Source organism: Sturnira hondurensis, unplaced genomic scaffold, assembly GCF_014824575.4.
Source record: "Sturnira hondurensis isolate 20B ecotype Veracruz unplaced genomic scaffold, ASM1482457v3 Scaffold0008480, whole genome shotgun sequence".
NCBI lineage: Eukaryota > Metazoa > Chordata > Mammalia > Chiroptera > Phyllostomidae > Sturnira > Sturnira hondurensis.
The window spans coordinates 1,986,469-2,210,011 of NW_028081111.1; the positions used below are offsets into that span (position 1 = coordinate 1,986,469).

Sequence of the window (223,543 nt, forward strand, 5' to 3'; positions counted from 1 at the left end):
GTTTATCATTTTAGGGTGATTAGTGGATTGGCTCATTTTGGTCACCCAACTAGGGCAGGAGTAAAACTCATGACTTGCTAGGGTGAAGAAACTAGCCCAAAGGAAGAGACACAGTGACCCAGACAGTCTGCGCAAAGCCATAGGGAGTCCTGAGTATCCAGAGGAAAGATTAGGGGTGAGAGTCCAGTTAGGCAGTGTAGAGAGAGGAGACAAATTGTTGCTTTATGACTCTAGACTATTTCCAACATGACAGAAAATCTTATATATAGTGGGGATGTTAAAACTGTAGTGCTTGTCCTGCGTTTTGTTTACCTGAGCCCATGGCAGACGTGATTAATAACAGCCCACTTTCCCTCTGAACCCACATGCAACTTCACAATCATTTACTCCATCCAAGATATCCGATAGATTGGAGTTGGCCATCTCTTCTCCACATCACCTCTCCTTACTCTGATATCCTGCAAGATACATTTGGCCTTCATTTATTCACAAATATTTATTTTTTGAGTATATTTTATTGTTATGCTATTACAGTTGTCCCTTTTTTTTCCTCTCCTTTATTCCCCTCTGCCCTGCATTCCCCCTCCCACTCACATTCTCCAACCTTAGTTCATGTCCATGGGCCATACATGTAAGTTCTTTGGCTTCTACATTTTCTATACTATTCTTAATCTCCTCCTGTCTATTTTGTACCTAAATTACGCTTCTTATTCCCTGTATCTTATCCCCCATTCTCCCCACTCCCTCTCCCCACCAATAAACTTTATTTCCATAATTCTGTTCCTGATCCAGTTGTTTGCTTAGTTTGTTCTTGTTTCAGGGTTGGTTTTTTTTTTAGGTTCTGTTGTTGATAGTTGTGACTTCCTTGTTGTTTTACTCTTCATAGTTTTGTTCATCTTCTTTTTCTTAGATAAGTTCCTTTAACATATCGTATAATAAGGGCTTGGTGATGATGAACTCCTTTAACTTGACCTTATCTGGGAAGTACTTTATCTGCCCTTCCATTCTAAATGAAAGCTTTGCTGGATTGAGCAATCTTGGATGTAGGTCCTTGCCTTTCGTGACTTAGAATACTTCTTTCCAGCCCCTTTTTGCCTGTAAGGTTTCTTCTGAGAAATTAGCTCATAGTCTAATGGGAACTCCTTTGTAGATAACCATCTCCTTTTCTCTTTTTGCTTTTAAGATTCTCTCCTTGTCTTTAATATTGAGTAATTTAACTATGATATGCCTTGGTGTGTTCCGCCTTGGGTCCAACTTCTTTGGGACTCTGAGCTTCCTGGACTTCCTGGAAGTCTATTTTCCTTGTCAGATTGGGGAAGTTCTTCATTATTCGTTCAACTAAGTTTTCCATTTCTTGCTCTTCCTCTTCTTCTGGCACCCCTATGATTCCAATGTTGGAATGTTTAAAGTTGTCCCAGAGGTTCCTAAGCCTCTCCTTATTTTTTTGAATTCTTGTTTTTTCATTCTGTCCCGGTTGAATGTCTATTTCTTCTTTTTGTTTCAAATTGTTGACTTGAGTCCCAGTTTCCTTCCCTTCACTCTTGGTTCCCTGTATATTTTTCTTTATTTCACTTTGCATAGCCTTCACTTCTTCCTCTATTTTGTGACCATACTCAACCATTTCTGTGAGCATCCTGATTACCAGTGTTTTGAACTCAGCATCTGCTAGATTGGCTATTTTCTCGTCACTTAATTGTTTTTTTGGATTTTTTATCTGTTCTTTCATTTGAGTCATATTTCTTTGTCTCGGTTAGTCTGTTACATTATAAGGGGGGAGCCTTAGGTGTTCACCAGAGCAGGGAAACCCATGTTGCTGCATAGTGGCACTGTATGTGGGGGAGGGGTCAGAGAGGGAACACCACCACTTGCTTGGCCCTCCCCAGCTTTCAGGCACTTTCCCACTATCCACAAGCAAAATGGGCCCTTCTGGTGCTGATTCCCAAGTGGGTGGATGTGTTGCTACCCTTCAAGGCCAGGCAGGTTCATGGTATTTGTGCAGATGGGAAAATATTCACAGAGCCATTGGGATGTCTGGCATGCCTTTATTCATGGGTGGGTGAGCCACGCACGCTGCAAGCTGTGTAGACGCGCAGCATTTCTGCATGCCTCATGTCGTGGCCCCTGTCCCCAGCGTGGCACCCATCATGGCACCTGTCCCCTTATGCGTCTTTCACCATCATTGCCCCCAGCAGGGAGTCCCTACCTGTTTAAGTACTAGGGGGGAACAAAGGCAGAAAACTGCCAGAAACATTATGTAATGTAACATAATTCTGCACATGCGAACTCACTTCATGTTATGGGAACAGTTTATCAGGCCCATGTCTCAAGGTTATGAGAACACTAGTTATCAGGCCCCTCCAAGGCTATGGGAACACTGCTCCCCTTAGTTACCCAGACACCTGGATTAGGAAGCCAGACTGCCTCCACTTACCCTACAATGGGTTTGTGTACATTTTAGGACCTATGAGTCTCTCCAATGAACTCTCCTGTGAGGCTGGGAGTTTCTCCCATTGCTGCAACCCCCACAGGTTTGTAACAGCCACAGGTTTAAGGCTTTATTTCCCCTGTGCTGGAACCCTGGGTTTTGTAGTCTGTTTCCCTCCCCAGTTGTTCCTCCCCGTTTTTCCTTGCATGCGTGTGGGACTGCCCATTCCTCCAGCCACCGCAGTCCTCTAGCCACTGCCTTGCTGCTCCCCCTGTCTGCCCTGGCTGCCCGTCTCACCCCTCCTACTGGTCTGGATACGTGTTTCTTCTTTAACTCCTTGGTTGTCAGACTTCCATACAGTTCGATTTTCTGGAAGTTCAACCAATGAATGCACAAATAAGTGGAACAACAAATCAGTGTTTCCTTCTCTCTCTCTCTCTCTCAAATCAATAATAATTAATTAAAAAAGGAGTTTTGATACTGACCATAGACTGTTTTGTGTTAACTTTTCTCTTTGTTTTGTAAAGAGAGCTTAAATCCTCAAAGTCAGGGATTCTTTGTATCCTTCACAGAACATAGCTCAGGACATAGTGGATGGTTTCTGTTTTCACTGATTGGTGATTGATTGATTGGTTGATACCAACATGATACATAGTTCAAGATGAAAAATAATTCCTTTTTAAATTTCTTAAATATATTTTATTGATTATGCTATTACAGTTGTCCCATTTCGCCCCTTTATTCCCCCCTGCCCTGCACATCCCCTCCCACCCTCAATTCCCCGTTTTATTTTATGTCCATCGGGTTGTACATATAAGTTCTTTGGCTTCTCCATTTCCTATACTGTTCTTAACCTCCCCATATCTATTTTCTGCCTACCATTTATGCTACTTATTCTCTGTACCTTTTCCCCCTCTTCCCCTCCCACTCCCCCATTGATAACCCTCCACGTGATCTCCATTTCTGTGATTCTGTTCCTGTTGTAATTGATTGCTTAGTTTGTGTTTGTTTTTTTTTGTTTTAGATTCAGTTGTTGATAGCCATGAGTTTGTTGTGATTTTACTATTTATATTTTTTATCTTCTCTTTCTTAGATAAATCCCTTTAGCATTTTGTATAATAAGGGCTTGGTGATGATAAACTCCTTTAACTTGATCTTATCTGGGAAGCGCTTTATCTGCCCTTCCATTCTAAATTACAGCTTTGCTGGATAGAGTAATCTTGGGTGTAGGTCCTTGCCTTTCATGACTTGGAATACTTCTTTTCAGCCCCTTCTTTCCTGCAAGGTTTCTTTTGAGAAATCAGCTCATAGTCTCATGGGCACTTCGTAGGTAACTGTCTCCTTTTCTCTTGTTGCTTTTAAGATTCTCTCCTTGTCTTTAATATTTGGTAATTTAATATGATGTGCCTTGGTGTGTTCCTCCTTGGGTCCAACTTCTTTGGAACTCTCTGAGCTTCCTGGATTTCCTGGAAATCTGTATCGTTTGCCAGATTGGGGAAGTTCTCCATTATTTTTTCAACTAAGTTTTCAATTTCTTGCTCTTCCTCTTTTCCTTCTGACACCCTTATGATTCAGATGTTGGAACATTTAAAGATGTCCTGGAGTTTCCTAAGCTTCTCCTCATTTTTTTTTTTTGAATTCTTGTTTCTTCAGTCTGTTCTGGTTGAATGTTTTCTTCCTTCTACGCCAAAACATTGATTTGAGTCCTGGTTTCCTTCCCATCAATGTCGGTTCCCTGTACATTTTCCTGTATTTCACTTAGTGTAGCCTTCATTTTTTCATCTAATTTGCACCCAAATTCAACCAATTCTGTGAGCATCGCAATTACCAGTGTTTTGAACTCTGCATCTGATAGGTTGGCCATATCTTCATCTCTAAGTTGCATATTTTCTGGGACTTTGATCTGTTCTTTCATTTGGGCCTTTTTTAATTTTTTTGTTTTTTTTGTCTCAGCGTGCCCATTACATAGTGAGGGGCAGAGCCTTAGATGTCCACTAGGGTAGGGCAACCTGAGTTGCTGAGTTGTGACGCTGTATGGTGGGGGAGAGGTCCAAAATGGAACAGTGCTGCTTGCTCCACTGTCTACTGGTTTTCAGTTACTTCCCCTGCTACCCACAATCAAATTGGGCCCTTCTGGTGCTGAATCTCATGTGGGTGGGTTTGTGTACATTCTAGGACCCTGTGGGTCTCTCCAAAGAACTCTCCTGTGAGGCTGGGAGTTTCTCCCATTGTAGACTGAACCCCCACAGGTGTTTTCAGTCAGAGGCTTTGAGGCTTTATCTCCAGGACTGGAGTCCTCTGTTGTGTGGTCTGTGTCGCTTCCCAGTTGTTCGTCCAGGATTATCAGCACTGGAATGTGGGACTGCCCAGTCCTGCAGCCATTGCCTTGCCCTGAGTTTTCTCCACCCAGCTTCCCATCTCCCCCCCACCTACCCTTCTAGATGAATATTTCTTCTTTAACTCCTTGGTTGTTGGACTTCCATTCAGTTTGATTTTCTGTCAGTCTGGTTGTTTTTTGTTTTTAAATTTGTTGTACTTCTTTTGATTATGCAAGGAGGCAAAGGGGGTCTACCTATGCCTCATCTTGGCTGGAAGTAAGGTGAAAAATAAATCTTCACAACTACACCCCCACTAAAATGGCAAAAAAAGTCAACAATAACAACAATAAATGATAGAAAATTGTTGACAAGTATGTGGAGAAATTAAAATCTTCCTGTTTTTGGTTGGATTATAAATCATGCAGCCACTGGAAAACAGTCTGGCAGTGCCTCAAAAGTTAAACATAGAGTTACCATATGTCCCAACAATTCCACTCTTAGGTATGTGTTCAAGATCATTGAAAACATATGTCCAAGTATATAAATATTCAGAGCAGCATTATTTATAACAACCAAAAAGTTAACCTAAATGCCCATCAGCTGACAAATGGATAGACAAAATGTGGTATATTTATACAATAGATTTATTAAGCTATAAAAAGGAATGAAGCTGGTATATGTTACAACATGGATGAAGCTTGAAAATATTACACTAAGTAAAGGAAGCCCATCAGAAAGACCATATATTGTATGATTCCATGTATATGAAATGTCCAGAATCAACGAATCTATAGAGTTAAAAAATGGATTCATGGTTTTTATGGGCTATGGGAAGGGAGAAATGAGGAGTAATTGCTAATGGATACGAAGTTCCTTTTAAGCATGATGAAATGTTCTGGAATTAGTGGTAATAGTTGGACAACCTTGTGAACATACTAAAAACATGAATTACATAGTTTAAAAGGCAGAATTTATGGTATGCGAATTATAGTTCAGTAATGCTGCTATTTTTTAAAGGCTTTATTATTTTGAGCCACTGAGATTTTGGGTTCATTTGTTAACACAGCATAAGGGAGTCCATCCTGACTGCTACATCAATCATATTATCCAGCCAGATTATCAATCAAGTGCAAGGGCAGAATGAAGATTTTATAAAGACCTTCAAAGGTTCAAATAGTTTCCTCAACTCATATGCATTTTTAAACATGCATTAATTTTCATAGTAATTACCGAATAAAATATACCATATAATGTTCCAACAAAAAAAGTCTTCATGTGACGACAGAGTAAATGGCTCAGCTTTGCCCTCAGGCCCACATGCCTGCAAAGCAGTCAAGATGCCACAGCAAAAAGTCTCAATGGTGTTGAGACTTTTTAAAGCTTTACAAACCCAGAGGGCATAAGACCTTACTAATTAAAAGGCTAATTTTTTTTCCTAAAGAGAAATTCATATCTGAACTTAGGTTTCCTTCAGAAAACAGAAGACCATACCTTATATGATTCCTAAATGTTTGCTTGCACATTAGGCAGGACTTCGGAAATATCACCAAAATCATCTTTTACTTTTCCTCTTCCTTTTCTCAGATTGCCTCACTTCTCTTGTTTTCTTATCTAAATTGTATGACTTTGGTAACAGTTAACTCCAGGTAACTTGTTTGTATAAAGGAAACATATCTGACTTTGACATCAGAAGGACAGCAAGAACAAAAGAGAAAGGAGAAAAGAAATAACAGTGGGGAATTGTAACCCACACCACCATTACTTTGACATTGTTTCTCTGTGTGCTGGCTCTGACTAATATGTAGCTTATACACAAGCGTGTTTGTGTAAGAATTCTAGAAAGATACAGACTAACTTGAAAAGATACAGACTCCAACCATCCATCGTCCCAGCTCTGAGAGATCTGCTGACCTTTGGTTGTAAAACCAGGATGATGCCGAGCAGACCAGTTTGCCTGACCAGCTTCAATGTTCTTGTTGGAATGGACTGTGCTGGTCTTCACAAAGAGAACTTTTCAACCCCCTACCCTTTTAAAATAATTTTATTTGTGTATTTTTATAGAGAGGTGAGGGAGAGAGGAATAGAAATATCAAAGTGCAAGAGAAGTACCAATTGGTTGTCTTGCATGCTCCCAACCAGGGACATGCAACCCAGGCATGTGCCCTGACCAGGAATGAAACTAGTGAGTGACCTTTGGTTTGTGAGAGGATGCCCAACGCACTGAGCAACACCAGTCATGGCTCAACCCCTTCCACTTGATCCCTTTGTTTTGCTTTCCCTCTCTTTCCTTATAAAAACCTCTGCCTGCACTGAGATAGATGTGAAGATGGGTTTTTGAGGACCTAAGTCCCCCATCTTCTCAGGTGGCCAGCACTTGAATGAATCTCTTTTCTTCTCACCAGCACCTGTCTCACAAGTTTGGCTTTCATTGTAGCAGGGAGCTGAACTTGGGTTTGGTTTTAGAAAGAGGAAATGAGAAGCAGCCATATTGTTTTGTTTCTAGGGACCTAGTTACCTCAAACCACAGGCTTCATACTCTGATTTATTATTCCTCTCATTCCCCTTGATTCCTCTTAAGAACCCGGAACCACCCACCTTTGTGACATCATTTCTATTGCTAAGCAACAGACTCAGAGCTCCATTAGCCTCATGAGCCCTAGAAGAAGACTTGGACCAAGGTGCTCTAAGAAGGAAGCTTCAGAGGGAAGAAGGTCGCTGACATGCTGTGCCTCGTCGTGGAGTCGGCAAAGATTAATCCACCCCTAACTCCCCCACCCAGACCCTGTGTGTCCGCCTACTTCAGAGGTAAGCACCAGGGTCCTGGATGAAAGAGAGGTGCCCCAAGAGACAGCATGTATTTGATGAAAAAAATAAGATTATCGATGCCCTATTATGTGAAAGATACTCTGACAGAAAGATGAGGCATATATCTTCAGGTCTTTCAAAAGTTATCTTTATTGCTATAATTTCTTTTATTATTTCTTTGCATTCTTTATAAAATGCATTCCTTATAAAATGACATTTCTGCCTCCATTTTTTCCAGGGCCTGGTTATGAGAAAAAGAGAAGATTAATACTTTTTAAAATTATTAATCTCAAGATTCCATGAACTAGGGCTGTGCCTCAAATTCATGTTAAAAGAAAAAAAAGTGTACCTGCTCCATAGAATGACTGTGGAAATTTTAAAAGATATATAAATATATGTACAACTCTTTCTACAACTTCTTGTAATTGCCCAAGAACATTAATTAATTTTATAATCAATAATTTATACTTTTGTAAATATAATGATTTTTGCTCTTCACAACAATTACATGAGGCAAATGAGGCCAGTTTTATTGTCTCCATTTTGTATAGATAAGGTAAAAAGTCCAAGAAAGGTTGTGAGGGGGTTAAAGTGTTTATGAGAGAGAAAGAAAGAGATTAAGTATGTCTTCATAACAAGAGCTGGGATCAAAGGGGAAGAAGAGAAGGAAAAATAAACTATCTGTTGTTGGAGAGTATAAGATGGTAGCTACAGGCAAGTGAAGTTTTCCAAGTACTTTTCATAAGAGACATGAGTTAAGTATGCAATTCCTGCCATTTTATTACTGGTCTCTCCTCTCTCACACACACACTCTCTTTCCTTGGGAAGAATCTCAAAGTAATGATTCTTTGCAGGGCTACAGGCTGTTCTTTTTTTTAAAGATATTTCTGGAAGAGGAGGATGTTAGCAGATAAAGAGCTTTTAATTCATTATAGATGTTTTGGGATGTCCCTTCGGGTACACTAATCTGTGCTCTGAGAATAAACACAGCCTTATATCTCAGTGCCAGAACACATTAGAAGTTTATCTTTTGTTTACACCAAGCCCTGAATGGGTGGTGCTGGTCAGGCAGCTCGCTCTCCTGAGTGGTTCAGACACAAGCTGCTTGCTTCTTGTGGCTACCCAGCCCCCCTGGCACCACGCTGTCAGTAGATCATGAGTGTGGATTTAGAGAGTGGGAAGAAGGAGAATGGAGAATCTCATGGGAGATTTTAGGAGCCAGGCCTGGCAGTGGTGAATATCCCTCCCATGCCCCTTTGGCCAGACCAAGTCGCATGGCACCAACTGGCTGCAAGATGGCTGGGAACTATACACTCAGGAAGAAAAGGAAACAAACACAAAAAATTGTTTGTCATGTGGGGTGATATTCTTATAAAAAGTGAGAAATTTTGAAATCCCCTGAAGAAGAAGGAATCAGTGCCGTAGAACACCTGCTTTTATAGCCTTGGAGCTTTCTCAGAGCTTCCCACCTTTCTTTACCAAACTTAAGCTAGACTTTTAAATATTTCCTGTCATCGGTGCCAGCCCCTGGGTGTCTTTGCAGATGTCAAGAAGAAAACTCGTGAGGTGGAGGGAAATAACCCCACATGGAATGAGGTAAAATGTACCAGGGTAAGCCTAGAAGAGGCAATGACACTCGATAGTGAGGATGGGTCAGAACATGCTCATAAGTCTAGGGAGAGGACATGGAGCCCCAAAAGCTTTTCCCAGTGCTGGGAATCTTTGTCTGGGAGTAGCCTCTGAGCTGACAAGGTTATGAAGACCTGAGGGCTGCAGCAGCCACATCTGCCCATCGCTGTCCTTGCCCTTCTCCTCCACTCTGGGTATGGACCATGGTATGGTTCACCTTAACCAACCTGACCGTCCTGATATCCCCAGAAACCTGAAGCAGAGACGGGGCTCCATTCTCACTTTCCTTTCAAAGCAGGATCCATTCTCACTTTCCTTTCATAGATGCCCCCCGCCCCAGCCTTCGGTCCCCAAAACTCGTAACTAACATGCCCACAGTACTGCTGTTCAAGCTGTGGGGACCCAGGTAGGTGCCCAGCACCTTGGTGAATGGTAGCAAATGCTATTCCATCCTCTAAGGAAATTAGACTTGAGGGAGGTTCCACAGTTTGAGAGCAACACAGTGCTTAGCCCATTGTCTGCGTCTTTCCTCATTTCCTAGAACGGTGGGAAGGGAAAGGTAGAGGAAGGATACTGATCTCTCTGTTTTTCCACAGACCCTAGTCTGGCACCTCTGGAAGCGCCCCTTACAGAATGACTCTTTCCTGCAAGTCATCCTTCGGGACTTGGGCTCAGTAAAGAAAGAAAGGTGAGACGGGGAGAGGTAGGGGGAGCCTGGCTCCCTGACTAAAGCTACAGCAAATGCTCCATCTCTTTGTCTCTAATCCATAACTCAGACACAAGGACCAGAATCCACTCCATCCAGCTACCGAAAAAAAGGGGGGATAGGTGGGAGGCACTTGTGGAAAGGTAGTGAGACTAGAAGTACAGGTCAATTAGAACTAGGAACCTAGAAGCCCAGGAGCAGTTCCATCTCTTCTGGAGCCACAGGACTCTCAAAGCTCTGCTTCTTTCTGCCTATCCCTGCTTCCCATCAAGGCCCCATTCAGCTGAGACTGACATCCACTGAGATGGAAGCTATGGTGTGCTAGATCAAAATTCCTAGGATAAGAGAATCTGACTGGCCCAGTTTTAGTCAGGTGTCCACCCCCTGGTTGAATCATTTGTAACTTGGCACAGTTCCTATTCAGGATGAGTGCGGGAGCAGAGCTTCTGGAAAGAGCAAGTAGAGCCAGTAATTGGGGCACCCACTACCCAGGCAGCCCCAAAGCCAATTACCAGAGACTCAAAAGCCCTGTGTCCTCTGATGGATGCTCCCCATCACCTTGTTCTTCCTTCAGCCCCTCTGTGGACAACACAGCCTCCAGGAGAGAAACTATCCCCACATAAAATTCTGATTAAAATGGAAAGATACCCCTTCTTCTGGCTCAGGCACCCATACCTGCTCCTCATCTCCTCAGGTTCATTGGCCTGGCCACAATACTGCTGAAGCCCTTGGTGAAAAAACCAAGAGAGGTCCTTTTTGTGAAGGACCTGGCCCTACTCAACCATTCCATGAAGCCCACAGACGTGAGTTGGGTCCCAGGAAGGGTGGCTGGAGGACTGGGGACAGCCAGAGAAACTGGGCTACTCTGCCCCAGCAGATCCCCTGCGACCTCACTCAGAAAGACAACTTTCTGTCCCTGGGGGTGGGCCCCATCACACTGTCAGCATCTCCCTGATTTCCCCACCCTTCCACCCACCCATCCCTTCACCCACACTTCCACCTACCTACCCATTTAGACTATTTAGTTGATCGTTCAGTGGGTGTCTAAAACGGTGCGAGGCCTGGGATACTATAGTAAATGAAGCCCACAGTCTATCGGAGTGGGCGCCATTCACGCTGACAAGTGCACACATGTACAAGGGTGAAGAGAGCTAGGTCACTGCGGTCAAGAGGGAATGAATGATTCTTCTTGGGAGTCAAGGGAGGCTTTACACAGGAGGTGAGTAAAAACAAGCAAGGTGTTTTTAAGGTGTGTAAAAACAAGCAAAGATCAACCAGATGAAAACCAGCAAATGCTATATATTCAGAATTGGCTATAGAAAAGGAGTCAGCCACCATCACTTGGTTTTGGCAGAGACTCAAATGTAGGCAGAGGAGAGGGAAAACTCTATAGCAAAAAAAGAGGGAAGGCTCAGCTGTACATGGATGTGAGGCTGCTGGCGTGGGGAAACTGTAAATGATCTCACTAGTAGCTAGGCATCCTATCTGATTGGGTAAGGTGCATATTTAGCTTTCTGTGATTGATCCTAAGCTGTAAGTGGGAACAAAAATGAGGGAAGTTGCAGTTATTAATCAAGTTCTGGCCATTTGGGGCTAATCATTATTGTTTGCTTCCTGGACTGTTGCTAGGGCTGGTCCGACTTCCCGTAAGTCTGATTTACGACGCACTGGTTTCCTGGGCTGGTCACTGTAGGTTGGTTTCCTGGGCTGAGTGCTGCAGACTGGGTCCAAGTTCTGTTGTCATACATGGTCTGGCCAGTGTCCATCTGTCTATACAGTTCCTCAGTTTATAACCACCAGTTTACAACCTCCCTGCATCCCAGACTGCACAGGCCCCCCTGCAATATGGCCAGCATCATTCCACCCAGGAGAACTGGGCATGAACCCACCAGTCTGGGCTGCGTTCTGATGCTATGACTTAGTTAAGGATTGCATGGTCTGGCTTATAGCTCCCCCTCCCCTCTCTTTGCCTTGTAGTGCACTATTACCCTACATGTGGCCCACAGGACCAACCAAGATATTGAGAAAACAGGTATATCTTTTCATGGAGCTTACCCCTGCTTTTCCCCAAGCATAACTGGATGGGCATTCTGGGACCATCAAGACCCAATCCTTGAGGGCTGTAGAAGGATTGTAATCAGGTTAAGGTCTAGAGGCCAGATCTCCAGACACTTAGTTGAGGCCATCTGTCTCCTTAAAATATCCATTTGTCATCTCTAGACATGCAGCCTCCAATGGGCAGCAGATAAGGATGGCCATTTCCAAGAGCCCACATGTGTGGAGAGTGGGACCTAGGGTTACTGAGGGTAGAGGGGGGACCATGGAATGTTCTGAGCACACATGTAGCCCTGTCAGGTCTTGGCCATGTTTTCAGTCAAGAGATAGAATGATAAAATGGGGGAAATGCCTCAAAATGTCCTGAGCCCCAGCCTCTAAGAGCTCACCTTGGACTATGTTTCTCCAGGGGATAAAGACCTTCTGGGCATAACTGCAGGAGAAGTAGCCAGGCAGAAACTGATGGTTCACAGCTATGTTGCACACAAGGAGATGTCTTCAAAGCCCCAGCACTTTCAGGTGAGGACCTTCCAGGTGGAAAGCTTATGTAATTTGCCTGACAGTGTTCCCAGGTCATCACCGCCTCTTCACAAGATCATGGCAGTGTCTTAGAGCTGCAGATGGGGCTACAGGTTCTCACTGCATCCCTGCTGGTCCAGGGGCCAGTCTAGGGGCACTTGTGCACATAGTTGAAGCTAGAGACTGTCTAGTGGGGCAACAGGAGGTGCTGCTGGCTATGCACAAGTAGGTCCTGGAAGGGGCCAGGGAGACAGAGCAGAAGGCCTGGGCTCCTGCAGGAGTCCACAGGATTATTGACAACACAAGGCTAGCCACATACAAGGTTCAATTAGCTGTATGGGAGATGCTGAGGGAAGTTTGAGGGGGATCCTGGGAAGGGTCACAGTTCCACTGTGAATTCTGGAACCCCTAACTTCCCTCTGATCCCTAGCCTGTGACCTAACATTTCTGCCATGGTTTTGTATGCCTCAGTATGCCAGTTGCTCAGGAAGTTCAAAGTCATCCTTGACTACTCCTCTTCCTCACTCTACTCCCTACATCCAGCCCACTGGCCAAGGCCAATTCTTAATGTCATCTGACCATTCCCACTTCTCCATCACCACTTCCATTCTTTGGCTTGATTACTTCCATGGGCCACCTTGATAGGTTCTTCCCAAACTCTAGGTTTCCAAGTTCTTTCCTGTCTATTCTTCAGTCAAAGTGGTCTTTCAGAGACGTCATTCTTGTCATGCCACACACCTGTTTGAAGATCTCCTTAAAAGTAAGAACACCCCAATGTCTGCAGACAAAAACCAAATTCCTTACAATGGCTTCCCAGACCCTAGATACCCCAAGCCTCACCCCTCCAAGTTACCCTCTCCATTCCCCCTGCCACTCTCCACCCTGTACTAACAACCTGGACTACTCACAGTCCCCATTTTCAAGCCTCTCTCTAGCCACCAGGCCTTTGTACATGGTGCCTTTGGAATACCTTCTCTCTCTGCCCTGTCCTTTTTCACCAGGTTAGTTTACCACAGGATAGAAGGTCAGTGTGCCCATGTCAGTCCCCTTTCTGTCTTAGTGGTTAGGACAAAACACTGACATGAGGGCTGTTAGGATGGTTTGGTCCATTCTTGTAGGGTGCTCATGTGTCAGTCTCTGAAGGGCCTCTGGACTTGAGGAGACACAGGAGGCCTCATGGAGAATGACTGGACCCACAGCCTGGCCTGGGAGTACTGTATGCTATTTACTACCCATACATAGCCAGATGGCAAGCTGCTGTGACTATGCTCTGCTCACCACTTCCATCACTATTTCCTTCTCCCCCAGGATAAGCCAGCTGGATCTTATGTGGCTCCAAGTTGCTCTTCTTCCTCTTACCTTCTAATTCTAGGCTCATGTTACAGACCCTTTATATACATAAAAGCAGCAAAAGAAATCACAAATCAGAGATTATACCACAGATTATAGATGCAACTGCATGGAACTTAAAAAATTTCAATTCCTTAAAAATGCCATAGATAAAAATCAACAAACAGAAACATTAGACTTTTTTTCTTATTCTGTAGCCAGCCCATACCAGTGGAGAAGAAAAATTAAGTCCACACTAGATGAAAAAGGCAAAGCAGCGCAGCTGACAGTTCACAGAAAGAAACAAGGCTGAGGCCATCCCCAGGCTTGTCTCCAGGCAGGCAGACCAGCTCCTGCCAGCCTCCTCCCTGTGGGCTCTCCTTCTATCTGTGTGCAGTAGATGTTTCTCTTCACCCTATTTGGTTCTTTCAGAGAGAGTCCCTGTGAAAGAAGGGGAGCCCAGGTCCCCAATATCGGGGTCTCATTTTGTTGCCGGTAGGTCCAAGTGAAGGTGTTTGAAGCCCGCCAGCTCATGGGCAACAACCTCAAGCCACTGGTGAAGGTGGTCATTGGAGGCAAGCAGTACTTCACACGGACCAAGATGGGAAACAACCCTTTCTTCAATGAGGTGGGCCACACGTGCCCTTCAGGGCTCAATGGGGCACTTTGGCCAAGTGGTCCAGTTGGGATGGGCATTTTCTGCAGGCAGGCAGCCAGCTTGCCTCTTGACTAGGGTGTTTTCATGTGTTCCACAAGCACTTACTGAGCACCTGCATAGAGTAGAGCACTGTGGCACCAGGAATACAGATGGATAATTTGCAGGAATTATTCATAGAACTGTAGACATGGGGAGGGGAGCCTGTGAAATGCACTGGGGCCTGTCATGAATGGCACTTGAGAGCCATGGGGGGATTGAAGCAGGAGAGTGACAGAGCTAGGTTTGCATTTGGGATGGGAAGTTCTGGCTGCAGCAAGTCGTAACTGGCAGTGGAATCTAGAAAGACACAGAGGCATCTCTGTGGATGGGTCTCCATCCCAGGGCGGTTAGCGGGGTCTTGAGCTGCTCTTGACAGGTTCTCTGGGAATCCCCCATCCCTGCCCTTTATCTAGACAGAAAACTCCTCAGGAGCCTGGCGGGCCTCTGCTTCCTGAGAAGGAGTGTGAGGGCAATATAAGCTGAGAGTTTTTGAAATGGACAAATGATGGAAAGAGAAGCCCACCACTCTGAGCCTTTGGGTTTATTAAGTTGCTGGGTCAAGTGGTGGAAGAAACATTGTCTACTCACACCCCTATCCTGTCCTTCAGATCTTCTTCCAGAATTTCTATGAGGTTCCTGCAAAGTTCTTCGATGATACCATCTTAATCCAGGTGAAAAACTAGACAAGATAGGTCCACTCTCTTGTCCCACCTCAATTCTGTGAAGCACTTTGGTTTTTTCCCCAGCCTCACCCATAGAGCCAGAGTCACTTCATATGGTCTTTCTGACCCCAAGGCAGCATCTCCACCACCTTCTTCACTCCCTGGCAGCCCAGACCCACATTCATACATTCATTCAACAAATGTGGAATGGTGCCCTGGCCAGGTAGCTGAGTTGGTTAGAGCGTTGTCACAAGGCACCAAGGTTGCTTGTTCAATTCCCGGTCAGGGCACATATAAGAATCAACCAATGAATGTATCAATAAGTGAAACAATAAATTGATGTTTCTCTCTCTCTCTCAATCTCTCTCTCTCCCTCTTCTTTCCTCTCTCTCTCTTTCTCTCTCTCTAAAATCAATAAATTAAAAAACGCTTTTTTAAACAAAAAAACAAATATAGAAGCCAACTGTCAGGCCCTGACCTGGACACCGAGGTGAACAAAGCAATCTCCTCCCATGTGCCAGAGGACCCATCTAATGTCCCCTTGACTTGGCACATTCCATTCCCCTACCAGAGGGAGCCTGGTAACAGTGGTGAAAATGTGTTTATTGTATGCCTCCTATATGCCCAGCACAGGCTGAGGAGAAGGAGGAGGCCTCTCCCTCGAAGAGTTCCCACATTTGTGAGAACACAGGCACGTAGGAAACAACCAGGATAGCAGACCATGAGAGAGTCAAATGCAACCCTTGGTTTGGGTTGACCAAGTGAACTGGCCTCTCTAATTAATTTTCTCATCGGGAGAATGGAACTAAAAACCTCAACCTCACAGGGTTTCTCTCAGAATTAAAGGATAAGACCTGTGTGGGTGTTCAGAATGGGCCATTAGGAAGCATGGAGTAAACCCTAGAGAATTCTGAATGTGCCTTTATAGTTCCTCCAGTGCGGGTGGGGGAAACTGGGCTCTGAATAACTGAGCTCTTTCCCGGAATTCCCTCCCCCCACCCCCCACCCCCGCAGGTGATGAATTCCTCAGTGATGAGATACAATGCAGAGATTGGAAGATTCCAAGTGAGTACTGGAGAAAGGAGAAGGTTTGGGGAACTGGTCATAGAAACCCACCCACCCTTGGCTCCATGCACAAGTCCTGGGGAAAGGACTTGAATTTTTATGCAGAAAGTTTCAGATTTGGATCCACCTACCACTGGGTGACTTAGACAAGTGTTCTGAGCCTCTACTTCCTCATCTGTAAAATGAGGACGATAACTTACTGAACTACAGGGTTGTTGTGAGGATTCAAGTTTGTAACATTCATGAAAGTGCTGGATGCCTTGTTGAAGTCCCTGCACTTGTGATAGACACAGTTCAAGCCTCTGTCTCCAAGAAATGGAAGCAGAGCACTCGAAAAGACCAACCTAATTGGTGGAGAAATCCAGACAAAGCTTGCTTCATGAAGGGCTACACGAAGATTCCCCAAATCCAAGAAGATCAGGAAAAGGTGGGGTTGCCAGGTTAAATACAGGATGTCCCATTAAATCTGAACCTTAAACAACAGGTACTTTGTAAATAGAAGCATGTCCCAAATATTGCATGGTTCCTCAAGAAATGCTGCAGGGAACAAATATATACTGAAAAGTAGTCATCGTTTATGTGCAAATTTGTTAAATTCAAATTTAAGCAGGCATTTGTATTTTTATTTCTCAAATCTGGCAACCCACAACAAAAGTCTCCACCATTGGAAAAGGCAAATTTAGGACAAATTAAAGTTAGGTTACTTTCTCACTACTTGTAATAAGCACATAAACAGTCATGAACTGTCCCTCCCGCATCTGACCAAACAGCAGTGCAGGCTTAGAAATTAAGATTCTAGAGAGGGTAGATGGCAGAAGGTCAGAAACGTTGAGCTTTTGACAAAGGCCACTGAGAAATTTTCAGACAATGACGAACCATATGAAATGTTGAGTAAAATACAGAGGGCAGAGAAAACCTGAGCTTTTAAAAAATGTATTATTTTCTTGGAAAATTTTAAACATACACAGAAGTAGAGAGAATAGTATAAATTCCCACTTCCTTATCACTCAGCTTTACCAATTCATTGTCAATCAGGTTTTTATCCACACTCAGCCCATTTCCACAACCCACTGGATTATTTTGGAGCAAATCTCAAACATGATATCATTTTATTTTAAAATGTTTCAGCATATTCTAAAATATTTTACTATGCATAACCAAATATGGCTATCACAGTTAATTAAAACCCTTTCTATTTTGATATTCAAATTCGCCTAATTGTCTTGTGAATTCCTTTTAAAGTTTGCCCAAGCCAGGATCCAAACCAGGTGCCTGCATCGTGGTTGGTTAAAGTGTATTTTCAGGTCTCTTCTATTCTGTTGGTCCCATTCCCTTTTTTTCCTTGCAATTTATTTGTTAAACAAATTTGCTTGTCCTATAGAGTTTCCCCTAGTCTGGATTTTGCTGACTGCATCTCCAGGGGCTCATTTCACAGGTCTCCCTGCTGAGGCATTTCCATCTAGAGGCTCCTTCAGACTTGGGCCAATTATTTGGTCAGATGACTTCAGCAGGAGGCACAGAATGTCTGTTTGTCTCTGTCATTAACAGCCAGGGGTGACCACTGCCTAGGTCTACTGCTTCATTAAGGGTGACTAAGGTTTTGGGGGTTTTTTAGGGGTGACTGAGTTTTGTTTTCTTCTAGCTTTATGGCAGTATAATTGGCAGACAATGAACTACACGTATTTAAAATATATAATTTGATACACTTAAAAATTTGTATAGACACCTGAAACCGTCATCATAGTCAAGATAATGAACATATCTATCACATCTATCACCTCCAAAAGTTTACTTGTGCTCCTTTGTACTTCTTCCCTCTAACTCTTATCCCGCCTCCTCCCATCCCCAGGCAACCAATGGCATGCTTTCTTATATAAATGAAATTTTACAGCTTGTGCTCTTTTTTGTTTGGCTACTTGCACTCAACATAATTATTTTGAGGTTTTATCCATGATGCATGTATCAATATTTCACTCCTTTTTATTGCTGAGTAGTACTCACCTGTATGGATATACCACAGTTTGCTTATCCATTCATCTGCTGATGAACATTTAGATTATTTCCAGTTTGGGGCTATCACAAGAAAGCTGCAATAAAATTGAGCATAAATCTTAATGTGGGATATGCTTTGATTTCTTTTGAGTAGATACATAGAAGTGGGATGACTAGCTCATATGGTACATGTATGTTTGACTTTTAAAGAAAATTCTTAATGGTTTTTCCCCAAAAGTTCTAAACAATTTTTATCATTTTATATTCCTATCAGAGGTATATTAGAGTTCTAGTTGCTCCATATTCTCATCAACACTTGATACAGTCCGTACTTTTTTGGGGGCGGGGGAGGGACCAAACTTTACTTGAAGGAGTGGTACAAACGAAGGACATAAGTGGATGATTGGTACAAGTCATAGAAAAAATAAAGGTAACTCCAACATGCACATACTGCTTTGGTGACCAGGGAAGTCACTCTCGTGGTGGTGGGAAGGCGGCCTAAGGCTTGGCTCTCTGTACTGCCTCCCAGAGTGTGCTTGTCAAAGAGATCCTCTGCCATGCCGGATCCAGGGGCCTGCAACCTGCACAGGTTGGTTACTTGGTCACCCTCTTCATTGGATTTCACCTGCTCATGCAGGTAATGAATCTCAATGAAGTCACACCAATGAGGGTCATTTTTTTCAGTGGCCAGTTCGTGCAAGTCCAGTAGTGACTGATACACACTTTTTTCCAAGTGTAATGCACACTCCATTGCATTTAGCCCATTCTCTCAGTCATTGCGTTCTGGTTTCTTGATATCTTGGAGGAAGATTCGGGCACCTCGTTTGTTCTGAAGCTTCATCAGTTTCTCAGCATGTTCCCTCTCCACATGAGATTGGTGAAGAAAATACTTGGCAAAGTTCTGCAAAGCCACATCATCGTGGTCAAAGTAGTGAAACATGGACAGGTAGACGTAGGAAGTGTAGAGCTCCAGTTTGATCTGGTGGTTGATGGCAGCCTCCGAGTCCTGGTGATAGGTGTGGCACACCTGCCAGTCAGAGGTGGTCATGATGGTGGCTGACAACAGGAGGCTTCACAGTGCTGGAGCCGTGGCGGGGACTTTGGGACTCTGAGGGCGCTGTGAGAAGACTGGATCTGGGCAGTTGGCTGGGGTGGGAAGGCAAGTGCCTGGTGCCATACAAACGCTGTTGAAGCAGAAAACCACAGCAACTCTCCATGAAGACTGTCTATAGTCAGTCTTTTTTTATTTTAGCCTTTCTAATTATGTAGTTGTATCTCATGGTTATTCACTTTCCTGATGACTAATGATGTTGAGCATCTTTTCATGTGCTTATTTGTCTTCTATATATCTGCTTTGTTCAAAATGCCTGTTCAAATTTTTTGCTTGTTTTCATTGGGTTGTTTGCTCACTATTGACTTTTGAGATCTTCTTATACATTCTGGATACAAGTCCTTTATCAGATATATGACTTGGAATTGTTTTCTCCCAGTATATAACTTGTCCTTTCATTTGCTTAATAGTGTCTTTCAAATAGAGGAAGTTTTTAATTTTAATGAAGCCCAAGTTCTTAGATTTTTCTTTTATGGATGTACTTTTGTTGGTGTATCTAAGAAATCTTTGCCTACCTAATGCAAGAGGGTAACTGGTTTCAAAGCAGCCCCAATGTGCAAGATCTGGGGACTGCTCTGTGGACCTTTCAGATGTGAGTTACAAGGTGACCTTGCCCCATAACCACTTCAGTCCTGTACCACATCTCCCTCGCCTCAGTCCGAGCCCTTCTCCCAGGGCAAAGGGGAAACTCATAGTATCTTTGCCAATCCCTCCCTTGGTCATCCTCTTCCCCCGGACAGAAGCCCATCCCACACCCAGGCAGAGAAAAGAGTCGGTGTTATGTTGGCCAGGCAGTGGTGGTGAAGTGTCCTTTCAGTCCAGGACTCCCTATTTTCTAAACGTAAGATGTTGAGCACTTCTCCCAAACTCAGTGTCTTCCTTTGTAGAGTGGTGGGGATACGGGCCACCTTCTATCTTGTTGCACAGATTTTAAACGTTAGGGCAGGCAAGTGGCTACTACTGTCATCAGCTTAGCTGGTATTACAAATCTTGGCTGGAAGTCCTAACTAATCTTTATTCCACTCTTGTCTTTTCAGACAGATATTGGTTTTATATACCATTCTCCAGGTAAGTAAACAGTTGTTGCAAATATGTGTATCTTCTGAGAAAATTTGGCACCAGGCCAGGTGTCAAAACATCACAAAACCCATGTGTGTTCCATACATTGGGGAGAATATTCAAGGGTATGAATTATTTTCTATACTTGGTACTATTTTACTGTACTTTATGGTAGTTTATCTTGCTTTATAAGAACATCTTTCTCTGCAAAACTGAAGGCATCCCTTAGGGTCAAGCACTAATCTTTTAATGCAGCCTTGGGCTGACTTTCTATTTTTGAGGCCAGTGTTGGGGAATTGAAGCTTTTGTGCAGGTTTCCTCTGAGACTTGGTTACCGCATACATACCAGGTTGAGGTTGGGACTTAAAATTGGGGGAAATTCCTGTCTTTCTCATACCAGGACTGTAACAACGATAGGTTCCCAGGATGGGAAAGAGGGGTTCCAATTTTCTAAAATCAATAGCTGGCAGCCTGGTGAGTGCACTCTCTTGCCCTAATGGTAAGAGTGACTCTCATTCTTCTACTACTGGATTGCAATCAGAATATATGAGACACATTTCCACATCCCTCTCCTACACAGACAAAGATTGGTTTCAGGGGAGGCTGGAAGCTGGACTCCCATGGGCCCTCTGCCTTTCCAGGTCACATACTACTAAGGAAATGGTTAGGCCTCTGCCAGCCAAATGAACCCAGCAGCGGTGTGAGAGGTTACCTGAAGGTCACCATCTGTGCCCTTGGTGTGGGAGATCAGGCACCGGTGAGGCTACCCCCCACTTCCCAGTAACATTTCCTACCTTGGCTGCTTCTGTAGGGTACCCCTGGGCCTTCCAAGTGGCCATCGATCTTCACGTGCTTTCACTTGTCCACTGTGTCAGTTCAGGGTTGTCCACTCACTCCCCCTCGGTGGCCTTGGCTGTGACCTCCCATGATTCTGACCCTGTCAGCTCTCTGGTCTTTCCAGGTAGATCAAAAGATGCCCTATGGAGCTGATGACAATATTCAGGTCTTGAAGTCAATGATGGTTCCCATCAACATGGCCAAATTACAGTTCTTCATCTACTGCGCAGAGGACCTTCACCTCAGTGAGTGGGTGACAGGGAAGATGTGACCCTCAGGTGCCCTACACAGTGGCACCCTAGGTCCTCTGGGGCTTCCTGGTTCGAAGTGAATACTAACCTAAGATTCAGGGGGGAGGGAAAAGGTGAAACTAAAAACCCACTAAAAGTAGTTTTATAGAGGCTCCACAGACACCCTTTAAAATGGGCATATGTCCCTGGCCTGTCTTTGATGCTCAGGTACAGAGGTTCCGTATGCCAGCCCCCTGCTGTCATTATGGGTCACACAGACAGAGTGAAAATGGGAGGGGTCTGACCAGGAAGCACCAAATCACTTTATGGAGGAGGGTTTTAAGTTGTTCTGTCCCCTCTCCTTTTCCTCCCCTCCTCAAAAAAAAAAAATGCTGTTGTCTCAGAAATCTTTTAACTTCTTGTTCACAGAGAAACACCACTTAGTGAGTCCTGTGTTGGAGGTTGAACTAATTGGGGAAAAGGTAAGTGCAGAAAGGATATGTGGCTTAGAGAAATGGTCACTGAGAAAAAAATAGTGTGGGGGTAAGAGTGGGTTGGTAGGGAGAACCCCAGGAATCATCTCCCAGTTCATCTACTCATGGGCCATGTCATCCTGCTGGACCAGGAACTCTGTGAAGCTGGAGGCCATGGCTTCACCACTGTCTCCTAGAGCTGTGTGCAGTGCCCAGTATGGAGAAGATGCCCCTGAAAACCAAAAGACATAGATGCTTGATGAGTGAATGACTGAATGAAGCAACATGCCTGCAAATGAGCACCACTGAAACTGTCACATCCCCTCTGCACTTCGGTTTCTTCTTCCATAAATTGAGGGTTCTGGCAAGAGAGTTGCTGACATTCCATGAACCTCTATGAACAGAGTAGCATTTTCCAGTGTGTTGATACATACTTTGTAAAAAAAAAAAAAAGAAGAAAAAAAAGAACCCTGTGTTCAAACTGGGGGAATGCTGGGCTAAAGTTAAGTAGGTTTGTCTTGGAATTTATAAACCATCAATTCTGCCATATTCTACCTATTAGAAGTTATTAAATGCGGCCTATACATAAGGGAGGAGGGGTTAGTGTACACTTTTTGAAGGAAAGAGCACCAGAGGTACTCTTGGTAGACATACCTTAGAATCACCANCCCAGGAATCATCTCCCAGTTCATCTACTCATGGGCCATGTCATCCTGCTGGACCAGGAACTCTGTGAAGCTGGAGGCCATGGCTTCACCACTGTCTCCTAGAGCTGTGTGCAGTGCCCAGTATGGAGAAGATGCCCCTGAAAACCAAAAGACATAGATGCTTGATGAGTGAATGACTGAATGAAGCAACATGCCTGCAAATGAGCACCACTGAAACTGTCACATCCCCTCTGCACTTCGGTTTCTTCTTCCATAAATTGAGGGTTCTGGCAAGAGAGTTGCTGACATTCCATGAACCTCTATGAACAGAGTAGCATTTTCCAGTGTGTTGATAGATACTTTGTAAAAAAAAAAAAAAGAAAAAAAAGAACCCTGTGTTCAAACTTGGGGAATGCTGGGCTAAAGTTAAGTAGGTTTGTCTTGGAATTTATAAACCATCAATTCTGCCATATTCTACCTATTAGAAGTAATTAAATGCGGCCTATACATAAGGGAGGAGGGGTTAGTGTACACTTTTTGAAGGAAGGAGCACCAGAGGTGCTCTTGGTAGACATACCTTAGAATCACCACACTGAGGGTGGTTTGTATTCCCAGTCTAGTGAGATGATCTTGAGTGGTAGATGACACCTCATTTCTCCAAATGTTTAATATTTCTGTGTTTTTCTGAGTGTCTATTAAAAAGTTTAACTGATCTAACAAATCTTTGATTTTACTGACATGATTAGTTAGATGAAGGCTGGGTTTAAAAATGATGCTTTGAAGGGGACGCCATGTGTGCTGCTGCCACCAGAGTGGTTTTGATCGCTTTTCTGTTAGGCTCTTTAGAGTTTCCCTAACACAATCTATGTATATGTACTCATATAATAAAGTTAGAGCCCTACATCTATTTTAAAGTGCAGTCCAATTAAAAGCTGACTTAAGCACAAATATTAAGGAATCTGGACCTGGGTAGGTGCACAAAAGCCTAAGTTGTAGCCGTTTAGAAGTTGTCCAAGTGTCTTCAGACCAGGGAGTCCCATGATCAGCCCTGGGTTGCAGACAGCGTCCTTCTGTGGGCCACACTGGAAGGGCTAGAAGGTGAGGCCTGTGGAAGGAAGAGGGGACAGGCTGGCACTGACACTGCTTTGGGATGTTCCCAGCTTAAGACACAGGTGAAGACCCAAACAGAGAATCCGATCTGGAACCAGATCCTGACCTTCCAGATTCAGGTATTGCCATCCTATTGCCTTCCCTGCCCCACAAACAGGAGGGATGTTTGGGTGTTGGTGCGTGTAGAGATCTGGATGGAAGGATGGACCAAGAAGCATGTGAGGGGAAGGGCTCTGCCTATAGGGAGCATGAGGAAGCCCAGGACTATTATGGAAAATCTTACTATATCCACTATTAATGAATGGGCCATACAGTTGAACTTCCCAAAAAACTTAAACGTGTCCTTTTGCCTACATTAAAAAACAAAACAATCACTTTAAAGACTCATTCTAAATTGAATTATGAATTATCTCTTAAGCCAAATGCCCTGAACAAATTGACAACTCTTTGTTGATGGCCTAGAGGTTCAAGGAGCCTATAGTTATTCTGAGCTGCATGTGGTCAGGCTATTTGTCCCTACCCTAATGCCCCAAGATGCTCTTCTTTTGGGGGTTCTGTGGTCTGATTTTTATAGCCTTCTCAGCTGCTTGTCAATGGTGTGGCTACAAGTTCTCTTCATGCTCTGGAAGCTAGGCTTCTGAGGTTTGTGTGCAAAATAAGAGGAGACAATTCTGAGAGAACATGAGCATTCTCATGAATGCAAGTGCACAGAACTTTGGGTGCCATCTATTTGGCTACCCAGAGAGTGTTTGGCTTCCTTATATTTACATTTGTGTGACGTGAAAGTAGCTAATGAGATCCCCTCTGCTTCCTAGTGAGTCATCATTTTTAACCATTCCTCATATTCCCTACCTTCTTGGATGATTTTATTGTCTCTTAAAGTAGAAAGACAGTTTAGAGGAGGTCAAGTTTATCCCCCACCCTTGCCCAGCTTACTCCTTCCTGGCCCTGGCAATGATGAGGCCCAGATCCTCAGTTGCTTAGCTTTCTTCAGGCTCAGAACCAGTGGCACAGGCCAGGCACTCCTTCATTTTTTTTAAAAGATTTTAATTTATATATCTTTAGAGGGGAAGGGAAAGAGAGAGGCAGAGAAATATCAATGTATGGTTGCCTTTCATACGTCCCCCACTGGGAACTGGCCTGCAACCCAGGCATGTGTCCTGACTGGGAATCAAACTGCGATCCTCTGGTTCACGGGCCCATGCNCGTTGAACGGTTAGATGTAGTCGGACTTCCGTATAATTCAATTTTCTGTCATTTGGTTGTGTCTTTGTTTCTCCAAACCTTTGTTGTATTCAAACTTGGTTGTGGGAGAAGGCACACTGTTTCCACCTATGCCTCCATCTTGGCGGAAGTCTCCCTCCTTCATTCTTGAAAGAGGCTTTCCAACATTTGAAGGTGTCCACATGTCCCCTGGGCACTCAACTCATTTCTGTCAAAACACAGTGTCCAGGACTAGGACCAGCTGGTTGCAAGCCTGATTATTACTAGTCCTCCAGAAACGCAGCAGGCAGATGTGAACCTCACTCTGATGTGGCAGGATGACCACACAAATGGTAGCATTTTGAGGCCAGCTGGTCAGGGCCCCAGCAAGGCAGGCTGCAGGGGAGAACTGCTGAAAATGGGGGTGTGCCAGTTTATAGTCCAAGGTCCCTAGGACAGGACAGGAGTCAAGACAAGGAATTAGGAAAGGGAAGGAGGATTCTCAATGTGGTAGATAAAAAGGTAGTTTAGCCATGAATTTGAATTTGTAGGGTTCATAATTTTGCAAGACCTAGATCCCTGACAGTGCTCATGTCTCCACTTCCAAAATCCTTCCTTAACCTGGGGAATTTCCTCATTTTTTTGAATGTCTTTTATTTTTTATTTTTATTTTGTTATCTTCACTAAGGACATGTTTACTGATTTTAGAGAGAAAGGGGAAGAGAGAAAGAGAGAGGAAAACATCAATGCAAGACAGGAACATTTATCAGCTGCCTCTCATATGCCCCCTGAGAGGAGAGACCAAATCTGCTCTATGACCTTCCAGTTTATGGGAGAACGCACCTACCAACTGAGCCATGGCTTCCTCGTTTCTTAACACCAAGCTGCTCAACTGGAAAGCCTTTCCCCTACCTCCCTTTGAGCCCCGGCCTGCACAACAAGGGGAGAATGGATGAGGAGAATGGAAAACTGAAAGGATCCTGGCTGGGCCCCAGGAACTGCTGTGAGGGAAGAGGTCCCAGCTGAGAAGATGGGAGTCTGACTCAGACCTCAACCTAGTAGCTCTATTTTAACATTCTGTTTATTCATTTTTAGAGAGGGGGCAGAGAGAAAGAGGGAGAGAAACATCAGTGCGTGAGAGATACATTGATCAGTTACCTCTTGCGTGATCCCAACTAGGGACCTGACTTGCAACCCAGGTATGCGCCCTGACTGGGAATTGAACTGGCAACCTTTCAGTTTGCAGGCCGGCACTCATTCCACTGAGCCACACCAGCCAGGGCTAGGAGCTCTGCTTTAAACCTGGATTTTTAATTTTGTTCTCATAATCACGGGAACCCTGTAGCAGAGTGGAAATCAGACTCAGAAGCATGGCTTCCAATCCCCACTCTACCCCTTATAATGTGACCTTGAGCAAGTATCTCCATTTCTCTGTGCCTCGTCCCCCATCTGCAAATAGGGACAGTCTCAGCCCTTACTGGGTTTTGCCAGTGCGGTTAGGAGTTCTGGGGCTGCCATCAGCCCCTGAGTGTAACAGGAGAACTCCAGGAACTCAACTTCTCTGTGCCTCAGTTTTCCTGTCAGAAAATGGAACTCAGAATAGCACCTAGCTAATGGGGTGGTTGGGAGGGATCGCTCAGTTGGTACAGGTAAGTCATTCAGCACAGGTCAGGGGACGCGGAACTCCTCACCAGATGGGTAGCCATTGCTGTCTACTCTTTGAGGAGATGGATGACTGACTGCTTGAAAGTTAACTGCTAATGTGAGGAAGACATTCAGGCTCATGACTTCCTCCACAGGAGGGTTTAATAGACATGCATTTAGACTATACAGGGCTGTATGAAAACTGTAGTCTTGAAATCCACAGTCAGGGAGCACCCAGCCCTCATGGGTCCTGAGCTTATGTGTTAGGGGCCATTTGAAGAACAAGAATACGAAATGGCCCTGGCCAGTGTGACTCAGTTGGTTGGAGCACCGTCCTGTAAACCAAAACCTTGCATATTTGATTCCCGGTCAGGGAACATGCTTAGCTTGCAGGTTTGGTCCCCGGTAAGGGCACATATGGGAGGCAGTCAATCAATGTTTCTCTCCTTCTCTCTCTCCCTCCCTTCCTCTCTTTCTAAAATCAATAAGCATGTACTCGGGTGAGGATTAAAAATAAAAAGCATAAAAAATGATCATGGGACACAGTCTTAGTCTCTTTTAAGACCTCGTGAGGGACCCATGCAAATGAGGGACCTCAAGTTTAAGGCCTAGAAGCTCCCATGGTAAATCCATCTTGGCTGTAGTTAAGTGGCTCATTGACAACTGAGCCAGGCCTTGGATTTGGACCCAGGACCTCCAAGTGCTTACAGTTTTCACGAGGACCAGATCCTCCAAGCACAAATGCAATGTACCCACTGTGCCTCTTGCCTCCCCCTGCAGCTGCCCTGCCTCTCCAGCTACATCAAGTTCAGAGTCTTGGACTGGTGAGCAACTGGGTGGGGGCTGAAAAACGTGGCGGGGAGGAGAAAATCAGAAATGGGTCAGGGGCTCAGATAGCAGTCTGTTTCTCTCCAGCACCAAAAGCAACTGCAGGGATGAAATTGGGACTGTCAGCCTGTCCCTCAACCAGATTTCGTCCACAGGAGCAGAAATGGAAGGCAAGCAATCCCCCTACTGCCCCTGTGCTTCTCCCACCTGGCTTCCATCCTGTGCTTCTCCCACCTGGCCACCCCCTTACCCTCTCTTCTTGTAGGAACATACTCTGGTTTTCTACCCTGCTTTGGCCCCAGCTTTCTGACTCTCCATGGCGGTAAAAAGGCTCCTTTCCAGATCCAAGAAGAAGGCTCTGTAAGCTTCTTATGTCAGCTCTAGGGAACAGAGGAGGTAAAACCCGACCATATGTAAGGCACTGGGGCCTGGGAGATATGCAGGGAGGACATGGCCCTGGTGTCTGTCCACCACATGCTGGTAGGGAACATGAAGCCTGCCTGTAAATGGCTGCAGATGTGTGGGATGTGTGGGATGGTACAAGAATTTAACAGGTGGAGGACATTCAGATGGAAACAGGTAAGATTTTCAACAGATGGAAAAGACCTATGAGGCAAAAGAAATAGCACAGGTAAATGTAGAAAAGCACTGGGTTATTTAGGCTTGGTTACAAATGCCAAAAAGCCAAGTCCAGGGAATGGGGCTGGGAAAGACTCTGAGTGAGGAAGAGGCAGGCACCAGAACCTCAGTGCCATCAGGAGACTTTACCCTCTCTCCTTCTCTCATTTCCACTGCTATCTAGCCCAGGCCTCATTTTTCCCCACTGCCATCAGGTTTCCATGCTGAAAACATGGTGCCTGGGGTTTCTAACAGGGAAGGCCACAGAAGCATTCTCACTGGTGTCCTAGAGGCAGGATGAGCTCTGATTGGCCAGGCAGGGAGACCACACTAGTTATCACAGTCCCCTCCCAATAGGAAGTATTTATGAGGATCTAAAGGCAAAGTGCAAGAAGGGGAGGAGTAGGCTGAAGGGTGCAGAAAAGGGGTCAGGGCCTAGAGGTTTCCAGCAACACTGTTTCTGGGGTCTGGAATTCCTCCCTGGGTTGAAGTTACTGGACAACTGTCTTTGCTGCACAAGTGTTGGGAGATTAGCCTGCTCTGTTTCTCTCATTCCTTTTCTCACCATTTTCCTCCCTTTTACCCCAGAGTATTCCCAGCTCTGTTAAGGATGGTTTGGAGTATCGAGGCCGGGTCTTCCTGGAATTAGTCACCCACATCAAATCTCTCCAAGATGCTAGGATGAAGGACCTCTCCCAGGACGTGACCAGTGCAGAGGTAATCCAGGATGGAAGTGCCACTCTGCCTGCCTCAATCCATTGTGCCTCCCACTTTTGGCCCTGACCACAAGTTGAGTGTGGTGATGGGTGCATGAGGATGGTGGTCAACCTGCCTGAGTCTCTACTGAGCCACTAGAGCTTCTTGCTGTGCCAAATCCCAGGTGGCCGGGGGACCCAGTAAGGTTTTGGTTTAAGAAATGTGCCATGTAGTTCAGGAAAAACACTCTAAGGAGCATTTTAAGAAATTTGTCTTTCTTTCTGAAGGCAGGGGAGGGCCATAAGGCACTAAAGTATTAATAATAGTCAGGAGGGAGTAAGGTAAGCTACTCACTTATTGTAGAGAAATGGAGTACAGTCACAGGGGAAGAGAGCTAGACAGGAGGTAGTAGTTCCAGAGTCCCCTTGGAAGCAGAAAGATCAGAACTACCAACTAAACAGAACATAAGAAGTGAGGCCAAATCCCCTAAGCTAACACCCATTTTCTGCTTGGGAGGCAAGGTGATTGGGTGGCTTACATCAACCTCAGCTCTGTGAAGGAGGAGCAGGTCCAGGGGAGATGATGAACCCCACTTTGACCTGTGTTTGTGAGACATCCATGAAGACCAGTCTCGAGGCTGCTGGACAGATGGGCATGCCATCAGCACACTAGGATCTGAACCATGGTTATGGAGGACCTGCCCAGGGGGAGTAGGCAAAGTGAAAGGAGAAGGGAGCTGAGGCTGGAGCCTATAAGGACGCCACAACCTGGGAGGCAGAGGTAAAGGGACTTGTGAAGGGGAGCACTGGAGCAGCCTGTGGAGGGAGAGCTGCAAAGAGCCATCAGCTCTCTGGAGGTGTTAGAGAGAAAGGGTGGGGACTCACAAGTGTCCACTGGGTATTGGAAAAGCACAGGTAGCTTTGGGTTAGGTGCCATAGGCAAGGAAGGAGAAGTTGCAGATGGTGCATGGAGACAGATGCATAGCAACTTGGCTGGGAAGTAGAGGGAGACAAAAGCAGGTGGTAGCTAAACAGGGTCACAGTGGAGAAAGAAGGCTATGTTTAAGACAGGGTAGACCTCAGCTAGGGAACAGACTGGGAACATGCAAGAGCAGCAGGGCAGAGGTTGGTAACAGAAATGAGAGAAAGTTTAACATGATGGAGAGCAGACCACAAGCAGATGTGAGGAATAGTGGAGAATAGGCTTGAAAAGGGTCAAGAGAGGATGTCTGAGCTTGTGCAGCCTCTATTCTGCACCTTTACCTACACTCAGTCTCATCTGAGGAGGATGTTTAGCCAAAAGGAGAAGGGTGGTATGGCCCAATGTGAGTGGAGGTGGGTAGTCAATCCCAGAGCCTAGCCTGAGCAGAGAGAAGACTTCCTGCCCAGTTTCAGGAAAGGAAGGAACCAGGGCTGCCTGGGTGGAGAGGACCAGGTGATAGAAGTATTAGAAGGTACCACTTCCTTGATCAGCCAGGTGAGTGGGAGTCAAGGCAAGGCTTTGAGTGAGGGTGGGGTTCAGTGATGATCTAGCTCACCCTGAAGAGAAGCAAAGATGGCTTTTGATAGAAACAGCACACCTCATCCTTGCCCCCTGCTGGTCATTATAGCCTTGTTCATCTTTGTCTTATGTGCTGGGGGTATGGGGGTTATTGTTTTAGAAGCGACAGAACCGCCAAAAGTATGGGCTGTGTGTCATCTTCCTTTCCTGTACCATGATGCCCAACTTTAAGGACCTGATCCAATTCGAGGTCAGCATCGGCCACTATGGAAACAAGATGGACTTGAATTACAAGCCTCTCGTCTCAACTACACAGTATAGCCCGGTGATATATGATGGTAATAGACCCAGCCAGGAGGTGGAGAGCGTCCACTGCATGTCAGGCTCTGTGCCCTTTTAAGGGTGTTATAGTTCATGGAACATTCATAGGCATTGTGAACCCACATTTCACACATTGGGAAAATGAGCTTCAGGGAAGTGAAGTCACCTGACAAACATTGCACAGCTAGTGGATGGTGAGCCCACAAGAGTTGAAACCAGGTCTTAACTTGAAGTCCACACCTCGACTTCCCCAGCCTCATCTTCTTCCCTACTACGTAGAACCTCCTTCATCCATTCGTGCAACTGCCATCCACTGCTCATCTGCCTGCTTGCTATTCACCCATTTGTGTCTTATCCAATATCTACCTATTGGAGACCCATACTGGGCCCTGGAGAGAAAGGGTCCTCATAGTGCAGTGTCTGGGCAGCAGCAATTGGGAACTGTGAGAAATGCAGATTCTTGACCCACCCCAGTCCTAGGGAATCAGAATCTCTGGGGATGGAACCTCACAATCCGTGATTTAACAAGACTTCCAGGATTCAGATGTGTGCTTAAGAATAACTACTCTGGAGGAATATGGTTTTCCTTTCATCCTCACCAACTTCACCATTTTATCACCCATTAAGAGGCTTTCCATGCATTCCCTTGCTCTTCCTGTTTTGTAAGTATATTTTATTGATTATGCTATTATAGTTGTCCCATTTTTTCTCCCCATATCCTCCTCTGCCTGGTACCTCCATTCCCTCCAGCATCTCCTCCTTAGTTCACGTCCATGGGTTGTACACATAAGTTCTTTGGCTTCTCCATTTCCCATACTATTCTTAATTTCCCCCTACTTCGTACGTACCAGTTATGCTTCTTATTCCCTGTACCTTTTCACACATTCTCCTCCTTCCCTCTCCCCACTGATAACCGTCCACATGCTCTTCATTTCTATGAGTCTTTTCTTACTCTAGTTGTTTGTATAGTTTGTTTTTGTTTTATGTTCAATTGTTGATAGGTGTAAGTTTGTTGTCATTTTACTGTTCATAGTTTTGATCTTCTTTTTCTTAGATAAGTCCCTTTAACATTTCATATAATAAGGACTTGGTAATGATGAACTCCTTTAATTTGACCTTATCTGGGAAGCACTTTATCTGCCCTTCCATTCTAAATGATAGCTTTGCTGAATAGAGTCATTTTGGTTGCAGGTCCTTGCTTTTCATGACTTCGAATAGTTCTTTCCAGCCCCTTCTTGCCCGAAAGGTTTCTTTTCAGAAATCAACTCATAGTCTAATGGGAACTCCTCTATAGGTAACTGTCTCCTTTTCTCTTGCTGCTTTTAAAACTCTCTCTTTATCTTTAATCTTTGGCGATTTAATTGTGAAGTGTCTTGGTGTGGTTCTTTTTGGGTCCAACTTGTTTGAGACTCTCTGAGCTTCCTGGATTATGTCTGCTTCCTTCTCCAGATCTGGGAAGTTTTCTTTCATTATTTTTTCAAATAAGTTTTTGATTTCTTGCTTTCCCTGTACTCCTGCTGGCAGCCCTGATTCAGATGTTGGAACATTTAAAGTTGTCCTGGAGGTTCCTAAGTCTTTTCTCATTTTTTTGAATTCTTGTTTCTTCATTCTGCTCTGGTTGCATGATTATTTCTTCCTTCTGGTCAAAACAGTTGATTTGAATCCTGGTTTCCTCCCCTTCACTGTTGGTTCCCTGTATATTTTTCTTTATTTTACTTTGCATAGCCTTCACTTCTTTCTCTGTTTTGAAACCATACTCAACCATCTCTGTGAGCATCCTGATTACCAGTATTTTGAACTCTGCATCTGATAGGTTGGCTATTTCCTCATTACTTAGTTATTTTTCTGGGTTTTTTATCTGTTCTTTCATTTGGGCCATGTTTCTTTGTCTTGGCACACCTGTTATGTTGTAAGGGACAGAGCCTTAGGACTGGCAGGGGCAGGGCAACCCACTTCAATGCATTGTGACAGTGTATGTGGGGAAGGGATCAGCAAGGGGAAAATGCCACTTGCTCAAATCTCGCCCACTTTCAGTCACTTTCCCCACTTCCCACAAGCAAATTGAGTCCTTCTGGTGCTGATTCCTGGGTGGGTATGTTTCTGTACATTCTAGGACCATGTGGATCTCTCCAATGGACTCTCCCCTATGAGACTGGGAGTTTCTCCTGCAGCTGCAAGCCCCACATGTTTTTATAGCCAGAGGTTTTGAGGCTTTATTTCCCCATGCTGGAACATATTTCTTTGTCTTGGTGCACCAGTCTAGATGAATATTTCTTTTGTAACTCTTGGTTGTCATACTTCAATACAGTTCAATTTTCTGGCAGTTCTGGTTGTTTTTGCTTTTTAAATTGGTTGTTATTCCTCTTTTGGTTGTGTGAAGAGGTGAAGATATCTACCCAAGCCTCCATCTTGGCCAGATGTTGGCCTCTTTTGAAGGCCACTCTACCTGTTTTTTTAAAAACAGCTTTATTGAACTATAATTCACAATACTATACAATTCATCCATGTGAAGTAGACATTCAGTGACTTTTAGTATATTCATGGACTGTACACTATCACCATGGTCAATTTTAGAACATTCATCACACCAAAAAGAAGTCCTGTACCCGCTAGCAGTCACTTTCTGTTCTCCCCCATCTCCCCAACCTTAGGCAACCACTAATCTACTTTCTGTCTCTATAGAGTTTTCTATCCTGGACCTTTCATATACACAAAATCATACAGTATGAAGAAAGACTGGCTTCTTTACTTTAACACAACATTCTACATGTTTTTATTTATTTTTTAATTTGCATCCACTTTTAGTAATGATACTCTGAAAAAAAAAATTGGCATACCATCATAGCCATTTGAAAGGGAAGACTGTACTTTTCCATAGTATAAGCTACTAATAAAAAGAACACACTCTTTATTTATTTTTAAAAATATTTTATTTATTTATTTTTGGAGAGAGGGGACGGGAAGGAGAAAGAGTGGGAGAGAAACATCAATGCGTGGCTGCCTCCCACGTGTCCCCCACTGGGGACCCGGCCCACAACCCAGGCATGCACCCCACCCGGGAATCGAACCAGCAACCCCTTGCTTCACAGGCCCGCACTCAATCCACTGAGTCACACCAGCCAGGACTATTTATTTATTTTTTAATATATTTTATTGATTATGCTATTACAGTTGTCCCAACCCACCCCCCCGCCATTCCCCTCTATGCTGTACACTGCCTTCCACCCTCATTCTCCCACTTCAGTTTATGCCCATGGGTTGTACATATAAGTTCTTTGGCTTCTACATTTCCTATACTATTTTTAACCTCCCCCTGTGTATTTTGTAGTTGCCATTTATGCTTCTTTTTTAACTATAGTTTATTGATTATGCTATTACAATTGTCCCATTTCCTCCTTTCACTCCCCTCCACCTACACACCCTTTCCCACCCACATTCCCCCGCTTTAGTTCATGTCCATGTGTCATACTTATAAGTTCTTTGGCTTCTACATTTTCCATACTATTCTTACTCTACCCCTGTCTATTTTCTACCTACCATCTATGCTACTTATTTTCTATACCTTTTCCCCCTCTCCCTCTCCCCTACTGATAACCCTCCATGTGATCTCCATTTCTGTGATTCAGTTCCTGTTCCAGTTGTTTGCTTAGTTTGTTTTTGTTTTGGGGTTGTTTTTTTTAGGTTCTGTTGTTGATAGTTGTGACTTCCTTGTTGTTTTACTCTTCATAGTTTTGATCATCTTCTTTTTCTTAGATAATTCCCTTTAATATTTCATATAATAAGGGCTTGGTGATGATGAACTCCTTTAACTTGACCTTATCTGGGAAGTACTTTATCTGCCCTTCCATTCTAAATGAAAGCTTTGCTGGATTGAGCAATCTTGGATGTAGGTCCTTGCCTTTCAAGACTTGGAATACTTCTTTCCAGCCCCTTCTTGCCTGTAAGGTCTCTTTTGAGAAATTAGCTCATAGTCTAATGGGAACTCCTTTGTAGATAACCATCTCCTTTTCTCTTGTTGCTTTTAAGATTCTCTCCTTGTCTTTAATATTGGGTAATTTAATTATGATGTGCCTTGGTGTGTTCCTCCTTGGGTCCAACTTCTTTGGAACTCTCTGAGCTTCCTGGACTTCCTAGAAATCTATTTCCTTTTCCAGACTGGGGAAGTTCTCCTTCATTATTTGTTCAACTAAGTTTTCAATTTCTTGCTCTTCCTCTTCTTCTGGCACCCCTATGATTTGGATGTTGGAATGTTTAAAGTTGTCCTGAAGGTTCCTAAGTCTCTCCTCGTATTTCTGAATTCTTGTTTCTTCATTCTGTTTTGGTTGCATGTTTATTTCTTCCTTCTGGTCCAAACAGTTGATTTGAGTCCTGGTTTTCTACCCTTTACTATTGGTTCCCTGTATATTTTCCTTTATTTCACTTTTCATAGCCTTCATTTTTTCCTCTGTTTTGTGACCATACTCAACCATTTCTGTGAGCATCCTGATTACTAGTCTTTTGAACTCTTTATCTGATAGGTTGGCTATCTTTGTCACTTAGTTGTATTTTTTCTGGAGTCTGATCTGCTCTTTTATTTGGGCCTGTCTCTTTTTTTTTTGTCTTGGCCACCATTTACATAGTAAGGGGTGGAGCCTTAGGTGTTTACCAGGGTGGAGCAACCCAGGTCGCTGTGTTGCAGGGCTGTACGTGGGGGCAGGGGTCCAAGAGGGAACTATACTGCTTGCTCCATTTTCTGCTGGGTTTCAGTCACTTCTGCCACTACACACAAGCAAATTGGGCCCTTTTGGTACTGATCCCCAGGTAGGTGGTTTTGTGTACATTTTCAGACCCCATGGGTCTCTCTGATGAACTCCCCTGTGAGGCTGGGAGTTTCTCCCACCACTGCTACCCTCACGGGTTTTTTTAGTGAGAGGTTTTGAAGCTTTATTTCCCTGCACTGGAATCCTGGATTGTGTGGTCTGTCTCACTCCCCAGTTGTTCCTCTTGGTTTATCTGCACTCAAATGTAGGACCACCTGCTCCACCAGCTGGCTTGCTGAGAGGCCTCTCTGTCCAGCTCCCATCTCCGCTCCTCCTACTGGTCTGGATAAATGTTTCTTCTTTAACTCCTTGGTTGTCAGATTTCCATACAATTCAATTTTCTGTCAGTTCTGGTTGTTTTTTGTTTTTAAATTTGTTGTTGTCCTTCTTTTGGTTGTGCAAGGAGGCATAGTGTGTCTATCTACTTTTCCATCTTGCCCAGAAGGTCCCATGAACATAGTATTTAAAGAAAGTATTCAGTCATGCCTTCTACTTGTTTTTAAATTATAAAATAAATATACAAAAATATTTAAATGCATGTATATTTTAAAGAAGAGGAATAAAAGTAGTACCCATGGCTCTGACTGACATGGCTCAGTTGGTTGAGCATTGTCCTGCAAAGCAAAAAGTTGTCATTTCAATTCCTGGTCAGGACACATGCCTGTGTTGCAGGCTGGTCCCCAGTTGGGGTAGGCACGTGCAAGAGGCAACTGATGGATGTTTCTCTTACCTCCCTATCCCTCATTCTACAAATAAATAAATAAAATCTTTTATAAAGAAAAAATAGGTAGTACCCATGAGCTTACCACTCAGCTTAAAAGAGAGAAAATTGTCAGTCTCTTAGACACCTACCCCTACATATTCTTTCCAGATCCATTTACCCAAGAAATAACCACAGTTCTGACTCTTGTGATATTCGCACCCTTGTTTTTAAAAAATTTTTACCACCTATGTGTGTAGCCCTAAATAGCATATTATTGTTGCATTTTCTTTCTTAACATAAACTGTTGTGGACATTTTTTTATTTTTAAATATTTGATCTATTTATATTTAGAGAGAGGGGAAGGGAGGGAGAAAGAGAGGGAGAGAAACATCAATGTGTGGTTGACCCTCCCCCACACTGTGGGACCTGGCCCACAACCTAGGCATGTGCCCTGATGGGTAATTGAACCAATGCCCCTTTGGTTTGCAGGCCAGCACTCAATCCAGTGAGTCACACCAGACAGAGCTATTGTTGCATTTTCAATCAGTGGAACTTTTTAGCCTGTACTCATATGTTTTTGCATATGTTTTTAAAATATTTGCTCAATATTAATTTTTTTATATTGGTGTTCATAGCTGAAGTTCTGTATATATCCCCCTGTAGCATTATAACCTCCTTTGAAAGTTTGGTACAACTCACCTCTAATGTGGTATACATACACATTTAGGTTGTATCTTTTTTTTTCTACTGTAATAATTTTTTGTGAACATTCTTGTACATGTCTCCTGGTCATAAGAGCGAGATTTCCTCTAAATTGAATACCCAGGAGTGGAAGAGAAATGTAAAGTAAAAGTAATTATGCCAAATTACACTTTCATCAGCATGGTATGAGAATTCCTACTTCTCTGCATTCTCACCATTACTTGCTGTTGCCCAGCCTTTTAATTTTCTTTTTGCCAGTCTGATGGATGTATTTATTTTTTAACTTTTTAATTGAATTTATTGAGGTGACATTGGTTAAAAAATTATATAGGTTTCAGATGTATAATTCCATAATACACCATCTGTATATTGTATTGTATGTTCCCCACCCCAAGTAATCTGGTGGATGTAAAATAGAATCTCGTAAGATCTTTATTTGCCATTTTCCTGATTAAAAATGAAATTCGAGCATCTTTTTATATGTTTACATATATATGTTTTTCCTTATCTCTAAAAGCCTATCAATATTTTTTCCCATTATTCTATTTGGCTGCATTCTTTTTATTGACTTGTACATTATTTTTTCTAGGAACAATCTTTTGTTGATGTGTGTGTATCACAAATATGTCCTCTAAGTTTGGGGCTTTTCATTCTCTTAATGATGACTATTTCTTTATTCACAAACACTAAGATTTTAAGTGTACAGTTAGATGAATTTTGACAAATACATACACCTGTGTAACCACCATGGGTAAAAAAATAAATCATCCCAGAAAGCTGCCATGTCCCCTTCTCAGTGGATCTCCCAGCCCTTGTGGGCAAATATTGTTGTGATAGCTATCACTATAAATTTGTTTTGCTTATTCTACAACTTACAAATGAAGCTATACATACAGTACTTTACTTTATTACTTCTTTGATTTAGCCAGTGTTTTAAATATTCTTCTGTGTATTTGCATATATCAGTATTTTGTTCCTTTTATTTCTGATAGTATTCCATTGTAGGAATATAATGCTTTAATTTTACCTCTTCACTGACATTTGGATTGTTTCAATTTTTGTTTATGAATAAAACTGCTATGAACATTCTTGTACAAGTGTTCATCAGGCTTCATTCTTGCCTGTCTGCACTCTGGTTCTCAGGGGTTAGACATCTGCAAACTCTGTGTTTCAGACTCTTTTGCCAGGCAGTAGACACACTGTTGTCCTCTCTTCCATTTCCCTTATGCATACTCAAATTATTTATTTTATGGCTCCAGCTCTTGAATTATAATTAGAAAGGTTTTTCTACTCCAGATTTATTAAGGAATTGTCTCGTGTTTTCTTCTAGATTTGTGGTTTCTCAAAGTTTCATAACTCACACCTTTTCTCTTTCTGATATTTTTTCCTGTGATCTCTTGATCTTTTCACCCAGGTGCCCATAGATTCTCTTTTTATCTTGTAAGTTCAATAACATCACTAGGATATATCCACATGTTGATCCTTCTAGGTCAATTTTCTCTGGTATGTAGTGCAGTCTCTCGATACATAGAGTCGTCTTCCTTTGTTGTTATTGTTGTTAGTAATTTGTTTAGTGGTATAATTTACATTACATAAAATTTACTTGTTTTGTACAATTCAAAAATTTTTAGTAAATTTAAAGAGCTGGGCAGCCATCACTGTGCCTGGTCTTAGAACATTTCTATCACCCCACAATCTCTCATGCTAGTCATTCTCCCCTTTGCACCCCCAGATCCACACAACTACAATTCTGCTCACATCTCTGTATGTTTATTTTTCTTGGACCTTTCATGTAAATGGAATCACACAATATGTGGTCTTCACATCTGTCTTCTTCCACTTGGCATAATGTCTTGAGGTTTATCCCTGGTGTACCATCGATCAGCACTCCATCCCTTTTTTAAAAAATATATTTTATTGATTATACCATTACAGTTGTTCTATTCCCCCCCATTCATTCCCCTCCACCCGCACACTCTCTCCCCTACCATTCTCCCCCCCTTAGTTTATAACCACGTGTCTCAAGTTCTTTAGATTCTATATTTCCCCCACTATTCTTGTCCTCCCCCCCTATCTATTTTCTACCTACTGTCTATGCTATTTTCTGTGCCTTCTCCCTCCTTCTCCTCCTCCCACTCCCCTGTTTCTAACCCTCCATGTGTTCTTCATTTCTATGGTTCCACTCCTGATCTAGCTGTCCTCTTGGTTTGCTTTTGTTTTAGGTGTGGTTGTTAATAACTGTGTGTTTGCTGTCCTTTCACTGTTCATATTTTTCATCTTCTTTTTCTTATATAAGTCCCTTTAGCATTTCATATAATAAGGGCTTGGTGATGATGAACTCCTTGAACTTGACCTTATCTGAGAAGCACTTTATCTGTCCTTCCATTCTAAATGAAAGTTTTGCTGGATAAAGCAATCTTGGCTGTAGGTCTTTGGATTTCATGACTTGGAATACTTCTTTCCAGCCCCTTCTTGCCTGTAAGGTCTCTTTTGAGAAATCCGCTGACAGTCTGATGGGTACTCCTTTGTAGGTGACTGTCCCCTTATCCCTTGCTGCTTCTAGGATTCTCTCCTTCATTTTGGTCTTGGCTAATGTAATGATGATGTGCCTTGGTGTGTTCCTTCTTGGGTCCAACTTGTTTGGCACTCTCTGAGCTTCCTGGATTTCCTGGAAGTCTATTTCCTTTGCCAGACTGGAGAAGTTCTCCTTTATTATTTGTTCAAATACATTTTCCACTAGTGGCTGTTTCTTTCCCCCTTCTGATACCCCTATAATCTGGATGTTGGAACGTTTAAAGATGTCCTGGAGGTTCCTAAGCCTCTCCTCATTTTTTTGAATTCTCATTTCTTCATTCCTTTCTGGTTGGATGTTTTGTTCTTCCTTCTGGTCCATTCCATTGATTTGAGTCCCAGTTTCCTTTCCATCACTATTTGTTTCCTGGACCTCTCCCTTCATTTCAATCAGTTTAGCCTTCATATGTTCCTCTAATTTGTGACTATAATCAACCAGTTCTGTGAGCATCCTGATCACCAGTGTCTTGAACTGTGCTTCTGAGAGGCCGGCAATCTCTTGGTCGCTTAGAGTTATTGGCTCTGGGACTTTGAGTTCTTCTTGCGCCATCTTTTGGGCTGTTTGTGCCTGTTCCGTAGCAGGATCAGAGTCCTAGGTGTTCACCAGAGCAGGGCAACTCAGTCTCTGGGTTGTGATGCTGTATGTGGGGGCGGGGTCAAAGAGGAACAATGGCGTCCCGTCTGCCGCCTCCCGCCACAGCCCCACAGGTGGCCGGTGCCGCAGCTGCCACCATCACCCGGGCCCACGCGTTTTGTCCCACTGCACGCGAGTGCGCCACCACTGTTAGCCTTCCACTGGGTTCGCCCCCTGGGGCCTGCGTGGTCTGTCTCACTGTGCGTGAATGTGCGACCGTGGGCAGTCTGCCCCACACCCTGACTGTGTCCAGGCTGCCTGCGTGCCTAGGTCTGGGGATCTTTCCTGCCCGACCCTGCTCGCTGCTGGCTCCGCCCCTCTTACTGTGCCGGTTGAACGGTTAATTGTTGTCGGACTTCTGTATAATTCAATTTTCTGTTCTTTGGCTGTGTCTTTGTTCTCCAAACCTTTGTTGTATTCAAACTTGGTTGTGGGAGAAGGCACGGTGTTTCCACCTATGCCTCCATCTTGGTGGAAGTCCCCCTCCATCCCTTTATACTGCCAAATAGTATTCCATTGTAAGGATGTGCCATTCATCATTTGTTAAGCCACTCATCAGTTGATGAGTATTGTTTCTACATCCACACTCCTGTCTATTGTGAATGAAGCTGCTATGAACACTTGTGCCAAGTCTTTGTGTGGATGCATGCTTTCATTTCTCTTGGGTGGATACTTAGAAGTAGAATGGCTTTAAAAAAAACTGATAACGTTTTCTGAAGTCCCTGCACTGTTTTCCATTTCCTTCCAAAGAGATATAATGGATCCAGTGTCCCTACATCCTCACCAGTTTGTTCTTATTTATTTTTATAATGTTTATTATAGTGGGCATGTATCTTGTGGTTTTAATTTGCATTTTCCTAACAACTAAAGATGCTAAGCATCTTTTTGTGCGCTCATTAAGCACTCACATAACTTCTTTTGTGGTACGTCTATACAAATCTTTTGCCCATTTTTAAGTTGGGTTGTTTGTCTTCTTACTATTAAGTTGTAAGAATTCTTTTATATTCTGGATATAAGTCTTTTATCATGTACATTACTTGCAAGTATTCTGTGGCTTTTCATTTTATTAATGGTGTCTTTTCATAAGCAAACATCTAATTTGGAAAAAGTTCATTTTTTTCTTTATTTTATTTTATTTTTTTTAACTTGGTGGGGCTTTTTTTTAAGATTTTATTTATTTATTTACCTTTAGAGGGGAAGGGCAAAGGGAGAGAAACATCAATGTATGGTTGCTTCTCATGCATCCCCTGCTGGGGACTGGCCCCTGCCAGGAACTGACCTGCAACCCAGGCATGTGCCCTGACTGGGAATCGAACTGCTATCGTCTGGTTCCCAGGCCTGCGCTCAATCCACTGAGCTACACCAGCCAGGTTCTTTTTTCTTTTTCTTATTGATTTTTTTCCATTACCATTTATCTCCACTACATTTTTTTTTTTTTGGTGTCATATCCAAGAACTCTTTGCCTCACCCAAGGTCATGAAGGTTTCTTCCTCTTTTTTTCTTCTACAAGTTTTACAGTTTTAGTTCTTACATTCAGTTATGATCCATTTCAAATTTATCTGCATGTTGCTATCTATATTTTTAAGAGCCATTTGTCAAAAAGACTATCCTTTTCCCATTGTTTCATTTTATTTAGATTTTCTGCTTAGGGACTAGGTTATGGGTTTCTCAGTTCTCCTTGGTTTACTTCTATATCTGTCATTTTCTCCCTGATCCTTTTTGACTCTTTATTTTCATTATATTTGGTCCCTTTTCTTATTTCTGTTTCTCACTGCATGGCTGCAAGGTCTAATCTTCCAGGGACTTATTTTTCTGCTGTCTTTCTTTTCTTTGATACTTTTGTTTTTATTTTACTGTTTCCTGAGTTTTGCCAGCTCACATTTCCTCATCTGATTCCTGAGTTCCTTTCTGGGAGTGCATTTTTTGCTGGCTCTTTTCTGCTCTCTGCTCCTGTCAAGCTGGGCTCCCTGCTGTCCGACTTGGTCTTCATGTCTCCACAGGTGACTTCTGCTGCACTTCACCCCTCAGGGTTCCTAAAGCAAATCACAGTTGCTTTTGGCAGTTCTTAGGTGTATTTTGAGTCTGGAGATATCTGTCTCCTTGTTTTGCTGAAAATGGAGTTATTTTCCTTCTCCTGTTGCTTTTGTATGCCATCCAAGAATAAAAGAAAATTACTATCTTCTATCCTCATGCTCCTATTTGACAACCCCAGTGGCAGATCTCTGATTATTTATCATTCTAACTATTCCCTCAGTGCCAGGGTCTAAAGCTCGTGTCTTGCAACAGTTCTGGAAAATTATAAGATATTTTTCATTGAAAATTACTTTTCCCCTTTTCTCTTGTATCTCCTTAAATTCACTCTATCATCTGCAGAACTACTTATTTTATTCTTCATATCTTTAAATCTCTCTTCTGTATTTGTCATCTCTCTAGGCTGCATTCTGCATAATTTCTTCTAGGTCTTCTAGGAAAGGCTTTAGGTAGCCATTTTATTTAAAGCTTTTTAGCATCTCCTTGTCCTCCTTCTTCACTATTGTTCCGCATAGCATTTTCCACCATCGGACACCCTGTATTTTATTCTTTGCTCACACTATTTTTTAAATTCTTAAGGAAATTTTGTATTTGAGTATAGCATATCTACGGAAAAGTGCACGAACCACAGTGTCCAGCTCAAAAAGCAAACATACCCACGTAAAGATGTCAGACTGTGAAACAGAGTCCCAACCTCACAGAGGCCTCTTGAGACGCCGGATCCCCACCCACCAAGGGCAATCACTCTCTTAGTCTCCCATTTGTTTGCCTGGTTTTTATCTTCACATAAAGGAGCGCATATAGTGTGTATTCTCATGCGCCTGGCATCTTTTGCTCATTGCTTTATTTGTGAATAAAATATTCACAGACCTAGATGTTGTTAGGCGTAGTTAGAGCTCACTTATTCTCGTTGTTGTGTAGTATTCCGTTGTGCAGATATACTATCATCTATCCCTTCTACTTCTGAGGGAGACTTTAGTGATTTTCAATTTGGGTTTTTCAAGAATGGTGCTAATATGAACATTCTTCTACACATCTTTTGATAATGCTGCTTATGCCCTTCCATTGGGTGTACACCTAGGAGTGGAATTGTTGGGTTAGAGATTGTGTATTGGTTCTAAGCTGCTCCTTTTTCTTGGAACTTTGTTTGTGGAATCCTTTGGGACTTGACTCTGTCTAATGTCCCAAAGAGGGTTTCTTTTTTTCCTCCAGTTACCTGGGGCACTGCCAAACAGAGACCACTTTAAACTTTCTGCAGACCTTATAGGTGACACGAATGCAGAATGCAACTTGCATGTGGTTACAAATTTTTTAAAAGATTTTTTATTTTATTTATCTTTAGAGGGGAAGGGAAGGAGAGAAGGAGAAAAACATCAATGTATGGTTGCTTCTCGTGAATCCCCTGCTGGGAACTGGCCTGCAACCCAGGCATGTGCCCTGACTGGGAATCGAACTGCGATTGTGTGGTTCACAGGCCCTCGTTTAATCCACTGAGCCACACCAGCCAGGGCTATGGTTACAAATTTTTGAGAAAATTTCCCGTCCCCTCCCTACAGAGCCATGCTGGAGACAGGTATGTTTCCTCCCTGTGTTCTTCTGTATGGTAGATTATTTTTCACTGACTGACGGTTTAGTTTTTAAAATGCCAGCTCTGCATGACATATTAATTTGATAGGGATGCTATAACCAAGCACCACAAACTGAGTGGCTTATAACAACAAAAATGCACTCTCTCACAGTTCTGGAAGCCAGAAGTCTGAGACTAAGGTGTTGGCAGGAGTGGTTTCTTCTGATGGATCTGAGGGAGACTCTATTCCAGGCCTCTCTTCCAGCTTCTGGTGGTTGCCTGCAATCTTTGATGTTGCTTGGCTTGCAGACACAACACTTCATCACTGCCTCTGTCTCCCTCTGTCTCTGTGTCCTCACATGGCCAACATCTCTCTGTGTGACTCTCCTCTGGCTATGTAGACACCAGTCTTACTGGGTTAAGGATGCAGCCTACTCCAGCATAACCTCATTTTAACTAATTACAGCTGCAATGACCCTAATTTCCAAATAAGGTTGCATTCTGAGGTCCTGGAGGTTAAGACTTCAACATATCTCTATATAAAACACAAGTCAACTCATAACACATGGGGTCTCCTGTTAGACTGCCCTCCTTGGGCAGTGGTAGGCTTTCTCTCCTGACCACTGGGCCCTGGCAGTTGCCAAAAAGAAGTGCAATTTCTCCAAGACTGGCCAGAAACTCAGTGGATAGAAGCCAGCTTTGCTTCTACTTGCCTCAGATTTTCCTTTTGGCTTTTACTTTATTTTTGGCTTCTGTGGATTTCTTCCTTTTCTGTCAGCTCAACAATACACTTCACTAAAGATCCCTTATGTTTCTTCTTCTAAGTTTCCCCCCTCATTTCAATAACAAACATTGCCAGGGAACCCAGCCTGCCACACCATCATGGGTTTTATCTACACTTGCCCTGGACCTCACTCATCCATACTGCCAGGACCTTCGTGTTAGATGTCTGCCCACCCCAGCCAAACCCCTTGTTCCCCCTGAACCCAGGGCCCACTCCTCTCCTGCCTTGCAGACCACCCAGATGTGGACCCACCTTAAGCCATGCATCTTGCCTGAGGTTAAGGGCACGGGACTGTGGAGCTAGGTACCAGCGTTATGACCACTTGGCTGTGCTACCTCAGGCAAACTACTTGCTGATAGCCTGCAGTTTTCCCACCTGCACACTGGAAGCTTTGCAAGGCTGTGTGACACACAGCGTGATGAATGCTCAGCAAGGCCAGCACACCCATTGGTAGAAACTTGTCTGATTAGAATTATTAGCAGATGGCATTTTTGAGGAATGAAGTAGCTCAGGGAAGGTCCTCTGAGGGACACAGTGAGGGGAGACCTCCAGAGACCCTCAGATAGCCCCCCTTGTGTCTTTGTGTCTCAGGGAACATCTACCATTATGTGCCCTGGTACAACACCAAGCCAGTTGTGGCTGTGACCTCTTACTGGGAGGATGTCAGCTTCCGCATGAACTGCCTCAACCTTCTCCACTTCACTCGGGACCGCCTGGTAAGTGGTACAGGAGTGGGTGTGGGGAGGACCCAGATCAATGATGGGAAACTTGGGATAATGAGTCAAGTTAGAGGAAATCGGGCACTTGGCTCACTCATGCCTTCCACACCAATTGAGATGGAAGTGACTGACACAGAGCTAGGCTCTGAAGACACAGAGATGAGTAAACATAGCCCCTGTCTTCACCCCTAGGGAAGTCAGAGATGCACATAGTTACTAGCAGTGCAACTAGAGCTGCAGTGGACATACAGGGACTAGGAGCCATCAGCACAGAGACTAGGGTCGGGGAGGGGAGATGAGAGGATACTTGAGGAGGTGTTCAAAAAGGAGGTGGCATTGAAGCACAGTCCTAAGGAATAAGGAGTTTGTTGGGAGGTGTTGGGGTATGGAGACGGGGACAATGTGCAAAGCCATCATGATATAAAAGGGGTGGTGGATGCATGGAAGTGAGTGAAAATAAGGCCAGAGAAACTGGGAGGGGTCAGATCACAAAAGGTCTTAGGTGTCTGTCAAGGAAGGAAGCCACTGCACAGTTTCAGGCAGGAGAGCCACCTGGTGCCTCCACCTCAGATAGGACTTTCTTGAACACACACAGGGAAGCCCAGCATCAGGATCTGTGTTCCTCCATGGTCCCGTCTATCCTGGCTCCTTCCTACTATCCATTTCTTCTGTTGGGTAGTGGGGAGGGCGTGTGGGATCCTAACCCTGCAAGGGCCTGTGACAGCTTTGGACTGACATCTCCAGGGTGTCCATCAAAGTTTCCCAAGTCCTAACTGAAAACGTCTTGGGCAAATCAGCCAAGTAGCCCACCTGGGTGACCCACGCTCACCTGCTCTTTTTTTCTTGCCGGGCAGAAAGCCAACCTGGACACCCTGAAATCTATAAGGAACCCGAGGGACCCTGCCCTGCTCCTCCAGTGGAAGAAACTGCTGAGGGAGCTGGTGGAGGACTGCAAGTAGGAGCAGGGTGCCACATCTGAGCTGGGGCTTCGGACCAGTGCCCTTGCCCACCCCCACCTCCTCAAATCTCTCCCTGGTTTAAGACCAAAACAGCAAACCAGCTTCTTTTTTCCCATCAGGCCTTGCAGAAAAGGACCCCGACCTTCCCCACCTCCCCCACTCTACTCCAAGCATTTTATCCCTTGTCTCCATAACCAACTTGGCACTCCCACCAAAACAAGCCTCTCTGTGTTTCCAAGCAAGCTCTGCCCATCCCAGCCCCACACTTTTCCCTTGCTGTTTCTTCTCTCCATAATGCCTCTTTTCAGGGCTTTAATTGTTCTGGGATATTCTTTGTAAGGCCTTTGCCAACCCCCCTTGGATCCCCACTCCTACACCTCAGGATTTGGTTGCCTCACACCCCTTTCTTACAAGTGGCTCTTGAGCACAGGCCTGGCTCACTGCAGGGACTGGGAGGACAGGAGGCGGGGGTGGGTGAGAAACTGGGGGCAGGCCCGCAGTGAGCAGGCTTCTTCAGGGGGGGGTGGGGGGGTGGGAAGGGTTCCTTGGGTCAGTCCAGCAGGGCGTGTGCAGGATCTTGAGTCTAGGAAGGGCACATTGGCCTAACCCAGGGCTGGAGTTTGTGAAATGGTCCATTTCCCTTCTTCCTGGTCCTGGCCACAGGCGTCCTCTGCTTTGCATGACCACTCATCCCAAAGCCACCGACCTGGACAAGAAGAGGTGGCAGCTCCGTAGCCAACTCCTGCAGGAACTGGCTAAAAAAACCAAGGAAGTCCAGCCTAGGGACATGGTGGCCACTGTGGAGAGCTGGCTTTACCGCCTCAACACTGTGCTCCCGGAGGTGGGCGCTGGACACCCTGGCTGGGGAGCAGGACTTGGAGCCTGTGCACAGGCCTGACTCTCCTGCCCTGGCAGCCCCAGGTGAGCCTCCCGGACGTGATGATCTGGCTGATGGCCAAGGAGCAGAGAGTGGCCTATGCACAGGTGCCCGCCCACAGCGTCCTGTTCTCCCCAATGGGGGCCCTGTACTGCGGCAAGTTCTGTGGAAAGACACAGACCCTCCTCCTACAGGTTCGGAAGTGGGAGTTCTTGGGCAGCCCCAGTCCTTGGGAAGTGAGAGGCCCAGAAACACCCTTGAGAGAATCCCTGAGCTCTGGGGGCAGCCCCCATGAGCATCCCTGAGGGTGTGCCACTGCCTCCCAGATCCTGTACCAGGTGAATGGGATTTAAACAGTCTCCAGGAGAAGGCTCCATCGGCATGGGGCGACACCAAGTCCGTACCCCTACTAAATGTTCCTCAGATTTGCCTCCTCTGTCATCCTCATACCGCACTTGGTTCAGTCCCTTGTTATCTCTCCCATGCCCACAGTTGGGTGCAATCTGAAATATTTAATGTCTATAAGGTTTGGGCACCAGCTTCTCATATCAGATATAAGCCACAAATAAGGCTGACAACCATCACCACTGCCCTTATAACAGCCCCCACTCCCAACTCTCCCCCAGGAGGCAATTGGGGGACACACACCTGGCTCCCCATTGCAGACTGGAGAAAGTTCAACCTCCCTGGCATGGGCCCAGCCACCTCTCCTTCTCAGCCCTCTCAGGCCCCATATACTCAACGGTCAGGCCATGCTGGGGTCCCCCCAACACACCTGCCTGCCCTCTGCCCCTCTGCCCTCCTGCCATCTTGAGGTCTCCTCTTGTGCCCTCTGAGTCCTTCTCATCCTGTAAGAAGCACTGAGACTTGAGCCCTGGCTGCACCACTCACTGAATTGCATGCCCCCGGCCCACTTTGTCTGCTCTTCTGTAGAATGGGCTGGGTGACGATGGTGTCCAGCTCATGGTGGTGGGTGAGGGTCAGAGCACATGCTGTACATTTAGCACTCAGCACCATGCCTGGCACACTGTGAGAATGCAGTCAATGACTGCAGGTATCATTGTCAATGTCACCATCATCACCGCTCCTTTTGGGAGCCTGCCAGTCTCCTTAGGCAGTACTGCCCCTCTCTGCCCAGGCCCCACCAGCATGGGGTCATGTGTACAATCATTTGCTAGCCTAGTTCAGTGTGAGGCCCATGCTCCTGGGGCTCAGGGTGAAGGGGCAGGATGTGTGCCCCTCTCTCACTTGTACCCCTGCCCTGGGGGACCCACACCCTTGTGGGGCTGACCTGCCTCTGGCTCAGTACCCAGAGGGCGAAGGACAGAAGGACACGCTCCCGGCCCATCTCCGGGTCTGCATGTGGCTGGGCAACATCACTGACAGCATAAACCTGCAGCTGTGTCGAGAGGGCAAGGTGGTTGTGTATGCAGAGACGGTGAGTGTGGGGCAGGGAGGGGGATGGGGGGTGGAGTGTGAGGAGGGGACCTGCAGCAGCGATTCCCCATGAGGAAAATGTTACTGGAGAAGCTGGGATTGTGACGGGGTTGACAGAGAAAGGCAGCAGACACTAGAGCTACCTCAAATACTGCCAGCTTGGGGTCCCTAGTTGACAAGCCATAGGCATGTGGTGACAGAAGAGCCAGCTGAGTAGTCCTCTGGGGCCAGTCACTCTCTCCCTGGTGGAGGTTTATGGGGAGTTTCTGCCTGTTAGTTCAGAGCATGTGAGGGGAGCAAGTCTCCAACTTACGGGGGCCTTATCCATCACCAAGAGGACAGCCTGGGGCCCCTGAAGCCCCCAGCTGGGTCCTTCAGGCAAGTCTGGTAGTGCCAGGGAGGGGAAGGCCTGGAACAGTCAGAGGAGCAGGAAACAAGGTACCTTCCCACAGAGCCATGAACCCAGCGGGTGGGTGAGCAGCCAACCAGAAACGGCTCTAGAATCCAGGAACAGGAGGGCAGGCAGGCAGGGCTTGGGAGAAGGCTGTGAGAGCAGAAGAAAAATCGGTTTTGAATTTCAGGCTTTGTAATTTAATGAATTAAAACCCATTTTCTTGGTTTCTAAGTTGCAGGTGAATAATAATCTGTGTAACTAGCTTGTATGTAGGACTTAGAGAAAAGTGCTGAGGGGTGGGGATGCAGGAACAGGTGCAGAGACAGCACACCCAGCAGGAGAATGGGGAAGAAGGGCCCAGAGGTGGCAAAGGGGGGGTGAGTGGTGGGGCAGGACTGGGGCTCCCTGGGTCAACAGTAACAGTGGAGAGACCACACGCAGGCACAGCCAGGCTGTAAGCTGTCCTACTGTGTGTTGGGAAGGCAGCAGGCACCGACAACCCTCCCTCCCTCCACCACCCCAGTATGAGAACCAGGCCAAGTATAAAGACCAGTGGGGGCAGCACAGGCTGCACAACTGCCCCAACTTCTCTGACGTCCTGGGGCAGAAGGCTCTCCCCAAGGAGGATTTCAAGGAGCCCCCGGGGTGGCACTGGCAGGGGAAGTGGACAGTGGAGCCTCAGAGAAGGTAAGTCTGGGGTGCAGGGTGTGGAGCCTGTGTGCCCTGGACACACAGCCACTGGAGCCCAGTCCTGGGGATGGGTTGCCCAGACAGAAGGCCTGCCCATCACCTGTCTCTGCATGCCAGCCTATTACCCAGCCCTTCCCAGAGCAGGTGGGGCTGCCTGTTGAGGGAGTATGTAGCCAGCAGAGAAGGACCCGAGGGGTGGGGAAGTTTGAAGAGATATGTTGGGAATTTGGGGTCTTGCTGTCCCCAGACTTCTCCTGGACACAGACATCAACAAGAGCCAGGTGCTAGAGGAGGTGTATGAGAACCAGCAGCGGGACATCACGGGGGCCTGGGTGCCAGCAGCCATCCCCAACACGGACGTGGTAAGCAGGGGCGAAGCCATCTCAGGATGTGGGAACAGTAACCGGATGGGCACCTTGGAAGCTAGGTTGTCCAAACGAAAAGAGCACTCAACCTGAGCCTGCCACCCGAGCCCTGCTCCCACCACTGTGTGGACCCTGGACTAGCACTGATGGTGGCCAGTAGAGAGGCCTTCAATCAGGTGGCAAAGAACAACACAGGGGCAGTGTTTTCTTCCCAGGCCTCTTCAAAGGGCAGACTTCCCCCAAAGGAGAGAATTCAGTTTGGGGCTGGTCTAAGCAACGCTGTCCAGTAGTTTCCTGCGATGATGGAAAGATGCTTTATCTGTGCTGTCCAGGTGTGGCTACCGAGTACTTGAATTGTGGCATTGTGAGAGGGACAAACTGAACCCTGAGTTTGGTTTCATTTTAGTTAATCCAATGTAAGTGGCCCCAGGAGGCTGCTGACTGCTGCATGGGACAGGGCTGGTCCAGCCCCTCTTGTGCAAGCTGGGCTCTGCTCCCCAAGGACTGCAGCCTGGGCTGGGGCAGGCAGCAACATCCAGGGAACAGACAGTCGCAAAATTTTGCTTTCACAGTCATTATGATGGTTATTTCCTATTTATGAGGAGTGATACTGATTTTCCACTGATAGCGAACATATAAAGTTTCCTTTTAAAAAGACATTTATTTATAGTTTGGAAGAGTGAGTCAGTACAAGCATATAGACTCTGAGAGTGGCATCAGACATAGCAAGTGCTCTCTGCTTTCAAGGGAAGGTGGCCACTGTGGCTGTGGGAGGCAAACAAATGTTTGGAAGGTGAGTGAAGGCGGCCTCCTAGCTCAGCCTGCTCTCTCTCCACCCACAGAATGGACAGCCTGTAGAGGCCCGGGAGAATGTGAAGTGCCCCACAGGCTGGCACGTGAAGAAGAACTGGACTGTGGAGCTGAACCATGCGGTGGACAATGAGGGTCAGTCCTCCTGTGGGCAGAAGGGCCTAGAGCAGCCAGGTTCCAACACTTACCACAGCCTGAAAGCAGCCAAGCTCTCGGGTGGGATGGGCCTGAGTTCCAGGAGATCTCCCAGCCTCCAGAGAACAGCCTTCACCTTTTCCACAGACATGGGCCCCAGTTCTGAGACAGGGCAGGCAGTTAGTACCTCCTAAGCATCTGAGCAAGGATCGAGTTATGGAGCCTGAGTTCACAGGGGAGGTGCCATGAGCAGGAAGTTTGAAAACCTGGGCTCAAAATGCAAACCTTGGTACTTAAAAACAGTGAGACCTTATATAGGTTACATGACATCTCCGAGCCTCACCTTCCTCAACTGTAAGGTGGGCAGTTGGGCCCAGGCCAAGGTGACACAGTATGACCACACCTCCCATGGCCAGAGAGGCCTGGACATGAGGGAAAGAGCTGCCCCCATAGCTTTCCCTCTCTGGCCCATCTCTCAGGCCTGTCTATGCCTCCAAGCCTGTGGGCACACGGGCACCCACAGGCCATGGTCCTGCTTCTGCAGGCTGGGAGTACGGCGTGGGGATCCAGCCCTCGGGCCTGCCCCTGGTCTGGAACTCAGTGGAGAAGACCTACTACTCATGCCGCCGCCGGCGCTGGGCACGTGTGCGCTGGCGGAACCATGGGAAGCTAAACCTGGAGCAGGAGACCCTGTCCTTCCTGCAGCTGGTGAGGGGCCATCTGGCAGGAGCACTGGCTGGGTCTACACCAGGCCACAGCAGGAGAGTGACTCTGCTGTCCTCTCTACAGCACCACCCTGGTTCAACTCAGGAGGAGGAGGGCTGGGAATACGACACCATGGGCTCCAAGTTCAACCTGAGCCCTCGGCCGCAGAGCAGGTTTCGCCGCCGCTGCTGGCACCGTAGGCTGGCCCCCAATAAGGACAAGGGAGTTGCACCTATATTCCTCCTGGAAGGATCCTTGGTAAAGCCTCAGTAGGCTAGACACCTCCTCCCCTGCACCCCACTTCCTGGTGCCGGGGCCAATGTGGAAGTGGCGGGCAGCAGCAGATGTCCTAGGCTGGGGTGCTTATAGCAGGAGGGTGGGGTCTGGGCCCTGGATCCACATCATCTGGCTTTGGAAGGTGGAGCTCAGAAAGGGAGAAGGGCAACCTGGGCCCAGACACCCTAAGGCTCAGGGAGACTGTCGTGGGGGCAGGGAATTGATCTGAAACAGCAGGCTGAGAAGGAAGAGAGCAGGACATCATCATGGGGTGTGAGCAAAACATTGAGGGACTCCTGGAGGCCTGCCCCGGAGAACACCAAGCCGCCTCACCTGCCCTTCATCTATTGCGTCTTCAACAGTGAGCACTGATTTGAGAATCAGTCTGGGTGTCCCTGAGGCCCCATGTCTGAGGGCAGGGAGTGAGGAGTGGTGGGGGAGGGTCTGGGGGCAGGAGATGGATTCGGCTCCTCCCTTACTCAGAGCCACACTACTACCAGCTTTTCTGCTACATCTACCAGGCCCGGAACCTGATGGCCACCCAGGTCCAGTCATTCCAGGGTAGGTGGCAGACGCCTCTTCTCCCACAGTCCCCCAGGGTCACTCGCAGTATGAAAAATATGGTGGAGGAAGAGGGTGACAAACATGCAGACCACCTCCCAATCCCAGCAGCTCATGGCCCTGGTTTGGGAAAAAGACACAAAAACAAGGAATACAAAGGGAGGCTGTTCTAGAGGTGTGTCCCCAGCGCTGTGGAATCAATGAGGAAGAGTTGGGGAGGCATCACTTTGTGGGGACCACTCAGCTGGGCCTTGAAGAGGGAAGACTTTAGTGGAAGAGTACTGATGAGACATGAAGGCAAAAGAGAGGTTGACACCTCTGAAAATTACATGCCCCTTGTGTTGGACAGAAAATGAGGGGTAAGGAGGAGGGGTGGCGATGTCTGGCCCTGTTTAGGAGCCTGTCCTTTGTCCTGTGAGGAGGACCCATGGAAGGTTCCAGGTGAGTGAATACTCCTGCCCTGTCCCGTCAGTACCACTGTGTAGGGAACCAGGTTGCTGGAGGAGGGGCTGAGCCAGGGTAGTGTCCACTGGGCCTCAGCGCCCACACCAAGAGGGCTATTTGATGTTCCCCAGGCCTAAGTCACTCACTGATACTGTGAAAAGGCAGCCCCATGTAGCCTGGTCCCCAGAACTCCTCCAGAGGAGTCATCTAGTCCTCCATCTCTCTGATGCCCAGGCCTCAACCATGGTAGTGTAAACAGATGTGGGTGAAACCAAATGACCCTTGGTGCCTGATCCATTTGTTCTGTGGCTTACACTGAGGTGGCCTTTTGCTCAGCGGGGAGTGTGGTTGGGCTGCCCAGCCCTGGCCTCCCTGGGTATCTGGTCCAGTGGTGGCAGCAGCCAGAGGAGAGAAAAGCCTAAGTTGACTCAGCGGTGAGACTCTCCCCTTTCCTTCCACCCTCCAGGGCCCTTCATTCGGTTGGTCTTTTTGAACCATAGCCAGTGCACCCAAGCCCTGAGGAGCTCTGCAGCCCCCACATGGGCCCAGACACTCATCTTCCAGCACCTCCTTCTGTACGAGAACCCTCAAGATACCAGAGAGAGCCCACCACTTGTGGTGTTGGAACTGTGGCAGCGGGACCCCAAGGTGTGGAGGGCTGGGTTGGGCAGAGTGGGACATGCTCCAGTGGGCCTGGTTCATAGCACATCATTTGCAAACAGATGTTAGCCCTTTTCCTAGACTTGTCAGGATCTCAGGGGAGGAGCCAGAACCTATGAGCTTAGCCACCATGCTCTGCAAAAGTTCCCCTCCTTCCAGGGCAAAGAGAGCTTCTGGGGACGGAGCATGTGGCCCCCAGTGGTCTGGCTGGATGTTCAACATCGGATCCTGCCCCCCATGAGGTGGCACCCCCTTGGAAAAGAGTTGGGGGAGGAAGTGGGTGAGATCTTGGCATCCTGTGAGCTGATCCTCGAGACTGAGGTACTAAAAGAGAAGGCCTCATGCCCCTACCACAAGTTCCACTGCCAGTGGCTCCCAACTCCACCCCTAAGGAAAGGCCTGGGACTTGGTGAACCAGCCAGCCCACCCAAGACCTCCCCAGCTTCCCTGCTAGCACCTGTTCCTGGGCCTGGGAGCCTCCTCAGTTGAGCTCTCAGGGACTTGCTTGAATTGGGGGTGGAGGATAGCAGGACCAGCCCAATGGGACTGCATGCTCCCTGCTGTCCCACCTTATCCCTTCAGAGTCTCAGAAGGAAGCTGCCGATCTTAAGTGTTCCCTGGAAGAATGGGGTCTACACACTCCCCAAGAGCATGCAGCCCACGCTAAGGAAAATGGCGGTTGAGGTGATGAGCACACAGGGTGAGGAGGGCGGGAGGGCAGGCAGGGAGCGAGCCTCTCCCAGGGCAGTGGAACACTGTGGAGGTCTCTGCTGATCCTCCCGGGGGTCATCCTGACCACCTGATCCAAAGCTTGCACCCAAATAATACATAAGCTGAGATGGAGGGCGACAGGAGAAAATGAGGAACACAAGCTCTGAGAGAATATATCAAATTATTTTATCATACATCTTGCAGTGAGGAGCAGGCAAGGGGCTTCAGTATTCATGATCACACCTGAGCCTCGCACTGGCCCCTGTGGCAGTGCTCCTTTTCAGAGAAGGAAATGAGGCTCCGAGAGATGGTGACATGGGGCTAAGTGGCAGAGCCAGAATTTGGGCCAGGCCCTGCCTGACTCCAGCACTAGGATGTTTCTCACCTCCCTCTGAGAGTAGCATGGAGGTCCTACTGTGGGAGCCTGTGTACCTGGCCACAAATCTGGCAAAGAGCAAGAGATGGTCAGGGCCTGCTGGCACAGGATTCTTCCCAAGGTGGGGCTTCCAGGCTGGTTCCTGCTCTGGTTCCTAAGAAGGGCTTGATGAGTAGGTGACGCGGACCCCGGCTCGTGAGGTCCACGGCATTATGGATGAGATAAGAGACAAATTCACAGCGACTACCAAATCCTGTGGAGGAAAAGGGACAGCACGGCCACTCTCTCAAGAGGAGAGTGCCTCGGAGCACCATGGCCACACACTCAAGGGGAGAGCACTCCGACCCTTGCCTTGACCAGCTTTTATTGCTTTTCTGGGCACATTACATTGAGGATGGTCCTCATTTACTATGCAGAGGTTCACTCTAGGTGGCTACCTTTTACAGAAAGGAAAGGATGCCGCTAATCACATCACAGAAGAAGGATATTTGCAAATGCAAAGGGAAAAGTGGTTGAACTGGTTACACCCATCCTTGGAAGGTTTAGCATAGATTTTAGGAAGTTACTTTAAAGATATGCAGTAAACGTTTACTGCCTCAATTGAGCGTGAGGGAGTTTTAGCAAAAGCAAGTCTCAAAGTGGTCTAGGTACAATGCAGGCCTGGTTCCCCATGGGAGAACCTATCTGTGGGCGTGGGTCCTGTCTGGGTCCATGCCATGCAGAACAGTCTCCTACAAGTAGGGACATGGACATTTCCTGGGGGGCCCAGTGTCTGCTGGTTGAAAGCACTATCATAAAGCATGGGCCACTGAATGGCCACAGCATTCTACTGAAGACAAGCCAGCAATGAGTTAGCTGACAGTCGGGATGCCTGAGAAATCTGGGCAACCCAACTCCTGGGGCCTTTGAGGTAGCCAGCCTCAGGGACTCACTCCTGAGAAAGCTAATGAGAAGACAGACAGAGCAGCAGGTGAGGAAGGGCCATACCTAAGGGGCAGTGGAGGTCAGTGATGGACAGTCACAGAGTGGCCAGAGGGCACTTCCCTCACAGAGGAACAAGGACAGTGTCCAGGCCTTGAGAAGAACCACTGATCCCCTGGCACTGTGTGCTCCCTGATGCACTGTCACTGCCAGCACAGCTCCCCTCTCTGCCAGGACCCCCTCACAGAGGTGTTGCTGCCCCCCTCTCTCTTCTGACAGATCCTGGTCTGGGGGCTCCGGAATATGAAGCAGGTGCGTTCCCCCTGGCTGCTGGTGGAATGCTGGGAAGAGACCATGCAGACAGAACCCATCACAGACTTCCAGACCAACCCTAACTTCTCCCAGTCGGTCCTCTTCCTCACACTGGTACGAGGGGCCCAGGCATGAGCTGGGCAGCCCACTCCTCAAGAGAGGCCTCACAGAGCCTTTCTTTGGGCTTGTAGTTCATGCCAACAGAGGAGACCTATGTGCTGCCCCTGGTGTTGAAGGTAATGGACAATCAGGACTTCGGCCAGCAGACCATGGTGGGTCAGGCCAACATCGACTCCCTGCAGCCCTACTTCTGTGACCCCTGGGCCTCGGACTATGTGCCCCCACAGCTTCCAAGTATGTCCTTTCTTCTGGCCCTTCCCCAGCCTTCACCAACAAGTTGGCATGGGGAGGGACAAGGTCTCCCTCCCCACCCTCTCCTGTCTCCTGAGATTCATGATTGCACTTTCTCCACAGAGTTGTCAGTGAACAAGCACCAGGTAAGTAATAGGCTTGAGATCCCACCTTCTCCCACACCATTTCCAAGGCACAGCTCTTGTCCTGTGCCCTCTGCATGAGGCCTAATTGTACATGAGGACCCTAAAGCAGCAAATTCTCAACCTGGACCGTGCATTTGAAATTGCCTGAGAGTTTTAAAAAATTCTGAGAGCCAGGCCACTAACTCCATCAGAATTGGTGAGGGCAGGACCCAGGTGTCAGCACTTTTTTCAACTCCCCCAGGTGGTAACAATGTTTTCAGGTTCAGAACTACTGCTCTGGAGCAGCTCTTGTTACAGTGGAATGTACAGAAACCCCTGGGACCTCTTGAGCAAAGGCAGACTCAGTAGGTCTGGAGTGGGACCTGAGGTCCTGCAGTTCTGAGGCCTTCAAATTCAGTTTGAAGCTGTGGGTGATGAGAACTAGGAACTGTGCTCACCCTCCTTCTGGCCCCAATCCCATGTCTGAAGACCCCTGAATGAAAAGGCCCATATGAGGTCTGCTCTGGCCTCCACCCACTACTCTCGGGAGCCAGTGGTGAGTGGGTTATGGGCTGCCCAGCTGTACCTGACTCGCCCGCTCTCCTTTCTCAGCTCCTAGATTCTCTCACTGAAAAGTTCTGGTTCAAGTCCAGCAAAGCCAAGGTGATATGGGCTCAGCCCTGGGGAACATGGAACAACTCCAGGGAGCTTAACGGGTGGAAGTAGCACAAGCTGGGCAGAGGAAGGCCAGCTGCCCCTCTTCCTGGCCAGGATGAATATGAGCATGAAGTGGACTGGTGGAGCAAGCTGTTCTGGGCCACAGGAGACCCCAAGTCGCTGAAGTACAAGGACAAAGACTACCACACCCTGAAGGTTTGGAAGTTCCCAGGAGGAAAACTACAGAGGTGAAATAAAACCTGATGGGAAGGCCAGCAGATCTAGCCTCTGTTCCTCTAGAAACCACCAAGGTGGTGGTGGGGTGGGTTTCCACTGTCACCCTACTCCAGGCCACACCTCTACCAGCTGCACCCATTCAGGGACCAGAGCTACCCTACCCAAAGCAGGCAGTGCTGCCCCTGGGGCTGCTGAGTGGGCAGGTGCTGGGAAGCAAGACCTGGGAGCTGGTGGTCCCTCAATCCCCTGATCCCAGGAAAGCCCTCCTGGTCCAGCCCAGGCCTACTCCCCAGCAGCCTGGGCCCCATGCACCCTCTTACAGGTGTATGACTGCGAGTTGGAGGCTGTGCCAGCCTTCCAAGGCCTGCAGGACTTCTGCCAGACCTTCAAACTCTACCAGGAACAGCCCAAGTCGGTCAGCCCTGTGGTAGGGGAGTTCAAGGTGCGTGTCTAGCCCAGCAGCTAAGCTGCCCCATCTCCTTACGCCCCTTCTGTGACCAAAGGACTCTAATTAAAGCCCTGGCTCTATATGCTCCTTATAGGATGCGGCAGGGAGGGCTTGAAAAAGTATTTGGGGAGTGGGGAAGCAGAGACCGAACTATGCAGGGATTCAGAGTGACCTCCACTTACACAGGAAGGTGAGGGCCTTCTCATCTCAGCTCTGGCTTATGCCAGTTTCCCAAGGCCTGAGAGCCTTAGAGAAAGGGATGGGAAACCTGAAGGGGACGGGACTGAGATGAGACTTCACATCAGCAGAGACTGGCAATCACCTAGCAAGCACAATCCCTTTGCCTAGCGCCCTCTTAGACGGAAGTACACTTGTACAGCATCTCTGCTGCACCTGCCTCTACCTGTTCTTGTGGCCTCCTGCCACCCACACATAACCCACTTTCTCCTAAGCTTGGACCAGGGTACCTCCTGGAAGGTTCTGTACACCAGAACTGCCAATGCTAACCTCCCCAACACACAAACAGGGCCTTTTCCGTGTCTACCCCTTTCCTGAGAACCCAGAAGCCCCCCAGCCGCCCCGCCAGTTCTCAGTTTGGCCTGGTAAAGAAGACTTCCCTCAGCAATGCTTGGTGCGCGTGTATGTGGTACGAGCAATCAACCTACAGCCCCAAGACTACAATGGCCTGGTAACGAGCAGCCCCAAACCTACAATGTCCATTTTCTGGGGCCCCACCCAGCCCGGGCACCTCCCACACCCTGCCCTAAACCCCATGCCCTGGAGCTCCCTCAGACTGTTGCCACCCAGACTGCCACCTCCCCAAAAGCTTCATCTGGTGCAAGTGGCTCATTTCTGCCTGACCTGCCTGGGTTGACTCTCCATTTCCTGTCCTTCCCTCACTGTGTCTGACCCCTAGTGTGACCCTTATGTGATCCTGAAAGTGGGGCAAACAAAACTTGGCAACCGGGACATGTACCGGCCCAACACTCTGGATCCCATCTTTGGCATGTGAGCTGCCCCAACTTGCCTAACCCCAGTTCTCCACCCCATCCATGTGTGCCAGGAGAAAGCTCCACAAGCAAAGAACTTGCGTTCCTTTCTGGCCACCCAATTCCTAGCAGGGTTTCTTACACACTGAAGGTGCTCAACAGATGGAAGATAAATGGGGGGGTCAACCCAGTGCTACCCTCCCTCTCACATACTTTGTCTGGGATGGGAGCTGAGTTCCACACCCAGACTATCAACAGTATTTCCAGCCATACTGGGGGATGGTTATTTGTAGATAACAGCAACCCAGGCTCTGTTGTCCATAGTCACATGACCAAACAAAAGGGTGGAACATGGCCCTCGGGGCAGAGATGCTGGAGGGGGAAGCTGTAGGTGACGTAGTCAAGGATCTCTGCAGTCTCCAACACCTTCCCACCAGGATGTTTGAACTGAGCTGCACCATCCCTCTGGAGAAGGACCTAGAGATTGAGCTGTATGACTTCGACCTGTTTTCACCTGATGATAACATTGGAACCACAGTCATTGACCTTGAAAACCGACTCCTATCTGGCTTCGGAGCTCGCTGTGGGCTCTCCCAATCCTACTGCCAGTGAGAGCGGACCTAACCAAGGGCAAGGGCAGAGAGAAGGGTGGAGGAGTGAGCCCACAGCCCCTTTCCAAGAGGCCTGCATTCTGAGCTGGGGATCTAGAGCCTGAACTTGTCTTCCCCACTCCCACCACTGGTCATCCTGCAGCTGAAAGCGGCATGTTCTCCAAGAACCACACCTTTCCCTCTCATGTATCCCCACAGGTCAGGGCCCTTTAGGTGGCGGGATCAGGTGCCCCCAAGCTTCCTCTTGGAACACCACGCCAAGCGGAAAGGATTACCTCCACCTCTGTTCAACCCTGAGGGTGACTCTGTTTTTTACAATGGGAAAAAATTCAAGCTGCAACATTTTGGTGAGAAGTATGGCACACTGCCAGAAAGCATGGCCCAGGCCTCAGAAACTGGGGAGGCTCCAGGACGGATGAGCTGCCAGAGGGCATCCCTTTCCCTTTTCTCCTGTAGAGGGCAACCATGGCCACTGTCCAGGCTAGGCACGAGGAAAGTAGGGGGCTACCTGGGAGAGGGGAAGGCTAATGACCTCAAGATCCCCTCCCGTCTCCCTCCAATCTAGAGTCAAAACCCCCTACTGCTCAATACTTGGGACCCAAGAAGGAGCGGCTTGCGCTGTACCTCCTGCATACCCAGGGGCTGGTACCTGAGCATGTGGAGACCCGTACACTGTACAGCAACAGCCAGCCGGGCATTGACCAGGTATGAGACCGGAGGGTCTGGATCGGGAGGTGGGTGCAGTGTATACCCAACCCATCCAGGACAGAGACTTACGAGAGGAAGGAGAGGCCGTGCATTCATAGACATGGACAGACAGAAGACATGCACAATGTGCATGATAACAAACAAGAAGTTCCAGTGATGCCACCTAGAATGGAGAGATTCAGAGCTGGAAAAGCCGTGCACAGGAAACCAGGCCAAGTGTCCCCTGCAGGATGTGCTGAGGTGCCCTAGCAGCCAGGCCAGCACTGCCTCAGCCTCGCCTGAGGGAGGGCGGAGCAGCAGCACTAGGATCGGTGTGCAGACGCCACAAACCTGGTTTGGCTGTTACTTGCAGGAACCCAGAAGAGAGAACTAAAAACCCCACAGGCCCCTATTATCATCTACCCTGTAGCCACCAGAATGGCTCATTGCATCCTTCACGTTTCTCAAGCTGATACCACATTCTAGATGAAGTTTTTTGCTGAGCATTTTTTAAAAAAACATTCTTATTAAAACTGTTCTCTTAAAAACATTAAGTCAAGTTCAAATAATAAATATTAGGTCAGATAGTTTGAAAGAATGTATTTAACTTTCTCCCAGGGTGGACCGTTCCTCCCTTTTCATTTTTCTCACCAGTTTCACCCTTCTCTCGGACCTCTGTACTTTGTGGATAGCTTCACATCTGTAGGATGTGGTTACATGCCCTAAAACAATCTGGAGATCTGGACTGGCCATCTAGATTACTGGTTAATAAATGAAACCCTGACCCCATTCGGGAGCCTTCTAGGAGCTCCTAAGCATCACCTACTAACAGGCATTAACTCTCCAGATCTCAGTCACAAGTGACGCCCCAGCCCCGTGATTGTCAGCCGCAAAGCCATCACACCACCAACCTGACTGCACTGTTCTCCCTGTCTGAGGTCGTTCCACCTCAGATACTGTACCCCACCTTCTCAGTGCTGGGAGCAGGGCCTCAGCAGAACTAAGAACCTGGAACAGGGCTCCCCAGGCCAGCATACTGAGGACAGAGGCTAGCAAACCCCAGCCAGTTAACTCATCTCTGCTTTAGGGCAAAGTACAACTGTGGGTGGACATCTTCCCCAAGAAACTGGGTCCTCCTGGCCCCCCAGTCAACATCAGACCGAGGAATCCCAAAAGGTGAGTGTGGGTACACCTCGCAGGACAGCCTTCCTGGGGGCAGAGCACCAGTGTTCTCAGTAAGGAGCAGCAGGCATGCTTCCCTCTAATGAGAATCTAGGGAGGCTTCCTTCCTGAGTCCCGCCAGTGCAGCATGAGAGTGGGCGTGGAGGGCAGCCACCCAGGCCCCTTTCCCTTACCAAGGCTGCGGCTGGGGAGCAAATCCTCGGCAAAGCCTCAGAGAGCCATGGCCGCAGGTATGAGCTGCGCTGCATTATCTGGAAAACTGCCGACATGGACCTGAAGAGTGTCAGTTTAAGTAATGAGAAGATAAGTGACATCTTCATCAAAGGGTAAGGCACAAGAGCAGGGCTCTAGCAGAGTTCCCTGAGTTCCCCAGTTCTAGCTTTCCTGCATATCTTTCTCATCCTGGGGTGACTGCTCTCCACGTCCACTGCACCTAGTGTCTGCTGGGCAGCCCTTCCCACAGGACTCCAGCTCAGGGATGGGGACAGTGCACATGAACCCCAGGTGAGAGGACTCTGACTCCAGGTGGTTATTCGGGCTAGAGAAGGACATGCAGAAGACAGATATCCACTACCACTCCCTGACTGGGGAGAGCAGCTTTAACTGGCGGTTCATCTTCACCCTGGACTACCTGGCGGCTGAGCAAGTGTGCATCCTGAGCCAGAAGGTAATGGGCCTGGAGGTAGATTTCTCTTCCTGCCCTCCCTTCAGAGACTTGCAAGCTACACCAGAACACTTGGAATGAGGCCTCAGGCAGAAACCCTCTTCCTTGACAGTCCATTATGCTGGGTAATGGGCTCCTAAGATGGCCAAAGGGATTCTCAAAGGAGAATAGCAGTAACAAGCTCTTCTGCCATCCCTCAGGACTACATATGGAACCTGGACCCCACAGAGATGAAGTTTCCAGCCCGACTCATCATCCAGGTCTGGGACAATAACACCTTCTCCACTGATGACTTCCTAGGTGAGATTCTGGCATAGGGCCTATAACCTCAGGACAGGCAGCTCCTTGCTGACAGCATTTCTCTGTGCTCAGGGATCCTGGAGCTGGATCTGTCTGACATGCCCTACCCAGCCCAACATGCAAAGACCTGTTCCATCAGGATGATGGACCCTGACCCCAAGTGGCCCCACTTCCTCCAGCACAAGCACTTCTCCCTCTTTCGGAAGAAGACTGTAACCGGCTGGTGGCCTTCCCAGGTCTTTGAGGATGGCAGATGGCGCTTGTCGGTAGGAGCTGGGGAAGGTGTCTACTGCATAAGACTGCTGGGCCCCATCACTTGGCTCTAACAGACCCCAAGGGCCTTAGCTAAATCCCCTTTCCTTTGTGGATCCTGGGAAGAGGCTCCTGCTATCATAATTCAGCCTCTTACCCTCTGTGGTATTTCTAGGGCAAAGTGAAGATGACACTGGAGATTCTGTCGGAAGAGGAAGCCTTGATCAGGCCAGCCGGACGAGGCCAGTCAGAACCCAACCAATTCCCTACACTTCACCCTCCCCTGTAAGAGTCCTGTGGGGCGCAAACACCAGATCTTTCTTCCTTATTCATAAAGTTAAGCTGCTGGGCCCTGGCAATTTGTCCAGGATGGTGCCTGGTGAGACTACAAGTGGAGGAGTAATTACTTCCCACCACCCCAGCTTCAATGCTTAGTCATCATCAGGAGGAAATAGCCATGGGAGGTGGAAGATGGGGAAGAAGCTGCTTTTCAAAAAGAAGGGTCTTTTCTCTGGAAAAGTTGACCTGAAGGTCCCCTCTGCCTTCCATTCTCTGACATCAACTCTGCTCCCGGACAGACGCACCAACACCTTGTTCTCATGGTTTCGGTCACCGGTTAAAAACTTCTGCCATGCTTGCTGGAAACGCTACCGCTTCAAAATCATAGTCAGCTCAATCATACTGATTGTTGGGTTTATGCTGTTCAGCTTCATGTATTCAGCTCCGGTGAGTGACAACCATAGGGACAGGGACAAAGGCACTGGTTGCTCATGGGCTGCCTCTGGGGAGAGAGAGAGCCTTCTGGTTGCTACCTTGGTCTGTTGCCTGTTCTCTCTAGAACTATTTGGCCATGAGCTGGATCAAGCCTGCACTTCGGATGAATACGCCCATTAAAATATTCACCAATATCATCAATTCACCGAACACCAGCAATGCCAGCTCTTCTGACATCACCACCCAGCATCCTAACCTAGAGCCTACAACAACAGGCCATCGGCTGAAACTCCTGCGGGGACCCCTGAATCACCTGCAAGATATTTTCCCAGAACTTCCAGCGCCACAAGGCTAATTTGCCCATGTTTGGCTTTTCTTTGCCCACTGTCAGACCTACCCTGGACCTTCCTGCCAATTCCTTATTTCTATCTTCTAGGGCAGCAAGGGGCTGGGAATATTCTGGCTAGTCTGTTCAGAAACCACTTCTAGCAAGAAAGGCAAAGCTGTAATTTTCCACTAAAATAAACAAGTTTTGTAACAAAGAACACTGTGTATGGTGAGACAGGACACACCACGTAATGGTTAGACGGCTTCCTGTACCACACAGCTCTAAGTCAGCCCTACGCCAGGTGGGGACTGCATTACACGTCTTCCCTGCCTTCCTTAAGCCTCAAGGCACTCATGAGCTGAAATCACACAAAACCTACGGGTTCAAGCTCGCTCACTAACATGCCTCCCACACGAGAAGACCCCGCGCCTCTTGCACCAAGGCCCAGGTCTTCTCAAGAGCCCACCTAGGTCCTCTCACCACAGGGCTCTATCCAATCTCCTCCTGAACTCAGTCACAAAAGAACCATTTGCTTTTTCAGGTCTACTTGATCACAAGGTGAAGCTCTAGATCTGTTTGTCCTCTGGCACTCTGGAGGTGCTCTGCTGTTGTGGGGAAGGTGTTAGGAGGATTCCACCTTAATCCTGCCTGCAGGAGGGTATTACTGCCCATGAGGTTTAATTAAGCATGTGGGAAGGACATAAAAAAGCCCAAGAAGACAGAAACCCATACCCAGGTAAGGTAACCCTCCTTTCCTTCTGTGTTGAGCTGAGGATTTCCCAACAGAAAAGGCAGAGTAAGGGCTTACGGGCTCAGGAAGAAGACCTGGACCCTCCCCCAAATGCACCCCTAGAAGGAAGAGCACTCAGTCAGAAGCTAGCGTTTTGTTTCCATCAGCCACTTTACGAATTTCCCTTAGGCTACAGAAGTTCTGGGCGAGCCCTCTATTAGCTGATTTCATCATAGGCAGACAGGTGAGCAGAACAGTGTATGACCCCTTGTCAAATAAGGCAGTGGAATAAGGGCTGACCCCTGGAGGATGCACTCAGACTTGTTGCTCCATGACAATGAATGCTTCCAGGCACGGATGATGAGAGCTTATTGATGGCAGGTTTGCATCATGAGAACATCAACTGTTCCTTATCCATTAGGAAAAAAAGCCAGATTTCCCCCTGGGGAGTATCCAGGCCACAGCTACACAAAGAAATCTTCCTTACATTTTAAACACTCAAAGTGGGATTCCGAAGATTATGACAGACACAAAACATGCAGCTAAGAAAGCTCCAGATGGTCCAGAAGCATCTCCATGTGGTCAGATAACACAGCAAACATTGCTTTTGGTGTCAAAACCTGGAGCTGGTTAGTGTCACAATTATTCCTATTTTATCCATGAGATCTTCCAAGATTCTCTTGACTTGTACACCAACTTCCAGCCAAACATGACTAAGAACCTAATGGTTCCTAACTGGGAAAGTCACAAACACACCAACGGAACCAGGATCCACACTGACGAGCAAAGGCTAGAGCAGCAAGCCAAAACTGAAAGCTCTCTTCCTTTGGACACCTAATGAGGGTCAGTGAACTATGTTTGTTCTGCAGCCTCAGACCCCAACAGATAGGCATAAAATGTCTTCTCAAGCTCAAGCTGCATTTGGAGAGGACAATAAGAGGGAGAGGAAGGCAAAGTGGAGAAGTTTCCATCCAGATTTCCAAGGAGAGCTCCTCAGGTGAAGAAAGGCTCAGACAAAAAGCAAAAACCAATGAATGGATGTTAGGTAGGTATGAGGAGGTATCAATTTCCACTCTTTGCAGATTTAAATGAGAAGGACAAGGCTCCTGAGTCCCACATCAAGGCAGCCAGGGCAGCGAAGCTCTTTTCTGTGATCTTGGCATCATAACGGCAGGTACTGTCTCCATCCTTCTGCGTACCCTGTAGACAGGCTGCAGGGAAAGGCACATCACAGAAGCGTTGCCCTGGGGTGGGTGGGCTTCCTGAACCAGAGACAGAGGACCCCAAGGATGACCATGGGAATACAGTGTCCCTGAATTTAAAGCTCCAGTGACAGAACAGAGTCCCTGACCAGCTGCCAGACACTGGAGAAGACTGATGGGCTATGTGCTCAGGATAGCGCCTGCTCCTCCCATACCTCATGGTGACAGCACAGGGCTGGTGGTCACAGAAGGGGTCAGTAGAAACGCTTTCGGCTCTGTTCCTGCCACTTGTTATAGAGTATGATCCCAATGACAATGGCAAATACAGAAAACACCAGAGAGAAGAAGACGATGAGGAAGAGGGCCAACCCACTCAGGGGTGGCAGAGGGGCTGTCACTGAGGAAGTGAAAGAGAAGAAAGTCAGCACCCGGGAGCCTACCCTACTGGGAAAGACCACCCAACAGGCTACTAATGCCCCAGGACCTGATGCCCATTTCTGGGAGCCAGAGCTCACTCTCCCTTTCCAGATGCTTTAATCTAAAATGAAGCAGCTGCTCATCTGTAACCTGAAGACAGAGCTCCACACACTGGAGCACTGTGCCAGTGCTTATTGGGCAGAGGAAGGACAGAGGGAAGTCGGCCCTGCGAGCCCGTCCCCAGTATTGCGACTCCTCTCCCACTGTGGGCTGCTTCCCAGGGTCCCTATGCTCACTCTCAGGCAGCTTCATGTTGTCCACCGAGGGTAAGAACACATCTCGATGCAGCTTCTCCTCTTCTGGGGTTCTCTCCACTGTTAATTCAAATAGCTTCAGGGAAATAATGTCATGGTTGTCTAAAGAAAAAAGAACAAGGGTTGCTCAAGCCCTCTCAAAAAGATATCTTAGAGTATCTTGGCTCAAGCTTCTGATTCACAGCTAACTAGCAATGACCTTGAAAGAATAATTGTGGCCTGTTTTCTCATCTAGTAAGAGTAAGGAACAGGACTATTCTATATTATTCCACATTGAAAATTTTTATCAACAAGCATTACCTACATAATTTACAAATTTAAAGATAATACAAGAATGAAATCCCCCATGATACGTAAAATGTTCCAGGACAGTAGTAAGAGGAGAATTAGCAGCACTGAGCTTCCCTTTGATGGGAATGACACACTTGTAAGACAGGAAAGGGCCTCCTGGTGGTAGCGGTTTGATGGCCGCTTGCCGGGCTCAGCTGTGGCACAGAACGAAACGTTCCCCTTCCTGACTGGGCCTAATGCTTTGTGGATCCTTGTAACTGTGATTCTGTATACCACAAATCTGAATGCCATAGAGCTAGCTCATGGCTACTTGGTTGGTTATCAGGGACTGGATTTCTTGCCATTTTTATTACTAGGATGGCATCTACACCTGCTTGGACTCTTAGAATCTTTAGAGAATCCCTAGACAGAAAAATCTGGATTTGCCTTCAATTAGATATTTTTACTGTCAGGGCTGAGTTTGATCCATGGACAGGATAAAAAGCTAGGGTAACACTCTCCACAATGTGGGGCACCAAAAGCTGGCACATCTGGAATGTGTCCCAACTGTCTCAGCATGTTCAACAATTTGCTGCATTAATGGTAAGATATCAACAAGAAAGACCTTAAGAAGATGACACAATTTCTACTGAGGGACAACCTATGGGCAGAAAACACAGACTTACTAACCTAGGCATTACCACCCAAAACCTTGAGCAAAGGACGCCTTAGGAAAAACAAAAATTGACTGTATTCTATCTGTTCATCTCTAACAGTTGGGAACAACTTCCCATTGAAAAGTACACCAGGAAGTTAACTCACAGGACCTAGAAACCCATAAATTCAAAGGAAAATTCAAAGTAGACAAGGACACCTCTTTCAACTTGAGTCATGTAACAGGATTGCATAGCAAAGATCTGAAGCTGGTGCCTCCTGTTTCTGAGCCACGGTGAGCTCTGTCCCACAGCTTCAGCCCATCTCACAGTCAGTAGAGCCTGGCTGCCCAAGTAGAAGGTGAGGGAAGACTGCTGCAAAGGGACACAGGGAACTTCCTGCAGTGACGGAAAGACTCTCTGTATCTTGACTGTTGGAGGTGAGGACATAGGTGTAAATATTTGTCAAAATCTTCAAACTATATACTTCTATTCTATGGAAAATACATCTCAATAAAGTTGAATCTTTAAAAAGCCAGAATTTTAAAAATCAGATTTCACTTTAGAGATCCAAGTTCCCAGTTTCTCTTAAAAAACTAAAGAATGGCCTGACTGAGCCCACATTTTCTCTTGGCAGTGATGCTGGAACCGAGCAGCTGCTGCCCATTCCCAGGAGTGTTTGCCTTTCTGCCAGAAGAAAATTCTGTTTCATATTAGCTTTATTCATAATAAGTTATGTATTTAAAAAACCATGCATTCAGTTCTTTACCTCTTCCCAAATAATGTTATGACTGGGGCTAAAGCCAAGGGGGAGAACAAGCAAATAAAGAGAAGCCACTGACCCCTGACGCACATGGCTCAGTTGGTTGGGTGTCATCCCACAAAGTGAAAGGTGGCAGGTTCCATTCTGGGTCAGGGCACATACCTGGGTTGCAAGTTCAGTGTCCTCCATTGGGGCATGTACAAGAGTCAACCAACAGAGTTTCTCTCCCTCTCTTTCTCCCTCCCTTCTCCATTTTTAAAAAAGATTTTACTTTTAGACAGAGGGGAAGGGAGGGAGAAAGAGAGGGAGAGAAACATCAACATGTGGCTGCCTCTCGAGCACCCCCCCACTGGGGACCTGGCTAGCAACCCAGGCATGTGGGCCGACTAGGAATTAAACCAGTGATTCTTTGATCTGCAGGCTGGTACTCAATCCACTGAGCCACACACCAGCCAGGGCTCTTCCCCATTCTTTAAAAAATAAATAATTTTAAAAAGAGAGAAGCCACAAATCTGGACAAGGAGAAAGAAAGTCCTAAAGAGCAGGGAAAGGAAAAGCAGCAGGTATCGCCAGTGCCATAACTGTCATGGCAGGTAAGACCCTCAGGGCAAATGGTCCAAAGAGCTGAAGAGCCCTGGCTGGTGTGGCCCAGTTGGTTGGAAACACCAACCATAGACCTATAGGAAACACTGTCCCATAGACTGAAAGATCACGGGTTTGATTCCTGGTCAGGACACATACATGCCTGGGTTGTGGGTTTGGCCCTGGTTGGGATGCGTATGAGAGGCAACCAATCAATGTTTCTCTCTCACATCAATGCTTCTCTTCCTCACTCTCGCCCTCCCTTCTCTCACTAAAGAAAAATAAAAGACCTGAAGAGGAAACAGAGCAAGGGCTGAGAATAGAGTGCCACACACGGCCAGGACACGGAAGTAACTTCCACTAGAAGAGTGCTAACTGCATGGCAGAAACACAGGTCCAGGACAGCATGTCCAGAGGGGATGGCTGGAAACAGGAGCATCTCCACATATGACATTCACAAGTCTGGCCACAAAGGAGGGCCTCAGTATCAGTCGGAAGAGGGATGGCAGAGTTACGGAGAAGCCTTGTTAAGAGACGGGAAACTGAGTACATTAGGAGGGGAAAGAGAGGAAGCAGACTAGAAAGATGGCACCAGAAACAGAAAAGCACAGAACTTAAAACACAGGCTGGAGAGGTGGCTCCACAAAGAGGCAAACTACTTTTCCATAGCTCTGTCTCCGGGGGCAGCTGTTTGAGGACACATAAGCCTGGGGTCTTAAGGAATCTGGGTATGGGAATGTAGGAAGATAAACACTCCCAGGATATCTGCTTCCCAGAGTTCTGCTGGTCTGACTCTCTCCTCTTAGAAGCCTCACCAAGGCCTGGCTACCAAGATGTGACTTCAGTTGGGGCAAATAAGAAGGCGATACCTGAAAGATCCCCCGTGATGGAGGAGGTGCCAAAGTAGTAACCCCGGGGCAGGCGGACCCCTGGCACTTCAATGCAGTCCCTCCACTCATGCTTGCCATCGATGTCCATCATTATCTAGAATAAAAAGAAGAGAGAAATCAGGGCCAGGCCATGGGAGCGGGAACCAAACAGCCATGTTGGTCTAGAACAGAGACTCACCGTCAAATGCCTCTTGACATAGCGAATCACAAGGAAGGTGTCATAATGGAGGTTTCGGACAATGGCCGTACAGCCCCCCAGCTCCGTTGGCCGCCCATCCCGCTCATGATCATAGCTGAGGGAACCATTGTTCACCATGGCTGAGATGTAGGGGAACACCCGCTAGGAAAGTAGAGAAGGAGAAGCAGAAGACAGTAAGGAAGTGCTCCCTGGAATGCCTGCGCACATCGTTAACAATTCACTAGAACACACTAAAAGGATATGGCCCAGTAAGCGACTAAACTCTGTACCTGACTTCGGCTCCTCTACGGCTCTGGAGTCTGACTCGTACCTCTTCCCAGAGATAACCATTTTGCACGGGTATTCTGCCCCAGACTAGTGGCTTCCTTTTTATGTGTATGTACCTATCTACCCACTGCCATGTCAACTTCTTGAATAAAACAATAATTTATTATGCTACTTTATGTGTCTCCACCGAGGCCCATACCCCCCAACCCTACCCCGCCAGAGTAAGCGTTTTGTACACAACAGGTATTCTGAAAATACCTGTTTGATCAGGGAAATCTTTCCATTCAGGATAGCTCCTTTCAAATTCTAAAATCCTATGAGCAGATAATGCTGAATGGATTAAGACTCAGAAAGAGTACTGCCAGAACCAGACTGCTGGATGGTGTTCTCCAGCCAAGATGACTGTTCTTAACCAAAAAAAAATCCAGCCCATTTAAGCTTCATGGCACACAACTTCCTCCAATAATACACAGGGCAAAGTTCTTCCACTGCAGGTTTCCCCATATCCTACCCATTTCCCCACCTACTTCAGAGGCCCTCTCTCTAACAGAGTTGTAGGAGAAAATTTTTCCTTAGAAATGGTAAGCTAACCATTCCAGAGCAAGCCCAGTGCCAGGCAGTGTAGATGAAGGGAGAGGTCATATGACACATGCCACTCAATGAATTCCACAGTCCCCAACAGTCAACATGCAAGGAGATGGAGCACTCAAAATCAGAGACTCGTGACTCTTGAGTCAGTAGCCACATGGATACTTAACAGTAGCAAATGTTGGATGAACACACAGGGAATAAAGGGTGACCATGGTGGATCAAAAACTGAGTACCTGGACTCCTGGAGAATATCGCCTCTTCTGGGCCTGAGAGAGTCCAACGGGTTTAAAAACGAGAGGGCACAGAAGATGGGAGACCAAGTCAGAAAGAAACAGCCATGGAAGAGCCAAAACCCAGCTGTGGTGGATAAGCAAACGAATCTCAACCCCAAAAAGACATTTAGAGTCTATGAAGGGCATTTAAGTCCTTATGCTCCTAAAAATTATAGGCAAAAATACATGCACTGGTGCTTGTACATTTTCTGAAGGAGGGCATGTTACTATCACCAGATTTTCAGAGGTCCTCTAGGAAAACCTGAAGCTCAGGACCTAATGTCCTGAAGCTTTCAGAAGCTTTATGAAACACACAGCATTACACCATTCAAACAGTCCCAATTAAGGGAGTCAGGAGATCAGGCCATGGGTTTGTACCCAGACAGCAGTATTTCCATAGCAAGGAGAGAGACAAGAATGCCAAATAGGGCTGAGTTCTTCCAAAGTGAGGATGTCCTTTGCCCTGACTGGTGTGCTTAGTGGGTTGGGCATCATCCTGCAAATCAAAAGGTCGCCGGTTCGATTCCCAGTCAGGGCACATGCCTGGGTTGCAGGCCAGGTCCCCAGCTGGGGGTGTGCGAGAGGCAATGGATCGATGGTTCTCTTGCACAATGAAATCTCTCTCCTTCCCTTCCCCTCTCTATAAAAATAAAATCTAAAAAATAAAAAGATGTTCTTTACTTTGTAGGATCTCAGAATACAGCAAATGCCTGACATGTATACAGCCCAGGACTGGAGAGACTGAAATTAACACTAATCCTAAGGGATCATTTACCCTCTAGTTGGGCCTATGGACATATATTTCTAAAGAGCTGTTGCCACTCTAACCTACACGTTGGCAAGGAAAAGCTCCATGGGAGTGTTGCAACATGACAAATAGCTCAAGGGTATTTAGTTTTGCTCCAGAAAACTGCTACACTTCTAGCACCAAGATCCCAATGGACAGTCAGCACAGTCCTGCCCTGAAATAAAGGTGTGTGAGAGTGTACAGCCCAAAGCACTTCTTTCTCTAACGCTTCCTGAGCACCTATTACCAGCCAGGCAGTATTCCAGATGCTTTGAGTTTGATGGGAAACAACATTGACAGGTACCTGCTCTCATGGAGCTGACAACAGAGTGAAAGAGACAAATGATAATAAAATTTCATACAATGATAAACACTATGATGAATACTATGATGAAGAAGTGACACAACAGAGATTGATTAGGAGTCAAAATCTAAGCTGAGGCCCAGAATGTTAATTAGAGGGAGTCCCCCAAAAGCAGCATGAGTTTGGCACATTTGTAGAAGACATGGGTGTCTGAAACTAAGCTAGTGAGGAAGAGGCTGGTGTGAGCTGAGGCAGAAGCCAGATCCCACTGGGCACTAGAGGCCACAGTAAGGAGTTCAGGGTGGCCTCAGAGCAGCTCTCAGCTGTTTTCCTCTCAAGCTGCTGGTGGAATACACACAGGGCTATAGCAAGAGATTAAATAATCAGGGAAGGATCAAACTGCTAACAACTACTCTCTACAACTACAATCTAGGATAGCTATTTAAACCACTGCCACAAGAATTTTGAAAACATGCAATACCTGCCTATTAAGTCAGGGGCACTGACCTCTTTTGTCAAATAAGAAAAATGACAACAGCCAACACAACAGTAACCATCTGGTATGAATAAATCAAACTTATACCTATTTTTTGGTCAGGTCAGCCAAAAATACATTTTGTGGTGTGCAGAGTTTTAGTAATTAAGTTTGCGTGTGCCATGAGATGGATAATGTTGAAAATTGCTGATCTGGAACAACAGATTTGTGAGTGTGCTTATCAAACATTTTACAGAAATGGGCTTGACAAGAAAGCTGCTAACTTCAGGGGCCAGTGAAGAAAAGGAAGGAATTAAAAATGTCCCGGGGAGTTCTGATGATCCCAAGGCTGGTGTGGCATCCAGCTATGAAGTCAGAGGTAACTTGGTCCTCAGGATTGCCTGGGGGAGCTTTTCGGCTGTACATACCTGTGTGTCCCTCAGTCACATAGTCTTGTTCAGTAGGTCTAGAGTAGGGAACAAGTTTATTTTTTAAAAAGCAGCATAAACAGCCAAATTTAAGAAACACTAGACAAAGCCCCACAGCTTTAGAGCTGAAATCTGTCTCCTTCAGCAACTCATGTGCTAGTCTAGTCAAGGACTGTCTAGTGCAGGGACTGTCTAGTGCAGGGGCTTTGTCTAGTGCAGGGACTTTGTCTAGTCCCTGCACTAGACAAAGCCCCACAGCTTTAGAGCTGAAATCTGTCTCCTTCCGCAACTCATGACTTAGCTTCCAACTTTGCCCCTCATATTATTAGTAATTATTTGAATGCATCTTATTTCCTATGCCCAGGCAGGAGATCACGAAGTGTTTCTAGGGCACCCACTAATATCACACAGTGGCAATTTCCTTTCCTTGGAAGGCAGCCTATATGTAGCTGGAACGGAAGGCTGAAGAATCACACTGACTCAGGCAAAGGCAGAAGTTTCATTCCTAACCCAAGAGTCACCAAAAAATGAGGAACTCCTGCTGTTGTACAAATAGCTCTCTGTAGGGTGGGGAAATGCTTTCTCATTTTTGTACTGCAAGGCCACTGAAAAAAGTTCTCTAAATATAATTGTACCTTTAGTACATCTTGATTGAAAGGAGACCCGTGAACTTAGGGATTTATGGACCATTACTAAAATGCCACAAGTCTGAAGCACATGAGCTGTGAACAATGCAGAGAAAAAAGCAAACATGGCCTCTGTGACTAGGGAGAGCCGGGTGCCAACTGTGCTCAGACAGACCACTCCAGGCTCCATAATCTTGGGTGAACTCCATTTCTGAGGGTCTTATCTCCTCAGTAGAAGCAGGGAAAACAACGCATAGCTCACAGGGTTAGTTACGAAGATGAAATGAGACATGAAAAGCATCTGGTACAGTGTCCCGCATTCAGGAGAGAGTCAAAAAATGTTCATTCAATCTATAACTAAATGGATTTCTAGACAGAAACCCTGTTCACAGGTGCTTGTATATAAGCACACAGCCAAATGCACATCATTTAGAACAGTAATTCCCAGACCACTGACTTGTCATGGGCCAGTAAATCTCTAAAAATATTTTGGGGGTTAATGGGTTTGTCTTTGTTACTTTTCTGACCTATTAAATACAATAATGACAAAATAAGCAACCATCTTTATAAGCATCAATTTTTTATGAACATCATTTTTAAAAGGACATTTTAATATCCCAAAAAGAACTATACAATGTCATAATAAAACATTTAGCATCTATGAAAAGTAACCTGTACTCTCTAAGACCAGTGAAACTGTCACAAACCAACATGAGCTCATGAACTTGGGAGCCCTTGGGAGCCACTTTCTAGGGCAGTTTTTCCAACTAAACCATCCTGTAGGTGAGTAAGCTGGCTAAGTTTGCTCTCTCAACCTAGATAGATATGAAGAAAAGCAAGGCAGGAGAGAACAGAGCCACACTTGCTACTGCCAACATATCTGCAGAATGGCCCTTGTGAATGTCACTTAGTAGTGACAATAGTAGCCAGCATTTTCTGAGAGCTTACTCTGTGACAGGCACCGAATCAGTAATGTGCACTTATGCATAGGGCTGTAGTATGGCAGCCCCATTTCACAGAAGAAAATGTGTGTAAGAGAACACAGGTACTGAGTAGTGAGACCAGGGTTGGAAACAGGTAGTCTGGCCCCAGAGTCCTGGCTCAGTTACTCAGTGAAAACTACACTGCTCTCCGTATCTACCAATATGGAAAATCACTTAGTATATACTACGAGATACAAAAAAACCACCAAAACCCAAAACCCAAAAAACAAAAAACACCAAAACACCCAAAACCCCCAAAAACCCCTAGGTCTCCACCCTGAAACACAGAGAAATATTCGAGAATGATTCCAAATTAAGGGAAAGACAGACTTAACAACTGAATGCAACATAGCATCTGTGATCTTCTTGTCCCTTAAAGGACACACTTGAGCAACTGGTGAAATCTGAATAAATTCAGTAGATTAGGTAATAGTATTGGTATCAATATTAAGTTCCTGATTTTATCACCGTGCTGTGGTTATATAAGAGAATTCCTTGTGTTTAGGAAAAACAAGTAAAGTATTTAGGATTAAGAGGACATCATGAAAGCAATTTACTCCTAAGTATTGGGACAGTTCAGAAAAATAAACAGACACAGACCGACAGGCACACACAGAAGTTAAAGAAAAGGCAAAGCAAATGTAGTAAGAAATTAACATTTTGGGGAATCTGGGTAAAGAGCACGCCTAATTCTTTGTTGTATTATAATCTCTGTAAGTATGAAACTGTGTCAAAATTTTAAAAAAATTAATCTGAATCTAGTATTTGCCATATTCTCAATTTTTTAATGTATCAAACAAATTTTAAGCCCTGGCTGGTGTAGCTCAGTGGATTGAACGCGGGCCTGCGAACCACAAGATCGCGGTTCGATTCCAAGTCAGGGCACATGCCTGGGTTGCAGGCCAGTTCCCAGCAGGGGACTCACAAGAGGCAACCATACATTGATATTTCTCTCCTTCTCTCCTTCCCTTCCCCTCTAAAGATAAATAAATAAAAATATTTTAAAAAAATTTTAAGTGGAAGTTCAAGAAAACAGTATGCTCATGTAATGCAATGCCTTATTTTTAAAAAGGTTTTGTACATTTTGCTTTTGTTTTAGCCTTTTCTGATTTTTCTATAATGAGCTTTTATATAAAAATAAGAACAGACAAATGCCTCTTCTACAGCATCTCCTTTCATGCCTCCATCTGACCCTCCCCTTGGATCACTAGTGGAACACACTGTCACTTCTACAGACATTTTTCAGGCTTTCAGAACAATGTAAGTTGCTGGTCCTACAGCAATCTCCTCCCAGTACCCTTTAGGCAGGACTCTAGATACAAAGATGACAGGATAACTCAGCAATACGCCCCCTGCTCCCTCAGCCCCCAAACTACTGCTAACTTATCCGAGGGACTCTGTCCCTAAGTTTGAAAGCTCCTCAACTGAGGACACATGAAAGGGGTGAAACCAGCCAGACGACTGCCTGGAAGACTTTCACATTCATGAACATTACCATTATATCTTAAACTAATGGGATGATTTTAATCCCACTTATTTTAGTTGTGACCCCACTAGAACAAACCCATATAATGTAATTTGAGGACTTCAATAAGAAGTATTTTAAAATCAGAAACCATTAAACTTGAGGTATGCCCAAATGCCAAGCACTAAAGTTCATAACTCATCTACCCTGATTACAATTGCCAAGGTTCAGAATCCAGCCTGATATATATGCCTCCATTTCACTGCTGCCCATCAGTCTGATAGTAGGTGAGTATGTCTTGTTAATGAGAAGATCTTGTCTACAGTCCTACTTTGGGGAGTTCCCAACCCTCCTAAAATTGTATGTAAAACCCGCTGTGTACCTGTATCTTTCAGTGAGCCAACCACTTTTGTCATATTCTTAAAAGGGTCAAAACCGAAAGGTAAAGACTAACCCATAGTTAAGCATGGGTTCTTGCTTTCTTTCTCCTTCCTCCCTCCCTCTTTCAGTTTCAGAAAAGAGACATTACCTTCTCATCTTCTCTCAATTCCAGCAGAAAGCCATACATTTCTATTTCCCTTGAAAACTACCTCTTACCAAAGCTCAGCTTCAATGCCTACTCATATCAAAGTCTCAATACTGTCCCCACCTATTTTCCAAGAGTATCTTGGAAAACACTACCTCACCTGAGACTGAAACAAAAAGCCTAAATCAGCCCTGGCTGGTATGGCTCAGTGGATTGAGCACTGGCCTGCAAACCAAGGGGGTGCCAGTTCGATTCCCAGCTAGGGCACATGCCTGGGTTGCTTGCCAAGTCCCCAAAATGGGGCACATGAGAGGCAACTGCACATTGGTATTTCTCTCCCTCTCTTTCTCTCTCCCTTTCCCTCTCTAAAATAAATAAATAAAATCTTTTAAAAAACAAACAAAAGCGTGAATCACATCCATGTTGGATGACAACAGAATTTCAGAAGTTAATGAAGTTCCTTTGATAATGTAAAGATTCTCTCTGCCAACAATACAGACCAAGAGGGTCAGTGTCTTCAAGGAGGGAATGTGTTTTTACACTGGATGGCACAGTACTGTTAATTTTTTTTGCAGCTTCAAAGGAGGAAAAAATTATCACAGTAAAAACATAGGATATGCCGCAAACTCAACTTCCAAGCTGGCCACAGCCGGAAAGAGCAGTGAGCTTTCTCCCCACTCTCCTACCACTCGCCTCACCTCCACAGAGTGAGGAGGCCCCAGTGTCTGCCTCTGGGAAGAATAAGGGTCAATCAAGGCTGCAAAGGGCTGCACTTTTGAGCTCTCCTTCCAGAAGGTCTCCATCATCTTACTCTTGTTTCAACTGAAAAAGACACCTCACTCCAAGAGTTCCCTGAAACTTTTCACCAAAATCTGGGCTCTCATGAGGAACCATGACCATCAGATGACTTCACAGAGCTGAGAAAAGATGATCAAGCCATGCTTTAATCAAAAATTTTAACAAAACAGCAATACTGTGATATAATTCACACACCACACCATTCACCTATTTGAAGTCCATGATTCATTGGTTTTTAGCATATTCAGAGTTAAGATAATTGTTACCAGCATGAATTTTAGGACATTTTCATTGCCTCAAAAAGAAACCTTGTGTCCACTAGCAGTTACTCTCCCCACTCCCACCCTCTAGCCCAGTCTCAGGCATCTACTCTTCTACTTTCTGTTCCTAGATTTGCCTGTTGTGGACAGTTCATACACATGGGATCATAAAATGTCATCTTGTTGTTGGCTGGCTTCTTTTACTTAGCATATTTTCAAGGGTCATCCACACTGGAGCACATATCAATGCTTCTTTTTAATGCTGAATAATACCCCACTGTAAGGATATATCATATTTGTTTATTCGCTCATCTGAGCGGTTATCATGAATAATGCTATGAATATTCACATGAATGTTTTCAGGTAGACATGTTTTCATTTCTCTTAGCTAGATAACTAGGACTGGAATTGCTGGATCATATAAACTCTGTTTAATCATTTGAAGAACTGCTCAACTGTTTTCCAAAACAACTGCTCCATTTTACATTCCTATCAGCAGTGCATGAGGGTTCCAACAACTCCACAGGTTTAGCAACACATTATAATCTGATTTTTCTGCTTTAGCCGTGTGAGTGTCAAGTGGCATCTCATTGTGGTTTTCATCTGTGTGTCCCTATTGGCTAAGATGTTGAGCATCTTTTCCTGTGTTTATTGGTCATCTGTAAATCTTCTTTGGGAAAATACCTATTCAGATGTTTCAGCAATTTTTTAATTGGGTTGTCTCTTTCATTATTGGAGTATATCTAGAATAAAGAACTATGACAAGTTTCTGATCAGGAACTTGTCATAGTTCTTTTACAAGTTCTATTACATTTATAATTTACATTTATTTTCTCCCAGCCCGTGGGTTGTCCTTTCACTTCCTTGATGGTATCCTCTGAAGCACATTTTTTGAGTGAAGTCCAATTTATCTATTTTTTTCTTTTGTGGCTTTTGTTTTATTTTTAAAAAAATATTTTATTTATTTATTTTTAGAGAGGGGACAGGAAGGAGAAAGAGTGGGAGAGAAACATCAATGTGCTGTTGCCTCTCATGGGTCCCCCACTGGGAACCTGGCCTGCAACCCAGGCATGTGCCCTGACTGGGAATCGAACCAGTGGCCCTTTGCTTCACAGGCTCGCGCTCAATCCACTGAGCTACACCAGCCAGGGCATTGTGGCTTTTGTTTTAGATGTCAAATCTAAGAAACCATTGCCTGCTCCAAGGTCATAAAGAATTAACCCTAATTTTTTCTAAGAGTTTTATAGTTTTAGCTTTTACTTTCAGTTCTTTGATCCACTTGAGTGTATGGTGTGGGGCTGGGGAAACTTCATTATTCTCCCTGTAGGTATCCAGTTGTCCCAATACCATTTGCTGAAAAGATGATTCTCTCCCCACTGAATTGTTTTAGCCTCTTTCTATCAAACATCAATTGCTCAAAAAAGTGAGGATTTACTTCTGAAATTTCAATTGTATTCCATTAATCTACAGGTCTGTCTTTATGCTGATACCACACTGTCTTATTACCATAACTTTGTAGTAAGTTTTCTAAATTATAACTTATTATGCTATTACTGTTATCGTGATTCTCTCCCCTTTGCCCTCCTCCACCCAGCACCCCCTACTCCCTCAAGCAATCCTCTCGCCATTGTTCATGTCCATGGGTCACGCGTGTTAAGTTCTTTGGCTAGTCTTTTCCTACATTGCAACTGCCTATGGGTTTTGGTTTTTTTTAAAGATTTTACTTATTTAGTTTTAGGCAGAGGGGTAGGGAGAGAGAGGGAGCAGGCAAGAAACATCGATGTGTGGTTGCTTCTCATGTCCCTCCCCAACCTACTGGGACCAGGCCTGCAACCCAGGCATATGCCCTGCCTGGGAATCACAGCAACCCTTTGGTTCACAGGCTGGAGCTCAATCCACTGAGCAACACTGACCAGGGCACCTATTTGTACTTCTTAATACTCACCTTCCCACCCATTCTTCCCCTCCCTCCTCCCATCTGGCAACCACCTGGTAACTTCTTTTCTTGTGCTGCTTTTAAGAGTCTCTCTTTAACTGGAGCAACAATTTTAAAAAGTCAAAAAAAAAGCAGTTAGCAAAAAAAGTCTCTCTTTAATCTTTGGCCTTTTAAATATGATGTGTTTTGGAGCAGGTCTCTTTGCACCCATCATAATTGGGACTCTCTGTGCTTCCTGGACTTTCATGTCTATTTCCTTCACCAAATTAGGGAAATTCTCTTTCACTATTTTTTCAGATAGATTTCTAATTTCTTGCTTTTTCTTCTCCTTCTGGCACCCCTACGATGCAAATGTTGGCTCTCTTAAAGTTGTCCCAGAGGCTGTTTCTACTACCCTCATTTTTTTAATTTTTTCTTCTTGTTGTTCTGATTGGTTTTTTGCTTCCTTATGTTCAAATCATTGATCCAATTACCAGCTTCATCCACTCTACTGTCATTTCCCTGTAAACTGTTCTGTATTTCAGTTAGTGTATCCTTCATTTCTGACTGGGTCTTTTTTATGCTGCCAAGGTCCTAAGTTCCTTGAGCATTCTTACAGTGTTTTGAATCCTGCATCTGATAGATTGCTTATATCCCTTTCATTTACCTTTTCCTGGAGTTTTAATCTGTTCTTTCACTTGGGCCGTGTTTGTCTCCTCATTTTGGCAGCCTCCCTGTGTCTGTTTCTATTGCAGCTGCTTTGACTCCATGTGTCGGTAGTGTGGCCAATATAGTAGGTGTCCTGTAGGGTCCAGTGGCACAACATCCCTTATCACCCATGCTGGGTGCTTAAGGTATACCCTTTGTGTGGGCTGAGTACACCTTTCCTATTGTAGTTGAGCCTTAGTTGCTGTGGGCAGATCAATGGGAGGGATTTACCCAGGCCAGTCAGCTTCAAGGATTGGCTGTGACCACTCACCACCAACCTCTGCCTTCCATGGAGGATCAGCTGTGCAGGGGCAGGGTGGTGGTGCTCCAATGTGGTCTGTAGCTGTCCACTGGATATGTTGGCCATGGGGTTTCCCAGGTGGTGCAGACCAAGGTCAGTCCCCACCTGTGTATTGCCCAAGGCCACCCTGCCTGAGCTATAAAGCAATCTGGCTGCCACTAGAGCTCACTGAAGGGCAACTGTTGCCTGTTGGATAGAATTCAGGAGCCAAGACCAGCCATTCTTCTGGAAAAGCAATTTGGGTGGGCCTGTGAGATGAATGGGGCAGAGCCTCCGGGGATCTCCAAGGTGGGTCAGTGTTACCCTGGTTGATGGAGTCTCAGATATGCCACCAGCTTAACGGTTCTGTTGGGAGGGGCGGAGATTTAGCAAAGGGACACTGCTATACTCACCTTGATGCCCGACACTTCAGTTTCTCCCTATATGCCACTGATGTCTAAGTGAATCTGTGTGTTGGTTCTTTACAAGGAGCTGCTTGGGGCTCTAGCAGTTTCTTCCACAAGAAACTGATTTCTTCCAAGAAACCCACTAGTTTTTGGAGCCAGAAGTTATGGGGACTTATCTTCCTGGCACTGGAATCCTGGGTTGGGGGTCCTGGTGTGGGTCTGGGACTCCTCACTCCTGAAATATCCCTCCTGAATTTTTATTCACATGGGTGTGGGACCAGCTTGTTCTGCATCTGTGTTCCTTTGACCAGTCTGAATGGATGTGGTTTCTTTACTTCCATAGTTAGGCTTCTATTCAGTGATTTCTGACATTCCCAAGTGATGGTTGTTTTACTTTTAGTTGTAATTTTGATGTGGTTGTGCGAAGACACAAGCCACGCCTGCCTACGCCGCCATCTTGACTGGAGTCTGTAGTAAGTTTTGAAATCAGAAAGTGTGAGTCCCCCAACTTTGCTCTTCTTTATTAAAATTATTTTGGCTATTCTGATTCTCTTGAATTTTTGTTGATCTTAGGATCAGCTTATCAATTTCTCAAATAAGCCAGCTAGGCTTCTGATAGGAATTGTATCAAATCTGTAGATTAATGTGGGGAGTGTCACCATCTTAACAATACTAAGTTTCTAATTCATGACCTGGTATGTCTTTCCATTTACTTACATCTTCTTTAATTTCTTTCAACAATATTCAGTTTTCAGAATATATGTTCTTTAAATTTATTTCTAACATTTTACTCATTTTGAATAATAGCATAAATGAAATTTTCTTACTTTCATTTTCTGATTGTTCAGTGCAAACATATAGAAATATGACTGATTTTTGTATGTTGATCGTGTGTCCTGCAACCTTGCTGAATTCATTTATTAGTTCTAAGTTTATGGGTTCTTTAGGGTTTTTGACATGCTGTCAACTGCAAGCAGAAATAGTGTTACTTCTTTCTTTCCAATCTAGATGTCTTCTATTTTCCTGCCTACTTGTGCTAACTAGACCCTCTAGGACTATGCTGAATAGAAGTGGCAAGAGCAGAATACTTTGTCTTATTCCTGACCTTAGGGGGAAACCTTTCAATCTTTTACAATTAAGTGTAATGTTATCTGGGGGTTTTCCAGATGCCCTTTACCAGGTTGAGGAAGTTCCCCTCTATTCCTAATCTGTTGAGTACTTTTCTTATCACAGAGGTATTACATTTTATCAAATACTTTTTTCTACATCTATTACTATGATCAAATGACTTTTGCCTTTTATTCTATTAATACAGTCTAGCATATTAATTTTCAGACATTAAACCAAACATTAATTCTTAGGATAAACATACTCAGCCATAGTATATAATCCTCTTCATATGCTGCTGGATTTGGTTTGCTAGTGTTTTGAATAGATTTTCCATCTATAATCATAAGAGATATTGTTCTATGGTTTTCTTGTGATATCCTTATCTAGTTTTAGTACCAGGGTAATACTAATTCAAGAATTAGTTGGTAGTGTCCCTTCCTTCTACACTTTGTAAGGGTTGGAGAAGAATTCTGTATTAATTCTACTTTATGTATTTGGTAGAACTTATCAGTGAAACCATTTGGTCCTGGGCTTTTCTTTGTGAATGATTTTAAATTACTAATTCAATCACTTTATTTATACAGATCTATACGGATTTTCTATTTTTTCAGGTATTATTTCGACAACCACTTATGATCTGGCAACCACAGTGCAGCACAGGTAGTACCCTGAACTCCCAAATACTGAAGCTCTTGACTTAATCACCTAAACAGCAATTCCTGTATTACTGGTAAGGAAACTAAGTGACTCTGGACAATCTGTCCTGATTTCAGATAGCTAAGCCAAAACTACTCATATGCTGAACTCCCGTCACCTCTTCTGAGATGTATTACTGGTTGCTAGCATTTTCCCAGTATTTCCTCATGAACAAACGTGCTACCAAGTGAGTTTAGCAACAAGGTCATGTACACTCTGGTGACAAGGAAACAAGAGACCAAAGCATGGTCCAATTATTCCACATCCCTCCTGTCAGCTCCTTGTCCTCCTCATCCAGCACACCTTCTAAACATGACATAACATCTGCAAGTTATTAAGAGGTACTGTACTTGTCACCTTCTCCTTATGTGCTGAAAATAATAAAGAAAATAATGAGGCTGAGATCACTAGAGTCAAACCCACTACCTGTGTGTCACAAGTTTTTTAGCCTTCTGGAGTTCAGTTTCTTACCCATCATGTACAGATAAAAATAATATATGCTGCAAAGTATATTTTTCATAAGCAAATAATAACTGTCAAAGTGCATGGAACAATAGCTGGCACCTTTACATATCATATCACAGTAAACGATGCTGCTAACAAAACACATCTAAGATAGTCCAGGTTGTTAGTATGTGGAAAGGAATACACTTTCGATCTTCTCTGCACTAAGAAGAAGCTCTAAGAACTGAAATCGCACAGATCACATGACAATAGTGAATGCCTCCATTCTCAAGGAAATCCACCCTTCAGAAGAAAACAGTGAGTGGGAGGTAACAGAGCATCATAATTAAAAGCACAATCTCTGGAATCAGGTGGACCTGTGTTCAAAATCTGACACCATCTTATATTGGTTGTTCTAAGACACTTAACTTCTCTAAGCTTCTGTTTACTCACTGGTAAAATGGGAAAAATAATACTGACTATAAGGAGATTTGATGAGGATTAAGATAGTACTTATAAAGTGCCTAGCACAAAATAACCAAAGTAATAAACAAAACTTTTATTGGTTTTTTAAAATTTAGTTTTAATTTTAAAATTTGTTTAATAAACAAAAAATTTAAGAAAAGACCTGATGTTGGTCGAGGGGTTCTCAATTCTGGTTATACATGTGACTCACCCGAACAGCTTTGAGACCTTTGGAAAGTAAGGTTGCCTAAATTTCACCTAAGACAAATGGAATCAGACTCTGAGGTTAGGTCTGGATATTAGCATTTTTAAATACTAGGTAATTCCAATGTGCAGTTAGGAGTCAGAACCACAATAGCTAGCCAGAAAAGAAGGCCCACTTTTTACCATCTGAAACTAACTGTTTTTATTAACAGCTACTATCCTTACAAAATAAGCTCATCGGATTTGCCCTCTCAAACCAGAATTACTAGTATCTGATGGTGAAGTGGAAGCCAAGACAGTATGAACAATTCATTTCTGGAAGAAACAGAGGCAGATTTAAAACTCTAGTTAGGCCCTGAAGCCTAGGCCTCTTATTCAGATACACTTCCAACTACTACTGCTTCCTCAGCACAGCCGCAAACCTAGTCATGATAAGCTCCTCATTAAAATCCTTTAATGCAGGTATGCATTATTCCATACTTCTTAATGTGAACACCATCCTTCAACATCTGGCCCAAGAGTGTGCGTGCTGAGGGTAAGTCACATACATGCAGACTGCTCTGGTGCTGGTCTAAATAGTCAAACCACCACTCACCCAAGGAGACAGTGTTCAATCTCAGTGGCCAGTTAACATGCTCAAGAGAGAACAGTGTTAATACAAAACAATGCAATGTGAATGGTGGCCCCCGGAATTGTGCACAATGGCAACACTGCTAGCTCTGTTCTTCTCTGTGGCCTCATCTCTTTCTGATTCCTCTTTTTTGTCCTTACAGTTGTTATCCCTTCTCTCACTTCATCACCTTAATACATGCTTTTTCCTCAATATGAAACACTGGTTCCTCATTCTGCAGACTTCAATGTAAATGTCACTTCCTGGAAAAAAATCTTCCCCAACAGCCACCACGATCACCAAAGTGCTGCCCCAGTTAGATGCTGCTGCTGCCTTCCTTCCACATCCCTGAGTGCCCCCCCCCCACCCCCGGGCAACATTCTCACACATCGGTGCTACTGAGTGCGAGGATCATGTTGGTCTTGCTCAAGATTCTCAGGGCCTGGGGATGGAGGAGTGAAGACGGACTCAGAAACAACTCTGGTAACTGACCCACAATAAAAGTTTATTCTTCTAACTCAGGTATCACTCTCCACATCCTCTAAGGCAAGCTCTGTGGAAAATGTTAAAAACTGTTGAATCTGGGTGTTGCATGTACAGTGATGTGTTCTTCTAATATTTTTACAAGTTTGAATATTTTAGGGCTTAAAAATAAAGTGAGTTCTACCTCCACTTCTAATCCTGCCTTTCTTGCTAAATATTATTCAGTTATAGGATGTCCAACAACAACCTGTCATAATCATTTTCCCACCATCTGATGGCAGGACCATTGGGTAGAGAGTACCAACCTGTTGCTAGCATAAGAAAGTACTAAAGAACCCTTACGACTTGCTAACAAAAAGAAAGAAGCTTCTGCCAAGAGCCAGATACTGGGTTCCCACAAAATCCTGAGATTTCATCCATTTCCTTTGATAGCCTTTCCTAGAGAAAAAGAGAAATGCTGTTCAGGTCTGAGAAGAGGAGGAAGAAAAGGATGCTGGAAAGGGTAAGCAAGCTGCAGAACAGAGCAGTGATCTATTACATCATCAGGGGAGCTTAGTTACATAAATTCAGCTTGCTCTGGTGCTGCTGGCCTAGCAGTCATATCACCAACTGGCCAAGCATGCTCACTTCCAGCAACCACCTAATGTGCCCAAGACAGAACACTGTTAACCCTGAAGAGAAAGCCCTCATTCAGACAGCCATTCCCAAAAGCCTACACACTGTAAATACCTCTCTCCAGTAAAAACCCTGACAAAGATATTAACTTTTGAAGTTTGGTAGATGAAGAAAGTAGAAGTGAACCCCTCACTTCCTAGACTCTCTGTTCCCTTCTGAACAGCATTCCTACAGCAGAGAACAGGGACGTCCATGTGGCTGACCTAAGCTCTGACACTTGCCATTACCTCTTGCTGCTTCTCCTCATTGGGGTAGGTGTCTACAAATACTCCCAGCCCCACAAATTTGTCCATGTTTCCAAACACAGGCCCTAGAGAGAGAGAACAGATGATGAACAATGAAAAAAAGTCAAGAGTTGAAATAAGAATAACATATCACTATGATGGAGAAAAAAGTAAAATTCAAATGACTCTCAGGTCTCAATTAAGATGAGAAAACACCCAGAAGAGTAACAAGCAGCCAATAAATAGCTATAGCTTCTACCGAAGGCGGGGGAAAGAGAAAAGGCCACTGCAACCTTGTTTAGCACTACATCTGCTCCCTGATCCCAACTAACTGCTGAGGGGCCCCTAAAGAATTCTGCTTCACAAACACTTGGTGACAACCATGCCCCTATGAGAGATCTGATTTCCCAGGTTTGACTTCTTGTTGCAAAAGAGATCAGGCTGAATCAGCTGGAGTTTGCCATCTGCTTGGGGCTCCCACACAACAGGGAAAAATAGACACTGTTTTCCTAACTCAGGAGTGCTGAGATCGGTCACTGTGAACACCCAGAAGGAACCTGCTCACCCAGTCATCAGTGTTCAGGAGGGCCAGTGCTTTCATCTAGTCAAGAGGCCAGGCCAGGTCACAGGAAAATCAGAAAGAACTAATAAGCAAGAATAGCCCCAGGATGAGTCAGATTTGGCTCCTTATGAGGATTCAGACCCCACTCTAGAGACTAGATAGGCCAGTCTGCACCCAGACATCAAGGGAGAGGAAAAATTGCTGGCATTGTGGGGACATACCCTTCTCAAAAAGAAGGCACATGAGAAAGCAGGTTGGGCCCTAACCAGTGTGACTCTGTGGGTTGGGCATCATCCCGCAAACAAAAAGGTCGCCGTTCCAATTCCTGGTCAGGGCACATGTCCCTGGCTGGGGGTGTACAAGAGGCAACTGATGGATGTTTCTCTTGCACTTTGATGTTTCTTTCCCTCTCTTATTCCCCTCCCCTCCTCTCTCTCTAAAAATAAACAAACAAAATCTTTATAAAAGAGAAAAAGAAAGAAAGCAGGTCATTTACCCCCTACACAAAAGCAATTCAGGGTCCCAATACCTGATTGCATCCGATCCTTTGTGTACCAGATTGCTAAGCCATCCCCATGCAAATTCTTCTTTCCTTGTCCATGGATTTTGAAGTGCACCTGCAATTCCCAGTCTCTCAGGAAACATGGCTAAAGTAAAAAACATATTGGGATCAATAAAGGGCATGAATGGGAAACCCCTCATCAGCAGTCTACAGACTAGAAAAATATACATGCAGGTAACATGAGGCTAAGGGTTAAAACTTGCTAAGTGCTTATGTCATAAAGTTAAATAAATAGAGCCATTCAACTGTATATGAGATTTAATGTAAAAAGTAAATAAACCTCCTAATTTCCTTCAACATCTCCCAATAGGAACAGTATAGTACTCTGAAGTGCGAACACATACGAGACCACCACATGAGGCTGCTATCATCCTACACAGATCCAGCAAAGCATTTCAGGCTGTAGAGTATGTGGCTAAAGTATCTCATCTGTAGCTTAAGAACACCTCTCTGACAGAAGTACTCTAAAAAGCTTGGATTTAAAGAAAGGTCAAAGCCTTATTAATTGTGAAAGAATAAGAAAAACAAAGTCATTTTACAAAAGTTTCCAAGAATAATTAAAGATGCTATACATACCTCTAATTAGTTAGACTTGGCTCTATAGCAAGCTAAGGGATAAGCTGGAGTTCCCATGAGGAAACATAAGTTACAGTCCCCCCAAACCTCATGCCTGTGGTCAGGAAGCATGAATGCACCAAAAGAGAACAACCCCACCCCCACAACAGGGACAGCTTCTGGAGGGAAAAACTTTAAGGAGGTGGAGCAAACCTTGGAAAAATGAAGAAGGAGGTAAGTACTCTAGTCTAACACTTTCTTTTTTAAAAATTATTTAAAAATTTTTTATTGTTGACACTATTTTGAACACTTTCAAGTAGAAACCATAGGGTAGGTATTTGGTTTAGAGAGGCTCCTGGTTAAAGTCCACCATGAAAAAAGACGAGAAGGAGGAGTGGACAGACCAACAGGATTCAGCCGAAGGTCCTCCAAATAGATTGTTCTGGCTCTCAAGCAACATATTGCTAGATCATTTTCAGTTTTCAGGTCAATTTCTGGGAAATCTTCCAAAAAGTGTTAAAATTGGGAGTACATGGTCCAAATGAAAGGAGTGCAGATACTTCTAAATTCACCAGTAAACCCTGAAATCTCCACGAGCTTACCCTATTCCAATGAACTCAGCCTCTGTGTTGTCATTCTGGGTTCTCATCTTTCTGCTGTTACATTTATATTTCAGGGCAAGAGTGGAATTCAGTGGCAGGGAGCTAATGGGTAGACATTATGGCCCTGGAAAGAGGGCAGGGTCAGAGGGGTTCACACTGACCCAACAGGGGTCTGCCACTTATCCTTGGCCTTGTGTAGCACAATGCTATATGGTTTTGCTCAGGACTATGTCTAATAGTGGTTCTGAAATTTTGTTGCACATTAGATTCACCTAGTCCTACAGCTTTAAAAAATCCCAATGGCCAAACCACATTCCATTCCAATTAAATCAAAATTTCTGGGGGTGGGATCCAGGTATCAACTCCAACAAACAGCCAAACTTGAGAACCACTGCTCAAACCAGTGCTTCCTATCCAAATAACTCAGAAACGAATCCCAAGGTTCTTTCTGATAGCCAGTTATCAAAAAATACAGGTTGCAGAAAATCCAAAAAAGAAAACTGGAAACTAGACTAGAATTGCTGCTAAGAGTTATGTAGAGATAGCTAGCAAGAGAGAAGCAAAGTACCTAGCCCTGGATACAATCATTTAGTAACCAAGAGACCTCCATCAATGAACCTTATAAGGGATATAGAACATAACAACATGCATTTCTATAACCATTTTAACTTTCCAAAGCTTTTTCATGTCTACTCTCATAACAACCCTAGTGGGCAAGTAGAACAAGAATTATGAAGGCGCATCTGACAAATGGAGAAACTGAAAACTGAGAGGTTAACTAACCTCCTAGGGCTCACAGTGGGTGTGTGATAAACAGCTAGATCTGGAACCCGAGTCTTTCAACTGGCAGCCTTTCAACTCTACTACCAGAACATGCCACCCTACACTCTGTCCAGGAATGAGCTCAGCCCTATAGTCTGGGTTAAGGGGCCAGCTTGTGCAAATGGCTCATGCAGAAACTTCTCTTCTCCCTATGCTCCTTTAATATTCGCTGCACATAACATGAACAGGAAGAAGAAACAGTGCTCTTTTCTGAGATTTAACTTATCTAAACCTAATGATAAAAAAAAAAACACAGAAAAGTGAGTTCTTAGCTTATGTGAACCCAAGAGAAAGTATTCAAGGATGACACCAAGGTCATTCCCAAAAGTAAAGCGGTTGTAAAAGACTTAGAAAGAGCCCTGGAAACCAGAAAGAAAGCATCATCTTACACTTGCACACAATCAGAACGCAGCCACACCAGTAATACCGTATGCGCTTCTTGACATCATACCTCAAGAAAGACAATGTAGCTAGAAAAGATCCAAAGAAGGACCAATAAAATGATTAAAATGAAAATAAAACTTAAAATTAGACTCCTCAAAGTAAAATTACAAAGAAGGGGAGGAAGAAACTGGAATGAAATTTGGGCTAAATTTAAAAGACAAATCTTCTACTTTACAAAGCAAAGTAACTAAACATGAGTTATTAACCTTCAAGAAGTCACACTATCAAGTCAATAAGGAATTGAAGACATTTCAGAAAACAGGATCAAAATGAGTTATTTGTTATAATTAGGGCAATAGAGAGCATTTCCCTGAATATCTGATTTCATTATGAAAGTCTCTGAAATGAAAACCCCTGATAAATACATAAGATAAAATACTGGAAATAAACAGTAAAATTAAGTCAATATTCCCTTGGTGAACTTTCTAGGATTTTTTGGGTCACCAACACAGGAGGAAGATTCTTACCATCCGGTTCCACAGGGCACCCTGTTTACTTTGCATATCTGGGGTAAGGCGGATGTATTGGGTCATCACCATGGCATTGCCCATCAGATTCCACAATGAGGAACTTCCAGTGCCCACACCTACATGGAGGAAGTAAATCAGCTCATACTTTTCAACACCAACTCATTCAGAAAGCCACCAGAAGGCCTTCCAAAAGCTGGAGTCATCATCTTTTTTTCCTTTCATGTCAATCTCCCACCTTCTGACATAAACTTCATATCCTTATGATTTTTACAGCTTCCTTTCACAAAGCCCTTCTCAAATAAAGACCCCAAAGCACATCAGAGTTATCACTTTATCCATGCCACAGTTAACCATTGCTCAAATCCATTCTTCCCTTTTTTGTGACTAAATTGTAGCACCATTAAAAAATAAATTCCCTAGTTAACCCAAAAAGAGCTTGATCCTCAGGCTTCTGGGGCTTAACCACCTTGTTTCTTTAAACAATCCAAGCCCGACTTCACCTGATACCTCAGACTATAAGCTCCCTGGGAGTGAGAACTGTGTCTATATAACCCACAGCATTAGCAGAGACCCACACAGAGGAGGCACTTCATGCATCTGCTAAGGGAATAATAATCACCCGTAACAGCAGTAGTAAGGGTGCTTAACGAATGCTCTTGCACTTGGAGTTTGTGTGTGTGTGTTTGTTTGCTGTCCTCCTACCCACACTCCAGTGTGGAAACTGGCTTGTGTCTGGCCATCTGCACTGATTTGGTCCTCTTTGCAGCAAAGTACACAAATTTTCTGGTTGATAAGCTAAGCCTAAGGGCCTATGAACCCTAAACAGAGCAAAGCTACCAGTCTCTTTCATCAGTAGGGTTTCTGGACTGGAGAACAGGTGTTTTAAACTGCAACAGATTCATCTTGTCTCAGTCCTGCCGAGCTCTGGCCTTCCATCCCCCGCCCCCATCCCCCCATCCCCCCCCCCGCCCCACTCGCAGTTCCCTCCCCTTCTCACATTCCTCCTGTCCAACACCGATTTCCCCTCCGTTCAGGCCTAGCCCTACCGGCTTCCGAGAGCCCAGTCACGACCTGCTGGAAGCACCCAGCGCTAAGTGAGGGGCAGTGCGAGGCGAGCCTCAGGGGGTAAGTGTGGAGGAAGGCTGACCCCTGCCCTGCAGGCCCGTGGCTCCCCAAAATGGCAGGAGTCCCCGTGGGGACCCCTCCCACTGGCAGTAGTTTCCGGAGCCACGAAGCCCGTCGTCGCCCGTCTATACCGAGGAACTCAGGTCCTGAAGCCCTCCCCAAGCACGACCACTTAGTCCTGGGCGCCTCACCCTGATAGGGCTTCGACAGCGAGTGCTCCCGTTTCAAGTACTCGAACGTCTGACCCGCCCCGACTTTTCGGGGCCCCTGCCCAGACCCCAACAAAAGAAAAAGGAGAAACATCCTGGACCCATCCCAAGCCAACAAACCCCGCCGCCACCGCCACTGCCACCACCACCCCGAGGGTCCTAAAGTGGCCGCCATCTTTCTCACCACTGTCCCTTCACCAAAACTCCACCCTGTTTCACAAGCCATTGGCCCATGGAACCATCTGCTCCGAGTTCCATTGGCTCTCGTCAATTCTCCGCCGCAGCAGGTGAGCATCTCATTGATTGGCTGGCTTGTTAGCAGTTGCCTTGCCAACCCAGGAAGGGGGCGTGGTCAAGTGCCTGGACTCCCTTATTTGTTTCTGTCGTGAGTTCCGCTGGGCTCACTGGTATATGTAGTGATTTTCATTTTGTCTTTGCAATCTGAAGAAAATTTAAAGAGATAAAATGGTTCTTCTGTTATCTAGACTAAATTTAAATGTTTCTTCCTGTCCCACGTTTTAACTTCTCTGCCATATCGGGACTGCGGAACTATCAGAAGGATATAGAACTGAAAGGAGAAACAGAAATTACACAATGGAAGTAGCTGGAAAATTATCAGGAAAATTAGCAAATTTATAAAAAAACTTGAATAGCACTATCAAACAACTGGACCCGATGACCTTAATAGAAACCTCACCCAACAAGAGCAGAAAACATATCCTCTTCAAGTGCAAAAGAAACATTTGCCAAGATAGTTTGAGTCAACAAATAGCAAACTTTCCCTGCCACTGCCACCACCACCATCCACAAAACCTTCACACATTTAAAAGAATTGAAAGCACATAAATTATGTTCTATTGTGATGGAATTTGACTAGAAATCAGTAACAAAAATATTTTGGAGAAATCCCAAATATTTGAAAATTGAACAACTCACTTTTAAATAACCCAGGAGGAAGGAAGTAGGAGGTACTAGAAGACTTGAGCAAGTCCTCTAAGAAATGGAACAAAGTAGTTAATCCTCCACCTGGGTAAGCACAATAATACATCCAGTTCCCAAAGCCAATAAAAATGACAATCATCCCAGTTTCTCCTTTTCCTCACCATGCAACCAATAATGAATCAAGTCTTGATGTCTTTATTCCTACTTTGCAAAGCCTGCATCCTGTCCATTCTACAATTTCTCTGGAAATTGTGTGTCCCTAGTATTGTGTCTCTGGCCACTATCATCCACATGGCCACCCAACTGATCTAAACCATCTGCCATGCTATTTCCTGAGTGTCAAGATTAATTTAAATAAGTCGAGATTGGTAAAGCTCTTAGATTAGTGCCTGGCACATAGTAAGCACTATATCATTATCATCAGTACTATTAACAGAACCCTTTTTGGGTAACCATCACCTGTGGAGAAAAGATTCAGGGCCCTTATCCTGACACACAAAGCCCCCTGCCATTGGCCCTGACCCTCCTCTGGCTTTACTGCCCACAGGCCCCTCCCTTCACCTATATGCTCCAGCCTCACCCCTTCGCTCTTCTTTTCCCCAGTCCATTCCTCCTGGAGGCCTCCCTTAACTCCTTCAGTCAGGTGCCCCTCTCTAAGCAGTCAATGCTCCAAGCATATTTCTTACAGAGCACTTGCCAATAGACTTAACCAGAGTTGACTCTTTCTTTCCTAAGCATAAATATGTTTAATAAGAGAAACATGGGTGAACACTTGCTGTACAGTGAATCTACTTTGAAAATTAAAGCTGTTGAGGCCATTGATCTTCTACACATTCCACAGAGCAGATGTTTGGCGAGAAGACATTAGGTATTACAATGAATGTATTCATTGTTACACCCTTGCTTTAAAATCCAAACTCCTTAGTGTAGCATTCAAGGCCTTTCACAACCTGGCTTAAATCAGGCAGTGTACATATCTATTACAATATGTCACCCTGAATCATGTAGCTCAATTAGCAGATCATGTATTTGTCTCCCCAGCAAGGCTGGGAGCTCCTGGACCACAGGAAACAGGTATTACTCATTTCCTATCTTAGGCCCCACCTACTTCCCCCTCTCCTTAATCCATTACCCAGCACATAGTAGGGGTCCTAATTGTTTTGAATAAAATTAATTTCATTGTATTTCTAGGTCAGCTGAAATTTTTTATTGTGGTAAAATATCCATTATTTTAAATTTACCATTTTAAGTATATAGTTCAGAGGCATTAGTACATTCATACTGTAATGCAACCTATCAACTGGATATTCAATATATTGTCTCAGCAGATCTCTCATTGTAAAATTCATTATGATGAAGAAAGAGGGAACAAAAGAGAGCATGTGAAAGACAAAATGCAAAAGACAATAAATTCAGTGATTTTGTTCAGATTCATCCAATAGGGAGAATGCTCATTAATGAGGAATGTATCAAAGAAAAGGAAGGTGGCCTGGTATGGAGGCAAGTCAACAACAGAGTCATTGGAATGAAAGATGGAGGGTCTTATCTGAGTCACTGAGGAAAGGTGGAAGTGGGTCTTATCTTGGAAGAGTCTTTTAAGGTCAGCTGTTTCTTAGAATTTAAAATGGGGTGTGTGAGTGGGGGCACAAAAGGGTTGGGGAGAATATCTTGAATGTAGCTGCTTTCCAGAAGTATGGAGTTCAGACAAAGCTCAACACTGTCAAGGTGTTGAGGGGAGGTGGAGGGAAAGAGAAAAAGGAGCCATGCCCCCACCAACAGTGCTCTACGAACACCTAGGGGCACCTTCTGAAAGCTCAGTCAGGTCCTCTTTTTCTCCATGGAATCATCTCCCATGACCTAGGACTGCACACTAACAGGGTATGGGGCATTCATATACAATGTGAGCTGTGCATTCTAGCAGTTCCGTGTGATTCCTCTACTTCCCTGTCTTCAAAGCCTAACCGGTATCTTCATTTAGGAGCACCTTAAAGCCTGATGCCCACCCCCCACCCATGTCAGGGGCTCCAAGACAGCCTCTTGACCCCATCCTTTCCATTTCTTCACTTTTAAACCATGCCACTCCATTTAAATCCATCCTTACCCCAAGCCTAGGTCCAAAGCAGAGCCTACCAGTAGCCCTTCCAAAGCTAGGTAGACCATTAGTTCCTCCTCTGGGATCCACATTGGGCCCTGAGGTTGGGCCCATCTTTATCCCTAAAGTTGAAGCTACTGTGGCCCTGGAGCAGACCCTGGAGCAGAGAAGGGGACAGTAGCTCTAACACTGACTGGCTACTTTCCAGTGGTGACTTACCAATTCTGGCCTCCGAAAAAGTCACAATTAAATAGCCTGGAGTGCTTTTGGCATGGCCGGATGCCTGGTTCCCTCTCCCAGACACCTGATTCATAGGTCTGGCATAAGGCCCAGGGGTTTGGTTTTGAAAATCTCCCCTTGGAGTATCTGATAAGCAGCAAATCTCATTTCACATCACAATGTCTTGGTGTGGTGGGCATTTGTACTCACCCTCAGTTTAGAGAGTGAATTTCAAACAGTGTTCAGCATCTGAATTGAGAAATAAAATTTGGAAATTTACTTTAAAATACTTTAGAGCAAGATTATGTGCATGTTGGGGGGCAGGTAGAGTAGATGAAAGAAAGCAGCAGGTTGTTGATCAATGTTGCAGCGGGGATATGGGGAGTCCCTCTTGCTCTCTGTATGTTTGAGAGTTGCCATAGAAAAAAACTTTTTAAAATCTCCCTTGGAGATGATTAGAAAACATGCTGGGTGTGCATTTGTGGTGTTTTCTAAATTTCCACCAAGGAATGATGACTATAATTAACTATAATCTATAGTAAAGTTCATTATGACCCATCCGATAGAGTTGTTGTAACTAAAAAGAGAAGAGTCTGCAATCTAGGAGAGCAGTCAGAGGATAAAAATATGTTAGAGCATGTCAGTTCTGTCCAGGGGACAAAGTATTTCTAAGTGTCCTGTGTTGGTTATTCAGATCAAGCCTACCCACCTAACACCTTAGTAAGGACTTCCCACTTAACACTCTAGCTCTCTGAGCAGTTTGATTTCTCAGTATATCAAGGAATTAGTATTAGCATATTATTTTATTGCTAATATTAGTATATTAATTAACAAACTACAATTTAGATTCATCACTTAGTTACTTGTTTAGTCAGTGTAACTTTTTCTCCCCAGTCTCTTCATCCTTTAGTGAATTTATAAAAATCGATGTCCTGAGGACTAGATCTCAGATCTGTGGTGACTCCATGAAATGGCAGAAATTCCAAAATTTAGGAACAGCCTCTAGGCATCCAGATACCTGCTTGTCACAGAATGGAGGCAGAAAGTCCACAAGGATTGCAGAATAGGTGGGCAAGAGGGAGGAGAACTCTCGCATATTTGAGTCTGAATAGAAACATCTGCCCTTTTGAGACCTGGATCTACTATATGACCTTGGGCACATTACATAATCTCTCTGAGCCTCAAATTCCCTCTCTGTAAATTAGGAGTGATGACGCCTACCACACCTGATTGCTGCGAGCCATTACGTGAAAGATTGTATAAGGAATGCATAGGCATACTGTAGATTCTAGACAGTTCTATATGTGTCTAAATTACTACTGTTTGTTAAGGCTTGCCTGCCTGTGTTCTGAAATGTGTTTGGGAAAGTGGATTTGGTCTCTTTAGAAAAAAGTACATGTATCAGAAGTAGGTTTATAAATGAACTATAAATGGCTCACTTGAGGATATCACTGAGGAATCTGGGGTACAGAGTGGAAGTATACAATGTGCAAATCCTGTCCCTGGGGTTTATAATTAGAAATATGGTAAGCTATAGCTTCAAAGATCAAACAGCAAAGGAAAGGCTTTGGGCTCTGGCTACTGTGGCTCAGTGGGTTGGACTGTTGCCCTGTAACTGAAGGGTTGTGGGTTCAGTTCCAGTCAGGGCACATACTTAGTTTGTGGGTCTGATCCCCAGTCCAGGCTCATATGGAGGCAACCAATCAATGCTTCTCTCTCCCTTCCTCTCTCCCTAAAAAGCAGTGAAAAAATATCCCTGGGTGAGGAAGGAAGAAAAAAGGATTTGGTGTTTGTAATTTTCCTCATTTGCCTTTTTCCTGTGGAAGATGAACAGACAAAAAGAAGCCCTGAGCTCTCCAGGAGCTGGGTGGATGGGGAAGTGCATGGGTACAGCTGAGCTACAGCTATGGCAAAAGCAAAGGGACAGGGTGGATGAGGCTGAAAATTCCCATTCTGGCAGCAGGCAGAACCCATCACCGCAAGGAATGGCAGGCTCTTCAGGACAAGTGGAAGCCATGGGGTCTAGGGAAGCTACCTTGGGGCTCTCAAGTTTGCCTGGCCCAAAGTCCAGAGCTAGCAGGATGACAGCTGCTTCCAAAAATGCAGATTGAGGGTTGTTGACTCTAGGGCCAAGACAGGAAGTCAAGGTTAGACTAAGCATTAATGAATAAAAACTGAAGATTAATGTGTAAGGAGCCTAGCTGCAAAAATGTGGTTGTATTTCTTTAAATTGTATTCCATTTGATATTTCTTTAAATAACTAGACCCATGCATGGCTGTTTATAATAGAGATGTATATTTTCTATCATGAAGAGTTGTACAACTATAACAGGGTGTTGAGCTAGAGGTCTCCCAAAATGGAGAAAACCCCCACAGCTATTGCTTGGGGGAAGGCAGAATCAGAGCAGGGCCATTGAGAGTTACTTTGCATATCTGAAGAACTTGGCCAGTGTTTTAGTAATGTTAAAAGCTGTTCTTGCAACCTCGGAGCAGCGAGGTGGATGGGCTGACTAACCCTCGACACAATGTGTGATGTAGCAGGAGGGGCTTGCCGTGCCTGTGAGAGCAGCTTGGAGGCGGCTCCTACGTCATGGGGCCATGCTTGCCCAGACTAACAATGGCAGCTGAGTAAGGCAGAAGAAACCAGAGTGCTGGCAGGTGTAACCCAGTGTGGGAAGAGTTGGTAATGGGCTTCTGGAGGAAGATCTGGTATGTAGTATCACAATTAGACCTCTGCTCAGGTAGCCAAATTGCTGTCTTGTTCATTACTCCTAGAGCAAAGGGAGAAAAGAACTGGAGAGCCCTGGCTGGTGTAGCTCAGTGGATTGAGCGCGGGCCTGCAACACACACGCTCGAAGTTCGATTCCCAGTCAGGGCACATGCCTGGGTTGCCGGCCAGTTCCCAGCAGGGGATGCATGAGAGGCAACCATACATTGATATTTCTCTTCCTCTCTCCTTCCCTTCCCCTCTAAAGACAAATGAATAAAATCTTTAAATAAAAAAGAACTGGAGAGAGAGAGACCTGGGGCAGAGACAGGGGTCAGTAGTCCAGAGGTCTATACTACAACCACTGGGTGGACTCATCCAAAAGGGGCTACCTGACAGGCAAAGTTTACCCCACCAGCACAAACCTGGGGGTAAGGAATCCCAGCGGGCTGAGCTGAACTTCCCACTACAAGAAAGCAATAACTAGACACAAGCCACATTTAGTCAAACAGCCACAGCCCAAAATGGGGGCGTTCAAACTGTGGAAGAGTAAGTAAAAAGAAATGTTTGTTTCCTTCTTGTCCCTGCCAGGAATAAAAAGGAAGAGGGAATTGTCCTAGAACCAACACATGACTCCCTTCACTCCATACCAGACACATGCGTACCCACAAACAGCTTGCCACCCCCACCCCCCACCCCCCGCAACTGGTTTCAGAGATTGGAGGATTGAAAGGCTGACCAAAGCCCTTCCCTACTCCAAATCCCTGGAGCAGATACTGGATCCCAAGCCTGGATGATAGGGCCGGGGTGCAGATGATGTAAATCAGAAACAAGATGGTAGTTTTTCACAGACCTAACTGGACTTTAAACACAAAAAGTCACATGACAGCTAGGGGATCCAGCCAAGCCCTCAAGGAGGAGAAGAGGGAAATTAACAGAAACTGGCTAAAAGACTTGATTAGAAAAGAAATAAAACAATGCCCTGTTAAGGCCCCTCAAGGTGAGATTCCTTAATCAACAGATTATGATTCTATGCCTATAACCCTAGCCCTCTGAGGTGCAGTACAGTGCAGGGGTTAAGATCTGGAGTCCAGGTAGATTTGAACAGTATTGAAATTCACTCTTGTGTGATCCTGAGCAGGTTTCTTCAGGTTTCCAAATCCCCCCTTTCTCCATCCGTAAGAGATGATACTGGTACCCACTCTTGTGCGGCAAGTACTGCAGTCAGCAGTGAGAAGGCACAGAGCAGCAGGCAGCATGAGGTTTCTATAATCTCTTCTTAGGGACCCTCCCCCTACATCAAAGCCCAGGCACGACTCCTGATTGGCCCTTCTTGGTATCCTGCCCACCCTTGGTCAGTTGTGGCCTGGGGTGCTTTTATCCAGGCCTGGTCAGTTGCTATTCCCCTGTAGAACCCATGAAAGTAGAGGTGGGGCAGGTTCCCAGAGGGAAGGAAGGTACTGTTCTCAGAAGGAGACAGGAAGTGAGACAGATCAGAACAGATACTCACACCTGAGCTTGCTGATCTCTCATTTACCTTCCTCCCTTGGTGGCCTAGGAAGTATTATACATCAAAGAATTTAAATTAGGATAGAACCTGATTCTCTGATCCAGTGCCCTCATGTTAAAGATAAAGGCCTGAGGCCTAGCAAGGTGAGCTAGTTGCTGGAAGCTCTCCAGGGATTTGGTGCCTTGGCAAATGTTGGGGCAAACCTGCAAAAATCTCAACACTTGGGGAAAAAAGATCTCAAAGGTTGTCTCCTTTTCTGGGTAGGTCTGGGAGATAAATGTGATTCAGAAATCAGGAATTTTCCTAATTTCTGGCCTGGGGTGATTTATTGCTTCATGTGGATTATGCCCACCTGTCCTCCAGGCTTCCTCCTGGAGGAACAATTCATTCCTCCTGGAATGAATTGCAGAGTCCTGGTCCCAGGTGTCGAGTGGAGGGGCTTGTTACACCCCATGCTGCCTGGGACTCCTCACAGGGACTTTGGTACCAGCAGGGGCTTCCCAGCAGGCCTTGCCTTCCATAGGCATCAGGCTTCCCTCCTTCTCATTCACCAGCCTTTGCAGTCTGAGCCTCTTGTTGCTGTTAAAGCCTTCCTGCCTTATTCCACCAGCTCTACCCACCCCCAGTTTCCCTTCTTCCTCCATCATCCTCTTCTGACTTTCTCCTTCTGCAGGAAAAAGAAGAGAAAACAACACTGGGGCTAGAGTTCAATGGAGAGAGATATATTGGAGGCAAGGGAATTTGAGTGTCCTCTTAAAAATCTCAGGGCATCATTTCCATCATTGTCATGGTTATTGATCATGTTTATTGGGCTCTTACCAGGGCCAGGCATCCTCTCATCAGCACTCAGGAATGTCCCAGAGTCCAAGGTCACACAGGCAATCCATGGCCAACCCAAACCCCCAGTGTGCCTCCAGAACTGTGCCTAAACCCCCATGGTGAGGCATCCTGCTTTCCACGGTCCTGTCCCAAAGGAGAAAAATTTGTCCTATGGCCACAGAAGTCTTGAAGCCTGACCAGTTAATACAAATGCTTCCTCCCCTTGCTGTTCTGGCATCCTTTTATGGACCTGGACCTGCTGATAGAATATTTTAACTTCCTCCTCTGACTCAGTGAAGTGTCTGTTTCAGGTAGAAATTGTGGTACCAGGTCCTCATGATTCCTCCTGATGGGATGACCAGAGTTTGGCACTATCCAGGCTGACCCCATGTTTGCTCTGTAGAGGGATGGTTGTTCCTCCCAAGATAATTTAATGGCTTGTGTGTGTCCTGCAAATGTCCTGTAGATTATGAACAGCTGGTGAATAGGCCAGTGCATGTAGTGACAGTGACCTGTATCTCATCCTCAGAGGTGTTTCATTGCTCCCATCCAAGCTCTGGGACCCCAAGGACCACAGTGTTTCCTGAGGGACTCTGTCTAGGCTCTGACCTTGACAACAGACAGGCATCTTCTCTGTCAGCAGTTTTCCATCTTGGAGACCCAGTGGTTGATGAGGGAGAATTCAGGCTAGAAGGACCCCATCCCTGGGAGTGGGACAGGAGATCCCAGGTACTAGCTCAGCATCCATTCATCATTAGAATCTCAGTGTCAGCACAACACCAAGTACAGGAGAAGGGGCGACAGCACAACATCAAGTACAGGAATGGACCTTCAAGACTGCCTGCACAGGACGAGAAGGAGTGGGCTCAACCATGGGGATGTAGACATGCTGCCACGGGGCCTAAACCCAGAGAGGATCTGTTAGAACCAAGGATCTCATGAATGGAGTGCTTGGAGACGCCTGGGGGTCAGATATGACTCTCTCTGAGAAAAACTCCCAAACTTTTTACTTGCAAATGGAAGCAACTCAGGTGAATAAGGACTTCCACCTGGAGGCAGAGAAACAGGTCTGCCCCTAGAGGAGAGAGGCTTCCTATCTGGTTATATTCTGCCACTTTCACAGCCTGGTTCATAGGAGTCACACTTGCTTCCAGGCTTCCTGACTTTTGCTATCAATAGACATCCATCTCCATGTTGTCCCCACCATTCTGTGGGGAGATTCTTCAACTCTACATGTGCGGAAAGGTTAAATGACCTAACCAGGAACCCAAGTCTGTCAGTAAATGCATCTCAACTTCAGCCTGGTCCTCCAATATCTCCTGCGAAACTTTCTGCTTCATGCTGCATTTGTATTTTACCAAGGGAGTCTTGCGTCCTCTGCCAGATCAAAGGCCCTAGGAGGGCAAAGAGAAGTCTCTTTGGCTCTGCCCTATTCACTAATCACAGACATGAATATAATTGTGCATGGGTATATTTCACTGAGGTTATCACAAAAGCTTATTTTCCTTCCTTTGGTTGGCTTCTGTTACTGGACTCAGTGCATATGTACAGAGCTTCTGAGTACAGTCTGAAAAAGGCAAAATAAAAATAGCCAATTGGTCCATAACAGAATGGAAAAGTGCCTGGGGGAGAGCACTAGTCCCAAAGCCATCTGGAAAGAGATGAGGTGGGGTGGGCAGAAGCCTCCCTGAGAGCTGGCTTGCTAGGTGCAGGTAGCTCCTCCTGGTTGGGGGAGATGGAAGAAACTGTGGGGCAAAGATCCTGCTTTCTGCTTTAGGTCTGTCTTGGCCAGTGCCCATCTCGAGGCTCGTGTTCCCTGAAAACCTGGCACTCACTGTGGAATATAAAGTGAGGCACTTACCTGCAAGGGACTACTTCAGATTGGCCTAGTATGCAGACCCTCTGCCCCTGCTAACAGCAATTAGTGGAATCATGCCTCTGCCACCATGCCTCCTCCTATAACCCTGTATGATTTAGACCCTTTCAGGTTGGTATTGATTGTTCCTTTTATTGGCAAATAGAATACCAAAATAAAAATAAATACAAGGGTTTGTGCAGACAAAAGAAAAGTGGATTCTGTGTCTCCAGGGCTGGGAAAAAACTTGCTCTGAGACCCAGTGGTCAAATGGGCACCTGATGCTCCTCTCAGTGCACCTCTGCAGTTACTATAAGGATGTTTGTCTGTCTCCTTTCCTCTAATAGGGCAGAAGCCACTCTTCCCTGCACACCCTGAGTGCTTGGCACCCAATTCATAGTTGCTGACTGACACAAATGCAGGGCTGTCCAGGAAGCAATCATTTAGGGCTAGGACTACGCCTGGTGTGGCCTCTCAGTTCCAGTTTCCACATGCAGCGGCCACAGCTGGCCAGTCACCACCTCAATTTGGGGTTAGGGGTTTGGTCTGGGAAGGGCAGGCAACAACAACACTACACAGCCAAAGAACCTTCAGGGAGATGTCCTGTGGTGTTCACTGCCTAGGCCAGGTGTTCCTACAGCTTAGTGCAGTGCTTCTGCATCATCATCTTACCCTCATTTCAAAGCTGTAGAAATGGGCTGAGAGACACCCCAACTGGGGCTACCAAAGTTACACAAGCCTGCTGTTCAGATGACGATTTGCAAGGACCCAGATTTGTGCCACCTCAAGTTCTTCATCTATAATACGGAAATAATGACATCACCTCTTAGATAAGAATGTTATGTATGTGATTATTTGTTTTTTGCCTGTTCCTACTCTTAATTGTAAACTCCAGTAGGCAGGGACTTTTGGTATGTTGTCAGAACCAAGAACAAGTGCTTGGCACATAGTAGGTACTATAAATGTGTTATAAATGGAAATGACATGAAATAAGTTCAGGCCAGACTCTAGCCCTTCTATCTGCGGGTACATTCTATAGCCTTAGTTCTCGACTTCCCCTCCACCCTAGGGAAGCCACTGGCCACAGAAAGCCTGGGATTGGGGAAAGTACTACTGGCCTTAGGGCAAGGTCGGAAAATATGCAGGAGTACTGGGACCAGAATAGCCTCCAAGGGTCAGGCGGCAAGGCCACAGACTTGACAACTTTTTCAGGGTTAAGCCCCCAGGTTCCCCTGTTCTTTTTTCTTGGCAGAGGACAGCGCGGTGCTGCTTTCAAGGTTCCTGCAGAGAAGACCCCCGGCCAAGAGCCGAACACTTCTGGGAAAGGGGCACGGAAGGAGGATGGAGCAGATGCCAGACCCGACCGAGCGAGCGGCGGAAGAGGAAAGCTCAGCGAAGACCAATACCTGAGGTGGCGGAGACCTACAGCCGGAGGCTGGCTCGGACGTGGATTGGACGTAAGGGGGCGGGGCGGAGGTGGGCGGGGCCCTAGGGACGTCAGAAGGGCGTAAGAGGGCGTGGCGGAGGGCCGGACTGTGTCCGTGGAAGGTTCCCGCGCCCGGGACCTGCGCCAGCTTAAGCACCGGATCTCTTAAGCCCCGGCGCTGTAGCTGCACGCCTGGGGGCGGGGCCTCTCATGTAAATGAGGGGCGTGAGCCGTAGGGGCGTGGATCGGCGGGGCGTGGGCCGGCGGGGCGGGACGGGCGGGCGCTGACTTGACGTCAGGCCGGCCGCCCGGGCAGTTGGCTCGGCGGCGGCGGAGCGGCAGGATCGAGGGCGCGAGTGGACCGCGCGGTGGAGCGCGGGGAGTGGCGGCGGCCGAGCCGGAGCAACATGGCGCCGGCGGGCGGGGGCGGGCGCCCGGGCGGCGGGCTGGCCCGAGGGCGCCTCCACCTGGTGGCGCTGGTGCTGCCGATGCTGCTGTGGGCGCGGGGGGCCGGGGGCCAGGGAGACCCCCAGCGAAGCGTGATTCTTGGCATGCGGCTGGCGAGCTGCAACAAATCGTGTGGGATGAACCCGGATGGCATCATCTTTGTGTCGGAGGGTAGCACCGTGAACCTGAGGCTTTACGGCCATAGGCTGGGCTCCATCTCCAGCAACCTGATCTCCTTCACCGAGGTGGACAATTCCGAGGCCCTCTACAACTCCACCCACTGCCCTGAGCTTACCAAGGACCTGGTCGTCCAGCAGCTGGTCAACGTGAGCCGCGGGAACACATCCGGGATGCTGGTGGTGCTCACTAAGTTCCTCCGAAGGAGCGAGAACATGAAGCTGTACGCGCTGTGCACAAGGACTGGCGTGGACGGGCCCTGGCAGAGGTGGACCGATAAGGACTCACTGCTCTTCATGGTGGAGGAGGAGGGCAGGTTTCTGCCCCTCTGGCTGCACATACTTCTCGTTTTGGTGCTGTTAGTGTTGTCGGGCATCTTCTCTGGCCTCAACCTGGGACTGATGGCCTTGGACCCCATGGAGCTTCGCATTGTCCAGAACTGTGGCACTGAGAAGGAGAGGCGCTATGCTCGCAAGATCGAGCCTATCCGGCGCAAGGGCAACTACCTGCTGTGCTCACTGCTCCTGGGAAATGTTCTGGTCAACACCTCTCTCACCATCCTTCTGGACAACCTCATCGGGTCCGGACTCATGGCCGTGGCCTCCTCCACCATTGGCATTGTCATCTTTGGGGAGATCGTACCTCAGGCCTTGTGCTCCCGACACGGGCTGGCTGTGGGTGCCAACACAATCATTCTTACCAAATTCTTTATGCTACTCACCTTCCCCATCAGCTTTCCCATCAGCAAGCTCCTGGACTTTTTTCTGGGCCAGGAGATTCGCACCGTTTACAATCGGGAGAAGCTGATGGAGATGTTGAAGGTGACAGAGCCATATAACGATCTCGTGAAAGAGGAACTAAATATGATCCAGGGTGCCTTGGAACTACGAACCAAAACTGTGGAGGACATCATGACTCAGCTCCACGACTGCTTCATGATCCGCAGCGATGCCATCCTGGACTTCAACACAATGTCTGAGATTATGGAGAGTGGCTATACCCGCATTCCTGTGTTTGAAGATGAGCAGTCTAATATCGTAGATATTCTCTATGTCAAAGACTTGGCCTTTGTGGACCCGGATGACTGCACCCCCCTCAAGACCATCACCCGCTTCTACAACCATCCCGTACACTTTGTCTTCCATGACACCAAGCTGGATGCCATGCTGGAGGAGTTCAAGAAAGGTAAGGCCTGAGCTGCGCTCCTGGGTAACTTTGGTCACACTCTTGCCTGTTTTACATCTGTTGATTGTAGTGTTCCTTTAATGGGACTCTGCCCCTTTGCCCATGACTTTTCTAGGCTTCTGAGGTGACCTGTATTTGGGCAGCAAAATAGTTCTTAAGCATCTCCTGTCGGCCAGTTCCTGTGCTTGCTTCAGGTAAATCAAAGCTGAGTAAGACATTTGCCTATGTGGAGGGTGGAGCAAGCAGGCCAGATGAAGGCAGATACCTTATTGAGGCCCACACTGGGTCAAAGAGGTTAGATCGGAGAGCATGCACATCTGGTTGAGGTGGTGTGGGGAAGGGGCTGGGGAAGTGGGAACTGGAGTGTTTGAGAACAGCCATAAAAGTTGAAGAGCCTTGATACTTGAGGTAGAGAGAACCCCAGGAGCAAAAAGGATACACTTGTGGTCCAGCAGGTTGTCCTGTTCTGGGGGGATATAGTCTCTGCTGATGAGTGGTCAGTGAGGGAGAGCCTGAAGTCAGGACAGTAAGTTAGCTAGGAGCTGGGAGCTATCTATGAGAGGTCTGTGAGCAGGGGAGTGGCATCACTGGAACTCCTAGCCCACAGAAGCTGATTGGGAACTCAGAACAGTGCCAAGTAATGCTTTTGACTCTTCAGCAGAAGCGAGCAGATTAAGTTTTGGTTATTGTTCTGCCTTTCCCAGGCATCAGGCATAAGCTTCCCTCCTTGGTCTGCTGGAATCTTCAGCTGGCCTTGCATTCTCTGTGTTTTTTTCTCACATGGGTTCTTGACCTGTTCTCAGGTTGTCAGAAGCACTTGGAAGGTTTACTCACCAACCTCGAAGCTCAGGGCACACACCCCTTTTCTTCTTCCAACAATCTTTCCTCCCACCTCTGCTACTCCAAGCCCTCAGAGTAGCAGTAAACAAGCCAATTATGGAATAAAACCCTCCTAGGATACAGGGAGTGAGGAGGCAGAAAGGGAAGCTTTTTGTGAAGGAATGGAGGAGGGGAGGAGCTCATCCTAAACCTGACACTTCTCTTATTAAGCCTCGCAGGCCACTGAGTACCAGGAGCAACTTCTGAACCCTAGCTGGCAGCAAGCCCCAGACCCTCATTGTCAGTTTTTTTTCTGGAACAGAATGTTGGTGGGATAGGAAGGAGCTGGCCTGGCCAGGTTTGGTCTGAAAAGATGCTTGGGTCACTGCCAGGGTGGGGGATTGGTACCCAGTCTTTTCCAGTTAGACAGACTGCATCTCAACACCAGAGATAAGGAGGACTTGACTAGTTTAAGTCCCAGTGCAGACTGTATGGGGACTGGAAGGACGGAGGTGGCTGGTGGTGATGGTACTGCCTCCCCGGAGCTTTGGAGTGTAGACCCCAGAACCATTTTCTCCCAGGAGCAGAAGAGAAGTGACACTCTGTGCTCCACCCCAACCCTGTGGCATCTGAGGTCTTCTGTGTCTCTGATCAGGAACCTGGTTAGAATTCAATAGGGCAACTTGCTCCTGAGCACCTGTATGGTCTTTGGGACTCTTGCTGGCAACCTACCCAAAAATCATGTTTGAATCATTCAGCCCAGCTCTGGTTCTGGACAGAATGGATGAGCTTGGTTAGGCTTCCCAGCCCCCGATCAGTAGGGCTGAGCTCTCACAGAGTGGGAGCTTCCTGAGTCTTGGGAAGCAGGGCCATCTTTGGACTCTTAAAAAAAAGAAAAGAAAAGAAAAAGAAAGCCACTTCATGAAGCTAGGAAAACAGAGCTAGCATCTCTCAGGCCCGAGCTATACTGAGTGGAACTCTCTTATTGCCAGCTTTCCTCCTTAACAAAAGATGTGCTGATAATTCCATGGAAATGCGGGTACATGTAGTCTGCCCAGTGCAGCATGAAGCCCTGAAGATGTGGGTGTGACAGGATGGATGGTGGACCCAATGAGCACACCCTAGACTTCATGCTGTTACCTCCCAGTTTCTTGTTTCTTGATTTAACTCACTGCCATGCTGTTCTTCATCCCCCCTCCCCCCCCANGCCCACCCCCCCCCCCCCCCCCCCCAGTGTGGCCTCTTCCACATTTGGCATCTACTTTTTTAGTCTGAGAGAATCTAGAACATGGCAAACCTAGTGTATACCTGTGACCTTAGAGATTTTCTTTACAAGTCTCGGGTTTGGGAGGCTTCTTTTTCAGCTGAGAAAAACAAGTGAGCCAACATTGTCAGCACCATCAAAATCAGAGCTGGTGTGCTTATGCTTCAGTGGACTTTTCAGCACCTCCAGGTTGGGTGAGGGCCCTGAGCTCTACCTAAGTCTTACAAAGTCATTTGGATTCCTCCTTGCTCCACAACATTATAAGCTCCTTGAGGGTAGGGATCCTATCCTATCAGTGTTTTCATCACTCAGTGCCTTAAGAGAGAAACAGTAAATGCTCGTTACACAATGAGTGAATGAATGAATGAATGAATGAATGAACGAACGAAATAATGAACAAACAACAAATAATTGGATGACTGCTTGGCAAGCCCTACTGGCATTCTTGCTGTTTCTGGAATATACCATGATGCCCCTAGCTTGGAGCATTTGCCATGGCTGTTTCCTCAGTTGGAATGTTCTTCCCCAGCTGCCTCACTGTCTCCCTTCCCTAATGTCTGCTTCAACTTCACCTTCTTGGTGAGGTCTTCCTGTTACTCTGTTCAAAAGTGTAACCCCATCCCACCCTGACCTCCCCAATCTCTCTGCCCTGTGCTGATTTTTCTTTTTTTCATGGCACATACGACTTTCTAACAGCTGTGTAATATATGAATTTGCCATGTTGTTTATTGTCATCTCCTCCCATTATAATATAAGTTCCAAAGGGCAGGGTGCGCTGTTTTGCTACTGATGTTCCCTAGCCCCTGGAATGGTTCTTGGCACAGAGCAGACCTCAATAAAAAGTCACTGAATGAATGACCTGTCAGGTTTTGGGAGAGAGTTATCCCCACTTCAGTAGTGTTAAGATTTTGAGGGGCTGATAAGGGATAAAGAAAAATGGGTGCTTGACTTTTCCAGCTGCTCCAAGAAAGACAGGAAGAACTCCTGCAATGATGTGTGTATTTGTGGTTTGGGTCAGGGACTGAGGAGTACAGTTTGAGGTCTTGAGTGTGATTTTTGTTCCCTTTCCCCATGCCTCAGTTTCTGTATAAGTGGTCTTAGACCATCAGGAGTTTTTACATAGCTTCGTGCATTAATATTAATTAATGATGAGTATGCTCCTCTACAATGAGAGACAGGCATGGGGGTTGGGCTTCCCTTAGACTAAGGCAGGGAGCTCCAGCTGCTTATGCTTCTCAATTCAAGGCAATTATTAGGTATGTATTGAATCCATACAGTGTGCCAGACACAATGCCAGGTGCTGCAGGACCTCAGGACTAAGACCCTATAGTTGGTGAGAGCTGTTAGGGCACTGGGAAAGGCTGGCGCAATTTGCACTTTGGCCTTTCCACTTAAACCTCACTGAGAACTGTTTGCAGTAAGGGGTGTTGTGGTTGAATTTGTTTATAGGTGGAAATCTTAGAACAAAAGCTTCCTGGGCTATTCCTGGCCCAGCTGCATTTTTCCTGCCCGCAGATGCTCTCCCAGACCCTGATGGAAAGCATGAATGAACTCTCCATGAGGTCTGTAAGGTCAGGAGATCAAGTTCAACACTGAAGCCTACCTTTCAGCTTTCCACTGTGCCCCTCCTTCTGTGACATTCCTGCCCCTCCCAGGCACTTAGCTCCTCTTTAGTCATCCTATCTTTCCCCACCTACTTTATAACTTTCTAGCCCCTGTAAAGATCTGGGCTTAAACTTCACTCATCTCAGTCACTGACCCATGAAGTGACCTTGAATCTATTAGGCTCCTTGTAGAAAGTTTGTAGGTTACATAGTGTGGGGGGAAAATACAAATAATTTAATCAGAACTTCTCCTATATTTGCATGTGTGGCACATCACACTTCCCCCACTTACTTTTATTCCTGAAACAACTTTATAAAGTCAAGAAAAAGCACTGCATGATTTTGCATCTGTTAGGAACCAGAGAGGACTCAAACAGCCTTGTTCATAGGACTGTCAGGGAGATGGACATGCAGACGGAGTTTAGCTGCACACTGCACAGGTAGGTACTGTAGGGCCAAGGAAGGCCAGGGTTGCTTCTGAAGTCCAAACAACAGGACTCTTGATCCTCCTGGAGAAGTCAGGGCTGGCAAGTGGTTGCGAACAGCTGAGGTTTCTGGTTTGGGTTCAGGTTGACAGTGTTGTCAAGTAGTTGGCATGGATTATAGTATAGTGGGGAGAGGAGGGAGCAGAGCCAGTTTGGTAAGGGTTGAGGGAAGGGTGTACTGGTAAATAATAATGGTGTGACCCTTTATTGGAAATCTCTTGCCCAACCTTGTACTGTGGCGTCTCACACTTGACTGTGGACCTGAGCTACTTGGGCATTTTTCTTAAAATGCAGATTTGAGCTCAGTGGGTCTGGGAGTGGCCTAAGAGGCTGCATCTCTGATGAGTTCTCAGATGATACTTACATTGCTGGTTGCGGACCCCCCTGAACAGCATGAAGGTGCAGCTCATCTTGGCAGGTGTGCAGATGAAAGTGCCCTTCTGGGGCTTGGGAGTGAGGCCAGGACCAGTTGAAGTCTGGAATCAGCTGAGAGTAGGCCAAACATGTAGAGAAGGCAGAAGCCTGGCCAAAGTGGCTCCTGGGAGAGATGGGAAAGAGCCAAGCAGACATGGTTTGGGGAGCCTCCTGCAGAGGTCTGTTAGGGTGAAGGCTGAACCTAGACAGTGGCATGGACAACTGTCACGAGGTTCTGGGAGATGGCAGCCTCAAGTGTGGGATTGAAGGCAGCAGAACACCTGGTCTCAGACAACTCCACCTGGAAACAGTCTGAACTGGGCTGGTGATTTGATCTGGAGAAGCTGCCTGGAGGCAAGTGTATCTGAGAGAGTGACAGGAGCTGCCAGGGCGGAGCTGCCAGTGGGGCAGCTGACAACACACTCACTGTCTAGGCACCTCCTCACTTTTTCTTTAGTGTGGTGCTTGTGGGCAGGGAACTTGGCACCTCTTCCCCTGGCTGGCATCTTGCAGTCTGTAGGCAGCTTCTGCCTAGGAACCAGGACTGGGCACTGCAGTTCTGTCCTAAAGCTCTCTGTGACCTGGAAGGCCCTGTCTTATGTCTGTGCCTTAATAAGAGTTTTTCTTAGATCATACCCGGATCATAGTGGTGTTTACTTCTTAGTCGCATATTTTTTATTGGAAAGCCCAGCTCCAGAGTTTTCCTGGACTCCTCTGGTCAGGATGGGAGGCAATGAACAGATGTTTAACCTTGAAAATAGATGAGAACGCAGAAACACAAAACCACAGGACGTCCTGCAGGAGAAATAGATAAGGGACAAGGACTTGTCTTGGGAAACCAGGACACTCCAGAGGAGGTGACGTCGTACCTGGATCTTCCAGGATGAATAGGCATAGACTTTCCTACCTCTATGCCTCTCCTTCTGAAAGAACTTGAACTAGACCATGGGATGAGGAATGAGCTTATCAGGTTAATGTATGGCTTTTATGTATTGTGACTGCTTCTTAGCCCTTTCTAAAAGGATTTTGAGTTCAGGCCACTACATGCCTTCTTTCTCCACTGCTTCCTGCAAGTTAATGCTGTCACAGGGATGATCTAAGGGACTGGAATAGCAAGGCCATCCTGAGGAAAGGAATGGTGCCTCAAATTGCAGGTTCCCTCTCATTTTAGTCTCATGAGGGCAGGGGCAGTGAAGTGTTTATCAGACACTCTATTAAAAAGCCACTACAGCCAGGGAGAGGAGCATGTGTATAGATATGGGGAAGGTGGGCCAGCTTCTTTTGTCACTGTCATGATGACTGATTTTGGCATGGTCACTTGGTTCTTTCAGCCCAGCCTATGGGGAGGACCCAGTGCCTTTCTTGTCCTAAGCTGGTTCTCTCTCAAAGCCTCCCTTTTGTCTTAGAGATTTTTTTTTGAACTTCTCAGTAGAACTTGCCAGGAGGATGTGAGGGTTACAGAATTTCCCTCAGGTGCCTAAGATGGTCCTCAGCTGCAAGGATGGGAGCAGCTTTCTGGTGTTGTTGCTGCCGTTTGGTCCAGTCCCACCCTCTCCTCTGAGCCATTCTGCCTGCTGTGGTCACTGTTGGCCTGTTCTGAACCTCAGATTACCCCTCCTGTCATACCTGAGTGTGCAGAGACATCCTGCTGTCAGAGGCTTTGTGGCTACGTAAGGGACTACTAGCTCAAAGGCTAGTAGGCCTTTTCGCAGGCCAGAATCTCGACTTCTTAGTCTGTTCCTGCTCATTAATTATGTGATTTTCTTTTTACTAGTGGTTGTTATTTTTTGAAAAATACAGCTCTTGGCCAGAACTTTCGAAAACACAAAAATCTACAAAACAATCCATGAGCTTGTGACTTAGAAAGAACTACTTTTAGTATTTTGAGTTATTGTAATAACTCTTAGGAATTTAATTTAAGGGTTTTTTTTTTTTAAGTTTAAAAAATCTTGGCCCTGCCTGGTGTGGCTCAGTGGATTGAGCAAAGGCCTGCAAACCAGAGGACTGTGGTTCGATTCCCAGTCAGGACACATGCCTGGGTTGTAGGCCATTTCCCGGCAGGGGCCAGTTCCCAGCAGGAGACTCATGAGAGGCAACATACATTGATGTTCTCTCCCTCTCTCCTTCCTTTCCCCTCTAAAGATAAATAAAATCTTAAAAAAAAATCTTGAAACACACAGCACAAACAAGATGAAAACCATTTTTATTTTTATAGCATGCTCTCTCCCATTAGCTGCCCATGTGTATTTTCATGTTGAAATCATGGTCTACCTAAAATTTGAAACTGTTTACATTGGATCTTAAGATTTCTCTTCCAACAAGCAATGACATTCTTTTTTAATCTCTGGGATTCTGGTGAGGGGCATCTGGAGAATTTCCACAGGGGCCTGGCAGTACTGTGGAGACAAGGCAAGCCTGGAGGCTGGGGTGTGCAGCTCCAGCCTTCTCTGCCAGGGTTACACCTGGTGTTGTTGGATCATTCCCTAGAGGACCCAGGGTCTCTTCCAGCTGCAGGGCCCTCTTACCTGAACTTGGACAGAGTTCTCGACAGACTGGTTTCCTGGGCTCTCTGGAATGCTTGGTCCCTGGCCAGCAGGCACCCAGGAGCCTGGAGTGGAAAGAGGTTCTTTCCCCCTCCCCACTTCAGGTAAGCTCACTCCCACACATACACACTGTGTGCATACATACTCATCCCCTACAGACAGACACACTCACAAAGACAGGCTCACACAGACAGACACATCTCCCCACATATCTTTGCACACAGAGACAGGCTTACTTGCACACACACTCACCATCACATACATTCGTCTGCCCCCAACAGAGATAGGCTCTCTCCTGTACACACGCACCCCAACCCCCCCCCACACACACAGGCAAAGATAGGCTCACTCCCACAGAACAGTCATCTCCACACAGACATGCTCATTTCCACACATAGTCACTACACACACACATATCCCTGCACACAAATACAGGCTTACTTCTGCATACACTCACTACACACACATACTCACCCCCCCACACACACAGGCTCACCCCTCCTAGGCATGTTTAAACATACACCCACACACAGGCAGGCTGACTCATACACACATTTACCCCCTCTAGGCAGGCTCTCTCCTTCTCTCTCTCTCACACCTATGCTCGCACTCTCACCTGGAGTCCTGTTTCAAACATATTCATGTCTCCTCAAGCTTCCCAAATTTAAAAAGTGAGCAAATGCTTATTCACTGGTGTTTATTTCATGAAAGGCTCAAAATAGGACTGGCTCTTGATCTTAGAAAAATTTCTGTTTGCTGGTGGTTTGGTTGTCCGCATTAATGACAGTATCCAGCTCAGGTTGCGGTGAGGCACGTACAATGCTTAGCTCGGTGCCTGGAACCATGTCATCGTGCAGTGAATGTTCGCTATTTTAAAAATTACTGTTATTACCGCCCAAAAGACACCTCTGTTGGCATTGACGCCAACTTGGGCCACGGTAGTTCTCACACTGGCTCAGGTGACAGGTTGCCCCACTGTCTGGGCGTGGTGCCTTTCTTGGAATTATGAATACACTGGGGTCAAAAGAGCCCACCCCATTCCACTATATAATTACATGCTAATTTAGATGCTATCTTATCCCAACTCTCATGTGTATATAAAGAATAACAGAAGCCAGAGCTTAAGAAAAAAATGTAAGGAAGAGAAACTTAAAACTGAGGCATTTCTCCTTATTTATTTAATAATTTGTTTCCTGCAAATTGGAAAAAGTTAAGCCTGCCATCCTGATTGCTAGCATATTTGTGTTTAAGGGCAGGAGCGAAATCTCAGGAGGTGGGCGGGAAGGGGCCTGGCCACATGGACCTTTATTCGGTTCAGGATTCGCCAGTCGCCTGCTCTCTCCCTGGGATACCAGTGAGGGAGGGACTAGGCTGATCTGAAAGCAGCAGAGATAAGAAGGGATCCAAGGGAGCAGAGACTGCCCAGCCCCAGGGCTCTGGAAGGGTAGAGCAGAGAGCATAAGATGTCCTCATTAATAGTTAATCTTTATTGAATACTTAACTAGTCCTCCAAGTGCTAGAGTTGGGAAACTGAGGCTCAGAGAAGCTGAGAATCTTCCCCAGTCAGGTGACAACTAAGAGGCAACCCCAAACTGCTCCCCTCCAGAGTCAAGCTCTTAATCACTGTTACTAATGAGGTTGTAGACATAATGAGAAAGATTGGAAGATTCAGATTCTCCAATAACTCCAGGTTGGAAAATTTACTGTCAGTTCTAAGTTTCTTTTTTAATATTTTATTTATTTATATTTTAGAGAGGGGGAAGGGAGGAATAAAGAGAGGGAAAGAAACATTGGTCATTTGCCTCTTGTACACCTCCAACCAGGAACCTGACCTGCAATCCATACATGTGCCCTGACTGGGAATCGTACTGGTGACTTTTCAGTCTGTGGGACAGTGCCTGACCCACTGAAACACATCAGTCAGGCCTGTCATTTCTAGATTTTAAAAACTGAGATATAATTGACATAACATTCTATAAGTTTCAGGGGTATAAAATAATGATTCTATATTTGCATATATATGTTATAAATTGGTCACCACAATAAGTTGAATTAATACCCATCACCACACATAATTATAAAGTGTTTTTTCTTGTGATGAGAACTTTTAAGATATACTCTCTTAGTAACAGTGAAATATACAACTCAATATTATTAACCGCGGTCACCACACTGTACATTATATCCCAGGACTTAACTATCCTATAAATAGAAGTTAGTACCTTTTGACTCCCTTCACCCATTTGCTGCCACCACCTCCCACCTCTTGCAAGCACACCTAGATTTGCTTTAAAAGGAACTTTTTGTTGAAGCAAAGTATGTAAATCATAAGTGTACAACTTGATAGATTTTTTTTAAAGATTTTATTTATTTATCTTTAGAGGGGAAGGGAAGGAGAGAGGGAGAGAAATATCACTGTATGGTTGCCTCTCATGCATTCCCTGCTGGGAACTGGCCTGCAACCCAGGCATGTGCCCTGACTGGGAATCAAACCGAGATGCTTTGGTTTGCGGGCCCCTGCTCAATCTACTGAGCTACACCAGCCAGGGCCAACTTTGGATACATTTTTACAAAGGAACACCCTTGTGTACCACTGAACTCAGGAAACAGATGATTGCCAATGCCCTAGAAATCCTTCCACTGTCCTGTCCCAGACACTGCCCTTGCCCCTGAATGATCCTGAGTTAATTTTTTAATTAGCTTTTATAAGTGAGTCATATATTGTGTGTGCTCTTTTTTGTCTGGCTCCTGCTGCCACAGCATTAAGGTTATGAGCTTCATTTGCATTTTGTGCACCTGTAGTTCAGTCTTTTTTTGTTGCGGAACAGTATTCCATGATAGAAATATACCATAATGGTACTGCTGGTGGATATTTGGATTGTTTGCAGTTTGAGACTAATGCCACTAAGAACACTCTTGTGTACGTCTTTTGGTGACTATATGTGGGCATTTCCATTGGCAATATCCCTGGGAGTAGAATTGCTAGGGCCCAGTACAGGCCTAGATGAGACAGTGTTCCAGAGAGCTTATGTCTGTTCTCACTTCTATCTCCACAGCTCTGGTATTGTCAACTATTTATTTATTTTATTTTAGCAAATCAGGTAGGTGTGTGTGCTACTCTCTCGTTGTGATTTTTGTATCGATTTTTCTAGTGACTAACGATGAGAGCATTTTCATATGCTTATCATCCATTATGGTTAGTGCTCTTGATAATCCTCTTTCAGATTCTCATAAGTCTTTTTAAAAAAATTTAAATATATTTTACTGATTATGCTATTATAATTGTCCTATTTCTTCCTTCACTCCCCTCCACCCTGCACACCCCCTCCTACCCACATTCCCCCCCCCTTTAGTTCATGTCCATGTGTCATACTTATAAGTTCTTTGGCTTCTATGTTTCCCATACTATTCTTACCCTCCCCCTATCTTTTTTCTGTCTACCACCCATGCTACTTATTCTCTGTACCTTTTCTCCCATTCTCCCTCTGCACTCCCCTGTTGATAACCCTCCAGGTGATCTCCATTTCTGTGGCTCTGTTCCTGTTCTAATTGTTTGCTTAGTTTGTTTTTGTTTTAGGTGTGGTTGTTAATAATTGTAAGTTTGCTGTCATTTTACTGTACATTTTTTTCTATCTTCTTTTTCTTAGATAAGTCCCTTTAACATTTCATACAATAAGGGTTTGGTGATGATGAACTCCTTTAACTTGACCTTGTCTGAGAAGCACTTTCTCTGCCCTTCCATTCCAAATGATAGCTTCGCTGCATAGAGCAATCTTGGATGAAGGTCCTTGTACTTCATGACTTGGAATACTATTTTCCAGCCCCTCCTTGCCTGTAAGGTCTCTTTTGAGAAATCCGCTGACAGTCTGATGGGCACTCCTTTGTAGGTAACTGTCTCCTTTTCTCTTGCTGCTTTTAAGATTCTCTCCTTATCTTTCATCTTGGGTAATGTAATTTGATGTGCCTTGGTGTGTTCCTCCTTGGGCCCAAATTCTTTGGGACTCTGAGCTTCCTTGGCTTCCTGGAAGTCTATTTCCTTTGTCAGACTGGGGAAGTTCTCCTTTATTATTTGTTCAAATAACTTTTCTACTTGTTGCTCTTCTTCTCCTTCTGGTATCCCTCTAATTTGGATGTTGGAACATTTAAAAATGTCCTGGAGGTTCCTAAGACTCTCCTAAATTTTTTAAAATTGTTGTTTCTTCATTCTTTTCTGATTGGATGTTTCTTTCTTCCTTCTGGTCCACACTATTGATTTGAGTCCCAGTGTCCTTCCCATCACTATTGGTTCCCTGTACATTTTCCTTTATTTCACTTAGCGTAGCTTTCATTTTTTCATGTAATTTGTGACCAAATTCAACCAATGCTGTGAGCATCCTGATCACCAGTATTTTGAACTGTGCATCTGATAGTTTGACTACCTCTTCGTTGCTTAGTTGTATTTTCTCTGGAGCTTTGATCTGTTGTTTTGTTTGGGCCATTTTTTTTGGTCTTGACACACCTATGAGGAGCAGAGCCTTAGGTGTTCACCAGGGTGGGGAAATGCACATTGCTGTGTTGTGACACTGTATGTGGGGGAGGGGACCGAGAGGGAACAATGGCGCTTGCTCCGCTCTCTGCCAGATTTCAGTCACTTCTCCTGCTTCCCCACCAGCAAATTGGGCCCTTCTGGTGCTGATTCCCATGTGGGTGGGTTTGTGTACATTCTAGGACCCTGTGGGTCTCTCCAATGAACTCTCCTGTGAGGCTGGGAGTTTCTCCTGGCACCTCAACCCCCACAGGTGTTTTCAGTTGGTGTTTTGAGGCTCTATTTCCCTGAGCTGGAGCCCTGGGTTGCGAGGTCTGTCTCTCTCCCCAGTTTCCCTTGGTTTATCTGCATGCGAATGTGGAACCGCCCAGTCCGCCAGCCACTTTGCCCCTCTGTGCCACGCTCCACAGTCTGCCGCCTCACTAGGTCTGCCAGCCACTGCTTTGCCACGAGTCCACTGTGTCCCTGCTGCCTGACTCTGCCCCTCCTACTGGTCTGGATGAATGTTTTTTCTTTAACTACTTGGTTGTCGGACTTCCATACAGTTTGATTTTCTGTCAGTTCTGGTTGTTTTTTGTTTTTAAATTGTCGTTATCCTTTTGGTTGTGTGAGGAGGCATAGTGTGTCTACCTATGCCTCCATCTTGGCCAGAAGTCCTAGATTCTAGTAAGTCTTGATATCTGGTGATGCCAAGTACTCAGTTCTTTGTTCTTCAATATAGTTTTGCCTTTCTTTTGAGAATTTTATGGAATTCCATTGAATCTAGAGGTCAACTTGAAGGTTTGACATCTTTATAATATTCTTCTGATCCACAAGCATGGTTACCCCTCCATGTATTTATGTCTTATTAATTTCTTTCAGTGTTTTATCATTTTCTGTGTAAAAGTGTTACTCGTCTTTTCTTACCTGTCTTAGATTTATTTTTAGGTACTTGGTAACTTTAAGTGGTGTCTTTCGATTTTTAGTTTCCCCATTTGCTGCAGATTGTTCCAGCTGGGGTGGGCTGCAGTTCAATTCTGACCCTAATCACCTGGAGTTAGCATTGGATCCCACAGGTCTGGGGGGCTTGGCCCTCCACCAGCAGAACCCAGTAAAAAGTGGGGTTCCCCTCACTTGTGAAATTCTGACTAACTGGCTATAAATTTGGGGGCTCCAACAACTCAGGTTCAATAATTCACTGAATGATTCACAATGACCCAGGAAAATGACACCCTTATGATTAGCTTTATCTTAAAGGATAAACATGGGATGAGGGCTGGAGAGGTCCAAGAAGCAGAACTTCCCTGCCCTCTGTCCTGGCATCAGGGCGTGGCACATCAGTTTGTTCACCATTCAGGAAACTCCACTGAGCTTTGCAGTCTAGAGTTTTTATCAGGGTTTCATTACCTATGTGTAACTGATTCGGGGTTTTGTGGTTTATTTTTTAAAGATTTTATTTATTTATTTTTAGAGAGAGGAGAGGGGAAGGGAGGGAGAAAAAGAGGGAGACAAATATTGATGGGAGAGAGAGAAATCTATTGGTTGCTCTTGTGCACACTCCCAGGAATTGAACCCACAGCCTTTTGCTTTGTAGCACTACACCCAACCAACTGAGCTACACTGGTCAGGGCAGATTACTGTATTTTTCAGACTATAAGACGCACCCCCCAGATTTAGGAGGAAAAGGGGGGTGCGTCTTATAGTCTGAATGTAGTTTATTTACCTGGCTTGCTTACTTGGGGGAGCGGGGTCACAGGTTATTAAATATTTTACCACATTTTTTGCTTCAAAATTTTTTTCCTAGTTTTCTTCTGTAAAACCTAGGTGTGTCTTATGATCTGGTGCATCTTATGGTCCCCAAAATATGGTAATTTATTCATTGAACTTAATCCCAAGCTCCCCCTCCCTTCCCTGAAAGTGGAGCAGCTGAAAGTTCCTGGCTTGATTTTATTGGTGACCAGCCCCATCTGGGGGTCCACCTAGAGTCCTGTCATTCCCATAACAAAGATACTACGATCACTCAGGAAATTCCAAGGGCTTTTGAATCCGTGCCAGGAACCAGGTCAAAGACCAAAGATATTCTTTGTTGTGCTGCACAAGTACAGAGAAATAATAATTAATTTTTGTATAGTGACTATGACTCCATTGGCCTTGCTACATTCACTCATTAATGCTAATAGTTTACTTTATTTATTTTTAATCCTCACCCGAGGATATGCTTATTGATTTTAGAGAGAAAAGACGGGGGAGAGAGAAACATCAGTGTCAAAGAGAAACATTGATTGCTTATCTCTTATAGGCACCCAACTGGGGATGGAACCTGCAGTCTTGGTGTACGGGATGATGCACCAGCCAAATGAGCAACTTGACCAAGAAGTTTATTTTTAGATTTTCTATACACATAATTATGTTGCCTGTGAATAATGAGTTTTATTTAATTACTGCTAAACTTTATACATTTTATGTAATGTTTTTGTCTTATTCACTGGCAAGGACATGTAGGATCATGTTGAACTGGTGACAGTGGGCATCATTGTCTCATTCTGTGTCTCAAGGAAAAGCTTTTAAAATTTGTCATTATGTACCTTGGCTGATGTGGCTCAGTGGATTGAATGCCAACCTGGGTATAGAAAGGTTCAATTCCTGGTTGGGGCACATGACGGGGTTGTGGGCCAAGTCCCCAGTTGGGGGTGTGTAAGAGGTAACCAATCAATGTATCTCTCACACACTGATGTTTCTCTCCTTCTCCTTCTCTCTCCCTTCCCCCTCTTTAAAAATAAATAGATAAATACATCTTTTAAAAATTTCATTATGCATGATTTGGCTGCTGATGGAAATCTTGTTCTTTCATAGAGTTCCAAGGAAATCATTCTAAGAGACCCATGCACTGGGGAGTTGTGGCATAGTAAGGTTAGAAGGCTGCCCCTGAGTGCCCAATGTCATGTCTCCTCTCTGTTCATCCTGCTATTGAAAAAGTACAGCCTCATCTTCATCAAGGCCAAAACAAAGTCCAGTGTCCAAAGATTCTGTGCTCTTAGTTCGGTATAAGTAGTCTCTGACCCTGTCCAGGTAGCTTAGCACTGTTCCTGGCTGTGATCTGTTGCTGTGCTGCTGTACCCAAGCTCCTGCTTGGAGCCTGTGTTTGAAGTTCCTGCAGCTGCTAAGGCCACATGGTTGACAAGGAAAGAGAATCCACCAAGGAAAAGGGCAAGTGTTCGTTATTGGTGAAGAGAGAGTCTGAGAGACAGAGACAGAGACAGAGAGAGAGAGAGAGAACTCTTTGTTAGCTGAAATTACATTATTTTTGGCTTGGGAAGGATCGACTCTTTTTCCAAATAACCAGTCAGCTTCCCAAGGTTCCCCCTAACCCATCTATTTCCTACATTTACTGGGTTTCTGAGTCTTATCCGACCTAATCCTTTCCCCAGGCTAGACTAACAGGCTTCTGTGGTTGTTACCTTGGCTCCTGCTACATACGTACTTACCTCCTCCTCATTTTATTTCTTACCCCAGTGATCTGTGGAACCCACTGATTTTCTGGAAAGTGTGTGAAGTTATAACTTCTTAGGGAAGCATGCAGGCTTATGCTCCCGAGTTGATTATGCTTAATACTGTCTGATTCCCTTTATTCTCATCCTTTATTGATATTTAGCTTCCTACTCTAACAATTTGCTGTGACTTTTTTTTTTTTGGTAGATTTTCTTTACCAGATCTACCAAGTTTCCTTCTTTTCTTAGTTTGCTGAGAGTTTTTATACTACATATATGTTGAATTTTACAAAGTGCTTTTTTTTGGAAGATTTTATTTATTTGTTTTTAGAGAAAGGGGAAGGGAAGGAGAAAGAGAGGGAGAGAAACATCAATGTGTGGTTGCCTCTTGCTCACCCCCAGACTGAGGACCTGGCCCGCAACCCAGGTATGTTCCCTGACTGAGAATTGAACTAGCAACCCTTTGCTTCACAGTCCAGTGCTCAATCCACTGAGCTACACCAGCCAGGGCATACCAAGTGCTTTTTAAAAAATATATATTTTATTTATTTTTAGAGACAAGGGAAGGGAAGGAAAAAAACCGATTTATTCCATTGGTTGTCTCTCGTATGCACCTCTCTTGGGGACCAAATCTGCAATCCAGGCTTGTGCGCTGACTGGGAATCAAACCAGTGACATTTTGCCTTGTAGAATGTTGCCCAACAACTCAGCCAGGGCTTTACCAAATGCTTTTAAAATGCCTGTTGGGATGATTGAATGATTTATCTTTATACATATATTTTAAAATTTTAACCCATAACAATTATTGCATGACTGCAATAAGCCTTAGTAATAATGTATTATCTTTTTTTACATATCACTGGGTTTGATTTGCCAGTGTCATTATTTGGAATGTTGATATCTATTGTCATGAGAGAGATAGGTTTATGTAATTGTTTTTCCTGCCATTAAAAGAACAAAACTAAAAGAACAACACTGGAGGATATTTCAAGGTGTCCCTGCTTTTTTGTGTGGCAGAAAAAAAGATTTAATAATTAAGTTGTTTTCCCTCTTATAACTAGTCTCTCAGTTTAGATGAGCAAGTTTGAAAATATCAAGTAAGGTTCTCACCCTTTTTGTACAGTCCCCTTCCCCACCCCCCGCCACACACACACACCTCTGCATGTGACAACCAGTAAAGAAAGGCCTCTCACATTGGGTCTGATGCTGGTGCAGTTTTACTCCCTCTTCAGGTTTTGATATGAAGACCTAGAATGACTTTAGTAGTAAATTTGGGAAGATTTGTTATATGATTACCAGTTACCAACTGGGTTCACCAAAGAAAAAATAAAGCTTTTTCTTTGTGAGGGTATGTGTGATGGGCATAGTTCAGTAGAAAGCTGGTTCTGGACTTAATGTAGGTTGTTGTCAGTCAGCAAAGCATTTAGAATTTCCTGCTGCAGCTCCATGATGGACATGGGACATGTAGGCTTGTTAATCACAGTCCAGCTTTGGGGTCGGTTTGCCTGTAGATTATTAGCTGGTTGCGCACACAGGTCTAAGGAATGGGTCCTGTGGCTCTGTAAGCAGAGACATGAGAGGGAGAGGACTCCTGCTGGGTGGTGGGAGTCAGATGGCCAGGAGCTGGGATGACAGGGGAAAGGGCCAAGGGGGGCCTGAGAAGAGGACTGAGTGGGAAGGGAGAAGCAAAGTCAAAAGGAGGGAACTCACTGGGCACCTCCTGATCACTTTCCTCCCTCCTGCCCTTCCTAGCCTATTACTGTCAGTCCGGCCAGGGTCATTTCGCTATTTCCACTTCTGCTTCTGCCCCAGAAGGCCTGAGTTCTGTGTGCTCCTCTCTGCCTTTTGGGCCATATCTGGCTGTGTCCTCCAGGAGAGTTTCCCACATCACTGAGGTTGCAGACATTAGCATTAGGTGTGAACTTCTTCCTTGGGTAATTTAAGAAACTTAAAAAACAAAACAAAACAAAACCCTGTCTTTTGATCCAGTGATTCCCCTTCTAGAAAGCTGTCTGAAGGACATGGAGATTTAACCAAAACATATTTATTGCAAAGATTTCCATGATGGCAAAAATGGGAAGAGCCCAATTTGAGAGCCTAGTGGGGACTGGGGTTATGTGCACATATGAACAGTGAAATATGATGAGGCCATTCAATTTTTAAAAATGTTTTTAGGAAAAGACCAAGAATATGAAGCATTTAAAAAGTGGTGTACAAGACAATACATGATGATCCAGTGTGTAGCAAAAATATCATTGTAGTATTTTATCTCTCTATATTAATTTTCAAAGCCAAAGAAAGTACTACTCAGTTAACAGTAGTTATCTTTGGAAGGCCAATTTATAAGTGATCTTTTTTAAAAATAATTTTTTAAAGATTTTATTTATTTATCTTTAGAGGGGAAGGGATGAAGAGAGGGAGAGAAATATCAGTGTATGTTTGCCTCTCATGTGTCCCCTGCTGGGAACTGGCCTGAATCCCAGGCATGTGCCCTGACTGGGAATCAAACCACGGTCATTTGGTTCGCAGGCCCGTGCTCAATCCACTGAGCTAAACCAGCCAGGGCTATAAGTGATCTTAATTGCCTTCTTTCTACTTTTATTACCAGTATCAAAAAATCATGTAAAAATTAGTTTGATGTAAAAAAATTATAAAGAAATTAGAAGACTGTTGATGTTAATGGTCTCAAGGAATTACTGTACGTGGTATTACTATTGTGGTTTTGCTTTTAAAAAGAATCTTTACTTACTAAAATGCTTGTAAAATTTATAGATGTTCACAGATAAAATCTGGGATTTGCTTCAAAATAAGCCAGTGAAGTGGGTAGGCAGAAAGAGGAAACCAGATTGGCCAAGGGAGTTAGTTGAAGTTAGGTAAAGGGCCTTGAAGATATAGTTGTATTATTTCCTCCCCTTTCTGTATGCTTGATATTTTCCATAATAAAAGATTTTAAAAGTAGTGACTACTGGCTAAGTGAAAAATGAAAGGCATGAAGACTTGTCCCTAGAGTAAGAGGGAGCTTTAGGGTCTCCTTACATCCTGTCTGTAACAGTTTAACCCTAGGGTTTTCTGGTTGAGTGAAGGCTGTTTGGAGAACTTCCTTACCTGAATCCCAGTTTATTCATCCTTCCTGGGGTGGTCCTGGCAGAACCTCTCCAAGCCTCAGTTCTCTCCCGTGAAGAATGGAGTCAGTCACAGGAGGGGCGTGCAGGGCAGCACTTGGACCACGCTTCCCACAACATGCTGCCCTGTTTGTACCCTAACTGCTCTGTCCCCCGGGGGAAGGCGGGGCCTGAGGGGGACACCTGAATGTCTGCTGTGGGAAGGGACAACTAAGGCCTGGCCATCCTTATAAGGTTGTTCTAAAGGGAGCTCTCCAAAATTTTGTGATTGTTACCAAAAAAATTTTAAATTTGTACCTCCATTCATTCAAAAGTTATATACATGTACTGTTTTCTAATACATGTATTATGAAACAAATATATATTTTTAAAGATGTAAAGATGAGCGCTGGCTGGTGTGGCTCAGTTGGATTGGTCCTATGGTGTTGTCCCGTAGGCCCAAAGGTTGTGTATGGGTTTGATTCCCACTTAGGTTACATGCCCAGGTTGTGGGTTCCATCCCAACTGAGGCATGTGTAAGAAGACAACCAACTGATGTTTCTCTCCCTTTCTCTCTCTGTCTCTCTCCACCCCTCCCTCCCTCCCTCCCTCTCTCTCTAAAAGCAATGAGAAAATGTCCTTGGGTGAAGATTAAAATAAAAAAGAGGTAGAGGTGAAATAACCATAATTTTTAAATGTCTTGCTTATAGTTACCATGCATATTATCTCTAGCACATACGTTATATCCTTTTTCAAGGCACAGAATACCCTTATGGTGGGATTTGTCAGTACTGATACTGGCTGTAAATCCATGTTTAATATAGTTTTCTTAATAATTTAAAATTATTTTGGCTAACTCTTGAGCCCTGACTCCATGGTTACTGTTTCCCCTATGCTGATTGACAGGGCTGGCAGGGGTCATGAGGTTGCCGCTGTACATCCTTGTGCTTGCTTAATTCGGGGGATTTCCTTCCAGGGATCTTGGTCAGCTTGTTTATAAACAAAAGCTAGAATTGCTCATTTGTGTTAGATGAGTTCTCCTTTGGAGACACTGTTCTAAAAGGTTTTGGACAGCCAGGGGTCTCTTCCGTGCGCATGGAAGGTGCTGGCTCAGGGGCCTGTCTCCCGGAAAGTGTCTAGAAATCCTTTTCCCTGCGGATCTCTGTCTGTTTTGGCAAGTGGGCTACCGTATTTGCTTTTCCATTTCTTCTTTTCCTATGGTTGCCCTCCTGTCACCTTCTCTCTTGTTTTCTACTTTGCTCTCTTTATCTCGACTTCCATTTTTATTTCTGTCCTTTAAGAACATAACCAATTATAATGCAGTTGTTTCAAGTTCTTTCATTGGTGGTATTTATTGAATAGCTGCCTTACTGAGCACCTGCTGTATATTTAGCTTTTGTGCTAGTGGTTGACGAATACATCAAGAACCACTGAATGTGATTTGTGCCGGTCAAAGTGCAAACTGGGCTCCCTAATATACGGAAGACAGTTTGGAAGTTTCTAAAAACTTCGTCAATGCACAAACCTTTTGACCTAAATACATGTTGAAATATATTGACATCTCACATGGGTTAAATGATGAACTTACAGGGACAGCAGGGAAAAACAGGAAGCAATTGCGTCTAGCAGTAAAAGGAAGAGAGAGGGTTAAGTCCATCCTGGTGTCCACTACTGGCACACTCCACAGGGGAGATGAACAAAGCTTAAAAAGTAAAAAGAAAGTAGTGTATTTATTGTAGAAGCTTTGAGAAAAGTAGAAAAGATTAAGAAATGAAAGTCACCAGCTCTGGCTGGTGTAGCTCAGTGGATTGAGCGTGGGCCTTCGAACCAAAAGGTCGCTGGTTTGATTCCCAGTCAGGGCAGATGCCTGGGTTTCGGGCCAGGTCCGCAGTAGGAGGCACGTGAGAGGCAAACACGCATTGATGTTTCTGTCCCTCTCTTTCTCCTTCCCTTCCTGTTTCTCTAAAAATAAATTAAAAAAATATTTTTTAAAATGTGAAAGTCACCATTTGACAAAGGGGGCATGAGCATACAATGGAGTAAAGACAGCGTCTCCAATAAATGGTTCTGGGAGAACTGGACTGTTACATGTGAAAAAATGAAACTGAACCACCAATTCACAACATACTTCAGAATAAACTAAGAATGGATAAAAGACTTAAATATAACTCACAATACCATAAAAATCCTAGAGGAAGGAGACAATAAATTTCAGATTATTTTGCATAGCAGTACATTTTTTAAAGATTTCATTTATTTATCTTTAGAAGGGGAAGGGAAGGAGAGAGGGAGAGAAATATCAATGTATGGTTGCTTCTTGTGCATTCCCTGCTGGGAACTAGCCTGCAACCCAGGCATGTGCCCTGACTGGGAATCGAACCGTGATTCTTTGTTTTGCAGGCCCATACTCAATACACTGAGCTACACCAGCCAGGGCTGCATAGCAATATTTTTGCCAATATATCTCCTAGGGCATGGGAAACAAAGGAAAAAAATAAACAAATAGAACTACATCGAATTAAAAAGCTTCTACACAAAGGTCCTACAACCAGGACTGCGCTCTCCAGCAAAGCTTTCATTTAGAATGGAAGGGCAGAGAAAGTGCTTCCCAGATAAGGTCAAGTTAAAGGAGTTCATCATCACTAAGCCCTTATTATATGAAATGTTAAAGGGACTTATCTAAGGAAAAGAAGATAAAAAATATGAACAGTAAAATGACAACAAACTCACAGCTTAACAACCGAACCTAAAAAAAATAAAAGGGACCCTGGCTGGTGTAGCTCAGTGGACTGAGCGTGGGCCTGTGAACCACACGATCATGGTTCGATTCCCAGTAGGGGCACATGCCTAGGTTGCAGACCAGTTTCCGGTTCCCGGCAGGGAACGCAGGAGAGGCAACCATACATTGATGTTTTTCTCTCCCTCTCTCTCCCCTTCCCTTCCCCTCTAAGATAAATAAATAAAATCTTTAAAAAAAGGGGGGGAAACAAACTAAGCAAACAACTAGAATAGGAACAGAATCACAGAAATGGAGATTATATGGAGGGTTAGCAACAGGGGAGTGGGAGGAGGAGAGAGGGGGGAAAGGTACAGAGAATAAGTAGCATAGACGATGGGTAGAAAATAGATAGGGGGAAGGCAAGAATAGTATGGGAAATGTAGAAGCTAAAGAACTTATGACACATGGACATGAACTAAAGCAGGGGAATGTGGGTGGGAGAGGGTGTGCAGGGTGGAAGGGAATGAAGAGGGGAAAATGGGACAATTGTAATGGCATAATAATAAAATGTATTTTAAAAAAGCTTCTACACAGCTAAAGAAATCATCAAAATGAAAAGGGAACCCACTGTATGGGAGAACATATTTGCCAATGATGCATCAGACAAGGGTTTAATTTCCAAAATATATAAAGAACTTATACAACTCAATACCAGGAAGACAAACAGTCCAATTAAAACTTGGGCAAAGGACTTGAGTAGGTACTTGTCCAAAGAGTACATACAAAGTCACATGTCAGTGGGTCATTGCTCAGCATCACTAGCCATCAGAGAGATGCAAATTAAAACCACAGTGATTTATCACCTCACACCAGTAAGAGTGGCTGTTATTAATAAATCAACAAACAACAAGTGCTGGCAAGGATGTGGAGAAAAGGGAGCCCTGTTAGTGGGAATGCAGACTGGTGCAGCCACTGTGGAAAGCAGTATGGAGTTTCCTCAAACAATTAAAAATGGAAGTGTCTTTTGACTCAGTGATTCCACTTCTGGAACTATATACCTTAGTATATAGTCTTGAAACACCAGTTCAAGACTATACTATATAGTCTTAGTATATAGTCTTGAAACACCAGTTCAGAAGAACCCATGCACCCCAATGTTCATAGCAGTGTTATTTACAATCATCAAGATCTGGAAACAACCCAAGTGCCCATCAGTAGATGAGTAGATAAAAAAGGTGAGGTACATTTACATTATGGAATACTACCCAGAGTAAAACAGAAGGAACTCCCCTTTTGCAACTATATGGATGGACCTGGAGACTTTTATGCTAAGTGAAGTAAGCCAGTCAGTGAAAGACAATTACCATATGACCTCACATATAAGCTAACGAACAAAATAAACTAGGAAACAAAGTGGAATCAGAGGCATAGAAACATGGAACAGACTGAGAGTTGTAAGAGGGGAGGGGAAGGGAGGACTGGTTGAAAGAAGGTGAAGGGGATTAGTGTAAGAACATATATGCAGGACCCATGGACACGGACAACAGTGTGGGTTGCCTAAGGGAGTGGGGGGAACAAAGGGAAATATTGGGGCAACTGTAATAGTATAAAGAATAAAATATTTTTTAAAGATATAAGTCACTCTTATTCCACCATCCAAAATGCAAATAGTGGACTTCTGGCCAAGATGGAGGCATAGGTGGAAACACTGTGCCCCCTCCCACAACTAAATTTAAAGACAGCGAAGTTTTAGTAACAAAAATGCAGCCAAAACAGTGAAAATTGAACTGTACGGAAGTCCGACAACAACAAATCACTCAGCCAGACCGGTAAGAGGGGTGGAGTCAGGGACAGAGTGGGGTTGGGCTGGAAACACCATTCCGTCTTACCGACCCAGGAGCAGAGGCGGAGGCGGTTGGTGGATCCCAGGTGTGGGGTGGCAACAGGTGGACCCAGTGAGCGCGCAGGGCGGCTGGCTGACTGTGGTCACACATTCGCGCGCAGATAAACCAAGTGAAGGAGCGAACTGTGAGACAGACCACTCAGGCTAGGGCCTCAGCAACAGGAAGTAGAGCCTGAAAGCACCAACTGGAAAGACATTCTCGGGGTTGAGGGGCCAGGAGAGGCTCCCAGGCTCACAGAGAGTTCATTGGAGAGACCCACAGGGTCCTGGAGAGTACACGGGCCCACACACCCGGGAACCAGCACCAGAGGGGCCCAGTTTGCTTGTGGGAAGCTGCAGAAATCTGAGAAATCTGAGAGAGAGTGGAGCGAAGCAAAGTGCCATTTTCGCCCCCTCTCTGACCCCGCCTCCACATACAGCGTCACAACCCAGCAAATGGGTCACTCCGCCCTGGGGAACACCTAAGGCTCCACCCCTCAAACATTATGACTCTAGAACAGCTCAAAGCCCCAGAGCCTATAAGTCTAAGTGACCAAGACATAGCCAACCTTTCAGATGCACAGTTCAAAACACTGGTGATCAGGATGCTCACAGAATTGGTTGATTTTAGCCACAAATTAGAGGAACATATGGAGGCTAATAAATATTGGGGGACAGCTTTTTGTGATTGAAAGCTTTCACAAAAAGAAAAGCTTTTTGTGATTGAAATGAAGGGAAATACACAGGAAACCAATAGCGATGGAAAGGAAACTGGGACTCAAATCAAGGGAGTGGACCAGAAGGAAGAAAGAAACAACCAAACAGAAAAGAAGGAAGAAACAAGAATTCAAAAAAATGAGGAGAAGCTTAGGAACCTCCAGGACATCTTTAAACGTTCCAACATCTGAATTACAGGGGTACCAGAAGGGGAAGAGGAACAGCCATGAGTGGAAAACTTAGTTGAACAAATAATAAAGGAGAACTTCCCCAGTCTGGCAAAAGAAATAGACTTCCAGGAAATCCAGGAAACTCAGAGAGTCCCAAAGAAGTTGGACCCAAGAAGGAACACACCAAGGCACATCATAATTACATTACCCAGGATTAAAATGAAGGAGAAAATTCTAGAAGCAGCAAGAGATAAGGGGACAGTCACCTACAAAGGAGTTCCCATCAGACAGCGGATTTCTCAAAAGAGACCTTACAGGCAAGAAGGGGCTGGAAAGAAATATTTCAAGTCATGAAATCCAAAGATCTACATCCAAGATTACTCTATCCAGCAAAGCTTTCATTTAGAATGGAAGGACAGATGAAGTGCTTCTCAGGTAAGGTCAAATTCAAGGAGTTCATCATCACCAAGCCCTTATTATATGAAATGTTAAAGGGACTTATATAAGAAAAAGAAGATAAAAAATATGAACAGTGAAAGGACAGCAAACTCACAGTTATTAACAACCACACCTAAAACAAAAGCAAACTAAGAGGACAGCTAGATCAGGAGCAGAACCATAGAAATGAAGAACAGATGGAGGGTTAGCAACAGGGGAGTGGGAGGAGGAGAAGGGGGGAGAAGGTACAGAGAATAAGTAGCATAGATGGTAGGTAGAAAATAGGGGGGAGGGCAGGAATACTACGGGAAATACAGAATCTAAAGAACTTGTGACACATGGACATGAACAAAAGGGGGGGAATGGTGGGGGAGGGGTGTGCAGGGTGAAGGGGGGAATGGGACAACTCTAATGGTATAATCAATAAAGTATATTAAAAAATGCAAATAGTTTTGGTACATTTTCTTCAAGTAAATCAGCAATGAACTATATTGCTTTTCTCCCCCTCTCAAAATGAGATCACATTCTTATCTCTTTTGATTATAAAAGGAAAAAACCAAAATAATACATAACTGATTTTAAAATGCAGTAAACCAAAGCATGGGAAACTACTGTCCAGTTCTCTTACTGTCCTGTTGTACAACTTTTCTGCTCTACACAGTGAGCACCATCTGTTTAAATTCCTGTGCATCAGCCTTTTTTTTTTCAGTGGCTGCAATACTGTGCCATAAAGTACCTTGGACAGACCCTCCTAGGCACACCTTGTACCTCGATCTGGCTGTTTCTTTTGTATTAAGGTTTTTCTTAGAAGTAGAAGATTGGCCGAGTTCAGATCTTGTACATTTTACATAAAAAAAAAAGACTTTATTTATTTATTTATTTTTAGAGAGGGGAAGGGAGGGAGAAAGAGAAGAAGAAGAAACATCTATGTGTGGTGTTAAATGTGGTCCCCCTGGGGACCTGGCCCACAACCCAGGCATGTGCCCTGACCAGGAATCAAGCCAGCGACCCCTTGGTCCACAGCCCCCGCTCAATTCACAGAGCTACACCAGCCCGGGACATTTTACATTTTGACACATACTACCAAATCCTGAAGAAAAAATGCTCTTGTTTTCAACAGTACTGCACTGTTTTAGTCACCGTGGTCTGATAATATATATTAATGTATGTTAAAGTGAAAGACCTCCTCAGTGTTCTCTTAAGTTGCTTATTGATTAAACATCTTCATCCTGCTCCTCTCCACCTAGCCCTCTCTGTGGGGGTTACCCTCCCACCTTGGAGGGTTTGGAGGGCTGTGCAGGGGTTCTGCTGCTGCTCTGTGTCCTCCTGGGTTCTCTCCAGCTCTGCCTGCATCTGGCTGCGCTGAATCCTCTCCTCCTACTGGGTTAGGTCAGCACTATTAATAGTCACTTAATCCTGCTGTTGTCTGTGGCCGGGGTGGAGAGAGGAGAAAAGAGAGATTCCTGGAAAAGGAAGGCACCTCAGGAGGGACTTAGAGCTAAGGCTAGTCCTGGGGACCTGGGATGTTGGGAAGCAGGACTTGCCAGGGATGCCAGCAAGATGCATGCTGATCACAGTGTCTTGGGTGGTGGAACCCATGTCTGATATGGAGCCTCTGGATCTAATCTATGAGAAATGCAGCCAGAACTGGTGAGTAGGGCCCTCTGAGAGCCCTTATGGACTTTGAAACCCAGCACCTAGTGATTTGTCTTTCTTATGGTCTTTTAGAGAGAAAGCTTTTTGTGATGGAGGAGGGCACAGCAGAGGCTGGAGACTGGGCTTCCTGCAGCTTCTGGAGGCTACCACCTGTGTGTATCCAGCAAAGAGTCTAGAGCATCTGCTGTGTGCAAGGCTTGGTGGGAGAGGAGAAGATGTGGGGAGGAAAGGAGTGAAGTGACCGTGCAGGCCTGGCCGAGCTATAGCCTACTCCATGGGGATGTGGATGCCAGTGGCCAGTGGCATAAGCCAGTCACACAGAACAGTTGTGCAAGTTCTGGGACAGGAAGAACTGGGACCCAAGCCGGGGTACCCAGGGCGGAGTCAGGGGAGGGGTTTTCTTTGGCCGCAGGTCTGGGTTGTCTTACTCCTTGCCCCCGTTCCAGGAGAGGGCAGTGGAAGAGGCTCGGATTTGCTGTCTGGTTTCCTTGGCCTCTCTGGGGTTTCTAGAAGCTGCACAGTGCAGTTCTCTCACCTGGAGGAGACTGGCTGGACACAGGGTGACAAAGGGAGTCGGGGCAAGCTGGCAGCCAGATGTGGCCCAGAGGCGACCGAGAGACAGCAACTTCAAGGTGCTTCTCTCCACAGCCAGGTTCTGAACAGTGCTTGAATTAAAGGCTCAGGAAGCCCCGGTCCCCAGAGGAAGCAGTATGAGAGTGTTTTAAAATCTACTCTAATGTATTTGCATCTTTTTCATGATAAAATTTATGCTACTGACTATGGAAAATTTGGAATTTCTACTCAGAAAAGTACAAAAAAGAAAACAAAAACCATTTTGAATTCCCCGTACTGTTAGGTTAAATCGTATGAGATTATTTTTGTTGGTCAAAAATAGTCAAAGATCAGCAATTTTCTATGGATTGGCCAAATATGAACATTTAACTATATTTCTCAGTCCTTTTTCTTTATTAAAGATTGCTTTAAAAAATGTGGGATTCTCAGCTTTTCGAGTAGATGTATTATTTAAATTTTCATGTTTTATTTCTCTCCTCAAACATCTCCAAAATCCAGTTATCCAGTTGAATGGACACCAATAGTAAGAGGAGGTAACTCAGCCCTGGCTGGTGTAGCTCAGTGGGTTGAGTGCCAGCATCCAAACCAAAATGTGCTGGTTTGATTCCTGGTCAGGGCACATGCCTGGGTTGTGGGCCAGGTCCCCAGTTGGGGCATGTGAGAGGCAACTGAGGAATGTATCTTTTGTACATTGATATTTCTCTCTTTCTTTCACTCTCCCTTCCCCTCTCTCTGAAAATAAATAAATAAAATCTTTTTTAAAAGGATGAGGTAACATAAAAAATAAAATTCTATATTAGATTTAAATTCCATAAATTAAGAATCATAAACATGTAAGTCCTAAGTTGATCCTCTTTATTTTAAATGGTAAATCAATTAACAGTTATTTCTGAATTACAGAAACTTTTTAATTGCTAAAATTCAAAATAATCCTTTCTCTAGTCTCCATCTCTTTCCCCCTTCCCATGTGGACTAAGTAATTTCTGCCCATTCACTGAATGCTTACTTTATGCTACTCACTGTTCTGAGTTTTGGGAACACAGACTGAATCTCCTGCTGTAATGGACTTGCAGTCTTATGGGAGAAGAAGGACTGTGAGGGATAAAGTGAATGAGCGTGTTACATAATTTTAGGTGATAGACTAAGGACCGGCTTGGGTGTTAGAGGAGGGGTTGTTCTAAGTGCGGCTGTCTCTAAGAGGGTGACATTTGAAGAGAGACCTAAGCAGGGGTGGGGGGTGTGAGCTATGCAGGTGTGTGGAGGAGAAATGGCCAGGTAACGGGAGTAGCCTTAGGTGTTGACAGCAAGGAGGCTAAGGCTGACCTCAGCACGGGAGAGAGGAGTAAGAGATGGGTGAGGTGCATGAGGGGCTTTGGGACTTGGCCGCTGAGGACTGTGGCTTGTGAGTGGAATGATGCATGAGGCAACCTGACTTCCCTGTGAGGGTTCCCCCTTGCTGCTGTGTTGAAAGTGGACCCAGGATGAAGCAGAGCAATGGTAAGAAGCTGTTTCTACCTTCTGGGTGAGAAGGAGACACATGTGGCCCAGAATGGTAGCAGTGGAGACTGCCAGAAGAGGTTGGATTCTGGGTGCTTCAGGCAGTGCTGAAAGGGTTGCATGTCTAAGGGTAGAGTAATAGAGGAGGCAAAGTTTTCTCCCTCATGCCAATCAGTTGGACAGAGAAAGATGGGGAAGGCAGGGGGAAGGGCAGGAGCTTGGTTTTGGTAGTAAGTTCAAGGTGTTAGACATCCATGTGGATCTTGCTGTCAGCGTGCAGTTGGATATACAAGTTGGAGGGCACAGAAGAGGCCTGGGCTGCAAATATTTGTTAGAGATGCCTTGCCACATAGTTTGTATTTAAGTTATAAAGCAAGGGATCAGATGCAAGGACTGAGCCCTGGGGTCCTCTTGCATTAAGAGGATAGGGTAGGCCCTGAGGTCAGAGGAACACCAGAACATTCCTGGAGGAGTGAGAGAATGGCCCTGATCAGAGGCAATGGCCCGAGCATAAGACCCCCCCCTATTGTGTATCACTGCTGACTTTGGAAAGAGGAACATTCTGCTAAGACTAAACAAACAAACAAACAAACAAACCCTGCCCTTTAGGGGCAGAAAAATTAGGAAAGGCAAACACAGCCCAGGGTCTAATGGTTGGATCAGCAGAGAGTGACTGAGTGGTCCTTTGTGTGGGGCCCCCAAATGGTCAGCCATAGTCAGCGCTAGTTCACCAGGCCCTTTCCGCTACAGAGTAGGGGTGACTAGGCCGTGTCCCAAGTTGGCACATCTACAGGGTACCCGGCTTGATGGTGCTGTCACTAGAGGGTGCCATATGTACCACTGGGTTCCACAGACAAAGTAGCCTCAGAAAGCAGAGAGGCTGAGAGTGGCCTTAATCAGGCTCAAGGAATCAGCTCATTTCACCCACAGGAGGGGTATTTCTGGTTTTTAGAGGAGCCGCCAGCCTTTCCAGGGGAGGTCTAGTGCAACCCTTGACCGAGGGTTGACTGGAAATTTCAGTGGACGGACATTTTCTCAGGTCGTTGAAGCTGAATCTGCAGGGGCTCTGACTTTTGGGGTATGAGCAGGGTGCTGCTAACTGGGCAGCATTCAGAGGTGCGCCCTATTCCTGGGGCTCCATGTGCGGCAGTACAGGCACAGGGCCTTTGCTCATGCTACACTCTCACCCGTTTCCTTTGTTTTCCTTAATTAAAAAAAATTTTTTTTTATTTTAAAATTATTTAGAGAGAGGGAGAGAAACATCAGTGTGTGGTTGCTTCTCATGCATCCCCCCACTGCGGACCTGGCCCCCAACCCAGGCATGTACCCTGATTGGGAATTGAACTGGTGACCCTTTGGTTCACAGGCCGGCAGTCAGTCCACTCAGCCACACCACCCAGAGCTTCCCCTTAATTTTTTCTCAATTAAAAAAGTATAGAAGTTGCCCTGGCTGGGTTGTTCAGTTGGTTGGAGCATTGTCTTGTGCACCAAAAGGTTGCAGGTTTGATTCCTGGTCAGAGCACAAACCTAGGTTGTGATTTTGATCCCCAGTCAGGGCACATATGGGAGGCACCTGGAAGGATGTTTCTCTCTCTCTCCCTTCCTTTCTCTTTAAAATCAGTAAACATATCCTCAGGCAAGGATTAATAATAATAATATAGAAGTAAAATATGCCCATCAAGTAGAACAATATGGGAGAATATAGAATAGGCTATCATAGCTCCCTCTCAATTTCAAAAGGCCCCAGAGGTGACCACTGTTACTTCCAGATATTTCAAGGTTCCCTGCCTCCCACCCCTCATTTCTTGCGGGCAGATGGCATTACACATTCTGTCCCATCACTAGAGCTTCCACTAGTGGCCTGTCTTGGGTTTTGTTCTACATTTCATTCCTCTGGCCCTGCTGTCTCTCCCCAGGCAGCAGTAGCCCCTGTTCAACCCTCCTGCTCCACTGGTATTGATTTCGGTTGTCTCTGGTTTGAGGTTCTGTGACAAAATGTTTTGATCACCCCCTTGGCTTTTGTGTCTTTCTGCTTTAGTGAAGATTACATACACAGGATAAGTTCCTAGAAGTGGAATTTCTCAGGCCAAGCTCAGGGACCCTTTGTTTTGAGACATGCTGCCATCTCAGCCTCCTGAAATGTGCCTGTTTTCCTGCTCACCAACCAGAGTGCCTGTGAAGGCCCGTCTCCCTCACACTGAGCTCACCAGGCTTCCAGAGTTTGCCAGTCTGGAAGGCAGTAAAAGCTACCTGCTCTAATTCTGATTCCTGTCTGATGACACAGGCTAAACTGGCTATCCCAGACCCCTCAGAGCATTTTTTTTCTGCCCTAGAGGGCTCTCCCAAACAGGCCGCCTCCCGAAGGCACATCGGCCAGGCCCTGGCCTGGACTAGCTGCTCCTTGAGGGCCCTGGCAGATCATTGCTCTTGTCGGCTTATCTGTAGGGAACACAAGGAGATTTTCGTTTTAAAGATTTATTTATTTATCTTTAGAGAGAGGGGAAGGGTGGGAGAAAGAAGAGAGACATCACTGTGTGGTTGCCTCCTATATGCGTCCAACTGGGGACCTGTCTTGCAGCCCAGGCTTATGCCCCACTGGGAATCGAACTGGTGACCCTTTGGTTCACAAGCCAGTGCTCAATCCACTGAGCCACATCACCCAGGGGCGCAAGGAAATTTTAAAATTGAGTCTAGCCATGGTTTTGTCTAGCAAGGTGTTGACAGTGTTTTGACTACAACTCAAAGACAGAAATAAGTGTATCATGGTGACCTGCACTGTGTGTGTGGGAATGTTGCACAGGACAGTATTGCTCCCCATCACTTGGGTGCATGCAGGGATTTTTTACTATGTTTTTTCAAAGGAGTATGAGAACTGGCATCTCTCTTCTTCCTAAGAGGCCTCTAGGAGTTCTGAAGAGCATATGCTAGGCTTTGGGAATTTCCTGTGACCTTAAGAAATCTAGAGAAATTGTCTACAGGGATGTCCTTAGAGTGAGGCCCTAAGATTCGATTGTGAAGGGGAAGCTGTGAGGAGACTCTGACCTGACCTTTGCAGCTCTCCCAAGGCTTTCCCCCTGAGGCTGGTCCGGATCTGTGTCCCACTGTTTGTTCAGCTCAGAGTGTGGGCCAAGCTCTCTGGGCTGTCTCCCTGTTGTCACACACTGGGTTCAGGGGCACAAGAGCATGGTGGGGGACCCAAGAGGGCCTGGGAAACCCATCCACCTCACAGAGCTTCTGTGGAAGGTTTCCCCCCAACCCCCTTCCTAACTTTCTCTTGCTTTAGGCTGAATGGGTGGCCCTTCTCTAATTATAGTGCCTGCCTGGTCTAATTATGTCGGGCTAATTTGTTAATGGTTTGGGGAGTGCAGAGCCTTTGCATTGGGCAGTGAGCAGCAAGCATGGCCCCAGGGTGCTTACAGGGCAGTTTTGCTAAGGAGCCCAGTGAAGCATTGTCAATGGTCCTTGAGCTCCATGGAAGGTGGGTGCCCTCTGAGGAGCCCCTTGTCCAGCTGGCCAGTCACTTAGGGCTTCTCTGCCCACCGGTTGTCAGTATAGGTCTTTCCCTCCCCAGGAGGACCTTGTCATTTTCGTTCTATTTAAACCAATAGTCCTTAATTCCCTAATATTAAAAAATACTTTTGGTTTTAATTTTCATTAAAGCAGTATCTTTTTGCAATAGAAACTTCAGGAAATACAGGAAAGGGAAAAAACCCACCCACGACCCCACCCTAATGACTTACGACCCCAAGTGCGTTAACATTTTGGTGGAGGAATCTCATGACTGGTTCCTCTGCTCTTGTCTGACTCATTGCATTGTCTGCCAGGGAAGTCCCACCTGGCCATCGTGCAGAAGGTGAACAACGAAGGTGAAGGTGACCCCTTCTATGAGGTTCTGGGCCTGGTTACCCTGGAGGACGTCATTGAGGAGATCATCAAGTCTGAGATCCTGGACGAGTCGGATATGTACAGTGAGTCCCACCCTCCCCACAGGCCCAGAGTCCTTTCCTGCTTAGGCCTGACATCTGTCTTGGGTGATCAGCCCACAGTCCAGCCCATAGGACATAGGCTGTGGTGGTTTGGGAGCATGTTGCTTAGACCAGGGAGCAGAGGCTGCCTGGGTTCCTCCTGGCCTTTGTGCCTCAGCATTAGCCTGGGGACCTGCCCTAGCCCAGACACTGTAGCTTCTGTGTGGAGGGAGCCGAGAGCTGGCAAGTTGGTTCCAGTCTATTTCTGAGTCCACTGTGGGGACAGCATGCTCAACTCCAGATTCATTCTCTTGCAGCTGACAACCGGAGCCGGAAACGGGTGTCTGAAAAGAACAAACGGGACTTCTCAGCCTTCAAGGATGCTGACAACGAACTCAAGGTGAAAATTTCACCTCAGCTACTCCTGGCTGCTCACCGCTTTCTGTCGACAGGTAGGAATGAAAGGAAGACCTTCATTGTTGGTGGGACAGTCACAGAGGGAAAAGGACTGGGTCCCTAGCTACTTCCCCCATGGGATGAGGCTATACAGATGCAAGGTGCAGGGAAACCCAGATGGGGCCAGCTGGCTCCCACATCCTTGAGCATGCCCTGTGATTTGCTTTCCCTCTTGCAAACTTCTAGGAAGCATCAAGTTACTTTTGAAATAAATAAGCCCCAGGAGGACCTGAGATGGGCTCATCAAGTCTCGTTGAGTAGGAGGGAGAAGTAAGCCCTTGCATGTGCTGTGGGCCCACCCAGGTGCAGTGCATGGTCTTTGCCTGGCTCATCCTCTTGAGGAGCCTGTACTAGCTCTGTTCTTGTCTCTCCCACCTCCCCTCTACCTGCATATGCTGGTCTTGACTGCAGGATTTGACCTGTAGATCAATGTCATGTCTCTCACCCGGGATTCACAGCTCCCTTGGGTACCTGGGCATTGAGATGAGGAAGAGCCTGCCCACTTCTTCCTCTGATACCAATCTGACTTTAATAAATCCTTCTCCTTTGCTTTTTTCTGCGAGGATATGGATGATATTGATAATGATAATAATAATAACATTTATCAAACACCTTCCATATGCCAGTAATGTGTCTAAGTGCTTTATCCTGTTTAACTTCACAACAACTCTGAAGTTTTTAATCCCCATTTTACAGATGAGGAGATGGAGATATAGGTTAGATGACTGGCCAAGGTCATACCCTGGTAATGCAGGGGCCCCTGTTCAAGCCCAGCAGGCAGACAGACTCTAGCTGCCCTGTCTGGAGCCCAGGGCCCTCCCTTCCCTCAGAACTAAATGGAAGGTCCTAGCAGTGAGAGAGCTGTCCTTGCACTGCAGCGACTATGTCCCAGGGGGCTCAGCCTAGCCCCGTATGAAATCCTCCTCTTTCCCCCTGCAGAGGTCCCCCAGTTCAGCCCTTCTCTGATATCAGAGAAGATCCTGCTTCGGCTGCTCAAGTACCCAGACGTCATTCAGGAACTCAAGTTTGATGAGCACAACAAATACTATGTCCGCCACTATCTGTACACCCGAAACAAGCCAGCCGACTACTTCATCCTCATCCTGCAGGTGAGCGCCCACCTGCTCCTGCTCTCCCCACGGCTAAGGCGGTGGGGACACAGGACTTTCCTCCCCTGAGACTGTGTGTGTGGCCTGCTCTGAGCCTGTGTTCTCTGTTGCCTGTTCTCTTCAGAGTGACCACCCTTGAGCCCTCAGGTCGGGTCCCCCGAGCTCTTCCCTTGGGCTCACAGTGCCATTATCCCTCATGTCTCCCTTTTGCCTCATTGTGATTTTTTGTTTTGTTTTGTTTTGTTGTTTTTCCTCACTCTGTAACCTTGACCCTGTGTTCTTTCAGGGGAAGGTGGAGGTGGAGGCTGGGAAAGAGAACATGAAGTTTGAGACGGGTGCCTTCTCCTACTATGGAACCATGGCCCTGTCCTCGGCCCCCGCTGGTGAGTTGCTGCCCCAGTGCTGCCCTCCAGTGGCCCTGGAGTGGAGCGGTAGTGAGTGGCCCCCAGCACCTTGGAATCAAGATGATTCATAACCTCAGTGGTTTGAGGAGAGGGAGACCAGTGAGTGCTAGAGCCAGTGGGGCCTAAAGGAGGTGGCCTGGAAGAGCAGAGTGACTTGCTCCTTTGAGTAGGATTCAGAGGACAGGATGGGGTGGGGAGGGATTCTGAGCAAAGGCCTGGAAGGAGCTAAGAGTGTGTCCTGAGATAGTGGGTAAACTGGCCTGCCAGAGGGGAGGAAAACTGGGGAGTAAGGATGAGTTGGGGAGCCCCAGAAAGTTGATGGTGTTTGGTTGTGATAGTAAGCAGGAAGCTGTTAATGGCTTTTGAGCAGGGGAAGTATGATGGTAGACTGGACCAGCTCCCTCACTGGCCATTATGGGAGGTGGAGAGTTGAGAGAGGAGGCAAGTGAATGGAAGCTGCAGGGATTTGTCTATGAGAACTGGGAGAGGGGAACCAAGGGATGGGGGTGAGGGGGTCCAAAGTGCCTGCAGTTGGGAGCCAGGTCAGGGCAGGTGGCAGACAGGTTTGATTTCTTGGGGCTTAGCTGCCACCTCTTGGTTAAGTGTCAGTTGTGATAGAATAAAGGGGCCTGAGGGCAAAAAGAGTACCTCTAGGAGAGATTATGGCAAGACAAGGAAGGGCCTCTCTGGCCACCCCAGTGCCCTCTGCTTCTTCAGTCCTGGGTGGTTCAGATGCCCCTGCTAAAGGGGCCAGCCCAGATCCTCACTTGTCTTGGGACCCCTCCAAACTTCAAGACGGGCCCCAGTGGCTGCAGGCTGGAGAGTGGAAGCCCACTTTGGTGCTGGGGGACAGGCTTACTGTGAGGCGGGTGCTGCAGCTCCTGGGAGCCTTGGCAGTGCCAGTTGTTGTCCTTGACCAAGAGGACCCTATGTGGGAACCTGGGCATCCATGCTTGTTGGAACTGGGCATCCAGTTCAGCTCATCCATGGGCATGATGCCGCTCTGTCCCTCCACCAGCATGAGTGGCCTGTGAGGGAGGGAAGAGGGGAAGAGGAGACACAAGACTCCAGAGCCTTGGGGAGGACTCCTCTGCCCCAGCTAAGAGCATCTCTTGCCATTCGGCTTGTGGAAATCTTGTTCAGAAGGGCATATAGTTACGGGACATTTCCTCCAGGTACTCTCCCTACAGCAGTGCCTCAGAGACCTGGGTCACACCCCTGGGCTCTCTTCCTTGCCCTGGAGACCCTCTGTTCCCATTTGGAGTGGCCAGAAGGGAAAGGAGGTAACTTCCCAGGGCTCTGGATTCCCTGTGGGAACTTTGGGCCCAGTCCACCAGCATCCCCTGAGCACCCTCCCCGTCAAAGTTGCGTCTCCCTTTCCATTGTGCCCCCTCACTGCTATAGGGAGCCTGAGCAGCAGGTTTGCTTCTCCAGCCCATTTCTGTTGGCTCCATGTCCTGCCTTCTGACCTGGACCCCACCCACCACTGACCTTTTCCTCTTTTGCTCCAGTGCCTTCAACCCAGGTCAGGTGTCCGCCTGGCAAGCGGAACTCCCTACTCTCCCGGCTCTCAGGTAACATGGCATGGCTGGAGAACTCTGCACTGCCACCTGTCGCCTGAGCCCACACACTGCAGCTGCATTAACCTGCCCCACTAGGCACTGGGGCTTCCCACCTGTTCACACTTGAGGGCCAGCTTGGCCTGGGGTCCAATTACTAGGTTTACTAGGTGGCTTTGCTCTGGTCCTGGAAAGGCTTCCCTAAACGTTCTTTAGTCTTTGAAAAGGTGTGCACACATGCATGTGCCATACACAGACTCTCTCTCTCTCTCTTTCTCTCTCCCCCTCCCTCCCTCTCCTTCTCCCTCTCTCTCTCTCTGATGATAGGCTAGGATGGACGGTTACTCCCAGCCAGGCTAGATGAGCCCAGCTGTTCAGTCACCTTGTCAAGGCCACTCACAGATTGGTCATATTAGCTTTCTCTAANGGCTTCCCTAAACGTTCTTTAGTCTTTGAAAAGGTGTGCACACATGCATGTGCCATACACAGACTCTCTCTCTCTCTCTTTCTCTCTCCCCCTCCCTCCCTCTCCTTCTCCCTCTCTCTCTCTCTGATGATAGGCTAGGATGGACGGTTACTCCCAGCCAGGCCAGATGAGCCCAGCTGTTCAGTCATCTTGTCAAGGCCACTCACAGATTGGTCATATTAGCTTTCTCTAAAATACGTTCTACTCTTCTCCACAGGCTTTGCTTTTTTTTTTTAAGATCTTATTTATTTATTTATCTTTAGAGGGGAAGGAGCAAAGGAGAGAAATATCAATGTGCGGTTGCCTCTCGTGAGTCCTCTGCTGGGAACTGGCCTGCAACCCAGGCATGTGCCCTGCCTGGGAATCGAACTGCGATCGTGTGGTTTGCAGGCCCACGCTCAATCCGCTGAGCTACACCAGCCAGGGCCAGGCTTTGCTTTTCATTCTGTGACTGGTGTCTTTCTAGCAGGGACGGCAGCAGCTGGGCAGTTAGCAGTCAAGGCACAGTCAGGCTGTCCTGGGCATGCCCTCTCCACAGCTACCAGCTAAATGATTCTGAGGGAGTACTCAGCCTCCCTAACCATTGGTTTCCTCATATGCACCCTTAAAATTGTTGGAAGCAATGAGGGAATTGATATAAATGTTTAGTTAGAGTTCAGTTATTATTTGTTTTTTTCTCTATTATAGCTAAAATGTGGCAGTCTGAGTATTTAGGAATAAGCCAAATGCCACATGGTATTTCTGGCCTTTGGTATGTTGCACTCCTGAGACCGGTTCTGGGACTGGTGGGACTGCGTTGGCCAGACTAACTCCTCCTCACTTGAGGGATCCCTGTTCCCCATGTTCTGAGGCAGCAGACGGTGGCAGGAGATGCTGGCCTTATCACCAGAATCCTGGCCCGTCCTGGTGCGCCCTGAGGAGGTTGAGAGCGTGGCTTGTGTCTTGAGCTCCAGTCCCAGTGCATGACCTAGAGCAGCTCCTGAGCCTCCACAGGCCTGAGGACATAGCACCTCACTTAACTTTTTCCCATTTTACATTCCTACGTCTGGTTTTTTTTCTTCTTCACTGTACCAGAGCACACTTTACTACTGATCCTCTTCTAAAAAAATAAAATGAAATTTAAGAGGTGACTAAAAAGTTACTGGTCCCTTTCAAACATAGCCTGCTTTTGGCTGTGAGAGGAAGCCGGAAGCCGGTGATGGCCTCTGAGCAGGGGGTGTCTGATGAGAACAGACGGGCCATTTGGCCTTCGCTGACCAGCCTCCCTCTTCCTCTTATGCACTTTCTTGTTTCACATATAGCCAGGAGTTTATGCACACACCGTTTGAATTCTGATATTTTTATCTGATGTGGGACCAGAGATGCTTTTTCATAAGCTTTCTAGTTAGAGCCACAGGGTCCCATCAAGCAGATGTACCTTCATTTGTTATTCCCCCTTATGCATGGGGGTATGTATTTTAAATAATAATAATATGATTGTAAACCTCTTTGTGAAAAGTGTTTTCTGTGTTTGAGATTATCCATAGAATAGTCTTTTAGAAGTAGAATTATCAAATTAAAAATTCCCTCTTATATATATTGTTTTGTTTTAATCATAAAAGTAACATAGCTTATTGGGAAAATAGAAAAGAATTTTAAGAAAATTAAGCATTGTAATTTCATTATTCAGAAACAAACACTTCATATTCTGTTATATTTTTCTTTAGGGCCTCTATTTTTAATAGGCCATGTCACCAGTTTGTGTTGATTTTAAATTCACTTCCTGTTCTGGAATGTTAATAAGCATTAATTAAAAGCACTCCATGATCCAAATAATTAATGTGAAGTATTTTTTTAACCTTATAAGTGTTTATTTGAACTGAACTGATGTTAATTGTCAGGAAGCAAGATCTCAAATGTTCCCCTTAATGTGGAATATTGGTATCCTCAGTATCTGCTTTCTTCTAGAACTTCATCAGAGGTGTTACTCAGGTTGGAGTAAGAGACACACGCACATGACCCTCTAATAATTGTGCACCACCCCTTCATGGAATGTCCAGGCAGTTTTCCCTTGTTTTCGGAATGAAGTTCTAAGACAGCACATTATGGATTTATTCCCACTTTGTTAAAGCTCTATTGGTCATTCAGTCACCCGGATGTTTGCTCTCTTTACTGAGCTACTTGATAGAACCACTAACTTCGTAATTAATTAGTAATTTAATACTTAACTAAGCAAACCAGCTTAGTCTACTTCCTGTTTGTTTGAAACAAGCCAGCATGCCTTCACAGTTAACTTCTTCATGGATTTTATTGTTTTCTAAGTGTTTTTGAAATTAGAGCTAATGATGCATAATAATGTGTGTGGTTTTTCTTTTTTTTAAATGTTATTGATTATACCATTACAGTTGTCCCATTCCCCCCTTCATTCCCCTCCAACCTGCATACCCCTCCCCCCACATTCCCCCCTTTAGTTCATGTCCATGTGTCATAAGTTCTTTAGTTTCTACATTCCCCACACTACTCTAGCCCTCCCCCTATTTTCTCCCCACTGTCTATGCTACTTATTCTCTGTACCTTCTCCCCACCTCTCCTCTTCCCACTCCCCTGTTGCTAACCTTCCATGTGATCTCCATTTCTTCTGTTTTAGGTGTTGCTTAGTTTGCTTTTGTTTTAGGTGTGGTTGTTAATAACTGTGAGTTTGCTGTCCTTTCACTGTTCATATTTTTTATCATCTTTTTCTTGGATAAGTCCCTTTAACATTTCATATAATAAGGACTTGGTGATGATGAGCTCCTTGAACTTGACCTTATCTGAGAAGCACTTCATCTGTCCTTCTATTCTAAATGAAAGCTTTGCTGGATAGAGTAATCTTGGCTTGTAGGTCTTTGGATTTCATGACTTGGAATACTTCTTTCCAGCCCCTTCTTGCCTGTAAGGTCTCTTTGGAGAAATCAGCTGACAGTCTGATGGGAAGTCCTTTGTAGGTGACTGTCCCCTTATCTCTTGCTGCTTCTAGAATTCTCTCCTTCATTTTAATCTTGGCTAATGTAATTATGATGTGTCTTGGTGTGTTCCTCCTTGGGTCCAACTTCTTTGGGACTCTTTGAGCTTCCTGGACTTCCTAGAAGTCTATTTCCTTTGCCAGACTGGGGAAGTTCTCCTTTATTATTTGTTCAAATAAGTTTTCCACTTGTTGCTCTTCCCCTTCCCCTTCTGATACCCCTATAATTCAGATGTTGTAATGTTTAAAGATGTCCTGGAGGTTCCTAAGCCTCTCCTCATTTTTTTGAATTCTTATTTCTTCATTCTTTTCTGTTTGGTTGTTTCTTTCTTCCTTCTGGCCCACTCCCTTGATGTGAGTCCCAGTTTCCTTTCCATCACTATTGGTTTCCTGTGCATTTTTCTTCATTTCACTTAGTGTTGCCTTCATTTTTTCGTCAAATTTGTGACTAAAATCAACCAGTTCTGTGAGCATCCTGATCACTAGTCTTTTGAACTGTGCATCTGATAGGTTGACTATCTCTTGGTCGCTTAAAAGTATTGGCTCTGGGGCTTTGATTTGTTCTTCTGATTGAGCCATTTTTGGTCAGGTTGTGCCTGTTATGTATCAGTGGTGAAGCCTTAGTTGTTGACCAGGGCGGGGCATCCCACGTTGCTGTGTTGTGATGCTATATGTGGGGGCGGGGTCAGAGAAGGAACAATGGTGCTTGTTCCACTCTCTCTTGGATTTCAGTCCCCTCTACCACTTCCCACAAGCCGGCACTTTTTCAATCAGTGCTTTTAGGCTTTATTTCCCGTCACTGGGGCCCTGGGTTGCGCATTCTGTCTTGCTGCCCATTTTGCCTAGTTTATCTGTGTGCGAATGTGTGACCACGGTCAGCCCCGCCCCGCCTTCACTCCCAGGTCTGGCTGCCACTGCCTTTTCCTGTCTCTATCCCTTTTGGCTGGCTGCCGATCCCCCCATGTTACCTGTCTGGTTGAATGGTTGTCAGACTTCCATATAGTTCAGTTTTCTGTATGTTCTGGTTATGTTTTTGTTTCTAAATCTTTGTTGTCCTTAATTTGGTTGTGCGAGAAGGCATAGCGTTTCCACCTACGTCTCCATCTTGGCCAGAAGTCCTTGGTTTTCAAAATAAGGAATGTGATCCTTCCTCATTTGAGGTTGAATCATCCCCCTTTTCTGGTTACAGTCAGTGGAATGAGGCCTGAGCTGCCCCTGGTGGCGGGAAGAGGCACCGCCAACACTGCCCAGGCTTTGCCTCCCAGGAGGAGGACTGGAACTAACTGGGAATAGGAAGCCTGAAGTTCTGGAGCCTCTAGTTTCTGGGAAAGGAACCTGCTGCCTGCAGATACCTGTCGGGCTGGCTGGGGCTCAGCAGACACCAGTGGATAGGACTGTCCACACAGAACAGGTCATGTGCAGAACAAATGTTTGACCTCTTAAGAGCATTTTTAGTTGTGAGCAGGGTGTCATGTTGAGGTGTGTGTGTATGTGTATGTTGTGAGAGCACAAATTATGTAATCTTTCTTTTAATGTAATTTAAAGGTATGCAATTTGTGTCCATTGACATGAGGTGTTACCGAGACAAGGGTAATCATTGTGCTGCCCTTGATTGATCCGTTGTTTGGGTTCTGGAGCCATAAACTTCCTGAGTCTTTGGTTTTGTTTTCCGTTTTGTTTTGGTAGGCCTTTAAATAATTATTGTGCAACACTGCTAAACAAACTAACTCACTTGCTTTGATGAGGTCAGAACTTCTGCGGTGAGAGCTTCTTATTGTCCTTAAGAAGTGTTCTCATTCCTGGTGGGGCAGCATCCCCGGGGCATCCTTGAGACAAGGCTGGACAAGAGGCTGTGGGGGTGGCAGGGTGGCAGGGCCTGACAGCCTCTGTCTCCCCACAGACCGTTCCCCATCGCACCCCATGCCCCTGAGCCGCTCGGCCTCCCTCAGTTACCCGGACCGCACGGACCTCTCAAGCGCAGCCCCCTTGACAGGCAGCAGCAACCAGTTTGGCAGCTCTGTCCTGGGCCAGTATGTCTCTGACTTCAGTGTCCGGGCGCTCATGGACCTGCAGTACATTAAGGTGAGTGCTGCCTGTGGCCACGGTCTGGGCATTTGGACCACTGCCTCAGGAATCAGCAACTCTTTCTTCCTCCTACCACTCAGAACACAGGGGCCAGGCCTGATGTGAGTGTCCTCCTTAGTCTTGCTGCTTAGTCTTGATGGGTTTTCAGAGACTCCCTCTGCTCACATCTTCCTTCTGGACTTGCAGCCTCTGTCCTGCTGGTCCTGCTTCCCCAGGTCTCTGGTGGCCTTGGCCTTCCAGCCCTGCTCTTAGTGACCCTCACCCCTCCTTCCTGCAGATCACCCGGCAGCAGTACCAGAACGGGCTGCTGGCCTCACGGATGGACATCTCCCCTCAGTTTCCCTTGGACGGGTGCACCATCTGCACAGAGAACTTGGTGGAGAAGCCTGAGCTGCCTGTGGTGGACGAGACCACGACTCTCCTCAATGAGCGCAATGCCACACTGCACAAAGCTGGTCCTGAGAGCACCATCTGACAGGAGGGCCCGGGGCCCCCCGCTAGCTCCGCGGGGGCCGCCCCAGTGGGCCCACCTGAAGAGAGGGAGCCTGTCAGGCCAGACGGGGTACAGAGAGCCTGTCTTACTGAGCAGCCCGGTGGCCCCCAGCCTATGGGGGGGCTGGCCTCTGACAGGGGCCTGTGGACAGCTGTGAAGTAGCGGCTGCCCAGCCCCGGACTGTGGCACGGAGCAGCCACCACAAGAAAGGCTGTGTTTTTATTGGAGACTTTCTAAATTAGGCTTATTCCTCCTCTTTTTAAATATCATTTGGGGAAGGGAATGCAGAAGGGAAGACAGGGTTAAGGAACTTTATTTTAAAAAATTTTTTCCACAAAAACTTTGAAAGAGTTTTTCACTCTGGGAAGCAATAGCCATTCTCTCTCCCAGCTGCAACCTTCTGGCTGTGTCCCTGACTCAGGGAGCCCACTCTTCCTCCTCCTCGCCTTCCAAAGACGCCGGGGTCCCAGAGGCCCTGTTCTTCCCAGGAAGGAAAGAACCAAATAGCATTGGACGGAGGTTAGTCTGACGTCGCTGAGGCTGGAGGATTCTGAGGAACTGTGACCAGGGACTGATACTCCCAGCTACAGCAGAGGAGCCCTGCTCCTGTCACTCGCTGGGTCCAGGACTTTCTGGGAACCCTGCCGATAAGCTCTTCTGGTGAGTTGGGGCCACTCTCACCACTGTCTCCATTGGTTTGCCTCATATCTGCCCCTTTGGACAACTGTCCCCTTGTGATGGGGCTGACTTGATGGGTTAGGCAGGGTCCCCTACCTTTCAGTTTGCTCACCCCTGCTCCCTAGGCTGCCCTCACTTTTACCAAAGGCTTCGCCCTGGGTTGGGACAGCATCTACACTAGAGGTGACTTGTCTACAATACTCCTTTAGGTTCTAATAGGGAATCTCTTGGGTGTCTGTGTTCTTAGCAAGTAATACCATCCCCTTCCCATCCCACAACCAAAGACTAGTCTGACCCCTGAACTCTGCTTTCCAGACTCCCTACTTCTAGTCCAGTCTCCAAGGTCTCTTGGAGATTGAGAACAGAACATGTAGGAAGCCAACCTAAATGAGTTCTTCATGCCCATGCCATTTCCCTTGTAGATGAGGCTTATGTGTCCTCTTTATACACTTCCAGGACCCAGGAAAAGTTTCCACCTTAAAAGCACACAACTGGCAGTCACATTTCCCCCATGTCTGTAATACTAGTATGAGATGTCATCATGGCCTGTGCTGAAACTGGTGGTGTAGAGCTCCGCGCCCACAGGAAATCCTGCCCTGGCATCTTTTCCCTGGGGCTGAATCAGGCCCTGCTGCATAGCTCCAGGCTTCCCACTGCTGGGGAGACTTTGGGACCAAGGTCCACGTTGGCTTTTCTGTCAGATGGAAGAGTTGCTGGGGCCCGAGATCAGGTGAGGCAAACTCTGCAGGCCTTCTACCTGAGTACTGTCCTTTCTTCAGCCAGTGAGTTCTGTCACCCAAGTGCTCCACTCTTCAGTTACCTGGAGAATCCTGTCTTGGACCAGGAAATATCTAGTACCAAGTATGCCTGCCCCTGGCCAGTCACAGAATTTATTCCTAAAAGTCTGAGAGAAGGTGGTGACACCCATGGGTTCTCAGCCAGAAGTAAAAAAGACACTGGACCTTTATTCCCTGTCAGGGAAACCCCTTAGTTTCCTACAGGGGCAGCTTGCTGATCCACATGGAAGCTTGCCAAGCTGTGTTCTTGAGACCCAAGTGCCAGGTGGGGCCAGGCACATTGGCCTGAACCAAGTGAGTGTGTGTGAAGTAAAAGCAGGTGCACAGTCTTCCACAGCTACCTCTTTGCACACGTATTTACTATCAACAGATGGTCCCTCTTCCTCCACCCACTCCACTTTCCCTTTTATAATCACTTCTTGCATAGGGTCATAATTATTTCCAGATATTCCTGGTCCGATGACTTCCTCTTCCTAGTGCAATTTTTCACTTCCTGTTTCAACCTCTGGTTCCTGAGCTGAGCTCTACCCTAGAATTGGCCCATCCCTGCACATCTTCCTTTGTAAGGGAGACCTTTGCAGATGGCCACCAGATAGGTAGGCAAGTCACAGCCACTATAGCAAGTAACTCGTATTTATTTTGCATAAGATTTTAATTTGTATATTTTTGTGATTTATTTTGGCAATGTTGAGTTTGACTCTCGGGGAGTTTTGTTGTTATGACTCGTGTCTTTTGTCACAAAACAATGATATTTGCTAAACAATATATGGAATTTATTTTTGATTGGTAATAAAAAATGAAATAGGAAATCGTGGTGAGTCTAAAATATGCCTATTTGAGTTAGTCAATATTCAGTACCTGTCATAGAAATAGAAGTGACTGATTAACTGTCACTTGTGTCAGGGCAAGGGGCCAGTATTCTGGGACAGTTTAGCAGTAGAAAAGAAGCAGAGCCCTGACTGGCCTGTGAACCAAAAGGTTGCTGGTTCAATTCCTGGTCAAGGCATGTGCCTGGTTTGCAGGCCAGATGTTTCCCTCCGTTTTCCTCCCTTCCCTTTCTAAAATTAAGTAAATAAAATCTGTTTTTTAAAAAGGAGAAATACTATTTATGAAATATGTGTAATCAAGACTGGCCTCAAAGGAGTTGCTAGACATGTGCTCAGTTACCACAATTAGAACTCCTATAAAATGGACACCTTAGGGTCTTCTGTCAGCAGATACCAGAGGGGCCAATTGGAGTGGGCAAATTGCCCCTCATCTCTACCCTGGAGGCTGAAGGAGAAAGGAGCTTAATCCACAGATAGGATCACATTGCTTTGTAATGTGCAGTTGCCTTCTGGTCTCAAAGAGTTCTGATCTCCTGAGGTACCCACCTGAGAGTGACTTCAGTACATCCACTCCTGCAGTGCTCACAGGTGTCTTGGCCATAGTACGTGATTGTATTGAGGGCAGGGGCTGAAGCCAGTCAGGCTTGACAGAGCCACCACATTGGGGGGAATGTTTAAAGAAAGGGAGGCACGTATGTACAGAAAGGACATTCCAGCTAAAGGAAATAACAAATGCAAAAAGTTGTGTATAGGTGGGAAGAATGAATGTTATCCACCCATTTGTTCCACATGTTAAAGCCCCTGTTGCATGCCAGGTTCAACCAGCCCCTCAGTGAGTTTAATGAGGAAGACCCCTAGAGGGAGATAGTCACGTGAGGACCCTTGGATTCATTGTCTCCTCCACCTGGAACGCACTTCCCCCAGTTCTTTGTGAGGAATACCTTGCTTGGTCTGGCCCTGTCCAAATGTCACTTCCTTGGAGAAGCCTTCTTAGATCACCCTACATAAACAGCATGGTCCCAACCCCTGTCTCTTCTAGTCTTGTTTTTCTCCATAGTGCTTACTGCCAGATACTAAAATAAGATTTGTGTGTTTCCTGTTGCCCCAGTACTAGAACCTAAGCTCCAGGAGAGCAGGGACTTTTCTTATTTCCACAGAGTACCAGCACTAGAATAGGACCTGGCACATTGCAGGCACTCCGAACAGGAAATACTTGTTGAATTAATGTACTTACCACCATATGGTAAGTACTGGATGCTCTTGGGAGAGATACCTAGTTATCATAACCTTGACCCAACCTAGTCAAGATGGTGAAGGAAGACCAGCTGGAGGAAGTGACATTTGCAGACAAGAAGCACACAGGAATTAGCCAGTGAAGTCACGATAGCTATGGGTTTAAAAGACATTTGAATAAAACATGAAAATGTCTTGAACCAAATGATCTGTAGGGAAAATGGCCCATGAAGGGTCAATGAGGGACCTGAAGGTCAAGAGGCAAGTGTTTCCTGGTGCTGCGATTAACCAGGGGATGGGGAATGGCGCAGATCTGAGGAAGGAGCTGGGGAAGTACAGTTGAGGTTTCTACTGTTAACAGGGAAGCACTCCGTGAGCAGCTTCGCCATGTTCTGGGTTCTTGTCTTTGGATATTGACAGTTCAAATGACCATTTGTGCTTTCCAAGTGTGATCCAAATTGCTCAGTGTCCAAAGGTTTCCTCAACAAAATTAAATGATAGATAGTCCCAGGAAGCCTTTAGTCCCAGGAAGCCTGAGAATAAAGAAGAAATACAAGTGGAATGACAGGTCCATGCATTCCTGACAGAGCCGCTGTTTCCGAATGTGGCTAGGTGGTAACCTGGGTGGGTGACGCCATATTAGGTAGGTGGCGTTAAAATACAACATCCACGCCGAGTTGGGCTTGACTTTCTTTCTAGAAAACAACATGAAGCAACGGCAAGAGTCTCGGTGGGTAGTAATCTCGTGTGTTTATATCTTTTCTCCCAAGGGCTATGTCGTTGTGCCCGGACTACAGTGAGGTTGGGAGTCATCAACAAGCATCTTCCCGAACCTTATTTTCCCGGAGCCCAGCTCCGATCTCCCTGCAATAGCCTTGCCTGTAGTTGGCAGTTCCCAAGCGGCACTTCTCAGAAGTCCCGCCCGGAACTTCTCAGAGGTCTAGGCAGGTCTTCCGCATAGGACTACTACACAGAGTGCTGTGCCCACCAGACCCACCTGCTGAGCCCACCGGCCCCGCCCCGCCTGGCCTCGCCCTGCCCCGCCCCGCCCGCACAGCCTGTTTACGCCCTGGCGCAGCCTAGCCCGACCCTGGGTACGCCCCCTGGCGTCGCCCATTGGCTCAGAGGGTGCGAGAGCGGCGCCCATTGGTCAGCAGAGGCAGAGGTAGGCTGCACAGAGGGCTAGACGGGTTGCGGGCGATGGCGGCAGTAGCGGTGGCGGGGCTGCAGGGCTGGCTGCTGGCCGTGCTGTGCCTGGGCCACGCCGCCGGGGAGGTAGCACAGGGCCCTCGAGTGCTGGGCGTCTGCCTGGAGCAGGCCGGAGCTGCGGGCTCGTCGTGGGCACGCGGAGAGGAGGTGCCGGCTGCGTCCGAGGCCACCTTCCGCTTGCGTCTCTTCGGCTCGGGCTTCGCTAACAGCTCCTGGTCTTGGGCGGCCCCCGAGGGGGTGGGCTGCCCCGAGGGCGGGCCGGCTGCGGTGCCCGGGGAGGCGGTGGCTCCTACCGGCGAGTGGCGTGCACTGCTGCGCCTGCGCGCCGAGGCCGAGCGCCCGCACTCGGCACTGCTAGCAATGCGTGGTGAGCCTGTCGGCACAGCAGCTAGAGAAGCGGCGGTGGTGGCATCCGAGGGCGAGTGGCGTGCGTTGCTGCGCCTGCGTGCCGAGGCTGTGCGCGGGGATCCGAGCGTAGCGGAGGCGTTCCAGGAGGCGGTGCCGACCTGGGTGCTTGGCCTAGGGGCGGTGGGGCTGCTGGCGCTGGCAGCGCTGGCACGAGGCCTCCAGTTGAGCGCGCTGGTGCTGGCACCAGCGGAGGTGCAGGTGCTGCGTGAGAACGGCTCAGAGGCTGAACGCGCCGCCGCGCGGCGCTTGGAGCCTGCGAGGCGCTGGGCCGGCTGCGCCCTTGGCGCGCTGCTGCTGTTAGCCAGCCTGGCGCAGGCGGCGCTGGCTGTGCTGCTGTACAGTGCGACCGGCCAGCGCGCCTTGCCCGCCGTGTTGGGCAGCGCAGGGCTCGCATTCCTGGTAGCCGAGGTGCTGCCGGCCGCCGTGAGTGGACGCTGGACACTGGCTCTAGCCCCGCGCGCTCTGGCGCTCAGCCGCCTGGCAGTGCTGCTCACCTTGCCCGTGGCCTTACCGGTGGGGCAGCTGCTGGAGCTGGCGGCGCGACCTGGGCGGCTGCGAGAGCGTGTGCTGGAGCTGGCAAGAGGCAGCGGTGACCCCTACAACGACCTAAGCAAGGGCGTGTTGCGCTATCGGACAGTGGAGGAAGTGCTCACGCCACTTGAGGACTGCTTCATGCTAGACGCCAGCACCGTGCTGGACTTTGGCGTTTTGGCCAGCATCATGCAGAGTGGCCACACGCGCATCCCTGTGTACGAGGAGGAGCGCTCCAACATCGTGGACATGCTCTACCTCAAGGACTTGGCTTTTGTAGACCCGGAGGACTGCACGCCACTCAGCACCATCACCCGCTTCTACAACCACCCGCTCCACTTTGTCTTCAATGACACGAAGCTAGACGCTGTTCTGGAGGAGTTCAAGCGAGGTAAAGTCCAGGAATCGCGGAGACCTTCGCCCTCCCTTACAAAGGGGATGGAGGGTTATGGAAGCCTTAGGGAGAAGGTCCCAGCCCTGTGGAGGGCAATTAGACCTCAAAGTGGCTTTTAAAAAAAATATTTTTAGCCCGGGCTGGTGTAGCTCAGTGAATTGAGCAGGGGCCTGCGAACCACACGATCGCGGTTCGATTCCCAGTCAGGGCACATGCCTGGGTTGCAGGCCAGTTCCCAGCAGGGAACTCACGAGAGGCAACCATACATTAATATTTCTCTCCTTCTCTCCTTCCCTTCCTCTCTAAAGACAAATAAATAAAATCTTTTAAAAAAGATTTTTATTTTTTATTTAGAGAGAAGAAGGGAAGGAGAAAAACATCAATGTGTGGTTGCCTCTTGTGTGCTCCCAAGTGAGGACTTGGCCTGCAACCCAGGCACGTGCTCTGACTGGGAATGGAACCAGCCGACACTTTGGTTCACAGCCCGGCTCAGGATTGAGCTACCTACGCCAGCCAGGGCCCCAAAGTGGCTTTTTTTTATGTGGCCTGTAAAGAAGATGATGGCCTTGCAGCTTTGACTTTTCGAAATATTATTTAAAGGCTTTTTTTACAGTGGGTGACATTTCTAGAGACAGCAAAACCTCCCTTTTCATGGTGGGCCCCCATTTCTGGGAGGTGTGTCCACTAGGCTCCAACACGCAGTTCTTTCCCTTTCCAGGTTATTTTTATGGGCTTTGGCTTTGAAGCAGGTTCAAACTTGTGGATAGAAACTTTAAAAAGTAGAAAAAATTATGCCCTGGCTGGTGTAGCTCAATAGATTGAGTGCGGGCCTGTGAACCACACAATCGTGGTTCGATTCCCAGTCAGGGCACATACCTGGGTTGTAGGCCAGTTCCCAGTGGGGGACACATGAGAGGCAACCACACATTGATATTTCTCTCCCTCTCCCCTTCCCCTCTCTCTGAAAATTAAAAAAAAAAAGTAGAAAAAATTAGTTCTCCAGATAACTTGAAGCTAGCTATTTACATGTACAGACATACTTTGGATATTGTGGGTTCAGTTCTAGACCACCACAATAACATGAGTCTTAATCTCTTTGCTGGTGGAGGGCCTTGACTTCAATTTGTAAAAAATGCAACATCTGAAGAGCAGTAAAGTAAGGGATAGATACCTGTAATGTCAAGATAGCTTGGCCTGCTTCCAGGTCAGCATTGTCTCTAGTGGGCTGCTACCTTCTTGATTACAGAAAAGCGAGTGATTGGCAAATACCTTTCTGCTGGTGTGGAAGAAGTGTCCACTTTGATTTTGCCAAAAGCAATTTCATTCATACTGATTTAGCCTCCCCTTCAGCTGACTTTAGAAAACTTCCTTTATCTTTTAGAAAACTTTCCCTTTTTTAACACCAAGATCTCTCAAGTTGCCCTCAACTACATATTTCACCTTGATATATATGAGCAACTCTAAGGTTGCAGATGAGAACCGAGACTTACCCTCCAAGTGTGAAGGTGTGGCGCTCCTTTCCATTGCCCGGCTTGGGCGTGCTCCTTAGAGCGTGGCTGCTCCTTGGCCGCCAGCCAGCCTAAACTCCTACAGGATGGGCACGGGACACCCCAGGATTCTGGGTGGGCTTGATCCTAAAGCCTGTATGTGAGGCTGGGAAGTGAGCAAAGCCCCCTGATCTTCTGGCAGCTGTGAGGTCTTCCACCGCAGGCTGGCCTTGGGAGGTACTCAGTTAGCCCCTAACAGATGGCAAGGAGACAGCTTTGTGGTGATCACCGTGTTACTCCTGTGTTAGCACTACTGTATGCCAGACTGTCTTGAGTACGTACATGCATCATTACCTTTCGTGCTTTTGAGGCACCTGAGTGTTGCATAGTTGGGTGGTTACTGTTATTACTGTGCCTCCTATTGGGTAGGAGGCTTTGATGGGTTGCTCTGACTGCCCTGCTAGAGAATCTGAGGGGTGGCCATGCAGCCCCTCTCAGGGGAGGGGAACCCAGGGTAGGGGCCAGACAGAACTTCCTGGTGGTAAGTACTTCATCTGGGCCACTGTGGTCTATGAGGTGGCCCTGGAGTCAGTTGGGGAGGGTTCATTCCATCCCTTCTGTGCCACCTCCCAGCTTGAGACACTAGGGAGGCTAGACTTGACACCAGGGTGGTGCCTGTGAGCAGAGCTTGTCACCATGACTGATGTGGGGAATAGTGGGTGGGTGGCGGGGGTTGTAGAGGAGAGGGTGGCAGGCTGAACAGGGCCTGAAAAGGAGTCCCAAGAGAGCTTTTGGAGGTGGAATTGGAGGGTTTTGTGGTTGTGGGGGGGTTGGGGGCAAGAGGAAGGAGCTGGGGAAGAGGCCTGGATTTTCACTTGCCCCGAGGTGGAGCATGGTCAGGGAAGAGGGATTGGGGCTGGGCTAGGAGTTTGTTCTGGACATTGGAGTTTGTGCAGTGGCCCTGTGGCCAAGTCCTAGAGAGCAGGTTTCATGAAATTGGAAGGACCTGAGTGGAGGTGAACATGTGATCTTGGGTGTAGCAGTGGTCCCTCAACCACAGAAGGGGAGGAGAGAGCCTAACCCTGAGGGTGCATGCATATTTTGTGAGGGCAGCAGAGGAGAGGCTGCTGGGAAGGGTCAGTGGCTCAGAACATCTGGACCTGGGGAAGAGACCACTCATCAAGGGAAAGAGAGTGATCAGAAGAGGAGGCCAGTGTTGTGCCACCTGGATCCAGCCAGCGGGGTTCCCTTGACCTTTGCATGAGTGGGTTGAGTGTTTTGGTGTAGGGTGTTGGGATGGAGTAAGTGAGGCATAAGAGGTAGGTACAATAGGTATTGAAGACAGGCTTTCCATGCAGTATGGCTGCAGAAGCCAGAGAGCAGTGGCTGTGAGAGGATGAGCTGGGGATTAAGATGGGCAAGTGGGTTTAGGTTTAGATGTTGTTGGAAAGGAGCCAATAGATAGGGATGGCCACAGGGAAGGCCACTCCTGTGCTGGGTGGTGGCCTCAGAACAGCCCTGGACAGCCAGGTGGGTTTCATGCAGCCTGAAGCTAACCCCATAGCTGCCTATTTACCACTACTGCTACCTCTACCACTACTGCTGCTGCTGCTACTACTGCTACTAGATACTAATGGGGGCGACTTGCAACCTGGAGGTTGAGTGGGGAGTGCTTCCTTCTCTTGCCTTCCTCCTCTTGTGGTGAGTGAGGGCCATCTTTAGGGCAGAACGACCTCCTCTTTTCTCTGAAATCCTGGAGCTTTCTCTGCTTCTGGTGCAGTGCAGTTCTTCCGTGGATATCTTTTTAGCCCAATCCCTTTCTTTATTCTGCTTATGAACAAAAAGCATGAGCTTTTAGAACTCGGTTCCCATCCCACCTCTCTGCCAGGAGTGTGAGATGGTGGTGCCTCTGGATTTCCTGAAGGTGGATCCCTGGCATCTTGGCAGCTATCATTCTGGCTTCTGTTCCTCTTGTGCTTCCAGAGCCCTGTCTCTCTGGGACTTTATAATCTGGAAGAGTCACCTCCCCCAGTGAGGAGCCTTCAATCAGTGTGCAGACTTAAGGTGACACCGATTATTTTGTACCAGCATTACCAGGAAGAGTGAGTACTTTGGAGCTAGAGTAAATAATATGTATTTCCTTTAAAGCCATCAGCCTCTGCCTTCTTTGTCAACCCCCAATGAGATAATTCAAGGACTTCAGCTAGAGGAGGGGTTAGGATAGGTGAGTTTGTCATTCTCTGCTTTCAGGTGCCTGAGTTCTGGTTCATTGTCAGAAGCTACAGTTCTGAAGAGTCAGATCTTCCATGGGGAGTGTTAGCAGTGTTCTTTCTCATGGGACAGATTCAAGCAGTTGCTTTAAAAAACAAAAGAGGGAGGGCAGTTCAAGTTTATACTTGAACTGAATTATCCTAGAAACTAGGATAATATCCTAGAAACTAGGCATTTCGAAAATGTCCTTGAGCATGCATATAATTTATGAGTACTCTTTGTGCCGGCTAACTAACTAAAATTAAACTCCAGAGCTTTTTCAGGGCCTTCTGGTCAGTGTTGTTGAGACGTACCACCTGCCTCTTGCTTGTGGCTCTGGCACAAGGAGGGCCTGTGGCCATGTTTGCCAACGGGGCCCACATTTGCAGAGTGTGTATCCTCTCAGATGAAAAATGCACATAACCCTGCCAACTGCCCTTTTTCTGTGTACTTCTGCTGCTTTCTTACAGTTGCCTTCCAGGTCCCCTCAGACATTGTCTTGAGATGAAATCACATGGCCACTGTTTTGGGGGACCTTCAGTGTGGCAGGTCACTGAGAAACTTGTGCCTACTTCATAGAACTTTGAAGGCAAGAGAGAAGTTAGTCCGTCTCCAGGTAACCTGCCACAGCAAGTAGTTTCCTGGAAGAAGGGAGCTAAAGTGGGGCATCTGTGCCCTTAGATGGCCATGCAGAACCTGAGCTTTGGTTCCAGAATCCAGGAAGGCTACTGGTTAAAAAATTGGGTGTCTTGGCCTTCCTGATTTGGCCTGACAGATTGGTATCATGTGGCAGGGTTCCCATGGCCCTTCTGGAAATAGCACCTGCCTTCTGGTGTGAGCCATTCCCAACACAAATACCAAGGGGAAGAAAGCATCTGGAAATGCTGCAACACCCATTCAGTGCCCATCTCAGCAAGAATGAGCAGATTGTTCTGCAGGGACCCCCAGCCTTTTCCTTTGGAAGGGGCAAGACATGTAATATGTCATTTCCACCTTTCATTTTTTGTCTAAACCTATTGGAGTGTCATTGAGATGAAAAAGAAAGAACGATTTTTTCTTTTATTTAGATGGGCCCTATGGGAATCACCTGAGGGGAGGGTGCTCTAAGACTGTTCTCAGTGACAGCCAGCGAAGTGTGGTGGTGAAGACAACTCGGGAGCCAGCTGCTTGGGTTCGAATCCTGGTTTTGCATTTGGGTGGGTTACTGAACCTCCCTGGGCCTCGTTTTCTCTGTAATCTGTAGATGGGAATAATAGTACTATGTGCCTCAGAGAGTGGTTGGGATGACTCAGGTAATACATGAGTAAAGCCATTGGTGGCCAGCACTCAGTAATCACTAAAATGTGCTTCTCAACCTCTCTGCAGTCAGGCTGTGCTTCACAATCGATGGCATCTCAGGTTTAATAAAGTACAGTAAATGTTATCTTTTTTATTCCTTTATAGCCTCATTTCTTTCTTGACCATCCTGTTAGTGGTTTACTACTACTAATAATAATACAGTAATAGCATTTGGTTGAGTCTCGACATTTTTGCATTTTATCCAGCTTTGGAGCAGAGGCCTTCCTATACCTGTTTGTTGGGGCCAGGGCAGCCGCAGGGCGAGGGGGGCGGCGATGCCAGGGGTGAGGGGTGCTGTAGGAATGGGGCGTTCATTGCCAGATAGAGTTCCATGGGGTGTGTTGTAAACTCTACTCATTGAATTGTAATTAAACTCAAGGAATGTAAAGGTTGATTCACACAAAGAAGGGAACTTGACTTCTTGCTTAACCAAAAGATTCTTGAAGCAAGTACCCTCTTCATGTGCAGGTCTAGGCCAGCTCCCCTCCAGGCTGTTTTCACTAGTAACAGAGGTGGTGCGGCCGATATTGGTCTGCTCTCAGGTCCCGGACCTGCACAGCCCAGGTGCTACCATCCGTGTGTGGCTACCGTGCTCTGGACAAGTAACTGACTAGTCTCAACTGAGACGTGCTGTAGGTGCAACACACACCAAACTTCAAAGATTTGGCACAAAAAGGCAAAACTTTTATTAATATGTTTATAATGATTACATATTGAAGTGATATGTCAGCTGTATTGAGTTACTACAATATATTGTAAATTCATTTCACCTGAGTCTTTTTTCTTTTAATGTAGCCACTCAAAAATTTGAAATTACGTATGTGGCTTGCATTGTGTCTTCTTTTTTTTGTATAGGTATAAAGCTTTTTTTTAAAGATTTTATTTATTTATCTTAGAGGGGAAGGGAAGGAGAGAGAGAGAGAAATATCAATGTATGGTTGCCTCTTGTGCGTCCCCTGCCAGGAACCGGGAACTGGCCTGCAACCTAGGCATGTGCCCTGACTGGGAATCGAACCGCGATCATGTGGTTCGCAGGCCCGCGCTCAATCCACTGAGCTACACCAGCCAGGCCGGTATAGGTATAAAGTTTTATAGGTAAAGAGCACTTACCTGAAGCAGAGTAAATGCTTGAAGTTTCCCCAGCACTGAGAAGTGTGAGATTTTTTTCCCCAAGCTTACATTTCCTTAATAGACAAACAAATAAGAAGGTAACCCAAGAAAGACAGGAGAAGGGGAAAGTTCCTTGCTGCTGTTCTTCCTACCACACAGCTTGGGCTGTGACTGACCGATTACCATTTATCTTCATCCCCTGGATGATCTTCGTAAACCTTGGCTTCTAGAAATAAAGGGCAGCCTTCAGAATTAGGAAACCTGCCCTAGGAGAGTAAATCTGAGGGGGGCGCCCTATTGGCTCCCCCACCTAGATGGTCCCAGGGAGCCTGTATTTCTGGATTTAGTGCCTTGTGTCCTCAGTTTGTGTGATGCAACCATGCCTAAGCCACATTCACGGCTTGGAGCCACATAGACCCAGGACTGACTCTAGCTCAGGTGAGTGCAGTGTCTGGGGTTTAGGTTCCTTGAATTTGAGGTGAGGCCATTCCTCACGAACATGTTGAAAATCTTAAGTAGAATCCTAGAAAGGTCACACCCAGTGCTTGGCGCTTCATAGGAACACAACTATTAGCACCTGTCCTTTTGGTAGGTTTGTGCAGGATGGGGCCGAGAAACACAGGCGCCTCCAGCACCCTGTGACGTGCACATCCCCTCCCCCAGGGAAGTCCCACCTGGCCATCGTGCAGAAGGTGAACAACGAAGGTGAAGGTGATCCCTTCTATGAGGTCCTGGGCCTGGTCACCCTGGAGGACGTCATTGAGGAGATCATCAAGTCCGAGATCCTGGACGAGTCTGAGGACTACCGTGAGTCTTGCCTCCTGCAGTTCTGTGGCTCAGCTGATCTTCAGGGTTGCTGAGATGTGTGTCTCAGATTCACGGGTTGATGGGTCTCTGATCAGAGATGTTACCTCCATTTTTTTTCCCCTTGAGTATTGTCGCTTTACAGGAGGGCCCACTCCTGCCCATGGATGCAGAGTCGTGGCCCATCCATTGGTGGACCTTCAGTTCCACTGCTTGGGTCTCCCCTTGTTTTCTCCATTACTGAGGGGCTTGGCCCTTAATGTGCATTTCCCAGACTCTCCTCACACCTTTTGCTGCTTATGTGGTTTGTACATTACAGAAGTGTCTCCTCAGAGAACTTGTTCTTTGCTAAGGAGGTGGCCCCAGGAGGTTCTTGGGGCCATAGTTGTACCTTAGAAGCATCTGCCTCTTAGGGTGGTGGCTTTGATCTGCAGGGTTGACATGGAACCCATGCTCGATGACTAGGGCCTCTCATGGCACTTAGAATACTGGGCCACCCCACCATGTGTGCTGTCAGGTGAATTGCTTGGCCTGTGTATGTATCCCACAATGCAGCATTGTTAGTTTTGTTTCTTGACTGCTTCAGGCACAGGGCCACTAGGTTAGCTGCCATCGTGTAGCACTGGGGTTCCTCCAGTGCCTACTTTCTGGGGAGCAGTGTTCTAGTGACCACAGGTGCCTGTCCTTTGCTTCTTCTTTGCATCATGTCAGCATTATCTTCTCCCAATTCCAAGGAGAGGTACAGTCTTTTCTGGTTCTTCCTCAGGGTGTGGCTGCAATATAGGCTACTTTCCCTCTATCCTGGGTATCAGGATTACTGTGTGGTGGCAGTGACATCTGGGTACAATCTCAGGAGCCAAGTATGTGTCTCTGGGGGGGGGTCTGAGTTGTCCCCCAGGAGCACCCATGCTTTTAGAGGGGGTACAGGCAGCATGCTGGTGCCTAAGCCTGTTCTGCTCACCATCCCAGGAGACACCATGGTGAGGAAGAAGCCTGCTTCTCTCAGCGCTCCACTCAGACGGAAAGAGGAGTTTTCCTTGTTCAAGGTGTCTGACGATGAGTGTAAAGTGAAAATCTCGCCTCAGCTTCTCTTGGCTACCCAGCGCTTCCTTTCCCGAGGTGAGGGTGAAGGGTGTGCCTTGTCCCCACTCTCTTGCTAGCCATCCAGTGGGTCAGGTGACCACTCCCCACCGCAGGGCAGACATGGACTGCTCCACCCCCAGTAAGCAGGAGAGCATCCAGGAGAACCTCAGGGCTTCTCCTGGCTGCCCTGTCAGCAGAGACCCTCTTCTGGACACTCAGGTTGCCTGAGGGGGCAGCTCCTCTGTGCCAAACAGCTGAAAGCCAGGGCCGGGCTGGTGCCGCCTGTGGTATATGTGGATGCCCAGTCCTCGTGTTGGGAATGGGACTTGGCTTGAGGGCCAGCCAGGACATTGCAGGTGGGCAGCAGGAGTCAGTGTGGTTACAAAGGCCAGTCAGAACCCAGTGGCCACTTTTCTTCTCTCTGCGCTGGGCAGAGGTGGATGTGTTTAGCCCATCACGAATCTCCGAGAAGGTCCTGCTGCACCTGCTGAGGCATCCCAGCGTCAACCAGGAGGTGAGATTTGATGAGAGCAACCGCCTGGCTGCACATCATTACCTGTACCAGCGCAGCCGGCCAGTGGATTACTTCATCCTCATTCTGCAGGTAACCAGGAGCCTGGGCCAGGGCCCCACCGGACTGGAAAGCAGGGAGGGGTCTGAGAGAAGGAGGCACGTCTAGGTGCATCCCTGCGTAATCAGAGCGGGTGCTTTCTGTTTGTGCGCCCTTCCAGCAGGAATGGTAACGTGTACGCCTCTGTGTCTTCCCCTCCACCTCCCAGGGCAGGGTTGAGGTGGAGATTGGGAAGGAGGGCCTGAAGTTTGAGAACGGGGCCTTCACCTATTACGGCGTGTCTGCCCTGACCGTGCCGTCCTCGGGTAAGCTGCAATCCCTCCTGAGCAAAGGCTGGGCTGGCCATGGGGCTCTTCCCCTGCTCTAGCTGGGGCCCTGGGGCCAGGTTCTGCCCTTTCTTCTCCAGTGTTTGAGCCTCCTTCAACGTGGTCTACTTCAGGACCTGCTGGATTTCCTACTCTGAGTGCCGTGGAGTGGGAAGGGGCAGCATTTTTTCAGGGCTCGTCTTTGCTACTCACCCCCATCCCTGTAAAACCTCCCCCTGGAGGAAGTATGTTTGCCAGCTCTTCAAAGTTCTGGTCATAGTCCCTCCCCAGTGTGATTGTGGGGTGGATCTTAGAGGCTGTGCAGTTGTCCCCACCAGTGTGGGGCCTGCCCAGCTCCCAGCATGGCTTCCCCATCACTGATTGTTCCTTTCACTAGTTCACCAGTCCCCAGTGTCCTCGCTTCAGTCCCTCCGCCATGACCTGCAGCCCGAGCCAGCTGACGGCACCCACTTGTCCACGTATTGTCCTGACTACACCGTGAGGGCCCTCTCTGACCTGCAGTTCATCAAGGTTTGGGCTGCTCATTGGTGCTGGCTTCTAACCAGCTTTGTGTCCTGAAGGGGCTAGACCACGTAGTCACCAGTTTATGTGGATTGAGAGTAAATTTCAGTGGAGTCAGTCTGAGATGTCCCAGAGCAAACCTTGAACTTGCTTTGCATAATGATGGCTTTGGCTCTTCAGGGGCCCCCTCTGACCACTGCTGATCTGGTCCTATCTCTGGGCCTACCCACCTAGTTTCTAGATGAGATTGTAAAGGCACTTTGCTTGAATGCTCTCTTCTGCCCTTAGCTAGGCTATGGTTCATTAGCCTTTCTTTCTCCTCATCCTGCCCAGTGTGATTCGCCCACCTGGTCCAGGTGCTTGTGGGCAAGAGGTGGGCGTGGGGGGTATGACCACATGCCTCACCTGCCCAGTAATGCACTCTGTCCTCCAGGTTACACGACTACAGTACCTCAATGCACTCCTGGCTACACGAGCCCAGAATCTGCCACCGTCCCCTGAGAACTTGGACCTTCAGGTCATTTCAGGCAGCCAGACCAGGCTCCTCAGTGACAGGACAGCCTCAGCAGCAGGTGAGCCTGCATGGCCACATTCCACATGTGTCAACCAAGAAGGCACGTGCCTTTCCCGGTCCTTGCTGCTGGCACACACAGACTTGCTCTCTCTGCCCTCACTCCACCCTGCATTATTCTGTCTTCCTCCTTTTTTTGTCCCCAGCCTCTATTTTTATTTTTATTTTTATTTTCATTTTCATTTTCATTTTTATTTAGAAAGAGGGGAAGGGAGGGAGAAAAAGAGGGGAGAAACGTGCATTGGTTGCCTGTCATATGCTCCCTGACCAGGGATTGAACCTGCAACCCAGGTATATGCTTTGACTGGGAATCGAACTGGTGACCTTTCGCTTCAAGGGATGAGCACCCAACCAACTGAGCCACACAAGGTTGGGCGTTATTTCAACACTATTAAAGACAGCTTCTTGCTGTTTTTAATAGCTTGGATGATACTGAGCTATAATAGACCAATAGGTACTTGAGTATATGAAGTCAACATTTTCTCTTGAGGGCCTATTAAGATGATTGACTGAATTAAGGAACACTTGTTAAGTGGGAATAAGATCAAGTTCAGAATCTCTGTTGGCCATTTAGAATTAGGGTTAGGTCACTTGGAAAATGAAGATTTGGGTCACCAGTGGGTCTGGCTCAGAAGGTGGGTGGCTGGTGGGCACCATCCCAGCTAGAAAGGGCACCTGAGGCCTGTGGTTAAATCACACTTGTGTTTAAAGCAGGCCCCGAGTTCTCCTGGGTCTCACTGTGTGCAGGAGGGGGGTTTTGGAAGGCTCAGACTGTGTAATGAGACAGCAGCCCCATCCTGCACATGTATGGAGGGAGGGTGCAGAGCAGCCTGTGAAGGGTGGGCTTTGGGGATGAGTGGTCAGTGCCTCGGAACTTTCTTGTCCTTGTTAATTAGGTTCTTTTACTCTGGTTGAGGTCCTAGGTTAGGGTGAGAGGTACTGCATTGGTTTGCATTCCTGGTGAAGTATTTGGGGCTTTGGAGAGGCTGTGGGAGGCAATGCAGGCCGCAGGGCCTGATACCTGCAGTGGGGACACTGGGCTCTTAGTGAACACTTAGTGTGCTGGGCATTGCTCAGCACTTTCTTTATCCTCACTCGTGTGAGAGCACTTCCCTGAAGTTTGAGAGGGGGTAGTTGTTGTGCCCATATTCCAGATGAAGAATTGGAGGCAGAGACAGGCACAGGCACTCTGGCCTGGAGCCTGTGCATGCCCTTGGTCTCTGGGCTGTGGTGGAACAGCTCTGCTTACTCAGACCCATGCTTGAGAACACAGGTGTGTTCTTGTAGCAGAAAGGTACTTTCTGACAGGTGATGTACAGGTGCAAGGGACAGCAGACCCCATGTTTTTCCCACTTTGGTGGCTTAGCCCAGTGCCTCATCCCTGGGTGCTGGGAAGAGAGGGCCCCAGTTGGTGTGTGCTCCTCAGCCCCACGTGTGGCTGGCCCAGGACCCCTCCTGAGTGAACATCCGTGCCGTCTTCTGGGGCTGTTGGCACTCCTGTGTGTACCATTATGTTGTCCTTTGCTTTTATGACATCTACTTGCATAGAGGTTTTCCCTGTTGCACTAGACTTGTGTCTCAAAAGCCAAGACACAAGTTTGTTTGCGAGTCTTTTGGTTTTGGTTTTCCCACGTGGGAGCCGTTCCAGGCTCTGTCTGCTGCCCAGACTGCATGTGTCATGTTCAGGACAGAACGTGAGCGGTGGTTTTCTCTTCATTTTATCTTTTACCAGGTACCCAGAGGTCTCTCCTCTCCTCTTCCTCTCCCCCTCCCCCTCTTTTTTCCTCTCTTTTTTCCTCTCTTCTCCTCACCTGAGGATACTTTTTAATTGCTTTTAGAAAGAGAGGAAGAGAGAGAACAACATCAATCACTTCAGGGATTATAGATACCCGGCTGGGGCATTAAACTAGCAGCCTAGGCACGTGTCCTGACGGGAATTGAACGTGCAACCTTTTGGTTATGGGATGATGCTCCAACGAACTAAGCCACATTGGCCAGGGCCGCCTCAGAGGTTTTATTTGTTTGTTTTTTATTGATTTGAGACAGAGATAAAAGAGGGAAACACTGATTTGTTGTTCAAATTATTTATGCATTCACTGGTTGATTCTTGTGTGTGCCTTGACTAGGGATTGAACCCGCAACCTTGGCATATTGAAACAACGCTCTAACCAACTTAGCTAACCAGCCAGGGTCTCCTCAGAGGTTTTTAAAATCCTTTTTTGGCTTTAGCTGCTCAATGGATAGTTATGTAAGAGAGTAACTTATAGTGGTTCTGCGGGTCATTTCTTCTTTGCAACAGGTTATCATCTCCTTCTATAGTCATATTGTGGGTTTTTTTCTCTTGCATGTTGCTTGACATTACCCCCATGAGGCTTGCCTCTTGTCTTTCTGCCCCTGGCCTTGGACCTCTGGCATCTCGATGCAGTTTTTCTGTTACCCTGGAGGGTTTCCTGTTGCTACAGTGCAAGGTTTCACCATGCACTGCTTCAGTAGGATGGGATAGGGCTGCCACTGGGTGACTTTGGCACTGGGTTCCAATGCAGAGAGGTGCCTTTATTTACATGCTTAGAAAGGGTGATGATTTTTGACTGCTTGCTTATACCAGGGTTGGCAAAGTGGACAAAGGGTTGGATCTGGCATGCTGCTTGTTCTTGTAAATAAAGTTTTATTAGGACCCAACTCTTTTTTTCACCAATTATATATGGCTGCCTTTGAGCTGCAATGGAATTGAATTGTTCTCACAGAGACCATATGACTTGCAAAACCTAAAAATATTAGTCCTTTACAGAAACTGTTTTCTGTTGTCTGACCTGCCATTTTAAATTTGAAGTAACTCCTCCACATTGAGCATTCACAGAACTGGATTTCCCAGGGAAAGTCTACTGAGGACACTGTGTGCCTGGACTCTCATTCTGAACAGCCGGAAATAGTGTCTGTGCGCCTCTGCCTTGGCTCTCCCGCCCAGCCAGTGTTGGTCTGCTTGGGGCTGCGGGCAGAGGCTCTGCAGGTTGCCTCAATAGCCTGCCTCCTCTTCTCTCTTTTTCTCTGCTCTCTCCAGCCTACCCAGTAGATGTTTCCTTCTTTGGCACATTTGGAAACTGCATTTGATAATTGACTGGACTAGTGAGAATTTTTTGTTTTAAGAAAACACCCAAGGTAAATATCTTTCTTTTGCTTTGCTTTCCTTTCCCAGCTGTTTTTGCTGCTAGGAGGAGCACAGAAACTGCTTCCCTGGCCTGGGAGGCATTTCTCTGAGGATGGGCCTGGGTTCTTCCTGTCCCTTCTTGCTACTTTTCATTTTTCTAGAAGATAGGAGGACTCATGGAAAACTTTCCCATCCATGAAACCTAAAGCTCCCTTCTAGGGCAGGCTGCCCTTGCCCAGCATTATGGCCATGGCCTCCAGTGTGCAGAACCCCAGCCCCTGCTTTGCCGCCTCTCAGTGATGACACCTCTTTGCAGTGGTGACTCTGTGAGGCAGACTCAGGCTGGCCATTTTCCTAACCATTCACTCCCAAGTCTGCCACTATACTTGCTGCGGCACCTCTGCCTGACCTGACGCTTTGTGTCCTAAAGGGGGTTGTCACCCTTTACTGACTGTGATATTCTCCTTTCCTTCTCTCCTGTAGGGTCCAACTACGGCAGACCCAGCCTCCCAGCAGAGGAGAGCCCTGGGCGGAACCCAGGAGTTTAACTGCTTGCCAGGCAGCCCCAGGTCTGGGGAATAGACAAGCACGTGGGGAATGGAGAGAGTCCAGCTGCGGAGCAGCTTCCTACCAGCCTGTCCTCATCCCTTCCAGGCCACGTTTTAGATGGCCCTTACAGATGTGGGTCCTGAGCTGTTCTCAGAACCAGGCGTCAGTGCCAGGAGGAGGTCCTGCCTCCTTTAGGAAATTGAGGTCAGCTAGGCACAGCCCCTCAGGCCTGCTTCTGAAGGGAGTCAAAGGAACACCGTCATTTCTGTTTTCCAGGCCCAGCCTTCTCCCAGTGACAGTACAGTGTGTCTGTACCCTTTGGGCCAACCCAGGATGTGAGTGCACAATTACTTACCTTTGTGTGGCCGTGACCTGTATGTACTCACTTTGCTCCTAATCTGCCGATCTGCTGCTGGCAACAGTGTCTGAGCAAACCAAGAGCACCAGTTTTGGCTGGGGTTTCAAATCCATGACCAAGGCCATGGTGAACTTTGTGGCTTTCCTGACTGCCACATTTCAGAGCACACGCCAGCCTGTCCTATGTGCCAAACCTGGAAGCACGATTCTTCACAAGTCTGTGCCACTAGTCCTGCCCCTCCTGTGGAGGTGGCTTTTCTGACCCTTTTAGAGCCCTAAGCATGCCAGCTGGCCCCCTGGGGGACTGAGAAGGCCTGCTCTTCCTGCTGTACCTCTGCCTGTCTTGCTTAGTGGCGATGAATAGTATTGTCACTTTGTGCTTCAACAAGAGGTCACATATGAGAGGAAGGGCTCTTCTGCTGCACCGAATCCTTCCTTCCTTGTCAGATCCAGGGAGAGTAACTAACTGTTAGACACCGTCACACCGTCTTCCTGGCCCTCGGTGGGGGACCTTGCAAGGGGAGTGCATGGAGGGCAGCGAGGAGGGGAAGGGCTGGAGGAGGACCAGGTGGGTCACCGTGATCTTTCTTTCAAAAAAAACAACAAAAACATGAAATCAGAGTTTTTCTATATCTCTGAAACATTTTAAGCTCTTTGCCTATTTTCTGTCCCTAGCTGTTGGGTTTTAGAGAATCAGGAACGAGAAGGCATGTCTTTTTCTTCTGGTTTACTCTGTTTACCGTCCACAGTTCTTTGTGTAGAAATGGGGGCATCATAGGGACCTAAGGATCTGAAATTGGGTACGGTGAGGAGGATTTCTGGAAAACTTCTCAGAGGAATTTGGGTCCTTATTGGGGATCAGCGGGAATGAAGATCTCCAACAGTAGTGATGTGCTTGCTGAGAAGTTGTTCTCACGGAATTGACTCCCAGAGTGAAATCCCAGGTGGGAAACAGACACAGCAGGTCCTTGAATAATGTCTCATTCTAATGTGGATGAGATGCCCTAGGAACTTAACTCTTGCTTATACCAATCAGCCTGTGGTAAAATTGATTTTGTTGTAGACGGTTTGCTTGAAGTTGCAGAACCTACTTGATATTAAGTGAGGACTTACTTTACTTTAAAATCATCTTTCTCCAGAACAGTGGTTCTTCCCCTTGGCTGCACATTAGAACCACCTGGCAAGAACACTGAGACCTTCTGGGGGCCCACCCCAGGATTTAGCATTGGGACCTTATTTTTTAAAAAATAATTTTAGATTCATAGAACAGTTCCACAGAGCTCCCCTTCATCTAGCTTTCCCTGATGTTAATATCTTACATCACCTTGGTACCTTTAGAAAAACTAAGAGATTAACATTCGTACAAAGAGAACTAAATTACACCTTATTTGGATTTTACCAATTTTTCTAATGTCCTCTTTCAGTCACAGGATCCAATCCAGGATACCAATTTGCATTTAGAGCTATTACCTTATTTTTCTCTTTGTTTTGAAATAATTATAGATTCATAGGAAGTTGCAAAAATAGAGGTACCCTTCACCCTGTTTTCCTTAATGGTTACATCTTTCTTAGTTACAGTACAGTATCAAGCCAGGAATCAGACAGTGGGCAATGAGGGTGCATCGTTCTGTATCATCTCACGTGGAGTTTGTGTAACCTCCACTACAATCTAGACACAACTGTCCGATCAACGTCAGGATGTCCCTCCAACTACCCTTTCAGAGCCACCCTCTCCCATCCCCCACCCCCACCCCGCCACCATCCCTAATCCCCAGTAACCACTGATGTGTTTGTCATCTCTATAATTTTATTTCAAGAATGTTACATAAATGGGATCATACAGTGTGTGGCCATTTGGGACTGGCTTTCCGGAGCGCATGCCGTGGAGATCCATCCAAGTGGTTGGCATGTGTCAGCAGTTCATCCCTTTTGGTGGTTGCGGTGTTCTGTGGTGTATGCTCATTCTTCAGGTTAAGGACACCTAGGTGGCTTTCAGTTCTTGGCTCTCCCAAATAAAGCTGCTATGAACACTCATCACAGGTTTTTGTGTAAACATTGGTTTCTTTCTCCGAGGTAAATACCTAGTAGTATAATCACTAGATGATATGACCATTGTGTGTTTAGTTTTTAAGAACTGACTTTCAGAGTGGCTGAACAATTTTACATCCCCACCAGCAATGTATGAGTGACCCAGGTTCTCTGAATGCTCACTGGCATTTGTTACTGTCACTATTTTATTTTAGTTATTCTGGTAGGTATATAGTGATATCTCATTGTGATTTCATTTGCATTAACATAATGGTTAATGTCTCTCTTCATGTGTATCTCTTTCACTAAGTGAGATATCGGTACATGTCTTTTGCACACTTTCTCTTTGGATTGTTTAATTTTTTACTGTGGAGTTTTAAGAGTTTTTAATATATATTCTAAATATTACTCTTTTGTCAAGGTTTTGGTTTACAAATATTTTCTCCCTCTCTGTAGCTTATTTTCTCATCCTCTAAACAGGATATTTTATAGAGCAAATGTTTTTAATTTTAATCAAGTTCAATTTATTGATTTTTTTTCTTTTATAGATTGTTTTTGGTGTCATGACTAAGAATTCTTTACCTTCTACTAGATCCTGAAGATTATCTCCTATGTTTTTTTTCCTAAACTTTATAAACTTGTTTTACATTTATGTCTGACGCATGTCGATTGAATTTTTGTATAAGGTATGACACAGGCCAGGTTTTTAAAAAAATTTTTTTAAAAATATATTTTATTGATTATGCCATTACAGTTGTCCCATTCCCCCCTTTCACTCCCCTCCACCCTGCACACCCCTCCCCCACCATTTCCCCCTTTTGTTCATGTCCATGTGTCACAAGTTCTTTAGATTCTGTATTTCCCATAGTATTCCTGCCCTCCCCCTGTCTATTTTCTACCTACCATCTATGCTACTTATTCTCTGTACCTTCTCCCCCCTTCTCCTCCTCCCACTCCCCTGTTGCTAGCCTTCCATGTGATCTCCATTTCTATGGTTCTGCTCCTGATCTAGCTGTCCACTTAGTTTGCTTTTGTTTTAGGTGTGATTGTTAATAACTGTGAGTTTGCTGTCCTTTCACTCTTCATATTTTTATCTTTTTCTTAGATAAGTCCCTTTAACATTTCATATAATAAGGGCTTGGTGATGATGAACTCCTTGAATTTGGCCTTATCTGAGAAGCACTTTATCTTTCCTTCCACTCTAAATGAAAGCTTTGCTGGATAGAGCAATCTTGGTTGTAGGTCTTTGATTTCATGACTTGGAATACTTTCCAGTCCCTTCTTGCCTGTAAGGTCTCTTTTGAGAAATCAGCTGACAGTCTCATGGGCACCCCTTTGTAGGTGACTATCCCCTTATCTGTTACTGCTTCTAGAATTCTCTCCTTCATTTTAATCTTGGCTAATGTAATTATGATGTGCCTTGGTGTGTTCCTTCTTGGGACACACCAAGAAGGAACACAACTTCTTTGGGACTCTCTGAGCTTCCTGGATTTCCTGGAAGTCTATTTCCTTTGCCAGACTGGGGAAGTTCTCCTTTATTATTTGTTCAAATACGTTTTCCACTTGTGACTGTTCCTCTTCCCCTTCTGGTACCCCTGTAATTCAGATGTTGGAACGTTTAAAGATGTCCTGGAGGTTCCTAAGCCTCTCCTCATTTTTTTTAATTCTTCTTTCTTCATTCTTTTCTGGTTGGATGTTTTGTTCTTCCTTCTAGTCCACTCCCTTGATTTGAGTCCCAGTTTCCTTTCCATCACTACTGGTTTCCTGTGCATTTCCCTTCATTTCAATTAGTTTAGCCTTCATTTGTTCCTCTAATTTGTGACTAAAATCAAACAGTTCTGTGAGCATCCTGATCACCAGTGTTTTGAACTGTGCATCTGAGAGGTTGGCTGTTTCTTGGTCGCTTAAGAGTTATCGGCTCCGGGGATTTGAGTTCTTCTTGAGTCATCATGTTGTGGTCTGTTCGCACCTGTTGCGTATGAGGAGCGGAGCCCTAGGTGTTCACCATGGCAGGGCAACTCAGTCGGTGGGTTGTGACACTGTGTGGGGGGGTAGGGTCAACGAGGAGCAATGGCAGTCCCCTCTGCTGCTTCCCACCGCTGGGGCCAGCGTGGTCTGTCTCACTGCTCGCTCCCCCGCTGGTTTATCTGCACACTGACCAAACGGTCTTTCCAGCCGGACCCCACTCAGCAGCTGACTCCACCCCTCTTACTGGTCTGGCTGAGTGGGTTGTTGTTGTCGGACTTCCGTACAGCTCAATTTTCACTGTTTTGGCTGCATTTTTGCTTTAAAACTTAGCTGTCTTTAAATTTAGTTGTGGGAGGGGGCACAGTGTTTCCACCTATGCCTCCATCTTGGCCGGAAGTCTTTTTTTAAAATTTTTTAAAGATTTTATTTTACTTTAAAATAAAATCTTTAAAGATTTTGTTTAAAATAAAATGAGATTTTATTTAAAAAATTTTTAGATTTAAAAATCTTTAAATTTTTTAAGATTTTATTTTGGAGAGAGAGGGGGGGAGAAAGAGAGGGAAAGAAATACCAGTGTGTGGTTGCCTCTCATGTGCCCCACTGGGGACCTGGCCTGCAACTCGGGCATGTGCCCTGACTGGGAATGGAACTGGCGACTTTTTGGTTCGCAAGCTGATGCTCAATCCATCAAGCTACACTAGCCAGGGCAGGTCAGGTTTTTTTTTTTTTTAATTTGCATTTTACTGTTTACTAATTAGATTGACCGCCTTTTAATATGTTGATGGGCAGTTCATGTTTTCTGGGAAATGCCTGTTCATGTCTTTTGCCCTTTTTCCTATTCATAATAGTTGTTTATATATCCTGGATTCTCATAATTTGTAGGATAAATGTGTTGCAAAAAGTTACCTCAGTTTGTTTAGCTTACCATTCTATTTATTGTGTCTTTTGGTAATTAGGTATTCTTAATTTTTCTGCAGTCAGATTTATCAAGTATTTTCTTTCATGGTTTGTCTTCTGTATGTCTTAATAAATTCTTCCCTATCCTAAGGTCATAAAAATATTTTTCTACATTATCTGTCTATAAACACACATGTAGACACACTTTTAAATGTCAAACTCACCAGAAATTGATAGGTACATGCACTGTTCAGTTTCCTTTATGTTTCCCCAAATGGGTAACCAGGCATTCTGGGTCTACACACTTGAGTAGCACATCTTTTCCCTCTGCTCTGCATTGCCCTCTCTCATTAATCAGATGCTCACATGTGTATTGACTTGGTCTCTTGCATGTTTATTATATTATTTTTTATTCCTAATAATCTTAACAGTGGTGTCTTTAGGGTTTTCTACATGTGGTGTCATGTCATCTGCAAATAGTGACAGTGTTACTTCTCAATTTGGATGCCTTATATTTCTTTTTCTTGCCTAATTGCTCTGCCCAGGGTTTCCACTACTAAGTTGAATAACAGTGGTGAGGTGAGAGTGGGCGTCCTTATCTTGTCCCTCATCTTGGAAGAAAAGCTTTCAGTTACCTACCACTGAGCTTATTAGCTGAGGGTTTGTCAGAAGTGGTCTTTTTTACGTGAGATATTTTCCTTCAATACCCATTTTATTGACTGTTTTAATCATTAGTGGATGTTGCATGTTGTCAAGTGGTTTTTCAACATCTATCAATACAGTTATGTGATTTTTATCTTTTTTATTTTGTTAATGTAGTATATTGCATTAATCAGTTTGCATGTGTTGAATCATCCTTCTGTCCCAGGAATAAACCCTCCTGATTGTGATGCTGTGATCTTTTTAATGTTTTGTTGTATTTGATTTGCTAGGATTTCGTTCAGAATTTTTGCATCTGTGCTCCTCAGAGTGGTCTTTAGTGTTCTTGTGGTGTGTTTGTCTGATTTTGGTATCAGGGTAATGTTGGCTACATAAAATGAGTTAGGTAGTATTCCCTCTTCAGTTTTTTGGGAAGAATTTCAGAAGGACAGTGTGCTCTCAATGTTTGGGTAGAATTTCTAGTGGAGCCATCTGGTTCTGGGCTTTGTTATTTTGGGAGGGGTTTTTTTTTTTTTTGTCTGTTTCTTATAGGTTATTGAATTGGATAGCATATAGCCTTTCATAGTATTCTTGTGCAATCCTTTGTATTTCTGTTATGTCCATTGGAACTGCTCTTTCATTTTTGATTTTATTGAGTCTCTTTTTTCCTTAGTGAGTCAAGCAAGATATTTATCAATTTTACTCTATTTTTCTTTGTTCTCTATTTCATTTACTTTTGCTCTCATTTTTATTTCCTCACTTCTACCGACTTGGCTTCATTTGTTCTTTTTCTAATTCCTTAAGGTGTAATTTTAGGTTATTTGAGATTTTTCTTGTTTCTTGAGGTAGGCCTGCAGTGCTGTAAACTTCACTTTTAGTATGGCTTTGCTGCATCCCAAAAATTTTGGTGTATTATCATTTTCATGTCTCAATCTTTTTTTTAATTTTTAATTTTATTTTTATCTATTTTTTTAGAGAGTAAAGGAGAGAGGGAGACACATTGATGCCAGAGAGAAACATCAATTACTTACCTTCTCATACATGTCCCAATCAGGGATCAGACCCACAAGCCTTCAGTCTGTGGGATGGTGCTCCAACCAACTGAGCCACACTGGCCAGGGCTCTCTGTGTATCTTTTGACCTCTTCTTTTATTTCTTCTTTGACCTAGACATAGTTCTGTGGTTTGTTGTGTAATCTCCACATATAAGGTTTTTTTCCAGGTTTCTTCTTGTAGTTATTTTCCAGTGTTACACTGTTATGATTGGGAAGTATGCTTGGTATGATTTTGGTATTCTAAAATTTTATTGAGAGTAGTTTGGGGTCCCAGCATATGGTCTGTCCTTGAGAATGTTCTGAGTACACCTGAGATGAATGTATATTCTGTCATTTTGGTATGAAAAGTTCTATAAATAGTGATTATGTTCTTTTGGCCTAATGTGTCATTTAAAGTTGATGTTTTTTACTGGCTTCCTATTTGGATGATCAGTCCATTATGTTAGTGGGGTAGTCATAAGATCCCCTACTGTAAGTATGTTTTTGTCAGGTTCTCCCTTATCTCTGCTAGCATTGCTTTCTATATTTTAGTGCTTCCTGGCTGGGTGCATATATGTTGATAAGTGTTATATCTTGACAAATTATCCCCTTTATCATTATGTCTGTCTTCGTCTCTTATTACCTTTGTTGTCCTGAAATCTATTTTGTTTCACCCTGGCTGGTGTGGCTCACTGGATTGGGCGCCAGCCTGCAAACCAAAGGGTCGCCAGTTCAATTCCCAGTCAGGGCACATGCTTGGGTTGTAGGCCGGGTCCCCGGTGGGGGACACAGAGGCAACCACACATTGATGTTTTTCTCCCTCTCTTTCTCCCTCCCTTCCTCCTCTCTAAAAATAAATACATAAAGTCTTTATTTTAAAAAATCTATTTTGTTTCATGTAAGTACAGCAATGCCTGCTTTACTCTTCATGACTTTGCTTGGATTATCATCTTCTACCCCTTTACTTTGAACTTATGTTTGTCTTTGTAGCTGAGATGTGTCACCTGAAGGCAGCGTATAGTTGGGTCTTGGATTTTACTCCATCTTTTATTCTGTGCCTTTTTTAAAAGCCTTTTTAAAAGAAAGATTCATTCATTCATTCATTCATTTATAGAGAGAGGGGAAGGGGAAGAGACAGAGGAAGAGAAATACCAATGTGCAAGAGAAACATTGCTTGGTTGTCTTTCACACACACCCCAACTGGGGACCCAGCCCGCAATGCAAGCATGCTCCCTGACTGGGGGGATTCAGAATTAAACCAGCGACCTTTTTGTTTGTGGGACAATGCCCAACCCACTGAGCCACAGCAGTCAGGGCTAATCTGTGCCTTTTTATTGTTGAGTTCAGTGCATTTACATTTAGGATGATTATTGATATATGAGGACTTAACTAATGCCATTTTATCTTTTTCTCTTCTGGTTGCTCTGTATCTCCATTATTTTTTTCCCTTGTGTTTCTGTCTGCTGTTTTAGATTGGTGTTTTTTTATGATTTTTTTCCCTTTAATTTTCTTTTTTATGTTACATGTCTCAGCTCTAAATTTGTTTTAGGTTTATGTAAAAACAAAGTTTCATACATACAACAGTTTTTTCCTCTGATTGCATCTTCATTCACCTGTGCAACTTAAGCCACCCCCCCTTTATGTTTCTGTTGTCACAAAGAAGCTCTTTTTATGCTGTGTTCCTTTCCAAATCGCAGAAGTTAAAGTCTCTCTTTAAAATGCTTTTTCCCCCTTTTAATCGTTGTTATTGTTTATGCCCTGTTCTAAAACAGAGTTGCAATTTCCTGCTTCGGTCTACCCATTTTTCTCCTTCAAAATTTTTTAAAAAATTATTTATTGATTTTAGAGAGGAAAGGAGAACATCGATTTGTTGTTCCACTTATTTTATTTTATGCATTCATTGGTTGACTGTCTTAAGTGCCCTGACCAGGGGTCAAACCCACAGCCTTTCATATCAGGACAATGCTCTAACCAACTGAGCTACCTAGCCAGGACTCAAAAATTTTAAGATACTCTTATCTTTTTGTTTCAGGTAGATGAACTCCTTTAAACATTTTCTGTAGTGCAGGTCTTGTGGTGGTAAATTTCCTTAGCTTTTATTTGTCTGAAAAAGCCTTCATTTTCCCTTCATATCTAAAGGTTAACTTTGCTGTTTGGTAGTTTCTCTTTCAATATTTTAAATATTTCATTCTACTCTCTCCTGGCTTGTAAGATTTCTGCTAAAAATCCCAATCCCAATCTAATAGGATTTTCTTTGTAGGTTACAGTCTTTTTGCCCCTGGCTACCTTGAGAATTCCTTGTCATTAATTTTTCTGATAGTTTTAATTTAATGTGTCCTAGAGGTTGACATAATTAGGTGTTCAGTTAGCAGCTGCTGCCTCCCCCCCCCCCCGCTCCGTATGATTGTTTATATGAAATTCTAGAGGTGGTATAAAAGTTATTCTAGAAGAGACAAAAGTAACCTATAGTGACAGAAGTAAGGCCAGCCTGGGCCTCAGGGTGGTGGCTGATTGACTGCAAAGGGACATGGGAGAGCATTTGGGGAGATGTCCTGTATTTTGACTGTGGTTGTAATTACACGGGCATATACATTTGTCAGAACCCATGGAAATGTGCTCTGAAAGTGGGTGCATTGTTACCACATGTGATTTATACCACAAGAAGAGGAGGCAGCCCGGACAGAATATTCACATTAAAGATAACATGAGCTCTGTTAGCTTCTTGAATTTAAGGGTCCAGCTCTTTCCATAGGTTTGGTAAGTTCTTACCAATTACTTGATAAGCTCTCTGTCCCCTTCTCTTCTGTCTTCTGGCACACCCATTATCCTTGTTTTTCTTTCTCAGAGTCAGGTGGTTCTCACAGAGCTCTTCCATTTTCTTTAAACTCACAGTTCATTCTCCCTCCTGAGCCTTTTCTAGATTATTTTTTATAAAATTTTATTTATTTGTCTTTAGAGGGGAAGAGAAGGAGAGAGGAAGGGAAACATCAATGTATGGTTGCTTCTCATGCATTCCCTGCTGGGAACTGGCCTGCAACCCAGGCATGTGCCCTGACTGGGAATTGAATTGCGATTGTGTGGTTCACAGGCCTGCGCTCAATCCATTGAGCTACACCAACCAGGGCTAGATTATTTTTTAAAAGACTTTACTTATTAATCTTCAGAGGGGAAAGGAAGGAGAGAGGAAGAGAAGTATCAATGTATGGTTGCCTCTTGTGGGTCCCCTGCCGGGAACTGGCCTGTAACCCAGGCATGTGCCCTGACTGGGAATCAAACTGTGATCGTCTGGTTTACAGGCCCACGCTCAATCCACTGAGCTACGCCAGCCAGGCCTTTTCTAGATTTCTTTCTTTGAACTCCTAATCGTGTTCCATCTGGCCTGCTCTGTTTCCAGTGCTTTCTAATCCATTCTTCCATTCATTTGAGTTCTTCAGCTCCAGAATTTGTTTGGTAAGGTTCTTCTTTTGTTTGTTGATTCTATTCCTTAGCTCATAAACTGCCTTACTGAGTTTTTTTCATAACTGCAAACTTGAATTCTCTTAAATCAGTCTTCTATGTCTTGGAGTTTGGTTTCTGGAGACTTTCTGAGCTTGCTTGTTACCTTGTTTATTCATGGTGCTTGATAGATTGTTTCTTTGCCTGGGCACCTGAGGTAGTAAACTCTTCTTTTTTAGGTAACTGTTTTGCTCATTATTCCTGACTGAAATATACAAGGTCTTTTTTTTGTATTCCAGCAGAGGGTGCTATAGAGCAAGTTTTTGTTTTTATTTTACCTGCTCTGCTGGCACCTCAGGGATCTCCCTGGGGTAGTGTTGCCTCAGTCGTGGAAAATGCCCTGTATTTCTCAAGGAAATTGGTGTCCTTTGTGTCTGGGTCACCTTGTTCTCAGAGTACCATCCCTGTGGTGGGATGTGGCAGACAGTGGGGTTCCAGGCCTGTGAGTTCCTAGTGCCTCCTTTTTGTAACTGAAGGCTGCCAACCATGCTGTGTTATCTTAGGTGTTTCCATACCAGGTTCCACCAGGATGGGTGGGTGTGGGATGGGTGGGTGTGGTGGGCTGGGGAGTTCGGTCCACAAGTGTGCAGCTTTGCCTTCTTGCTAGTAATGGTGGCCACCAATCTGCTGCTGCCACACCACCGCTGTGCTATGCTGCAGCCCAGTTTAGGTGTAGTTGGAGCCTGCTACTGAGACAAGAATATTGCAGGTTTAGCTGCAATAGTGCTATCCCCCCAGGCTGGAATGTTGCTTCTGCCGCCTGCTGTTGTGTGAGAGGTGCAGCCTGACTCCTTCCTTCCATTGTGTCAGCTGGGGCCATAGTGGGCACCACACTGCAACTGCAGCCCCATCTCTCCTTCCCCTGCTTGCTGCAGTGCCACTGCTTGCTGCAGTGCCACCTTTGGAGGGCTTGATGTGTGACAGATGTGTTTGTGTGTTGAATTAAAATTACCTGACTTGTAATTTTATGATGCAGATATCACTCCTTTTTTTTTTATTTTATTTATTTATCTTTAGAGAGGAAGGGAAGGAGAGAGGGAGAGAAATATCAATGTATGGTTGCCTCTCATGCATCCCCTGCTGGGAACTGGCCTGAAACCCAGGCATGTGCCCTGACTGGGAATCGAACTGCGATCGTCTGGTTCGCAGGCCCGCGTTCAATCCACTGAGCTACACCAGCCAGGGCCTTTTTTTTTAGCCTGTAGGTATCAAGCTGCTCCAGCACCTGTATCTTTCTTCCATTGAATTAACTTTTGTATCTTTGTCAAAAAGTCATTTGGGCATATTTGTGTCCATTTCTGAATTGTACATTCTGTTCTCTTGGCATTTCCCTCCATCAGTACCACACTGTCGCAATTATTGTAGCTATACACAGACACACCTCATTTTATTGCACTTCCCCCTTTTGTGCTTCACAGGTGTAGCATGGCTTGCAAATGGAAGGTAAGGCCCTCCATCAGCCAAAAGATTACAACTTACTTTATTGCACTGGTTTGCAACTGAACCTGCAGTATCTCCAAGATAGGCCTGTAATGAGTTTTGAAATCCAGTAGACTCATTCCTTCCACTTTATTCTTTCTCAAAATTGTTTGAGCTACTGTACGTTTAAAACTAATCTTATCTAGCTCTACAAAAAATCTCACTGGAATTTCGGCAGGAACTGTGTATCAGTTTGGGGAGAATTGATATCTTTGCTATGTTGCATCTTCCAAACTGTGAATTTGGTAAGTCTCCATTTATTTAAGTCTTTGATGTAATACACCAGTGTTTTGTAGTTTTCAACATACAAGTCCTTATATGTTTTGTTAGATTTACACCTAAGCACTTCCGTTTCAGAAGCAATTGTAAATGGTACTGTTTTTGATTGTGGTGTTCACATGGTCATTGCTAATAATGTAGAAATAGGTTTTTGTATGTTTATCTTATACTCTGAGATCTTGCTAAACTCTCATATTCCAGGTGGTTTTTTGTAGATACCTTAGGATTCCTATGTAGACAAATGTCACCTGCATGGACAGTGCTGACACCTGGGTCCCAACCCAGGCACTTGGATTGAGTTGTCTGGATATTAGGACTTTAAAAAATTTCCCTTATGACTCTAATAAGTAGCAAAGGCTGAGAACCACTGCTCTTTGAACCTGTCAGTAAGCAAAGGTGCCTTGAGCATGAGGGCCAAGTACCCTGACTGCCCCCTCGGCACTAGGGGACGCTCCTGCTGACAGGCGGCATGGTTAACCGGCGTGCGCTTGGCTGCTGAGGAAGACAAGGCTCTGGGCCTGATGGCCTGGTCCCTTCTAACCCAGAACACACACAAGTAGACTGATCAATAACCAACCAGTTTTAGTGAACACAAAGTACTGATGCGTATAAAAAGGTATTTTTGTCTGTCACTTAAGTGTCCCCATTTTCTAGATGGGGCATTGTCTTCTCCATGAGCCTGGGTACCTTGTTTCTCCCATGGCCTCAACATCTGGGTACATGCTGGCTCTGTCCACACAGGGCAGCAGCTGCCCACGGGAAGGGAAGACATGGGGCTGTAGTCAGCTTTTTCACACAGTGAGAATAGGCTTATTCTTGGCCTGAGAAGGCCCCCAACATTAGGTAAAAATAACTGTAGATCGGGTGTCTGCCTCGGTGCTTACGTATGTGAAGGAGGCTATATCTTCATCCTGCAGCCAGTCCCTCAGCCTACAGCTCTCAGTTTAGGGCTGAGTTCTGTAAGGTTCACTCTCTGGCATTTAAGGGCCCAGCCCTGCCAAGAGCATGTCTGCACCAGCATAACTTGAAGTATAAAGGACAGTGAAAGAGGAGGAGCCTCTAGGAGAGCATGTTCCAAGTTGGGTCATAAATGTGTCCCTAGTTAGCAGCTGGGGGACAGGAGCAGGTGAGTTCCTCTGCCCCCTTCACAGTGGAGCTCAGCCCCTCCGTGTCCTGCCCCAGCAGTTGCAGAAGGCATCAGCCCCAGGGGGCAGGCAAGAGCTCAAGCACCAGTACCAGGGTGGTGTTAGTGCCTGAGGTAAACTAGGGTTACAGGCCACTGCCCCAAAAGCTGAGTGGGCCACAGGCAACCCCAGCACCCCAGTCACTTCACTTTACCAGGAGAGCTCCTGGCTGGCCAAGTAGAGAGTGGTGGGCAGGCCTGACCAAAGCCTTTAGACAGTGGGCAGGTGATTCTCTAAAGTGTGGCTCCAGCTCTTTAGCCTTAGGGTTTCTGTGGAAACCAGGTTGGTGCTGGACTTACACTGTGGGGCCTCAGACCTGCTGGGCAGCCCTCTCCAGATCCAACTCCATCCAGGTTTTTGCTGACATGAGTGGAGTCGCTGAGAAACCCCTGCCCAAGGACACTGGCCAGTTGCAGAAATGCCTGCTGTCTCTGGCCAGGATGGCAGCTGCTGGCCATGCTGAGTCACCACCTGGTAGGAAACACCCTGGTGGAGGTTGGGGCATAAGCAGTGTCCCCCTAGGTGGAGCCTCACCAGATACTGGGGAAGACTAGCTCTGACCCTAGGGAGCCTGAGGTGTAGGACACCTGGGCTTTTGCTCCATCCTCTTTGCTGTCCCTTGTCTGGACCCACTTTGCTTTCTTCCTGCTCACCCAGGGTTCTACTCCAGTTCTTCCTAGCTTGTGCCCCAGCAGGGAGCAGGTCATCCCTGAGACTCGAAGCCAGGGAGGCTGTTTCATCCACCTGCCAGGCCTGAACTCTGAGTTGCTTCTGTCCCGACGGCTGCCCTGGAGGCCTGAGGTCAGAACCACAGACAGGTGTGAGGATAGGAGGAGAAGGGGATGGAATGGTGGCTGTGAGGGGCCCTGTGGGTCTGCTGTCGTCAGCATCGTGTGCGGGGATGCCCCACGTGGGCCTGCAGAGCCTCGCGGATGCCTCGTTGCCAGTCTCGGGCCAGCTGCACTGGGGTCACTGAAGCCTGAGAACAAGGTTGCTGGGTCAGTCCTTTCAGGTGTTCTGCCTAGCCATCCTCCTGGGTGCATGGCCCGGTCTGGGGCCTGCTGGTACTTACCTGGTTCTGCACTCCCAGCTGGGCTCCATAGAGCAGCAATATCTTCATGGCTCTGTAGTGGCCATGCCGCACAGCCTCGTGCAGAGCTGTGTCCCCTTCCTGCCAAGAAAGGAGATGTTGGTGCTCTGCCTCCTGGGAGCATGCCCACACTTGTCCCTGCTCCCTCTTCCCCCACAGGCGTGTGGGGAAAACTCCTAAACTGCAAGGGTCCCCGTGACACATGCAACCAGGAGAGCAATGGGAGCAGCATTCATTTCAGGCTGACCCCTTCCCCTGCCCCAAGGCCCCTTTTCTATGACTTCCCAGTGAGCTAAGGCAGCCCCGCCTAGGCTCTTTCCTGTTGCTTCTATCCTAAGCCTGCCCTTGTTTCACTGTCTCCAGCTTTTTTTTTTTTTTTTTTTAATTTAGGGGGGGAAGGGAAGGAGAGGAGGAGAGAAGTATCAATGTGTGGTTGCCTCTCGTGAGTCCTCTCCTGGGAACTGGCCTGCAACCCAGGCATGTGCCCTGATTGGGAATTGAACTGCGATCATGTGGTTCGCAGGCCTGCACTCAATCCACTGAGCTACGCCAGCCAGGGCAGCTTTTTTTTTTTTTTTAAAGAAGGGATGTCACCCTCTTAACCTCCCCAACCATGGGAAGAGTTGGGTTGGCAGGTGCTGTCCCTAAGCTCAGGTGCCCTCAGTCATTGTCCCCCACTGGAGCTGTCTCAAATAAGTGCCAACCTTGTCCTGTGTGTCAATGTGGGCTCCACATGCAATGAGGTGCTCCAGGCATTCACAGTGCCCTGTGCGCACAGCCACGTGCAGGGGGGTGCTCCAGATCTAAGGGTGTGAGTGAGAATGTTTAAAGGGCTGTTATTTCCTCCAGGAACAGACACTGTCCCATGACTGCTCACCTGCTCCTAGCAGGCCGCCCCACTGTGGTGTGCCCTCACCTTGTCCCGGGCATTGACCTGGGCTCCGTGGTTAAGCAGCTGTTTGAGGATGTCCAGGTGTCCTCCGCGGCAGGCCCAGAACACAGGCGTCCTGTCCAGCTGCAAAACAAAAGCATGGAAACCCTGTGACACGCTGTATGCCAGGTAGAGCCTCTACCTGGAGAATGGGCCTTCCCCGCTGCTCACCAAGTCGCGAGTGTCCACAGTGGCCCCTGCCTCCAACAGTTTGTTCACCAGCTGGCTGTGACCCTTCAGGCAGGCCCAGTGCAAGGCTGTGCGGTGGAGCTGGAGGGTGGAGATGGGGGGGCAGGGGTTACCATGTTTTGTAGTGTATAGTGTGCACCCATGTTTTTGGCCTTCACTTTCAGGAAAACATTTTAATTTTTTAAAAACTTATTTTTAGAGAGAGGAAGGGAGAGAAACATCAATGTGTGGTTACCCCTGGAGTGACCCAGCCCACACAACCCAGGCGTGTGTCCAGAATCGAACCAGCGACCCCCTGGTTCTCAGGCCAGTGCTCAATCCACTGAGCCCTGTAGACCAGGGCTAATTTTTTAATTATTTTGAGATACTTGTTTTTTGGTATTATAAAGGAATTTTAGTATTTGTTTTTGAACATATTATGGTACAAGAACTTTTACATAATAAATAATTACAAAACACAAAAAACAGATACAAGGCATTTCAGGTTATCTTGCCCTCCAAATATTGGGCAAAGAAGTGCACATTATACACAGCAAAATACGGTAAGTAGATGGAACATGGCCACCACTAGAGGTCCTACTTCTAATCCCCGTTCCCAGAGCTGGTGCCCTGTACAGAGCTGCCTGCTCCCGAATCATGCCAAGGCCCCTTCCTTTGGCTCAGCAGGCACCAGGGGTTTGTGTCCCATAAAACAGAAAAGCACCCCAAAGACCCTTGCAGCTGCTGAGCTGCTCTGTTTTGCTCCACCTTCGCTACCTTGTCATGGGCATCAGGGTCCCCTCCATCTGTCAGGTACTTGTCAACCAGGGCTTCCTGGTTCCCTGCAGCTGCCTTCAGGAACGTCTCCAGGTCCACAGGCTCCAGCTGGACTTGGGGCTGAAGCTGGAAAAGTTAAGGACGAGAGCAAATCCACAAATGGTGGGCCTCAGGGATGTCACCACTAGTCCCACCGGGTGGTCCCCACAGAGACACTGTCGGCTTGTACAATAGGTTTTTTTTAAAAAAAAAAAACCCAGGAGATTCTGGCTAAATAGCTGTTTGGGTGGGGGTAGTTAGGGGTTTACTTGTGTCCCCCCAGTTCATATGTTGAAGTCCTGACCTCCAGAATTTGACTTTATTTGGAAACAGGGTCATTGCAGCTGTAGTTAAGATGTCATACTGGAGCAGAGTGGGCCCTAATCCAGTGTAACTGGTGTCCTTACGAAAAAGGGACATTTGGAATCAGACACACACACCCGGGGAGAGCGCCACGTGACACGTGAGCATGAGACAGAGCCCGGGGTGATGTGTCCGCAAGCAAGGGAACACTAAGCTTTGCCACCAGCCCCCAGGGACTTGGACACGCCTGGACAGACTCCCTCACAGCTCCAAAAGGAGCCCATCTTGCTGACAAGACTGCAGCAGCCTCCAGGACTGTTTAAGCCCCAGCGGCCCAAGCAACTGAACATAGGGTGGGGGGCCCTCCAGAATGGACTGTCCAGCTCATCAGTTGCTGCTGTGCAGGTGTGGCCGAAGCCCCCCCACCCACCACCTAGTATCTCACCCACCTTAACCACGGACTCAGGTGCCCTGGGGGGGACTCTGCGTTTCAGTCGCTTTTCTCTTCGCCTTTGAACCAAGTTTTCCAAGTCAGCCAGATTCTCCAGGGTAAGTCTGGAACTCTTAAATCTCTCAAGCTGGGGCAAAAGACAAAAGACCGTGCCAGCCATCAGCCACAGGTGCTGGGGCCTTAGTGGCAGACTCTTATTCTAAGCCCCATCTTTCCAGCCCAGTGCAGAACCACCAGCTTCTCTGGCTGCCACCCTGTACCACTCACTCTTCTCCTCTTCTCTTCTCCCAGTTTCTGCCTCTCCTGGGCCACGGCTTCATGGGGTCCCAGCCTCCAGTTTCCCGGCCAGACTCCAGGATCAGGAGCTTCATATCCACGTCCCAACACTTTACTTTCTTCTCTTTCTCCACTTACCTGTGGGAACAGGGTAAGATGAAGAAAAATACAAGTCCTTGGAGAACCTAGGGGGTCCTAACAAGGAGCTGACCAACACAGGTCAGTGTCCTGGTGTGAGGGCTGGCCTGGCCCTTCTCAAAGCTCCCAGAGCCAGGGTTGCTGCTGGCTCTCACCAGCAGTCACCTACCCTGTCCTGTCAGCAAGGGTGTAGGGTTGGGGGTATGACCCCACATCTATTTTTACTCCTGGGCATATGACACCTCAGCTTCCCTTAGGGGCTGGTTGCTGCCTTTACATTCCTACCAGATCATGCCACACTGCCACCTGACCCCAGTCTTGGAGGGCCAGAGGAGATGCTGCCTGGGTAAAAGTCTGAATTTTTGGGTTCAAATCTTGGCTCTTCACAGAGCTATTTCTTCATCAGCAAAATGGTGTCGAACTAGCACTTAGCTCACATTGCTGTGCTGGGGCCGAGCCCGTCACCTGATGCTACACCCAGCTCTTCTTCCAGACCCTCCCAGGGCACTAGGAGCTGGGAGCACCAAGGAAGGAACATGAGGAGGAAAAGGTTGGAATGACAGGATGTCAAGGCCTGGGGCTTCTAGCCACAGAGAACTGTATTCCTTTTCAAAGCAAACACTGGCAACCTAACACTCCTTGGGCTCTGCAGCCGCTCCTGCAGAGGCTGTGCCAGGCTGTGGCCAGCTGGCTCCCATGACATCCTGGGCCTCCTATGTCCCACCTCACCAAAACACAACCCCAAGTGTCAGCAGCGTTCCTATGACTCTCAGTGTCCAGGGAACTGGAGCACCGTCCTCTGTCCCCAACGAAGGCATCCAGACTCCCGGGCCATTTCCAGAGCAATTGCAATCCTGACAGTTGAGCTAAACCAAGGCCCAGCTGTAGTCACATTTTCCGAGGGAGCCTGCCCTTTCCTGCTCCTCTAGCCATCACAGTCAGAGCTTACTAAACTCCAGAATTTTCATGTCACTGTGACCCGTCATTTTGTACCATCAGTTTCCCTCTGTTGCTCCCTAACTCCACCCTCGCCACCTCCATGAGAACAGACAGACGAGAAGTTTCTGCTCTAAAAACCTGATCCTCAGATTACAGAAGTAGCTGCCTTCCCTCCTCGTTTTGCTGAGCCAGTCTGGGGGGGGGTCCCAGATGACTGCCTGACTTTCGCCCCTTTTCCCACGTCCTTACCAACTGCTGGACACTGACGACGTCCATGGTCCCCCCTTCCCTCTCTCCAGCCCCCAGTGAAAAGAGCTCAGTTGTCAGCCCTTTTATAGATGAGCTGTCTCCTGGGGGTGGGCAGGGCGGGAGGCTTGCGGCTGGGCCAGATGACTCTGTGGCTCTGTAACTCCCACCAAAATACCAGCGTGGCTCACAGCCATGCAGGCAGGAGGGTGGCTGTTCCAAACTGAATCGGGCGCATCCTTGGACCTATCCTGTGCCTGCGCCACCCCACACCTGCTCCTGAGTAATTCTACTATAGACATGTGTTCTGGGGTGCCCGGGCCCCTAGCCCAGATTCAGGGGGAGATGGTTCCTACTTTCCTAAGTTGATACCACTTAAGAAGTCAGATGTGAATCTCCATGTTGCTGTAGGTCTGGCCACCAGAGATCCTGAGAGGCCCAGCCCAAGTGTCCTAGTAAAAGAGGCCAGGACCCTAGAGGATCCAGGAAGGACAGGCCCCGGAGGCTGCCTTCTGCTTCAGGAACCACCATGGCACTGATAGGAAGAAATCAGGCTTCAAAGGATTTCCCAGCTCCCAGCCATTGTCAAGGCTGCCCCCACTTCTCCCTCAGCATTCTGAGGGCCAGCATCTTTGATTACACCATCAGGGGCCAAGTCCAGCCTGTCATCGGCACCTTGGCCCTTGAAGATCTATCTACGTTCTGCAGGCAGGTTCCTACGATGCTCTCCTGGCATGGGCCATGCCTTTCCATTGGGAAGGAGAGATTGAAATGCACTCCAGGCTCAAATACACAATGTCAACCATTAATCCAGTCACAAAGCAACCTGTCACAAGCCCCAAAGTCAAACTTCCTATGCGTCCCTAGCGTGCCAGCATGCCCTTCAACCAGCTGTGCCTTGAACTATGCCTTAACCTTTGAAAGGAAATCTGATAGCCAGTAAATAAGACTCCAGATTGGGAGCAACATAAGCAGAGATGACCAAAAGAGAGGGAGGGGAAATGTGGGTCAAGGACAGCCCAAGGCCCTGAAGGGTGGTCAGTGGCCCCACCCATTGGCTGGCTGGCTAATTTATCAGTTCTTGCCAGTCTTGAGACTAGTTTTTTAAAGAAACTCAGTCTTTATGCTTCAGGGTATTCTGTCAAAGATGATTTCTTGCCTTTCCTTATGAAGAAGGGTTTCTTAGCCCCGAGTGAAGGTGAACAGACAAGAAAAGGTCAGACTGGCTCTGGGCTGCACTGCCAGCCACACATTCATACTCCTCTCCCTCAGCAGTACCTGCTGGGCTTCATCCAAAACTCGGCCGAAAATGTGTTTCTTCCACATGAAACAAGCTGGCATTAACTCTGACTTATAATAAAATGACTCCTTGTAAAACATCCACACATAATGAATAAGGCCCAAGAAGACCCCCTTCACTATAAGCACTGTCAGCACGGTGGCCCCAGGGGGCCGCGGTCCCGTTTGCTACATTCCCTCCCAACTTCGTTCCTGTGATTTTGTAGAAGCACATGTTTCTACAGTCATGTTTTAAGATGCGTCACCCTGTGACCACAGCTCAGCATGTTTCCCACACCAGCATGTACCATCCCACTGCACTGCATTCAAATCGATGTGGACCAGGTCACCATCTCCCTGCCAGGGAGAATCCTGGTTTCCTTCTTTTTTCTTTAACATTATACCCCAGGCTCTAATGTGCTCTAATTTTTGTTAAGTGCATCTGTAGATAAGCGTCTTTGTAGATGCTTAGAAAAACAGATGAATGTTTGTCTAAGTAGCTACAGAGAAATTGAATTACTGGCTCTGTTCATTTAAATGTTAGCAAACACGGCCAAACTGCCATCTACGGTGGCTGTGCCAGTCTCTGTGAACAGATACTGACGAAGACAAATGACAGTATGAAAGGAAAAAATATATACATATAAAGCATGAAATCAATATCCAAAGTACATAAACAACTCCTGTGAGTCAATAAAAAAGAGAAAAATTTAATGGGCAAAGGATATAGACAGAAGTTCACAAAAGAGGTGTCGACCTCATTAGTACTCAGCAATTTAAAATAAAACAAAGCACCCTGGCAGGTGTGGCTCAGTGGATTGAGTGCGGGCCTGTGAACCAAAGGATCTCGGTTCAATTCCCGTATGCCTGGGTTGCAGGCCAGTTCCCAGCAGGGGACCCACAAAAGGTAATCATACATGGATATTTCTCTCCTTCTCTCCTTCCCTTTCCCTCTAAAGATAAATAAAATCTTTAAAAAATTAAAGCAAGAACACTTAAATCTATCAGATTATTTAAATGAACAAAAGGTACAAAAACATGCTGATCAGGTTGTGAGGAAGTGAGTGTTCTAATACGTTGCTTGCAGCAGGCCAGGAGCCCTCTCCAGTGCTCCCCACATACTCGGGCATCTAACCTCCAATGACTTGGAGATGGGCCCCATTATAATCATTCTCACCTTACAGGTGAGGAAACGGGAACAGGTAAAGTGACTTTTACCAAGGTCCTTAGGCTGGCAGAAGCTTTTAATTTGTTGTATCTTCCATGGTTTCTTCTAATATTTACATAATTTCGTGTTTTTCAATTTAGGTCTTTAACCTACTTGAAATTTTGGCATGTGATGAGGTAAGACTATAACTTTATTTTTTCCAAATGAGTACATGTTTCCAAATGAATTAATTTAAAATAGCATCATCTGTCCAGGTTTAAGCACTTGCAGCCCCCAAATCTACTCCCTCACTCCAGTGGCCAAAACTGGGCTCTTCCTGAGTCTTCAGGCCTCGGTTTCCCAACCTGCAGCAGGGATGGTGATCAAAGCTGAGGCCTGGAGGCCTCGTCTGTGTATCCTTGCATGGCAGCCTGCAGCAGAAGGGTGGCGATTCAGCTGGCCAGCAGGTCCCGCAGGTCACTGTTGCAGGGCAGCAGGTCACATGCTAGTCGTGCCTTCCGATCCCGGACGGCCTTCAGGGCTGGGCTGTGTTGCAATAGGAGGGAGCAGATGTCCATGTGGCCCTTTTCAGCAGCCTATGGAGAGAGCAGCCTGAATCAAAAGTCACACTCTTACTGGGTCCTGCTCTTTTTTGCTCTACTTCTGGGATTCTCTTGGTCCCCATGGAAATGGAGACACTGGCTGTTTCCCTAATTCCTATGAACTCCCATGACTTGTATACAGATGGGTAGAAGACTACATCTAGGGACTTTCTGGAAATTAGCTTAAGTTTTTGGTTCTTGTATTCTTTGTTCAATGGCTGTTCTTCTTTATCCAGGCTGCGCATTAAAGACAAGCGCAGAACCTGGAGCCTCTAAGTGTCTCTTACAAACGTACTGATCATCTGCAGGGTGCTGGGCACCACGAGCACAAGGGACATCAGGTGTGGCCCCTGCCCTCTGGGAACTTCCAGTTGAGCAGAGAAAAACAGGCCCAGGTTCCCAACTTTCTCCTCTTCTCCTTTGAGATGATCCCAATCTGGATATCAATTTCAAACCCACAGGTGGCAAACACAAGGCCCGCAAGCCAAATCTGGCCCTCCACCATGTTTTATCCAGCCCAGCACCTTGTTTCTACTGGGCGGCAGTGCCAACCTCTCACCTAACTGTTAGGGAGTAGTTACATTTATCCAGTCCTAAAGTTACATTCGGCTTTGAAGGCAACTGTAAGGTTGCTGTGGCCCCCAGTGAAAATGGGTTTGACACTCTCCTGCTCTATCTAATCTATCTCCAAAAAATAACAGAGTTAAGTGATTTACACAAATTATCTTATTTAACCTTCACAGTAACTACCACAGGTGAGAACTGTCATTATTCCCATTGTATATATGAAGAAAGTGAGGCTTATAAAAGTTAAGTGAGTTGCCCATGGTCACGAAGCTAGTGTGGCAGCTTGGGGATCCTAAAGCAGGTCTGTCTGACCTCAAAGTTTGATCTCCTAACAACTGTTATTCCACTGTATTCCCTACTCCTCCCAATAGACAAATGGATAATTATGGGAGTTTTTGAAAGATATCAAAATTAATATTATTAGCAACCATGACTTCAAATTTGAATCCAAATCATTTTTAGCAGGTACTCTTGATAAATACAGACCTAGGTTCTCAATTCTGTTGCCTCAATTCAGGGAGTGGTATGTTGTGGGCAACTGTGAGTTGCATTCCAAGTAATTTAGAAATAAAAATCTATTCCAAAAATAAATAAATAAAACCCAATGTTTGTAAGTAGTTTACTTATTTATTTATTTATTTATAGCCAGGATTTTAAATGATTTTCTTTCTTTATCCTCACCCAAGGACATTTTTTCATCAGTTTTAGAGAGAGAAGAAGGGAGCGAGAGCGTGAGAGACCCATGTGAGAGAAGCATGGCCAGACGCACTCTCCTACGCATGCCAACCAGGGGTCAAACCTGCAACCTGGGCATGTGCCCTGACAGGGAATTGGACCCGCAGCCTTTCAGTCTACAGGACAACGCTCCAACCAACGAAGCCATGCTGGCCAGGGGCCAAGTAGTTAATTTTTTGAAGAAAAAATGAGAGGTCTAAGATGGCAGTGGCCTAGGAAGACGTTGAACTCACCCCCTCCCATAAGCACACCGAAGTATATGCCCACATATAGAGAAAGCAATTCCTCCTAAGATACAACTGAGGGCAACTGAACAGCTTCTGCATAACAAATGACAGAGCGAAACTGTACCGGAGGAAGCTGAGGAACCATGGGAGCCCTCCAAGATCTGTGGGAACTCTCCGGGGTCAGAGTGCCATTGTTTGCATTCCCCTCCACCCCCACAGGGCAAGCAGGAGCTCTGTCCAGGTACTCTGGCCTACATGGAAGGTCACCGCAGTATGTTCCCAACCGCATCACCCAGAGCCTAATTCAGCCCTGCACCAAGGGAGCAAGCAGGACCAACAGGGAATTACCGCATGCACCTGGCCTCCCCATCTGGAGCTGCCCTAGCCTGGCAGGCCAGTGCCTGGGGTACTAGGAGCGCTTGTCTGGTTCCAATGGCCTGTTAAAACCACCCAGCACACACAGCCTACACAGAGGTCGCTTCTACATATGGCCACTTTTTCAAACTGGAAAAGATAGCTATTTTGTCTAATTATATAAATTAGAATGTCAAACAAAATGAGAACATGAAGGAGTATCTCTTAAGTGAAGGAACAAGAAAAATCCCCAGAAGAAAACCCTAATGAAACACAATGAACAATTTACCTGATAAAGAACTCAAAGAAGTGGTTATAAGGATTCTCACCAAACATCAGAGTAAAATAGAGGAACTGAAGGATAATTTCAACCTAAAGAGAAAGAGTAATAAAGAACTAAGCACCCCTGACTGATGTGGCTCAGTTGGTTGGGTGTTGTTCCACAAAGTGAAATGTTGCAGGCCAGGTCCCTGGTCAGAGCACATGCAAGAGGCGGCCGATTGATATTAATTACTCTCTCACATCAATGTTTCCATCCCTCTCCTTTTCCCTCCTTTCCCCTCTTCCTAAAAATAAATAAATAAATAAAATTTTTTTTTAAAAGAAAAAGAATCCAGCACACCTGAAGAATACAATAATGGAAATGAAAAGTACATCAGAAGTAATCGACCTTAGATTAGCTAATACAGAAGGCTGGATCAGCAACCTGGACGCCAGACTAGTGGAAATCAACCAATCTGTTAGAACAGCGAAAAGAAAAAAAGAATTTAAAAAATGAGAATTGTTCAAGGGACCTCTGGGAAAATATCAAGCACACAACCATTCACATTGCAGAGCTCCCAGGATGAGAAAGAAAGGAGCAAACTTTCCTCACCTGGGAAAGGAACAGACAGCCAGGTCTAAGAAGCAGAGTTCTAGACAGAGCAAATTCAAAGAGACCCACACCAAGATATATTATAATTAAAACAGCAAAAGTTAAAGATAAAGTGACAATCTTAAAGGCAGCAAGAGGCAAGCAAGTTGCATGCACAGGAAACCCCACAAGGCTATCCACTGATTCCTCAGCAGAACCGTGCGGGCCAGAAGGGAGCGACAGGACATGTTTAAAGTGCAGAACACAAGGAACCTACAACCTAGGACACTTTGCCAGGCAAGATTATCATTCAGAATTGAAAGGGAGAGTGTTTCCTGGACAAGCAAAACGTAAGGAGTTCAACATCACTAAACCAGCTTTGTAAGAAGTGTTAAAGGGTCTTTTTTAAGCAGAAAAGGAGAGACCATAACCACAAACAAGGAAATGGGAGAAAGGAAAAATACCTTCAGGCAAAGGTAAATACTTAATAAATATAGCTAATCAACCATTTAAAAAGATACTAAGATAGACAAAAGACAAAAGTATCAACCTCAACAAAAATCACAAGTAGTTAGAAAATACACAAAACAAAAAGATCTAAAATATGACATCAAAATGTAAAGTGTGGAGGGAAGGAGAGTAAAAATGTAGCCCTTTTAGAATATATGAGAACTGATACACCTATAAGCTTAAAATAGACAGCTATATATATAAAATACATAAACTACATGGTAGCCACAAACCAAAAACCTGCAAAAGGTACACAAAGAAATAAAGAGAAAGAAATAAAGAGAATTCTTTTGCACCAAACAAAAGAATAAAGAAAACCAGCAAACCATAAAGGAAGCAATCAGAAGAAGAAGAAAGGAACAGAGAAGCTACAAAAACAACCAAAATAACAACAAAAAGGAAGTAAGTACTGTTAATCAATAATGACTTTAAATGGATTAAATGCTCCAATAAAAACACAGAGGACAGCTGAATGGATTAAAAGCCATAACCCATCTACATGCTGCTCACAAGACTCGTTTGAAACTGACAGATAGCATACAGACTGAAAGTGAAGGGATGGAGAAAAATACTTTGTACAAATAGAAATGAAAAGAGGTGGAGTAGCAATGCTCATATCCGACTAAATAGACTTCAAAACAAAGAATGTAAAAAAAAAGACATTACATAATTATAAAAAGGTCAATTCAAGAGGAGGACAGAACCATCATAAATATCCACGCAGCCATAGCAGGACCTCATACGTAAAGCAATTATTAATGGACATGAAGGGAGAAATATACAGTAATACAAAAATAGTAGATTTTAATAACCCACTAACATCAATAGAGAGATAATTCTGACAGAAAATTCAAAAGGAAATAATGGCCTTAGTGTCACATTATACCAGATTGATGTAATAGACATTTTTAAAACATTTCATCCAAAAACTGCATAATACACATTTTTTTCAAGTGTGTGTGGAACATTCTCCAGGATAGATCACATATTATGCCACAAAACAAGTCTCAATAAATCCCAGAACCCTCAAATCATATCAAGAGTCTTCACCAACTACAATGGCATGAAACTAGACATCAACGACAGCGAGAAGAAAACTGGAAAACACACAAATGTGTGGAAACTAAACAACATGCTACTAAAAAGGAAATCAGTAACTACCTTGAGACAACTGAAAATGAAAACACAACTTTCCAAAATTTATGGAACATAGCAAAAGGGAGGTTTATAGTTATACAGGTTTACACCAAAAAACGAACAAAAATTCTCAAATATGGGCCAGTGAAGATGGCAGCGTGGGCAGACATGGCTGGCCTTTCCACACAACCACATCAAAATTAAAACTAAAAGTCTGGCTGGTGTGGCTCAGTGGTTGAGTGCCTGCAAACCAAAGGGTTGCCAGTTCGATTCCCAGTCAGGGCACATGCCTGGGTTGTGGGCCAGGTCCCCAACAGGGAGCGCACGAGGAGCAACCACACACTGATGTTTCTCTCCCTCTCTTTCTCCCTCCCCTTCCCCTAAATAAATAAATAAATAAGTAAAATTTTTTTAAAAATCACAACTAAACTATAGAACCATCACTCAGAACCATCAGAAATTGAGTTGAATGGAAGTCTGACAACTATGGCATTAAAGAAACAATACCCATCAAGACTGGGAGGAGGGGTGCAGACACTGAGGGGCTGGTCTCTCCCCCATGTGTGCTGGGTAAAACTTTGGGAGGGATATCTCAGGAGCAAGGGGTCACAGCCCCACACCAGGCTCAAGCCCAGGGTTCCAGCGGCAAAAAGATAAGTCCCCACAACTTCTGGCTGCAAAAACCAGCAGGGATTGAGTCAATGGGAGAAACTGCTAGAACCCCAAGCAGTTCCTCTTAAAGAACCCACACACAGACTTATTCAGACTCACTCCCTCTAAGCTCCAGCACCTGGGAAGGCAGCGGGCACCAGAGGCATACTGGGAGAAGCTGAATGCCTGCCATCAGGGCAAGCAGAGGCCATTGTCCCTTTTTTGAGCCCTCCCCCTGCGGAGCCATGGAGCCGGCAGGCTGATGCCACATCTGAGACGCCATCAACCTGGCTAACACTGTTTGACCCTCCTTGGAGATCCCAGAGTCTCTGCCCCACCCAATTTACAGGCCCACCCAAACTGCTTTTCCATATGAATGGCTGGTCTTGATTCCTGCTTCACTGCTTCCTAAATCCTCTCAAACAAACAACAGCTGGCCTCAGTAAACTCCAGGCTGGGCATCAGCAGCAGCCAGATTAACTTCACAGCTTGGCTTTACCTGGGAATCTCCGAGCCCAGCACAAGTAGCCCTCTCAGACTGCTTTATAGCTCAGGCAAGGTGGCCCTGCGCCAAACAGAGATGGGGGCTGAACTTGGCCTCTACCACCCGGGAAACCCCAGGACCAGTGTACCCAGTGGATAGCTACAGACCATGTTGGAGCACACCCCCACCCCCACCCCCACCCCCACCCCCCTGGTCCCTGCACAGCTGATCCTCCATGGAGGGCAGAGGTTGGTGGTCACTGGTCACAGCTAGTCCTTGCAGCTGACTGGCCTGGGTAAATCTCTCCCATTGATCTGCCAACAACAACGAAAGCTCAATTATAAGAGAAGGGTGTACTCTACCCACACAAAGGGAGCACCTCAAATACCCAGCTTGAGTAATAGGGGAGACTGTGCCACTGGACCCTACAGGACACCTACTACATTAGGGCACACTACCAAGACAGAGTCAAAGGAGCTATACCTAACACATAAGAACAAACACAGGGAGGCTGCTAAAATAAGACAAAGAAACATGGCCCAAATGAAAAATCAGAACAAAACTAAAAAAAAAAAAAGAGCTAAATGAAATGAAGATACACAATTTACCAGACTCAGAGTTCAAAACACTGGTAAGAATGATGTTCAAGAAATTTTGAGGACCTCAGCAGCATAAAAAAGATCCAGTCAGAAATGAAGGATTCACTCACTGAAATAAAGAACAATTTACAGGGAAACAACAGTTCAGTGTGTGAAGCTGAGAACTGAATCAATGATTTGGAACATAAGGAAGCAAAGAACAACCAATCAGAACAATAAGAAAAAAGAACCCCCCAAAAATGAGGGTAGTATAAGCAGTCTCTGGGATAATCTCAAGAGGTCCAACATTTGCATCATAGGGGTGCCAGAAGAAGAAGAGAAAGAGCAAGAAATTGGAAACCTATTTGTAAAAATAATGAAAGAAAACTTCCCTAATTTGGTGAAGGAAACAGACATGCAAGTCCAGGAAACAGAGAGTCCCAATCAAGTTGGACCCAAAGAGGTCCACACAAAAACACATCATAATTAAAATGCCAAGGGTTAAAGATAAAGGGAGAATATTAAAAGCAGCAAGAGAAAAGCAAAGGATTACCTACAAGTTCCCATAAGACTGTCAGCTGCTTTCTCTAAAGAAACTTTACAGTCAAGAAAGGGCTGGAAAGAAGTATTCAAAGTGAGGCAAAGCAAGGACCTAAATCCAAGATTATCCAGCAAAGCTGTCATTTAGAATGGAAGAGCAGATAAAGTGCTTCCCAGATAAGGTCAAGTTCAAGGAGTTCATCATCACCAAGCCCTTATTATATGAAATGTTAAAGGGACTTATCTAAGGAAAAGAAGATCAAAACCATGCACGTTAAAATGGCAACAAACTCAAAACTATCAACAAGTGAATCTAAGAAATAAAAACAAAAATAAAAATAAACTAAGCAAACAACTGGAACAGGAACAGAATAATAAGTATGGAAGTCATTTGGAGCATTATTAACTGGGAGGGAGGAGCTGGAGAAAGGGAGAAATGGTACAGGGATCAAGAAGCACAATTACAAGGAACAAAACAGATGGGGGATGTTAAGAATAATATAGAAAAGGGAGAAGCCAAAGACCTTACACACATGATACATGGACATAAACTAAGGGGCATGAAGTAAAGGGGTGTGAATTGCTGGAGGGAAAGGGGGTACCAGGCTGAGGGGGCAAAGAGAAAAAAAACAGACCATTGTAACAGCATAATCAATCAAATATTAAAAAAGAACATTAAAAAAATCCCAAATAAAGAATCTAACTTTATACCTACAGGAACTAGATAAGGAACAAACAAAACCCCAAATAAAAATAAGAAAATAATAAAGATCAGAGGATAAATAAACAAAATTATGATAAAAAAAGAAAAAGAAAACATCGATGAAACTAGGAGCTGGTTCTTTGAAAAGATAAAAACTGACAAGCTTCAAGCTAAACTAATAAGAAAGAGCCCAAATAAATAACATCAAAAATGAAAGAGGAGACATTTCAACCAAATTTGTAATGATTATAAACAAATGTGCAATGATATAAAGGATCATTAAAGAATACTACAAACAATTAAGTGCCAATAAATTGGACAAAATAGAAGAAATGGATAATATTCTAGAAGCATACAGCCTTCCAAACCTAAACCAGAAAGAAATAGAAAACCTAAGCAAACTGATTACTAGCAATAAAATTGAAGTAGTCATTAAAAAAAACTCCCCCAAAACAAAAGTCCAAGATCATATGCCTTCACGGGTAAAATCTACCAAACATTTATAGAATAGTTATCCTTCTTAAATTATTCCAAAAAATAGAAGAGGAAGGAATACTTCCAAACTCATTCTATGAAGCCAGTGTTACCCTGATACCAAAACCAGAGAAATATACTACAAAAAAAATAAGTAAATAAATAAAAATAAATTTGCCTTGACTAGTTGGCTTGGTGAGCTGGGTGTCCTCCTGCAAACAAGGTCACAGGTTTGATTCCCAGTCAGGGCACATGCCTGAGTTGCAGGCCAGGCCCCTGGTTGGGGTCAAGTTCAAGGCAACCGAATGATATTTCTCTCCCTCTCTTCCCTTTCCCTCTCTCTGAAAATTAAATAAATAGCCCTGACTGGTATAGTTCAGTGGGCTGGGCATCCTCTGCAGACCAAAGCAGTGAAATGGTGTGGGCTGGAATTGTGGTCAGGGCACATGGCTGGATTGTGAACCCAGTGACTGGCTGGGGCCATGTGAGGGGCAACCAATCAATGTTTCTCTCACATATCAATGTTTCTCTCCCTCTCTTTCTCCCTCCGTTCCCTCTCTCTAAAAATAAATAAACAAAATCTTAAAAAAATAAACGTAATTTTTAAAAAATAAAAGTAAATTTTAAAAAATATCACTCTGGGGAAAATCAAGTAGGAATAAGAAAAAGAAATTTACATATATATCAAATAAATTTGCATAAACCACTTCTCAAAGATGCATAAAAGCTGGTCAAGATGGAGCAGTAGGTAAACATGGCTCACCTCCTCAAACAACCGCATCAAAATTACAAATAAACTACAAAATAACCATCACACAGAAATGTCAGAAATCAAGTTGAATGGAAGTGTGACAACCACAGAGCTAAAGAAACCACATCAATCCAGACTGGTAGGAGGGACACAGATCCAGATCCAGTTGGTCCCACACCACATGTGGTGGATAAAAATTCAGGAGGGTTAGGGTCAGGAGTGAGGAGTCCCAGCCCCACACCAGGCCCCCCAACCCAGGGTTCCAGTGCCAGGAAGATAAGCCCCCGTAACTTCTGACTGCAAAAACCAGTGGGGTCTGAGTCAGTGAAAGGAACTATTGGATTCCCAAGCAGTGCCTCTTAAAGTCTCAGCTCAGGCTCATATCTTCCGAAATCCTCTCAAACAGACAACAACCAGCCTCAGCAAGCCCCCATCCCCCACACCTATGGCTACATGGCCCCAGGCCAGGAATGAGCAGTAACCGGCTTTGGATCCCAGTTTGGCTTCACCTCAGAACCTCCAAGCCCACCACAAACAGCAGCCATCTGCAGATTGCTTGTAGCTCATCCTGGGTAGCCCGGGGCAGAACACAGGAGGGGGCTGACCTGGGAAACCCTAGGGTCAGTGCGCCAGTGGACAACTACAGACCAAGTCGGAGAATCCCCACCCTGCTCCTACACAGCTGATCCTCCATGGAGGGTGGAGCTTTGTGGTGAGTGGTCATGGCCAGTCCTCGCAACTGACTGGCCTGGCCATATCCTTCCTATTGACCTGCCTACAGCAATCAAGGCCCAACTGCAAGAGGACGGTGTACTCAACCCACACAAATGGCGCACCTTGAGTACCCAGCCTGGCTGATAGGGGAGGCTGTGCTACTGGACCATATAGGACACCTGCTACAATAGCCCATGCTACCAAGACAGGGATTCATAGCAGCTCTACCTAATACACAGAAACAAACACGAGGAGGCTGCCAAAATGAGGAAACAAATAACACAGCCCAAATGAAACAGTATATCAAAACCCCAGGAAAAGAGCAAAACAAAATGGAGATAAGCAATCTATCAGATGCAGAGTTCAAAACACTAGTAAGGCTCAAGAAACTTTTTGAGAACCTCAGCAGCATAAAAAGGAATGACACAGAAATGAAGGATATACTAATGGAAATAAACAACAATTTGTAAGAAATAAACAGTAGAATAGATGAAGCCTAGAATCAAATCAATGATTTGGAACATAAGGCAGGAAAAAACAACCAATCAGAATAACAACCAGAAAAAAAGAATCTAACTTCCAGCCAAGATGGAGATGTAAGTAGATATAATTTGCCTCCTTGAACAACCAAAAGAAGAACAACAAATGTAAACCCAAAAACCTACCAGAACTGCCAGAAAATCAAATTGTATGGAAATCCAATAACCAAGGAGGGAAAGAAAAAACGTTCATCCATATTGGTAGAAGGGGCGGAAACTGGCAGCCAAGGCACAGATGTGCAGCAAGCTGGCAGCTGGAAGACCTGGTGGTGCGGCGGCAGCTGGCAGTCCCCCATTTGCATGTGGGTAAAATCAGGGGTAGCCCTGGCTGGAAGGGTTCAGTGGACTGAGTACAGGCTGTGAACCCAAAGGGTGGCCAGTTGGATTCCCAGTCAGGGCACATGCCTGGGTTGAGGGTCAGACTCCCAGTGGGGGTGGTGTGAGGGGCAGCCACACACTGATGTTTCTTTCCCTCTCTTTCTCCTTCCCTTCCCCTCTCTCTAAAAGTAAATAAACAAAATAAAATAAAATAAAACAACCAGAGGTAACAATTGGAGAGTGAGACAGATTGCACAACCCAGGGTTCCAGAGTAAAATAAAGCCTCAAAACTTGTGGCTATATAACCCGTGTGGGGTTGCAGCATCAGGAGAAACTCTCAGCCTCTCAGGAGAGTTCACTGGAGAGACCCACAGGGTCCTAGAATGTACACAAACCCACCCAACTGGGGAATCAGCACCAGAAGGGCCCAATTTGCTTGTGGGTATCGGGGAAAGTGATTCAAAGCCCTGGGACCTGAGCAAGTGGCATTGTGCCCCCTCTGACCCCTCCCCCACATAAGTGCCACAAAGCAGTGAAGGAGGTAGCCCTGCCCTGGCCGCTACCTCAGACTCCGCCCCTTACAACTTAACAGGTATGCTGAGACAAAGAAACATGGCCCAAATGAAAGAACAAATCAAAATCCTGAAAAAAGACAAAGCAATGAAGAGATGGCCAACCTATCAGATGCAGAGTTCAAAACACTGGTAATCAGGATGCTCAGAGAAATGGTTGAATATGGTTGCAAAATGGAGGAAAAAGGCTATGCAAAGTGAAATACAGAAAAATACACAGTGAAGGGAAGGAAACTGGGACGCAAATTAACTATTTGGAGCAGAAATAAGAAATAAACATTCAACCAGAACAGAATGAAGAAACAAGAATTTTAAAAAATAAGGAGGCTGAGGAACCTCTGGGATAATTTTAACCATTCCAACATCTGAACTACAGGGGTGCCAGAAGAAGAAAAGGAAGGGCAAGACATTGAAAACTTATTTGAACAAATAATGAAGGAAAACTTCTCTAATCTGACAAAGGAAATAAACTGCCAGGAAGTTCAGGAAGCTCAGAGTCCCAGAGAAGTTGGACCCAAGGAAGCACAAACCAAGGCACATCATACTTACACTACCCAAGATTAAAGATAAGAAAAGAATCTTAAAAGCAGCAGGACAAAAGGAAGACAGTTATCTACAAAGGAGTTCCCACGAGACTACCAGCTGATTTCTCTAAAGAAACCTTACATACAAGAAGGGGCTAGAAAGAAGTACTCCAAGTCATGAAAGGCAAGGACCTACACCAAGATTACTCTATCCAGCAAAGCTATCATTTAGAATGAAAGGGTAAATAAAGTGCTTCCCAGATAAGGTCAAGTTAAAGGAGTTCATCATCACCAAGCCTTTATCATATGAAATGTGGTAAGGGACTTATCTAAGAAAAAGAAGAAGAGCAAAACTATGAACAGTAAAATGACAACAAACTCACAACTATCAATAACTGAACCTCAAAAAAACCAAAAACAAACGAAGCAAACAACTAGAACAAGAACAGAATCACAGAAATGGAGATCACATGAAGGGTTATCAGTGGGAGGGGCAGAGGGGCAATGGGGGAAAAGATACAGGGAGTAGGATAAATGGTAGGTACAAAATAGACAGGGGAAGGTTAAGAATGGTATAGAAAATGGAGAAGCCAAAGAACTTATATGTATGACCCATGGACATGAACTTGGGGGGCAAATGCTGGTGGGAGGGGGTGAAGGGTGGAGGGGACTAAAGGGAAGAAAAAAAGAATGGGACAACTGTAACAGCATAATCAATAAAATAGATTTCAAAAAAAAAGGAAAAATTAAAAAAATGAGGACAATGTAAGGAGCCTCTGGGACAATTTCAAGCGTACCAACATTCACATCATACAGGTGCCAGAAGGAGAAGAGAAAGAGCAAGAAATTGGAACTTTATTTGTAAAAATAGTGAAAGAAAACTTTCCTAATTTGGTGAAAGAAGTAGACATGCAAGTCCAGGAAGCACAGAGTCCCAAACAAGATGGATGCAAACAAGCCTACTCCAAGACACATCATAATTAAAATGCCTAAGGTTAGCCCTGGCTGGTGTGGCTCAGTGGATTGAGTGCGGGCTTGTGAAGCAAAGGATCGCAGTTTGATTCCCAGTCAGGGCACATGCCCGGGTTGCAGGCCAGTTCCTAGTGGGGGACACATGAGAGGCAACCACGCATTGATATTTCTCTCCCTTTCTCCTTCCCTTCCCCTCTCTCTAAAGATAAATAAATAAAACATTTTAAAAAATGCCTCAGGTTAAAGACAAAGAGAGAATCTTAAAAGCAGCAAGAGAAAAGTAGTTACCTCCAGGGGAGTTCCCATAAGACTGTCAGCTGATTTCTCAAAAGAAACTTTGAAGGAATATTCAAAGTCATGAAAAGCAGGGGCCTACAGCCTAGATTGCTCCACTCATCACTTAGAATGGAAGGGCAGATAAAGACCTTCCTGATGTGTGCATTGGCTCGCAATGTCCGCGGTGTCATGGATGAGACCTGAGACAATTCACATGGACTACTGAGTCCTGTGGAGGAAAAGGGATGGCATGGTTACTCCCTCGAGGGTGGGGGGGGGGGAGCCTCAGAACGGCCTGGCCACCCTCTCAAGGGGAGAGCAGCTTGGAGTGGCCGGGCAACTCTCTCAAGGGGGGAGAGAGTGCGCTGACCCTTGCCTAGACAGGCTTTTTTATTGTTTTGGTTTTTTTTTTTTTCCCACAGGAGTTCAGGTACAACTTATTAATCATTGTCAGGCAGTAAACAGTAGATAGTATACAAAGAACCATTAGGGCTTCTTCTAAATCAGGGTCTATCAACTAAAAGGCTACAGAACTTTGGGAACATAAACTCTTTTTCTGCTGGGCCTTTATCATTTAACTAAAAGCATTCTGAGCAAAGCAGACTTCACAGGATTGTTGGGAATTCTTTCCTTTGCCAGATCACCCCGGGGAACCTGCCATTCCCAGCACAAGGCTGCGCCACCCTCTGTCACTGTTTTCAGGCTTAAGTCAGGCAGAGGAGGCAGCCAAAGAATTCTCAGAGACTTCTTACAGACAGACTGAGGACTCAGGCTTTCTCAAAGCTGGGGGGGGCGAGGGTCCATCACCCCCTTTCTCCATAGCCTCCCAAGTCCTTCCCTTGGGCCTCCACGTGATCATGCCTGTCTTAGGTGATTCCCCCCTTGGGGAATCTTACCCATCATTGGCTAACTGACCAAGCATTGGGGGCCAGTTATGGATGAAGGAGCAGAAGTGGTGCTCCTGCCAGGGAAATAAGCTTCTTCTCCTTAGTGGCTTATGGTCCAAATGTCGCTCACTCAGCCTTAGCCATGGGGGGTTACAGCTCCTGAAACCAGGCAGGGCGGTCCCCAACAACTTCCCAGACAAAAAAAAATCTAAAGGAGTTCATCATCTCCAAAGCATTATTATATAAATTGTTAAAAGGATTTACTTAAAGAAGACCAAAACTATGAACAATAAAATGGCAATAAATATGTACGTATCAATAATTGAATCTAAAAAACAAACTAAGCGAACAAGAACAAAAGACAGAATCATGGAAACAGAGAACATTTTGTGGTTGCCAGATGGAAGGGAGGTGTCGAGGGATGGGTGTAGAGGTGAGGAGATTAAGAAGTGCAAATTGGTAACCATGGGGATATAAAGTACAGCACAGGAAATGGAGTAGCCAAAGAAGTTATACACATGACCCAGGGACATGAACAAAGGGGTGGGGATTGTCTGAGGGACTGGGGAGTGCTGGGTAATGGGGCCAAAGGAGGAAAAACTGAGGCAACTCTAATAGCATAATCAATAAAACATAATTTAAAATTTAAAAATGGGTAAAAATTATGCCTTAAGAGAGGGACCTAGAAGACTGAGAGACTAGGGTCAGAGGTTGAAGGGAAATTCATTTTCACAGTATACCATCTTGGACTCCTGAAACTGTCTACCCCATGTAGGAATTCCTAGGCAGAAGTGTGATGAAATGATCAGTGCAGCTATAGCATGGAGAGTGGACTACAGGGACAGGCGACAGCAGGTATAAGTTTCAGGGAACAACTAGGGAGAAAAGCACTCACACATATCACTAAAGGAAAGAAAAATAAATTGACACTGCATTTAATTCCAGTTTACACGAACTGGATGAAAGGATGACATGCAAATTTGTGAATTGTTCCATATTTTTTATGTACGTGCACAGAAAAAATGCTGGAAAATTACACATTAATCTCAAAGTATGAAAGTGAACACTGATATTAGAAATTATTTTGTTTTCTACTTTATGCTTTTGTTTTTCCCATGTTTCCTATGGTGAATATGTTATACCTTTCATAATGACAAAGACCAGGTTTCTGAAGAGAGAGAGGAGCCATACCTTATGCAGACTGGTCATGCCATCATCATCTACCAGCCTGGGGTTGGACCCGTGTGAGAGCAAGAGCCGTGCAATCTCAGTGTGCCCACAGTAGCTGGCTCGGTGCAGGGCGGTGGCACCCCCATGTGTCTGGGCATCACACTTGGCCCCATTTTCCAGCAGAAACTGGCATACTGCATAGTGCCCATTGCGGCTGGCATAGTGCTGCAGGGAACAGAGACGGAGGTCAGATAGCAGGACCAGGCAGGTGACTTGGCAGGGAGGGGTGGCAATTGGCCCTGGATCCTCCAGGGACTACCTCCATCTGCTGTGTGACCTGGGTAAATGTCTGCATGTCTGGCATCAGTTTCCTCGATCATTTCTACCTCACAGGGGTATTATGAAAATGAAAGTAAATGACTAATGGAAGGCACTTATCCTAATTAAAAACCCAGTTTCACATGACACTTAAGAGAGAAACCCTACCCTGACTGATGTGGCTCAGTGGGTTGGGCGTCCTCCTGCAAAGTGAAAGGTCAACAGTTCCATTCATTCCCAGTCAGGGCACTAGCCTGGGTTGCAGGCCAGGCCCCTGGCTGGGGGCATGCGTGAAGCAGCAGATAGATGTCTCTCTCTTGCATCGATGTTTCCTCCCTCTCTTTATTCCTCATTTCCCCCTCTAAAAATAAATAAATAGGCCCCGGTTGGTGTGACTCAGTGGATTGAGCACTGGCCTGTGAATCAAAATGTTCTCAGGTTCGATTCCCAGCCAGGGCACATGCCTGGGTTGTGGGCCAGGTCCCTAGTTGGGGGTGCGTGAGAGGCAAACCACACATTGATGTTTCTTTCCTTCTCTTTCTCCTTCCCTTCCCCTTTCTCTGAAAATAAATAAATAAAAACTTAAAAATTATTTAAAAATGAATAAATAAATATATAAATAAAATCTTAAAAAAGAGAGAGAGAGAAACCCTGCTGGGAGAGAAGGGAGAAGACAAAGAAAAAGGTAAGCTTCGATCCCTCTGTGATGCAGGGGTCCCCAAGCTCACACCAAGTTCCTCCCAACTCACCAGAGCAGTGTAGCCAGCCAAGTCGGGCTGGCTAGGGTCTACTGCCTTCTGAATTAAATACTTCACTCGGCCCAGGTCTCCATTCAGGGCTGCTGACCAGATTCCTGTGGAAAGACAAACCAAAGTACAAAATGATGCCGAATGAGGACTTTTTGTTTTTTTAAGATTTTATTTATTTATTTTTTGACAGAGAGGAAGGGGGAGAGAGAGTGAGAGAAACATCAATGTGTGGTTGCTTCTCGCATGCCTCCTACTGGGGACCTGGCCTGCAACCCAGGCATGTGCCCTGATTGGGAACCAAACCAGCAACCTTTTGGTTCACAGGCTGCGCTCAATCCACTTAGCCACACTAGCCAGGGTTGAATGAGGACTTTTAATGTTTCCTTTACCTCTTGATCTTCATGTTTTTCATTAAGTAAATCATAAAAAGTGGGTGCCTAGTTAATATTCATTTTAACAAATATTAACTGAGCACTTCCAATGTGCCAAGGATTATCCTAGGTGTTGGTGATGTAGCTGTGTACCAGATAAAGAGCTTGTTGTCTAGGGTAAGAGGACTGAGCAGACACAGAAACCCCTTCTCCTCACTTCAAACACACAAATGTTGAGTAATGTTTAACATATTTGAGGAGCACAGAGCTCTGGGCAGCACAGAGCTCATGGGCCTGCAGCCTATGCAGCAGCCCAGCCCCGCAGCCTGAGGGCAGGAGCTGCCCTGGGATTCTGTGCAATGGTCCCAAGCTGCTCTCTGTGTGTAAATTCACAGAGAAACATGAATGGACAACAGAAAATGGAAAAGTAGAAATCAGAAATTTTGTACCGGTATATTTGGGAGATGTGGTTTACTGTAATCTGCCTGAAATTGGGACAAAATTGAACAAACAAGATGAGTTTAGTGCTTTGGAAACTGTGAAAGCTGCTAGTGAACTCAATTCTCCTCTAACAGAAGTAACTGATAATAATGAAGCTCTTGCAGAAAATCCAGGACTTGTCAACAAATCTTGCTATGAAGATGGTTGGCTGATCAAGATGACACTGAGTGCCCTTCAGAAGGAATGAACTCATGAATGAAGAAGCATATGAGAAATACATAAATCTAGTGGAGTGAAAACAGACCCCCCCCAATAAAGCAGTATGAAATAACTTAATCTAGCATTGTTATCTTAAATTAGTGGTAGACAGAAATTTTAGAACAGCAACTTTTAGTCATACCAATGGGAAAATAAAGTACAGTAATGCTATTGGAAGAAAATACCCCTTAACTTTCTAATGATTACAGATAATCACAATTTACATCTTTTTTTACAATACCCTATGATTTTTAGGCTAGGCTAAAGTTATTCAGAATTCCCAAAATTACCTGTAGTGAAATCTAGTTATAAAAATTATGTATTTCAAGATATCATTGTCATCTTAAGCCTTATGTAATATTGTAACCTGCTTACATCAGTCTCTGGATTTGGGTCAAAATACTTAATGAACTTTCCATTGGAAATAACTGGCAATGGAGAAAAGTTTTTGTTAGCTGTTACAGTGTCAGATGATGAACAGTACTATCTTCATTTAGCAATATACTGAGTTTGCTGGTGCTATTTTTTAAAAAAAATTTTAAAGATTTGTTAGTTTTAGACAGGGAAAAGGAGGGAGAAAGAGAGGGAGAGAAATATCAATGTGTGGTTGACTTTCATGCATCCCCAACTGGGGACGTGGCCTACAACCCAGGCATATGCCTGGGAATTGAACCCGTAACCCTTTGGTTCGCAGGCTGCGGCTCAATCCACTGAGCACACCAGCAAGGGCTGCTGGTGCCATTATTATACAGTGAAGCAGTAGCCTTGAGGGAAAACAAGACAGTTTAATAAAATGTTCAATTTCTTTATTAAAAAATAATAAAACAAAATGTAGTCAAATTCAACAGCAAGAAGAGGACTCTGCCAGGTGCCAGAACAAGGTGAAAACCACAGCCAAAGTCCTGTGCCAGCACTGAGACTGGAGGATCCAAGGTGTCCTCAGAACTAGACACACACCTCAGAGGCTTTGGGTCCCACGCTGGAGCAGAGTCTGGGGCAAAGACTGCAGGCCACGCGCATGGCAGGGAAGTAGATGAGCCAGGGCCAGGAGCACATGGCCAGGAGCAGGCACAACATGGATAAACCAGAAGTGAAAAATCTCCACTCTCCTACTCTGAGTAGAAGCAAGAAGCAAGTCGCCACGCCCTTTACTCTTTCAGCGAGTGTTTACTGAATACTTATTATGCATCTGGCACTATTCTGTGTACTAAGGGTCAGCCAGGGAAAAAACCTCCCCCTCCCAAATCTTGGACTTATGGAGCCTATATTCTAATTAAAAAAGACAGGGAAAAAAGAAACACTACTACACACACACACACACACACACACACACTCACACACGAAATAAGTCAGGTGGTGCTAAGTGCTATGAAGAGAAACCACATTTTGCTGTGTATAATGTGCACTTTTTTGTCCAAATTTTTTAAGGAAAAATAAGGATGTGCATTATACATTAGTACCTGAAATACCTTGTATCTGTTCTTTTGCTTTGTAATTATTTGTTACATAAAATTTCTTGAACCATACATTTGAAAATAAATGCTAAAATTCCTTTATAATACAAAAAACAAGTATCTAGCCCTGGCTGGTGTGGCTCAGTGGATTGAGTGCTGGCTTGTGAACCTAAGAGTTGCCGGTTCGATTCCCAGTCTAGGGCACATGCCTCGGTTCCAGGCCAGGTCCCCAGTTGGGGGCACCTGAAAGGCAACCACACAGTGATATTTTTCTTCCTTTCCCTCTCTAAAAAATAAATAAGTAAAATCTTAAAAGAAAAAACCAAACCAAGTATCTAAATATAAATAAAGAAATCATTGAATTTAAAAAGTAAATTGAAAGATTTTTCCCTGAAAGTTTGGGCCAAAAACACGGGTGTACATTATTCACAGGAGCGCATAATACATGGCAAAATATGAGTAAAGCAGAGAGGGGGTATAGGCAGTGGTCAGGGATGGCATCTCTGATAAGGTGACGTTTGAATAGAAACCTACAGGCAATGAGAAACAGCATCATTTGAATACATGTGAGAAGACAGCAAGGGCAGAAAAAACCTAAAAAATCAAATGCTCTGACCTATGTAACTTGGAAGTGTGGGACTTAAATCTACCTACATTACCCTTAAAGGACAAACCCCCAATTTAAAATCTGTCATAAAACTGATCCAGACAAGTGAACCCTATAAGGGCCAGGCAGAGGCAACTTTTAAAAATGCCTTATTAGCCCTGGCCACGGTGGCTCAGTTGGTTGGAGGAACATCCCATAGACCAAAGGATCATGGGTTTGATTCCTGGTCAGGGCACATGCCTGGGTTGCAGGTTTGGTTCCTAGTCAGGGCGTGTACAGAAGGCAAGTGATTGATATTTTTCTCTCACATCAATGTTTCTCTCCCTCTCTCTTCCTCCCTTCCCTTCTCTTTCAAATCAATAAGCATCTCCTTGGGTGAGGATAAAAAATATAAATTAATTTTTAAAGTGCCCTATAAGAATGCACCCATTAGCCAGCAAAGGTTATCTGTGAGAATCTCTAATAAAGAGTTACACCCATCCAGTGAGCTCAAAGATTAGAAAATGACAAGCAAGAAGCAACCCATTGCCATGCAAGACATTCAGCAAAATAAGAAAATGCATGTTCCAAATCCTGACCATAATGGTATAATCTAAGACTTCAAAACATTTAGTGTGCTCGTGGAGATAAAGGAACGGAATCCACAAATCAACAAAACATTGGGGGAAAGAGCAGGCAGAGGAAACAAAAGTCAATAAATTAAAAAATAGAATCACTAAAATAAAACAATACAGTTCAACAGTAGTGCAGGTCCAGCTGAAGAGAGAACTAATGATTTGGAAATCACCCAGAATAAGGAATGGCAAAGAGAAAAATATTCAAGAGGTAAAGAAACACAGAAGACAGAATGTACCAAAATATGTCTAATGCAGGTTTCAAAAATAAAAAAAACACAGAGAGGAAATGTTTTAGGAGGGAACACCTGACAATTATCCTGAAGTAAAGATAAAAATAAACTCTCAGACAAAACACTACATTACAGGCCAAGGAGGATTAATAAAGACAAACGTGGCGTGGTGAAATGACTGAACATCAAGAATTTTAAAAAGCCCCAACTGGTGTGGCCCAGTTGGTTGGATATCATCCTGCAAATCAAAAGAACACTGGTTTGATCCCTGGTCAGGGTACATGTCTGGATTCTGGATTTGGTATCCTTGCTGGGGTGTGTACAAGAGACAACAATCAATGTCTCTCTTGCACACCAATGTTTCTCTCTCACATTGATGTTTCTCTCCCTTGTCCTCTAAAAATAAATAAAATCTTTTTAAAAAAGAATAAAAAAGTTATAAAAAGAAAAATTCTCACCCACTAGAGAATTATGATCAGATTATCAGCAGAATTCTTAGCAGCAGTAGGTACAAGAATGTATAGGAGTAATATTTCCAAAGGATTGAGTGGAAAAAATAACTGTCAACCTGGAATTTTATACCAGCTAAACTCCCCTTCAACTGTGTCTGTGTGTGCCTGTATGGTGGGAAGGCATGCCCACTGAAAAAATGATTAAAGGATATATATATACTTCAGGGAAATGAAAAATGAACTCAGAAGGAAGATATGAAGAAAAAATATCCACACAACAAAAAAGATAAGGACATTTCCATGTGTGGAAAATAAATGATAAGCAAACAAAATACAGATACACCTTTTATTGCACTTCACCTTATTGCGCCTCACGATGTTTTATATTTTACAAACTGAAGGGAAGACCATCCATCAGCAGAAAGATTACAATGCGCTTTATCGAGATACTTCCTTTTACAATAGTCTGGAATCACACCTGCAATGCCTTCGAGGTGTGACCGTAATGTCAGATTGTAAAAATTGCTCTGATGGAAGTAAGGTGATTTGTCAGAGTAACTTGGAGGCAAAGGGGCCCTACTTCGCATAAGGCAAGATTTCCTTCTCCACAGCAGCACAACTGACAGTGTGGGCCAGATAATTCTGGTTTTGGTAGCCTCTGTGCATTGTGGGCTGCATGCAGCATCTCTGGTCTCTACCTACTAAAGGCCTGTAGCACCCTCCTAGTTTTAACAACTGAAATTACTCTAGACATTGTCAAGGGGCAGAACTGTCCTAGTTGAGATCTACTAGTTCTCACTACTCATGAGATCCGTTAAGGAAGAGGTGGAATAAAGCAAGCAGGTGAGAAAGGTGTGATTTATCCGGTCCCACGGATAAATAACAGGGCAGCTCAAAAAGGGTTAGTTCCGCACTAGCTGGTGTAGCTCAGTGGATTGAGCACGGCCCTGTGAAGCAAAGGGTAGCCGGTTCAATTCCCAGTCAGGGCACATGCCTGGGTTGCAGGCCAGGTCCCCAGTAAGGGACACGTGAGAGGCAACCACACATTCATGTTTCTCTCCCACCCTTCCCCTCTCTCTAAAAATAAATAAATAAATATATTTTTTAAAAAGGGTTAGTTCCCCGCACACTGCTGACGCCTGCTCCGCTGCTCCATCCCCAGCATGGGCGCACATCCCCAGGCGTCCCTCTCTGGCACCCGAGAGGCCCAAGCTTCCCTCCCTGCGCGCCGGTCTGTGTTTCAAGTGGGCGAGCTCCTGCCAATATCGGATGAGCTCTTTGCCACCCGGGGCCTCCAGCCCTCGACCGCCCGGGGCCACATCCGGCTCTGCGCCCGCCTCACCCCTCTCGAAATCCACCTCATCCAGCGTCTGCCGCCCGCCCGAGTGAGCGCAGCAATGACCGTCGGTACAGGGACCAGGAGCCGCCATGCCCGCACGGTAGAGTCTCGCAGTAGGGAGGGCACCACCCCGCCGTCTGCGGGACCTGACCGGTTGGCGTTCTCGGACCGACGTCCAATCAGGCACCCGACTCTCCTGCGGGAGCCAATCGGGCGGCCAGGCGAGACCCAGGCTGCGTGCCTCTTCGAGGACGGCCGCGAGGTGGCGTCCCATGCTCAGCGGTGCCTGTGCCACCACCCCAGTCACAGGGGCCGGGGAAGGGTAGGCGCGAGGCGGGGCACTTAAGTGTCTCTCGCTAGAGCCAGCCCTCCAGGGGTGTTTCCTCGTCCCTGGGACTCCTAGGGCAGGGAAGCGCCGCCTCTAGATCTTTCCCTATCTTTGCCGCAGCACCAGGGCCCAGGAAGACGGCTGACCGCGGCTACTTGAAAGACCTCACCGCATTATCCCCTCCTCCAGCTCCCATTTCGGCCCCGTTTTCTTTTTGTGTGTGTGCCCTGACCAAGAATCTAACCCGCGACCTTTCGGTTCAGAAACCGGTGCTCAATCCACTGAGCCACACCAGCCAGGGATGGCCCGTTTCTTGAAAATCCATGGAAGCCAGGAGCCACAAAGAGCAACAATGGTAAGCCCGAGAGCAAAGAAAGGGCGTTCAGTTTGTGTGGCCTTCCCACCCTCCACTTCCCACAGTGGGCGCCTAGGACACTCAGGGCCTCTTCTGGCCACAACAGGCCCCCAAACTAGTCATGTTTACAGGACTCTTCACTTCCACAGTCTGTGGACAATTTACACAGTCCAGGCTGTTTGCTGTTTTCTTTCTTTTTTTTTTTTTTTAAGATTTTATTCATTTATCTTTAGAGGGGAAGGGAAGGAGAGAGGGAGAGAAACATCAATGTATGGCAGCCTCTTGTGCATCCCCTGCTGGGAACTGGCGTGCAACCCAGGGATGTGCCCTGACAGGGAATCGAACCGCGGTTATTTGGTTCCCAGGCCCTCGCTCAGTCCACTGACCCACACCAGCCAGGGCTGGTCCGTTTTTCTTATATCTGTGCCCTGTACCACTCCTTGCATAGAACAGTGGCTTCGTGAGTGCTGGGTGGCTCTGGGTCAAGTCCCACGAAGCTGAAGCATTCCTGGCAACTAGAAGGCTGGAAATAGCCTTTCCTCCCCGAGATCCTTGGGAGCCCCAGCCTCTCAGCCAGTGCACACAACCTTAAGGGGCTTCCAGGAAGTTCCCCTCCTTCCACCCTCATTCCCACTTTCCCTTCCCAGAGTTCTGAGAAGTCAGCTCCTCTTCTGCTTTGACTCCCAATTCTGACTTCTCCCTCTGGCCAGAGGCCAAGGGTGGCTCCCAATAGGCCTTGGCCCTGGCCTGGTTCCCAGCCCCACAGCCCGCATGGTGGGAAATCACTGGAGCTTGGGCTGTCCCCTTCCCACAGAAGGGGAGCTGCTCCAGGACTATGGGGGAGGTGGGGTGGTCCAGCCTGACTCAGCCCACAGGGAGCCTTCTCTCTTGAGACCCAGGTTTCAGTCCAAATGTCTCATCCCAGTCACTTTTATTTTCTTCCTTTTATTTGTCAATATAAAAATACTCAAATATTTACAACAAATAAATACGTAGGGACACAATAAGTTACAGTTAGAAGCCCTCTTCCAGGGCTGGAAGAGGTTATGCCATATCTGTAGCATGCCCACCCGCTCCCCCCCTCCCCCCACACCTCTCCCAGCCCTGTGAAGGAGGCCAAGTATAAAATATCACTGAACCCCAGGGCCAAGTAGGAGGCCCCTCCCCACTTACCCCCAAACACACAGGAGACTCCACTCCCTCCCCAGAACCCTGAAAACTTTCACAACCCTAGGAGCAGGCCTAGGCCCACCCCAGAGCCCTGCACTCCCCCAGGGGTACAGCACCCTGCCCAGCCCACCCCCATATGTACATCCCTGCCCCTCCCTGGGGACAGCTGGGGGTAAGAGAAGCAAAGTGATCGACCCCTTCCCCTTCATAGCTCCAATGACTCACCAGGAGGACCCCAGGCCAAGGGAAGACTCCACAGAAACAGGAAGACTGTGTCACACAAACACACCCATGTGCACACACACATACACAAACACACCCATATCTCCAACTTCTGCCTTGAAGTTTTGGCTGCTGGGGTCCCACGTGTCCGTGATTCACAGCCCCTCACAGAGAGGAGGAAGACGCCTTCTGGGCGGCTGGTGCCTTGGTGAGCCACACCAAGTGGCAGTGCCCGTGCTGAGCAGAGCAGGTCCTCATGGGCGGGCAGGTGCTGGGCAGTGTCTGTCCCAGTAGAGCAGGTACCCACGCCATGTCCCTGAGGTAGCTGGTGCCTGTGCAAAAGTAGGAGCCACAGCTCCCAGGCTGCCCCACCAACGTGGTGGGGCTCCCTCATACCGAGGACTCCTCGGGGTTGGAGTCCGGCAGGGGCTGGCGCTGATGTAGTTTACGCCTTAGTTCGTCTGCCAGCTCAGGCAGGGGGTGCCCAAGCCCCTCGCCATGGTCCTCCCCACCTAGCTGTAAGCGCACATAACCATTGGCATTTGAGTTCCGCCCACCCCCCAAGTGAAGCCGAGTTGGGGATGGCAAGGGCTGGCCAGGGATGCCAGGAGGTGGGGAAGGCGGCCCAGTCCCAGGCTGGCACCGAGCATGTCCAGGCACAATCTTGAGGGAGCCATCTGAGTAGTAGTAGCCAACAGGGTCCCAGAGTTTCTCGTCGGTCTCAGGGCCAGGGCGGAAGGGGGGACTGGTGGGTTCCTTGGGAAGCTCCAGAGGGTACACCAGGGTTCTCTCCGCTGCCTTGGCTCCTTTCTCCAGCTCCTCCCTCAGCCGACGACGCAGTGACAAAACAAGCAGCAGCAGCACCAGGCATACAGCCCCCAGGGCCACCACAGCCAGCCACACCAGCCCTAGGTTTTCCAGGGGTGCCCGTGCCTCCAGAGTCAATGAAGGGCCTGCCACCACAGCAACCAGGTAGCCTTCAGCAGCCAGCCGTGCCCCCTGCTCCTCTGAAAAGCAGTGGTAGGCCCCCGCGTGGCGGGGCTGGGCGGCCATCACAACGAGGGCCTGTAGTCGAGCATCATAGAGGAAAGAGCCAGGCTGTTCTGCAGGCAGGTCCCGACCCCCAAAAGTCCATCGGGCATGGGCGAGGTTGGAAGACAGGCGGCAGGGCAGTACCAGGTCTGTGCCCGCCACCACTGTGATGTTTTTGGGCGTGAACCTGACTGCAACGGCCAGAAAAGGAGAAGGTCCAGAGTTAGTGCAGGAAACCCAGGGCCAAGGAGAGGTACAGACACTCCAGCTCTGGCCCAGGGCCCATCCCACTGGGAGGAGGACAAAGGACAACTCACCTTTCTTACTGCCACGGAAGTTACAGATGCCTGAGGTGTCTGAGACTGTCACTTGCTGGATCAGCAGGGATCTGGTTGGGGAAGCAGGGTCCATCAGCATCCCTGTTCCAACCACCTGCCTTCCCCTCCTGGTCCCAATAGGAGCAGAGCCCTGCTTACCCAGAGTGGCCACCCACAGCCACACAGCGGCTGGTATTGACGCTCCAGGCACAGTAGGGGTCCCGAGCGAGGATGCAGTCTGCACAGGAGCGGTACTTCACACAGTCGGCCAGGGGCAGCTGAACTAGTTGTGAGCGGGAACCTGCAAACAGCAGCCTCTGCAAGAGAAGCAGTGGGCATAGGAGGGTCAGCCGGGCCTAGACACATTCTGGACATGGGTGGGACTGCTGGGGGGCAGCACATGGCAAGAGACCAAAAGGAGGGAGAAGCAAAGATGGAAATATAAGCACCAAAGACCCCATGGAGGGCTTACTACAAGCCAGGCGCCATCCTAAGCACCTTAGAGACGATCTTATTGGAGAGGAACAGCAGCCCTGTGGGGCCGAGTACAATCACACACACAGATACACACACCCACACACAGCTCCAGCACGGGAAGTATTGTTTTCTGGGAGGCCCATCAAGCCTTCAAAACAGTGCCAGCATAGCATAAGCTGTTTTCTTGTTTGAAAGGTGAATGCCAATCTGCCATTATTCCATGTTCGGGAGAACAATTTAAGCCACAATAGTTGGTAAAAGGCGAGCACATACAAATTCAGGGTGTCACAACAGGCCAGGAAAAGGTAAGATACCCAAAGCACCTCAGGGAAGTCGGGAGGCATGGGGGTCAGGAATTCGAGGGGCAATGCAACCACACGGGTGTGACTGCACACACAGCCTCCAGAGTGCAAGATCTGTTGGGACTCTAACTTCCTGCAACCCTCCCCAAGCTAACTGAGCTGTGCTTGAGTTCCTCCCCAGCCCTGAAGGAGCCACACACAAGACTAAGAAAGGTGGAGGAACAGCTGCCGGTGGGGCCTGATTACTACCTTGCTCCGGGCCAGGACCAAGCTTTTCATGGGCTCCTGGTCAAACACCTGCAGCTCCTCGATCAGGTGGACCCAGGGCCCCAGGCTCACAGCCTTAAGCAGCCAGCCATCTCCTGGGAGGGAGGGGGAAGGACAGGTATCAAGGAGGGGACAAGGGCCCCAGGGCATCCCCATATCACCCTATCCAGATACACAGGCCTTCAGTCAGCCTCCAGCAGCCAGGCCCGAGTGCCCACGTGCCTACCTGTGCCAATGAATAGCACTGTATAGGAAGCTCCGTCAAGCCCCGTGACCCGATCCACCACCAGGTGAGTGAAGTTGGTGTCCTTCTTTACAAGCAGGGGCCGGCCCCAGCGAGGCCTCACCTTCTCTTCCATCAGAGGGTGTTTCTTGATGAAGTTGAGGGTGTTGTCGGGCAACTCCAGAGAACTGGTGTAGCCGTGGAGACGGTGCCAGTCGTTGATGCACTGGGGGGTTGAGGGTAGAGGAGAGTGGTCAGCCCATGGGAGCGGCACTGGGGTGAGGGCAGCGGCACACCCCTCCCGGGACAACTCACCGAGCCTGGCCTTGGGCTGGGTATGGGGTCAGTATAGAGGCCCCACTTCTGGGACTGCTCGCGGTACTCCTTGTAGGGACCCTCAAACACCTTCTGGATCTCTCCCAACTGGTACTCGCAGATGGCTGACAGGTCCACATCGCCCCTATCACAGCAAGGGTGGGACCCCAAGGGTCAGGGTTAGTGCCCACTTTATCTCAGCTCAGGGTAAGTCGGGGGAAGGCAGGGCCCAGCACAAAGCGGTTATGGGCACACACAATGGGATATGTGGTGTCAGGGGCAGCACTGGTCTATTTCCCACTGGGAGCAGATGTCCAACATCCTCCTTGGCTTCCAGAAAACTGGCCAGCTGGACTTGCCCAGAGGCCTGTACCATAAACCACCCCTAACCTGAAGACCTGCTCCTTCCCACGCCCAGGGATTCCTGGCCAGCTCACCATCGTGCCCGAAAAACCGCAAAGAAGGTGGTGTTGTGCCAGGAGGCATCTTGCAGGGTGTACAGCGCCTGCAGCTGGTTGAGGTAGAGGTGGCGACTAGGGGCTGAGCACACTAGCTGTGCCTTTAGGAAGGTGGTCCACTTCTTCTGCAGGGTCCGTGCGCCCCCCATGTCTCCCTGGCAGATGACAAAGGAACATTGGCAGTCAGCCCTGTGCAGCCAGCAGGGACCCCAGTGCCCCCCCACCACAGACTGCTGTACCTTGCAGACTCGGGCCACGCGGGCCACCACCTGCTCCATGTAGCAGTCGTACTCCAACGCCCGCTCACTGAAGAAGAAGTAGACCTTGTCGTCGTCCCCAGTGAAGCTCCCCACGCTCTCCGGGACATAGGCAGAGCCAACAAAATGAGGTTCTAAGGGAAGGGGAAGAGGCTCAGTGAGGCCCTAGTGGTGGCCTTCGCCCCCAGAGCTCTCCCAGTCCCCATGCCAGCTCCTCGGGGCTCACCGTTGAGCCAGAAGGCCAGGTACTCCGTCTTAACCGGGTGGTGAGGTCCCATGTTACGCAGGATAACGGGCTCTGTGCCCAGGAAGTTGTTGAGTGTAGCCGAGTACAGCTCGCCGTCTACAGAGACACAGGGTCAGCCAGGCCCGAGAGAGGTGAGGGTACTACACTCAGGCCATGTGCTCCCGGATGGGAACAAGTCCTAGGAGCATAACTCAGCCTACAGCGGGGTGGGCACTCACCCACAAGGAGGCCAGCATGGCCCTTCGCTGGGTCATAGGGGCACCTCCCCTTCCCATCCTCAAAGGCTCCACGCTCCAAGGTAAAGGTGACTATGTCCTGGGACAAGGAAGATATGTAGAGTGAGATGCAGAAGGCCCAGCACCTGGAGCAGTGCAAGGAGTTAAGAGGAAGAGCGTAGCACTCACGATGTAGGTGCACTTGGGCTGGAAGGCATAGGTGCCACATGTGTACAGGTGGGATGCGTTATATGGCTGTAGGAAGCGGATGAAGTTGAAACACTCCGTCTGGGGAGAGAAACAGATCCAGTTAAAAGACAAGGGCCTGAGAATGGGGTCACAGGGATCAAGACCAGGCCCTAGACCTGTATTGGCACAAAGGGAGCCCTAGGCAGAGAGTGTGAGCCATGACACCCAGCCAGGGGGAGGCAAAGGGTCCTGCCCACCCCTGCCCCTCTGGGTTTGTCCAAGCACCCACCCGGTTATTCTTCCCTTTCTGGATGCACTCGGTCTTCTTCTCCACAGGCGCCTCCCATGAGATCTGGGGACAGGGAGGGGGCACATCAGTAACATCATAGGTACAGACTTAGCATGGCCTGTGGCAGCCACATGAAGACACCAAGTGACAGTACATGGTCCCCACTCCCTGGGATCTTATTTCAGTAGAGGACATGGGCCCCAAACAGCCCCACAGCAGCAGGACCCAGTAAGTGCTGCAGATGGAAGGCAACTCTCGCCTACTACCAAAGGCTGCCTTGCAGACCCAGCAAGACTCCCAAGGAGGAGGACTGAGCGGCAGCCTGACCCAGAGAAGCCCCTGAGGTCGCCCGCCCGTGCCTCCCACTCCCCCACCTCTCACCACTCCTTGGAGCTCCAGAGCCTCCACGCTGAAGGCAAACAAGGCCTCCCGGGCCCCCACATATAGAAGCCCGGTCTGCTCAGTCAGGGTCAGTGTCAGAAAGTCCTGAATGCCCGTTTGGGAGAACCGCCGCACCACTGTGGCCAGCTCTGCAGGGACAAGATGGAAGAGAGCATGGCTGTGGACAGGCAGGCCTTACTAGAGCTCCAGGCACCCCCACCCCCACTCGGAACCCGTTTTCCTCTGTACCAGACATTTTCGACCACTGTACCACAGAAATTTTTGAAACATGCAGTACCTGACTATATATAGTCAGGGGCACTGACTTCTTCTCCCTTATATTGTCAAATAAAAAAATGACAACAGCCAACAATAGCTGTCCAGTGTGAATGAATCAAAAATACACCTATTTTTAAAATTAATTATCGTTCAAGTAGTTTTCTGTTTTTTACTCCCATCCCAGCCCACCCTGCAGTGTTCCCCACCTACCTATTTTGCTGATCTGTCAAAAAATGTACCTATTTTTGACAGATCAGCAAAAAATATATTTTTTGGTGTGCCAGAGAATTTCAGTAATTAGTTTCTGTGGCATAAGATGAAAAAGGTTGAAAAACACTGCTCTATACGATGGTCTCCTGGGCCTAACTGTACTTGCTCCCCACATCAGGAATAGTATCCCATAAGCAATGCAGCCCAGTCCCCTGACTGGCAATAAACGGCATTTGCTGAATTGCTGCCTGGCTGACAGCTCCTGCAGGCCTCCTAGGCCTTCCCAGCCTGTGGGGGGCAAATCTGAGCTGTGAGAAGGAAGGAAGGAAGGACATCTCAGCCACAGCTTCCGGCCGGAGGAAGCCATCAGACTTATGGCTCTGACTCTCAGGCCCAGCAGCAACTCTGGCTGCAGAGCTGAGCGCTTTTCCTTCCCAGCTTCTTTCGTGGTCTCTTCTGCCCACTGTCTGCATCACATTCCAGCCAGACCCTGGCCCCTGATCCAGCAGGGCAGGACATACAGAAGTTGTGAGAGCTGCACTCCACCCCCCAAAATCCAGGTTGCCAGAGACACCAGCACAGCTAGCCACTGGTATAAGTAGGGATGATAGGGGAAAATGAAGGCTGAAGGCTGGGGCCAGGGATGGCGCTGAAGCCAGGGGGCTAGGAAGCCTTGTTGCCATTCACCACAGAGGGCACCACAACATTATACGGTTACAGGATCCCTACATCAGCTCCCAAAATAGCTGCTGACCTGTCTTCATGGTCCCCCTAAATCAATGTAGCCTTTGGAGCCAAAGGTGGGCCCAGATTCAGGCTCATAACAGAGTGCCTCATTAGTACCTGAGTACAGCCTGTGGAGGTGAGCTCATCTCAGGTCCCCAGAGTGCAGAGATGATACAAACACCTGACATCACTTCTTCGTACAGGTGTGTGTGTGCGCAGTGAGGGCTGTAAGGTCCACTGCCCTCCCCATGATCCCCCGCACATACATACCCATCTAGGGCCACCAGATGCCAAGAGTATCTGGGCAGCAAAGGGGTGTATTAAAGTTGATAAGGAGGCTCCTAGGGGCAGAGAGCTAGAAAGATTTGGTGGGAGGGAGGCACCCTTGGCTTTATGCTTATGCTGTTCAGGTTTCTCTCACTAGACTCTCAGTGAGTAACAATTTCAGGAGCAAGGCATGGGGGAGTGGTGCAGAATGGTCCCTCTCCCTTGCATAATAGGGGCTGCCCAGTGCTAAGCGTCAGAAGCAGAAATAGAAATAGCCCAGGTCCTGAGCTGGACTATCAGTTTTAAGTCCCTGGGGTCACTCAGTCATACTTCTTAGAAAGCTGGGTCACATGCATTGAAGCCTTGAGCCTGACTGACAGCAGAATAAAGCTAGCCCATTCTAAGGGGCAACTCCTTAGCCATCTCTCTTCCCTCAGCAGCCCCCGCTGTCCCCTCTCCCCAAAGTGGTATGTTTTCTCCAACTTCAGACACTCACCCCCAGAAGATACTGTCTTCCGGGGCACCAGGTTCCACCACACCTCAGCCCCAATGCCCAGGCCCCACAGCCCCACTGCCAGCAGCCAGACAGCCCAGTGTGGGGCCATGGCACACACCCCGGCTCTAAGCTCCAGGCCAGCTGCCCTGCTGGGGGAAAAGAAGAGGGTCAGAATAGCAGCCAGAGCAAACAGACCAAAAGGGGGCCCACACAGGCCCATGCCAGAAGGCACTGACAGGACAGAAGACCTCATCAGGCCTCCCCAGGAGCCCCCCAAGCCCCCTTGCCCCATCCTTGGAGCAGAGATAGAGAGTCCCCTCTCATACCTGGTCTCAGCCTCTGCTACCCCCCCCCCCACCTCGGGCCTCCAAAGGACCATGGGATCTCCCTGAAGGGGAGGAGCTGAGCTGGGGGGGGCGGGGAGTGGACACTCCAAGACACCTTCTCTGGCCTCCAGGCCCTCCCCCACTCCCTCTCCTCAACAGGAAGTTATTTAAGAAAATAAAAAGGGGCCCCCTCCCCCACACTCAGGCCTGACAGATTTGATATTTTCTTAAAATAACCTCTGGAAGCAAGGACTTGACCCTATTGGAGCTCCAGCCAGCCCATTCTGGAAGGTGAACCGAGCCCATTCTAGCAGTGTGAGGGAGCATGTGGTGGGTGGGTGGTGGGACTTGATGCACCAAGCGCGGGGGTACTGCCCCAACCTCTCCCCTCCCCCAGCGCAGACAATGGCCTGGCGGAGCCAGAAACCCCACTCCATACCAAAAGGGCTGAAGCAGGCCTGCAGCTGAAAGGGCTCCGCTTCCCGAGGCCCCTTTGTTGCCCAAGAATGGAGGCAGGAAGTGGATGGGATGGGCGTGGAAGTGACCAGCGCCTCCTCCGTTCCTCCGACAGCCTCCTAGGGACACTGGCCCTCGGGCTGGGGGCAGTGGGACCGGAGCCGAGCTAGACCGATGGGGGATCCCCTGGCGGCGCACTCAGGCGGGGCTCCGAGGGGGGACTAGCCTGGGAGGTGTGGGTGGCGCGAGGGGACTCCCAGTAAACCGCGGAGCGGCCCCACACAGGGTCTGAGGAGCCTTTCCACCCAGGGATCGCGCCTCCCACCCAGGGATCGCGCCTCCCGCCCAGCCAGGCCATCTGGGTTCGTTTTCGCCGCCCCAAGCCTCCAAGACCGGGCACAGAGACACAGAAGCTGGTGACCTGCCTACCCCAAAACAAAGGGTCACCCACAAAAACCGCGTCCCTGGCCCCCCTTCTCCCCTCCCCCAGGTCGGGGATTTGAATGCAAACAAAGCGGCGGCACTAGGAGCGTGGCGGAGCCTAGCCTGCGGACGCCCCCTGCCGGACCAGAACCCTACGCGGGAAGGGCGGGGGGACTGGGGGCAGACTTGCCCTATCAGTCCTCCAACACCCCCTAGCCCTCCTTCTGCCCCTTACCCNACCCACAAAAACCGCGTCCCTGGCCCCCCTTCTCCCCTCCCCCAGGTCGGGGATTTGAATGCAAACAAAGCGGCGGCACTAGGAGCGTGGCGGAGCCTAGCCTGCGGACGCCCCCTGCCGGACCAGAATCCTACGCGGGAAGGGCGGGGGGACTGGGGGCAGACTTGCCCTATCAGTCCTCCAACACCCCCTAGCCCTCCTTCTGCCCCTTACCCTAGGCCGGGTCGGACTCCGCCGCGCGCTCGGGTGCGCCCGCTCGGACGCAGGCACCGCTGTGCCCCCACTGGCTGCCTGCACAGCGGTGCCCCCACCTCCAACTCCTCCCAGGACGGGGAAATCTGGGCGACCCCGGGTTTAATGCAGGGGCAGGGACAGGGGCACGGGGTCCTAGCAGTGACCCCCTCACCCTTGCCCACCCTGAACAGCGGTCTCAGGGCGAGAGCTCCAGCCGGGGAGGAAAGGGCGGTCGGCTGAGCTCGGGAGCTGGCTTTCCAGGACACCCCGCCTCCCAGGCGGAACGGGCGGGGGGCCACGGCGGGGAAATCCGATCCCACAACATCGGCCTCGGTCCAAGCCCGCCCCAAACTTTCCGTCGAGGGTGGGGGAGCTGGGGGCAGCTCTGGGGCCTGGAGAGGATCCCGGCCCCAGACCCGAAAACCCGAGGGGCCCCTCCTCTTAGCCCCTCTCCCCAGACCAGTCTGCGCCTCCGCACCCCCCGGTTGCGGGCACTGTTACCCCACTACGAGCCACGGCCGGGGACGCACGAAGGATCTTGGGCGGAGAACTGTGCCACCCCTCACCTTCCTGCGCCCCCCATACCCTGCCCCTCGCACATAAAGCGGCCCCTAGCAGAGTCGGGGGACAAAGGGGCACCCCGGTGCCCCACAGCTGCGACCCCGCGCCGCTCTGTCCTCACTCACCCTCTCCTCGCGGCTGGAGTGCTTGGGCACCGCCCTCACGTTCGGCTCCGACCCGGGGCCGCCCCCGCCCGCCTCCTCCGCGTCCCCTGCGCCGCCGCCCCTCAGTCCGACTCGGCTCCCCTGAGCTCGGGCTCCCCGCGCCACCGCGGCGGGCGCCGGCTCTTTCTCTGACGGCCGCTACTCCGCCCCTCCCCTGACGTCAGCCGGCGGGCTGGTGTTCGAGCGGAGGCCGGGGGCGGGCCCCGAAGGCCAGTCTAGGAGGGGGCTTCGACCCGCCAGCCCCGGCTTCGTGCCCCGCGGTCCGGTCCCCCCACCTCCCTTCCCCGTCCCGGCCCTGCCGTCCCGCGCCTGGGAGTCGCGGATGCACCACTGTGCCGGGAGGCGCGGCAGGGTAGGGACAGGGGGCATTGTCAGGAGGAAGCGGACTCACCCGGCCTTTCCGAAGTGTCTCCTCAGGCCCACCCCGGCCTGGCCGGCCGGGCTCCGGAAGAGGTTGAAGGGCTTTGGGGTGAGGGTCCGAGAGAGGGGCGCAGGGGAAACCCGTCTTCTTAGAGCAGGCCAGAGTGGTCTGCCTTTTGGCCCCAAAGTCCACTGGCCCTTGCAAGACAGCACGGGCCTCCCCCGCCTCCCCCCTGGTCAGCCGACACACTGCCCTTGCTGTTCGCTCTACGGGCGCAGGGACCACTCAGCGCCTCTTGCCCAACTCCGGGTAGCCACCTTCTACCCCCTGGGCCTAGAGCCTCCTCCCAGGGAATAACTCCTAGTGCCACTGGTAGGCTGAATAACAAGCTACATGAGCCATGATGTTCGGATGAAAGGGGCTGAGGGCAGCTATGCTGGAGATCTACCACCTTCAGAACCGCCAGTCTCCGCCCACAGCCACTCCTAGAAGTAACTGGTAGCTCTGGACTCCTGGGTGTCTTTGAACTGGGAAGGTGCACAGAGGAACCCCAGAGAGGCCAGCACCCGGAGACAGATTACACCTCCTGGCTAGGGCAGAGGTGAAACCGGCCGGACGCTCGGGTGGTTGCCTGCCAGCCCAGCAGGGGAGGAAAGCTTTAGGGCCCTGTGCAGCAGATCTGGATTATAAATCAGTCCGGACAGAAGCTTTTGTTCTGAGTTAAGACTTGGCATCTGGGAGCAGAGACCAGAGAGTGGTAGAGATAACTGAGGAGGCAGCCCAGTCTGGGTTCAGTAACAACTAGATCTTTGCTGGTGCAAATAAAGGCCCCTTCTCCCATGTTAGCCAAAGACTATTTCCCAGCTCCTTTCACCAGAGAAAAGGCTGTAGTCTTAGGGATATTGGAAATAGGGAGTGAGCCAGCCAACTATTAGCATGGGGTGGGCAGTAGGCTCTCTACCTCGGCAGACTGAGAGGGAGAGGAAGTCACACCCAGTGTCTATTTAGGTGAAGATGGCCTGATACGCAGAGCCCCTCACCTTTGTTCTGTTCTGTAGACTGCAACCTGCCTCCACTACATTTTCTTCTGCTTCACCCTCAAGATCACTTTTGCAAAACTGGGTATTGTTTTTCTCATTTTGTAGATAAAATGAGTCTGAGAGAACTGCTCAAAGTCACATAGATATTAATAGGTGAGAATGTTGAATCAGGCCCTGGGACTCCCACCATCTTTACACTAAGTCACAGTGGATCCTGACAACTTTTGGGCCCCAAATGTTCCATTTCCTGCAGGTTTTCCTCACCTTCCAGCCCTCCCTCACCCCCGCCCCCACCCTCTAGGTGTAAGGGTTACTAGGCAGAGACTTGAGCTCCTGGCTCCACCTGCAAGATGGCCCCAGTGGAAAGTTTAAAAAAGGTGGTTTGGTTTCATTGGCAGGGACAGTCTTCCATACCTCAAGGCAGGCTTCTGTATTCTAATAACAGAGCAAGGGAGCCCTTCCCTTCCAAAGGCTCCCCAAAGATAAGGCTGCAACTCTCCACACCCCTTTTTCACCTGTGCCCATTTCCTGCTGGGTTCCATTCATTTCCAGTACTGGCCTTTTCCATGGGTGGGTGGGCAGGGGATAAAGTTTCCTGCATGACTACTTGCTTATGATTCATACTTTTTAATATAAGCACAACTTTTAAGATAAGCACAACTGGTCAAAAGTGAGATTCTTAGGTCTTAAATTAGGAAACAAAATTACACACACACACAACCTAAAAAGGCTTGTGTACCTACCCACCTCCCTGGAGCTCCTCGGGCATATTCTGTGGAAGGTACCCACCCTCAGCCTCAGGCCCTGACACTCCTACTTGCCTCACTCACTCAACTGCTTGTGGCCAAGTCAAGGAAAAACAGAGAGGTGTTAAATGCCTTCTGTGTTTTGCTCTGAATACAGTAGCAGCTGAGGCTGGGCCCTAGAAGTGGGCTCAGGAGTCCAACCTAAAAAGCAAGGTTCCTCTCTCCCCCACATACTGATCCTATGCCATAGTGGCCCTCATTTGAACTTCCTACTCCTTAGCTCTTCTGAGGCAGTTTCTGACCAGAGGAGCCAGGCTTCATACTGGGGTTCTCTAGTCAAGCCTGCCTGGCTACTTCCCTGGGGGCCCAGAACTGCTGTCAAGCCACTGGGGGAAATGAAAAAGCTTGGGTCAGTCACCCTTCAGGGATCTTTCTGAGGGCCTGGGGACTGAGGTCATTGGGGACATAGGAAAAGGGCTTCCTTTCTACTTCCTCCTGAAGGAGAGTTATCAAAATCACCCACCTGGGACGCCTTTCCCTTCCCAGCCCCTCCCTGCCACCATAGCAAAAGGAAGCAGGAAAACATCCGTCACCACAACCCCGGATGCTGCTTTTCCAGGGGTTTCAATCAGGATATCCCTCAGCCTTTCCCCAGGGGCTTGTAGCTGGAAAGGGCAAGTGGTGAAGATACCAGCACCATTGGGAAAGTCTTGGCCTAGAGGAGGCTGAGTCTCTAACTTATCCCAGACTAGTTTTAGAAGATATGGTCTGCTTGTGGCCAGTTCCAAGGGGGCCCATTACATGTCCCAGGGGATGGTGTACACCCTTGGGTGACCTCAAACCACACCTCTGCTCAGGTTACAGCTAGTCTCTGGAGGGACTGGGTTGACACCAACACCTCCTCTCTCCTTGGTGTCTGTTTCTCCCCTGGAGATGAGTGTGTTTGAGGCAGGGCTCGAGAACCGAGAACCGGGACTGGGGAGCAGGGCTCCAGGCAGGTCTTCTGAAGGACAGCTCCATCCCTTTCTCATGGCCCCAGGGGGCAGCTTAGAGACCTGGAAACTGCCCTGCCACACGCCGCCCCAGCTTCCATCCTTTAGGCCTCCCTACTCTGTTCTCTGCCCTTGGCAGTGAAATAAAGAAGGGAAATTGCAAAGGTGATTTCCAGGTTTCCAGAGCAAACTGAATGGCTGCAGATTAACTGCCAGGATGTACAGTGTCAGAAGTGGGCAGCCCCAAGGGAGGGTGCAGGAGGCTGGCTCACCAGAGCCTCTCTGATACATAATCGGAGTATCTCAGACCTGCCCAAGGCCTCTGAGGCCTCAGTGGTGCCCTGGCCAAGGGGGCTTGAGATGCAGCCAGGAACAGAAACCAGAACTCTCAGTCAAGTCACCTGGGCATCCAAGTCACCCTGGCGGAGGATTTCTTCCACCCCTCACTTGGCAAAGGCTGTGAGGCAGGGAGGCATCCTGCATGGTACCCAGCCTTCTGAATTATAGATGCCCCCTGGCTCCCAGCATCTGGGGTCCCAGCAAGAGAGGCGGTTGTGTCTTAAACAGGCTCAGGAAGTGATGGGGGACACTGTGGGTCTCCAAACTGAGCTACTTGCCCTGAAGGTCCTTTATTGCAGGGGAGCCTTTCTCCTAGTTAGCCCACCTTCCCCTGATCTGTGTGGCTTGAAAGAGCAAAGGAGAGGGACACACCAGCAGAGAGTCTTAGTACCCACCGTGGT

General features: G+C 46.8%; 7 protein-coding genes, 1 long non-coding RNA gene and 1 pseudogene across 19 annotated transcripts; 4 read left to right on the forward strand and 5 right to left on the reverse strand.

The window, feature by feature from the left end:
* Window positions 1–7,463: 7,463 nt before the first annotated feature.
* On the forward strand, window positions 7,464–63,194 carry FER1L5 (fer-1 like family member 5). The gene is made up of 53 exons (XM_037054972.1): window positions 7,464–7,548; window positions 9,092–9,144; window positions 9,774–9,865; window positions 10,578–10,686; window positions 11,861–11,915; window positions 12,348–12,457; window positions 14,286–14,414; window positions 15,092–15,154; window positions 16,160–16,210; window positions 20,351–20,381; window positions 21,014–21,129; window positions 21,334–21,454; window positions 21,869–21,921; window positions 23,720–23,788; window positions 27,297–27,340; window positions 27,432–27,514; window positions 27,610–27,704; window positions 28,551–28,679; window positions 30,319–30,496; window positions 44,862–44,986; window positions 45,844–45,944; window positions 46,612–46,789; window positions 46,864–47,019; window positions 48,132–48,263; window positions 49,180–49,343; window positions 49,594–49,708; window positions 50,554–50,656; window positions 51,201–51,385; window positions 51,467–51,619; window positions 51,854–51,998; window positions 52,121–52,198; window positions 53,109–53,290; window positions 53,462–53,623; window positions 53,885–53,986; window positions 55,590–55,736; window positions 55,814–55,976; window positions 56,097–56,119; window positions 56,711–56,761; window positions 56,870–56,971; window positions 57,315–57,434; window positions 57,967–58,128; window positions 58,357–58,448; window positions 58,867–59,037; window positions 59,239–59,387; window positions 59,606–59,745; window positions 60,815–60,903; window positions 61,140–61,235; window positions 61,435–61,576; window positions 61,774–61,873; window positions 61,946–62,139; window positions 62,301–62,410; window positions 62,704–62,851; window positions 62,964–63,194. Exons 1-53 carry the CDS (start codon window positions 7,464–7,466, stop codon window positions 63,192–63,194), a joined length of 6,177 nt encoding a protein of 2,058 aa, XP_036910867.1.
* On the reverse strand, window positions 18,435–21,732 carry LOC118992955 (ferritin heavy chain-like; annotated as a pseudogene).
* A 1,821-nt stretch (window positions 63,195–65,015) lies between the features above and the next one.
* LMAN2L (lectin, mannose binding 2 like) lies at window positions 65,016–90,739 on the reverse strand. Of its 4 annotated transcripts, XM_037055025.1 has the most exons (9): window positions 90,524–90,739; window positions 89,205–89,323; window positions 86,282–86,399; window positions 85,194–85,276; window positions 70,279–70,311; window positions 69,167–69,328; window positions 68,968–69,082; window positions 65,813–65,932; window positions 65,016–65,496 (listed from the first exon to the last, which is right to left on the reverse strand). In XM_037055025.1, the coding sequence occupies exons 1-9, from the start codon at window positions 90,714–90,716 to the stop codon at window positions 65,354–65,356; spliced, it is 1,086 nt and encodes a 361-aa protein (XP_036910920.1). In that variant the 5' UTR covers window positions 90,717–90,739; the 3' UTR covers window positions 65,016–65,353. The 4 variants fall into 4 exon arrangements, with proteins under 4 accessions (XP_036910920.1, XP_036910921.1, XP_036910918.1 ...); XM_037055026.1 differs by lacking the exon at window positions 70,279–70,311 and having other exon boundaries at window positions 90,524–90,719; XM_037055023.1 differs by lacking the exon at window positions 65,016–65,496 and having other exon boundaries at window positions 65,503–65,932; window positions 90,524–90,719.
* An 11,685-nt stretch (window positions 90,740–102,424) lies between these two features.
* On the forward strand, window positions 102,425–147,595 carry CNNM4 (cyclin and CBS domain divalent metal cation transport mediator 4). Of its 2 annotated transcripts, XM_037055027.1 has the most exons (8): window positions 102,425–103,920; window positions 135,619–135,762; window positions 136,077–136,211; window positions 137,155–137,324; window positions 137,611–137,707; window positions 139,240–139,302; window positions 144,634–144,815; window positions 145,096–147,595. In XM_037055027.1, the coding sequence occupies exons 1-8, from the start codon at window positions 102,519–102,521 to the stop codon at window positions 145,291–145,293; spliced, it is 2,391 nt and encodes a 796-aa protein (XP_036910922.1). In that variant the 5' UTR covers window positions 102,425–102,518; the 3' UTR covers window positions 145,294–147,595. The 2 variants fall into 2 exon arrangements, with proteins under 2 accessions (XP_036910922.1, XP_036910923.1); XM_037055028.1 differs by lacking the exon at window positions 139,240–139,302.
* Window positions 147,596–150,019: 2,424 nt separating this feature from the next.
* CNNM3 (cyclin and CBS domain divalent metal cation transport mediator 3) lies at window positions 150,020–186,449 on the forward strand. Of its 5 annotated transcripts, none has more exons than XM_037055032.1 (9): window positions 150,020–151,385; window positions 158,237–158,380; window positions 159,347–159,496; window positions 159,895–160,064; window positions 160,240–160,336; window positions 160,734–160,867; window positions 161,292–161,430; window positions 164,485–164,585; window positions 165,058–167,514. In XM_037055032.1, the coding sequence occupies exons 1-8, from the start codon at window positions 150,047–150,049 to the stop codon at window positions 164,535–164,537; spliced, it is 2,226 nt and encodes a 741-aa protein (XP_036910927.1). In that variant the 5' UTR covers window positions 150,020–150,046; the 3' UTR covers window positions 164,538–164,585; window positions 165,058–167,514. The 5 variants fall into 5 exon arrangements, with proteins under 5 accessions (XP_036910927.1, XP_036910928.1, XP_036910929.1 ...); XM_037055033.1 differs by having other exon boundaries at window positions 164,488–164,585; XM_037055034.1 differs by lacking the exons at window positions 164,485–164,585; window positions 165,058–167,514 and adding an exon at window positions 186,427–186,449.
* LOC118992961 (uncharacterized) lies at window positions 176,689–179,108 on the forward strand. The gene is made up of 3 exons (XR_005067747.1): window positions 176,689–178,666; window positions 178,697–178,971; window positions 179,049–179,108. It is a non-coding gene; the product is annotated as an uncharacterized LOC118992961 (long non-coding RNA).
* Window positions 179,049–184,307, reverse strand: ANKRD23 (ankyrin repeat domain 23). Of its 2 annotated transcripts, XM_037055035.1 has the most exons (9): window positions 183,844–184,303; window positions 182,509–182,655; window positions 182,240–182,368; window positions 181,449–181,574; window positions 180,675–180,773; window positions 180,489–180,587; window positions 180,277–180,375; window positions 179,555–179,653; window positions 179,049–179,461 (listed from the first exon to the last, which is right to left on the reverse strand). In XM_037055035.1, exons 1-9 carry the CDS (start codon window positions 183,868–183,870, stop codon window positions 179,366–179,368), a joined length of 921 nt encoding a protein of 306 aa, XP_036910930.1. In that variant the 5' UTR covers window positions 183,871–184,303; the 3' UTR covers window positions 179,049–179,365. The 2 variants fall into 2 exon arrangements, with proteins under 2 accessions (XP_036910930.1, XP_036910932.1); XM_037055037.1 differs by lacking the exon at window positions 180,675–180,773 and having other exon boundaries at window positions 183,844–184,307.
* ANKRD39 (ankyrin repeat domain 39) lies at window positions 186,428–208,384 on the reverse strand. Its single transcript, XM_037055038.1, has 4 exons — window positions 208,244–208,384; window positions 202,472–202,575; window positions 201,426–201,629; window positions 186,428–186,861 (listed from the first exon to the last, which is right to left on the reverse strand). Exons 1-4 carry the CDS (start codon window positions 208,329–208,331, stop codon window positions 186,718–186,720), a joined length of 540 nt encoding a protein of 179 aa, XP_036910933.1. The 5' UTR covers window positions 208,332–208,384; the 3' UTR covers window positions 186,428–186,717.
* Window positions 208,385–209,852: 1,468 nt separating this feature from the next.
* On the reverse strand, window positions 209,853–219,733 carry SEMA4C (semaphorin 4C). 3 transcript variants are annotated; one of them, XM_037055039.1, is made up of 15 exons: window positions 219,626–219,733; window positions 217,263–217,408; window positions 215,285–215,433; window positions 214,904–214,966; window positions 214,615–214,713; window positions 214,429–214,525; window positions 214,190–214,306; window positions 213,946–214,097; window positions 213,686–213,861; window positions 213,249–213,393; window positions 212,937–213,159; window positions 212,693–212,805; window positions 211,824–211,981; window positions 211,665–211,735; window positions 209,853–211,538 (listed from the first exon to the last, which is right to left on the reverse strand). In XM_037055039.1, exons 2-15 carry the CDS (start codon window positions 217,369–217,371, stop codon window positions 210,706–210,708), a joined length of 2,505 nt encoding a protein of 834 aa, XP_036910934.1. In that variant the 5' UTR covers window positions 217,372–217,408; window positions 219,626–219,733; the 3' UTR covers window positions 209,853–210,705. The 3 variants fall into 3 exon arrangements, with proteins under 3 accessions (XP_036910934.1, XP_036910935.1, XP_036910936.1); XM_037055040.1 differs by having other exon boundaries at window positions 217,263–217,411; window positions 219,626–219,721; XM_037055041.1 differs by lacking the exon at window positions 219,626–219,733 and adding an exon at window positions 218,919–219,217.
* Window positions 219,734–223,543: the final 3,810 nt, after the last annotated feature.

Bases quoted from the DNA above. Each gene is read 5' to 3' on its own strand.
- ANKRD23 (XM_037055035.1), bottom strand. From the start codon at position 183,870: ATGGACGTCGTCAGTGTCCAGCAGTTG. The intron at 181,575-182,239 runs GTGGGTGAGATA...TAACTTTTCCAG, and splicing joins CACCTGAGTCCGTGGTTAAG to CTTCAGCCCCAAGTCCAGCT. The intron at 180,588-180,674 runs GTGAGCAGCGGG...TTTGTTTTGCAG, and splicing joins CTGTGGACACTCGCGACTTG to CTGGACAGGACGCCTGTGTT.
- LMAN2L (XM_037055023.1), bottom strand. From the start codon at position 90,716: ATGGCGGCCACTTTAGGACCCTCGGGGTGGTGGTGGCAGTGGCGGTGG. The intron at 89,324-90,523 runs GTGAGGCGCCCA...TCCTCCATGTAG, and splicing joins GCTGTCGAAGCCCTATCAGG to GTGTGGGCACTGGAAGTTCC. The intron at 85,277-86,281 runs GTATTGGGACCC...CTCTCTCTCTAG, and splicing joins AAAGGATCGGATGCAATCAG to GGCCTGTGTTTGGAAACATG.
- FER1L5 (XM_037054972.1), top strand. From the start codon at position 7,464: ATGCTGTGCCTCGTCGTGGAGTCGGCAAAGATTAATCCACCCCTAACT. The intron at 51,386-51,466 runs GCACTGGCTGGG...GGTTCAACTCAG, and splicing joins TGAGGGGCCATCTGGCAGGA to GAGGAGGAGGGCTGGGAATA. The intron at 52,199-53,108 runs GTAGGTGGCAGA...TCCACCCTCCAG, and splicing joins CCAGGTCCAGTCATTCCAGG to GGCCCTTCATTCGGTTGGTC.
- SEMA4C (XM_037055039.1), bottom strand. From the start codon at position 217,371: ATGGCCCCACACTGGGCTGTCTGGCTGCTGGCAGTGGGGCTGTGGGGC. The intron at 214,307-214,428 runs GTGAGTGCCCAC...GTGTCTCTGTAG, and splicing joins CCATGCTGGCCTCCTTGTGG to ACGGCGAGCTGTACTCGGCT. The intron at 211,982-212,692 runs GTAGTAATCAGG...CTTCTCTTGCAG, and splicing joins TGGTCCTGGCCCGGAGCAAG to AGGCTGCTGTTTGCAGGTTC.
- CNNM3 (XM_037055029.1), top strand. From the start codon at position 150,047: ATGGCGGCAGTAGCGGTGGCGGGGCTGCAGGGCTGGCTGCTGGCCGTG. The intron at 160,065-160,239 runs GTAACCAGGAGC...TCCACCTCCCAG, and splicing joins ACTTCATCCTCATTCTGCAG to GGCAGGGTTGAGGTGGAGAT. The intron at 160,337-160,733 runs GTAAGCTGCAAT...TCCTTTCACTAG, and splicing joins CCTGACCGTGCCGTCCTCGG to TTCACCAGTCCCCAGTGTCC.
- ANKRD39 (XM_037055038.1), bottom strand. From the start codon at position 208,331: ATGGCGGCTCCTGGTCCCTGTACCGACGGTCATTGCTGCGCTCACTCG. The intron at 202,576-208,243 runs GTGAGGCGGGCG...GTCTTTCCACAG, and splicing joins TGAGGTGGATTTCGAGAGGG to GAATCTGGTCAGCAGCCCTG. The intron at 201,630-202,471 runs GTGAGTTGGGAG...TGTTCCCTGCAG, and splicing joins TGGCTGGCTACACTGCTCTG to CACTATGCCAGCCGCAATGG.
- CNNM4 (XM_037055027.1), top strand. From the start codon at position 102,519: ATGGCGCCGGCGGGCGGGGGCGGGCGCCCGGGCGGCGGGCTGGCCCGA. The intron at 136,212-137,154 runs GTAGGAATGAAA...TTCCCCCTGCAG, and splicing joins TCACCGCTTTCTGTCGACAG to AGGTCCCCCAGTTCAGCCCT. The intron at 137,708-139,239 runs GTGAGTTGCTGC...CTTTTGCTCCAG, and splicing joins CCTGTCCTCGGCCCCCGCTG to TGCCTTCAACCCAGGTCAGG.